This window comes from Dipteris shenzhenensis, chromosome 12 (genome assembly GCF_047967505.1).
Source record: "Dipteris shenzhenensis isolate YYH24624 ecotype China chromosome 12, Dip_SZ_1.0, whole genome shotgun sequence".
NCBI classification, from domain to species: domain Eukaryota; kingdom Viridiplantae; phylum Streptophyta; class Polypodiopsida; order Gleicheniales; family Dipteridaceae; genus Dipteris; species Dipteris shenzhenensis.
The window spans coordinates 10,484,577-10,772,934 of NC_141607.1; the positions used below are offsets into that span (position 1 = coordinate 10,484,577).

A 288,358-nucleotide genomic window follows, 5' to 3' on the forward strand; every position below is an offset into this window, starting at 1 on the left:
TAGTATTCAAAAAGTTTAATCATTGTCCTTTTAGGCGTTGTCTACATGATATACTATATTACATTGACTTGTTATTGTGTTTAGTGGTACCATTTGTGTTTGGATTTTATATTACTTGCAATATTTTATAAAGTGGCATCATCGTCATTTATTGGGGAGAGTGTATATTTCTAGGCTTTTTGTTTTTTTGTACTTGAGATAAAGTTTTCATTATTTTCTTTATTGTTTAGGGTTTATGTCATTGTATTAAAGTTTTTATCTAAGTAGATTACTCATTTGGACATAAGTTGACCCCGAGTAAGCTTGTTTCTATTGTTCTCCCTCGTAATTTGTTGTCCTCGTTCTTGTTCCTTTTTTGGTTGGGTAAGATCGATTGTCATGTTATTATCTATAGTAAATAATGTTTGACATTCAACATATTCCTATTTGAATGATGAGCTCAAAGTGGGACACTTGTCGTCATACAAGATTTGGTATAGGACTGTGTTGAAGTTGCCTCCGAATTTTACGTAGATTCTTTGACTCATTGATGACCATAGATGGATTAGCCTTTGTAGAAATGATGAGCTCTACAAAATGGCAGAATGATCTCCCTAGAGGCCATTTTGTGTCACTACCAAAACACTCATGCATGCAACGTATTTGTCACAACTTTGCATTCCATGGAAGCCATGTAAGAAATCCAAAGGAAAAATGTTTACGGACAATCTCTTGCAACTTTTTGAGTATTTTGTAGGGAAGTTATAAATTGTTGGACTATTGCAGCTCAAAGTTTCCCATATGTCAAATGTGTTTGTAACAATAACTATATAGTATCAAACAAGCAGTCGCTTGGTATATATTCATACTTTCTCACTCAATGTAAGTGGTGTTGTAGTAAAAATATGATTAATTATTTTAGGTTGGTCCATTGTAAAATGGTATGGGGCTATGAGTTTATTGTATTATTTGGTCAATTCGAATGTTGTAATGTTTCAAAATGTCATTCAAATTGCATTGTAATATTTCTTATTGTAACATTTCAATATAGAAAAATGAGTGTGTTATAAATAATAGCTTTTTCAATACAAGTGTAGAGATCAAGTCATAGTTTGCATCATCTTTCCTTTATCAGCATATATTTTAATCATATCAAATTTTCACTATGTTTTCTTTCATTGGTGCACATGTATCCATTCAAAATGTTGCTAGAAGTTAACAATCAACATGTACTTGACTAATTGTCTATTAGAATTTTATTTTATTGTTCTCAAAGAAGTCATTAATTGAAGTATCTATTCCAAGAAGTAAAGTTATCCAAGGATCTTTGATGTTGACTTGAATATGATCTTCAGTATCCATCTTGATTGTTGCAATCATAAATTAATTTTTTCAACTTGCACATGCTTCTGGCAATGCATGCAGTTACAAGTATTTTTGCCAATTTTCCGTATTCTAGTTTGAGTCTTGTAAAAGAGAGCAAGCGGTATAAAAAAGGATGAGAAATTTGGTCAAACATTAATGTATCAAAGACCTGCACAAAGGATACGATGAAGGAAACATAATTGCTTGTTTTAGTAATGAATTGACTAAAAAGAGAATAGAATTGCATGATGATGTGAGTGAAACATTGCACTAAATGGTTACTAATGTCTTGGCCATTGAGTAACTTGCAAACTACAGCTGTATTCTAGTTGTGTGCCTGCTTGTAGTGACATTTTTTATTATATATATAACCAGATGTCCATTGTTATGCATCCTCAACATCTTATTTTTAATCTCTTCATGTCATTGTTGTAGAACATATAGAAGATGTAAAAAGCTTAGTATCATACCTTATTTTGGCTCAATAAAAATTCAAATCTCTCTAGGTTGGATATTTTTAGAGCTTTGTAATATTAGATCTTATTTAGAGAACCATGTGTACTTTGTCTTGGCATTTACACATTGTTGAATATCTATTAAGAAAGCACATATTGTTTGTTATAACAGGTTCTATGACTAAATTAAGAAAACATATATTGTTTATTATAGTAGGTTATATGACTAATTGTAAAGTATTTCTTTATTATAGTCCTTGAAAGAAGAAAATCACCAACTTGGAAATTTTCTCTAGTAGATTTTTTGACAAAAATTAGAATTGTAAAAAGCTCAACCATGCAAAAACTATACATAAAAAAGACAAACGGCAAGCTCGTTGACGTCAAATTTTTAACATAGATTGGTTCTATAAAATGCTTATCCATGCCAAAATTATACATATAAAAGACAAATATCAAGCTCATCGGTGTCCTAATTATCTACTAAGCATATTATTTAATCAATACTATGGCTAAATATTTGTACGAATTGCTATATGAACTCAAGAACCAAGTCTATGGATTAAAATACCATGGTACTATGAAGATCTTCCTTAACATTAAGGTCCGATGGTTTGAGCAGTACAATAGACATCTCAAGATGATGCTGATGAGAACTTGAAGATTTCATACTTACATTTAATCCTTCAACTGTTGAACTTAATATGTAAGGCTCTTGGAAAAGTTAACACAGTTGGGTTTCCTATATAGGCCCAACTTGTTCTACCATGCTTTAATCCTATCAAGGTTTGGAGATGAACCTAAACCAAAACATTGGTTATTGCACAACAAAAAATGCTATATCTCTAGAGAACAAGTTTAGGTAAACTTTCATAATGGATTTGCAACAAGTATAGAAGGGACATAGTGGTGTATCATGGTTAGGAGGTCCACTATCATGTTCATCATTCTATGGATATTGCTATACATTGGATGGTGGCACATTTTACTGGGGCTATCTAGTTTACAACCATGAATCATAGGCAATAAAACCAGCTGCACCTTATAAGGTATCCTCATGGCTTTGAGAGATGCCAATTGGATCATTAAGATACTATATTATATGGAGATACAACAAGTCAGTCTGGTAAACATACACATCACTAGCTCTAAATTGATAGAGGTTACATGGAGATTTGTCAAAGATAACATTAAACAAGAATGATATTAATTTTTGGCTCCCTTGGCCAATTTCTTCATGGCAAGAAAAGTATAATTAGAAAAGGCTGCTGACAACCAATATCCTTTGTAAAGATAGTGATGACAAATAAGGCATTGAACTATGTAATTTTTTAATTTATGTAACTTGCAGAGATAAGCATGCTTTTCTTATGCACAAACAAAGATACATGTAGTATGGTTTTATATTAATATATACTATTTTGTTATTTAAACGTATTGAGTTTAATTTGTAACCTTGGTTTGTGATTAAATTTTAAGGTCGATAAGTTTCAAAACTTATCCAAATAAAACTTCATGCACCTATGACAACCTCTCTTTTCCTTCTCTTTTTTAAAAAAAAAAAAGTTGTTTTGTATTGTCTTAAAAGACAAGATATAACCATGTCAATTTCCATCTACACCTTATTCAACTAAAAAACAAAAGAATAAAAAACAAATGGAGATCATACATCAATTTTAGACCGAGGGTTTGTTGGTCTAACTTTAAAATCCTTGATCAAAGCCTTGCCATCTCTATAGATAGCCCATTTGCCTTCTTTTTTGGTTGGCTTCACCTTTGCTAGTTCTGAGCTTTTGTTCCTTAGATGGTTTTTTGTGAGTTCCTCTGCAATACACACCTGTAGACCTTTCAACTTGTTGGATTGTCTAAGAACTTGTGTTCTTTGAGCTCTGGACTTGAATGTAAGAATTCTTTGAGCTCCTTCTTAAGCTATCTCAAAGTAGAGATCACCCAAAGCAATGCCTGGTAAAGCTTTGCTGAGTTTTTCCCAGGTGTCTTTCCAAGAATCCTCTGCTACATTCCAATAGTCTCGTAATCCTATAATCTTGGAGTTGCTTTGAGTTCAGTAACATTTCAGCTTGCTCCTTTACTCCCTTTTGCAGTTGCGTATTGTCCAAGGAGCTCTTTACTTTTCCTTTGATTGCTTCCTTGAGCTTCTATTGGCTCTCTCCTTGAGATTCTTATGCATCTCTTCAATTTGACAAGATACCGATTCATCATCTAAAACTGAAATGGGACTTGGCTTGTTCAGCTTAAACTCATTCACTTTCACTCTCTCCTCTAGATCCTTAAATTTATGCTTCAATTCACTATTCTCCTTCTTGAGCAAGACAATGTACCCTTGGAGAAGAAGTATGACCTCATTTTACCTGGTGTTATGCAAACGTGATGCTAATTTTGTGGCATATGAAGGTTGCTTCTCTACTTTCTGTCATTCATTATTTTAAAAAATGATAGTCCACTAGGGATCCCCCCTTCTTGCGACAATCATAGTAGACAAATGGTGCATATTTTTCCTTGATCTGTAAGAGAAAATTATAGCTTATCTTCCGAATAACAAAATTTCTTTTAACTTCAAAATGATCTAATTAAAACCTCAAAAAGTTATGGTCGATTCTTTGTCTGTGAAAAAACCAATCTAGAGTAGCCACTAGCTGAGGTAGAATGATGGCCAAAGAGGGAGCTCCTAGGGTTCATTCTCAGTGATATCAACTTGTTTATGCATGCCATTCTAAATTCTTGAAAGTATAGTCATGATTTATGTTAAAATTTGAACCATTTTCTTCAAACTAGAGGCTCCTCAAGATTAGTATTGCATGCATGCTTCATGTTTGATGCGAGCCTCTTTTTTCAAGGCTATAGACTATGTGGTAGATGCTTATATCTCCATGTTTGCAACTGTGATGTGTGTTGTAGTGTTACTCTAGACCACCAAAAACATTGAAGGCTACTTGTCCAGCTCACTGGTTGCCTTCACCTTCATATTTATAAGTATACTAAAAAATGATGCACTCTAGGGAGAGGCGATCATTGATACTAGATATGAATGGCATGCTAGCGCATATTCTCAATGGCAAGGAGCACTTATTTTCCCCCCAAATGACATACATCTTAAAAGCAAGAAAGGGGTATCAAGGAAGCTGATCCTGGATCCTATCCTTCTTCAAGTCGGTGATTTGGTGTGGGCTATCGAGGTTGAGGTTTGGGCCGTTTGGCTTGGTGTCACTTTGTCGATGGTGTTGTAGGCCTTTTCCCCATCTTAGTGAGCTATCTTCAACCTAGCATTTCACACATGAATTAGGTCCCAGTTTGACACTACCAATAGTGCCATGTGCCAACAATGCATGTTTCTTTTGTGAGTGGCTAATGCATTTTACTCTTTTTGTGTTGAGGGTGCCATTTGTGCAAACCAAAGCAAGTATCTCTTGGGGCTTTTATTTGTGCAATTTATTCATGGTGCTCAAAATGTTGGGTGTGCTATGCATGACTAGTGAGGTGGGAGTTCCTGTTATATGCTTAATTTACTAGGGAGTTTATAGGGACTCAGTCACATCACCTTTGAGCCCTAGATTTAACTTACCCACCACTAGCAAGATTCCTAAGAAATTGCACTAATTGGGAAGTTTTTGCAGGAATCGGTTTGAAGCTACCTATATGTGCAAAGATGTACATATGCCAATAAGTGCTCGTGATACAATCTAATGCTAGGTATGGAAGATTTGGGGCTCCCAAATATTCATTATTGTTGGGGATGGCTTGTGTGTTGATGTAGTAGCACTTTAGTCTGCTCCCCTTGATTGGTGTGATGAATTGGACTTCGTGCAATGTTTCTAGTAGCACAGCTCCAATTGAATTCATATTCTTGACTCTATATGGCCCTCGACCTAGATATTTGAGTTTTCCCTTGTGGACTTTGGGATTGTATAGCATGACTAGGTCACCTTCCTTGATCTCCTTATCCTTAAGTTTTTTATCAAACCGTGCCTTCCTTCTTCATTTTTCTACCGTGTCATGGCATGGTAGGCAATTAACCTTGTCCTATATGCTTTTCCGATTGATATAGTCTTTCCTTGAGGGACTCATGGTCTCCCATGTGTTCTTGCACCACTATGCATATGCTTGGTATTACAAAATTCTAGTGGGACCACTACTTCAAGGCCATACACCTTTTGAAAAGGTGTAAATCTTGTATTAAACTTTAGTGTGGTTCAATATGCCCATAAGGCTGCATTAATATTTTGTGCCGAGTCATATCTCTTAGGCTCCACTATTTTGGTGAGGACAATGCACAGTACTTTGTTGGTGGACTTGGCTTATCCATTGCCTTAGGGATAGTAGGGTCTGCTTTTTTGGTTGATAACAATAAAGCCGTACAAAAGTTATTGGATTACCTCATTGACAAAATATGTGCCTCGATCTGACACAATTTCAATGGGGCATCCAAATCTTATGATCACATTTTCATACAAGCTTTAGCTTTAGCCCACTTTGTGAAGTAGTTTATGGCCACAATGATGTAATGTGCTTGTGAATTCCCTTTGTGTCTAGATGTATGGATCCCACAAAATAGATCCCCCTTTTTCAAATGGTTGGTGTACAATTACTATTGTCAGGGGGTTGAAATCCTTGTGCTGGGGTTTGATTGATCTTCGGCATACATTACATCTTTTACATAATTGTAAGCATCTACTCAAAGGGTTGGCCACCAATATCCTGCTAATAGGGTGTTTCTTGTTGTTGCTTCTCTTGCAAAGTGTCGTCTTGCTATGCCTTCATGAAATTCTCTTATGATTGGCATGATTTCATGTGGCATAACACATTTTCTAAGAATATGATAATTGCCCATCTTGTATAGCTAGCCTACAATTAGTTAATAGGGGGTAGATTTTAGAATTAATTTTCTTGCCTCCATTGGTCTTAGTTCAAGGGGTGATCCTCCTGTCATTAAATACCCAATGATACCTGCACACCATTGGTCTTAGTTCAAGGAGTGATCCTCCTGTCATTAAATACCCAATGATATATGCACACCATTTGGGTATAACATCGATTTGAAACAAAGCAACATCTAGCAAGTCATCTTTTATTCCTTCTAGCTCTTCTCCTAAGCCATCTAGTGATTTGACTGGTAGTACATGGCCGATTCACAAGATACAATAAGGCTTGATGATCCCTGTAAAATACAAAGTAAGTGGCCAATAAATAATGTCAAAATTTCTTCACACTATAGACCATTGCTAGGGTTTCTCTTTTAGTGGTAGTGTAATTGGCCTCCGGGTCATTTAATTGTCTACTTGTGCAAAGTACATTGGGTATTCTTTGTTTTACTTGCCAACTTGACATAGCACACTCCCTACTTCATATATGGAACCATCTGTATGCACATGGAATTTAATGTCCCAATTTGGAGCATTAGTATGGAAGTTGTGTTCAATCTCCACTTGAGGATTTTGAATCCTTTTTCACATTCTTCTATCCAGATGAAATCCACCAGTAGAGCTTATAAAGGTGTCTTGAAATCATGGCATACCTAAGTATGAACCTTCTAAAGTATCAAGCATGGCCCATGAATACTTGGCCACCCTTACCATTTTGTGTGGGAGGGGGGGGAAATCTTCATTATGATCTTGATTTTATCCATGTTAGTAGCAATCCCACGTCAAGAGACTATATGTCCCAATACTACTCCATGTGTGACCAAGAATTGACATTTGAGAAGGTTTAAGGAGATTCCATGCTCCCCACATTTAGTACATCTTCAAGGCATTTCAAGTGATCCTTTTTTGCCTGAGTGTATGCACAAGTCATCGAGGAAGACTTGTAGGAACTTGTTGAGAAATTCCATGAAGGCGGTGTACATGACCCTTTGAAAAGTGGATGGGGTATTGCAAAAACCAAATGGCATGAATCCTGTATGCAAAAATGACCCAATTTGTGGCAAAGGTTGTCTTTGCCTGATCTTGTTTTGCTATTTGTACTTGGGTGTATTCACTGAACCCATCTAAGAAGCTATATACTTCTGACCCTACTACTCATTTCGAAACTATCTTTGTCAATGGTGGGGGGCAGTGATCCCTGATTGTTGCTGCGTTAATGTTTTTGAGATTCACACATATTCTTAGCTTCTTGTTTTTTTATGGGACAATCACAATTGGTGGCACCCAATTGGAGTGATCGATCTCCTCAGTGAAATCGGTATCCAATAAATTTTCTAATTCTTCATAGACATGGGTGCCATACTTTGGATTTGTCTTGTATAGGGTCCACATACCACAAGTCTGCATGGCCAATCAATGTAGAGTGAAGCCTATAGGAGTATTCAATGGTGTTAACATCAAGATTGGTGGAATGACAAAATTGTCCAATTTTGTCATTTTGAATATGATAAAAAATGAACAAATGTATCCTCTACTTTGGTAGACCATGGTTGTGGTAAAAAAATGCCATTCAAGATTGGTCAATTGATGAAGTTTGGTTGCCCTTTAGATCCTCATCTCTAGAAATAGGGTGGTTGTGGGAAAGGCAAGGTATCTACCAATATAACTAGAAGAAGAGAAATTTGAAGAGCAAGTGTGAGTCAAAGAGGGGTGTTGGGCTCTTGGGGACTGGCCCATTGAATTTAGCCAAGATGGACAGAGGAGACACAAGATGTGGAGGGTTATGAGAGCTTGATTACTTGCTGGATTAGGTTTCCGAGGCGAAGATGAAGCTATCATCTTGGATTGGACAAGAGCCCTAGGAACCTTAGCAGTCTCAACATGGTGGAGTTATGCTAGCAAGAGGATTCTGAAGCACATCTTGGTACTTCAAGTATGATACCAAAAGTAAACTAGGAAGCATGTGAACTTGGTCTAGCTAAACTAGTTTATGAAAGGATGCCTTTTGGTCTTTTCAATAATCCCCACATATATCAGAGAATGTTGACTACTCATACCAGACAAGGCAGTGGTGAGGTTAAGAGTATGACTCAGGGACATATCTATGATGTGATAATGGAGACACATGGCATGGATAGATCATACCAAGCCAAGGGCCATGTAGAAAAAATAGAGGCAAAGGATAGTGATGATACTACCAAGGACAATGATGGTACTACAACATACATTGATGGTACTATAGAGGACATTGTTGATACTACAGAGGATGCCAATGGTATTGCAAAGGACATTGATGGTGCTACAGAGGACATTGGTGGTAGTGTAGAGGACATTGATTGTACTTCAGAAGATGGTGAGGCAGACTGGGTTGATACTAAGGAGGATAACCACCAAATGCCTAATGTCTTTGGGAGACAAGTGGTGCACAGCCGGTATGGAGATGAGGACATGAATGTCTTACTTTTCTTGACCTTTATTTATCATAGGCAGATCACCCCCCCACACCAATAACCACTTATGAGGTGGAAGGCTTATAGCACTGAGGTGGAAGGCTTATAACACTATTGGGGAATGCTAAAAAAAGTGCAAAATCACAAAAAGAAAATGATAAGTGCTACCTCTACATCTCAACGACTACAAGAGACTGTGCCAATACCTTTTCCACAGTCTTGGTTGCAAGAAGTGGAGGGGGAATTTGCCCTCGAGGATACTCCTACAGATGAAGGAATGGGAAGAAGTGGAGGGGGACTTTGCCCTCGAGGATACTCCTACACATGAAGGTATGGGAATAGGGGAGACAAGTAACCCCACATCCCCAAGCATGCCCCAAGTTTATCAGGCATGGAACTGGCAGTACCTCAACATTGGGACTGAGGACCAACCTTAGCATTTGAAGATAGCTAGTTGGGTTTGGGAACATGATTATCTTCTAGCAGCAATAACTAATCCTTTCCAAGAATATGTGTATGTCTTTGTCTAGTCATACAAGGATCTGAAAGGGGGTGCTGGAATGAGTTCATGGAGCACTGCATCGACTTATACCCTGATGCAGACCCAATGATTAGAGGACCATACCACATGGATCCCAACTATGGTAAGGTTGTCCAAGTTGATATATAAAAAATGGAGCAAGTAGGGTTGATCAATTGAGTAGAATACTATCCCTGAGGCATATGAGGTGTTGAATGCCGATGTAGAGATTGATGTGTAGTCCTAGATCCAACCATGAATCTGCATCAAGTATGGACTGTATACAATAGCCATAAGTGCATGCTAAAACACTAAGTCTCCCTAGTTTGAGCTATGGCTAAACTTGATGATGTCTACTGGATTGGGGTAGGATTGCATTGATGCATAAATATCCTCACACTGAGGAATGATCTGCTAATCAGAGGTGGTGATCACTGGATCCAAGGGTGGTGCAATGTGGCATGATTGATTCAATGCTAAAATGTCCTAAAGACTGATGTACCGATTTGAACTACTCATAGAAACTGTGTCCAAGGATGTGATGAGACCTGTATCAGAGGTGATAGCATTAGGGATCAATGCTAGAATGGAATCACATACCCACCTCAACAACTAGCATTCAATACGCTCAAGGAATGCCTAGTTAAGGCTCCAATTCTAAGATATCCGAACTGGGGCATTATTTTTTGATGTTCATGTGGACACAGTGGATGGGCCATCGGTGCTATACCAACTCAGCCTAGCATCACAAGATTGATTTGCCCATGTACTATGCCAACCAACAATTAAATGGAGTAGAGTGCAACTATAGTACCAAAGAAAGGTAGGGTCTAGGAATGGTTTATGCCATGACCAAGTACCACTGCTACCTCTTGGGAAACAAGCTTATAGTCATCACTAGTTATAAGGCTCTTAAATAGTTATTGAATAAACCCACTCTTGGGGATCCATTGAGTAGATGGATTATTCTTTTTCAAGAATTCGAATTTGACATTGTGGTGAGGGCCAAAATAATGCATCAAATTGCAAACCACTTGTCTAGGCTAAGTTTGAGGGAAGCAACCACTAGTATTAAGGACAAATTGCCCAATTATGTAGGCCTTTATGGAGTGACATCACTCCAAGATGGATGATTTTTTGCTGTAGATTGCTTCCACCATCGTATGCCAACATAGCACATGTTTTGTCCACATGTGGATTCCCTCTAGGTCCTAAACCCAATAGAGAAGTGGAAGAGGATCGTTCAGGCCACCCCCTTGAAGTTGATTTTGTAGGTCAATCATACAAACTAGGAAAGGACCATGTCTTGAGATGGTGCATGCTTTCATATGAAACATAGTCTATTTTGAGGAGGCACACACTGGCATCGGAGGAGATCAAATGGCTCTCAACACTACTGCTCAAAAGATAATGCACATTGGGTTCTAGTGGCCCAAGTTTTCTAGGATTGGTACACTCATGTGTGCGGATGTGAGTCATGTCAATGAGTAGGCCCCAAGCCTACAAGTCATGAGTATCTTCCCCTTAAACTGTTCAGTCCCATGCTCCCCTTCTATTGCTGGGGTTTAGGGCCCATCTCTCATGTGACAAGATGGGGGAACGTGTATGCTCTAGTAGCAACCAACTATTGTGCCAAATAGGTCAAGGCCACAAGGCACCTATGATCACATCAGATTCCATGACAATGATGACAATGACCTTTTATGTGTCAATAGAGGCTGTGCCCCACGATTCACTAGTTGAACCATCGATGACATAACCTATGGTCACATTAGATTCCACATGCTCCTCAAGTGTCCTTATTGTGGTGGTGACACCAGCCATCCAAGAGGTGATATCAAGCATTCATGGGATGACTTCCACACTAGCTTCCTCTTCTTTAGGTTTGATAGAGATGATGCTCTACATATGGTGGCTTCCTCTGTGGGACTACTCTACATGTGGTCACATCAAATTCAATAGGTGTTCTCCTGAAGGCCACATTGGATGCTCTATCTTTGACATTAGGTTTCAAGGGCTCCTTAGAGGTGAGGCATACATGGACTGCTTGAAGGCAGTCACATTAGGCATACATGGGTTGCCTTTCGGTATTGCTTCTTCTAAGCCCAATACTAATATAGATGCCATTATCATCACCACATCTATCTAGGATCATGCCGATGTCACATGCTTCCCACATGGATTGAATTTGAACCTTACTTTGGGTATGGACTCTAGCTTCACTCCAGCTATCCTTGGTAATTCTCATGAGGATGCTCATATTTCTCTCCAGCAGCCCTTACTAGCCACTACTTTGCATTGTATGAAGCCACCTCTGAGGAGACATGGGAGTATGCTAGGTGTAGACCTTCAGAAGACAACCACCAGGAAGCAAGGTATTTCAAGGCAAAAAATTGCCTCTACCATCTGATTGTTCAACACTCAATGAAAATGACATGCTATCATAATACATAGCCTCCTCCTCAAGACAATCCTTCTCCAATGTGGCCCTCATAGAACAATAGAATGAAGACTATAGGAGACTACTAACAACCCTTAAAAGGAAAAGGTCTCCTCTTTACTTGGAAGAGGAAGATGTGGACCAAGTATTCACTATACCCTTGTAGAAAACCCTATAAAAGAATGGGTGTGCATCCAAGGCTCCCACTTGTTACCTAGACTTGGATACCCTTGAGAGATCTCAACAATAATGTAAGTGGAATGGAAGAAGGTGAGAGAGAGGGAGAGCCATAAGAGAGAGCCACACAAGTTTTGGTGGGTGCATAACACCCTAATCTTCTATGTCATTCATATATATATGTGTTTGAGTATTGCACATAATCGGGGGTTAAGGCAAAGTGGCCTTTAACCCCCACAACCTTCCACTTAAAGGCCAATGTGCCTTTAAGGAAGAATAGCTAGTGACATACTATCCAATGCCCATCAATACATGACAATACTCAAACTGCTGACTAGGTAGACTCTTTGTCAGCATATCTGCAAGGTTATCATCATCGATATGAACCTTGACAAGCTCTATGCACTTGGACTCATTAAGTAGCTCCCTCGTAAAATCGTAGCTAACCTCAATGTGTTTGATATTTGCATGAAAGACCGGATTTCGTGCTAGCTATGAATAGCACTCATGGAATCACTATGCAATGTTGGTACACCTGTATGAATCCCCAAATCTCCCATTAGCTAATCAAGCCATATAGCCTCCTTGCAACCCTTTGTGGTTGCAACATACTCAGCCTCTGTGGTAGACAAAGTAATACACTTCTGTGCGCGAGACATCCACGACCCCGCACCACCTACAAAGGTGAACACATAACCTGAAAAGGATCTCTTGCTATCCACATGCCCTACATAGTTTGAATCTGTGTACCCAAGTACACGTATCTCTCCTCTACCAAAACCGATACACATCTCCTTGGTACCCTTCATGTACCTCATAATGCACTTAAATGCCTCCCAATGCCTCTTTCTTGGATTATATACCAACTAACAACTCCAAATGCAATGTTCGGCGGTCTAGTAGCTATCATAGCATACATAAGACTCCCAACCGCTAATGCATAAGGAAACTTGTTCATCATGGCCCTCTCCTCATCTGATTTGGGATTATCTGCTTGACTTAGTTTGACATATGGAGGCAATGGAGTACTAACTGCCTTCCCCCCCTCCATATTGAAATGTTGCAACATTTTTGTAACAGACTCCTTCCTACTCCACTAATGCATGATGCACATACCTAGAATATGACCCGTAGGTCCCAAATCCTTCATGTCAAAGGCCTCATGTAACTTGGCTTCAATGCATCGAGCTCATAAGTGTTCTTGCTAGCCTAAATTCAAATTAAGGTATGATGGTCCATTCAAGGTGATTGATACATATGAGCAAGGGACATTTCTCTTGGCAAACCTACATGGCAACTCCTTTGAGAAACCAGTTAATCGTTTTAGACTTAAGCCTTACATTGGCCCTGATCCCACACAGGCAAAGATCAACACAATCTCACTGTAGAACCCTTCTGAGGTACACAGTTATATAGTCTTTGTTTCAACCTATCCACTCACTAATGGGATATCATGGAGCATTTCAAAGTAGCCTTCAAAGATAAATTCAAAAACGTTTAGTGATAGTGTGGGGGTTAAAGGTCACTGTGCCTTAACCCCGGTTATGTACAATACTCAAACACATATATAAATGAATGAAAAAGAAGATTAGGGTAGTTCTGCACCCACCAAAACTTGTGTGGCTCTCAGTCTCTTTCTCTCCATACCCTTCTCCTTCTCGTGAGCAAAGGAAGAGCAGCCCAGTGATAGCAACAACATCCACTTTGGAGAAACAGAGTGAGTGAGTTCTTTGTTTTGAGTCTGGAAATCTGACAATATTTCAGACAGTAAAAGTGAGCAGAATGCCATTTTCGATAGCAAGTATTTGCAAATCCATAAGGATTTAGGCTCGGTGCCCAACAGAGGAGTCGGAGAACTTTGGAAGGGCTACATTTTCTCTGTTGACAGCTCGGTCATCCGAGTTTACAATACAGAGTTATTTACTATCCAAAATAGGGATAGTTCGTGATCAGTGTGCAGACAGCCATTTTGCTGACTGTATATTGGCAAATGCATACATGTTGATACACTTTGGCAAGTTGATGCATTTTGGCAAAATGATGCAGTAAATGTCACTTGGTATATGCCATTGGTGATGCATTTTAGATGCATAAGTACAATTTGATGTTCACTTGAATGCCAATATAATGATGCCATATACATGCAGTAAATGCATTTTGGGGACTCTTGAAAGGCATTTTTTATTCTCTGGTATGCAATTTCTAGAAAGTGGTTTATGCATTGGATGCCACAGTATATGCAAGTATTTTGCTCAGAAATTGGATGTTCAATATCTGGTTATGCTTTGAAGCCCACAAGAAAATGATTGATATTCTTGACTGACAGGTCATTGAATAGTTGCTGCTGATTTTTTTTAATGACAGAACAGTCATTTTCAGGAGTGAATATCTCTTTCCCCTTCTTTTATGGGTTGATTTAGTCTGCTTCCCATAGAGACAATGCTCACAAAATTCAAAATCAGAGAAACTCAAATGCGGTACATAACCCAAACGGCATAAGAGTTTCATTCCATTCTGGCTCATGTGCCCCAACCTGCAATGCCACAAAGAAGTGCTTGGCTGCTCGGTTATTGCAACAACATGATCAAATACCCCTGATACATGTAAGGGATACAAAGCTTGATTTGGTGCATTCAGACGTATGTGGTCCCATGCCTACACGGTCATTAGGTGGGGCTGAATACTATGTGACATTCATTGATGATGCAACTAGGAAAGTGTGGGCTTATGCTATAGCTCGGAAGAGTGATGTGTTCCAGGTATTTCAGAAATGGCTGGCCTTGGTTGAGAATTAGTCAGGTAGAATGCTTAAATGCCTACGGACTGACAATGGTGGAGAGTATCTCTCTCATGACTTTCAGCATTTCTGTGATACACGTGGGATTAAGAGGGAGCTCACATCCCCTCGTACTCCAGAGCAAAATCCAGTTGCAGAAAAGATGAACCGTACCATTCAAGAAAGGTTGCAATGCATGCTTTCCAATGCAAGTCTTTCTGGTGGTTTTTGGGATGAGGCAATGAAGACTGCAGTGCATGTGATGAATAGATCACCTAGCAAGAGTTTGGATGGTGGTATTCCTGAAGAGGCATGGAGTGGCAAGAAGCCCTCTTACTCTCATTTGCGTATATTTGGGTGTGAGGCATATGCACATGTGCCAAAAGAGCTTCGAAAGAAGCTAGATCCTAAGTCTAGGAAATGCATCTTTCTGGGTTATGGTGAAAGTGGAGAGATGGGCTATCGTCTCTGGGATCTAGAAGCAAAGAAGATCATACGTAGCCATGATGTGGTCTTCAATGAGAAGAAGATGCATAAGGCACCCATGAGGGATGTGGAAATGAGGAGAATCACTTTCTAGGATGTGAATCCACCTGCCTATGTTGATAGACTGCAAGCTGTCCATGCACCAAATATGCAAGAAAAATGTGCAAGAAATGGTACCACCAAGTACTCCCACAGGTATACAATCAAGGGTAGATGATAAATCATCTATTGGTGGAAATGATGAGCCAAATGTGGTTGATATGCAGGTGGGACAGCAAGCTGAAATGCCATTGAGAAGATCATCTAGAGTGTCTAGACCACCTGATAGGTTTGTTCCAGGGGTAGACTATGTGATGCTTACTGATTGCGGGGAGCCTTCTTGCTACAGAGAGGCTATGATGCATGAGGATCAACGCAAGTGGGAGTATGCTATGCAATCAGAGATGAGTTCACTTATGAAGAATAAGACTTGGGACTTGGTTTCTTTGCCACATGGAAAGAAAGCATTGCCATGTAAATGGGTCTACAAAATGAAGGTCACAGGTGATGATGTGCCTAGGTACAAGGCCCATTTGGTTGCTAAAGGGTTCAAGCAAGAGAAGGGTGTGGACTTTGATGAGATATTCTCTCCGGTTGTGAAGATGACCACACTTAGATGCATGCTTGCACTAGTGGCATTAGAGGATATGGAGCTTATGCAGATGGATGTCAAGACAGCTTTCTTGCATGGGGATTTGCATGAGGAAATTTACATGGTGCAGCCGGAAGGCTTTGAAGAAAAGGGCAAAGAGCATTTAGTTTACAAGCTGAAGAAGAGTCTCTATGGTCTTAAGCAAGCGCCTAGAGAATGGTATCAGAAGTTTGATGCTTTCATTCGGTCCTAGGGTTTTAGAAGGAGTGAAATTGATCACTGCCTCTATACTAAAAGGGCTAAGGATAATAGCTTGATAATCTTGGCACTATATGTGGATGATATGCTATTGGCTAGCAAGAATACTTATGAGCTAGATGCATTAAAGGCCAAGTTGCATGAGGCCTTTGATATGAAGGATTTGGGACTTGCAGGTCATATTCTTGGTATGCGCATCACGCGTGATCGGAGTAGGAAACTCCTTTGGCTTTCACAAAAAGAGTATGTTACAAAAGTATTGCAGCGTTTCAATATGGAGGGGGGGAAGGCAGTGAGTACTCCATTGCCTCCATATGTGAAACTGAGTCATACAGATAGTCCCAAATCAGATGAGGAAAGGGCCATGATGGCCAAGGTTCCTTATGCATCAACGGTTGGGAGTCTTATGTATGCTATGATAGCTACTAGACCAGACATTGCATTTGCAGTGGGAGTTGTTAGCCGGTATATGGCTAATCCAGGAAAGAGGCATTGGGAGGCAGTTAAGTGCATCATGAGGTACATGAAAGGTACCAAGGAGATGTGCATCTGCTTTGGTAAAGGAGACATGTGTGTACTTGGGTACACAGATTCAGACTATGCAGGGCATGTGGATAGTAGGAGATCCACTTCTGGTTATGTGTTCACCTTTGCAGGTGGTGCAATGTCGTGGATGTCTAGCGCACAGAAGTGCGTTGCTTTGTCTACCACAGAGGCTGAGTATGTTGCAGCCACAGAGGGTTGCAAGGAGGCTATATGGCTTGATCGGCTAGTGGGAGATTTGGGGATTCATACAAGTCTACCGACATTGCATAGTGATTCCATGAGTGCTATTCAGCTAGCACGAAATCCGGTCTTTCATGCAAAGACCAAACACATTGAGGTCAGGTACCATTTCATCAGGGAGGTACTTGAGGACAAGCGTATAGAGCTTGTCAAGGTTCATACAGATGATAACCCTGCAGATATGCTGATGAAGAGTCTACCTAGTCAGCGGTTTGAGTATTGTCATGTATTGATGGGCATTGGATAGTATGCTCACTAGTTGTTCTCTCTTAAAGGCACATTGTCCTTTAAGTGGGAGGTTGTGGGGGTTAAAGGTCACTGTGCCTTAACCCCAGTTATGTACAGTACTCAAACACATATATAAATGAATGAAAAAGAAGATTAGGTGGTTCTGCACCCACCAAAACTTGTGTGGCTCTCTGTCTCTCTCTCTCCTTCTTCCGTTCTTGCTTCCGTTCTCAGATAGCTCTGGAGAACATCATAGCAAGCAATCACATGAACAATGGCTACAATTACATTCTGCCCTGAGTCCACCAATAGTGTAGCAACAATGTGGCCGCACTTCCAATACGGTTCAGGTATACTCCAATTACCCTACAATAAACAAAGGTGATTTTGTAGGTGAGAAGAGGCAACAACAAGATGACCACACAACGAGCTTCGCTCCAATAATGGTTCGACATGTTTTCGACCGAAGTCTGACAAAATTGACTGAGAACTCTGCCACGGTTCCGGATCAAGCTAAGAAAATCCGACTATGATTTGTCGCACAAGCGCCGCACGTGTCTTTTTCGACTTTTTGGATTTTGACCGAGGTTTGATGCCTTGTTGGCATATTCAATCCTGCATCCGATCCGCCCACTTCAGTTTGACTTTCGTCTGACTCTAGTGTCCGCCCACTGTCCGACCATTCAGTGCGACTCCGCTTCTCCACATAAATCGCAAACAAGTCTGCCACCTGTCCAACCTCACTCCGGCCCTCAGTTCACGGCCCTCAGTTCACTGACTCACGGAAGACACTAGACTAGTCATACCAACCCATCAATGCCCATATGTACACAGAATCAACGATACAAAATTTGACAAGGCTACTCTCACAAACGATGCCCTTACCATGAGGAAAGGCATCATCGTGCCGACGCACCGACTCCATGATGAAGACTCATATAAGCAAGGAGGGATGGGAGGTGGATTATACACACACCCAATTGCCACTTCAAATAGCCAGTCCGGCACATGCGAGACTACTAGTGAATCTCCACACAAGCCCAGTGAACGATGGCTTCTCCACACCAACTTCCCTTCAAATGGCTCCAAAGCATAGTTTGAGGCTCACAACTCCATTGCCTTCCAAACCACAAGAGGCGTCCCTAGAGCTTCTTCACAGAGCCACTTTTCTAGACGATGAGATGGGTTGCAGCAAGAAGTCCCTGACTTTAGCAAGAAAGAGCCCTCGAACAAGCCCAAACAGGGAGAAGGTGATTGTCATCACAAAGAGTGAGGAGACAGAGTCCGATGACGAACCCCCGTAGCCACTGCTTAAGAAACAGATTGTGACGGCTAGTTTCGCCAACTTCAAAGTCTCTTTGGACCTCAGCAAAAACTAGAAATGGTTGAAGAAAATTGGATTGCTTCAGTACGCAAGTCTTCCATGGCATCCTGGAAGGCTCCACAAGATCCTCTAACACAGTATGAAGCTTTCTAGAAATCAAGAGGTATGTTGAGCAACAATCTCATGGTGACACCTGAGATTATCTTGAAGGTTTTTCAATTGCCTTTGATTAGGGAGGAAGTTGCATATAAGAAGGATGTAGATAGTGAGATGCACAAGGAATTCGGACCACCTGAAACATAGAAAAATTATTTCTTTGTGAGTAATGTGCAAGATACAAGCCACTGCCGCCAACTGGTGTGGTATCTAGAAAGAATGCAGCTTTTGGTCAAGCCAAACACAATGGGCCAGGATTTATATGCAATACTCCGTGCAGCGCGAGAAGGGCACACGCATAAGTTGGGCTCACCTATTGCACACACATCTCATGGGGGAGATAGCAAAGAAAGATTTGACTACATCTAATGCACATTCAAAGATTGCACCCTTCATTACAACATTGTTCAAATTTGCAACACAAAACAAGGAAGCGGTGCCAAACGTCATTATACAATACAAAGAGGATCGAAAAAAGCACATGCATCATAGAACTGAGCTCTAGGAGACTAAAGCATCCGACAAATTGAAGGATGTAATAGTACAAGATTTGCAAGCAGCTCAGTATTCTCAAGATGAAGCATTACAAGTGGTATATGGTAAGTCATTAGTAGATAAACTTTGGGACACACCACTGGACAAGGAGGAGATGCCCCCTCAGCAAGCAGAATAGAAATCCACCAAAAAAATCAAGCTCAACCAATGAGCTAAAGCAATGATGCCTAAGGAAACATGGCTGAAGCTCGAGGACGACGTGGCCCGGTTGTTCCTCAACTCACCCCCCAAGACACCATTTGAAAACCTGTCTCCAATCTGCAAACTCGACTTGCAAGAAACTCCTGTGAAGGACACATAGGCATTTGCAAAGCAAACACAGAGTTGTCAAGCATGTAAGCTGGCAATGCCCTGCTCGTACTCCAATAGTTTTTTGAACACAAAAAGAACAAACAAGCAAAGCTGCAACAACAAGTACAACAGTTGCAGTAAGAAAAAGAGGCAGCACATGAATTCATGCTCAAACAGTCTGACATGTAGCAACAACTTGCTAGTGCACATGCCAAAATTGCAAAACTTGAGGAAGAATATGCAAAGTCTAGGGAGCAGCAGAGCAAACATATTGCAAAGCTGACAGCATAGGTCAAGGTACAATAGAATTGCATGCCGACTGTGACAAGATGGCTCCAAGAAATGAAGGACGAATTCTTTGTCAAGCTCGATCGTATGGGAGTGAATCAAAATGACCTTCAAATCGAGAATATTTTGTTAAAGCAACAACTTCATGCACTACAACATGTAGAACAACAACTCAGGGAAATGGTCGATGAGGTAGACGGCATCTTCCTTAGCAAATATGAATTTTTTGAGTTGAAGAATCAGCTGGTCTGGACGTCCCAGGAGATGTGGAATACATTGAAGGGCATAATCTTTACTATAGCAAAGTGCTCATATGATGCTTTCGCATTAGCTGCATATGCCTACAAGGCCATGGCCTATGAGCTTGAGACTCTCAAGGCAAAATCAAAGGATGCCCAAAAGAAGAAAATGCTATTGGAGGACCCTCTCACAATCTTTGAAACAAGGAAAGCAAGGAATTCTGCAAATTTCAATGAGCTTGAAAAATTCGTAACACAGATTACTAAGCATATAGCAGAACATTTGGAGGAAGATGCTAGCACTAAAGTCAGAACTAATCCATGTGCACCAACCCCAGCAGAACCAATGAAGAGCTAGAAGCAGTTGAAGCACCAGAAGAGACTCAAGAAAAGAAAGAGGAACCAAGACTGCAAATCCAGTTGTCACCTGGGGAACAATGATTGACTTCAATGCGGGCAAGAGTGCATAGGAGTGGGTATGAGAGGATGAATTAACAATGGTGAACCAATTGGGGTACAATCAATAGATGTAGATGGATATAATCTATTTGGTTTGGGTCTTGCTATTGCGAGGAAGACTAATTGAGATTTCATGGTTGATTGGATAAGTGGAGGTATCCCGTGATTGTTGTGTGGATTGAGAATCCATCACATTAGCTTGTAGGGAATTGAGATGCTAGAACTCCTCAAATGCTTGAGATGGTACATAAGAGTCCATTAGTTATATGTTCTTGAGAATAGCGAACCATAAGGAGAACCAAAGGATGGTGCAAACTGTAAATGGCATCCCAAGTTTCTTGAATAGCAACTTCAATTACACTGTACCCAAAGATTTATGGACTCCGATGTGGAGCAACATAATAGTTCTACAAGAGTAGCAAGATCAAGAGGTTGCAAATAAGGGGATTATTGTGACGAATCGTAAAAGGAATTGATAGTTGTAAAGGAGGAGTTACAAGAGGGGAATTATTACCAGATTCTGGGGTTGTTTCAATCAAGCAAGAATTTGTAGGAGTTATAATTGCAATGTTCCTAAAGAGTTCTACCCATTCATACATAAGGGTGACACAATTATCCCATTCAAAATCTTGGGTATCAGTGCACTGGGAATTTATGGATGGTGTGCATGCATAGAACTTTGACTAAAGGCAAGATAGACCAGCTATTACAACATGTTTGAATCTAAATATTACTCTAGCAACCTATAGAGATGGCATACCAATTATGGACACCTTAGTGCTCTCGTGGTCCAAGTATTGCTTTATGGAGTGAAAGTTTGGGGGGGAACATATCTCAAGCCTTTTGGATTGACACTAAGAAAGTGTAAAAACATTTCTTGACATGGCACTTGGGGGTCAAGGAGTCTACCCCCCCTTACTCAATATGCTTCTAAAAATTGAAATACGACCCATTGATATGGAGGCCATCATAAGGATTTACTAAAATTTAATGAAGGTTCACATAGTTGTCTACCATAGTATGCTTGGAATGCAAGTTCCAATATATAAAAGACAAATAAAGGCACGATTCTCTCTTCTAGTTGGGCACAAGACATCTCAAATTAGTTTAAGAGATGGAAGGCGAAGAAACCACTAGATTTTTGACTCACGGGGGTCACTCATAAATATGTAAGCTAACATGTGGGTTCAACAAAACGAGTTTTTAAAACCCTCTTTTTACACTTTTTCACATACAAATGGCTATTATATAAAGGGGGGTATTTATAGATCAGATATAAAAACAGTGTGTTTTAATCATAAGAGCATGTATATTTCTTTATGGAAAGAATCTCCCACTCTTTCGGGCTCAGTGTTTAGTTCACTTCAAGTATTCTTATGCTTGGACTCCTAGTGACCATGCTTCCTTACACTATCAACATGTGCAAGCACGTCCTCACCTTGCAACCTATACTCTTGCACTCCCTCCTCCAACTCCTCATTCCCTCCCCCTCCTCCCTTGTCCTCCTCACTTCCTCCTCCTTTGTCCTCTTCATCCTTTCTACTCCTCCGCTCACCTTTCTCCTCACCCTTGTTCACTTCTCCTCCACCCTTAATTCCTTCAATCCATGAAGGAGACTAGCCCTCCATTGCTCAATCATGTAACTCTTTCTTAATCCGTGAAGGAGACTAGCCCTCCACTGCTCAATCATGTAACTCTTTCTCAATACTTAACTTTCCTAAGCTCTAGAACTCTCTTTTAACCTTAGACCTCGTTAGATTTCTCAATCTTATCCTCCTCCTAAAATTGCCAACCTTTTTTAAACCCTTGAAACCCTATGGAGTTGAGAACCTCCATCAATCCTAATGAACAATACTTCTTCCCCATCTAAGCTATACAATAATAGTTTTTCATGCTTTAGCCCACACCTCTGCAAAAGAGGTTTCTTCCTTGCTCCTAGTGGAGCTCTATATAGTAGCACAAACATGCCTTCTTTGAATGCTCTTTTCTTGATATGGTGGTCATGTCATGACTTTATCCTCCTTTGGATTATGCTTAGGGACCTAGATTCTCACACTCATAATTTATCAATCTTGGATAATTGTCCAATATTTTTTATAGGGCTTCTTCTCAGCCATTCATATGCAAAAGGATGACCCTCAAACTAGGTACAAGGAATTTGATTGTCACCATTGATTCTAGAACAAATGCTAGCAAGATAGAATAGAGTGTGCTTTGTTATAACCTTGAATGCCATTAAATGGTCCCAAAGTGATGTGTGAAGCTTTTGATCCCAATCATTTTCAAGCTCACTCACAACTTTGTGTGAAGAATTGTTTTGAGAACCTTATTTGTAGCTTTAGCTTTGCCATTTGACATTGGGTAGTAGGTCATCAAATTCTTATACTACATCAATAATCCCTTCATCACGATTTCAATCATTGAATTGAGGAAATTGAATTTCTTGGTTTGACATGATTTCAAGGTACCATCCAAATCTGTGGATGATATTCTCAGACAAAAGCCTTATTATGCTTTTGGCCATGCTGGCCCACAAGGCTTTTTCTTTGTCCCAGTTGCTAATGTAATGGACTGCCAACACTATGTATAATATGGCCCCTAGATGTGTTGGGATTTTGAATGGACCGATAAAAGCTAAACCCCATTTTTGGAATGCATGGGGAGAGGTTCCCATGGGGAGAGGTTCCCATGGATTTGGTAGGATTCAGTGGCATCTAACCTTGGAAATTTGGCCTCCCTACTAGTTGGAATGCATCACATGTTTTGTTGTGCTTTGTGACATCTGCATATATGGTACTCCACCATAATCCTACATTAAAAATTTGTCTTAATTGTGAAATCCATGGAGCAATAACCTCCTAGCACCTTGATGGAAATTGTTGCTCTATCATGTGAAAAGATGCATATTTCTTCATTGGGAAATCTGTGGAAAAGTAATCTCCAAGTACCTTGATGGAATTTGTTGCTCTATCATGTGGAAAGATGCATTGTCAAAGGATCATAGCCCACCCTTTCTATACAATGTCTAGCAAGATCAATATGTATGTCCAAGATTTGAGAGAAATCCTTTGCCATTTGTCTATGGATGCATCTTCAAGGAATGTGGATACGTACTTCATAATTTCTTCATGCTTATCCTTGTATATAAACATAAGAAAAAGCATTGCATCATTCGGGAGACCCTAATCTATGCCTTCTTTGGATTTCTTGTCTTCGATGTGACACAAGTAGTCAATGCCACCGTGTAGTTACGAATAATCTTGAAATTAAATTCCTAAAACAATAGCCTGCATTTAATCAGCCTTGGCTTCATGATAGCTTTGTTGATTAGATCAAGCAATGCCTAGTTGTCCACAAAGAAGATGAATGGGTTTCCTAGGAGACAATGTCAAAAATTTTGAACACTATACACCATACCCAAGGTCTGCCTTTCGGTGAACAAGTAATTCATCTTTGCCAATGAGAACATTTGCCTTACATAGAAGATGGGGGAACCATGCTCTTGTCCCTAATTGAGAGCTAGAATGGACCAAGACGGCATCCTTGATGTATCCAGATGCATATGAAAGATCTTACAGTACTTTGAATTTTTAAATATTATTTATCACCATTTCTTGTAAGATTTGGAATGATGGATCTTGATTGATATTCCATTTAGACTATGTATCCCCTTTGGAGATAATGTAAGGGTTTAATCATGCCAGTGAATCTTTTGATGAAATGCTTATTGAAGCTAAAAAATAAACAAATGGCTAAACTTGCTTGACATTGCTTGGTTCTTTCATTTTTTGAATGGCATTAATATTTTATTTTTCAATTATGACTCCTTTATCATAAATCGTGTGCCCAAGGAAGGCTCCTAAGAACACACAAACACGCACTTGTGTGGGTGAAGGGAGATTCAAGTCTCTCAAGATTTTTGGAGCACTTTCTATAGACATTCTAAGTGTGTTTCCTTTGTGTTGTAGATTGAAATACTATCCAAGAATATTGCTAATAATTTTTCAATGTATTCTTGCAAGGTTTCCACCATGAAGCATTAGAACATGGCTCTTGCATTCTTTAGCATAGATGGCATCACTCTTCTTGAGTGTCCCTATTCGATGATGGTTGCCTTGTCTTGATCTTCATTGGCTAGAGTGGGTTTTGGTTATATCCACTGTATCCATCCATGAATAAATATGTCTCTTTCCCTGTCACTTTGTTTAAAACGTTGTCCCCATGAATGGCTATGGGAATGGGTTGTTGATTGTTTATTTGTTAAGCCCCATGTAATCCACATACACCCTTAACTCACCATTATTCTTTAGTGCAACTATGATTAGAAAAAAGTAATTGCTTCGATCCACGTCATAAATGAACCCTAGCCTTAGCATTGACTGATCCATTTTGGTCCTCACAAACCTGCCATAGTTGGGGTTCATTTGGTACCTTTGCTGTTGAATTGGCTTTGCATCCAAAATCATAGGGATTCAATGTTGAATCAAACTCAAAGTTACTCTTGACAGGCCTATGTATTCCCATGCAAATCTTGAAATGTATTGGCTTCAAGTTCTCAACTTAAGCCATTGTTGGACTTGTTTTGAAATGATCTTGACACTAGACTACCCATCAATGAGGCCTCCTTTCACTTTGTGATTCCAAAATTTTGATCCAAAATCATGGATACTTCTTCATCCAACATCACCACTTTGGTCACTTCAACCCTTATAATCAATGGATGTAATATAGGTTTTTTGTTAATTGGGGGAGTATGGATGAAATTCGTGTAGTGTGGAGTGATTTCTAGCAAGTGCCTGATGGAAATCATCAAGTTCAATCGTCAAATTTCTTCCAAGCCATATTGACTTGATTTTGCTCTATTGAAGTGCCTTCGTTCCATCTTCGCTCCCCAATTTATTTAGCTGGGCTCATTGCATGACTATAGTAGCTCCTCTGTGATTTTGTTTGTTGCTTGAGAGCTTCATAGCTCTCTTACCTATGGGTTTCATGGTTGATCTCCTTTGCCATCTTCTTTTCTTAATTCTAGTGAATCCTTGCCACTTGGCTTCTTTTGCTTTGTTTAGTCCTTTGTCTCTTGTGACCTTGTGCACACCTATGCTTCCACTTTTCCCAACACCACTCCTATAGTTGGTGTGAAGTCATCTTGTTCACATGCTCTTTGCAGCATGTCTAGCTGCTTCTTCCACAATTGACATTCTCTCTTGTTGTGACCATCATTCCGATAAAAGTAACATGTTGTATCGTTGTTCTTTGGTTCATCTCTTTGATAAGAATGTTTGCCCTCATATTATAGTTGGTGGACCTTTGTGATCCTCTTCATGTCCGTTAAACAATACTTATTTTCAATAGTGTGGCCTGAATACATATATTGCAATACTTTCCTAACTGACACGAATTGCTCTATGGACATCCACCTTGCACTTGTGGCATACTTCTCCTTTTCCTGGAATACCTCATATTCTCATCTCTTTTTAGAAGTGTTTTTAGCTCCTCCTTCTTGACCTTGGTGTGATTTTTGACAAATAGATTGTATTTTTCTTCTTCTTTGTTATCCTTGTCATGGACTTCATTGATGACTTTCTTCTTGATGGCAATTTCCTTGTGATAAAATTATTTGTATGTTATCATATTAGTTTGATCTCCATGTTACATAGCTCCATGCCATTTGTGAGGTTTCTCCACAACCATGAATGCATGCTATTTCAAGTTGAGCATTGGTCAATCGATTAGTTAGCACCCTTGTTTGGGTACAAAGTACCGATTCACTAAGTTTTTAGTTAAATTTTGAGCTTTAGCATCACACCTTCATTTTGCTGAACTCATATTGAACATTTTTAGAAAGGCTTCTCTCAATTTGATCCATGTGGTGAATTGATAATCTAGATATTGATCAAAGCACTCAATGGCCTTATCTATGAACGTGGTGAGGAAGTACATCAAGTACTTTTTCTCCACACTGCATCGACCTTCATAGAACACTTTGCAAACGGAAGCAAGTATTCTCACCCTCTCCTCCCATGTAATTTTTGGAATTTAATCTTATCTTTAGTGCTTCCATTGCTGCATTTATTCTGGACTCATTGATGGGCCTTTGAACAAATCATTCTTACAGATTGTGTTGCTAAACTTGGACTCCTCCTTTGCCTTTGTGCGTTTAGTGGGGATGTGATTCCTAGTTCTTGTGAAATTTCTCAATTCCTCTTAAGAGGCAGAGTCTCAAGTCTTTTGTTCTTCTTCTTCCCTTTTAATCTTTGGTTTTTGGTGTAGTCTAGTCTCAATCTGCTTCGGCGCGAGTCTCCTCTTAATCCATCCACCAGAGTCCACTAACTTGCGAATCCAATCCTACTATCCGTTCTTCTTTCCTCTACCAATATCTTTTTTGTCAATGAGCTCTTACATCTTTTGGTCCCAATATTTATTACAAATTGGTTTGCATAGCTTCTTCCTATCATTTCATTGGTGTAGGCCATTCAATTCTCCAATAGAAGCACCACAACCACTAACTACAAATGATGGCCAACATGTTGATTCATTTTCTTGGTTGTGCATTTGTGATTTTCTTTTGTTTTGGGGCTTTGCAATTTAGAAAGCCATTTAGTGGATGAGGGTGTAGGTGTGAGCATAGTATCCGAAGACTTGTATGATAGAAGGGCATTGCCTTCAGTGAGGCCACAACTATTCATATCTTCATTATTGAAAAAATTCATTAGGTATTGTGGGATGTTTGTGCTAGTGAGAAGCAAGAACTACATATATAGAAAAACATTCATATTTGCATTATAAATCATTCTTGAAAAAATCCATTGGGGATCATGAATGATGTGCCAATGAAAGTGTAAGATTTACAATCAAATTTAACACCTTGGATACATTGCAAACCACAATCATGGACTTCACATGTGGTAGTGTGCCAATTGCTATGCTAGCCTTGTTAAGGTGTTAGATGTGGAAGAAACATGTGTAGAGGCATAACTTTGCTTGAGGAAATTAAGCCTGCTAGATTATTGAGGAGATCTAATAGTATTACCATGATTAGCAAAGTCTTCATGGAACATTGGAACATTTTGTTAATTTATGATTCCATGTTCTAGAAAGAGAAAGAGTATGCCTAGTGAGAGAATTACTTGTTGAAATTTTGGTTTGAAATATTGGTATCAAGCATATTAGATTTTCAATTATGAAACATTTTTCATCTCCTTATATGAGAGTTATTGAAGAAGCCCTATACTCCTCCCCCTATGCATGATGTTTTCATGGTATTTAGTTTTTTTTTGCCTGCATATGTTCAATACTCCATTTCTATAAAGTCATAGATTAAACTATGCAATTGTAAGCACATAAAAAATACAAATATTGATATACTTTTTGTATACAACTTTTTTGGTTTTATACTCCATTTCTATACAACCATTAAACTCTCCAATTGTAAGCACATAAAAAGTACAACTTTCATTGTAACACATTAGAATGGCTAGGCTTCCAAACTACGAGATTACTATCTCTATGTTAGAGATTACTATATTCTAGTGGCTATGCCTCCCATCTACATGGAGTTAGTAGTCTCATTAGTTTTCCACTTAGCTTTGAGTAAAAAATCATATGCGAGCTAATCTTGATGCATGATTTTATTTCAATAAAGTACCCTTTCACTTTTTCTTAGAAGATATATCTACTAGTTAAGATCCAAGTTACATGCATGGATATTAGGACACTTTTAGTATCACCCATCAATTAATAGTTCTATAAGAGAGACTCACCCACACCATCCTTAAATATCAAGGGTATGGCATTATCATTTTTAAAAGCTAGGAGATCCATTTTGCTCATGGATAAGAGATGGGACTTTGTTGATTATGGCGAGATTAGTGGCGATCTCTCTCCTTCTCTCTTTAGAAATCAAGGTAGGAGACCCATTTCGCTCATGGAAAAGAGGTGGATTCAAGTTGTGTTGTTCCTCAGTGTAGGAGGCTCCGTGACCCCATAATAGTCATTGGATGAAAACATAGGCGAATCCGTTGGGTGAATCTTTTGCATGAAAGGGCAGGTGAATTCTATAGGTGAAATGCCTACAAGCGGTGAATGACTACAAGCACACATAGTGGGAGCTCATAGAGACTCATGAGGCAAGGGAGGGGGAGCCAAAGGAGGGGGGACACGATAGGGGATGGAGTAGCCATCCATACAAGACTTGGGAAAAGAGGATAAGCCTAGGTGGAAGAAGGAGCCAATGGGGGAGAGGCACGTGGCAAACAGATGGTTCTCCCAGTTGTACAGAAGAAAGGAAAGGAAACGAAGCGAAGAAGAAGGGGAGGTTAGTGTGAGCTCTAGAGAGCGAAGGAGCTATGGCGTCGTCTGCATCTCTGCTTCACTCCTCTCTCTCCTCACGCTTCCTCTCCCCTCTCCCCAAGCCCTGCGTCCTCCCTCCTCCTCCTTCATCTTGCTCTCCTTCTTCCTCCAATCCCCGCCTTATCTCTGCTTCTTCCTCCCTCCCCCCTTCTTTCTTCACCAGACGCTCCGTTTCCTCCCTCTCTGGCATCGCTGGCCTCCTCTCCCTTCTCTCTTCCGCCCCCCCTGCCCTCGCTGACATCGAAGACGAGTACAAGAACGAGACCCAGAAAGTTATCGTGCAGGTCCGCTCCACCCTTGGCCTCGACAAGACAGATCCTTCCCGCGGGGATGCCGTCAAAGCCCTCCGTCAGACCTCCAACGAGTGGGTGGCCAAATATCGGCGTGAGAAGCGGTTCGCGGGGAAACCGTCCTTCAGTAACATCTACTCGGTTCTGAATGCTGTTTCTGGCCATTTTATCAGCTACGGTGATGGGTCTCCTCTCCCCACCAAGAGGAGGACCCAGATTCTGGAGGAGGTAGATCTGGCTGAAAGAGCGCTTAGCAGAGGCAGGTGAGTCTTTGAGGAGCGGCTGTCGCCCCTCGCAGCGAATTTGTTCATAGGAGCTCAATGGATCGTCGTCGAAGACGGAAACCGATTGTCTCACAGACATTGCAACGGCTTCGACCACTCTAATTTTTGTGCAATCCACCAGACCCAATGCATTGGTGTGATTTTCTCCTCCAATGCTTTTTGAACCTTGGACGTCTCTATGTTAGGTCACGTACATTACAGTACTCAATTTTCCCAGCTTATAATCCTTGCTATGCTTTTCTCCACTGCTGTCAGTTTTAAGTAAAGCAGTTGCCTTTCATTGAAGTTTTGCATTAGAAACATCGTCATATCTAATTAGAAGAGGGCAATTTAGAAAGTTCATCGTGTTAATTATGTCTTCAAAATGATCTACAAAGTAAGCTATTAAAGGTTTTCCACATTTAATACTATTATTTGGATTATTGTGTTACTCTCAATTGGTCAATTGTTGATCGCCCCACTACAAATACAAATTATTGGTTGGTTTATGGTTTCTTATAAGTAGCGGGGGGGGTTTGTAGATTCTAAGGTTAATATCACAATCATGGGACAAAGGCATTGGCTATTATAATCAAAACTACCATACTAATGCCACCCCCCCTCACATCCGACTAGTTGAGATGTTAATAGAAGCATTGACGGTGCTGCAAGAGATGTTTGAGGTGTGAATAATAAAGCTTGGACCCTCAATCTTGAGATATAGCTCTACAACATGAAGAGAGGATGGGGGAGATCTAGTAAAGTAATATAGTACTACACTCAAGGTAAAGGTGGTCTGGAGACTAGGACCAAGTAAGTGTAGTTGGTCAAAAAACAAAGTTGACCCAGAGCGCTAGGTTGGAATTAGGAATGCTTCCCTGAAACTACAAGGGTTTCCCATGACACATGACAAAGGTCAATGTTGGTTTTGTTGCTCCTATAGAAAGAGGCATGAGAGAAGAAGATAGTGAGAGGGGGAGAGTAGTGGAAGAGAGCAAGAGAGTGAGAGTGAGAGAGAGTGACACACTAGTGCGGGTGTGAAGAGAGAGTGAGCCACACCACAAACTCACTTATGTTTTATTAGGATTAGGTTTACCCAGTCATAGGTGTCCTATCTTTTAAAGAAGGGTTGGCAATGTGCCTTTACCCCAACAACCTCCCACCTAAAGGCCAATGTGCCTAAAGGGGAGAAAAGAATAAAAATTACAGCAATATACAGTTACTGTATACAAGACCATAAAATAAGAATGGTCTCATCCTAATCCCATGATGTGGCGGCAATGTGCAAACCGCTCTGTAGGCAAGCTCTTAGTGAGCAAATCTGCAAGATTATCATCAGTATGCACTTTCACAAGCTCAAGTCGCTTGTCTTCCAGTACCTCCCTGATGAAATGATATTTCACTTCTATGTGCTTGGTCTTCTGATGAAAGACCGGATTCTTTGCCAACATGATAGCACTCTGACTATCACAATGCAAAACTGGCATATCTCCTATAATGCCCAAATCTCCCACCAGCCGAGTAAGCCATATTGCTTCCTTGCAAGCCTCAGTGGCTGCAACATATTCAGCTTCTGTGGTGGACAGTGCAACGCATTTCTGCAACCGAGACACCCATGATATAGCACCTCCTGCAAATGTGAAAATATAGCCGGTAGTAGACTTCCGGTTATCCGCATTCCCTGCATAGTCTGAATCTGTAAAACCATGCACCAATGCATCCTGCCTACCATAGCATATGCACAAGTCTTTGGTACCCTTGAGATACCTCAAGACACCTTTCACTGCTTCCCAATGTCGCTTGCCTGGATTTGCCATATACCTGCTGATGACTCCCACCGCAAAAGCAATATCCGGACGAGTGGCAACCATGGCATACATCAAAGATCCAACTGCAGATGCATACGGAACCTTGGCCATTTCAGCCTAATCATCATCTGATCTGGGGCTGTCCTTACTGCTGAGTTTTAAATGTGGAGGCAACGGTGTGACACTTGTACCTGACAATGTGCAATGCATAGACTGTCCCTGTGTACTCAGTAACAACACAAATCACAAAGTACAGACACCAAGAAGAAAATCTTTTGAGCACTGTCAACGATGGGCAGTTAGGGACCGAGTAAACTCGATGCGCCCTGACCAAGCGTGGCTCAACTGAGATTTTCAAAGTGTGTACAAAGAATGTGACCTGCAACAAATGTCACCAAATGCACTGCGGAAATAAAGCAAATGTGTGCTCCCTGGCTACACACCCTGGCTACACACTGCCTCAAGGCATATACTGCAAACACATCCAGGCAAAAGCCCTTTGAAATGGTCACCCAAAACTGAGAATTGCACTCAGTAAATGCATAGAAGCTTCTGCAAAACAAGCATCTGACCTTCCTGAATGACAAGTAACTGCACAAACACCACCACTGTGGCACAAGTCACCTCAAGCGTGAGTGACACGAGAGTACCTGATGTACCTCAACAAATGCACAGTATACTACTAGAATGCTTCAGAAATGTATCAGAAATACTTCATGTACTGCGCGCACATGCACAAAACAGAGTGCTTCAGCACTATTCCTCTTCCAATCAGAAAATCTGCTGTACTTTTTAGTACCTGCAAAGTACCTGCTGTACTTCTGTCCCTGCAGAGTACGTGTATACTACTGGTGCCTGTAGCAGGCACGCTTCCCCCAAAAAAAAAGAGTCGAGTCTTTGCAGCAAAAAAAAAAAAATCCTGATGTACTTTTCTGTATCTGCAGGTGAGGCGTCCGTACAGTTGTACGGTAGTCCGTACGACTGTACGGACAGTCCGTACGGTTGCCTCGAAGCAGCTGCGCAGCGCCGCCCTTGGAGTAGCGCGACGCCCGAAAAGCCAGCTGCTGTACAGCTATAGCAGCTGCTGTGCAGCTGCCTGATGCAACTCCGCCCTGAAGCTGTGAAATGCGCCGCCTGTGCCGCCGCCTTGAAGCTACCTGCGAAATGCGCCGCCCTAGCTGCGAAATGCGCCGCCTGTGCCGCCGCCCTGAAGCTGCCCACGAAATGCGCCGCCCTAGCTGCCTGCGAAAAGGAAAACGCCGCCGCTGTACCGTCGACCTGTCTAGATCTGTCCGTACGGTCGTACGGACGACGTACGGTCGTACGGATCTGTTCGTACGTCCGTACGGAACGGATGAGGTAGGCAGATGAGGCTAGGGAGAGGAGGTGTGGCTAGGGAGAGGCTCTGATACCAGTTGAGAGGGGGAGAGTAGTGGAAGAGAGCAAGAGAGTGAGAGTGAGAGAGAGTGACACACTAGTGCGGGTGTGAAGAGAGAGTGAGCCACACCACAAACTCACTTATGTTTTATTAGGATTAGGTTTACCCTATGACTGTCCTATCTTTTAAAGAAGGGTTGGCAATGTGCCTTTACCCCAACAGATAGTAGATCTAGAGACAAGGCTGTCATTGCTAAAACATGTGGCAAGGGAAGGCCTAGCAAGAGCAAGCCAGACGAGGATTTGGCAAGACCATTGGTGAGAAGCACACATTCAACTATGGCAAGTTGGGACACTTTTTAGGGATTGTTGGAGCAAGAAAATCAGGTTCGCGATGGAATGGCGTAAAAAAGGCCATACTAGATCAAATAAGAGCAAAGGCTTTCAACTTCATCATAGAGACCTATTTGTGGCCCAATGGAAGGATAGGCGTTTCGCACTAACTTCATGAAAGAAGGATCAATACACAAAAATGGTACTTCCAAGCACATGACGAAGACCCAAGAGTGGCTTCAAAACTCTTGAGCTTGGTTCTAGAACAAGCATCCCCATGGGTGGAAATTGGAGATGTTCGATTAAGGGTATAGAGTCCGTGCCTTTCAAGAGTGAAGACCATCTCTTAAGGGAGTAGAAGTACTTCAAGGACTATTATACATTTCAAATTGGTGTAAGGACCTACTATCAATTTATTGCTTGCACAGAGCGACTTTGCCAGTGGTCTTTGATGAAGTAGAGTATCCCCCAGATGACATTAGTACCAAAAGCAAACCTAGATCTAAAGATAGATATCATAGTGTCAAATATAGATCTAGACCCTAGGAATAGAGAGATTCTAGCAAAGGAAAAGAGGAGACCTCTGTTGTGTGTCTAGTCAGTGAGACGAATCTAGGAATGTTGATTTCCTAGAGAATAATTTCTATGGGTTGTGGATTTCTAGGAGACTGCAAAGTGTGCCAACCATGAACTATGGTCTAATGGCTTAATTCAAACTGATGGAGGGGCCACAATCCTTTGAAGAGCAAAGGATAACTTGGATTGGCAATGCACAATGGAGATGGAGATGGAGTCCATTGAGAGGAATGAAACCCGAGACCTATTGCAAGGCTAGCTTAGCATAAGGTCATAGGGACCAAATGGATCAAAAGCTCCAATGCCAATCCAATGAATACTCAACGGATATAAGGACTAGTGGGCAAGTTCTTTGCCCAATGGAAGGGCTACAGTAAAACCTTCACTACCATAGCAAGGATCGAGACAACCCACATCATCATCACACTTGCTACCTAATTATATTGGTCCATATGATGTAGCCACCTTAGATCCTTTGTGACAAGGACTTGAGGCTTTGGAGAGTGCTTTATGGGTTGAAATAGTAGACACCATGTGCATGGTTGGTCAAATCGGCTTGACCCAAAGTGCCTCCCATTATTATATCGGCTTATTATTTTGGGAGATGGACTCCAAACCACCACACATTGCTAAGTATCATTGACTCCAGCACATAATCCAATTCAACAACTTAGTGTGTGCTGGAGTCAATGAGACTTAGCAACGTGTGGTGGTTTCGAGTCTATCTCCCAAAATCACTGAGCTACGGTGTTGAGCAACATGAGCAAGCTTGATTAATAACACTTGTGATCCTATTGAAGACTCTAAGGAGCCATGAGCCATCCCCACCACCATCTTTAGACTTCTTGCTTGCAATTTAAGAATCGCTATAAGCTCTAATTCGGTCAAAATTGTGTGAAACACGTCTTCGATTTGTGTAATCAAGGAGTCATTTAGGTGTACTAATGTTTGGATCTCTCATTTGTTTGTTTTCATTTTTACACCATACTTGAGATCTTAATCATGGCATCAGTCAAGCATTAAACCAAAGAGAAGTCCTTTAAAGTGCAGGGCCCTAAGTATTTCCATTATGCATCTAAGGGTGGGTCAAGTCTCAAAAATCTAATAGACCCTCTTCAAAGTATGGCAATCAGTTAAAAATGCAACTATTCACATTTGCAATTGCAAATCAAGGTAATAGCATCGATGATTCAATTTAATTAATTTTTCTTTTTCACTTGGTTTCCATGGCAAAGTAACAAACGATTTACAATGGCATTGTCATCTACCGAAGCTAAGTAGCGTGCAACCACAAACACTTCTAGTGAAACCATATGGTTCTAAGAGGTTTTGTTGGTTGATATATTTAAGGAGATTAGACTCCCATACATTCTGATAACTTTGGTAGTACACAACTTGCAAGGGACCCCATTTCTCTTGCAAACTCTATTAGTTATGGATCTTGTTTAATATTCCACTCATGAACCAAGTTTTAGCCATGATTTATTCTCTCGAGAGGTGGATCTTGTTTTTTAACACACTCATGAACAAGTTGCTGCCATATTTACAAAATGCCTCACCCGTAACACTTAAACAATGATGTTGGAGTCACTCAAAAACCTGTTACAACTCAATACTAAATGACAAGTTGCTCTAGTTTTTTACAGTTAAAAATTTTCTTCAAATTTTACCCATGCTCACAACTTTTGCATATTCGCTCTACTAGCAGTGCATCAGGTAAATCATCCTAAATTCCCAAAGGTGCCTCACCATTCATCAATCAGCTTAGTAATCTACAACAACATGTTGATTACCGGGTGTATGAAAAATGTCATAATCGTATTCTTGGAGGAGTAATATCCATCTAGCCAGCCTTCCAGACAACTGTGGTCTAAATTTTTTGAGAGCATAAACCATTCCCAATGCCTCCCTATAAGTAATACTATAATTCTTCTCTGCTTTTGCCAATCTTCCTACTGGCATAATATATGGGCTGAAACACGCTTTAACAAATTTTTGCATTAACACTGCATTGGTGGCCACATCCAAAACATCGACAAAAATACGAAATGTTAACTTCTAGTTAGGTGGTTTAAGAATTGGTGCCACAACTAATATCTTCTTCAATAAAACAAAATCCTTCTGTTGCTACTCCTCCCATCTATAAGCTTCTCCCTTCCTCATAAGTTTTGTTAATGGTGCACAAACATCGGAAAGATAACCGAAAAATCTGCTATGTCATTTTATCTACCCAACAAAGCATGACGACTGCTTAAGAGTTCTTGGTGTAGGAGCATTCTGAATAACTTCCACCTTCCATCATGCCTTCTTCAAAGATTACATGTACTCCATCCTTTGTTGGACCCCTTAAAGGAATGGCCTCAACAAGAGACAAAGCCAAATGAAGGGTGACAACAAATCAATGCAATTCACTGAAACAAGTGTTTTGGAAAAGAACAAAGTGATCCATTTACTCAATTCAACGTCGTATCGATGGAAACCAAATAAGACCATGGGATGCCTTGTTAGAAGGGATTTTGGTGCTAGACGTGTTCTTAGACTCGTAGAGAGGTACGAACATATCCCATGCTTCTTTCGATGTCTTGAGGATGGTGTTGAGTTGTCCTAGCATGACATCTTGCACATTCTGCTTGATTAGGTGATATGCATACTTATCTTTCTTATCCCATTTTGCCTATGCTCGGGCAATGGCAGGATCTGCTATAGGTACGGAAACTGTTTATGTAGCTGGAGATCTCGCTATAGATCTCGCTGCTAGTGTTGCGACAACAGGTGGAGTAGAGCTACTGTTGGCTGGATCATCCAATGGTCTAGGTGTAGATTCATCAAGATACTCCCATTTGTCCTAAAGTACAAGAATGGACTCCATTCAGTGTTTCCATGTGCCGTAAATGGAGTTGTCTAGCTTAGTAGATGTCTCTAGATTGAGGTTGCTAGTCGTAGACATGGTGCAAGAAATGTACTCAAAGTGTCGTGAAAATCAGTGTCTGAATCAACTGCAAAACACTGACTGTAGCAAGTGAAATTTGAAGTGTCGGTGAAGGTATAACTATAATATATATAATCTGATCTGAACTACAAGGCCTGTGGCAAATGATGTTGGGAATAGCCAAGAGGCTTTACAAGGATGAAATGATGTGCACAGTGCCGTGAAATTGCCAAATAGGCTTTACAATGATGGCATGTGTGTGTGAAATCAAATCATGTGCTATCTGCCCACTGAACAATCGGCAATGCCTATTAACACTCTCAAGTCTACTCGCTGAACTGATGAAAAGTCAAGTTTTAGGTAATGTAATGATGTAAAACCGTATGTGAGCATAGGGACTTACTCTGAGTAGGAACTAGTCAGGAATTTGGGGCATGGCTTAGATTGGCACTTGGGGAGATTCAAAGTGTCCCCTCTATGGCGATCTAGTCTACTTTGATCTAGATCTATACCAACTGTCGATCGATGAAAGAATAGCAAATAATTTCTTTTCTTTGGTTCTTTTTATGTGCTAGGTCAGATGCGTCGATGTAGAGGCTGATGTGCATGTAGGAAGTGGATTTGTTGGCGAAGATCAAAACTTGTGCCAAAATGTGTGCATGATGTGATGAGCACGTAGAGCACAAAAAATCGATTGACTTTCCTTTTTGGAGCGCCCTCAAATTATTCGTGGATCAAGAGATACGACTTGATCTAGGTGGAGGGGCAAAAGGAGTACAAATGTGCTCAATGATGATGTGGCACTGTGAGTCACATGTAGTGATGATGTGGCACTATGCTTAGCAAGAGGTGTGCCAGTGGAGCAATGATGAGGTGGCAATCAGATGCACAAGAAGTGCCTTTGAAGAGGTAATTGTGCTTGGCTGGCACTGTGTGTGCCTCGTGGCTATTGACTAGTCAAAGGTGACATGGCACTTTGACTTTGACTATTGAGGTGTCACAGGTGACATGGCAGTGAGGATAAGGGTGCCACATGTCATAATTTTAACCACACTTCTCTGTGGTGACCCAACCGTGGGTTAACATGACCCAGGGTTCACTCAACCAGCCTTATCCACTTGCTGACCAGGGTTACTCTACCTCAGGCTAGCTTGATCCAAGGTGGGTGATAGGATTCACTACCACGTGTCCAACTATGGACATACCAAACCCAAGGTTAACTATTAACCTAACCTGGGTCAAATTCTATCTACCACGAGGTAGAGAGATGGTAGAGAAGAACTGAGGAAGGCCTATGAAGCCTTGACTGGAGGTGCGCAGATATGGCGACGAGAGCTGAGATCGCTGGCCGTTGAAGGAAGCAGTGTTGCACTGTCTTTGGAGAGTCGGGTGCAGGGTCGTGTGCGCTATGAGCTCTGTTGGAGCTTGGAGGCGTTACTTGATGGGCTGGTCAACCACGATGGGCGTTGGAAGTTGCCTTGCAGAAGGTCGTTGGCTATGGCATTGGTTCATTGGAGTTTTTTCCGTTGCTGGAGGTCTATTGAGCCGATTGATGTATCCCGGTTGTGAAGGAGCCATCGCTGTTGAAAAAGTCACCCGCTTGCATGTCGATGAGATGGCTTTGTCTTATAGAACCCATGTGGGCACCATTTGCTCCAAGCTTTACACTGAAGTGATGTTCTTGCAACTTTTTGATCCGCGTGCTATAGAGGAAGTGGTGAGATTGCATTGCGATCTGACGTTCACGGGGGAGCCGAGGGAGGTGAGCAGGTGGTCGAAGGCATCGTTAGCTACGAAGTAGGATGCCATGCGAGTCGTTTGCAGAGGCTGCTCTGTGAGTTGCATTTTCTAGCCTTAGAGGCTGCTTGTTGTTGGAGGCGACATGAGCCGGGAGTAGCTGTGCTAGAGTCTACTATGAGGCTGGTGTAGAGAGGTCACAGGGGTCGCGTTGTTGAAGACTATGGAGCGTGAGCATGGGCTGTGAGGCATTGCAAAGCTCTGAAGTCGAGAGCTACGAGCTAGAGGTAGGTAGTCGAGGAGGCTCACCAAAACTGTAACAACAACAGAGAAAGAAAACCTTGAACCTTACTTTCTCAAGACACACATAAAATGAACAATCTGAAAGAATAGTCTATGAGAAACTCCATGCTTTTCTCTTTTCTCTCAAAAAGCTTCAGGCTCTCTTTCTCAAATAATAGGATAACCATTCACTCTCTTTCTCTCGAAATGAACGCTCTCTCTCTCTCATGGAATGAATCTCTCTCAATGAAGAATTCTCGAAATGGAGTTGAATGGACATAAATTTTCTTTCAAAGAATGGATGAAGATCTCTCACCAGAAGTGGACTCTCATGGAGAACACTCAAGAGAACTCTCAATCTCATAATCTCTCTCACACTCTCAAGAATTACAATGCCTCAGCGGAAGGCAAGGGAGCTCTGATACCATGACAAAATATGAAGAGGGGATAGGAGAAGAGTGGAAATGAGGAGAGAGGGCAGAGCTAGAGAGCACACCACAAATGACTAAATGTACACTAGATTTAGTTAAAAATGTAGAATATATACAAACCCATTTAGGGTTAGGGTTAGGGTTAGGGTATCTAACCCTTTCCTTTATAGCACTCTATTGGGTTAGTGCTATGCACATATGATCACATGATGGTGCTATGCACATATGATCACATGATGTTGAGCGTGAACTCTCAACAAGGTTACATGGTTAGATTATACATATTGCATGCATTGCTTTGTATGGGTAAGGTTTGTAAACTATGCACCTTGAAAACTTAATTATAGAGTGTAGCATATCCTTGATACATATGATAAATAGATATATGCTAAAAGGAGAGTAGCGGACCTTGTGTATACACACACTATCTTATAAGCATAATTCTATAAACATAACATTTGTCAACAAGGGGATAGAATGTTGCCACGCAAGTATATATAGTCATCATGAGGGCATCACAAGCTTATACTTACTTGAAATTTCCAAGAAGTATAGCTTTCATGCCATGCTCAAAGGAAGAAATGGACGAAAGCTAGTAGACCACAAAAACATGGACTATAGCATTGAAAATGACATAGCATGCTTATTAATCAACCATATCCAAGAATCATATTACAAAATGAAAAATGGTATTGTACTCAAAATAATATGTAAGGACATAAGTGACATTACAAAGTTTGTAAACAAAGTGCCACTCTTCACCTAAACAAAGTGCCACTCTTACACCTAAACAAATACTAGCAAGCACATAGTGAGTGAAACTCATTCTACACTCAAAGGATAAGATGAGAGACGTAAGTTATATTTTAAATAGACACTTATATCAAATAAAATCCCTAAAAGCATAGAATAAGTGATAACATTAGATGTAAGCTACATTGAAAAAGATTCCTTACATCTAAACACAAATCCTAGTAGCATATAATAATTAACAAACAAAATATCAAAAGGGTAAGATGCTGGAACATAAGGTAAATTAAAAAGGAAAATAACCAATCATGTGATGCACACACTTTTCATGTGACATGTCTATTCACACTATCCAAGAAACTTGGTATGAAATAACATTGACCCTTGCTCAAAAGAAGCTTGATATCAACTAATGTTTAGCCTTCCTCAAAGTAAGAATGTTTAGATGCATGCAAAAAATAAAAGAAGCATGCAAGACAAAACATTTCCATGTCTAAGAGATTAGCTAAGGTAGGCAAGGCATATAAGGCAAGTAGGAGGGAAGTTATGAGGTACTATAGTACTCAAAAGCATAGCTCAAAGGTAGTGAGTATGCAAAAGGGAAATTAGGAGCAAAGGAGTGGGGACCAGTTTTTGATAGATGGCACCAATGTTTTATACAAAATATTATTTGTACGAAATGATAATTCATGTGAATGAATATGAAATATTATGACCGTATTCAAGGTTCACATATAAACTCATGAGATTCATGATTTTCAAGGAACGTTTATCTTTTTCTTAACTTACTAGAATAAATGCAACCTAGGCCTTGTACACCCATAAGCAATTGAATATTGAACAATTTTGAGCATTGTACTCATAATGCCATGGAAGAATGTATCATATTACAAATTTTGTAAATGCAATTACACTCTTACATCTAAACAAATGAGTAAAAAGCACATAAAGAGTGAAACTCATTCCAGACTCATATGATAAGGTGCTAAATGTAAGTTACCTTTTTAAAAAAAACTTAAATCCAAATACAAACCCTAGAAACATAGAAGGAGCGATAAAATGCTAGATGTAAGCTACATTAAAAAAGGCAGCTTAAAGATAAACACAAACCTAGAATCATAGAATGAGTAATATTTTAGACTACTCAAAAGGGTAAAATGCTCAAATATAAGGTAAATTAACAGGAAAAACAACGAATCATGCATGCACAAATTTTGTATGTGACATGTTTATTCACAGCATCTAAGAATCTTTCCAATGAACTAATATTGATCATCGCTCGAACGAATCTTGGTATGAACTAATGTTGATACTTCATCAAAAGAAAGAATGTTTAGATGGAAAGAGACATCCAAAAAAACACGTGCATTCAACAGTTACCTAAAGTGTGCAAGGCATATGAGGCAAGTAGGAGGAAAGTTACAAGGCATTGCAACTAGGAAGAAGGGTAGCTCACATGCATTGAGCTCGAAATTATGCTCAACAATTCAATAGAAATGTTAAATAGGAATGTTTTCATGATGCTAGTATTAGATAGGTGAGGAGATTGCTCTGGAATCTCCTACGGAGTGGGGTGATTGTTTAGTGGACACTAGAGCTAGAGTATTTTGGGACATTATCACCCTTCCCATAGCACAAGGAGGTCTAAGGATCCTACATCCTAAGCTTCGAAGAAAAGCACTCCTAATCAAGCTTCTAGTGAGAGACTTCACTTTAGGGGATCATCCTTGAAAGCAATTTCTACTACATGGTATTCTATAGTGTACTTCTAGGGCAGCTAGTTAGTGATCAAAAAGGGTCGGATGGATCTTCTTGATGGATCATCCTACTTAAACTACTTCTCTACTAGTGAGAAGGCTCCTTCAAGTCTAGGACAATTTCCATTTAACACTCATTCATGCAGTTTCTTCCATGAAATAGGAGATAGACAAACAATCACCTTTTCATAACACCTTGGTACAATATCATGGTGTTATCGTTGGTAGTGAGCTCAAAGCTAGGTTGCCAAGATGGCATGTGCAGGGCTTGATTAGCATTGGAGACTAGTTCAAGGAAGGTTAGGAGATCATGGAAGAGACTATTATGAATACTTATGGACCTCTCCCATAGGTCGCTACCACTAGAATCAAATTATGAGAGCCATCTCTTCTCCCAGTGTTTTACCATCAGCCATAAAAAAGACAGATTCATTGAGTTCCTACAGTAAGAGCTCAAATTTAAGCTGGAGCTTATCTAAATTTAATAACACTTTTTTCCTTGCTTTCAAACTCTATCGGCCTTCGAAACCTTGCCATCAATGTCGTCTCAGTAGTACTAAGCATTCCTTAAAGTGTTTAAGGATTAATTCCATATTTTCTTTTTCAAATGAAGCATAGGAGGAGTCATCCATCTAGAGAAGAACATCTTCTTGAGATCTCTTTTTCCTTACCAACTTGAAACTGTCTCTTGTAGGTCTGTCCACCTTTCTAGCCCACTAGTCCCTGAAATAGATCCTAGCATCCCTTAATCTAATCTATCCTTGGCATTTAATCTCCTTATTTTTTGTAAGAAATTGGTGTTGCACCTGAGTATCTTGCAGTCTTGCTCTTTCTTCCAATTCCTCCAATTCCTCTCTCAACTTATCCATCCTTTTGGCTCTTATTTTTTCTATGTTCTTTCTTGCATTATGAAGGATTCTTTGGGCATTTAAAATGGCCTCCTACCATCTTTGGGAGTAAGAATTAGCAAAAGAAAAAACCACATTCCACATCCTAATAATCTCTTAATATATAGAATGAAGCTTGAGTAAACAAGGATGAGCTTTAAACCAAGAATTACCCCTTTTTCTACAACCAAAATCCACTAGAGTGAAAACAAGTTTGTGACTTTAGTCTCTAATGAATGATCCAAAATGGCTTGAGACAACTAGATTCTATCTAATCTGGTCTCTCTCCTCAATTCACCAACTTGCCTATTACATCAAGTATAAGTTCCTATTTGTCCTATGTCCACCAATTGCAAATTTTCTTTGAGGTCTTCTCATATCTAAAGTTTTGAGGCTTTCAAGATAGAACCTTTCTTCAACCATCTATCTACGAGCATTTAACCATATTTAAATCCCCTAGTAGTACAAATTTACTACCTAAAGTATTAAGGGACTCCCAAGTCCTCCTTCTTGCCTCTGCACACATGGGGGCATAAAGTAAGGCTAGAAAGAAACATTTCTTTGATTCCTATCCTGTTGAAAATTAGGGATCCCTTCTTTGTAATGAGAAAGCACCCCTAGAGTAGTTCCACCTTTGCCTTCCTCATGAGAGGTAAAAAACCACACCCGCCTTCTATCTATTATTTCAAGTTTTTTCCTAGAGTGTCCTCAGTTAACTTTAATTCTTGTCGTGTGAGAAAGGTTGGCAAAAGAGAATTATCTTTAAGCTAGTTGGCAAGTTCTTGACTTTAGATTGGACAGTATGACCACACACATTCAATGTTGTGAGGGAAGAAATGGGACCACTTACTATTTTTACTTTTCCCCTTTTTTGTGGTGGCAGGGCTTTTGGGGGGGATACCCTGGCTTTGAGCCCTAGCTTTTTACCTAAAAAATTCATCGTTTATTCTTCACTAGAGCTTGAGGTTTACCCTAGAGGGAGAAATCCTTCTCCATTACTGGATTGTTGGAAGAAAGTTCTTCTACCAACCTGAAAGTCACTCATAGTGGCATCTTATTGGTTTATCTCATTCTCAAATTCTTTTGACCACACACGCTTTACCTCATCCTCTTCCATTTCATTCTTTATCCACTTTTCTATTTACTGGTCTATTAAGGCATCATAGGCATTGTTTGTTACCAAGGCAATGGGATTATTCTCCTTTATTATTTGAAGCTTAATTTCCCTATTTACCTCTGAGTCTTTAGAAGTTTCCCCATGTTTCTTTTGATTCTAATTTTCCTTTGCTACCCATTTAATCCTTTTGATCCACCCTCATCTCTTGCTCCTGCAACATGCTCCACCTCCTCCTCCACCCTCCTCTCTTGCTCCACCTCCTACTCCACCACATTGGCAACTATGCCTCAAGTCTCGGCGGTTATCCCCTTCTTATACTTACTTTCTTACAAAGCCATAGCCTTTCTTTCCCATGACTATAGAATTTTGGGCATCTATCATGGTGGGGTAGTGTGTGTTACAAAGTCGAGGTTTGCATCGTTTTCAAAATCCCTCAGAGAGGAGGTTTCTATGCCCTTGTCAATGAGGCATTGGACATCTTAAGCCAAAAGTTTTTGTGACATCAATATGTAGGCCTTAGAGCCAATTAGAAGGATAGTTGAGTAGTTACTGGAGCTCTTTTTTGCAGCGAAGGATTTTCCTTTCAAGCTAAAATTGTCGCTTAATAGCCGAACGCGTCTATGAAGCTTTAATTTTCAGGCACTGTGGTGGCTTGTTTGTGAGCAGTAAAATTATCTCTGATCTGCATCTGTTGAGCTGTCTCACGCTCTAGTGGAGGGGGAATGCGTGGTCTCCTCAATCTTTGAACCCGCTGGGCTATGTTCAGAGTGACCCCTCATCTCAGGTGATCTCCCTTAAGGAAAGTTATGATAGGTTGGATCTCAATAGAGTGTGCTCTAGTCGATTCTCTTCTTCTCATGGGTGGTCTTTGCGTCCCTATCTCGATGATTCAAACTGCCCGCATATGAGCTAGCTCCTCCTCCTCCACCTTGCTGTGCCCTGGAGTTTACTCAAATGCATAAAAATATATGACGTGCCATTGTGATCGGTTAGCCTCTACATCATGTGGTGTGGTTGTCTCATGCTACTCTCTAATCTATTATAGTAGAGTCTCCTTGTGTCGGTGCACCTCAAGCAGATAGAGCCTTGTCATGGAAGTGGATTAGTCATGAGAGTGGCTCTCCTCTTGGTAGAAGCAGTGGTATCATCCCCTGATCTCATAGTAAGCTGGGCAGGCACATAGAAAATGCTCCTCTGTCTCAACCATTCATAGCATATAGATCTGCTGGTCTCTGGGTATATATACTATGCTGCTCTCCCATCTCAATCCTCAGCTGATGGGATGAAACCTGCATCTGTCCAGTGGCGATCCTCAATGCATGTGAGACTCCTCTACCCTTGAGATATTGGGGGGTGATGATGAATCCCTCCTCTGATACTCTCAAGAAATGGTTGCGATAGAGCTGGGTCTTGGTGGGGAGCTCTTGATCCCACCCCCTACCCCCCTAAGTCCGAGATGTATGGAGTTGGAGGAGATCTACCCGTATGATACGGTTAATCTCATCTCATGGGATCGATTTAGGAGGTGCATCCATGTTGCACTGAAAGGGGGGAGCCTGTCCATCGGAATACCATGCCTGGCAAAGCATGTGGACATACGTGCATACCATGTGTCTGCCCTGCTCTCTGCTAGTCATCTAGATAACTCTAGGGCCAGCCTCGGTAGTCTCCATCGAGGTAAATCCCAAACTTTATGGATGAATGCCATTGTTTGAAAGATGGCATCAACCTATAGAGGTTTCATGGCTAACTCTGCGTGTACTATCTCATGTGGCACTCAAGGCTTACTCCGAATCATCCTGGACTCCATAGTCACTTGTAGCCTCTCAAATCTTCTCCATTTTGTCCTTGGGAGATCACTCCCCCAGAAGGATGTTGCTTACATAGAAGTCGTCTGCACTAGCATATTGAAAAGCTAGCCCTTCATCGGTGGATCCTGAAAGTGTGCTTGGAAGCACTGTCTCTCTAGCCAAGCCAAAGCACTCCACCCAGTGTGAGTCCTTCTTGGGCCGCATGAGTCATTATGAAAATGGGTCCTTTGAATTCTGTTCCCAAATATGTGTAGGACTGCACTATCTCCACTGGCTCGCCATAGTAAGTGAAGCTGACCCAATGGAGCATTGCATGTGAGGTGTTGAAGACCATAACCTTGGTCTTCCAAAGTTGAATGTCAAGTCTCTCTCTCTACAAAACACCTCTAGGGCCTCCAGATGTCTCTATAGCCCCTCCGTTGAACATGATATAAGGATTTTGCCATCAACATATAGCAATATCTGTATCGTGAGGTCGGCCATTAATGATTCCTTTCCCCCTAGGCGGTCTACGAAGGATGTGATCTCATCGATGTAAAGTTCCAAGAGAGACAGTGAGAGGGGGCAACTTGCTTCACCCTGATCGTGCTCTCGACCCAATCTGATAGACCACCTGGGGCATGAGCTATGCCTCTAATTGACTCATATAGGCTCATCACACCCCAAGTCAGTGTCTCAAAATCTACATCTCGTGTTGTCTACTGATCATGCGGGATTGTGGGATAGTGTCGAAGGCCTTTCAAAAGTCTACAAAGCATGTGTAGACTTTTTGGGGACCTCGCCTCCTCAATGATAGCCCTTAGAGTGAAGATGTGATCTAGAGTAGCAAAAAGCACTATTTCCTTTTTGCTTTGAGGCGTCGTTGCATGCCATTTAGTACTGGTTCTAGAGCTCACAAAAATTGGTTTGTAATGTATTTTTACTTGAGAAATCTGAGTTGGGATCCAAGGTTGCCATTAATTTTAAATGAAATTTTATTTTTTCTCAATTTAATGCCAAAATAACAAGGATATGTTGAAGATATTGAGCAATCTTTGAGTCTCACATGGTGGTGCCCACTAAAGAAGTTCTACTCTAATCATCAAATAGAAGAAGCCTATCGTGTTATTTGTGATGTAATGTTAGATCTAAATTCCATATAGTGATGTTAAGATGCCATAAACTTATAAGGAGATTGCTTTGCGTGCCTTTTTGACTAAGTTGGGATATTAAATACATGTGCAAAGTGTAAATTGTGTGGTATAAAATAAAGAAATTCCACAATAGGCGCACATAAATTTCCACATTATCTACATATAAAATTCTATAGTAGGCCTTATAAATGAGTGAAATATGACTTTTATTGTACATGCTCTATAGGCACATGGTGACATTGATGAGACAATTTCATAGGATATGGATAATGGTCATGTTTGCAAGGTGAAAAACATGTTAAAAACAAATTTCAAGGTTGGTCCATGGCGTCAAAGGGAGCATAAGGAGCATGATGTGTTCCCTTGGGTAGAGCTAGACGACAAATATGCCTACCAAAATCACTAATCTATTAAGAGATTGTAGATAAAAAAACCCATCACAATGTGTTTTTTATACAAAAATGCAATTTTTTAAGTTGTAAGGCAATGCCAAAAAGCTACTTTGTCATCTTTAGCAATGAGCATCTCCATGCTCCATTTTGTAGTGCACTCTGATAAAGGGTGGAAGTATAGGAAGGGTGGAGCATGGCAGAAGTGCATGGTCATCTTGTTAGGAGAGATGTTTTATCTCATGATGGGTGGAGTGTAACGAAGCTAGAACAATAGCAAAGTACAAGCAAAGTCGTGCACTAATATTATTGTTGGAAAAGAAATGTCAATCATTAGAAGATAAAAAATTTTAAATCTAATAACATAAATTTTGCTCATGTGGGTTTTAGTTTTAACATTTGAATAACGTGTAACTTTATGGGTTTAAAAACTAAAATGCATATACGTAGTCCCTAATTAAAAGCTAACCAAGTTTAACCCCATTTTTGGTGCTTATAATAAAGATTGTTTTTGTACGCTATAAGAACCAAACAGCTAAGGATAACCATGCAAGTCAATGCATGTACTTCATACTTTTAATGGAGCATCACCTCGTTTTGTGCTCATTCTTTCTTTGCATTTACGCACTACTAGCCCCCTCTCTCTACTCCACTCTTGATATTAACCATGTGATATCGAAATATATTGCCAATAGAATCATCTTTGTATCGGTAGTATCTAAACACAGTATTGGTTATCAAGAAACATAAGAAACTTCATGTCTGCTTACATGATTACATGACCATAGACGTAACTTAAACATTATGTGATTTCCTAATCTCTAGTTAATCCCAAGAAGAGATTGTGTACACGTAAAATTCACATGATAGTTTCAAAATATAATCAAATCAATGCTTTTTGCTAAACTGTGCCAAAATCAATCAATCTCTCTCTCTCTCTCTCTCTCTCACACACACACACACACACACACACACACACACACACAAACAAATAACATGCACGCATGCACACCATGCACACATGCACATGTAGACATAGATAGATGTGCACACTGCATGTTCACATGCACATGCATGCACACATATGTTTATATGCATTCATGGAGATAAGTGTAAGTGCGCACACGCGCATGCATGTGTGTGTGAATTCCAAGCCCATACCAAGTGTATCTTAAATTCCATAATAGGTGTACATACGCCTTATAAATGAGTCAAATTGTATATGAAGAGAGAAGCTCCTTGGGGTACATGGTGACGTTCTACTGACTTTTGATGATGTTGAAGGTCATAGAGACTTTCATAGAGTATGGATGAGTGATTTGCACTATCAAAGCCAAATTTCAAGGCTGGGCCATGGAGTCAAAGGGACCATAAGCAACAGGAGGTGTGCCCTTGGATAGAGCTAGATAACATATATGACCTACCAAACCTATAAATCTAATAAGGGATATAATTCTATGAAGAAATCAAAATGCGTTTTTTGTAGAGAGATGTAAAAAAAGTTTTGGCTATATGGCAATGCCAAAAAGTTGCTTTCTCGTCTTTAGCAATGAGCATCTCCATACTCCATTCTCTACCATCATGATGTGTTTTTTGTAAAGAAATGTAAAATAGTTTTGGGTGTACGTCAATGCCAAAAAGTTGCCTTCTCATCTTTAGGAATGACCATCTCCATACCTTGTCCATACTCACTAGGGGGCTCTATTGGGTTAGGGCGATGGGTGGAGCATGGGGAAGTTGGTGGTGAACTTGTTAGGAGAGAGCTTTCATCTCATGAAAGTATGGGTGGAGTGTAAGAAGGTGAGAGGGATAGCAAAGTACAAGCGAGGTTCTGCAAAGAAAAGGTTGTCATGTTGTTGTCAGGAAAGGAATTCTGGAGTGCTAGAAAAGAGAGCCATTTTTTCTGACTCGATAAAATAAAGTTTACTCATGTGGGTTTGGACGTTGAAAACATGTAATGCGTGGGAACCAAAATGTAAGTCATTAATATAATAAAGGTGGTTTTTGAGAGATGAAGACCCAACCAAGGAAGATAACCACGATGTAGTTCGTACTCTCGTAAAAGAGCGCCACCTCGGTTTGCGCTCATTCTCTTTTTTGCATCTGCGGGCTGCCGTCGAGCTCACTGCTCAGCTTTGCTACCATGGCTATGGCGTCTTCCTCCATTTGCTCTTCACCTTCCATGCACCTCAGCTTTGCTACCATGGCTATGGTTTCCTCCTCCTCCTCCTCTTCACCTTCCATGCACCTCAGCTTTGCTTCCATGGCTATAGCTTCCTCCTCCTCTTCGCCTTCCATGCACCGCAGCTTTGCTCCCATGGCTATAGCTTCCTCTTTACCTTCCATGCACCTCCTCCCTTCCCCCCTCTCTTCTCCCCGACTCACATTCCTTCCTCGTCTCCTCTCCCCTCCCATCTCCACTTCTCTTCCTGCCTCTAAGACTCTCTCCCCCATCACCTCCCCCTCCTCCCCCCCTTCTCTCCTCCCCCAGCCCACCGTCCTCGTTGCCGAGAAGCTCGGCCCCTCCGGCCTCCTGCTCCTCCAGAAATTCGCCCACGTCGACTGCTCCTACGACCTCTCGCCCGAGCAGCTGTGCGCTAAGATCTCTGGCTGTGATGCTTTGATCGTCAGAAGCGGAACGAAAGTCACTCGAGACGTGTTCGAGGCTTCCTATGGAAGGCTCAAGGTTGTTGGACGGGCAGGCGTGGGAATCGATAATGTGGACTTGCAGGCAGCGACGGAGTACGGTTGCCTGGTCGTGAACGCACCCACGGCCAACACCGTGGCTGCAGCAGAGCATGGGATCGCCCTTCTTGCCGCTATGGCCCGAAACATTCCTGATGCAAACGACTCGTTGAAAGCTGGTATTCTATTGATTTCTTATGCGTCTTACAGTTGGACTATTTTTTTGAAATGCATTCGATGCTCGTGTTATGCATTTGAACACTTTAACACCTCTTTTTTCTGGGTTTGAAATCTGGACCTTGGTGCTGTTAATGAGTCCACTGATCTGAGTTAGCACGTCATTGGCCTTTTAAAATAATTCCTAAAAGAAAGCAAACGTATAGAAGTTACATTACAGCTACGCAACTAATAAGAGAGCGTACGAATTGCTACGCAAAGGCAACTACCACTGAGTTTAGCAACGTACTAAGTTACAATATTTTTTTGGGTTGTTGGATTGATCATTGAAAGGGACAGAGAGACGGTCAACCAAAAGCAATACTAAAGTGTATTTTTGGAGAAGGGGCCCACCCAATGCGCCCATCCACTCTGTGGGTGAGTGAAAGGACACAGAGTAGATGGGCGAAAATGAATTTTAAGAACCAATGCACGCGGTTGACCCTTTTTCAAGCCACAGGCAAATTTATGTGACTCGTGATCGAGACGTGTTCCAGACTTCCAGTGGCCATAGATTTTGAAACATCTGATCACACTAAAGCTGGACTTCTTAATCAACCAATCAGACATTGCCGACGCAACTCGAAACTTCTCCGACTCCTTTAACGTGTTTTCTGCGTTTAATAAGCGGTACTGCATGTTTCGAGGAAAGCAATTTCTCACGTGAACACAAGCCGAAAATGAGCTCTTAGCCTCTTAAAAGCAGCAGGGATAGCCTTGACCTCTGATATTTAGAGCTCTCTGCGTTGGCTGGTCTCCCAAAGATCAAGCGCTCTGCCGTGGCCCGTCTCCGAAAGGTCCTTGTTCACTGACATGAATGATGAACTTTCGTTTGCCAGTATGAGTAATTTTTCCTTGCATTCTCTCGAAAAGGAAAACCAGTACTCTCCTTGCCTTTACACCTACCTCGCTCTTTCAGTTTGCGATCTTGACCAGTACAGCTCAAACGACGTCCAAGAGCTCAAAAAATAGACTTAAGCAGGAGAATGGAGGATGCTTTCAGCGCTAGCAGCTTATTAGCAACACAATATTTTGGATATAAGGAAGCTCAAGGACTTGTTACAACTGCCAAAGTTTGACTTTAAGAAATACATATAGCATGAAAAAAACGTGGGGCGATAGAGAGAGGACCTTCCTTCTCACGGATAAAAGATTGACAACTAATGTTTGAAAATAAAGGGCCATTAGAATTTAGAACAAGTAAAAGCTGAAGAAAGCTAAAAACTTCTAGAAGAACATGTTCTATGTAGCGATGGGAGAAAGCAAGGTGCTCAACAATTACTGTCCTTGGGATTTCGATCCGTCCAAGGTCCCCAGGCCTCGGGGATGATGTTGTCCTCAAGCATTCCGTGTGATTACTAATACGTGCGGAAATTACAATATCTCCATGGGCACAAAGCTCAACTCTTGCAAGAAAGACGTGATTCGAGAGGCCCACCTTGGCATACAGATTTTCAGATTTTATTTTAAATGCACCAGATGCTCTCGGGAGATTGCGTTCAAACCGACCTACAAAACACTGACTATGTCGTCCACCGTGGTGTGACGGGAAATTTAGAGCCTTGGCAACCTGTAGACAAGCCAAGAGATGGTGCAAAAAGAAAAGAGAAGCTGAGGAGTTGGGGATGTGATGAAAGTCCTTGACAACAAGACATGAATTGAATCCAATTGCGGCTCTTGATGAAATGACGTCAATGCGAGCAAGGCATGCTACTGAGGAGTGAGGACACGTTGGCGTCGTGCATCGAAGCTAGCGCACGATCTGTGGAATAACTCAGGAAACTATGCTCGATGATGATGAACGATATTGTTGAGAAGATAAAACCATGGGCAGATGAGTTTTCGGCGATCAGAATGTATCTGTGCTTACGCCTTCAGTGTATATGCCCATGAGCCTAATCCCAAGGCGACACAACAGATCACGCGAAGGAAGGTCCAAGGGCAGCTTTTGCCATAAGGCCCGAAAACATTGCGTTCAGATCAGAAGGACATACAATTTACCATTGAAGAAGTAATGGCCACTCGCCCTAGTTGCATCAACCTCCAAAGACTCGTGGAGCTGATGGTGGAGTGATCAAAATTCCATGATTGATTATTTACGTTAAATCATCTCGTCTTCACTTATTATTCATTGATGATGACTGAATTTATATGAATGCATTTATGCTTCAAATAGACTAGTAATTGAGCCACTATGTTTTTTTCTCCCTCTTAAGGGTCTATGGAGAGATGGAGAGCTTTTTTCCTAATCAAGTTCATTGTTTAGAAGTTAGTTCATTTGGTCAAGTTCACCAAGTTAATTGAGTGTTTAGTGTTAGGATTAGTGGTAGTTTCGGCCATTGTAATGAGTTTTAGATTTAGGCTTTTGTCTTTTTGTAAGGGTCCTAAATGATTTTGTCACTTTGTGTGGATTAAGTTTCTGGCCTTACATGAGAGGTAGTGAATTATATTGTCATTTAGCTTATATGACACCACCTTTATGAAAAGCATGTGAAATGAGGGTCTCTTCGAGTCCCACTCATATTTAGTGGCCTATCCCCTCTTTTATCTTATTTATCTCCTCTCTTTTCACTCATTTACCTTTCCCCATATTTTGCATTTTTCTCTTTCCCTTTCTTACACCTTTCGTTTCCCTTTCATAAGTTATTGGACAATTTTATTGTAATATTTGTCCGAGCTACTTTGCATTTTCTCTAAGGTCCAGTGCACACACTCTTTGAAATGCACACTTGGTTCGTCATTATGAACATTAAATGAATGTTAGGTAGCCTTTGTATGAGCTTAGAAAGCCTGTGTGAGTGTTTCTTGAGTATCCTTGACAGGTTTTTAGGCTTCTCGGAGTTGTCAGAGGAGAGTGCAGAGGAAGCACATTGGTTGAGGTCTAAACCGCGCATTGGTGCTGAACATCGCAACTTCAAAATTGAAGGTGCCAATTCGAACATTAGAGGCGCTTCACCATTTCTTGCAGTTGCACATTTACTATCGTGTGTGCATTGGCCCTAAATGGGGACTCAATGATTATGCCACCTTGTTGAATGCAAGGTTGTAATGGTGACTTCAACATAGATACCTCTCAAAAAACAACACAATCAACAAATCTACAAACCATGATGGACTACTTTTGCTTCAAATTAGAATAAAAAAACCAACAACCTACTCATTCGCATACTGGACAGACCATTGCATATATTTATGCATAATCCACATAATCCACACTAACACTTACACCTATAATAACATTCCAAAAGGAAGGGCCTTAGTGGGGTTCCCACCTTGTTTTTTATTGTTGAAGGTTGCTTTAAAACTAAAGTTGTTCACCTCTCCAATATAAAGTTCAATAGCAAAACTCGACATCTTTTGCTAATGTCACAAGTTCGCATCGAGCATTCCACTCCATGGAGGAGATGCCTCATCAAAATCTACTTTCCCTATATATTGGGGAGACTTAGGCTTCATAACTCAATTGGGTAGATTTGAAGCATTAGTATTGCGAATTGGTGTAGGTGTGTCTTTTTTCTATCTTCCCATTAGAAAGGTGATAATCTTTGGATAGTCTATGCTTATAGTGTTGTTGTAAACGCCATGACTTTATTTACACAACTTTCTCTATAATATGGTTTCATAGTGAAAGGTATGGCCATGACCTTGAAGCTCATTGGAGACTATATATATGAAGATCATTGGTCATGACATTGGCTTGGCTTCCTCTACGCACACATGGCAAAGAAAAAGCATGCAACATTGAATCCTAAACATTATAGAATATACCATAACCCTATTAGATTTGTAGGATAAAGCAGACCCTAGGACTATCTACTTTTCACATTTACCTTTAATACATTAAAGAAATTATGCATATTTGCAGCCCACTATTGATCAAGGTGCACTTGGAAGACAACCAAATTTTTAATTGAAATACTTTTTAGTAGTTTGTAATTGGGTGTGTAAATGTGGACAACTAAAAATGTAATTGGGAAGAAGTAGAAGGAGAGTTGAGGTGCGAGTAGAAAATGATTATAAGACATCCATAAATTTAATAGCCATGAGTATATCTATAAAGAGTCGATGTGCCACCTAAACTGAAAAGTTACACGATGGTCCATGCTTGTTATGATTCAGAAATCTTACTGAGTAGATGTGAGGACGTAATTTGTACATCGGAGAAATAGAGAGGTTATCTTCCTAAAACAGAATAGATAGTGTGCCAAAATGAGATAGCTTGTCCCTAGCCTAAGTACATAAAACGAAAAAGTACAAGATCCTATGAATTGCCAATAAGCTCTAAGATGTAGTCATCTATTGAAAACAGACCACTGTCTAATCAACTCCTAAAACTCGGCATAGAACTCCTTCCTGCAAAACTGGGAGCGGCCAGGTAAAGTAGCTCACAGGCTGTGGGTGTCTGAAGGAGGTGTTAGAGCTCCTCAAATGTCATAGTGCCCCTCTTCATCTAGGTGTGGGTTGCTAGCTATTTTTTTGGGTCTGCTTCAAGTGGAAGTTATTGAAGAAATCCCTCATGTAGTTGCTTCTATTGAATAAAAATCATTCTCTTCCTTCTTGTCTACAGCTTGTACAGACTCTTTTTTGCTGGTTTTTCCTCCTTTGTGGCTGCTTTCCGTCCTTATCCTCCTTTGTGCTCTGAATCATGCCAGATACTGCATGGCATAACTTTGCCCCTGCCTTTGCCCCTTTTAAAAACATTTCATGTTCATAATCTCCATGCTTATCTAGTGTATCATACCAGGTATTGCATGCATTCCTTTGCCTGTCTTTGACTTTTTTAACTGCAATGTTATGGTTGTTTTCTCCAAACTCTCAGTGAGCTGGTTGATAACCTCTGTGCAACTTGTCATCCAGCCTTGTGCCTATGGTGCCATCTCTAGTTGTATCTAGGCTTCAAAATTGTAATATGATCCATTTTATGCGGGCACCGGTTTCATTTTTGTTGGTGTGACTTTCAGATATTCCATCTAGATATTATTATGTTGCCCTATGGTCTGACTCAAGGGTCTCATCATCAATTTTGAAATTCTTAATTGTGTTTCCTGCATGCGAGTTAACTCTGAAGCAATGCCTGTGAGAACACCCACACCATTAAACATGCTGGTGCTATCGCAAATCTGCAAATTGAGTGCCATTACTTTTCTGTATCATAATGTTTGTCCATTTCCTCCATCCATGGTGGTTCTTTGCCTTCATTTGTCATGGCTGCTAGCTTGGATCCTGTCAATTAAATTTTGTGCTTAGAGAATTTGTTAAAGTCCCCGTGGTGTCTCTTCCAAAATGTATGAATTAGCACTAGAGAGTTTCTCTTCCAGATGGATGATTGGAGGGGATCCAAGTACTGTTATCACCATAGAACTTTTCCTTTGCTCTTTATTTATAGCCAAATACACGTTTGAGCCTTTTTCACCACTATTAATGATGCTTCCCAATTCTCTCTAATATAGAATGGCAACCCCCTATCTCTGGTGTATTCTATCTTGTTCCAGATTGTGGCATATTTCAATCCGATGGTCTCAAGTTCCTCTGCCTTGCTCTATTGTTGTTCATTCTCCTTGCCCTTTCCCTATACTATGGCTCTATTTTCTCAACTTAAGTAACATTTCCTCTCTTTTTTGCACATTTTGACCTTGGGGGACTCGAGCCCCTGATGCCTTGTTTTCTTTATGTTCTTTCTCCTTGCCCTTTCCTATGTTATGGCTTTGCCCTCTTGAGTGTGTGTGCGTACACATGTACGTGTGAGTGCATGTGTGCATGCGTATACCCCTGCTGATAGGCTGACTTCTCGACTGTGGGTTGATGTGCTCAAGAAGGGTATTCCTGTATGTGACAATGATGAGGACGATAGAGCTATTGATCCAGGAGGCCAGGTGGATGTCGATGTCATGGCTAATGCCTGACACCTTGTACCTTTATTGTGTTTCTCGGTTCGGCTGTATATATCTCTTATGTCTGCTTCAATTACTTGCATTACATACAATGTCCAAGGTCTTTGCAATGTCAACAAGTGGAAACTTTTTTGGCACTATGTACATAGAATGCACCCCGATGTTATTTCCTTACAAGAACACAATCAACACTTCTTGGCTGGCCAGCAAGGCCACTTTGCTGGTTATGACCTCTTTTATGCTGGTACAATGCACTTTCGGGGGTATGCATGCTGGTGAAACACGATATGCAGCCCACGGTTGCTTACAATGACCCCCAGGGTTGATGGATGGTAATCAGATGCATCTGTCATGCTGATCTTTATGAAATAGCATTAGTTTATGCCTCTCAAACTTCTGCGATAAGAGCTCAAATGTGGGCCTCCCTCAAGCAATATCCATGGCTGTCTAATGCCTTTTTGTGTGGGGACTTTACTAACTCGCCTGCCATGCAAGACAACACCACTCACCGATCTCACATGATCCCCACTGAGCTTCGACATTGGGAGGATATGCTTTCTTCCTTGCATGCAGAAGATTTATGGCTCTCAACAAGGGATGGAGATATGGGTTATACATACCGTCATAATGCTTTCACTCATTACTGGGCTCGACTTGACAGATGGTATTTGTTGCATGCTCAGCAGTATGCTAGTTTTACATGTGCATTATGGGTTGATCATTCCCTCTTGCCGTCTGATCACTTTCCAATATGCTTGACATTATCTATAGCACGGTTGACAGATGATATGCCTTTTTTTGGTCGTCGTCTACTCCATATTAACAGTGCTTATTTGCTTCATCAACAATTTCAGAATATAGTGAGAGTGGCTGTCCACCCCCTCCTCTTACATGCTCAGGAGGATATGGATTTTGCTTGGATCAGTCTTGCACATCGCCTGCAGGCTGTTATTCAAGATTATGGACGGAGTCACATGGAGAATCTCCGGCTTAAGCTGAAATGGGCTCAATCTCACAAGCAACAAATGGAAGTAATCATCTCTTATAGGCAGCTCACTTCCTCTGAACAGGATTCTTGGGCTTACGCGGTGCATATCATCCATCAAAATGATCTTCGCAAATTAAAGAAGTGGCAAATCCGAACTCGCATGAAACCCCTTTTGGATAAGGGTTGCTCCTCCAAGGCTTTCTTTAAAAGTTTGCATGCGGATCGGCGAAAGAAGGATATTTGCAGGATCAGCCAGGATGATGGCACCTGGACCACCTCCAAATCAGAATTGGAATCGCAATGCTCTAGTCATTTTCAGCATCTCTTTTCTCCTCAGCCTGATTATTCGATGCAAGTGAATGCAGCTAGGTCTCAATTTCTTATGCATGTTCAGCCTATATTGCCTTGGGAACAAGCTCATGCATTGGAGCAGCCATTTATGCTTAATGAATTGGATGATGCTTTGAGTCATTTACTTAAAGGCAGCTCCCCTGGTTGGGATGGATTGACTGTTGAATTTTTCCTTGCATTTTGGGATGATCTCAAGGACACTCTTCTTCTTATGATCAATCATGCTTCGGCAGAACAATCTCTTCCTTCTCCTTGGAAGCATGGCCTTGTCAAATTGATCCCAAAAAAAAGGTTGTGTGAGACAATGGCTAATTGGCGGCCCATATCTCTTATGCCAATCATTTACAAACTCATTGCCAAGATGATTGTCCTTAGGGTTCGGTTTATCTTGCAGGTAGGACTTCATCCTAGGCAGTATGGGTTTGTTCCCAGAAGGCAGATTACCTGACAATATCTCCAATGTTTTGCTTGCAATTGAGTATGCCAAATATTCTAAACAAGATGTTCATTCTGCAAGTGGACATTGCGAAAGCATTTGATATTGTCCATTGGGATTTTATTTCTCAGACTATGCATAGATTGGGATTTGGCCCTCGGCTGGTTCATGTTATTTACTGGTTGTATTCTCAAGCCACTACGCAGTGTTTGCTTGGCAGTGGGTTGTCAAGGACATGGACTATGACCCGCTCAGTGAGACAGGGATGCCCTCTTAGTGCGCTACTATATGCCATTGCTACTCATCCGTTATTGTTGCATATGGACCATCTTGCAGATACTGGGCAGCTTCATGGCTTGCAAATTCCAGGTGCACAGTCGTTTCTTGCACAGGCATATGCTGATGATTCATATTTTATGCCCAGGAATTCTCAATGTGACCTCTCTAATTTGATGCATACTTTGGATGATTTTGGCATAGCTGCTGGCCTGCATATCAACTTTCAGAAATCGAGTCTTCTAGCTTTGAAAGAAGCTGATTGGCATGCACTTCTGTGGCCAGGCCACATTATTTCTTCCCATACCATTGTGAGGCATTTAGGGTATCCCATTGGCTGGAATATTACCCCTCAACAACAGCTTAAATGGGTGCTTCAAAAGATTAACAAGAAGCTGGAATATTGGCACTTGTCAACTTGGCCTTTACATGTTCGACTTCGGATAGTGCAGTCTATCATTATGGCATATGTGCAATTTTATTTGCCTCTTCTTCACTGGTCTTTTAAGCACTTGGCTTCCTATATGTCCCAGGCTATGGAGATATTTTGGAAAAGTAAATCTCACAAGAAAGCTTTGCGACTACTTCCCATGCAGCCTGTTTGTTCTCCTAAGACTCATGGGGGACTGAATATTCTCAATCTTCGGTTTCATATGTTGGCAAGAAAGAGCACTATGATTGCTGATTTTTTTCAGCAAAAACAGCCATGGGCAATAATGTTAGCAGCTATGTGTGGAAACATGAAGTCTCATGCATATGGGCATTGGACTACAGATCACTGGGAAGCAGTAATGACTACATTTCAGGGGAAAGTTCCTGGCTGTCCTGTTTCTACTGCTTTTATTCATGATTGGAAGAGAATTCTCTCTTATGCTAAATGGTCAGGTGCTTCCTCCCATCATGGTAATTCTCTTCGTTTGGAAAGTATCCATTGGAGCAAGGTGTTTGATTCGCCACTTGCTTTACAGGCACCTATTAAAGCATATAATCTTATGAAATTGGGCATAAGATTTGTCGGAGATGTGGTGGATCAACATGGTTATGTGCTTTCATTTCCACAAGCTTGCAGGACATTCCCCTTGGGTCTGCATCATAGGCCCATTTGAAGGCTACTTACATCTATGTTGCATCCTTTTGTTCTTGTTCCTCCGTTGTTTGTACAGGACAGATTACTGGACTGGAATCTGACTTTCTTGTCTCCTGCTACCAGTTCACTTTCAATGCATAATTTGACATCTTCGATGGTCTACACATTTCTTCTTCCAGCGCCATCGATTGATAAGCATGCCAACACTCTTTGGAATTTGGATAGGCCTTTATCTTGGTGGCAATCAAAACTCAAGAAAATTTGAAAAGCTAAATTGCCATTGAAACAGAGGCTTTTCTTTTGGAGATGTATAGTGGGAGCTTTTCCCATTGGGGTGAAATTGGAAGCACGTTGTATTGCTTCCTCTTCTTGCCCCCGTTGCTCTCATCATCGTGAGATAGTTCCCCATCTGTTATGGTCTTGCCCGCACTCTCGGATATTGATCACTCATGTCTCTCATTTGTTGCGGCTTCGGTTTCCCTCTATCAGATTCGGGAAACTCTTCTGGATGTTTGGATGCTTCTCAGATGGGACAACAGCTCCCTCAGGCATATGCTTTCTTCAGAATGTCCCTCAAGCAATCTTTATATGATAGTTATGCTGTGAGGGATTTGGATGCTACTAGCCTTGAAGTGTTTTCTCACTGCTTTTGAGTGCTTCCATTAGGCTCTCTTTTGGAGTCTAATGTCATGTACATTGATTTTATGTTAATTTTAGTGCGTGCGTGTGTCCGTGTGTGATGTACATTTTTTCTTAAGGAGATACTGCCTTTTCCAAAGAAAAAAAAGTGTGTGTGTGTGTGTGTGTGTGTGTGTGACACAGAGAGAGAGAGAGAGAGAGAGAGAGAGAGAGAGAGAGAGAGTCCTGCCTTTTCCAAAGAAAAAAATGTGTGTGTGTGTGTGTGTGTGTGTGACACTGTCACGATCTGTGACGTATTCCTTTCTCTATTTCTAGGCTTATGGATGGTTTGATGAATGGACACTTGTGGAAGGGTATGCCCTTTCGACGGGACACTTGCCCTTTCGACGGGACACTTCCTAATGAGGCATAACCCTTCACAAGAGACATTCTAATGAAGAGACATTCCTATTGTAATGTACCCTCTCATCAAGGGTCACACCCTTCACAAGGGGTACACACCTCTTCATGCACATACCCTTTGGAGTACATACCTTTTCATGTGTTACTCTTCACTCTCTATATAAGAGAGGCCCAATTGTATGGATGACATAACATCCACCCTACAGACATTCAAGCAATATAATTATTCCTTGTTCTCTGCTATCTCAGTCTCCTTTCTGTTCCTTAGCACATTTCTAAATATAGTAAATCTAGGATTTCTTACAGTGGTATCAGAGCAAAATTCGCTCCTGCCTGTAGGAAATGCCCCCCACCTTCTAGCGCTGATCTGATACATTTTTGCTGCTAGAAGGACATCCGTGCACATTGTGCATGGAAGAGATGGAGAGGATGAGCGTAAAATTTTTAAACGCCTACCCGGCCTAAAGTCATCCTGGCCTCTCCATCTCCCTCACATCACAAGTTGATGTGAATGGACACGACCAAAATCGTGTCTTTTCAGGTGCTTGGGCTGTCCCAAAACCAAGGGACGCACCTTTTCCACCATGGGACACACCTTTTGGTGACGAGTCTCGACTCCTCACTCATGGGACATACCCCATCGTGGACAAAAGGACATACCTATTCATGCAGGGTCACACCCCTTTTAACAATAGGGACATATCCCCTCATGAACAGGTGCACCTATTCCAAGGGTCACACCCCTTCGAATAGGCACACCTCCTAGGCCCCAAGTACCTACAAAAGGGTACCTAGAGGGGTAAAAAAGGGGAAAAAAATAAACTCATCCCCTACCCCTGGGTTTACCCTAGCTACCTAGGGTTAACTAAACCCCCCATTTAATTTTTGGGGCAACTAACCCATTAGGCAGCCCAATGAAGAGTCGCAGCCTCTTCCCCAAAAAACTGCTACGTACGGAATTTTCTGGCAGCCTGCGCAGCACCTGCGTCAGCCCATATGGATTTCCGTACCATCTGCGTCAGCCGTACGGCCAACCACCAGCCTGCGCCAGCCTCGCCGTACCTTCTGTGCAATCCTGCCGTACCATCTGCGCCAGCCTGCGTCAGCTGTACGGATTTTCCGTACCATCTGCGCCGTACAGCCTGCGCAACCTGCCGTACCATCTGCGCAACCTGGCCGTACAGCCCTGCACAAGCCTCGCCATTCTTCCTGCGCAGTCTGCGCTGTACCATCCGCCAGCCTGCACGAACAATTTGCGCAGCCCTGCACCAGCAGCCTTGCACCAGCCCTGCGCTGTACCATCAGCAGCCTGCACCGTACAGCCTGCGCACGCCCTGCAGCCTTGCCCCTGCCGTACAAACCTGCGAAATTTCCTGCAACCTGCCACAGCCTGCGCCATTCTGTACGACCAGCCTGCACACAACTCCTTGGCCTCGCCAGGTTCCTTCGCTCCTGCCTTTTCCTGCGCAGTCCAGCCCGCAGCCCTTGTTTCGCCATTTATTGGGTCCTGCCAAATCAGCACCAGTTGCAGCTCTTCGCGCGATGAAGACAGCCTGTTGACAGCCCGGACCAGACAAGTATCGAGCGCTCCTCGCAAACCATTGCACCATGGATCTCCGGACACCGACTTGCAGCCTTCTTCTACGCAATAACTTGGCAGATTAAAGTATTGCCAGGTGGAGTCCTTCCAATCTGCTTTTTAAGGATTCTCTTTAACAAATTACAGCAAATGAAAGAATCCACATTAAAGCATGGAAACCCCTGGTAATTCACCCGAAAGAATCCACATTAAAGCATGGAAACCCCTGGTAATTCACCCGGCATTTCAAGGACACCTCAGGCATCAGCTACCACACAATATCGTGTTTAAATTGCACAGCCAGCCCATTTCGGAGCCTTTGCATCTTGGGTCTTCTGTGTCACGTGCCCTCCTAGTGACTTGGACCACATCCTCTACCTTCTGCGTGAGGCACCTCAATTACATTATTTCCTCAGCACAGTACAGGTTGTGTTCCACGAGACACGAAGATATCCGGAACACGATATTCCTCAGGAGTTTGCTGTTCATTTTTGGAGAGAATTTTACCCTTCACCTTCGGCATCTCCAGGGTACTCTCCACCTCCTTCAGCTCCCAGATATCCTCCTCTACAGGTTGTACCTTCTCCAAGTCAGTATTTACACTCTGAAGGCACTCCTTCTCCTGGATATCCTCCACTTCCGACAGCAGCTCCTTACCCTTTTTCAGATCCGTGGACTCTGCTACCTACCCCTGTCCTATCACGAGCAGTAACACCACTTTCAGCATCTCCAGTGTTACCTCAGACAGGACCTCCCTTACCAGATTTCCACGGGTGGTTCCATCCTGCCTCGCCTGCCCCCTCCAACATGAGCAACCTCAGGGAGCAGCCCGAATCCTCTTCCAGGAATGGTACAAACTAGAGCGCAAGTTCGCGCTTTTCTCACAGGGATCTCCGACATGTCGCACCGCTCGCGTGAAGCCTCTCCAGAGATTAAAGAATCAAGTCCCAAAAAGACCCCTGAAGGCAACGTCCAAGGCGAATCACTATTGCAACTTCAAATATCTCAGCTTCAGGACAGCATCTCCGACTTGGTTCAAAAAGTTCAACAACTTCAAGATTCTCGAAGTCCCGCACATACAGAGGATGACGTGACGCAACCTATTGCGATCTGAGCTCCAAGCACTGAGAGATTGCAACCCCCTTTCAGCTCGACATTGGATTGTAAGCACCACCTCCGAGCACGTTCAAAACTCCGACAGTTGGAGCAAACGGGTTCCCTATCTTCCTATATCTCTCAGTTCACCACATTGGTGCTGGAGATTGATGGTTTAACTGAGGATGATCGCCTTCATGCTTTCATCTCAAGCCTAAATCCCTCGTTACGCATTGATGTTCTTAAAGCAAACATCACCACCACAGATGGCGCTATTGCTTACGTAGAGCGCATTACAGATTTCCTAAATACAGGGAAGCAGAGTGCTAATCGCACACAGAACTCTACTATGGCCAAAGGTGCTCGCCCTCAAGATAACACCAGGTTTCGAAAAAACTTCGGTAATCAAGGTCAGCGACAGTCTCAAGATCCCTAGAAACCTCAGAAATCATTTGCTGGATTCCAACAGAAGCACTCCCCCAAGGATCGTGTTTCTTCTTCTTCATAAAGTCATTACCGACATCCCCAACATAAAGGTGCGGCCACTGACAAGAAGAACAACTCCAGCACAAAAGGACTTTGTACCATCTGTACAGGCGACCATAGATGGTTCGATTGTCCCAAGCGACCAAAGCAAAATTCCAATATGGAACCTAGCACGTCCCAAAAAGAAGATGCTACCTCAGCACAAGACAAGAAAGGCAAAGCTGTTCGAATGGCGAATACCATCCACCTGAGCCTTGCCAACAACCCCGAACCTTCCCTGGCCACTCAAGTACTTTGTGTTCAAGGATCGATTCGTGGAACAACGGTCACCATCCTCATCGACAGTGGCTGTTCTCATAATTTCCTAGCCAGTTCTGTGGTCGATAAACTTCGGTTGACCACTAGTCCTAGTCTCATGGACTATCAGATTGAACTCGCAAATGGAACAACTTTCTTGTGCAATACCAGGGTTAAAAACTTGTCTTTTCACATCCAACATTATACGGACAAGTTGAACTTCGACATTATGCCTCGAAATCCAAAGACAGGTCACCGAGCTACTCGACAAAGGTCACATTCGGCCCAGTCGCAGCCCTTTCGAATCTCCTGTACTACTTGTGGAAAAAAAGAATAAGTCAATGAGCCTCTGCATCGACTACCGAGCCCTCAACAAGCTCACTATCAAAAACAAGTATCCATTGCCTCGCATGATGACCTCTTCGATCAACTTCTACACGCAACACAATTTTCAAAGATTGATCTTCGTTCAGGTTATCATCAAATTCGCATACGAGAAGGCGATGAGTACAAGACAGCTTTTCGAACAAAGTATGGACACTATGTATGTTTGGTCATGCCTTTTGGGTTAAACAATGCCCCGGCCACATTCATGACATTAATGAACGACATCTTCAGGCCTTTCCTCGATAAGTTCGTCATCGTTTATCTCGATGACATCCTCGTTTTCAGCAGATCCGTACATGAGCACAAACATCTTCACCAAGTTTTTGAAGTTCTCCGCGCAAATTCTCTCTACATCAACATTGAGAAGAGTGAGTTCTTCAAGACCCAACTCGAATATTTGGGACATGTTATTTCAGCTCAAGGCATCTCTGTGGATCCCAAGAAGCTCGAGGTATTCCGAAACTGGCCTACTCCTAAGAATGTTCATGATGTCCGCTCTTTTCTCGGATTGGCAAACTTCTACCATACAAAGGTCTATCAGTTTTCCGAAATCGCAGCGCCTATGTCCGAATTATTGAAAAGCACAGCAATTTTTCAGTGGCTTCCCGAAATAGAGTATAGTTTCCAACAACTCAAGCAAGCACTCACTACCACACCAGTTATGGCTATTGCTGACCCAAACCTTCCATTTGAGGTCATGACCGACGCTTCCGACATCGCTACTGGAGCAGTCTTGATGCAAGAAGGCAGAGTTATTGCTTTTGACAGCCATAAACATTCTGATATCCAAACCCGATATCCGGTCTATGATAAGGAGTTTCTTGCTGTTGTACATGCTTATCGCTCTTGGAAACATTATCTCATGGGTGCCGACTCTGTGGTCAAGACAGACCATCACTCTCTCAAGTATATATTTACTCAGCCAGTCATGAACGCTCGACAAGCACGCTGGGTTGAGTTTCTGGCCAACTTTCACATGACCATTGAGTACATTCCAGGACTACGCAATGTAGTTGCAGATGCTCTCAGCAGGTTACCTCTCGCATCAGCCATGGTAATCTCTACATTATTTGTGGATGTTCCGAATTCATTCAAAGGAAAGTATTTCAATGATAAAGACTTCGGCACAGCAATACAGGTTCTTTCAAAAGATCAACCTTCGATTTCCGAACAAAAGATTTTCTCATCCTATTCTTATACGGACGACCTTCTGTACTATCAAGATCGCGTCTGTGTACCACATGACAAGGATGTTCGACGTCTTTTGTTAAAAGAGCATCATGTAGTTCCTTATGCTGCCCATCCACGCATCAATAAGACTTATCGGTTACTCAGTGCAACATACTACTGGCCTCAGATGAAAAGCGATGTCATCAAAATGGTTACATCTTGCTTATCATGTCAACAAATGAAAGCAAGTCGACGACTTCCAACAGGACTTCTTCAGCCTCTTCCAGTTCCAACTGAAAGGTGGGAAAGTATTTCCATGGATTTCATTACAACACTACCACGATCTTCCCGAGGTAACACTCAGATTATGGTAATTGTTGACCGCTTGTCCAAAATGACACACTTTGTTGCTTGCAAAAGCAGTGCACAGGCTCCGGACATAGCCAAACTCTTCATACAACACATCTTCCGACACCATGGATTACCCAAGAATATCATATCCGACAGAGATCCTAAGTTTACCAGTCACTTTTGGATTTCACTGTTCGAATCTTTGGGTACAACTCTACTGTTCAGTTCAGCCTTCCACCCAGAATCAGATGGCCAGACTGAAAGAGTCAACCAAGTTCTGGAAGAAATGCTTCGACATTATGTTCAGTCACGCCTCGCAGCCTGGGAAGAGTATCTACCACTCCTTGAGTTTGCTTATAATAACTCTTTCCATAGTGCCATAAGCATGACTCCATTCCAAGCAGCTTATGGACACACTCCGATTGTACCAACAAATTTTGTACTTCAACATCGAGTGGCCCTAGCTGATCAACTGGTTCAAGAAATGCAAGACATTCTACTGCAAGTCAGGGATCATATGCGAAAAGCGCAAGAGCGGTATCAACAGTCTGCCAACAAACATAGACGTCACCTGGAATTTAACACTGGTGACATGGTGCTATTATTTGTAGCCCCACATCGCTATAAGACGGTTAAGTCTGTGTTTCCTAAGTTGCGACCAAGATACTATGGACCTTTCCGGATCGTCAAGAAAAATTCACCTTTAAGTTACAAATTGGAATTACCACCATCATGGGGTAAAATTCATCCAACATTTCATATTTCTTGGCTAAAGACGTACATTCCAGGCGATGAAGCAGTTCCTCCTGCAGGTGATTATGTCCCAGAAATCGAAGACGATTATGTTCTCCTTATTCCTAAGCGTATTCTAGACCATCGACAGCGAGAGACTCGACATCGACTTATCACGGAATTCCTTGTTCTTTGGCGAGATCTGGACGCCTCCGACGCTACTTGGCAGTCTGATGAAGACTTACAGCAGTACCCTGATCTTTTACAGCAGTATTTTCAGAATCTACCATGATATTTTCTACATCAGTTCATTATCTCCACCAGGGTCTTCTTTTGAGTGGGAGGGGATGTCACGATCTGTGACGTATTCCTTTCTCTATTTCTAGGCTTATGGATGGTTTGATGAATGGACACTTGTGGAAGGGTATGCCCTTTCGACGGGACACTTCCTAATGAGGCATAACCCTTCACAAGAGACATTCTAATGAAGAGACATTCCTATTGTAATGTACCCTCTCATCAAGGGTCACACCCTTCACAAGGGGTACACACCTCTTCATGCACATACCCTTTGGAGTACACACCTTTTCATGTGTGACTCTTCACTCTCTATATAAGAGAGGCCCAATTGTATGGATGACATAACATCCACCCTACAGACATTCAAGCAATATAATTATTCCTTGTTCTCTGCTATCTCAGTCTCCTTTCTGTTCCTTAGCACATTTCTAAATATAGTAAATCTAGGATTTCTTACAGACACACAGAGAGAGAGAGAGAGAGAGAGAGTCCCCCCCCCCCCCCCCCCCAACCGCCTTCCTCTCTTTCCCCTTGTAGCAAAATGTTGTCTACAATGAATCTAAAATTACAATTCTGTAGCTAGAGGCACAAGTTGAACTCCCTATGTCTCTTTTGGCATCTGGTGCAAATGTTTCTTTTAGATGAGCTTCTTGCCTTCCTCAAAGATGGTAGCTTTTATTTTAAATGCTGTGAAAGTACATTGCCAGAAAAAGGTTGGCTGTGAGTTTTAGTTGATTGATTATATCTTGTTCCATTCCAGGAAAGTGGCAGCGTAGCCAATATACAGGTGTTTCTCTAATTGGTAAAACTTTGGCTGTAATGGGATTTGGCAAGGTTGGATCTGAAGTAGCTCGCAGGGCTAAGGGTTTGGGTATGACTGTCATTTCACATGACCCTTATGCCCCAGCAGATAAGGCCCATGCCACTGCGGTGGACTTTGTCTCATTCGACGAGGCACTTGCGAGAGCAGATTTTATATCCTTACATATGCCATTGACTTCAACAACAGTGAAAATATTCAATGATGATAGTTTTGCTAGAGTCAAGCGGGGAGTTCGGATTATTAATGTAGCACGTGGTGGTGTCATTGATGAGGACGCTCTTATTCGAGCACTTGATAGCGGAGTAGTTGCTCAGGTGATGCAGACTTCCTCTTAGAAAAGCTGAGAGTTGGCAAATTACTGTTTCTGTACTATTTTCTACTCAGATAAAATAAGCTGTACTTGCTTGAAATGTTGTTAGCAAGGATACAAAAGTGGTGAAAATATTTATTTCCATAACGGTCGTTGAAATGAGTTTTTGAGGCTGCGTTACCAGCTCTTTACTGCTGTTCTTCTTCATTACTGGTTCCAACAACATCAGCAAATGCCACAGAAACAAAACATTCCATGACATAGTCTGCATTTGATCAGCTTTGCTCTAAAGAAATCCATCTTCGAGTTTCAACCTTGAAAGTTTTATCCCATACTACCTTAATGTTGAAGATTGGGAATATGTTTATGCATGTGATCTGCACCAAGTTTTGGGTGCAAATTTATGCAGTGCATGCTATGCATTGCAGAAGCTACTGCTATAAACTTCTTGATTCAATCTTTGGCAAGTGAGCTGTGAGCATCCAAACCTTTATTCATGGATCCTCTGTCTAGAATTTTCTAAACAGATTGACCTTTGTAGACCTTCAAAAGCATGGAAATCATGATGAAAGTTCCTGATTCACCTGATGTTGGAAAGATAGAATTTACTGCTTCATAAAGTCAGCAAACATTTATGTAAGCACATCAACTGGGGATACAAAAACTCAACCCAAAACAGAGAAAATGGGAAAAAACATAAAAAGAAATAAATGGAAGTGCCAACAACAAAAAATCTGTCCACCTCATAGCTGAGAATATACGAGGTGTGAGGCCACCCCGTTAAATACCGTATAAAATAAAAGAACATAGCATTATCCAACACTTTGAGGAACCCCTTTGCTCTTCCTTTGGTTTTCTGGCAATCACATGAACATGTCCTCTGGCTTCATAGCGTGTGTATTCCAAAACTTTGGCAAAAGCTCCCTATCCTCTGGTTAATGCCCTTCTATGAAACTTCTACAAGCTACTGGATCCTCCAAACAGTAATACTACATATGATCTCTAGTAACAAGCCCTCAATAGAGAGAGCATTAAGCAATAGGGTCAGGACTGGGTAGGGATTGGTGTTGGAAGTACAGACTTCCCAATATCCTTATAGCCACCGCAATCCTCCAGGTGAAGATCTGCTTTGATACAACTGACGACTCCGTTTTTTGAGCCTGCTACCAAGATGATCTTCACAAAACTACAAGCTAGGAACTGAACCACTGAGTGCATAATCTGTAACTCATTACCCATGAGCAATTGGATCACCCCCGAGCGTAGGAGGTGAAGAGAAGACACACGGCCTGACTCTAGATCAGTACACCTCCGTTTCCCATTCCATAGAAGCCCCATCTGCTAGTGATGCATCGACCTAGCTTGCTGGGTACAGCCATGCCTCTAGCAGGAACCATTATCTAGGTACTGATCAGTCTGTCCCAACACTGAGCCCCTATGTGTCTGCAGTCGACAGCCATATTTAGCATCTAGGCTCCATTGCATTTTAGACCTCCTTACACTCTGTTTAGCATTATCCTTCCTAGCTCACCGACTCCACCCATTAGGGTCTCTCTTGACCCGTAAGTGAGTCACTAGCTAACCTATGTTAGCTACGGATGTAACATGAGTAAAGAACTCATCCTAGTCTTAGAGCATTATATATCTAGATGAATCCACAAAGATGCCCAGACTAATCCTTTTAAAAACACAATGCATAGTGCAGTTTCAATCTCATGATAGTCATTCATAAGGTTGAAACCAGAAACTCCATCACGCATAGCTGGGACTTATGGCATCCCCACTGGCGTCATCAGCACCCAACAGTGGGTGTAGACCATAGTATAAACAGATGCTCTCACATATACAAATCCACACACCCACACATACTTGAGCATCCATTTATACAAAGGTCTTTATATTGAGTTTCTGTCGGCACTTTGGAGGTGAAGGGCAGACTCAGCCATGACAAAGGCTAGCACTAAAGAAGAAGGCTGATATAAAAAAAGTCCACATTCTCTTCATTTAAGCTATGACTGCTTGTGAAGACTATACAATTTCATTGTAGTCTCTCCCAAATGACCATCTGACATCTAGCTGATAGGGCAATGCATTGTCTAGCATCTGACATCTTAGAGCATTGTTTAGCTCATGCAGGCGCTCCCCTAAGCTTGGTCAACTTTGTCTTGGGCTTTTTGGCAGCCTTTGTGTTGGTGCTCGTCTCTTTATAAAAATAGTCTGCTGACTCGCTGGGTGCATACTTTTGGTGGATGGCAAGCTTTGTGTCTACTTGGTGGATGGAAGGCATTGTTGCTACTGGTCAGGGTGGGAAATTGATCCTTCTACCACCCTATTCTGTGGTGTCCTTTTCTACTCCTGGACAGTTTGAGGCTGGTTGTGGTTTCTACACGTGGTTGAGCCCAGCCAGTCTGTTTATTCTTACTCTTGGACAGTTTTGAAGGGGATTTTCCAGGTTGATCCAGTTGTGGTTTCGCTACTGTGGCTAATTTCTTAAGTTCATAGTGGTTTCGACAACTTTCTCTTGGGCTCTGTGGCAGCCTTATGTTGGTACTAAGTTTCTCTAGATCTGGCCTTCTTGGTGTCCTTGCCAACCTGTCCATAGTTTCTCATGAAACCCTTCTGTCTAATAGAAGCAAATCTATTTCAAGTTGAAAACATGCTGAGTACAATGCCTGAGCTAGAGAAAGAAAGTACTTTATCTCTTCTGTCTACCTGCCAGTGATGCATCTTTGGCTGCTCAACCTCAACAAGTGTGGCTGCTTGGCCGGTGCTAAGTTCTCTGTGGAGTATCCTAAATCCGAACCTGAAGGTGTCTTGGAAGAACTGAATAGTGTTTCTAGGGGACTTTGTTAACACTCTTCTTTATGTTGTAAGAAGCCCATTGGAGTAACAAGCATAGTTACCAGGGAACCCTGTTCCCCCATCCGGAATGCGTGGAACCCCATTCCAGAGGGAACCTTGGGACCCCCAGGAACCTGTCTGTAATGTTCCAGCCAGGGTGTTACAATGAACCCCGTTCGGGGGTACCCAGAACCCGTTCCGGACCTAAACCCGGCGTTTCGGATTTAGGATTTCCTCCTCAACCCTATTTCGCGAGCGGCGGCAACCTGTTTTCCGCCATTTCGACCTGTAGCCCTCCACCTGCTCCCTCCCTCCTTCAACAGCCCGACTCCTCCATCCAGCAACTCTCCAACTACTCCCTCCTTCCCTCCTTCCATCCAACTACTCCCTCCATCCAACTCTTCCATTCATGCGTAGCCCAAGGCCCAGCAGCAGATCCAAGGCCTCTAGGTGCCACTTGGTGGTATGGAACACCAGGCTGGTCAGGGTCTGGTTGGGAGTGCGTCCCAGTAGCTCAACTCGTGGCTCGTAGGAGACATCTCCTGATTCAAATCGTCTCCTGTAGGTGTTATGGTTGGGTGGTGAGCAGCCTGCTCAGATTCCTCATGTTTGGCATGTTCTTGTGTTTGCTTGCAAGTCAGAGGTTTCCGGAGTGTTGGGGTTGTGTCAGCTTTCGATACTTTGAAAAATTGTATCAAGAGTCCGCCTTCTCTAGCATTGCCCGATCCTACCCGGCCTTATGTGTTAGAGGCTGATGCGAGTGAATATGCTATCAGGGCAGCATTATTCCAAGAGTGCCTACTTGTAGCTTTTGAAGCTCAATGAGACTCAATATCATTGGCCTACCATGGAAAAGGAACTTTATGCAGTCGTATATGCTCCCAAAGTTTGGAGTATGGTTCCGAATTTGTCATGTTGATTGATCATCACTCGATCCAATATGTGTGAAGGGGATGATTTGAGGGGCAGGAAGGCTCGATGGGCTGAGTTGATGCAGGATTTTGATTTTAAGATTCAGTATAGGAAAGGTTCTTTGAATAGTGTTGTTGATGCCCTCAGTCGGATTAAGATGGTGAATGCTTTGTCATTTACCGAGATATCCTCTAACCTATTTCAATCCTTGAGAGGGCTTTGCGCGACTGATAGTCATTTCAGTCATTATTGGCAAAAGGTCCAGGATGGGAGCTCTATGATTGACCAAGACTTAGGGATTGTGCCACCTACGATTCAGGCAGCGTGAGGTCAGTGGATGATAAAGAATAGCTTGCTGTTCCGAGATTAAAAAAATTGTGTACCAAATGTGTCAGATCTTCGATCTAGGATTCTTTGGGAGTGTCATGATGCACCTAGTGCAGGACATCCTGGAGTACACAAGACTCTGTCTCTTGTGAAACAATTTTTACTGACCTAAGATGAGAGAATTTGTTAATAGGTTGCTGTACTTGTCAAGTGACCAAGGCGCAACACCTTAGAAGTGCGGGGTTGCTACAACCCTTGGAAATTCTTGGTATAAGTGGGAAAGTATTTCCATGGATTTTAATACGAGATTTCCACGAACGTGCAAGGGTCATGACTCCATATGGGTTATCGTGGACCGGTTGACAAAGATGGCTAGACATATACCTACTAGATCCACGGTCGCAGTGACTCAGTTGGCTCAACAGTTCGTTGACCAATTGTTTCGTCTGTATGGATTACCGGTTGACATAGTCTGTGATAGGGACTCTTAAGTTTACGAGTGAATTCTAGACGCTTGTCTTTGACAAGTTGGATACCACTCTTAGTTTGAGTTCCTCTGAACATGCCCAGTCTGATGGTCAAACGGAATTTGTAAATCGTTTCAGTCCTTTTATGCTTATGTACAGGTTTCAACTTGAATCTCCAGTAATGGTCAGATTCAAGGGAATCAAGAATGATGCTTGAAAACATTCTTGCAAGACATGCAAGAGAAGTTGCAGTTTGCCAAGGAGTCTATTAGAAGTGCTCAAGACAGGGATAGATTTTATGCTACTAGACATCGTTCGCCTATAGAGTTCTCTATTGGAACGATGGTATACTTGTGTATTCCCAAGGAATCCAAGAGTCTCAATACTATTGGACAGGTTAGGAAGTTATCCCCCAGATACTGTGGTCCATTCAAGGTTATCCAAAGAATTGGCCAAGTTGCATATGAGCTGGATTGGCCTCCTAATGTAAGGATACATCCATTCTTTCATGTTAGTAGACTGAAAGAAGTACTGGGTGCTGAGGATCAAGTAGTTACTCCTCGGGAACTTATAGAGGTTGAAGATTTAACCTTTATACCACACGAGCCTGAGAGTATTCTTGGATTTCGTGAACCTCAAGTTAGATATAGGAAGATCACGAAATACAAGATTAATTGGAAGGATCGTGTCAAGGAGGACTCTATATGGGAGACATTGACTAACCTTCAGATAGAGTTTCCAGACTTTCTTTTGAACTCCAGAGTGAGTTCTTAGAGGAAGGGGAGTATGTCATGTGCATGGATTGTATTTGACGTGTGCTTAGGCGCACGGGACTAGCTTTGATAGTCTGGGGAGGCTAGTGGCTAGGCAAGCGATTCTCAGGTTGGGTTGCAAGGGCAACGAACGAGTTAGGGTTCTAGCTATTTTTAGCGGCACTGGGCCACAAAGCCTATATAAGGGGCCCAGGGGGTCTAGTTTTCATTCACGCAAGTCAGAGCAGGTCTAGCTCTTCCTTGCTGGTCCAGATCTTGGGTCGTGTTGTGGACGTGCACCTGCTTTCTAGCGTAGCCCGAATTCCCAACGCAATCTTGAGGCCCTATAGGCGCCTTCTGGTGGTATGGGATGCCAAGAGGTTGTGGACTGGTTGGATGTAGACGTGCTAGCAGCCCAGCCTATGGCTCGAGGGGATGCTCGGATTCTACGAGTCCTAGACCCATAAGCATCACGGTTGGGTGGTGAGCATGCTTGCGCCTCTCTTTGTGGTTCTATGATCGGTGGTTTGTGCTAGTGTGCATCAGGTTCGGATTTCTAGGGGCGATCGGGTCATGTCATATAGCCCGCTATCTATTTATGCTTATGTATGAATAATAGCCTAGATCACTAATTGCCTTGGGCCTTGAGAATATAAAGGTACAATAGCTAAAGATTTATTGGCATACATGCAAGAAATGTCAGCACAAGCTAAAGATTCTATAAAAAGTGCTCAATGTACGCGAATCGGAAACGTACCCCTAGACTTGTTGTGAGGAAGGCATGTGGGAGAACCTTAGGATTCCAAAAGATTCTAAGACTTTGGGAAACATCCAAAGATTTCCCACAAGTATTGTGGTGCTTTTTGCATCATTTAAAAAATCAATGATGCATCACATCATGTAAGTTAGAAATCTCTTCGAATATCAGAGTTTATCCAAATTTTCACGTCAGTAGACTCAAGGAGAACCTTGGCCATAGAGACAGCTCGGTATCTCCTATATTCCACATGAATCTAAAAAGGTTCTAGACAAAAGGAAAAAACAACTCAAGAATAGAAATATTAATGAGTATTATATTAAGTGGAAAGATAGAGAAATATTAATGAGTATTATATTAAGTGGAAAGATAGGCCTGATGGAGATTCAACTTGGGAGAGGATTACTAACTTAAAGAAAAGCACTTGGCCTTGTTTCCAAGGACATAAATATTTGTATCGAAGAATGTTACATCCCTAGTTAACCCAAGTAAGCAAGTGACTCACCTATGGGTTGGGAGGGTAAGAGTGGTAATCCCATTTAGAACCGGTTTTAGCCTAGACTGAGGTCTCTTGAAACTATATTCACTCTCCTACAGCACTACCAATACCCCTAGGAATGCATATATGTGCAATAAGGGGTCAAGGGTCCCCCAATGATTAGATGAGACATCATAAGGGTAACAAATTGTACATCCTTTTATGCATAAAATGAGCCACAAGAGCAAGCCACTCTCTCTTGCTCTTCGCACGCTCTGCACTTGCCTCGAGTCTCTCTCTCTCTCTCTCTCTCTCTCTCTCTCTCTCTCTCTCTATATATATATATATATATATATATATATATACATACATACATATAGCTATTTATCTTTTGCCTTTCTGCTGTGGAGCTCTAAACTTTCCACATGTGCAAGCCTCTCCAATTACCACCGTTGTACATTTGGTCTATCTGACCCTAAAGGTCTTCGCAGCCTCTCTCTCTCTCTCTCTCTCTCTCTCTCTCGTCTCACACTGCCTTTCTCTACCCTTTCTTCAGCAAACCATGTTCTCTTTATGTTTGTTCTCATTGTATTTATTAAAACATGCAGTTAGATTCAAGGCTGAAATTTTTGTATAACCTTTTGGAATAGATTTCGCTTTGTGCATTTTTTGGACTAAAGAGGGGATGTAGACATAGCCTCCCTTTGGTATATTATACATGTACGTACAAAAGAATGGTTTAAACTTTATTAGTTGTGTTCCTGTACGGATACAGGCAGCTCTGGATGTTTTCACAAAGGAACCTCCTGAAGAGAATAACAAGTTGGTACACCATAAGAATGTCATTGTCACACCTCACCTCGGAGCAAGTACAGCTGAGGCGCAGGTCATATTTCGTGCTTGCCGTTAAGAGTCTTTTCTTGCATGGAAACATTTCTGGACTGCAATATGATGTGTATGTGAATGTCTAAGCCTAACTGTTTGAATTGTCTGATTTCAATAGGACGGTGTAGCTGTTGAAATTGCTGAGGCAGTGGCTGGAGCACTGCAAGGAGAGCTTGCTGCTACTGCTGTAAATGCTCCGATGGTTCCTCAGGAGGTAACTGCATGATTTTGGTGCTCTAATGTAAGTTCTCTTACATTCATTTATTGTACCAAAAAATCTGTAATGGTGTGAAACCAGGTTCTGACAGAGCTGGCTCCATATGTTACTCTAGCTGAGCGTTTGGCCCGACTTGCCATTCAGTTAGTGGCTGGAGGAAGTGGAGTAAAGAATGTGAGGGTGTCCTACTCTTCTGCACGTGCTGATGATCATCTGGACACACGTTTGCTTCGGGCTATGATCACGAAAGGTCTGATTGAACCAATTTCAAGTGCCTATATCAACTTGGTGAATGCCGATTACATAGCAAAGCAACGAGGCCTCAAAATCAGCGAGAAGCGAAAGCTCTCCGATGGGTCTCCAGAGTTTCCTCTCGAAACCATAGAGGTGAAGATAGCTGGTGTAGAGTCAAAATTTGCAAGCGCTAAATGTGACACGGGGGACATCAAATTGGAAGGCAATGTCAAGGATGGAACCCCATACCTGTCAAGAGTAGGCGACTATGATGTAGATGTCAGTCTTGAAGGGAGTGTGATCTTGTGTAGGCAGGAGGATCAACCAGGGATAATTGGAAAAGTAGGGAGCATTCTTGGGGAGGAAGATGTGAACATCAGTTATATGAGCGTTGGAAGGAGAGCACCTCAGAGGCAGGCAGTGATGGCAATTGGGGTTGATGATGAGCCTGGCAAAACGGCAATGCATAGAATTGGCAACATTCCTGCTGTACAAGAGCTAGTGTACCTTAAACTCTAAGTCTCCATCTCCTAACGTCTCAAATAATTAGAATAAGGGCCTTTTCCCACTAGCACTTAGGTTATGTTAGTGAGCTTAACATAACTAGTTCTATTAAGTCAAAGTTAACCTTAAAATGGAAATTGCATTCCCATTGGTAACCCATTATGTTATGCTAGTGGTCTTAAATAAAACTTTCGAGGTACTTTTAATACAAAATGGTTTATTTGTTGGCCATACACTTGTTAAGTTAAAGAAAGGAAAATTCATATAGTATACATCTAGGATTTTCCAATGTGCACATTAGAAATTCTTGTTCACTGAACTCATATGTCTAATCATAATTGAAAATATAAACATAAGATGTATCATGGTTTGAACCGCTTAGGATGAAATCCATCTGCAACAAGAAGATGATTGTGATATCTACACTGAATATGGGACACCTCTGTTAATGGATGGTCCATTAGTCTTCGAAGTAAAAGATTGTGCCATCTTTGGCAATGACAAGATTTCTCAATTTGTGTCAAAAGTGCTTGTTCATTGAACTCATAAACACACCCAATCATAATAGAAAATATAAAAGAGATAACATAGCTTACACATGATGTATCATGCTTTGAACCTCTCAAGAAGAAGTCCATGTATTTGTAACAAGGAAACTATAATGTCTACACTCAATATGTGATACCCTTACTAACGAATGATCCCTTTGTCTTCCAAGTAAAAGGTTGTGCTGTCTTTGGCAATGACAACACTCTCATGTATTGCTTACTTGACAATTCCAATAATCTATTCCATGGCTATTAATGTTGTTCTTATAGCCACTATTGATAATATAGCACCATCGGTGATTAAATAAGATTCTACCTTCTTCAAATGGGCATGCCATACCTTCTTCTAATGGGCATTTGAAAACGATACTGTAAAAGAAAGGAGTTGATCTATCTAGATGCCATGACTAGAACATTATTAATTTAAAGTAATGCCGTTTGGTTCCACCAATGCTCCAACCAATGACACTTATGAATACTAGCTTGAGGCCATATTTATGAAAAGTTGTTGTAGCATTCTTAGATGATATCCTTGTCTAAAGTAAAATGATAAAAAAGCATATGGAGCATTCAAGAAAGGTGTTCTCATTGCTTAGAGACAAACCTCTTCTTGCTAAAGAATTTAAATGTGAATTCTTTGAAAAATAAGTATATGTGGGACATATTATATTCCAACAAGGATTTGTATGGAACATACAAAATTAAGGTCCATATGGGTATGGCCATATCCTACAAACCTAGAGGAATTACAAATATACTTAGGTATGGTAGAGATCTAAGCAAGGAGGGAAACCGTGCCATGAAGAGAGTTGTCTCTTAGCAATGAGAACACCTTTCTCGAATGCTCCATATGCTTTTTTCTCATTTTACTATAGATGAGGATATCATCTAAGAATACTACGACAACTTTTCATAAATATAGCCTCAAGTTTGGTAGAGATCTAAGCAAGGAGGGAAACTATGCCATGAAGAGAGTTGTCTCTAAGCAATGAGAACACCTTTCTTGAATGTTCCATATTCTTTTTTCTCATTTTACTATAGATGAGGATATCATCTAAGAATACTACAATAACTTTTCATAAATATAGCCTCAAGTTGGTATCCATAAGTGTCATTGGTTGAAACATTGGTAGAGATCTAAGCAGGGAGGGAAACTGTGGCATATTGCATGATTGAACATTTGTGCTAGGATTAGGGCCAAGACCTCTTACATTGTGCAAAGTAATCTACCATAGAGTACTCCCCAAAGTTACCAACGTTGTATCCTTATGCCTTTGATTTATTAATGCTAAACCAATGGAGAAGTATGCCGAATCACCTGGAACCACACAACCAAATGAAAGTTAGAAGAGAGTTAGAACAATTCATTTAAGCTGTGGTAGACAGGCTGAACAATTCATTTAAGCTGTGGTACACAGGCTTCAATGCTAAGTGGATTTGAAATTAGCCAAAGCTTAAAAGAAGAAGAGCTACATGGGCTAATATAATGCAAGAGTATGATATCCAATTACATATTAAAACGGGAAATTTAAAATGGGATCAAATTCCCTAAGCCGAATGCCAATGGCTAATCAATTGAGTTTTACTCAATTCCAAATTGATTTCCTAGGGGCCTTAAAAGAAAAATGTGAGTTTGATCCTCACTTTGATTAAATTATGAGGCAGGATCCAAGAATTAAGGAGCTTTCATTGGGGAGTCGCATGGAAATGGACATTACACCACAGGTTGGTGAAAAAGAACTTAAATAGAAAATATATAGTATTGACTATGGACACTGCTCTACAATAGTTGGGTCATTGCCAAGACAATACTTAGCTCCTTCAGCTAGCCCTCCTATATTTCCCAACCTCAGCTAGACCTACACCATTAAGGCAAAAAGTTACTAGAGTAATCTCATTGCAAGCTTGCTCCATTGTAGGCATACAATAGCTATTATAGTTGCAATATCTATTATAGTTGCTAGTTGGATATGAGCACTCAATAGCTATTACAACATGTTGTGTCCAAAGAGCCTAGCACCCTTTCCAAGTTTTTGCATTTAAAAAAAAATGTCACAAAATGTGGCCACTGCACATGCCCTATTAGAAAGAACACAAGCTCCTCCCCCCCCAGTGTAGCCTTCTTCTTTCCCTCACCCCTCTCATGCACCCTTCTCCTCTCTATCTTGCACCCTCTTCGTCCCCTCTACTGAGACCCGGTTTTGTGCCTTCTTGGATATGCTTTTCACCTTACCTATAGCCCATTTTCTACTCAAAGTCCTGTTTTGAGCAAAAAATCTTTCATGCCTACCCTTGAGCCCCTTTCTAGGCCTCCTTGGTTCGCGTCTATTTGGTGGATTTCATTGAATTAGTTTGCCTCTGCTTGTAAGAGTTCTAGGCCGCTTTAACTGACCCCAGACTCCTAGAATCTATTGTAATTCTAGGAAGCAGCAACTCTGCTTATTGGGATGCCCACCAAAGCCTAGACAATTTTGTTCTTGGACTAGACAATGTGTACCAGAGCACCTTCAGCTTGAAAGAGTCTGGAGTAGCATCATTATTGCTCATATGCTCTTTCATTCACCTAGAACTTGGCTCTCTTTGTTGAGCCACACCCAAGGCTACTTGTTTGTTTCTTCAAGTCCTTTTTTGGAAGTTTTGAATGACTATGTCAAATCAAACTTGATTTCATCCACCAAATCATGGATTAATCAATGATTTTACTAATCAACTCATATCCATATAAGATAACATACACTAGACCCTTTCTATATTTCATAGATACAAGTTTGGATTAGTAATATTTTGATGAGACCATTTTGTTGAAAGCATTCATCAATCCATGAATACCATGGTACTATTTGAGACCATAAAGTCCCATCTTGAGTTTACATGCTAGATGCTCTTTCCTTAGTAAAACTATTGTGCAATGTGGACTTTTGCCGCTAGTACATGTAGAATTGTTGACTTAACATCCATCCATAATAAGCACCCAATCCAACTATAATTCTTATAGTTGTTAGTTTAGCAGTACAAGTAAATGTCTCATTATAGTCAACATCTTTTGTTCAAAGACTCTTGCAACCAATCTATCTTTGTACTTGCAATTACTCCCATCTGATATCGACACTACTTTGTAGATCCAATTCCAAGTGACGGTTTCCACCATTACTTGTGGCAATTCCACCACATCCCATGTAAGATTATTCACAATTTGGTTATACTGCCCCTAGATAACATCTTTCCATTCTTTTTTCCTTAAAGCCTCATTGAATTTTGTAGGGTCATGCAAATCTAAAACTTGTGCCTCAATGCAAGGCTTTCTTGTAGTCTTTAAGGCATTTTCTTTTGTTTTGTCATCTTCTAACTTCAAACCTATTACTTCAAACCTATTACACAAGATTTAAGCATGACATCTATTAGTAACATCATTCAAGGCCTATAGAAGCCATCTAGGTTTCTTTAGGAGAGTTGAGTTTCTAATATTTCCTCCTTGTCCTTCTTCAAACCTTGAGGATCAAATTCATGAATTTCATCCTCAACCAACCATGGTTTCTTGATGATCATTCTCTATGTACCACGTATTGAATCACATGATTCATAAAACTTTACGAGAATCTTAGCTTGTCAATATTTTCTTTTTTTCTTCATTGTACTATAAATATGACGTAGCATATTCATCATAGCCAATAAAGTTACATCTTTCTAATTTATTTTTTTCATAAGGAACACGATTGTATGTGGTGCAACCAAAAACTCTCTTGTGAAACTATAGGTTCTCTACTAGTTAACATATTTGACCATACAAATCCTCTCCAAATCCTTTGTCAGACATCTATTCCATATTTACATCACCATGTTGCATGCCTTTGCCCAAATCAAGCTTTTGAAGCATAAGCTATGCCATTTCAACTTTAAAGTTCCTACATATCACCAAATCCATTCTATTGAGGATTATAGAGGGCAAACCTCTATCTTACCTTTGTGTTAATGTCATTCCTTGAATGATGCACAAATAGTAAGTGTTTAATGTGTAGTACAAGGCACAAACACATAAGAGCCTCATAAGGGATCTAGAAGCAACCTTGAGCCTTGAAGTCTCACTAGAGCTCAAAAACTAGGGAGAGTAGTCAAATAGGGAGACTAACAATGATACCCAAAGACAAAAATTCATGCCAAACACACAAAAAGGACCACACTTTGTAAAAATAAACACTATTAAGCCGCCTTACATAGAGAAGCATTACACATATGTAGACGAGAAACTACTCATATTGCATTACACATGATTCAAGCATATAATTTCTCCAAGGCAAAAGGAAAATGGAAAGTCCAACATAGCTCTTATATGGCAGTACCAACAAACAAACATACAAACAAAAAGAGCCACTTAAAAGAAACAAGAAATTGGCAAACAACCACAACCACACAGCCCATGCCTCATAACAAACACCCATAACTTTAAAGCTCCATGGAACCTCTCAAGAACAAACCACAAGAGATAGACCTAGGCTAGTTGAACATAATACACCAAAACAATGCAACAAATCCCTAGCAACAATAAATACTTAGCTTGAGTAGCTCCAAAAATTGAGACATGACCAAGTGCAAATTATGAGAGAGAGAGAGAGAGAGAAGGGGGGGGGAGGAATGACTTTTCCATAAATAACCATGTGCTCAAAGTAAAGGGTTGGGGAGTGAGAATAGTATACCTAATAAATATATAGTGCCACATCTACTTGAGAAGTATCATAAAAATATATTAGGGACAAAGGTGAAGGGATGAATATGGGGAATCTACCCTTTTGATGCAAAGAATTGATCCCATTATCAATATTCTCCCTAGTGCATACTTTTTATAGGCTTCCCATGTTCTTTTCTCCATCAATAGCCCAAGTAGGAGTGCCATAATTTTTTGACTACTCAAAAAGACATATAAGGGGCCAATCTATATTCAATATTTAAGGAAATTTTTTATCTTATAACTGGGTGTCACAAATGTACTATATATGCTATTTGATCCTTGAAGAAGTATAATTGTGCCACTATTATTGAATTCATAATGAGAATTAAGTTTCATCAAATGAATAAAACCATTTTAACTCTACTGTCTCCTTTGCCTCTAAATCTCACATTCATTTTATGGGTAGAAATCACTCCCAGATTCAAGAACAAAGGAGTCAACATAGAAGAGAACATATCACCACTTTTTCCCAAATTTGGGCATAAATGGTAAGCAATATTAGTCTTAGGCTGGGGTGAGAGAGAGAGAGAGAGAGAGAGAGAGAGAGAGAGAGAGAGAGAGAGAGGCTGTCAAGGAGGGTAAAGTGGGGGATAGGAGAGTGGTTGACTATTGGAACAAATCAAAGAGGGAGGTAAAGACGGGTGTGTTGAGAGGCTCCTAACTAGGCACAAGGATGTCTTAGATCTCTTGCTATGGGTAAATGTGAAGCCCATCCCCTCCACCTTAATAGGTCTTATAACTTGCTACTCTAGACATACTACAATGCCTAGGCAATTCTTTGTATGCTAGATAACACTAGGCTAAGGACCTATTAACAAGGCTAATGACAAAGAAGATTCTTTTGCATGTGCTTATTTGATACTATATGATTGGCATCAAGAGGTGGACTATGTGGTTTCCCCCCCTCTATTTATGTGTTCAAAGAATTTGTACAAACCAACTACCATTCTACCTTCTTTTGAGGAGCCAAAAAGCTTGACGAGTATGGTGGTAGGATTGTTTTTTATAAGGTTGGTTAGGTAGTGACATATTGACTAGATTTTCTTATCATTGGATCCAATATTTTAGTTTTGGGGAATCCATCAGAGGTTTTGGTGGTGTGGAAAGCATAGGTTTTAAATTTATATTTAACCCTCTCTATTCTAGTGGGATAAAGGAGGCAATGTTAGAGCTTAAGTTGTGGGGGTTAGAGATGATGGGGAGTCATGTGGATCTATGACATGTAATCATTCACAAAGCACACACAATTCCCACTTTCAAATATTTAGGTTGCTAAAGACTCCTAGATTAGCCATTCATCCATTGTTGGCTCAAGGCTACATATTTGGACTGAATTCTTATTGTTCCAAGAAAGTGGCATTTAATAAAGTTATTTGCACTAAGGTAGAATACAACAACTCCATTTGTTCATTGGCACCTTGCACTATAGCTACAATAGGCGTAGACTTTTTGGTGCTCAAGGTATTAGAGAAGTAGCTCCTCTTTTCACCTTTTGGGTTTGTTCATCAATGGTACATTGTAGGTACAATTGGTGCTTTTATTTGGCCCTGATATATACATGATTTTAGCTATCTATCTAGTTGTCTACATGTAAACAAACTTGTGCATGAGATACTAGTCTATATTTGTGATCATACCCAATATTATATTTTACCACATTTGCATTTTGGTAAGGAATCAAGTCCCTTTCTTTGGCTTAGCATGGCTATATATTTAGGTTTGGTGCATGTCTACTTTAGACTCCAACATTTTTAACCCATCCCACTAATTGTACCTCGTCCGCATACAAGATCTAGAATCTCAATGCAATAAATTGTTAGGAGTCTTTTGTCTACTAACAACAACTAGCTCTTATTTCCTACTCATAATCTAATATTTACATGCTATAGGTGGTATGTCATATTTTTACATTTTCGAACATTAACTAGCTACTAATTGTATTTATGTATTTCTTTCAAAATACCCTTCATGCAAACAATATGTGGCTATTATTCTTTTCAAGGAGCTATCTATCTAATTGTCTACATGTAAACAAACTTGTGCATGAGATACTAGTCTATATTTGTGATCATAGCCAATATATATTTAACCACATTTGTGTTTTGGTAAGGAATCAAGTCCCTTTCTTTGGCTTAGCATGGATGTAGATTTAGGTTTGGTGCATGTCTACTTTAGACTCCAACATTTTTAACCCATCCCACTAATTGTGCCTTGTCTGCATATAAGATCTAGAATCTCAATGCAATAAATTGTTACGAGTCCTTTGTCTACTAGCAACAACTAGCTCTTATTTCCTACTCATAATCTAATATTTACATGCTATAGGTGGTATGTCATATTTTTACGTTTTCAAACATTAACTAGCTACTAATTGTATTTATGTATTTCTTTCAAAATACCCTTCATGCAAACAATATGTGGCTTATTATTCTTTTCAAGGAGCATTTCATCGTACTTTGTTTTCGTAAAATCTACTGCAAATAAATTGACATTTGGTGACTCAATGGTTACACCTTTATCACTTGTTGATGTTGGTAATCATGACAAACAGTCAGCTCCAAGTTTTTTTTCAGGTTTATGTATAATTTTAAAATTAAACTCTTGAAGTTATAACATCCACCTTATCAATCTACCCTATATTACTGTTTTGTTATTAAGGTATATCAAGGCTTGATGATCAACATAAAAGGCAAACTAATTCCTGACTTAATAGTGTCTAAATTTTTGTACGTTATAAACCATACCAAGCCGCTTAGTTATGCTATACTTGCACTTTAGTTGAGCCATCATCATGCTTGCATAATAAACTGGATAATCTAACTTTCCATTTGGTTGTGCTAGTATAGTCCCAATGACATAATCAGAAGGATCCACATGAATATGGAAAATAATATCCCATCTTGCTTGTCTAAGAATGGGTGTTTCAAAAGCATGCTTCTTCAATGTATGAAAGGCATCAAACAACTCAACAATGGAGCTGCTATCTTGGCAAAATCCTGAATAAATCGTTGTTAAAATTGATAAAACCAGCAAAAGGCCTCAACTGAGTCAAGATCTCAAACCCATGCATTCTTTCTATTATTTAAATCTTACTTGGCTTAGTTATGATGCTATCCTTAGAGATCACATGGTCAAGCATGACACCAACTTAGATACAAAATACACTTTTGGCAAGATTCAATGAAATACATACCTATCTACATCTATCCAATACCTTTCCAAGATAAACCAAGTGAACCAATGAAATATCTATCTATCTACATCTATCCAGCACCTTTTCACGATAAACCAAGTGAACAAAGACAATTGACGTTAGTAGTATTTTCTCTACAATTTAAAAGAAAGGAATGGTATGGAGAGGTATACAGCTAGTGTTCCTCCATACCCTTGGAGTCATGGCTTGAGTAATATGAAGTTGAAATTTCATAGACTATACACGAAAGCCATCCAAATAAATAGTAATAAACTTGGTCAGGTAGTCTTTGAAGGCTTCTACCATAAAACTTTGGAAGGTAAATGGTGCATTTTTGAGCCCGAATGGCATAAATTTTGTGGCATAAACAACCCATTCAATAACAAAAGCAATTTTAGTCTGATTCTCATAGCCATCTATGAATGAGTGCATCTAATGTCCTACAACTTGGTCGAGTATAACATTGGTGAATGGAATAGGAAAAGGATCTAGTACATCTAGGCATTCAACTTCCTACAATCCACACAAACTCTAAGTTTTCCATTCTTCTTAGATACTGCTATAGTAGAATCACTTCTATCAATTGCATAAATTTTTTAGCATGAATGAGCTTATCTAGCTTAGTCTTCATGTGTTTGGCATAGTTGGGATTCATTATGTACCTTTGTTGTCTGATAGGTTTTGCATCTAGAAGTAATGGCATTCCATGTTAATATATCTTTGGGGCAACCCCTTTCAAATTAGTATAACTCCAAGCCAAAACATCTCTAAATGCATGAACAAATCATTAATTGCTTAAAGCTAGTCACGAATTATATGGGTACTAATGTCAACTATTGTGGCTCCTCCCCAAATTCACTTCTTGTGTGGGTTTTGGAGTTAGATCTTTAGAACCATGCTAAGTGATTGTTAGCTTTCGCTCAATTGATTCTCTTTCACCTATCATACCTTCAGTCAAATTGCTTCGATAAAGATCCTACTGAATAGCTATCTTGTCATCCTTGATCTTTTGTTTGGGTTCAACAGCCAGTTGGAATAAGTCAAGCTCTCCAATTGGAAGGATTTGAGGTTCCAATAGCCTAGTTTTGGCATCCTATGGAAATAATCTTGGATTTCTAAATCCTTGGTCTGTAACTTGGGCACAAGGCTTGGATTAGTAGGGATCTGTGATTTGTTATCCCTATCTGTATTGTCATTAACTCGGAACCCCAATCATGCAATACTTTTGCACTTTATAACCAGGGTCTCCCAAGAAAAAGTGCTTAAGCATTTCCTTCCATAGGGATTACCAACAGACTTTCTATGTAGTAAATTGCAACAGACTTACTGGGTAAGCATTTCCTACCATAGGGATTTCCAACAGATTTACTATGTAGTAAATTCCACCAATGTGGGAGTACAACATAAAAAAGCATACCTATTGGTTCAACTGGTCATTGATCCACCATTTTAACTTGGAATGGTAAACGCTTCAAATTCTTAACCCTTTTCCTTTTGAACATAGATCTGAGATGATGTTTACTCAAAAGCCACCAACACATTCTACTTCTTGATCTTTACATTGATGGCCAGCACTTCTTCATCTACTATTTGAGTATCAATGACTGGAATAGTGACAAATGAGTCTATTTTCTTAATGGTCTTTTCTTCATTTTGAAGTTGATGTAGGTATGGTGAAATTTTTAGTATTTCAGTTATTGTCAAGTTGATCTTCATATCTTGGAAGATGTTCCATGCTTTCCGATTTTTGGACTTAGGTCTCCTTCAGAACTTGATTCATCCTAAGCTTACTAGTAGAAGCCTTGGCTAAGTTATCATTTGGTGGAACCATACTTAGGTCTGGTGGTAGATCCATAGTTTGGGTTTTTCCCTTCAGTTCCCAAGATATTCAAGAGGCAAGTTTTTTATGTGCTTTCCAAATGATATCTCCTATAGGAGGTGTTGGATTATTCCCACTAGTCCGTGGACCTTGAGACCAAGTTACTGTGTTGGCTTCTATTGAGTTTGGGAGTTCTGCTAATATGACTTGACATCGAAGATTCACTTCCCGTGTTTCCATATTATTTTTGAGTAATTTCATATGCTCTTGCCATGATGGACACTCAGCCTTGGTATGATTACCCACTACAAAAATAGCACCAAATCTATGGACTTGAGTCTTGTCCTTACCATTTTTACCTTTACACTATTCAAATTTTGGTGGTCATGCTTCCTTATCCTTAGATTGAGGTTTTATCTTATTTACATATGGTGTCTTCTTTTTTGCATACCAACAATTGGACTCATCATGACCATAGTCGATGCAAGTTCCATAGTACTTTGTTTTATAATCATCTTATGTACTTCTTATGTATGTCCCTTCCTAGAGCACTTATTGCACCACTTTTCATCCTGACTCGATTTTTCTATGAAACCCATTTCTTTCAAAGATTTCTTTAATGTTGACTTTGGCTTGTTGGGCTTCATAGAGGTGTCCTCTTCATCACTCACCTCTATCTTCTTGGTCTTCTTCTTAGTAGGTCTACTCTTTTCCAATGAAATGGCAACAAATCTTCTTCTTGGTAGGTCTACTCTTTTCCAATGAAATGGCTCAATTCAACAAATCTACATATGTCTTCATTGAGTTAACTATTTCTAGAGACCTAAGGTCAATTCGGGTACAACCCATAATTAACCACGTGTCAAAATCTTGGCTAAGATTATGTCTAGTCTCTTGTTCTATTTTTGACATGTGTGCCAATATTCTTTGCTAATCTTGGCCCAAGGCATGTCTTGCCTCTAAACCGAAGTCATATCTTTAGCTTGGAGAACCACACTCATGGCTCAATTTGAGTGTAGGCTCATTTAGATTCTTCAAAATGGAGACTCTCAGTAGATGAAAGTTTTTATCTTCTTGCCAAAAATTGAAGATCGCTTCTTTATCAAAGGGATTAGGCTATCTTGGATGCAAGTTTGGAACCAATTCACTTCTAGTGTTAGTGTGGTAATCAAAAACTACCTCTCTCCTCATGTGGCCACATCGTTGTCTACCCACAACTTGTAAGTGTAGTTGGCTCTCTAACTCCTCGAGGATTCCTCCTCATGGTCCTAATGCTCATCCCTTATTGGCTCAAGCTTCATGGTAGCTTCTTAGTCTTCCATATTCTACCAAGTTCTTATGCCTCAACATAGACGTTCTTCTCTTCTTGCATGAATCTTAGCAAGACGCATGTTTTAAAATGCAATGTGCATGAATGTTAGCAAGACATCAATGTATATGATGAAAGGTAAGACACACGCGCCTGTGCATGTGTGTGTAGAGATATCAAACCTTTACTCTTACTACAATGTATCCCTCTACTTCTATAGAGGTGCCTCCTTCTTTTTCCCACTTTAAGGGCCTTATGTTAGGGATGGGAAATAGGTTCGAAGTACCTATTTTGGTTGTGCTATGTAAGTCTTCCTTGTGAAATCCATAAGAAATAGGTGTTCTTCTTCTTCCCTTCATAAAGTTTACCACCATGAGAGGCTTCAAATGTCAAGGTGCTCTCCACTTAGACTCTTTTTTGCCTCTTTTATACTAGTATATTATGTAATTGTCTATCTTAAGATGATGTACACCTTTCTAAGAAATTCTTTATAAAAAAAAGAAATTCTTATTAGCACTATGTTCTTGTGGAGGATTGAAACTGCTTTTGTGAATCTATGCGTGTAATTTTTATAAAAATTAACTAAGTTGTGTGTTTCTTATTGCCATTTACGGAGATCATTTCCAAAGTCCAATGCTCTTGAAAAAATCCTTTGGTTTCTCTTAAAGTGCTCGCTTTACCACTATATTAAGAGGTAGTGCCCACGCGCACCTGTGCACGCTTGTGTAAGAGTTGTAATGGGTTTTCGATTTCGTGGAGACTTGAAGGCTAGTGGCTGAATTGTAGCCACACGGGAGGCAAACAAAGTTTTGTTTTGGGGGGTGGGTGGGAATAAGTAAATGAATATATACATTTATGAATGATTGTTAGGGGAAAACAAGGTGAATGCTATTTAATCATACATAAGGCCTGCCCAAGATTAAAAAAAGCAAACTAAAAGGAAACAAAAAGGAAATGGTGTGGAGGAAGACTACATGAGATAAAGGAAGGGAGAGAGAGAGCCGGGCGGCGGGAGAAAAGGTGGAGGTGGTGTTTGAGGAGATAAAGAAGGGGAGAGAGAGAGAGAGAGAGAGTCAACCACTTTAAAGTCTGCATTCAAGTCCAACAAAGAAGAGTCAACATATTGTCCAATAAGAAAAAATCAATTCAAAAATTTCTTTAAAAGCCTAATTTATGCTTTATCAAATTTGAAGAGTTGTTAAGGCTACCAAGGGCAGGCCAAAAAGTGCCAATAAATGTGTGTGTGTGTATATATAAATACACATGCATTTATCAATGTTATGAGTAGTGGCTGAATTGTAGCCACGAGAGAGGTGGCTAAGCGTTGTTTTTTTTTAATTTGGGGGGAATAAGTAGAGATCGATCGATTCGTGGAAGGTCTCTCTGAGTCCATATTGACATACACACACAGCAGCCATGGCGCTTGGAACCAGCACCATCACCACCTTGCCATTACCCTCCCTCCTCTCTCCCCAACCTTCCCTGGCTTCTCCTCCCTCCCTACCTCTGCGTTTTTGCATTCCCACCTCCCCCCCTCAAAGAGCCGCACACAAACTTTTCGCCCATCTCCTCGTGGAGGCCAGACTAGGAGGTGGCGGCGGAGCTGGCGTCCTGGAACGACCTGGTCTTGATCAATCTCAGTCCTCGGATGAACCCCGCGTGGAAGAAGGTACTACATACCAACGCCGCGTCGCTTCCAAATCGCTATAGAGTAGGGGGCAAAAACGTTGACCACGGCAGCAGCTTCATGAAGGCAAATGCAATAGTGGTCATGCAACTTGAACTCTCCATATGTACTCGCAGTCTGGTCGAACCTGCACGAGCTCTCACCCTTGACAGACCATCTATGAATCCACAACACGCCGGGACTACTTACTTATAACACAAAAGGTGGTTCTTAATCCTCTGCGCATTCGTATATGGTGCAGAGGCATTCCAATCAAACATGGTGTAATGATTATCGGGTGGATATGTATAAACGGATAAGGAAATCCAGTCTTATCCGAGGCCATATGACCATGTAACCAAGAAGCAAAACAGGAGAAGGATCCCCTTGAAAAGTAGTAGATCTAGCCAACTGATCCCAAGGTCATGCAGTCCTAATGGCTATTCGCAAAAGAGCTCAAATCAACCCAATGCGTGAATTTAAATCAGGACTCGAGTTGGCTTAGCCGAGCATTATACCAAGTTACAGGAGAAGAGGAGGGTGACCTTCCCTTAAACAAGTAAAGGGTGACCTTATGGCCTTTGGCCATCTTCTTGCTGCTTCCAGGCAGTCTCTATCACGACATGTCCACTCTCTCTTCCACCTAGATGGATTGCATTGCAAAATTTGCCTCCTGGTCCCTTTTGATTCAGGTATCATGAGGTATCATGAAGATTCTGTGAAATCTCTGCGCCTATCCATATTTTTGGTTCTACCTGTCTTGAAGTTCTACGGTCAATCAAGTCCACCTTGGAGTTTTCTTGTCATGGTCGGGTTGCGTATGGAAATGCCTCAATTGAGAAGGTCGTTGAAGGAAGCTGCCAAGCTTGCCAAGGTTTTTGAGCCAACGTATGCTGGTAACAGCAAGCTTTGGGTAGCACTTATGGGAATGCATTTGAGTCTGAAACAAGGCATGACGAAAAGGCTGCAGCAGTCCCCGCCCCTAAACTTGGCATCCATGTCTCTGAGAGGTATCCAATATGCCAGGTTGGCCAGCAGTTCATTGATCATGTGTTTGAGCACATGGGTTGCTTCGAAAGGTAAGTCTTGGTTGGATTCAAATTGGGCTGGGTTTGGAAATCATGTCAAACACCGCATAAAGGCTGCCCTTTTCATTGTCAATGGAGGTCAGCCATGCAATGAAATTCATGCCAAAAGCTATGTCCCAATTGCCTTCTCCATGGGTAAAGGCTGCAATAAACTAGCAGGTAGCTTGTTCCCCACTTTAATGTTCTGGCACGGTACTGTGAGAGACGAGCAGACAACCAGGATGCAAGAGAGATGGAGAGCAAAAACGTAGAGTGTGCAATAGATAAGATAAGAAACATACAAGAGTGGAGGTGGTTTTGTCTAAGTGAACTAACCCACTGATTGTGGTTAGGGGGAAAAACCTCTAGTGAGGGAAAAGTGCCCCTAACTCGCTTATGGATTACATTGGTCACTGTCTGGAATATGGTAATAATTCTAAACAATGTGAGAGACGAGCAGACAAGCAGGATGCAAGAGAGCTGGAGACAAAAAATGTAGAGTGTGCAATAGATAAGATAAGAAACATACAAGAGTGGAGGTGGTTTTGTCTAAGTGACAAAACTACACTAACCCACTAACTGTGGTTAGAGGGAAAAACCTCTAGTGAGGGAAAAGTGCCCCTAACTCACGTATGGATTACATTGGTCACTGCCTAGAATATGACAATAATTCTAACACCCCCGTGCAGTGCCAATGTGATGATGTACAAGGAAGTGATCAATCACCAAAAGGAGAGAAGCTCAGGGCACTACGAAATGCCTCAAACTTCTCATGTGGAAGTGCTTTGGTGAAGATGTCTGCAACAGTGTCATGTGTTGACACATAGATCATAGTGATCTCCTTTGCCTGCAACTTCTCTTTGACATAATGATAATGAACATCAATGTGCTTCGTGCGAGCATGCAACAGAGGATTCTTTGCCTCTGCTATAGCACTGTGACTATCAGTGAGAATTGGAGAAGGACCCTCCAATGAGAGACGAAGATCAACAAACAAACGACGCAGCCAAACACATTCAACTATCGCTGTGAAAGTTGCCTGTACTCAGCTTCACATGAGGAAGTAGCCACAATAGATTGTTTCTTGCTTAGCCAGAAATGCAAGCTTTGCCCAAAAAGAAACAATTACCACTTGTGGACTGCCTAATGTCATAGTCTCCAGCCCAATCTGAGTCACTGTAAGCATGCATCTGCAAGTCACTCCCTCTGGGAAACATCAAGCCATAAGACTATGTGCCTTGCAAGTAATGAAAGATGCGTTTTACAGTTTGCCAATGTGTTGTCTTTGGGCTATGCATATACCTGCTCACCTAAGATACTACATACTGAATATCGGGCCGTGTATTACATAAATAAATGAGGCATCCAACAGCCTGGCTGTAAAGTGTGACATTCACTGATTCACCTGTATCATACATAGTAAACTTCAGCCCCGGCTCCATGGGAGTGGCTGTAGGCTTACAATCTTGCATGTTGAATCTATCCAAGAGCCTTTGCACATACTTGGATTGAGACATAACGATGCCGCGCTTGTCTTGTATGAATTGGATCCCCAAATAGAAATTTAACATGCCCAAATCTGTCATGTCAAATTCAGCTTTCAATTCAGCCTTGAAATCTGCAATTATTTCCTCATTTGACCATGTGAGCAGCATGCCATCTACATAAAGAATGATGACTAAAATATCCTCCCCATCCTTCTTGATGTAGAGGGTGCTCTCAGTTGGACTATTATATAGCCCCTTGCTGGCCAGGAAGGCATCAATCTTGGCATACCATGCACGTGGGGCTTGTTTCAGCCCATATAAAGCTTTATTCAGCTTGCAAACTTGATGTGCATTACCCTAAAGCTCAAAGCCAGGAGGTTGTTTGACATAAATCTCATCCTGCAAGTCCCCATTAAGGAAAGCTGTTTCTATGTCCAACTGATGAACATTCCAAACAAAAGTCGCAACCATTGCAATAACTAATCTGATAGTTGTCATCTGGGATGTAGGAGAAAAAGTCTCCTCAAAATCTATGTCCGTTTGCTGAGCATATCCTTTGGCAACCAGCCGTGCCTTGTACCGATCAATGGACCCATCTGGCTTCTTTTTCACTTTGAAAACCCATTTGCTACTGATGGCATGTTTTCTTGGTGGCAAATCCACATCCCAAGTTTGATTTTTCTCAATGGACTGCAATTCATTGCATGACATTCATCCAGTGCACATTATTCTTGGCTTCTTCAAAAGTATCAGGTTCTTCCTCATCAAGAAGAGTACCTATATAAGTTGATTCAACAAAAAGAGTCTCCCCTTCGTGCCTTGCTGCACTACGAGTCATGCCAGGCAAAGGTGCCTCAAGTCTACTCTCCCTGAGAGTTTGTAGCAGCCAGTTTGGAACTGTTTTTATTGCATGTATCTCTTGAATCTCTTGCCTGACAACATCATCCACTGCTTGTGGAAGAACAAAATCAGCAGGTGGCTGAATCGGTGCATGTGGAACAAGAGGAGGCTGCTGTAAATGCCGATTTTGAGCATGAGTATCAGCTGGGGAACCAAAGGCAATGGGAAGGAACTGCTCAAAAAATCATATGAAGAAGCTAGAATAGTGAATTCAGCATGTGTATGGGCTGAATTCTCTGAAAAGATTACATCTCTACTCACAAAAATCTTGCATGTGGCAGGATTGTAGAGACGATAGCCTTTGCTTTCTGCACTATGCCCAATAAAGATACACTTTAGTGCCTTATCTGACAACTTATGTCGAAACTCCACATACACGTGGGCATATGGAATACATCCAAAGACACGAAAATGCTCCACTGAAGGCTTTCTCCCATGCGAAGCTTGTAGGGAGTGATTGTCTTCAAAGCCTTTGTGGGAGCCCGATTTAAAACATAATTGGCACACATGAGTCCTTCGAGCGAGAATTTGTGAGGCAACTTCTTGCTAGTGAGCATGCATCTATCCATCTCCATGAGAGATTTATTTTGCCGCTCAGCTTTGCTATTTCGCTGAGGGGTAAGCCTCATTGTAAGCTGATGTGTGATGTCTTTCTCCTTCAAAAATGCCTCAAACTCATGAGACATATACTCCCCCCCTCTGTCAGTGCGAAGTGTCTGCACCTTGAGTCCTGTCTCATTTTCAACCTTGGCCACAAAGTGTTTGAAATGCATAAACACATTTGATTTTTTCTTCAAGCCATAGACCCAAGTGTAATTTGTGTAGTCATCTATAAATGTGACATAATACAGATAACCACCCAAAGTAGGCGTCCTCATGGGACCACAGACATCACTATTTATGAGCTGTAATTTCCGAGCAGCTCGTTTTGCACTATCCTTTTTGAAGGGAAATCTATGCATCTTACCGAGGATGCATCCTTCACAGTTATGAGGAGGAGGTGACTCCAAAGGAGGCAATGCATTAACCATAGCATGCTTCTGAAGTGTCCTCAAGTTGCCATAGCTCATGTGTCCATATCTGGCATGCCATAACTCCCCATTCTGCATGGTAGCAGTGGGAGTGGTTACTAAAAGTCCAAGGTCGATCTTTTCTCATAAACATCAAGCTGAAAAAGACCCCGATACAAAGTGCCAGACAACATCAAAGCATAATCATTTCCTTTGTCTTGGACTGCACACTTGTCATCTTCAAAGATGACCTGAAACTCTCCTCAATTGAGCGAGGACACTGAAAGTAAATTCCTTTTGATACTAGGCACAAAAAGAACATCATAATTTCTAAAATCTGTGCCATCCGTGGCGGGAAGTACAACCTCATCCACTCCACAAACTGAATAAGAAGAATTATTAGCACGAGTCACCCTCTTTTCAGCAGGTAGTGCATGCAGAGAGGCAAAAAGACACTTCCTGAAAGTGATGTGCTTGGATGCACCACTATCAAAATACCACGTGTTTAGTCTCATTGACATTGAAAGTGCATGCATCCTTCGAAGGGTCATAGCTGCAAGTCAGGAAAGCATACAAGTCATCCTCAAGAGTGGCTGTAGTATCTAGACAAGCCACAGGAAAATCTGAAAAGCAAGACAAAAAGGCATAATCCTCTTCCACAAAGTTAGCTGTAGCATCAACTCCTTCATGTGCATGAGGGGCTGATGCATCTGAGACAGCGATACCCAAATCCTTTTTCTTTTCCTTTGCTATTCTCTTCTTGCATTCACCAATGTAGTGACCCAACTTCTCGCAGTAGTGACAAATACCCTTCTTTGGCTTCTCTGCATCACCTTTAGCCTTGTGAGAGGGCTGTCTGGAATTAGCTTTATGCTGATGTGTAGGCTGATTTGCATGTTGTTTTTGCTGCCCTTTCCCTTTGGGCCTGAATTTTGAAAGCATGGCATGCTCGCTAGCCCGTGTGGTCATGTTCTTCCTGGTTTGCTCCTCCTGCAACAAGAGCCCTACCAACTCGTGAAAAGAGAGAGGATTGCCACCCCCCCTCAACGACAAATTCAGCGAGGTATGAAAACTGAGATATGACTCAGGAAGAGAATTCAGAGTGGTGGTAATCATCTCTAAATTAGGAATGATCTCATCTATATTTAGCAATTGTTCCCTCAAATCTTGAAGCCTGGTGAGGTGATCATTCATTGAGTCACCCTCATCCATATGTGTGTGAGATAGCTCTCTCTTCAGGAAAGAGACACTGACATCATTTTTGGTCGCAAACATACTCTCCAAAATATCCCAAGCTGCCTTTGAGGTCTCGCATGATCGAATGTGCGGAATAATAAACCTTTTGACAGAAAGGGAGAAACCTAAAAGAGCTTGTGCATCACGTGAATCCCACCTTTTCTGTTTCTCTGTGGGAGGCACCAAAGCATCTGCTGCTGAACCTAACACTTGTCGTGCACCTTGTGCTTGACCTCTACCCCTTCCTCCACCTTGTTGAGGAGGAGTGACAGGTGCAACCACAGTCTCTGGCCGTGTCTCATCTCTGTTGACATAATCCCATAGTTGTTTGCCAACTAAGATATTGCTAACCATAAAACTCCATGAGGAGTAGTTGGTACCATCAAACTTATCCTCCTGTGTGAGGACACCAAAAACCTCATTGGGGTTGTTTTGAGCCATATCTGCCAAATAAAACAAAAAATGCAGCAAATCCGACAAGTGAAATCCCTTCCTGGGATCAAAGATGCACAACCAAAGTCTGCAAAAAAATCTGCCCAAAATGACAGCTTGCTGTCAGAGCCTATCAAAGGCTTAAAATGCACCATAATGCTGTGCAAATGCCCAAAATCTGCAAAAATTGGCAAATGTCTGCAATGTGACTCAATCTGAGTCCAAAATTGCTTGTACAACTTCCAAATTGCATCCAAAATGCAAAAGCCCCAAATTTTTGCGAGAAATTGCAACTGAAAGAGGGCAAATTGACTAAAAGCCCCAAATGTTGCCAAAAATTGCACTTTGCCTGCAAAAGCCCGAAATTTGTCTGCAAAAAGAAACACCTTCGAAGGAAAGCACCTGCAAAATGATCCTGCAAGGAGACCCTGCAAAGAAAACCTGTATGGAAGATCTGTAGATGCACAAGCAGATCACGTACGGTGGAGCTGTGAACGGATGCCTGTACGGACCTACAGTGGTACGACACCTGCAAAAGGTACGGACAGCTTGCAAATGTACGGATGGGTTTGTGTATAGGATGGGATTCGTATAGTGTATGGGGCTGTACGGCGTTGATGCTTTGTACGAAAATGTGCCGTACGTCATATGACTAGAGTACGGAAATCCGTACGGGTGTTGCAAGTGTACGGGCATCACAAGTGTACGACATGAGTGGACTGTACGGGCGTCGTAAGTGTACGGAATTCCGTACAGTCGTGCAGACTGTACAGATGAATGGTAAAGCTGAGGTGGGGCTGTATGGATGAATGGCGAGCTTGACGAAGAGGCTGTACGGACGAATGGCTAGGCTTGGAGTGTGAGCTGAAGATGGGCTCTAGGTTCGAGACAGGGGTAGGCTCTGATTCCAAATGTGAGAGACGAGCAGACAGGTAGGATGCAAGAGAGCTGGAGAGCAAAAACGTAGAGTGTGCAATAGATAAGATAAGAAACATATAAGAGTGGAGGTGGTTTTGTATAAGTGACAAAACCACACTAACCCACTAACTGTGGTTAATAGGAAAAACTTCTAGTGAGGGAAAAGTGTCCCTAACTCACTTATGGATTACATTGGTCACTGCCTAGAATATGGCAATAATTCTAATAGAAAGTCTTTAGAACAGTTGCAAATAATGCTCCTGCGAACTCCCTCCCTCCTCCGCTCCCATCTACCCCCCCTCGCGCTGCGCGGCCCTCTTCTACCTCCTCCCTCACTGCCGCTTCAGCGCGGCCATCCACCCCCCTCTCCTCCCCCTCCGCCCGTCAATCCACTCCTCCCCCCCTCGCCACACTCCGCTCACCCCCGCTTCCCCGCTCCACTCCCCCCCCCTCTCCGCTCTTCCTTTCCTCTCCGCTCCTCCCCTCTCCGCTTTCAGCCCCCCCCACCCGCCTCCCCCCCCTCGTGTGGCGCTACCAACCCCCCCGCCCCCTCTTGCCCCTCCCCGCTAAGGCGCTACGCTGCCCCCCCCCCCCCCCCCTTCCCTCCCCTCCTCACCTCTCCTCCCCACCCCCCCTCGTGCGGCGCTGCCACACCTCCCCTTCCCCCTCCTCTCACCCCCCTGCGCTGCGCTGCCCCTCCCCCCCTCTCTTTCTCCTCCTCCTTCCTCCGCCACCCCCTTCGTCACCACCTCTCTCCCCCCCCGCTTCCTCATACCTCTCCATCCCTCCTTCTTCCCTCCCCCGCCTTAATCCCCCATCTCCGCCTCTTCCGTTTCCTTCCTTCCCCGGCCTTGGAGCGTTCGCAGTTAGTCAATGCGATATGGCGGCCACGTGCCCGGAACCGGTGGCCCAGATGGACCCCCCCCTCCATCAGCCTATCGCGTAACATTGACAGAGCACCAGGTCTCCTTGGTGAAGCAGGCCGCCACGGACTTCTCCTAGACATCCGTTTATGGGAGAGTCATTGGCTACTCCCCTTCACGAGCAGACATCAGGGACTGGTTGCAGTCCATCCTCTACCTCGAGGACAGTCACATCGAGGAGGTTGCACTCATGGGACGTGGCATCTTCTGGCTCAAGCTCTCCTCAGCACAGGCTGCGAGCGATATGGTCAGGCGATCCCCTACTTCTGTGGGTGGGAAGATCATCCTCATGGTCCCATGGTACAGGGGTTTCAGTGTAGCGGACTTCGATGCCCGCTTTTGCATTCCTCGCCATCCAGTTACCCTTATCTTCCCAGGTCTCGCAACCGAGCTTCGCCCGATCATCAAGGACCTGGGGGCGCACTTTGGCTGGCCTATGCAGGACACCTACGTTGATGCGACGGTAGCCCAAGGGGTGCCACGTGTCAAAGTGGCAGTCCTCGATCCATAGAGCATCCCCTCGGAGTTCGAGATCGAGACAGACACAGGTGTGGTGACGCAGCGCATTCTGGTCACTGGTCGCCCAAATCAGTGTCTGAGATGTCATGGCTTCGGGCACCAGGCGCGCTCATGTCCTCGCTTCACGGGTATAGAACCTCAGAAGGCCCCCGTTCAGGCAACTCAGGATCCCCCCCACCAGTCAGCGACATCCCCTCCCAAAGGGGAAGGCTGGACGGAGGTCAAAAGAAAACGGAAGGGAAACAAAGCAGGACCCAAAAAACTTGCCCATCTATAGCAAGAGCCCCCCCTGGTGGTCCCTACTCATCAGCAGCCCGGTAAGGGGAAGGAGAAGGGAAAGGAGAAGATCAGCCAGCCTCCCCCTCATCCTTCACCCCGTCCTTCTCCCCCTCCCCCCTCCTCCTCGATTCTCCGACCCCCACCCCCTCCAGGATCCCCCCCCGCACCAGTGGTTTCCACTCCACTTTCTTTCTCGAGCATGATCCAGAGGGAACCCCCCCCTCCGCCTGAGCCACCTGCAGCCACGAAGCCAGTAGAGACCTCACCCGTGCCTATTCCTCCTGGCCCGGCGGAGGGGAGAGGCCCTTCCCCGCAGGTGGCCAGCACCCCTCTCTCTGGCTCAGACTCCTCATCTTCGTCCCCACGCCCAAGGGTTGCTCTTGGAGCTCTTCCATTGGAGTTTTATCGAGCAGGTCCTTGGGATTATTTGGATGCGGCGGGTGTTGGCTCCTTCCCTACATGCCTAGACATCAGCATCTTCTTCCTCCGCAAGGGGGCGGAGGGTAAGGTGTCCGTCCTTGCCCCACACGATGGTCCTAGCTATTCCTTCACTATCTCCAGTGAAGGGAATGAGCAATGGACGAATGAAAATGTTTGGGAGACGATACGAGATCAGTCCCAGGAGCAGGTGCAGGACTGGATCGGTAGCAGAGCAGCGGAGCTTCTTCAGTAGCAGTGGCAGGAGGGTGATGTTCGTCTGCGATGGCGCCATAGCGCCAAACGTTTCCGACTCCTAGTCATTATTCGGCCACCTCTGGAGTGGGCCTACGCGGAAGGGCTCCGCCCGTGGAGGACCTCAGAGGTAGCGGGCTTCTACAGTATTTCCCTGGCAGAGGTGTCGAGCTGGTTAGAGAGAGCCTACCAGCACGGGCTTAAGGACCTCTCCCCTCTGCTGAATGTTTTAAAGGATGGGTCCGATGATCCGGCCTCTCCTTCGAAACCCTCACAGAAGCGCCTTCGTCTCCACACTGGACATCCTCCGACCACTTCGACATCGACCGCAAGCAGACAGCTGTTTGTGGCCCACCTTCCCTCCTCATGAGTATACGCATTATCTCTTGGAACGTCAATGGCGAGCAGGGGAGGAGCGGGGGTGTCTGTACCTCCATCGACGCTTCTCTAGTTCAGCATGTGTGTGGTTTCGGCACTCTGATCCCAGGACGTGCGCTTTGGGTGGGCTTGCATATTGAGGGATCCCGTATCGGCATCCTCAATATCTATGCCCTGACCGATCTTAGATGGAGAGCCGTTTTTTGGAGGTCCTTGACAGACTTGTTGCCAGAGATGGACTCTTGGATTGTAGGAGGGGACTTCAACAACCTTGAGACCCTAGAGGATCAACAGGGACGGGGCCCAGAGCTCCTCGGTATAGCTCAGGCAGAGCAGGCAGATTGGGACTCCTTCCTCTTCGCAGTGGGAGGTCGGGACAATTGGAGGGAGCCTTTCTTTCGCAGATGGTCAGGGAGTCTAGACTTCTCTTGGGGATACAGGAGGAAGGGAGGCAGACTTTTGGAGCGGCTGGACCGTTTCTATGTCAGCGATTGGGCACTTGGCAGAGGAGGAGAGTCAGGAGTGGTTCCATGCCAGATCCCAGACTCCATCTACTCCAGAGCAGCGGTTCACAGCAGGATAGTGGACCTGTGGGAGCAGGATTGGGACCCCACCAGGGATATGGCAGCATAGGTAGCTCAGGTGCTTGCTGAGTCTAGCCTCATCTGTCAGCAGGAGGCGATTCAGGTCAGGCAGCAGTGTTGGGCGAGGGAGAGGGGTCTCAGACGTGATCTCGCTTCGATTCAGCGGATGCAGCAGTCTTCTCCAGGCTCTGAGGAGCTCAGACAGCAGGAGGTTCGGGCCCGAGCCATGCTAGAGGAGATCACCCAGCGTCGCTCAGAGTTGCTTCCAAGTCCTTCTGGGCTAGGAAAGGCGACAGGATGTGCAGAGAGTTCTTCAAGACTCATCGAAAAAGGTCAGCAGGGGAACAGCTCCGTTCTCTTAGGGCGCAGGATGGTAGTGTCAAGACAGATCTAGACGAGGTCCGGGACTTGGCGACAGATTTCTACAGATCATTGTTCCAGCAGGAGCCCCCAGACCCTCGTGGCCGCCTATGCAGGGAGGAGGTGTGGAGATCTACACCGCGGCTCGTGCAGCCTAGCATGAGTGACACCCTTCTCGCCCCTTTCACCGTGGCGGAGATGCAGGATGCGGTGAGCGCTATTGATGGGCAGAAATGCCCAGGTGAGGATGGCCTCTCTAGAGCTTTCTTCACCACCTTTTGGGAGCAGATCCACTGGCCCTTGCTCGCAGCCTTCCAACATATCTTCTCCAGTGGGCAGATGCCAGAGAGCCTTGCGAGAGGCCTGTTTGCCTCATCCCCAAAGGGGGGGACTGTCAGGAGATCAGACAGTGGCGCCCTATCACCCTCCTCCCGACCGCCTACAAAATCCTTGCCAAGATGATCAGTAGCCGCATCCGCCCCTTGCTACACGACTTGATTCATGACTCCCAGACTGGTTTTGTCCAAGATCGCAGCATTTTGGACAACATCTTCACTTTCTCTGAGGCGACGGAATGGGCCCAGCACAGTGGCCAGCACCTTGCCATACTCCTTCTCGACTTTGAGAAGGCGTACGACAGGGTAGACTGGTCCTTCTTGGAAGTTACACTTCTCGGTTCGGTTTCCCAGACGTGGATCAGAGGTATTGCTAGCCTTTACAGGTCGGCCTCCAGTTGGGTTATCATCAGCGGCAGGATGGGGGAGAGATTCACACTCGAGCGCTCAGTGCGTCAGGGCTGTCCGTTAGCGCCCTACCTCTTCCTATTTTTTACAGAGGCCATGACCCACTTCCTTCGAGCCCGTACCACTAGTCTTCACGGGATGCGTCTCCCTATTCGAGATGATGCAGAACTTCTGGACTCCGAGTATGCAGACGACACAGCCCTATATGTGCAGGATGATGTCGAGTCACTGGAGCGAGTGAGACTGTCCCTAGAGATTTTTTGCCTTGCGACTGGGGCGAAAATCAACTGGCATAAGTCAGTTGGTTTTCTTACGGATCTGGGAGCCAGCTCACAGTGGGGTATTTTCCTAGGGTCTCGCTGGATCCCTAGAGGACAGACGACACGTTACGTGGGATTCCAGGTAGGCCTGGACATCACGCCGGCTCAGCAGTTCTTGCTGGTCCTAGCCTCCATACGACGGAAGCTTGCTTTCTGGAGCACGGCTCGGCTTTCCTTGGCAGGCAGGGCCCTTGAGGTCAACCAGGTCCTTGCCACTGCTTGGTATGTGGCCTCTTGTTGGAGATCATGTGTAGCCCAGCTGAGGAGACTGGTGCGGAACTTCCTATGGTCTGGTTCAGGCGGTTCCGGCACCACCAGAGCCAGGGTCGCCTGGTAGACGGTCATTCTCCCCCAGACAGAGGGCGGCCTCGGCATCATACATCTAGAACTTCAGAGTCAGGCACTTCTTGGCAAGTTAGTCATCCGCGGTCTGACCCTAGGAGGGCAGACGTGGAAGCTCTTGCTACAGCATGGTCTCAGCGCGTGTACCCCCCAGAGAGGGGGTGTTTGGCAGCCTTCTATTCGATGGATCTTCACTTCTGTCCCTTTGACTCAACCCCGTTCCCCCTTCCTCCGTAGCCTCGTCTCGGTCTGGAGGAAGTTGCGACACAGCCTCTCCCAGGTTCCCCCTAGCTGCCGAGAGGAGATAGACAGACAGCCTCTGATCTGGAGCAGCCACGTGACAGATGTTACAGGTCGCCAGCTTGGAGAGAGATCCCATATCCCTTGGGCGCTCTGGGCGCGTGGGCCCATGCGCTCGCTCCGGGTTTGGAGGGACGTCTACAACCAACTGAGCCCAGGCGAGCTGGCAGCAGTAGTAGGTACGGCACATGGGATCCAGGCTCGGACTCCTCGGTACACTTCTTCTCCATCACCGATGATAGCCGCCTACAGAGCAGAGAGGCCATGATCGACCCCTAGCTTCCCTGGCAGCGCCTTCGCATTGTAGGGTTGCAAGGGAAGACGTGGCATATAGACCCCGTGATTATGCAGGACCAGGATTGGAGACTCTGGATTTGGGAGGGCCGTTCCTTGACAGAGGTGGAGTGGGACCCAGGGGAGTGGCGCTGGCCACCATCGGAGACCTCAGAGAACCCCACCCCCTTCTTCTCTTACAGTGCGCGCACGGGTAGGCGTGCTCTTGGGGCTCTCCAGCGCGGGCTACCCACACAGGCACATAGTTGGTATGCCCAGGGGATATCTTTGGTCTTTCTTCGCACTTTCTGGAAGACTCTTTGGGCTAGCTGGCGGCCGAGGAAGATCTCCTACTTCATTTGGATGGTGGCACACAAGGGGCTACCAGTTGGCAGCTGGCTGAGGCAGATGGGGCAGGAGGGGCATTGCCAGATGTGTTTTGAGGAGGAGTCCCTGAAGCACTGCCTTTGGAGCTGCTCGCATGCGCAGACGGTTTGGAAGGGAGTCATGGGGATCTTAGCGAGGGCTGCACCCGAGCTAGGACCGATCACTTGGGGAGCCGTTTGCTGGTGCAGCACTGAGATGGGACATCACTTGGCTTATGAGTTCTCTAGACAGGATCTCGTCTTTTTCATCACGCAGGCCACCTGGGCATACATGGACAGCTTCCCTTGGCATCTGACAGAGACAGATGCAAGAGCGATGCCTCGGCACCCAGTTTGGGAGATCATAGGGAGCATTGCAGGCTGGCATATCTGGACTTCCAGATGCGCGCAGACTGTAGGAGCTCAGACTTCTTCTGCTACCCAGACCCTAGCAGACATTTGGAGCACGATCGTTCACACGCTCAAGGGTCAGTGGGATCAGATTCAAGGGGAGTCTTGGGCAGGGAAGGAAAAGAGACGACGCTTCCTTTGCGACTGGGACCACCGGGAGTTGTTCTTCCAGCACTCTACTCAGAGTCTTCAGTGGCATTACGCCCCTCCACCGTGGTTGTGTGTCCACTCTCCGATGATTATGCCCTGAGAGGCTTGTATTTAGCATTTTGACTCCTTGGGCTGAATCCGTTTTGTGATTGCAGCCCGCTGGCCTTTAGGCCTTCTTGTACTCTCGCTTTCAAGTAATATAACTAGCACTACTTTTTGCGAAAAAAAAAAAGAACGGTTGCAAATAGTCCTCACGTGTGCTAGTCTATGACAATGCATAAAATCGGCCAAGTAATGCTCTAGGGTGAGCTTGGAAACAAAAGTGGTGACCATCCAGCCCTTAAATCGTTCCTGTGTGGTGGGTCTATGCGGGGATCTCTTATGTATCGCTGCCAAGTGTGGGCATAGTCCTATAAATGCATGCCAGCAAAGAGGGTTTGCTCCTCAACATTTTTGGGAAGGAAGTGGAAATAATCTTCTAGCTTCGTAGATCCACCCTTCAAGCTGGTTTGGGGTGCGAGTATCCCCTTAAAGTTTTGCACTGTGAGCTTATCCTTGACATCTCTCAGGATATACTCTGTGGGGTGCAGAGAATGCATCTTGGATCAATCTGCTGGGATATTTGTTGATCAAGTTGATGTCCATCTATGAAAGAGTGCCTTGAAGCATTGAGGGCAGTCCTCCAAAAGATGATATGGGATGAGAAGGCACTGCCATGACAGACACTTGCTCATGCTGAGTAGCCTCCTCCTGTGCATCATTGCTTGATAAAGACACGTTTGGTGCCAGAGTACTTTGTGAATTGCCAAAAAAGTGCCGATGTGTGGCTAGATACTTGCAAGACAAGTCTGAACTGGCAGATATGGATGCCCCATAAGTACAATCGTGGTGCAGTGGAGGAGATGCAGATCTCAATGAAATAAGTATAGAAATCTCCTGTTTAGAAAAAATGCAGCTGGTACTGTGTACCATGAAGCATCAAACCAAATGGAGAGGCTCTAGATAAGAGTTGATGAAGAGGCTTTGAAAAAAGGCCAGAACAACTCAGAAATAGCCTACAATGTGGCCCAAGAAGATTCAATAAGAGGTTGAGAAAGCTCTTAAATATGATCTTAGAGAGTTCTTGTCTTCTTTAAAAAAGTAAAATAAAAATACGACTCCTAGTTCACTTGGGACTCCTAGGTCACACTAGCTCAGCTAGACCAAAAGGCAACGGAATTAGCCGAGTCCGATGCTGCTAGGAGGGATGGGAAATTGGCAGTATATCGTAAGGGCGTGGCCCTCATCAAGGAAGGGATTTAAAGAAAAACCAAAGACCTTCCGTCTTAAATTGATGTATGGCCGTCGACAGAAACTCAGTACGAAGACTTTATATAAATGGATGCTCAAGTATGTGTGGGTCTTTGGATTTGTATGTGTGAGGGCATATTTTTATACTATGGTCTACACCTGCTGTTGGGCGCTGATGACGTCGGTAGCTAGTCCTTGCTATGCATGATGGAGTTTATGGTTTTCAACCTTATGAGTGACTATCATGAGATTGAAACTACACTATGTTGTGTTTTTAGAGGATGAGTTTGGGAATGTTCCTGGATTTATCTAGGTATAAGTGTCCACCCTTCTGTACCCAATTGTTAGTATGGTGAGAGAGTGATGTAAGTTTCATGCCTGTTACATTGGTATCAAAGGGTCAATCTTTTCTTGCTTGACTTGGTGAGGGAGGGCACTGTTTCTGCAGCCACTCAAAATTTTGACCTCGTGAGCAAGGTTCACGGACCCAAAAGCCCTCTCAATAAAAAGCATTGGGATACCTCTAGCCTCGGGGGTTCCAAGTCCAGTAGTACTCCATAGAGCAGCTAGCAGTATAGTAATTATGGTGGCTTACTCATTGTAAAGGAGAAATAGAGGCACAACAATGAGCATCTCTTTTAAGATTGCCATGAGCTAGGCCATTATAAGAAGCATTGTCCTCATTTGCAGCCCCAGCTAGGGCAGCCATCACATTCTTCCTTCCATCATGACCTGCTGCAGCCCTAAGTGCAGCTTCCCAGTCTCTCAAGTTTAAAAAACTCAGTAGAAGGGAGGCCGTCTAAGGTTCCGGTCAAAGATGTTCCGTCAAGGTACCGGTCAAAGATGTTCTCATGTGTTATGGACAGGTATCAGGATGCGAACTCACTACTCTTATTTATGGTGTCAGCTCAGAGAATTTTGATGATTATGTGGTTGCTAAGCTCAGTCTTCCCACAGGCAGTAAGCTAAGGTGCTCGGCATGCTCAGCAGCCAGTCAACACTAGAATATTAGCACAGGTTGTCTGAGCTCCACCTTGGTGGATGTTCAGAGAGAGTGTACCTTCATTTTTACTTAATTGGGCCCAGCAAACATAATCTTAGGTGCACCATGGCTTGCTGACAATAGCTCAATAGTCAGTTGGCAAAACTGTACCATAACAGTCTAGGATGGAGGCGAAATGTCCTGATTGCTTCAGATGGTGGTGCCTGAAGTTGCCTACAGGAAGCGATTAGCCAGTCCATTGATGACCTGACATCAGCCTCTGTCTTAATAGAAGTGGCCGATTTGATGGATGCCATGTCAACCAGAGATGGGATATGGTGGTTTGGGGATGACAGATTGAAGACCTTTTGGTTAGGTGTCAGCCATTCAGGCCATTTTGTTCAACCCTCAGGTTGAACATGTATGTGAGCAGGATCTGCAGACATGTCCAGTGTTCCGATTCTAGCAGAAGGAGATGTCACAGGCATCCACCAGACTGCGGCTATCTACTTGACCATAGGGCAGCTTTAGGGGCTTCCAAACCCTCAGCCAGGGCTTTAGCCACGAGAGATATGGCAGTAGATCAGCAGCAATACTAGTCCATGTGGCATCCACACACGATGCCACATCATCCACAACAGTTTGCAGTAGAAACAGGGCACAACAGCCCTACACAAAGGCCACACAGGCAGCAAAGACTGGCAGCAGATTTACCGAAGCCTTTTATATGCTCAACAACTATTTATAAACTCAGTGGTCAGGTTGGGCCTGCAAATAGACTGATTCAGTCTGTGGAAATGGCAGTTAGGAGCCTTCAGTCCTGCAAAAGGAGGCCAAAGGCTCATTCTTCCAGCATCACCTAGTGCATCAATTAGTCAGTAGCCTCAGTAGCCATCATCCCTCTCCCAGCATTCCCTTCTGCCACCATGGCCTCTCCATATCCAGTGCATCAACCATCAACCTCAGATTCAGCCGTGAGCAGCAAACCCTAGCCTTACAAAGAGTTCCAGCCTCTTCAATAAGGAACCGGTTGTTTTATTCAGGCCCCTGCAGTAGGGGAAGCCTTCATTGTATTCAGTGGATCATTTGGTGATTCCTAAGGTTAAACAGTATAAAGGTAGTAGTTAGCATAAACTCTCAGTACTATAGCCATGTGCATGATGTGACGAGTCTTATGCATGCCAATAGTCTCTCTCTCTCTCTCTCTCTCTCTCTCTCTCTCTCTCTCTCTTCCAAGATCGTATCCACCGTTTCGCACTGTTGTAAAGGTCACCTCCCCATCTGTAAGCCTCCATATGAGGAGAGCATGGGGGAGGTGGACCTGGGCAGCACTATGGCTGTCATGGGGGCAGAGATCAGAGAAAGAAGAAGAACCTGGAGGAGCCATGGTGGCTGCAACAAATGAAGCTCATGGACAGAAAGTTGGCTATGGAGGTTCAGCCTGGATCTGGCCTGTCAGAGGCATGTTTGGAGCAGCACGAAAGGGCGAAGATATCCTAGGAGGTAGACGCTTGTACGGCAAGGCATGTGGTAGTGGGTGTGGTCGTGTATGTGGCGCAACATGGAGGGGGTAACCAGCAGCCTGGTCAGCCAGGTATAGGGCTGGTTCCAGCAGCCTACCATGCCTAGAAGAGGGCAGGACAGGAGGGGCTGGACCCTGCAGTAAAATAGAGGGCTTTATGCCCTGGAACAAAGGCTGCAAAGGGCCTGGAAAGACCCTTATATAGGGCCCTGGTTGGGCTGGTAGGGGCAGCCAACCAGGTCAGTCATTTACAGACTGAGTCATAAGGGGCTGACCAGTCGGTGTTTCAGAGGGCCCTTGGGGCTTATAAAAGGAGGGGCCCTGGGCCTCATTTTGCATCCAACAACTCAGAGAAAAGGCAGCAGACAGGAGCAGCCAGAAGACACTTCCTTGGGCCTCATCTTGGAGGTGGAGAGTAGAAGGTGTGCTGCAGATTGAGCTTAGAAGGTGTGCTGCAGACTGAGCTCTTAAGGGCTGAACCTTGGCTGTCATCTTGGACAGCAAGGTGCAAGGGTTTAAGGACGGAGAGTCTACATACGCTTGAGGTGCAGCACGCAGGCTCGAGTCTAGAGATATCCGGCAGATAGTAGAAGTACCTTGTGGTAAGATCAAAGAACCATGCTCTGGTGGGACTTTGGATCTCTCTCTCTTTTGTATTGTGTCCATAGCTTTGGATGGGAATATATATATTCTTTTGGTAGCTTCTATATCTAGCTGGTTTATTGTCTATTGATGAGTCTGCACACTATTCGATGCACATAAGTTAAAGAAGTGTGTGAGCTCCTGGGCTATTCTATTAGTCTTCCGCTGTGCGTACCCTTTATTGGTTGATTTCTAACACGCACCCAGTAATCAGTATGACCATAGCTAGTGGAAGAAGAATGTAAGCTTCATGGCCATTACACCTACCCATACAATTCAAGCCAAACTGCTAATGCTCAAAGTATTTGAATGACGGTGAAATTTTTACGTGTGTTTTGCAATGTGTTAGTGCTTCTAACAAGTGTCAGCCTTTATGGTGTTAAGGTTATTTGTGAAAGATGTTGGGGTAAAGGGCAGTGTGCCCACCCACTTGTACAGTGCCCATGTATACTCATATATATATGATAGAGGAATAAGCTGGAGTAGCTTTTGCTCCACCACTTTTCGTGTCTCCTTATCCCTTTGTGTGTGCTCTCCTCTCCCACAACTGGTATTAGAGCCACATTGCATCCTGCTGAGTTTCGGAGGCATCTCGGTTTAGGCACATTGCCATTCTTGGAGCTCCTCACGTCTTGTTTTGAGCATATTTCTTTGCCATTTTGCGGAGCTTGTTCGGAAGCCGTCCAGGAGCTTGTTGAGCAGCTGGTGGTGGCATTTCGGATTGCCTATGAGCCCTTGAGCTCGTTTATAAGAAGGGTTGTGGAGTCGATCGCCTAGTGTTGGAAGGAGACTGTCGATGGAGATCATCGATGATGTCGTGTGTTGCCAGCTTATGGAGCCGTGGAGCAGCCATAGATCCCCTTGCAAGTGAATCTTGCTCGTCATTGGAGGTGAGGCAATTGGGCTGACTGCTATGACGTTGTAGGAGACCAGTTGTTGGCTTGGTTAGAGAAGGTCCGTTGAAAGAGCCTTCACGTTGGAGAAGGCAGGCGGAGGCGTGAAGATCGTTGAAGATAAAGCCATTTGGAGAAGCCTTCATGGACGGAGTCAGGGGCATAGTCAGCCCTTCTACGACAACCCACGGGCCATTTCCAGCAGCTCGCTTCGTTTGGAGAACCTTGTGTGCAGTTGGGTACAGCACTGTTTGTTTGAGGCACCTGGAGCCACTGAGTCTAAGCTGCTGTTTGGAGGCTTGACATTGAAGATTGTCTTGAGACGCCTTGTGTTGCTAAAGAGGCTTGTTCTTGAAGCCTTTGAAGCAGTGAAGCCATGAGTTGCTGAGTCGAGGAACCAGGCTATTCATTGAGGATGGCCTTTCTGAGCTTGTTTTAGAAGCACTAGAAGGAGCCTAACACCTCCCCCTCTCACCTCTTAGAATACTAAAGAATTTACAGTAATCGTTGGGGCTGTTGTACTTGTTACGTTCGGCGAAGAGGAAGGGCATCTCGGGCATTGTTTTGAGCAATTTTTTGCTGATTTTCGGAGTGCGAAAGCGTTGCATTTCGAGCCCCCGTTTGATGCATTTTTTGGATGCAATTTGATGTCGTTTTGGGCCGGTTTTGGATGCTGTATGCATTGATCATGGAGTGTAGTGGATTGCAGGGCTAATGCATTTGTTTTCAGATGCTTTTGGCACTGGTTATACTACGGAATTGAGTGGTTTTGGCCAGCAAGTGGTCTTCATCGACACTCTTCTTTTCGAGCACCCTGCATTCATACCATACAATCATCTCCTAGGCCTCTTTCATTCCCTCGTCATAGAGCTCGGCTCTCTCTGTCTAGTCAGTGGGTTGCATATCTTTCTTGCAGGTACATCACTTTGGCAGTGGCAGTGACACATGCTTTGACAGTGGTACATGCCTGGTTGAGATGCATTGATAGTTCGTTGGATGCATGGTTATTTGCCTATGTTGAATACATACGGTGGTACGGTGATGTATTGAGATCCTGTCAGATTAGCATTGTTTGGAGCTGTTTCAGGGCTCGTTTGTCAGCATTTTGGGGCTGATTTGTTACCGTATTCAGGGCTGATTTTATGGCATTGTGTTTGCCATTGGTTAGGACATTACAATTGCTGCTGTTGCTGTTTTTTATGACAAAACAGTCATTTTCAGGACTGAATATCTCTTTCCTGGTGCGGAATTGCACTTTGTGCCGAACTGGAAAGTTGTAGTTCACAGAACAACATACAACTTTGCTTTTGGAAGCAAGTTGATCCGGTATAGGCTGCAGGAGTTACAGCCTCTGCAAAACCACAAAAAGTTGCAGTCTACTGTCTATTTGTGACCAATGTGCAGGAAGCTGTTTTTCAGGTGAGAATATCTAAGAATCCACAAGGATTTGGCTCTTGAGGTCAACTGACAAGTTGTAGATCTTTCTACCAGCTACAACTTTGTTGTTTACAGCTTTGGCATCCGGTCTTTCGGTGAAAAGATATCACTGTTCAAAAACAAGGACAGCATGTTATCCTGCCCAAAGTGGATGTGATATCTCTTGCACAACAGTAAATTACAAAAAGTGATTGGGATCTCACTTCAGTCAAGGGCATTATTGGCATTTTGGCAAGTCACTTTGGCACATTTGGCAAGTGGTGAATGCATGATTTTGTTGCCAAAGGATTGCGCACTTGAGGTGATGCATTGGTGATGCAGTAAATGCCATTTCGATGCATTATGGATTTGCATTGGTGGATGCCGCACTGATGTTTATGGATAGTTGAGCTGGGCTCCTATTGCCATTGGTTGAGCAAGCATTGCTCATTTGGTTCAGTGCATTTCTTACTTGGATTGCCAGGCATTGGCAGGTTACTGGGTTGCATATATTCTTGTTTATGACTCTTTATGCGCTCCAAAGACCCTACACTCTTCTAGAGGAAGAATTTGAAGTGCTCAACTAGAATTGGGTCGCACACCCTGTGGAGAATTGATTGGTCTGGACAACACTATATTTTTCGGTCATTTGGGTTGCCTATTGCACTATACTGCTCTTTGGTTGTGAGCTATTGTGCCACAGATATGACATCTACAGCTCGTAGTGCCCTCTTTGATATTGAGAGGTTGGATGGATCAAACTTTCAGTATTGGAAAGAGCAGATTTATGATGTGTTAGTGCAGAAGAGGCAGCATAAGCCCATTCAATGCAAAGGTGTCAAGCCTAATAGCATTAAACAGAGTGATTGGGATGACATGGATGAGCAAGCATGCTCTATCATCCAGTCATCACTCTCGAAGTCAGTCTACTTGCAGGTACATGATGGTGTACAGGGTGTAGACTACCATGCATATGAGTTCTATACTCGTATATGCCGGATGTATGACCATGATAGTGTTATGTTACAGCATGATGGGTTGAAATGCCCTGATGGGCTGAAATATAGCCTTGATATGCACTTCAAAGGTCGGTCAATTGGAAACAGATCATGTTCAAGGGGAAATTCCAAGAGCAAGTCTAGCTCTGGGACTTGTGTTAGATGTTTCTATTGTGGAAAGTATGGCCACATGAAAAAGTATTGCTCTATCATTTAGTCATCACTCTCGAAGTCAGTCTACTTGTAGGTACATGATGGTGTACAGGGTGTAGACTACCATGCATATGAGTTCATGCATATGAGTTCTATACTCGTATATGCCGGATGTATGACCATGATAGTGTTATGTTATAGCATGATGGGTTGAAATGCCCTGATGGGTTGAAATACAGCCTTGATATGCACTTCAAAGGTCGATCAATTGGAAACAGATCATGTTCAAGGGGGAATTCCAAGAGCAAGTCTAGCTCTGGGACTTGTGTTAGATGTTTCTATTGTGGAAAGTATGGCCACATGAAAAAGTATTGCTGGAAATGGCTAAGAAAATGCAAGAAGAAGAGCAAGGTTAAGAATGATAGGAAGAAGGAGAAGAAGCATGTTGAGCTTCAAGGCATGGATGCCAGGGTTTCCACTAACAGTAGCAGTGATGAAGGCATTCGTTTGTCTATGTCTGACACCTTCTTCTTGGCCACTGATGTACCCATTCTTGGTGATTAGATGTTAGATCCATGTGCTTCATGTCATATGACCCCTCATAGGTCATGGTTCAATGCATATCAGGAATGCATTGTGGAGAGTGATTTGATGGGCATTGATCATTCTATGGATGTCTATGGTCATGGGGATATCCACCTTGTTATGCCTAGTGGCTCTATTCTTGTTCTACAGAGGGTTAGACATATACTTGGACTTGCTACGAGCAAGATCAGTATTGGACAGTTGGTTGAGGCAGGTTATCATGTCCCTTTGGGTGATCATGCATGGAAGATTGCTAGAGGCAATCTGGTTATGGCTAGGGAATCACGGGTTGGATTCTCTTATGCATTGCATGTATCAGGTGTCCAGGATAAGATGCTTATGATTAGTAAGCAGCCATCAGTTAGTTAATGGTATGCCAGACTTGGACATATTTCTATTGCAGGTATGGAAGCCCTTACAACATTGAGATACATTCTTGTTATGGATGTCTCTCAAATTTTATGTCATGATTGTGATGATGATCAGCTGTCAGGATCCTCTTTTGTGAGGAAGACAATCAGCGAGAGGTATGTTGAGCCATTGCAGTTGGTTCATAGTGCAGTTTGTGGGCCTATGCCTACCGTTTCACTGGGTGGCACCTCTTACTTTGTGACATTTATTGATGCTGCTACAAAGTACATATGGGTATATCCGATTCGGCAGAAGCATGATGTATATGATACATTTCAGCGCTTCTTGGGTAACGCTGAAAATCAGTCAGGAAAGAAGCTATTGAGCTTGATGACTGATGGTGATGCAGAGTTTACCTCTTCTAGATTTCAGCATCTATGTGATACACTTGGTATCAGGAGGGTGTTGACCACTTCTCATCTTTCTGTTCACGATGCCTTAGCAAAAGGCATAAATCGGATTCTATTGGACAGGATTGGTAGCATGCTACGGTATGCAGGTCTTACCGAATGCTATTGGGCTGAGGCATGTAAGACAGCTGCATACTTGCTTAACAGGTCACCTAGGAGATCTCTGAATGGTAGAGTGCCATTTGACTTCTTGACAGGCAGGGCACCATGTTATGAGCATTTACGTGTGTTTGGCTGCGAGGCTTATGCTCATGGTTCCCGATCGAGGAGGTGTATCTTCCTTGGATACAGTGAGTCTAGTAGGGACTACAGGTTATGGGATTCTTCAACTAGAGAGTTGATACGCAGCCATAATGTCTATTTCAGAGAGGATGCTATGTTTAGACAGCCCAGGACTGTGGATAGCAGGGGAGTGGTGTTCCAGGAGGGTGTAAGTGCACTGATACCTCCGAATTCTTTGCAGGGGCAGCCCATATCCCTTGGAGTGGGAGGTTTTTCCCACAGTGAGCAGGTTATAAAGTTGGGACAGCCACGATTACTTCCTGATTTTGGTCTGAGACGGTCAGATGTCTCAAGTATTCCACAGGTTTATACTCCTATGGAGTTTGTTGATGCATCTTCTATGGACAGTTACAGTTTACTCCTAGGATGCAGAGTGCCTCTTGCAGATGAGGATGAGGCTATGCATGGTGAGGAGGATACCTTGGCTAATGATGCCCGGTATGATCCATTAGTTGGTTATGCCAGGACAGATGTGGTTTCTGCAGTTTTTGACTCGGGTCATATTGCGCATGGGCAGGAATCATTGATATGTTTGCTTCGTAAGTGCCTCCATGGCCAGAAGCAATCCCCTCGAGCTTGGCTTCATAGGTTTGATACCGTTATGAGAGCTCAGGATGTGATGCGCAGTGAGACAGGTTATGGTCTCAGTATTCAGGAGGTTGCTATCCTTCTGAGGCTACTTGCCATATGGTTCCTTATGGACAGGGATGCTTTGCAGTGGGAGCTGCATGGTCTTGATGATGTTTGTCAGATACTTGGTTGTTTCAGTATGGAGAGGGGGAAGTTACTGAGTACTCCATTGCCTGTATTGGCTCCATACTTGAAACACAGCAGGTTTGACAATCACAGATCAGTTGAGCAGCAAGTTATGGTTGATATGGCAGCCATAGTACTTCATGCATCCATGACTGTGTTGAGACTTGGTTCTCACATGTTTGCCATTGGGGCTACACTTCCGGTTCTTGCTTCCGTTGCAGTGGGAGTTGGTAGCATGATTATGGTAGATTTTGGTAGTAGGGAAGCGGTTGTGGACATCAGGTCCTTATGCCTCCAGGAGCAGCATGCAGGTGATGCAGGTTGGGTAGACCAGCAGAGGTCTATTGTAGGGCATGTGCTTATGGTCACAGGTGGTACAGAGACATTTTCTTTGCACAGTGACAGTTCGGGTGCTATGGACTTAGCACAGGAGCACGTGGTGGTGAGAGTTTACTCTCAGTGAGATCTGGCATGAGATCTTGGTTGACAGGCATCTACAGCTTGTCATTTTCTATCCTGCAAACCTGATGTCTGCCAGCAGCTTATCCTCTATGCACTTTGCACATTGTAAAGTGCCGATGGGCATAGGATGACGGTCTGGTCATCTTGTTTTTCAGCCTATGGCTGATTGTATTATATGTGTACTATACTCCCTTAAAGGCACATTGCCTTTAAGTGGGAGGTTGTTGGGGTAAAGGGCAGTGTGCCCACCCACTTGTACAGTGCCCATGTATACTCATATATATATGATAGAGGAATAAGCTGGAGTAGCTTTTGCTCCACCACTTTTGGTGTCTCCTTATCCCTTTGTGTGTGCTCTCCTCTCCCACAAAAGATTGATGGTTAATGTGCCTTGGATATCATGGTTCCTAGATCTAATCTAGAAGGATGGTCTCTAGTCTGCCTCATAAAGTTGGTGTTCCCCCAATCATTGCCAAGGCTTACCCCTAAGACGCAAGAAAGAATGATGGTAATATATACACAGTGAGTAGGGCTGTTTAACATTCTAAAAGTGCAGGTTGGATCTCAGGATCTGGTGGATGGTGATGTGGCTCCACTTATAGTATTTGTACGATGCCCAGGTGATCACCACATACAATAGCATGTCCTCACTCCACGACACGAGTAGATATGGTGTCATGTGCCATCATTGGGAGTTTTGTTTGCCTCGAAAATAGTGATGAGTTATGCAATTGTCAAGACCATGTGCCGAAGAGTGCCAACATTGTGACAAGAGTGTGCCTAGAGCTTTGAGATACTAGAATAACCTAGGGCATGCATTGTCCTTGCACCAATATGGAGACTCTGCATAGGTGATGTTTAGCAAGAACAAAATATGACATTTCATGATTAAAAAAGGTGGAGATACATCTGTTGTAACAAGCACGCCTAATCATGAAAGAATGGTGCTTTATGGTATGCAACAATCTGACCTGATTTTAGACTTGACATCTTGCTATCTGAACAAATACCTTGAAGTTGTGCAAAGCAGAAACAGCAGAATTGTTCTCTCCTCTGCCTTGGACATTTACCGTTCTCATTGTCACTAAACTTGGCTTCTTTATGCAGTCAAGGGTATGGTGTCGTATGCAAAGGTCTCACCTGGTTGGCATCTTGCTCTCTGAACGAATACTTTGTAGTTGTGCAAAGCAGAAACAGCAGAATTGTTTCTGTCCTCTGCCTAAGACATTTAGAGGCTCTCATTTGTCATATAGTCGCCTTTTACTTTTGAGGCTAAAGTTACTAAGTCGGAATATACAGGTAGGAAACAGATGACTTTTCTAAGGAGAATGGCTATGATGATATCTCTTGCAGGGCCCAATAATGTAACAACTGTTTTACTGGTCCATAACTTACAATTTCATCTATATGTTGGTCACTTGTATGTACAACAGAATGCTGCATTCTTCTTTAAGATGGTAGGTTTTCCTTCTGTCTATGAAGATCTTAATAATTGCATTAATCACAAAACAGTAGTTGACTTGGGAATCGATCATATAGTCTGATATGACGTCTTGGTTCGTTTGGATTCAAGGGTTGAAAATTTTACTGTTTGAAGTGTCACCACTCATTATGGACGTTCCTTCTTATAATGTTAAACCTTTTTCTCTGCAATTTCGTTTATGCACGTGTTTTTGGAATGTGGTTTAGAAGGCTGCATGTACTTTGGAAGGCTGCATGTGTGACTGGGGAATCGATCATATAGTCTGATATGACGTCTTGGTTCGTTTGGATTCAAGGGTTGAAAATTTTACTGTTTGAAGTGTCACCACTCATTATGGACGTTCCTTCTTATAATGTTAAACCTTTTTCTCTGCAATTTCGTTTATGCACGTGTTTTTGGAACGTGGTTTAGAAGGCTGCATGTACTTTGGAAGGCTGCATGTGTGACTGACCATTATCTTAAATTGGATTTTTAAAAGGTGGAGAGATGGGAAAATTGGCACAAAGACGCAAATTTGGTGGGGGGGATCGGTATCGGGTCTTATTGCTAGACCATGAGAGACATACTGAATCGCAAGGTTTGGCTTCCATTGGTCGTCTTTGGGATTAGAAAAATCTTGTAAGATTTACTTTTAAGAAAAGAAAATCAGGCAGAATCCTTTTCTTTATGCTTCTCAACATTTTAGCTCCATTACAATAGATGGTGCAATCACCAAGACATAGAAAATGAGATGATATATACAGTGTTTTCTTTCCAGGAAAATTTAATGTCTCTAATAGCTTTAGAGCTAATTTGCCAGTCTATTTTTTGCCCTTGGTAAGTTTTATGGTCATTTTAAAGGTGAAAATGTAACTCTCTTCAATGTTCATTGTCTGATGAGATCATACAGATGGATTAATTAGCTTTGCTCATTTGTATTAGGTTCAGTTTGGCTTACCCTTCCAGATAATAAGCAATAGGAGGTCAGCATATTGGTCTTTATTTGTCTGAATATATGCTAAACTGGGAAGTATACGTACATCTTTTGTCAATGTCTTGGTACAGCTGAATGAATACAGACATTACAATATGCTAATGAAAGATTTACGGTGAATTGATCATTGAAGGTTTGTGATTTTGACTCTTGCAAAAAGTCTATAATTTCAAGGCTTTTGCCATTTTTTCATTGCAAGGTGGGGTTTTGTTCAGTATTCACTTTCACCAATGCAAGGCAGCTGTCTTGAATCTTTTTCTCTTCAAGGGATCTTTGTGAACCTATGGTCAAGATGGTCTCTTAACTTGATTTAAATTTACATGTGTCCAATGATCAATATTTGTGTTCTGCTTTGGAAACTCATCAATTGTTGCAATCTAGAGACAATGATAGCACTTGGGAAAGTGTTGATTCTCTTCGATGCCAATTCCCAAAACTAATGTCTCATTCCTTTGAACAAGGGGGAAAAAAGGGGGGGAGGGGGGAGGGGGGGATTTGTCCACACATCACATGGACATAACATGGCTAGTGTTATGGAAATCATGTGTCTTGTTCTGGTGGTTGATGATGTGTACAAAGCGATTTCTTTGTGCTCTGTCATTTGAAATATGGAGTGTAAACACTCATAGCCTTGTGGGAAACTTTTTTGTTGATAGAGGAGGTTGACATCATGGTTGTAGTAGGTGACAATGCAGAGGCCATCCTCCATTGAAATGTGGTGAATTCCTGGGAGCTGCATAGTAGTTCTTCCTTTGGTTCGTGCTTCTTGGAGGCATAGCACTGTTGCAGCAGCAAGCATGCTAAGATGTCATTTGCATGATGGGAAGGTAACGACCTTGTGTTGAGAGTTTCTAATGTTCTCGGCTTTGGGTTTTCGGATGCAAAGTTGGTCTGGTGAAACACCCACCTGCGATCTAGCCTCAATCATGAAATCTCTTGATGCACCATCGGGTCCACCTTCACATGTCTGTGTTTTAGCTTAGATAGAAGGAAGAGGTTGGAAGGGTCATGCACATGTGAAAGAGTAGTGTAAACAGGGCCATGAGTCCTGATATTAGATGGATCAAAAGCAACAGAGTCCATCGTGAGCCCTTGTTAGCGGCGCACGATCTTGGCAGCCGCATGTTGAATGGGAACTACTTTCGTGAAATGGTGTCCATGTGGTTTTTTCCAACTTAGAACTTCCGTTTGACCTGTAGAATGGGGGTCCAATGCTTTGGTGTGTTTGCTTTGTAGAGGAACTTTTTGTCGGAGCGTGTTTGCGTGCTGTATTGGGATGGTTGAAGTTGATCCAAGTACATAATGGATTCTGTCACTGTCTTAGAAGACTCCATCCGCAGTGGGCTATCACATTAACTAATACCAGCCTACAAGACGATACTAGGGGCTAACATATCAAACTCTAGGACATCGTATACATCACCACCTCTTGACATTTGCGGCGGGTACTACCCACTGCATTTACAACTGTTTGCATCTACTAGTCAGAGAGGTAGGTGCCATTCCATCATATGGGATCCTACTAATGTTTGTAAGCATCTATGTTACGGGAGGATCGGGTGATCATGTAGGAACATAACCAGGGCACTTTCTACTTCAATTAGTGGTATGTTTTTTCCGCTAGGCAGTTTTGTGGTTGTACTATGTATCTTGTGGATGTGGCATTTCCAGTTACTTCACTTAATCCACTTTGAGTTTCCAGCTCCCCGATCTGTGTCCTTGCACTCCAAGTCCAAGAATTGGTCCCCTCCAGCTTCAGCCTAGTCTTGGAGATTTGAGATTCAGACTTGTATCTTGCTTCTAGCTGGTTGCCACCGTTTTTTCGAGGGAGACTGCTGCTTCTGGCCGCCTCTGCCCATCTGGTTGACATTCCTCAAGACTTTGCGATCTGGAGGAGATAATAGTCGATGTTTTAGAGCAGGTCATTGCTTCTATTGTGGTAGAGCTTGACGCTCAGAATCTACCGTCAAGAGACGGCCGCTTCCGATGTGATGTTTCAGTCCCAAATAAGATGTTATCACCAAGTGCCCCCATCCTTCCAGACCATCAACAAAGAAAAATGGGAACTTCATGCCAAAAATGTTTGCCAAGCTAGAAATGTTTCCCATGGCATGCTAAAATGGGCATGTTGCCCCTGCCTCTCTTTTGCTTTTGGTCATGCCACCCGGTATCCTGTATTGCAATTATGCTTTGGCATAGACCCTGCATTAGATTCCCCCCCCCCACAAGAAAGGAACCTTCTATTAATGCTTTAAAACTTTTATACAAAACAGCAGCCTCGAAGGTGCTGAGTATGGAAAACGTTGGGGATAAAGGCTGAAATAAGAAAAAACCCAGCCTGTTCCAGAGAAACCCAGCTCACTGCCTAGGAAATCTCTGGGACAGGGGCTAACAGCCAGGTGGGGGGACTATACAACCAGCGAATCCCTCGTGGAGTGAATATGTAGAAAACTCCTGCGAGCCAAGCCTTGCAGAAACGTGCGCGCCTCCACGACAGTCGCCCTAGAGCCCGGGGTCTCCCACTCCCAGGTGGAGCGCAGGGTGTAGATGATATTCTGCTAGATGGCGACCAAGGTAGCTGAGGGTGGAACCAGATGCTCACCCATCACCAGACTACAGCGAGCAACCCAAATGTTCCACGCTATGATACTGGCTACTACCTCCCACACGCTATCCTCTGGAGGGGAATGGGGATCCAGGATATCAGGAGGGACCGCCTCCCTGCATTAGATTTGATTGGGTGCAATCGAAAAAACTCTCAAATCAATGATCGTGTCATGATTTCATTAGTTTTGTGATCATGCATTTTGGAATCCCTTTATTATTATTGCTTCCACATCTTTTAATGTGAGCTATGCACTTTGAAAGAATCTCGCCAATTTGTCTTCGGAGCATTAGGAGTGTAATTTTGAGTTTGGTAGTGTTCTATTAAAGTTTAATGAACCACTCTTCCTTAAGAATGCAAATGTGTGCAATGAATGCAAAAAATCCCAGATCCGGCCCTCCAATAGGGAAGAGCGTCGAGAGATTACACATGCATGCAAGGTGGTAGAGAATGATGCTTGCAATAACTATGAAGGGGGATACCCCTTCATTAATGTCCCTTGAGATCCTTCAAGGTCCACCTTCCCACCTACCCTTTGTGTACTCTATAAGGCACCCTTCCCTTTCCAAAACCCCTAGGACCTAGACACGTCGGTGCATCTCTTATTTAATAATCATTGGCCAATATTACATAGTTTGGCAATGCCTTCAGTACCGCTTGATCCCATCAAGATCTGAGGCTCTATCAAAACCCCCAATCTGATCTAAGCCTCAACATGGGCCATCCCAGTAAACATATGTCAATTATACATTCCTCACACATCTGAAAATGGCATCATCAATGCCTCAAGCATAGATGTCATCAGTTATAGCATTCCCTCTTGCTTGAATTACAGCTGCCTTCAACGGCATAGCTTTTTTATATAACTTCAATATATTGGGATACTCATCAAATAAAGGCTCTTCCATCTATTGTGCATCTGACGTGGATGATTCTTAAACTTCAGCAAGTAATGCGTTTTTGTGGGTACCCTTCTCTTGATCATAGATAATCTGTTCTGGTATCTATAACTCAATTGCATCTTCAAGTTCTGGTTCTTCTTCAATCAAAGGCTGTATTGGAGGCTGTCCCTTATAAGCCTTTAAATTGCTGACATGAAAAGTAGTCTTCATCAGCAAAGCCGTAAGTGCCTTGATCCTTCTCAGGAAAAATGGCATCATTTACTTGGAAAGGGCCGTAACACTTCACTGCCAGTTTCTCATTTTTGATAGACCAGGAACTGATTTGATTCTCTGTCTATAAATCTTTAGAAGAATCCAATCTCCAGCCTGAAACTGTACATCTCTTCGCTTCTTGTTAGCTGCTCTCTCATATTGACTTTGAGTTTTCATCATGTGTTCGTTAACCTGCTCAAGTACCTGTGACATATTCTCAGCAAATTGATCAGCAGCGAGAACCCTTTCTCCTATGTGTGTGATGGGGCCAGGAAGTCGGCTATTTGAGAAAAATACAGCTCAAAGTGCCTCATGCATTTCAAAATCTTATGCGGATCTCTAGTTCCATCATATTGGGAAATTCTCTCTTCTCTTTGGTTTCAAACTTAGGCTTTTTAGAGGTTGGTGCATCCTCATACAAAGGCAGATTGTTCAATAAGAGTATTAAATGGCTCACTTACCTCTCAAACTGATCACTCTCATGAGGTGGAGATGGTACTCTTGGTCATGGTTCAAGAGGTAAGAGAGGCACACTAGAAGGAGGTTCAGTAAAGAATCGGAACACAGTTGTTGAGGGTGTGTCACTTGTAAAACTTTCCTCACTATAAAGGGGTTGGCCTTCATTATTGTTCCTTCCCCTAGATGCCATTACAAATGGATAAATTCAAATGAGAGAGTTCCTTCACTTAAAGCACAACCAAATTCTCAGTCTAAGGTGCTCTCCTTCACTTGCAGATGCTGCAATCCAAAATACAGCCTCCTGCAAGAGAGTGTGGCTAATTCAAAGCTTTCTATGAGAATGGGGTTCTGTTCCCATTCCGTTCTCTGAGGTCTGGCTACTAGTGCATGTAAGTAATAACAATTTTCATTTTGGGGGGAGTCTGAGAAACTGTCGAGGACTTCGCTACAGCAGCTGCCGTTGCTGTTGTAAATGTGCACTCAGAAACTGTCGGGGTATCTGTTATAGCAGCCTCTAAGATCAGGTCCACCTATTGTTGTGTTGAGATGTCATTTTGTTATGGACACCCCTAGTTTCTTGTGTTCAGGCCTTGGGGAATCCACCTGAAACCTAATGCCTCTCCTCTTGAATGAGAGTCATTGGGAAGGGGGACAAATGATGCCTGATCTGCATGTCTAATTGTGAAGCCACGATACAAAGAATTGACAAAATTAGGACACGAGCCCAAAGCACACGAGGTGTTCGTAGAGCGGAAGACCTGTGCACACTGCAGTCTGTGTCGAGGTGAGCTGGCGAAGGAAAATTTATTGCCTATAGACGGGGGCATCCTATATGTGATCACCCTCAATGCTTAGAACTAGTCTCAAACATTTCATCATAGAGGGCAAGGCTAAGAGTGCACCTATGCTTGCTCTCTATGTTGGGTCCTTCATGGGTAGCTAATCAGAAGAAGTAGATCTTCCATGGCCAGTGGCTGTACCAAAGACAGAATTGGGATTTGAAGAGGTTAATAGGGATCTGCTATTGAATCTAGCGTCTCGTGCATGAGGTTTCAATGGGGAGGAAGCCAGCTAGAGCCGTCTACCAATGCAAGTGGTGCAAGACTAGCTTCATGTGTGGGGATTGCTTAGCTTGTATCACTTGTCGGGGTTCCACAACACTATCTATCAACGTGCTTCTTTCAAGTGCGAGAGGTTGCAAAGTCTATTCTCTACTGCGATGCGTTGTGCTGCAATCAGGCTTTGTTCTCCATCTCCGGATCAATGATATGTCCAGTTCCCCCCTTGGAGGGATTTGTCTGCCAAGCCGTGCAGTTCCATCTGACCCAGGTCACCAGAAGGTGTGGACCAATCTCTTGAGCTTCTCTATCCAGTCTTGATGAAGCACTAGCAAAGCTTCTATATTTTAGGGGATGGCTAGCACGATGTGGTTCACCACCAACGCTCTCCCTACAATTGAGTTTTGTGTAGCTGCACGTAAGAGCTTCTTGTGCATACTCTTCAAAACTAGAGAGCCACTTTCTTCTTGACTGAGATGTCAATCCCCATATGGCATCCCAAGTACTGTGCTATCTCACCTTATGACAGCTGATCTGATTGCCTAAGGCAAGGGAGTAAAACCAAAAAACCATCCGCTCCATGACATATGCCAGTAAAATCATTGAATGTCAGGCAGAGTGTTATCTTAAAAATTCTCAAGATAGCTCTGAGATGTATACCTAGCAAAGCTTCTATATACTAGGGGATGGCTAGCACGATGTGGTTCACCACCAACGCTCTCCCTACAATTAAGTTTTGTGTAGCTGCACGTAAGAGCTTCTTGTGCATACTCTTCAAAACTAGAGAGCCACTTTCTGCTTGACTGAGATGTCAATCCCCATATGGCATCCCAAGTACTGTGCTATCTCACCTTATGACAGCTGATCTGATTGCCTAAGGCAAGGGAGTAAAAACAAAAAACCATCTGCTCCATGATGAGTGTAATGATTCTTAGTCTAACAAGTGTGTCACTTTTGTTTGAGCAAGTGGCATGGGATATTTGCATAAAATGTATGCCATAGGGATCTTGGGTATGAGCCTACCTGATATAATGCCACCCTAGGTATACATCTCAGAGCTATCTTGAGAATTTTTAAGATAACACTCTGCCTGACATTCAATGATTTTACTGGTATATATGCTAGAAATCAACCAAAGAAGGTATCGGGCAGCGGAAGACTGATAGATAGCTCAGGGATTCACACAGAAGTGTTTAATTGCGGAATCGAAAACTTCTTTACTTTGTGTACTCAACATACCTATGTGCAAGCCAGTAAATAGACAATGCTCCACAAGAGATATAGAACCAACAAAAGTATATTTCCATCCGAAAGGACACACTACAAAGGGAGTCCAGAGTCCCACCAAATCGTGGTCCTTTGTCCTTACCCCAAAAGTTGTTGTCCCAATACCTCCATGGCACTTCTAGATCTCTAAGTCTGCGTGCTTCTCGTCGAGCTTCTGTAGAAACTAGTCACCATGCCTTGATCCCTGCACCTTGCTGTCGTGAGTGTCAGCCTAGGTGTGCAGCCCCTTCCAAGCTATATCTACAGCTCCTCATCCCCTCTTGTCGTCCTGGATGTAGGCCCAAAGAATGCTGGTCTGCTGCTCCAGTCTGCTGGTGATCTGTTGCTCAAGTGGATGCTGAATGAGCCCCAAGGACTCCTCTTTTATAGGGGCTGGGGACCCCCAAACTGGCCGACCCAACAGCCCACCACTGGCCAACTTTGCTAGGCTCTCTTTCTGAGGCCTTTGCAGGCCCTGCCTGGCCACGTGGCAGGCTGCCACTGGCCCAGGCAGTCCTGCCCATAAACTGACCTGATCCAGGCCTTCTTTCAGGCCCATAGCCTTCTCCAAAGCATGGTTTGGGCCTTTAGTTTTAACCTCTGTCTAAGGACCTCGCATCTGCCATGCTCTTTGTGCATGACCTATGAGCATAAGATCTACAAGCTTTGGGAAAATAAGTTTCTATGAAAATTCATTCTTGAGTTTGTGATAATGGCATCATTTGTTTACCAAGGAATTTCATGTAATTTCTACAGAACCATTGCTTAAAAGAGGAGCCTGAAGACCTGTGTGTGAAAGGTTGATTAGCTCTTCATATTCATTTTCTTTCAAACGATTCGCTCTTCTTGAAAACAGTATATTAATCAGTTGACTTCCAGCCATGGTGGCACTTTCTCAAGGAGCTTCAATGGCTTTTTCTTACATGTTGAGTCAGGTGTGCTTGCACTTGTTTTGGGCCCATGTTCTTCGGCCCCTTTTCCCCTAATCTGCACTCTGTCATTTCTGTTCTTGTAGGTTGTATGATCCTTGAAACCATCTCACATACCTTCAAAGGCAACCCCTGACATCACGATTCAGTCCTTATGCCAAGTGAGTAGCATCCATAGTATTGTTGTAACCCTTTCTTTTGTGATTGTTTGTTGATTGTGATAGTTTGAGTTTATTGCCCCTTCATATTTTCGTATCGCTAGCCAATAAATAAGACTTACTTATAAACGTACCATTACTAGAACAGAGCAGAGTCAAATATTGCACAGGACATTGTAATACAATCATCATGACAGTACAAGCCAATGGGTGCTCAGGCATCAAATGTTGGCCAAATTAAAATTGGCCATCTTCCTGATGGCAGTTCCTGAACGAGCACATTATTAAAGAAAGGCTAATAAGGAAAAACTAAAAATGTACTTAGCTCATAAATGGTTTTCCTTTTCTCTCCCTGCTAAATTCAGTTCTTTCTAGCAGTTCTTTGAAATTGGAGTCATCAAAGTTAAGTGTCAGTGCTTTGTGACTTCTTTAAATGTTCAGGCGCTGTTCTCAATCCCACATGCAAACATTATCATCCTGTGGTCATCCTGTGGCGATTACAAATTCTCGTTTCTCCCTATAGATTTGCAGCATGTGGTTTCTGAACCTGTTCTTTCTTTGGATGTCGAATAGAGTTTTCTTGTCAAGGTTTCCAATAATATGCTTCATGAAGTAATGGCCACTGGAGCTTTGCATAAGCTTTCATCATGTAGTTCTGAAAAGGTAACTACTCAATCTTGTGGATGCTAGCAGTCTCCTGTGCCTGCAAAAACTATTATATTCTTACAGACCACAAATAAGGTAGGTTGTGTTTACTGGTGTTTTGTTTGAGGAATGCCTAATTAAGGAATGACCAATGGAGCATTGCATAAGCTTTCATCATGCAGTACTCTGAAAAGGTAGCTACTCAATCTTGTGGATGCTAGCAGTCTCCTGTGCCTGCAAAAACTATTTTATTCTTAAAGACCACAAATATGGTAGGTTGTGCTTACTTGTGTCTTGTTTGAGGGTTTTATGAGGATTTTAACTTGTTGCAGAATCTTTTGCAGTTGCTTCTGTTCTCCCAAAAGTAGTACCATCAGTGAGTGTTGATGAAGCTAGGAAATGTTTTCGTGAATCTCGTGAAAAAGGGGTTGGAGTTGTAACTGTGGCTGTAAAGGTAAGGTTCTACTTCTTATGTAGCGTGATATGATTCTTTGTTTATAGTATCACTTATATTTTGTGATCCCCCCCCCCGTTTCGTTTCTGGAAAAAAGGAGCATTTTGTTGAGTCATAATTTTTCTTACTCAATCATTCTAATTGTAATAGGAGCATGCAGAATTCTATGCACAGATGATGGCTCGATGTGGTCTGAGGTCAGGAATTGAACCTGACACTGATACAATATAAGTAGAGAGCTTTTGATCGTAGCTTTTCTTGAGTTGTGCAAGGCATTCATGCAAGGAAGTGCATTTTACAAAAATGGTATTGTTCTGTTAAAGGAACTGGGGTAGACTCATGATTATAAATTGTATATTGATGTTTAATACCCATGCAATTATTTTTATAAAAAAGGCTGGAAAGTCTTCTAAAAAGTATACATGAGCGGGGAATCTTACAATTGTAAAAAATAATTTGGGTCACATCCATTTTCAAACATCACTGAATGAGGTATCCATATACTTCCAAGCCTTGATCAGCAGTATGGACCTTCTTAGATGCTTTTAGATGTTTGTTATTGTTTACAAGAAAGGATTGAATTGATTAGGGTGCATTTCAAATCCCAAAATTGTTAATGCCACCTTTTATTGCTACGTATTGAATTTTGAAAGGCCTCTCCTTTCTGTCTTAATCCATCTGCTCGATAATGTGAAATTGTTAAGTGGGAAAAGTTGTATTCGTAGTGCCTTCTGTACAAATTATTCCCATATATACTACCTTGAGAGCCTACTTCTATGGAAACTGTAAAGGCTTTGTAGTACAGATTTGCTGGTTATTTTCTCGCAGATAGTTGCCCTTCTCCAGAGCTGCTACCCTTCTTAGATCGAGAGACCTCTTTCTAATTTGAACTTATTAATTGCGCCTCGTTCTATCTGTTTGTTGTCATTTCTTGCCTACTATTCACCCCTACTTTCATTATTAAAGATTCCTATCTGCTTTGGTTGACTTTGACTTGTTGTCAGTTGTGAATGCTAGAACTGGCTATATAACCTTGTTAGAGGTCATCTCCTGTATCATAGAGAGAGGGCCTTGGTTGTGGGTCTGCCCACCCATGTGAGGCTGAGTGAGGGCCATGCTTGTGGGTTTGCCCTTCGCACCCTCCCCCTTGCCCGTTTCCAGGCTTGGATCTACGGCGGACTATCACGGGGTGTCACGGGGGGGTACCCCGTGCCCCTGTTTAGGGCTGCCACCAGGCCGTCTATATGGTGCCTCAGTTAGGGGATCGGATGGGCCCCCAACCCCATGCAGTCCACTAACCAGCAGGTGGGCCTGGCCCTCCCTGGGTCTCGGTCCACCTGGTCGGCCAGCCTAGGGCAGGGGGGACCCCTATATATAGGGTTCCTCTCCCCCCCATTCCCTCATCTTAGCAGTGCCCAGTCCCCTCGTTTGGTAGAGGTTTTCTCCAGTAGTTGAGGAGTTTCCCCTAAGATCCTTGTGCAAGTCTCTCCTGGCTCTCTTGTTTTCAGTTCTTCCTCTGTGAGTGTTTGCTGCTTTCTCTCCATTGTTGCTCAGCACCGCAATGCAATTCTCACATGGTATCAGAGCCAAAGGTTGGCTAAGAAGACCTGAGCTGTGGAGAGGACCTAGAACCAGCAAGCTACAAAGACTTTTGGGAGCTGTTCATAGTGGAAGTTCAGAAGGGTACGGGCTGTCTTTCGGAGTACCAAGAAGGACTTTACTTTGACGGGTGTCTTCAGATTGAAGGAGAGGATTGTGTGAAGGCCAGTCACTTGGAGGTCGAAGGAAGCATCCTCTCATCCTTGTGTTCTATCCTCCCTCCTCTCTTTCTTCCCTCATTCCCCTTGTTCGACCCTCCTCCCCGATCTTCCCGTTCTTTCCATTTCTCTCCCCATGACTTCTCTGCAGGAACTGGCAGAAAACAAAGTGAAGATCCCCATGTTACCCACGTTCCCTGTCGATTGTCAACTGGACGCGAACAATTATTGCGTGTGGCGTGTTATGATGGAGTCAGTATTACAGTCTTACGACTTGGCGGACTTCATTTTGGTAGGTGTCACAAGGCCAGAGCCCCTCGATGCAAGTTTAGGCATTCTGGATCATCAGGAGGCCAAGAATCTGGCTCAGATCTATTACTATGTCAATGCAAGGGTACGTTTGTTCATCTTCTTGAACTAACTCTTCCTGTTATTAATCATGTAAAGCACATAACAGCCGCCAAGAGTATCGTGGAGCATCTGGCCTCCCTTTATAACTGGACTCCCCTATGAAGAGGGTCTCTCTTGAGGTTCAAATGAGGATATTGGATCCTGCTAAGTCTTCCTCTATGCGGGATCATATCAATAAGCATTGCCCCTCTACGTGATATCTGCTCATCTACACTACAGTTTGCATCGATCAGCTTTGGCTCGTGTCTACAGCTCGTGTACCCCACGATATACTCATGTTTACCACATAAGCTCTTGCCTGGTGTTTGCATCTACCATGAGATCTATTGAAGTACAATGTCATAATCAATCACACCATCAAAATCCATGCCATGCCTAGTAAAACCATTTGTAAAAAATCTACGGTCACCCATAAACCCTCCCCCTTTCAGACCTCAATTGTTGGGAAAGTGCTCCAGTCACACTTTTCCAGTCAGAGAAGCCGCTGGAAAAGTGGCTCGTGGCTTACCAGCCACTCATTGTGTTCCCATGATTTCCCTCTCGAGAAACTGCTCTCAGAGCACTTTCCCTCCAGCCATTGACCTCTTTTCCCTCCTCATTGTTGATGTCTAACCTGCGCTTCCTAACCCTCCTTCAAGGTAGGACTCCTCTTCTTCCTCAACCCTTCTGAACCTATAGCCGTGATCCTCTTCTTTGGCTCCTCCATAATATTAGGAGATCTCACAAGTCACACTTTCTTATACTCACAATAGATTACTCAACACATAAGAAGTAAGATGGGGCGAATGATACAAGTTGGCTTTATCAAAGTGAACTCATGGTTCCCTTCACTAAGCTATATTAGAGGTGTGCCGATCTTGGTGGAAATAGTGAAGGAAACTTGGTAGCTATCATCCTCATTGTAATGCATTTCCCTCACAAGGCCACAACATTGGAAGTTTCTCTCAGAACTAGTGTTCAAAACGAAACCACTATATTATGAGGAGTCTTTGAGATGGCAACTTAGGGTTGCCACTAGTGGTCACCACCAGAGGCAAAGAGCTTGTACTTCCCTAGAAGAGATTTTGGCTTGGTCCTCGCTTTCTTTGGGCTTGGTGGGGGTGCCCTTTAAGGAAGACACCTAGAAAAAAAGGGCCATAGGGGGGCCGCGGGGGGGGGGGGGGGGGGGGGTTCTAAATTATCAAAAGGGTTCTTCTACCCCTTCTTACTGACAAGTTGCAACTTGATTGGTCTGCAAAATAGAAGTTAGAAAAATCAGATATATATATGTAAAACCATTGCCATGTCAATTCCCCAATTCATTGTGGTTTGGAGATTTGAGTGGATCTAGATGTTCCTCTTTGCATTCATTTGGGATGGAAGATGCTCACATGTGATCATTTCCTTTGTGCATATAGTGTGTCACAAGTATAGTGCAAAATCCTTAAGGGTGATCAACAAAGGGAAGAAGTTGTGAGACTGAACGAGGTACTATTGTCTGTACATGTATGTGTGGTTTCTTTAAAAGATTTTGAGAATTGTTTAGTAATTTCGATACATTTTGCCAGTGTCACAAGGAGCAACAAGCTCAAGAATCCTTAATCATACATAGAAATGTTTGAAAAATCCAAATAAATATTTTGGGATCTTTACAAATGGCATAGATCAAAAGAAGACCAATGTACCACACTTTGTTGGAGTTCTAAGGAAACATTTGTGTAGATGAATCTTGTTGGATGCCTTGTATCATAGAAAAACTTAAGCAATCTAAGGTATTTTTCAATTATCCCAACGTGCACAATGATCCAAATTTTTTAGTCACAGTAATTCATCACATTATAACATCATGGGAAGGATCCTCTTCCAAAAACATTTTACATCTAACTCAATAATATAGCAAGGGGAAAATACAAATCAAACCTTTCATGTATCATTAGAAAAAATCAGAGCTCAATTTGGGGCCTTTTAGCCTAGAAGGAAAATAGCCCTCCGCCAATCAAAGGAGGGCCAATGTAACCTTGGAAAAAATCACCAAAATAAAAGAAAAGTTTGCATTCAATGAGGATACTTGAGTTACTTTATTATACTTGATATATGGTGCAAATTTTGGTATTTTTGACATCACCGATGCATTTGGAGTGGGCCAAAATCCTCGGAATGACTTTTGAAACGTTGAAAATAGACCCTCGGGGCCTCGAAAAAGACCAAAAAGGCCCGAAAAACCAACTGTATAAATAAAAGTGATTTGATAGGTTGAAGGCCCAAAAAACCAGCTGTACAAATGAAAGCGATTTGACAGGTTGGACCTTGGACAACCTGTCCAAGGCGCAGCTTGTCAAATCGCTTTCATTTATACAATTGGTTTTTTGGGCCCCCGGGGGTTCGTTTTCTGCATTTCAAAAGTCATTCCAGAAGTTTTGGCCCACTTCAAACTCATCGGTGATGTAAAAAATACCAATTTTTGCAATGCATGTCGGTGGGGTTATGTCATATTTTAATGTTTTAGAGGAAAGAAAAATGAAGAAATCGTGAATTTCTCTTAGGCCCCAAATCGAGCTCCCTTTTTTTCTAATGACATGTGTAAGCTTATGGAGACTATGGAAATGTTGATAAATTCAAAGTGTGATTTCTCTTACTTGGACACATGATCAATAGACCAAATGCTTAGTGGATTGCCAAAGAATTTTTGAAGAAATGATGCATTCATACTAGTGGAGATGAAAGAAACTTGCCAAAGGAAAGAGACTTATTGATTTTCAAGAAGTTTATTTTGGATGAAAAAAATAAGGAATGTTGCATCAATCTCATAATAGGTGCCTCTTCTTTGAGTTGGGTTCTGATAGGTGACTAATAGTTTTATTCCTTTGTTCTCATCTATGAAATTTGTGCTTCAATGCAAGAACCTTTACTAATGGTGGAGAATGAGACAAACCAGTTACACACAAGATCAAGGTACAAATGTTGACTATGAAAGATGCATACTAAAGAAGAAAAGTTCAATTGAGAAGGAAAATACATATTCTAGAAGCGGAGACATTGTAATTTGGGGGAGTACTTACTTTGGAGGCCAAACTCTCATCCTTGATTCTTCAACAGTAAGAATACAACCTTCTAAAAACCTTTTTATAGGCAACAACCTACTTGAGGTAGAAGCTTTGATTAGTGTACTAGCATGGGATATTTACCTTGGCGTAAGAGAATCTCACCAAATATGAGTAGAACTTACTCAAATGTGGGCAAGTTCCATACAGAATCTGAAGGTTGGCTCTATGATTGCAATTCTTCCCCATGAGGACCCTCTTGGACATCCGTTTCGGCTTGTAGAATTGGTAGAAATACACAAGTTGGAGCAAGGATAAGTGAGTTCCGTTGTTCTTCAATACTATATAGGCTAGCCCATTAAAAGGAAAATATGTTGATAAACTAGTTCTTTGTCCAAAAAGGAAAAGGATGAAAGGGTACCAAAAACATGCCATGCTTGGGTGTCCTTAACCTTGAAGAAGTAGACATACTCCTCTATGATTTCCAACCATCAAGTAGTGAATACCTAAAAAAGAAGACAATAGATATATTCTTTGAGAAAGTTTCATCATATGCTACACATCTTGTTGGCTTCTCCATAAAGAGAAAGTTCTTATTGATAATTCCGAGGAGAATTGATTATCCAAATCTTCATCCAATGTTCATGATAGTCTTGAATCATGATGAATATGTAGGTGTTGATTAAAAAGAGGATGCATTTGCAAAAAGTAAGGGGATTAGTGTGGTATTCTTGGCTATGCAAAAATACCTAAAGTTCTTATATTTTTCAATAAGATTATATAAAAAATTTGATGAGTATTTCATTTTCTTTTGTGACATAGGAAACAATATGGATGTTTGTTGTGCTTTCAATTATCTAAAATTTTGCAATGCTTTAAATAAATCTTAAATTTAAGCCTCCTTTTTCATACTTTTTTTGAAATAGTTACAATAATCTTTTCAAAACTAAAACAAAAAGGCTCAAATTTTTAGAGTATTAGAAATTGAGATATGCAAACTCTATAATGAGGGGAAAAAATATTCAGTCTTGGAAGATGTTCAGGTAAAACGTCTACCTCCCTTTGAAGGATTGGACATGAAATTATTTATTATGAGCTAGCTCAAGCACATCCTTTGATGATGTCTAATTTTGCTCTAGAAGCAAGAACCAATGGGGCATAGAGAGTAATATTTGTAATAGACTATTAGTTTGAAAATTCATCAAGAAGCTTTGACTAATGCCATATCCCATACACATTATATCTACCCCAAATATAGGTCTCTCAAGATATAGTACATGTAAGGTATCACAACTTGTCAAACTTGGTTTCCTCTTTCCTTGGAGTAGTCTCTTACACTGACAATTGTTTCTCCTTGGCTTACCAAATGTAGAGTAATTGGATGCATTTGAGAACCATATGTTTGAAGAGGGTGACTCAAAACCTCTCCTCTCCCTCTTTTTCTCAGTTCAATCCCCATGGTTCTATCATATAGAGCCTTTATGATTTTCCTTTCCTTATGAAAAAGTCGTGTAAATTTTATATTTGGGACCAAGAATAGTATGATAAAGCACCTATGGAGTTTACAAAGGATATACCTTACAATCGTAAGAACATCCAACTAGCTTACGAATCCAAGGCCTAGTTTCTTTTCTGAAGCACTGGGTATAGCAATGGTCTCGAGCACAACTTCAGCAACTATATATATTTGTTCTCTTCAAACATGTGATAGTTTGTCGGCTTTCTCTATTACATTAGCAAGTGGAGACACTTTCGATGTTTTATTTGAAAACTAGACTTGACTTTCAATCCTTGGCCTCTCGTACATGATTGTTGCAATCTATTTCACAATGAAAACAATAATTGAGAAGTTGTGAATAAATTTATAAAAGAAAATTAAAGAACACTCACGTTGTTATTAGCATGGTAGGGGAAAGAAGAGATAAAGAACCATTAAACAAATCAATGACCACAAAGATAATACTAGAGATTTATGCCAACCAAATCCACATAATATCTTCTAGAATGTATGATTCAAGATTTAGCATTGCCACTCCTTTATAGATAGCCAATTGTTTGCATGCTCTTCCTAATCGTATGTTCTCACTCATTGTATCCAATGTTCTTCCCATTGGGAGGTCCTATTGCCTTGTGTTGCCATTTTATAATTCTACAATAGATCAAGACTTGTGTTGTTAGTTGGTCCCTCCAGGGAGGGAGAGGTGGGTGAGGCATTGGTTGGTCCTGTTAGGGAGGGGGAGGTGGGCGAGGTAGGGGCTTAATGTTTACATCCCCACCTGTGAGCGATGACATGGGGGATGATAACTTGTAGCAAGGAATCAGAGAGGGGCCACATTAAGTACAAAAAATAAATTCCAAAGTGGTCAAAACATTTCTACCATTCTTGTCTTCATGGCTTTATTCCAAAATTTTGATAAAATAATATGAAATGGATATAGTTAAAGTTATCAAGTTCAAATAAAAGCGGTTGATTGTGGCTTGGGGTGATTAAATAATACCCATATAGTATCATCAATACCAGAAGTATAATTCCAAAGGTGATTAGGATCCAAGGGAATCAAGAAAACTCAATGTGTGGGAAAAAATGTGTTAATCCATGAGATATTCAAAACAAAGATAAGGTAGAATGGGATATGTGCAAATTCATAGTACACATTTAGCCTTTTAATGGTAGCCCATGATACAAAGTCTAATATCCAAGCATATCCAAGCATACACAACTAACTAGGCAAATCAAATCACCTCTTATTAACATTTGTGCCAAACACAAAAAATCGTATTTGTCCAATGTTTGTTCAGGTTAACAACCCATGTCATACATTAGTCATAAAGGCCATCTTCCATGGGCGGAAATATATAATAAAGTAAAGAAGAATAGGAAGAAACACGTCTTTACTTGAAAGAGAGAGAGAGAGAGAGAGAGAGAGAGAGAGAGAGGTTTGGGCTCGCAGGGGGGGCAGGGTAGGTATATATAGAAGAAGACAACATCTATTAATAATACGTACATTTTTTCAAATGTTCCATAGGCCCTCAGGCACATGCACAGCATAATTTTAAGTTTCAGTGTTCTACAAGAATTGAAACTACTCCATCGGTGGCACGATATACTCTGAAATGTATGAGCTTCTTTAACCTTATTCATGCAGCTCTGTTTTTCATCCAAAACTGGAAGCATCAGTCAATCTCAGATACCCTTCTCTTTCTTTCCTAGGTAGAATTTACACATATGGTGAAGCAATGCATAACCAACAACCGTAAGTCTTGGGCAAGAATTAATGCCTTTATGTGAGTCCAGAATAGACCACGATTATAATAATCAGGATTAAATGACGAAATAGAATCACGTAAGTTCCCTTTGTTTGCTTGCAGACCTAGCTGCATGTCGAATTGACCACAAACTACCATCGTACATCATCATCATAGAACACCTGTAAAGACCCATGTAGAAACCAGCTTAATTTCATCATCTTAGATGTGTGTCAAATGTTTATGCTGCAATTGGAAAGTTCCAATCCCTCATATAGCTGTCATCCTTCGGGCCCTTACACACTCTCAAAGTTACATCTACAGACTCTTTCCAATCTTCCACCAGTGTCCTTCAATTGACAGTCTAATAGGATTGATTCATTAGATAGTAGCAAATAGCACAACCAGCCTCACTGAAATAGATTCCCACAGACTTGAATTCTTTCATAGATACCAATAGATACCACTGTGAAGTCAGCTTGTATGCTGTGTCTCTTAGGATCTTTGGAATGTATTGACATTACTGTCTCCTAGTGCCCGGTTAATAAAATGGGTGCGCCTTCTTACACTCTCCTCTACTGAGGCACTACCACCCTTTTCTGCCCCATATAGGTTTTTGGCAGTTGCATCAATAAAATTCCTATCAGATGTCGATTTTCTGGATTCTTCAAGAACATCAGCATCTGAAGCTTTTTTCAAACGATGCCATCGCTGTTCTTCATGAATCTCAGCGTCAGCTTGCATTTCCTTTAATCGAGCAGCTCGCTCTTGTTCTGAGAGTTGATACCTAGGCTTCTGCTTGGAATTTTGGTTCATTTCAGCACCAGATATAGTTTCCCTATGATGTGAATTCGAATCCCCATAGGACTGGTTGGTTACTTGTCCTTCTGAACTCTTACCATTCTTTCTATAATCCTCTGGAGATCTTCTATGACATTCCCTACTCTCCTTTCTTCGTTTACGGCTCTCCTCAGATGGGCTATCGTGTCGTCTTTTCCGTGGACTGATGTCATACCTACTTCGCTTTTCAATCCTTGCTACTTCATCAACGGTCTTCCTCTGTGATGTTTTCCGCACTGCAACCCTGTCTCCTGTATACCTGTGATTGAGATCTCTCCTTGCTTTCTGCATGTGCTCACTTTTGTTTTTTTGTGTGTGAGTACCTTCACTACTATGCTCAGAGTTGTCTGACTGCAACTTTAATTTTCTTTTCTCCTTCAATTGTTTCCGCTTCTCATGTTTGTTTCTTCGCCTTTCCTCCTTCTTTGAAAGCTTTTCCTCAACCTAATCCAAAAAAATCCAAAAAATTAATATACATAACAGAATCGTCAAACACGAATTCTAAACAAAGAAGCTTAACACTACAACAAGATGATTGCATAGTCCAGACATCAAGGTCTGTTGACCCTTATCAACTTTGTTCAATCTGTAATTGTTTTATGTACATCATTACAATTCACACGAGTGTACCTTGTCTCTAACATCAGACCAAGAAGAACTCCAAATCATACCAGATGCAAGCCTTTTTCAAAGCATTCCAAGATCTCCTAGCGCCTCTCTGAAGATCAGGATGGATACTAATGCATACTGATTTCCCCCCCAATTTGATGGAGATGTAAGTTCGCCACAAGGTGCAGCCCTTTGATACTGTAATAATTGTTACTACTTTTAATTGTGAGAAGTGCAGCGGAAATGAACGCGAGAGAGAGAGAGAGAGAGAGAGAGAGAGAGAGAGAGAGAGCATGCCTCACACACAAATCAAACTGAGAAGGAGAGAAAGGAGAGAACTGCAAGTGATCTCTGGAGAAAACCCTGCCACAACTGGGGGGAAACCTCGGAACAAACAGGCTGCTCGAGAGCTCAGATGGACAGCTCAACAACCACAAGACCGGAAGGCACACAAAGTGGAAGAACTGCTCCACACCTCTCCCCGACTGCTCCTGAGGTGCTACACTGGGTGGATATCCTGCTCCATCAGGCACCACGATGAACTGCCCAAAGCACAAGTGGGGGGGGCCTATATATAGCCCCCCAGCCTCCTAGTCGGCCAGCAAGGGGCAGGGCACGAGCAGCCTGGCCGACCCACAGCCCTAGGGGCCGACCCCTACAGCCCTATAAGAGGGGCTGACCAGGCCCTCTAAGGAGGGCTGTCCCCTCTGCCCTCCAGCCGACTGACAAGGGGCCTAAGGCCGAGCCCACCTGCCCTATAAACAGGGCTGGCAGCCAGCCCTCCTGCAGATCTGGGAGCCGACACCCTAGGCACCTCCATGGCCGACTACACAGCCCTAGAAAGGGGCTCAAGGACAGCCACACTAACCTACTCTCACGGGGGCGGGCACACCCACAACACAAGCCCTCACTCTCTACACTACCCTCACTCACTGAGTGGGCACACCCACGAGCAAGGCCCTCTCTCTCTAGGTGACATCAGGAGATGTTGACCTCTAACACCCCCTCTCAGCTCCTGGATGGAACAGAGACGCAAGGGAGCTGGGTGTGCCGCGGGAACAACTAGAGGAATCCATCGTATGATGCTCCACCACTGAAGACTGCCACATGTACTGTCGAAGAAGTCCCCTCTTGGCACGAAACGCCTCCGCACGATCACTGGAAACCTAGAACTGTTGCTCCCAGGCCACTGGTGCTAGGTAGATGCCTCTAGTCTGGTACTGGTACACTGGGTCATCTCGTACAACAATCCCTTTTTGTTTTTTCAAAGAAATCTGGTACAACAATCCTATTGCTGGTACTGGTACATGATCCAACAGAAGGTACAGGAAGAATTATCCAACTAATACAGTCACTGGTGCAAGGTCTACTAAGTACTTCCCTGCATGGACACCTGTATCACAGAGCTAGATAGCCCCCTCTCAAGTCCAAACTGGTACACTGTCGCCAGATCGATGAACGTCAACGCTCCAATGACAATGGGCATATAACAGCTCACAAGGATCAATCAACTGTGTCTGGGTTCCCGCACTGGCAATCATTTGGATCTCCAGCAGCATCAAACAATATACAGCAGAACACTAGGAGACCTCCGCTGGATCTGCTAGGTCATAACGTCCAAACAAAATACAAATTGGTAACATACTACCACCTGAGTCAGTGGGAACAACTCTCCTAGCTCGAGGTTTTCCTGGAAGCATGCCTCAATAAATGACTCCCTGCTCGGTGCACCTGATCGGCAGGTCCTGCTGCCACAAACAAGCAAGCAATCCTCCATATGGATCTGGAAAACCTGTTGGAAGCGCCTGTGAAGTGTAACTAAAAGGCTGGAGTATTTGTGGTTGTAGCAATAACGCTATTGATCAATCCCTCAACATTCCTTTGGGGACACTGATGCCAATAATGACCTTTCTGGCCACATCGGTTACACATACAGGATGCCTTGAGAGCTTCTCATTCCTCAGCTGTAAACTGCTTCTGCCTTTCTGATCAGCTATCAAAGCCTCAGGATGAATGTCATAGGTACGATCGACAAAGCGCTCCTCTTGGTCAAGCACCATGGAGACTAATTCCTCCCAGGACAACTCATTTACCCTACCATTGGTGATAAAGGATGAATACAAGGCCCAGGCCCCATACTGAGAGGATAATTGGGACAGAAGAGTTATGGCCATGTCCTCTGCTTCTCCGCCTAGAGGATCTCCTATTGAAGTTCCTGATGTGGTCCCATGTCCTCTGATGAAATCTGCTTCTCTGCCTGGAGGATCTCCTGTTGAAGTTCCTGATGTGGTCCCGCATCAATGAAGACTTCTTGGGATCCAACGGGCCTCCAATGAAACCCTCTTCATGGGAGAGGTTCAATTATACATGGACGCCATATGCTCCCATACACTTTTGGCCCACTGTCATGTGCTTCACGTGATTAATCACCTGAGGAGTACAGTTAAGAAATATGAATGATCTTACCCTTGCATTGACACGGTCCCAGAGCTGAGACAGGTTCTCAGCCTCCTGTTGCTCTAGGATGCCAAGGTCTTTCGCAAGAGGATCTGGTCAGGCAACACCTATCACGATGAAATCTGGCAAATCATGATTGTAACACAGACTACATCATCACCCGCCAGAGGCTGTAATTGAGCCCATCCAACTGCCGGTCAACCGGGAATGTGGGCAACACTGGGATTCTAGTCTTGTTCTTTGCCATCTCGAACAAAGTTGCCATGTCGGAGCGAAGAGGACGATGAACTGAAAGAGGAGGTCGATGGGATAGAAGGGAATTGAAGGTTGAATAAAGGAGAGGGCTGGAGAAGAGGATGAACGGGCTGACAGCCCAATGTACCTTCACATCTCGCTATCCGAAATTCTACAATGAATAAAATTTAGTTGTTGGGGCTTCTGCACCCCTATAGAATATTTCGATATAGTTGAACAGCTAATCACCACTTGGATGAAAATTCAAAGAATTTGCACGTCCGCTAAGGTGATAGAAAAATATACCTTTGTAAGACTGGAATATATCCAATTGTACGACTTTATATTTTGTTCTTCTAAAGTCAATGAAGAAATTCAGCTGTTGGGGCTTGATAAAGTTATGACACCTTATCAAGCTTCGTATGACTGTAAGCCCGATATGGGTTACTTTCATACATTCAGTTTGTAGCATAAGTTAAGCAGGCTAAAAGCCCCATTAAGGTCTATGAAGGTGGAAGAAGATGTAGGCCATCTTCTGGTGGTTCTAGTAATGCCCTATAGGCCATGGTATGTGCCTTGTAGGCATAAGTGTAGGCACTTATAGTGTTAGTGCCTTCTAGGCCACATAGGACACTTAAGTCCTATGTGACACCTAGGACACTTAGTCCTAGGTCTAGGTACAAGTACTTTGTACTTGTGTTTCTTCATTTTTTATCTAAGATTTGACGTGACTGCTCTATCGACTCGTCTTGTACTTGCACTCTCTCTCTCTTCGTTTCGTACCTTCAGTGGTATCAGAGCCGCTATTGGACCTGTTCCCCTGCCTCCGAATCTGCATCACGCACAGATTTCAAGAGTCTGCGCTCCATCCGTACAATCCGTACGATTGTATGGACTTTCGTACAGATTCCTTTCTGCACGTCGCACCTGCTCCGTACAACTGTACCTTCAGTGCCAATCGCACCTGCTCCGTACAACCGTACCTTCAGTGCCCGTCGCCCCTGCTTCGTACAACCGTACCTTCAATGTACCTGCGCCGTACAACCGTACAGCTCTGCTCCGTACTTTGTGTCATCACTTGTACCTGTACCGTACGAGGGATAGTCACTTGCATCCGTACAAGGTACTTGCAATCGTACTTTCAGTGGTACGACGTGTACTGTACTTCCTACACCGTATAACCGTACAGGTCGTACATTGGCTGCTGTACAGCCGTACATTGGCTGTTGTACAACCGTACATTGTACCACATTGAATGGACTGCCAGATACATATCAAGGGTTTGCTACAACCCTTCGATTAGTGGCCAGTAATCCAGATCACTATTCTTTTGACCAGCTAGTTACTTTGATTTTGCAGGAAGAGCAAAGTAGAGCTAACAGACAAGCCATTATTCCTGATCATGCATTTGCTTCACAGCAAACAGGAAGAGGCAAGGGTTCCAAGCCTATGGGCAAGCCAAAATCTGTGCATAGCAGCTGCAATTCCTCTACGCATAGCAGCTGCAATTCCTCCCATGCATCTAAAAATACAGCAGATAAGGGAAAGAAGAAAAGATGCAACTATTGTCGCAAGCCTGGACATGACATTTCAGAATGCAGGAAGCGCATTGCTTCGGAGAAAAAGAAAGCAGGATTGACAGTTAATGCCTCACATGCCATTGAATCCCATGAGCCAGCAGATGCTTCACATGCACATGCTCTTCAGGATGATTGGGCATGGGCTGTCCATTGCTCATTTGATCCCTCCAAAGCTGATGCAATCTTTACTGCTAATGATGCTCAGTCCTGGTACTTTGATAGTGGTGCTTCCAAGCATGTCACATCTTGCAGACAGTTGTTTCATTCTCTAGCTGATGCACCTTGAGGGGGGACTGTTACGTGTGCTAATAATGCTTCATATGCTGTAAAAGGAATTGGAGATGTGCAGCTCACATCCATTTCCAGCCATCCTGTCACTCTGACAAATGTTCTTTTTGTGCCTGGCATTGAAGTCAACTTGATTTCAATTTCAGCAATTGCTACTTCAGGTTTCAGAGTAATTTTTGATGGCTACAGATGCCTAGTATATGACCTTCGTGATGACAATGCCATAGTTCTCACTGGCACTTTGCAAAAAGGGCTTTATCACCTTGATCATCATTCAGCTGCACTTTCTATCGAAGCATTGGCTATTTCGCATTCACAGCTTGCTGAAACTCATCTTTGGCATGAGAGAATGGGCCATCTCAATTATAGAGCTCTTGCAAAGATACATTCACAGCAGATGGCAAATGATGTACCTCAGACTCACACAGTTTCCAAACATGTGTGTGAGGGTTGTCTTTTGGGTAAGATGCATCGATTTCCTTTTCAAAAGAATTGTCCAAAACTCTCACAAAGGAAATTGCAGCTAGTACACAGTGATGTCTGTGGCCCAATGAGGACAAATGCCATTGGAGGATACAAGTATTTCATGACTCTCATGGATGATTTCACAAGGTATTGCTGGGTATATCCTTTAAAGGCCAGATCTGAAGTTTTCTTATGCTTTCAGAGATGGCTGAATATGGTTGAGAATGAATCAGGATGCAAGCTTGTCACCCTTAACACAGATAAGGGGGGTGAGTATATGTCAAAGGAGTTTATATACCTAGATGAATCCAGGAACATTCCCAAACTCATCCTCTAAAAACACAACATAGTGCAGTTTCAATCTCATGATAGTCACTCACAAGGTTGAAAACCATAAACTCCACCATGCATAGCAGGGACTAGCTACTATGACATCCCCACTGACGTCATCAGCGCCCAACAGTGGGTGTAGACCATAGTATAAAAATATGCTCTCACACATACAAATCCACACACCCACACATACTTGAGCATCCATTTATACAAAGTCTTCGTACTGAGTTTCTGTCGGCACTCCGGAGGTGAAGGGCAGACTCAGCCATGATGAAGGCTAGCACTAAAGGAGAAGGCTAATCAAAAGGTAGTCCGAAATCTCTTCAATCAAGCTACAACTATCTGTGAAGTCTAAACATTTTCATTTTAGTCTCTCCCCAACGAGCATCTAAATCTAAATCTAGCTGATAGGCCAACGCACCATTTAAGATAGAAAGAATTATCACAATACCAGCAGGCTGCAACTTGGACGAAAACTTCACAAGGTGAAATTTGCATGTCCGCTAATACGGCAGAAGCATATACCTAGATGAATCCAGGAACATTCCCAAACACATCCTCTAAAAACACAACATAGTGCAGTTTCAATCTCATGATAGTCACTCACAAGGTTGAAAACCATAAACTCCATCATGCATAGCAGGGACTAGCTACTATGGCATCCCCACTGACGTCATCAGCGCCCAACAGTGGGTGTAGACCATAGTATAAAAATATGCTCTCACACATACAAATCCACACACCCACACATACTTGAGCATCCATTTATACAAAGTCTTCGTACTGAGTTTCTGTCGGCACTCCGGAGGTGAAGGGCAGACTCAGCCATGATGAAGGCTAGCACTAAAGGAGAAGGCTAATCAAAAGTTTGATCATTTCTATCCTCACGGGGCATTATTCACTCATGCACTACTCCTGACACTCCTCAGCAAAATCCTGTTTCTGAAAGAAAAAACAGGTCCACAATGGAGATGGCCAGATGTCAAAGGAGTTTGATGCATTTCTATCCTCACGGGGCATTATTCACTCATGCACTACTCCTTACACTCCTCAGCAGAATCCTGTTTCTGAAAGAAAAAACAGGTCCACAATGGAGATGGCCAGATGCATGCTTAAGGCCAAGTCTTTGCCCAATAAATTTTGGCTTGATGCAATAATGTGTGCCAACTATGTGCTGAATAGATCACCTACACAGGCATTAAAGACGGCATGGAAAGGCAAGAAGCCTTCACTTTCACACATGAAAGTTTTTGGGTCTCTTGCATATGTTCATGTACCATCTCAGCTGAGACATAAGCTTGATGACAAGGCAATCAAATGCATATTCATTGGATACAGCCAAGAGAGCAGAGGGTATCGGTTATATCAACCAAATACTGGGAAGATTATTGTCAGTAGAGATGTGATCTTTGCTGAACATTCAGCTTCTCCTCTTGTGGACTGCAAAGCAAAGCCAGATATTGACATGTTTGATGCCTTTGAATCTTGGTTACCTCTGCCATCAACAGGAGAGGATTTTGAGCAGCAACATGAGCCTCCTGCAGGCCCTTCACTAAGCAATAATCAGCCACAACCTCATGCTGATTTGCAGGTTACTCTTCCGGCACAGAATGATCCCATTACTCATGATGCAGTCATTGAAGAAAGAGCTGTCAATAGATAGCAAAGGCAAGTTCCCCAATGGCTTCTGGATACATTGAGGGACAGCAAACAAGATCAGCCTTTTGCTGCCCGGACAAGATCAGGGAATAGACAGCATGGTCACTTTCTTGAGTTTGCACTCCTTGCTACAGCTTGCAATGAAAAGCCTTTGTGCCATAAAGATGCTTTTGACAGCAAAGAGGGGATGGATGCAATGAAAGCTGAGTTACAATCTATTGCCAAAAATGACACATGGGAATTAGTAGATCTCCCACCTGGCAAGCATGCCATTGGAACGCGGTGGGTCTATAAATTAAAAAGGAAATCTGATGGCAGCATATATCGATACAAAGCATGTCTTGTTGCAAAAGGGTATGCCCAACAACAAGGCATTGACTTTGAGGAGACATTTGCTCCCACATCCAGGATTACTACCATTCGATGTGTCATTGCCATTGCAGCCCATCATCATTGGCAAGTGCACCAACTTGACATCAAGACCGCTTTTCTTCATGGGGATCTGCAGGAAGAAGTTTATGTCACACAACCTCCTGGCTTTGAGGTTGTTAATTCTGAAAATAAGGTATGCCGGCTTAGAAAAGCCCTTTATGGTTTGAAGCAGGCACCCAGGGCATGGTATGCCAAAATTCATGCACACTTACTATCCCTTGGTTTTCAGAATAGTCCCACAGAACCCACTCTTTATTTCCGTGGGAGTGGATCTGATTTTTTAGTGCTGATTTTATATGTGGATGATATGCTTATCACAGGCCCAGATACTCAGCAAATTGCAGCCTTCAAGGCTGATTTGCAGCAGATTTTTGACATGTCAGACATGGGACGACTCCATTATTATTTGGGCATTCAGTTTGCTCATGTTGAGGGGGGTATCATGATGTCTCAGTCCAAGTATATTGGACAGCTCCTTGATCGTTTTCAGTTTGAGGATTGCAAGCCAATCTCTACTCCAGTGGACCCTGGCTTCAAATTCTCAGCTCATGATGGGAGCCCACCATGTGATATCACTCTTTATCAGCAGGCTGTTGGATGCCTTATTTATTTATGTCATACCAGACCTGACTTGCAGTATGCAGTATCTCAACTTAGTAGATTCATGCACATGCCCAGTTCACACCATTGGCAGGCAGTGAAGAGAGTCTTCAGATATCTCGGAGGCACTCAGGATTTAGCCCTCTTCTACGGTGATCAGGGTTCACTTACCATGCATGCTTACACGGATAGTGACTGGGCAGGATGTTCCGACACCAGAGTGTCACATACTGGCAATTGTTTTTTGCTTGGCAATTTATGTATTTCTTGGCTCAGCAAGAAGCAACCGACAGTTGCCACGTCTAGCTGTGAGGCTGAGTACATGGCAGCTTTCACCACTACAGTAGAGTGTGTTTGGCTTCGACAGTTACTTACAGATCTTGGTATTTGCCAGACATCCTCCACTATTGTCTACAGTGACAGCCAGAGTGCTTTGGCCATTGCGCGTAACCCAGTGTTTCATGCGCGTACCAAGCATATTGAAGTTCACTACCATTATGTTCGGGAGCGGTTGTCAGCAGGAGACATAGAGTTATCCTATCTTCCCACAGAGGACAACATTGCAGATATGTTTACAAAGGCACTTCCTCATCCCAAGTTCGAAGTCTTCCGACAGGTTTTACACTTGGTTCCCTTTGTTACATGATCTGACATTCCTTGTACATTCATAGGTGGCTATATCCTTTTGGATGAACATGTGCCACCATGACCAGAAACTACCAAGTATTCTGAGACGTTTCCAGAGTACTTCAGCCCATCCCATGCAGGGGGGTTCGTAGGCCATCTTCTGGTGGTTCTAGTGATGCCCTATAGGCCATGGTATGTGCCTTGTAGGCATAAGTGTAGGCACTTATAGTGTTAGTGCCTTCTAGGCCACATAGGACACTTAGTCCTATGTGACACCTAGGACACTTAGTCCTATGTGACACCTAGGACACTTAGTCCTAGGTCTAGGTACAAGTACTTTGTTGTGTTTCTTCATTTTTTATCTAAGATTTGAAGTGACTGCTCTATCGACTCGTCTTGTACCTGCACTCTCTCTCTCTCTTCGTTTCGTACCTTCAGAAGAGCCCCCATAAAAGGCTAAGTCTTCATCGGAAGCTAAGTCCTCGCTAGAGGACGAGGTCCCAAGGGCCAAAAACAAAGACTTCTCCTAGAGAAGCAGTCCCTTTTGAAGGAGTTGGATGATGATGAAGAAGAAAATATTGCTTTACGCTAAGCATTTTTAGTTTTACATGGTCCAAGTCCACAAAATACGTCTAGAGCAAGCTAAAAGGACAGCAGAGGAGGGAAACCAACAAGGTTACGATTGTCCGACCAGCAGAGGAGGGAAACCAACAAGCTCAGAGACAAATATAGAAGCAACACTTTATATTTCCGTCCGTCCACAAAGTAGGACTAGATACAATACCAAAAGGTTCCCCTACTAGATGTCAAGCACTTCTAGATCTCTGAGCCCGCATGCTCCACCTCGAGCGTAAGTAGACTTTCCGTCCAAAGATTCAAACATCTTGCTGCCCTAGAAGACGGCCAAGGTCCAGCCCTAGATGAACTCTGTCTGAAGCGACTCCTAGTCTCCTCTGCCTCTTGGATGTAGGCCTGAGAGTGTGAGTATAGCTGCTCCTGCTGCTCCTGCTGTTCCTCTGATGGCTGAGCTGTTGGATGAATTATGAGGCCCAAGGCCCCTCCTTTTATAGGCCCAAGGCCTGGCCAAAATAGCCGACTGGTCAGCCCTATTTCGGCCGACTCAGTCTGGCTGAAAATCGACCTGGTTGGCTGCCCCTACCAGCCCAACCAGGGCCCTATATAAGGGTCTTTACTACGCCCTTTGCAGCCGTTGTTCCAGGCAGGTACCCAGCCCTCTTGACCAGCCTAACCAAGGCCTGGTTGGCTGGCTCAACCAGCCCCAACCAGCTCTACTGTTGGCCGACCTGTTTGCTGATCTGTCCCGCCATATTCCTGCGCCATCTTTAAGGAATGTTGCAGGCCATGTGCCTACCCACACGCCTCGTCAGATAGCTCACCATGTAGGCACCTATACCCCGGGATACCCGCCATCTTGTGCTGCTCCAGATCTGTCTCTTTCAGGCCAGATCTATGCCATGTATGCATCGCCATCTGCCATGGTCTTGACGCCATGTGTTGCAGCCACTTTGATGTGTCGAGGTACTTTCCTTTTTCTCTCTGATCTCTGCCCCCATGGCAGCCATCTTGCTGCCCATGTGGACATCCCTCACGACCCAGGTCCACCCCCCCCATGCTCTCCTCATATGGGGGCTTACAGATGGGGAGATGACCTTTCCAACACAACCAAGGTTAAAGAAGTAGACCTCGCATCATTGGATGAAGATCCTAAACCGGTCTACATCACTGATGATCTCATGCCAAGACACGAAGAGGCCTTGATTGCCCTCCAAGAATACGAAGATTCCTTTGCCTGGACGTACACGGATATGAAGGGTGATGATGGATGATGTTAGACCAATTAGGCAAAGACCCTTCCCTAGGAATCCCAAATATGTGACGATTGTGAGGGAAGAAATTCAAAAGCTCATCGATGAGAGATTAGAGTATGTGTCAACCTAAAGGAGGTAAATGCTGCCACACGAAAAGATCACTATCCGCTACCATCACGGAGCATGTACTAGAGAGAGTCACAAGAAAAGAAGCCTACAACTTCTTGACAGATTCTCTAGCTACAACTAGGTATCCATAGCTCCAACGGCTCAACATAAGACGGCATTTGCCACGGAATGTAGAGTTTATGTTTCAAAAGTGATGCTCTTTGGGTTCACTAATGCTCCCGCATCATTCCAAAGGCTGGTGATCAGCCTTTAAAGAGTACTTGAGGGATTTTCTAGAGGTATTCCTTGATGATCTATGATCACCTCAAATATTTAAGACTAGTTTTCGAGAGGTGTCGCCTCAACTCCCTCAAGTGCCAGTTTTGGGTCAACCACGGGGTTGTGTCCAAAAACGGAATTTCTACAACAAGATCAAGCTCGTCTTAGAGCTACCACCCCCTACAAATGCCAAGGGTGCATGAAGAGGGTTTCCCTGGAAATCCATATGCGATTGTTGGATCCCAAGAAGTCTTCAACGATGCGGGAGCACAACAACAAGTTACAAGAACTTCAACAAGAGATCCTCCAAGCGGGGAAGCAAATATTGTTCGAGGACATGGCCCTAACTCTCTTGTCCCAGTTATCCTCTCAGTATGGCGCCTTCTATTCGTCCTTGATAACAAGTGGAAGGATGAATCCGTTGACCTCGAAGGTGTGAGGGAAAGAGAGAGGGAGTGGAACGATGGAGACAGAGAGAGAGAGAGGAGACACAAGGGAGTGTGGGTGTGAAAAAGTGTTGAGCCACACCACAAACTCATAGGTTTTATTAGGATTAGGGATTCACCCTATGACTGTCTTAAGACAGTCATAGGTGTCATAACATTTTAAAGGGTGGCAATGTGCCTTTACCCCAACAACCTCCCACCTAAAGGCCAATGTGCCTAAAGGGGAGAAAAGAATAAAAATTACAGCAATATATAGTTACTGTATACAAGACCATAAAATAAGAATGGTCTCATCCTAATCCCATGATGTGGCGACAATGTGCGAACCGCTCTGTAGGCAAGCTCTTAGTGAGCAAATCTGCAGGATTATCATCAGTATGCACCTTCACAAGCTCAAGTCGCTTGTCTTCTAGTACCTCCCTGATGAAATGGTATTTCACATCTATGTGCTTGGTCTTCTGATGAAAGACCGGATTCTTTGCCAACATGATAGCACTCTGACTATCACAATGCAAAACTGGCATATCTCCTGTAATGCCCAAATCTCCCACCAGCCGAGTAAGCCATATTGCTTCCTTGCAAGCCTCAGTGGCTGCAACATATTCAGCTTCAGTGGTTGACAGTGCAATGCATTTCTGCAACCGAGACACCCATGATATAGCACCTCCTGCAAATGTGAAAATATAACCGGTAGTAGACTTCCGGTTATCTGCATTCCCTGCATAGTCTGAATCTGTAAAACCATGCACCAATGCATCCTGCCTACCATAGCATATGCACAAGTCTTTGGTACCCTTGAGATACCTCAAGACGCCTTTCACTGCTTCCCAGTGCCGCTTGCCTGGATTTGCCATATACCTGCTGATGACTCCCACCGCAAAAGCAATATCCGGACGAGTGGCAACCATGGCATACATCAAAGAACCAACTGCAGATGCATACGGAACCTTGGCCATTTCAGCCTTATCATCATCTGATCTGGGGCTGTCCTTACTGCTGAGTTTTAAATGTGGAGGCAACGGGGTACTAATAGACTTCCCCCCCTCCATTTTAAACCTCTGCAGTACTTTGTCAATGTACTCCTTTTGTGACAGAAACAAAAGTCCCTTGGACCTGTCACGAATAATCCGCATACCAAGAATATGGTTTGCATCACCCAAGTCTTTAATGTCAAAAGACTTATGCAGTTGCTTCTTCAAAGCACTAATCTCCTGCTGAGATTTGCTGGCAATCAGCATGTCATCCACATATAGAATGAGTAGCATCAAACTGCCATCCTTTGCCCGTTTGGTGTACAAGCAGTGATCGGTCTCACACCTATGATACCCTTGGGACTGCATGAAGGCATCAAACTTCTTGTACCATTCTCTTGGCGCTTGCTTGAGTTCATACAAGCTCCTCTTGAGCTTACACACAAGCTGCTCTTTTCCTTTAACAGCATATCCCTCTGGCTGACTCATGTAGATCTCATCATGGAGATCTCCGTGAAGAAAAGCAGTCTTCACATCCATCTGACATAAATCCATGTCCTCATGAGCAACAAGAGCTAACACTGCTCTCAAAGTAGTCATCTTGACTACAGGGGAAAAGATCTCATCAAAGTCAATGCCCTTCTCCTGCTTAAATCCCTTGGCAACCAATCTGGCCTTATACCTCGGTAAAGCATTTGAATCCACTTTGACTTTGTAAACCCACTTGCATGGCAAAACCTTTCTGCCTGCAGGTAGCTGCACCAAGTCCCATGTATCATTTTGAAGTAGGGAGTCCATTTCTGACTGCATGGCTTTCTCCCATTTCCTTTTCTCTGTTCTTCCCATAGCTTCCCTGAAGCTGGAAGGCTCACCACAATCTGTCAGCATGATAAAATCAGCCACATTATTGGCTCCTGGAACAAACCTGTCAGGAGGCCGTTGTACACGGGTGCTCCTCCTAACAAAATGTTCCGGATTAGGCTGTTGTCTAGCCTGTTCGTCATGCATGACGGGTGGCTGTACCACCATATTTGGCTGTTCTACAGCGCCATTTGCTGGCATATCCAATGGTGCATCATTGGCAAAATTGTCTGGCTGATTTTCAGCCTGTATACCCTCTTGGACAGGGTTATCTACAGCAGCCTGCTGCTGCATATTAATGGGCATTCTTTGCTGTCCGACATCATCATAAACAACCCTCCTGTATTCCACAGGTTGCACGGGTTCTTTGTGTACACAATCCTCTTTAAAGATGACGTCATTGCTGCGTATAATCTTCCGTTTGACAGGATCCCATAACCTGTACCCCATTTCACCTTCGTCACCATAACCCATGAAGATGCATCTGAAAGACTTTGGCTCCAGTTTGGTGCGCAGTTCTTTGCGTACATGAGCAAAGCACTCGCAGCCAAACACACGTAAGTGCTTATATGAAGGTGGCTTGCCAGACCACACCTCCTCTGGCACTTTCAACTCCAAAGCCTTGTTCGGCAACCTGTTAATTAGGTGAACTGCTGTTTGCATGGCTTCTGCCCAAAAGCCATGGGGCAATGCAGCATAAGACAACATACATCGAACTTTCTCCTGAATAGTTCGATTCATCCGCTCACTCACACCATTTTGAGATGCATTATGAGGGGCTGTGAGTTCCTGTTTAATGCCCTTAGCTTCGCAAAACTGTACAAAAGCATGTGACACATACTCACCCCCATTATCGGATCTGAGGCATTTCAGCCTGGTCCTGTCCGATTCTCAACCTGAGCGACAAACTTCTTGAAAGCATCTAAGGCATCGCTCTTATGCTTCAAGAAATAGACCCACACTTTGCGTGTGGCATCATCAATAAAAGTAATGAAATACTTTGCACCCCCTAGTGATAGCTGTGGCATTTCACACAAATCAGTGTGCACTAGATCAAGCGGTGCTCTATTCTGGGGAGTTCTCCTCTTATGAGGAGTCATAGAATGCTTTCCAAAAATGCAATGATCACAAGTAGGCAAATCTGAAAATGAAAGAGACGGCAGATAACCCAAACGTGACAGTTCTTGCATTCCTTTAACGGACATGTGTCCCAATCGGCTATGCCACAATGAAACCTTTGGCAGCTCGGTTATGGCAACAACATGATTACCTGCACTAGAAACATAAAGAGGGTACAAGGTATCACTCTTATAACCCTCAGCCACTACAACCTGGCCATCAGTAATCACCCATTTGGAATCCCCAAATGTGGTGTGGTAACCACTATCATCCAACAAGCCAGTGCTAATCAGATTTTTCTTGATTTGCGGCACATGGCGAACACCATCAAGCATAAATATGCGTCCATCAAGGAATACTACCTGTATACTGTCAATCCCTGCAATCTGACATGCATAGTTGTTCCCAAGGTGAACAACTCCATGAGTACCTGTGTAGGAAGTAAACCACTCCCTATGAGGAGTAACATGAAAAGAAGCACCTGAATCCAAGAGCCAGGTGTGCATGTCATGGCCATCAACAACCAATGTATGTGCAATTACAGCAGAAGAGCATAAAACATCATGTCTGTCACTGTCACTGTCCTCTGCTGCAACATTCACTGCATCCAAGTCATCTGCCTTGGCCTTGCCTTTGCCTTTGCTTCCACTGCCTGCATCCTTTGTCTCAGCCTTCTTGGCTTTCTGATCCCGTATAAACTTGAAGCACTTAGACTTCACATGTCCCTTCTTGCCACAGTAAAAGCATTCAATATCCTTTTTGCCACGGGACTGACTGCGGGATTTGGACTTGCCAGCAGATCTCCCCTTCTGCTGAGTCCTACCTCTTTCCTGTACTTGCAAAGCATTGGAAGACTTGCTGCCCGCATTATTCTTCCTGCTCATCTCCTCCATAAGGAGAGAGCTCTCCACATCAGCATACATAAGAGTGACATTTGAATTAGACAGGGTGGTCTTGAAAGTGTCCCAACTCTCAGGGAGGGTACACAACAAGAAAGTAGCCTTGAACTCCTCATCAAGGTTCAATCCCTGTGCAATAAGCTGTGTAAAGATGGCATTGAACTCACTTAAGTTGAGGTCATAGCTGTACCTTCCTTCATGCGAAGGTCGACAAGCTTCTTCAACCAATAAACCTTACTGGCTGAACTCTTTTGGGCATACAACTCTTCTAGCCTCTGCCATAGGCCATAAGAGGTCTTTTCAGCCTGAACATTGAACACAAGAGAATCAGTGAGAGTAAGCATAATAGCAGCCCTTGCAGACAAATCAAGCTCCTCCCACTCATCATCTGCCATCCCAGATGGTTTGACACCCTTCACCCTTATGGGCTTAGAAATCTTCTTTAGCAGAAGTGCATTCAAACACTGTTCTGCCCATAATGCATAATTGTGTGCCCCTTCCAATTTCTTTATGTTCAGTATTGAAGATTCACTTCCCCCTGATGCCATATCAGATAAGGAAAGTGCCTGACTCCCTGTAAGTCAAAAAAGACTAAATAAAATTCTGATTTCTCAGAAAACCTGCTCTATCAAGAGCCAGGAGCACTCACAATAGTGCTGTTTTTTACTGTCAAAAAATCTGCAACAAAACAGAAAATTTTCCCTCCAGTCACTGTACCTTCTGACACACTGTACCGTGCTCAAATAGGCATAAAACAGTAACTTCAGAATGCTGCAGCTGTTCCACAAGTGCTTTATCAGTGCATCATCATCTGACGAAGCACAAAACACTGCTGTCCTGGACACTTCTCCCACCTCAGATGAGGTATTGCACTGATTTTATATGCATAAACCACTTGTCATACACTGTTTTGTCCACTGAAAAAGGCTCCAAACACCTCAGCCTGTCACAAACCTGCAACAAAGTATGGGACAAATCCCAAACAATCACCCTTCTGCCAAGGGGATAAAAGGCATCTGAAGTTCTCAAACAGTAACTCAAGTGCTCACAAGCAAAATCTGGGCAAAAGCCCCTTGATTTGACACCTGTACCAAGTGAAAAACACCTCAACACTGAGGTAGCATACAAAATACAGCGCTCTCCTGGCACTTTCACCTGACAATGTAATGCATAAACGGTCCTGTGTACACAGTAACAACACAGATCCCAACGTACAAACACCGAAAAGAAAATCTTTTGAGCACTGTCAACGATGGACAGTTAGGGACCGAGTAAACTCGATGCGCCCTAGCCAAGCGTGGCTCGACTGAGATTTTCAAAGTGTCGTACACAGAATGTGACCTGCAAGAAATGTCACTGAGTACACTGCGGAAACAAGACCAATGTGGGCACCCTGGCTCCACACTGCCTCAAGGCATACACTGCATACACTTCCAGGCAAAAGCCCTTTGAAATTGTCACCCGAAAACTGAGATTTACACTCAGCAAAAGCATAAAAGCCCTCTGCAAATTAAGGCATCTGACCTTCCCGAAACAAAATAACTGTGCAACCACCACACACTGTGGCACTAGTCACCTCAAGCACGAGGGACACGAGTGTACTTGCTGTACCTCAAATACACAGTCTTAGAACTGAAAAATTCCGGGAATGCAGAGCAGAGTGCTCTCTCTTTTCCTTCTTCCCCCCCAAAAAAAAAATCTGTGCCTGCTGTACCTTCTGTACCTGCGCAGGGTACCTGCTGTACCCTGTACCTGCGAGGGCACGGATCCCCAACAAAAATTTCGCCTTGTACCTGCTTGTCGCGACGTCCGTACGGCCACGTCCGTACAGCTGGTACGGTACGGCTGCCTGTACGGCTGGCCGTACCTGTACGGCTTCTGTACGCTCCGGTACAGCTGCCTGTGCAGCCTGGTTGCGCGGCCGGTGCTGTGCGCTGCGCACGGCCGGTGCTGTGCGGTGCACGCGCTGGCTGTGCCCGCCTGGTAGCTAGCAGCAGCTAGCTGCTGCTGCAGCTGTAGCTGCCCGCGCGCGACCTGCTCCTGCGCGCTGCGTGCGCGCTGCTCGCTGCCCTGCTCACTCCTGCCGCTGCTCTGATACCACTTGTGAGGGAGGGGTAGACCGGAGTTGAGAGGGAGGGGTAGACTGGAGTTGAGAGGGAGAGGTAGAGGCTCTGATACCACTTGTGAGGGAAAGAGAGAGGGAGTGGAACGATGGAGACAGAGAGAGAGAGGAGACACAAGGGTGTGTGGGTGTGAAAAAGTGTTGAGCCACACCACAAACTCATAGGTTTTATTAGGATTAGGGATTCACCCTATGACTGTCTTAAGACAGTCATAGGTGTCATGTCATAGGTCATTATTGGCGGCAGTGTCGTCAAAGGAATAGTGAGGGGACCAGTAACCAGCTGGACACTGTTACTCCCACGACAACGTATTCTCCAGCCTTCTAGTAGCTCAAGACAGGATGCGCTGCCAACAGGATTTTACGGACCCGGATGGAGGATTGCTTGCTTGTTTTGTGGCAATGGTACCTACCAGACAGGTCACAAGTGCAGTAGGAAGGGAGTCTTTCACCAAGGCAAGCTTTCAGACAGAACCTTGAGCCACGAGGAGTTGTTCCTGTTGACTCAGGTGGCAGAGTATGTTACCGGTCGGTATTTTGTTTGGACATTCTGACCTGGCAAATCAAGAGAAGATCTCCTAGTGCTCTGCTGGAGCTATTGTCTGATGAGCTGCTAACGAGCGAATGGGTCAGGAGATTTCTAGTGCAGGAATCCAGACACAGTTGATTGATCCTTGTGAGTTGTTATATGCCCATTGTCATTGGAGCACAGAAGTTCATTGATCTGGCGCCAGTATAACAGTATGGACTTCAGAGGAGGCTATCCAGCTCTGAGATACAGGTCCCATGCACGGAAGCACACCTTGCAATATCAATTGTATTATTGTTCCAGTACCTTCTGTTGGGGTGATGTACCAATACTAGCAGTTGGTTTGTTGTATCGGATGATGGATTGTACCAGTACCGGAACAAAGGAGTGTATCTAGCACATCATGCTGAGGCAATTCTTGCCAAGAGGGAGCTTCCTCAACAGTACATGTGGCGGTCTTCAGCAATGGAGTATCACACGATGGAGTCCTTCAGTTGTTCTAGCGGCACACCCAGCTCCCTAGCATTTTTGTTCCATCCAGATGTTGAGAGAGGGTGTTGGAGGTCAACATCTCCTGATGGCACTATACAGAGAGAGGGCTAGTGCTTGTGGGTGTGCCTGCCCAGAGAGAGGGTAGGTTAGGCTACAAAGAGAAGGCATGTGTTTGTGGGTGTGCCCGCCCCCGTGAGGATATGACAAGCAGAAGGGGTGGAGGAGCATGGTTGCCCTCCCTCGAATCACACCCTCGATACCACGATCCCGCCACATATGCCTTGGACTTGTCATCTATCCACGCGGCTATACAATAGCCCCACGTGGCTCTACGACTGCTCCCGCGAGCTTGTATGACTGCTGGTACCCCAAGACACGTCACCGAACAAGCACCTTGGTTTGGGGAGGTCTTTATAGCCCCCAACCAGGTCGGTTACCCCACCCCCTGGTGGGCTATGGAGCAAACCCCAGGGTCAGCCCTAGGGGCAAGTTGGTTAGGGCAGGGGGTCAGCCATTGGCCTCCCTACTAGTGGTTAGGACAGAGGGTCAACCATGTGCCCCCCCGCTGGTCAGTTGGTTGGGGCAGGGCATGATCCTATTGTAAGAAAACAATACAACGTTTGTGCTCAATAGATAATAGGATCTCGTATGCAAGAGAGAAAAGCAGATAGTATGGAGAATAAAAAAATTTGATTACTGTAGAACTGATACAATAGATGGCGCTGCCTCCCAACCGTGTGCTCATATGAAAGAAGCATCGATGGCGTGCTGGAAACAGTAGAGGACAGAGGCTGGATGCTAAGGAATCAGGGTTGTTGTAGCCAATGATGATGATGGGCTTCACGGTATATAGCCACCACTCGTAGTCAATTAGACCCAATAGGGTAACCGACCCAGTCCGCCCAAAACAGCTGACTGGGGATCGGTCCCGAAATAGGCCACCGACCACACGATAGAACCGTGGTGCGAAATAGAGCAACCAACCTACGTTGCTCGTTCGGCCCAGAGCCATCCGGGATCATCTGAGGCTCCAAACGGGCCCCGCAACCCGAGAGTGGGTTGTCCCAGGAAATGCTCTGTCTACCCTCAATGCGGTCAGTCATGGGATGCCTTCCTGCACTTGCATGTAGCCTAGTTCGCAGTGTGCCAACTCTATCTGAAGCCATCCAGCCATCAGGCCACACATGGCCCCCATCTGGTGTCCAAACCAGGACCTACCGGATAACCGAGCTACTCAAATGCCTTCTCCTCATATGGGAGGCTTATAAGTAGAGTTAGCTGGTTTCCGCGTAGTTACACGAGAGTGAAGCATTGATATCTAACACCCCCCCTCAATGTCCACCCGCAAGTGAACTTACTTTTTCGGCCCAATGCCAAGTCGATGAAGATGCCTCTCCAGCAAGTCTCTTCCAAGAGCCTTCGTGAAGATGTCCGCAGCATTCTCTGTAGTCGGACAGTACACCAAGTCGATCTCTCCATCCATGATGAGCTCGCGTACAAAGTAATATTGAATCTCAATGTGTTCTGTGCGAGCGTGGAACACATGGTGCTTTGCAATCGCCATGCAACTCTGATTGTCACATGATAACTGCGTAGGCTTGTTCTGCACTACACCCATGTCCCCTAAGATCCTCCTCAACCACACTACCTCGCAAGAAGCAAAGCATGCTGATTTGTACTCAACCTCGATAGAAGAAAGACCAACTGTGGGTTGCTTCTTGTTGACCCATGACACAGCTCCAGATCCAAGTGAGAAACATTAACATGTCATTGATCTCCTGCTATCCACGTCTCTTGCCCAATCCGAGTCACAGAATCCGGTCAAGATGTTGCCCTTGGTATAGGTGATGCCATAATCAAGTGTGCCTTTGATGTATTTCAACACCCGCATCCCTGCTCTCCAATGGTTCTCCCGGGGCTTATTGGAAAACTTGCTTAGTACACCAGTCGCAAAGATGATATCCGGTCGCGTGTTGCACAAGTAAATCAAACCGCCCACAAGCCTTCTGTACTTCGCTTCGTTCACCAGTGACGATGAATCCTCATTTGAGAGCTTCACATCAACCTCCATAGGGGTGCCAAGTGTCTTGCACTCAGCCATGCCAAATGCCTTCAATATCTCTCCAGCATACTTCAGCTGTGAGATGAAGATCTGTTTTGGCTCTTATCAAACTTCAATCCCCAAACAGAAATGCATCAGTCCGAGGTCTGTCATTTCAAACTCTCTTCCTAGCAAATGCTTTGTCTGCGAGATCTTCTCTTCATGGTTCCTTGTTATGACAAGGTCGTCCACATAAAGGACCACGATCGTACACATGCCTCCTTCTCTGAAGATATACAAATTTGCATCACATGGGCTCCTCCTGAACCCGTTTTGTAGAAAGTAGGCATCAATCCGCTGGTACCACGCTCGTGGGGCCTGTTTCAGCCCGTAAAGTGCCTTCTTCAGTTTACAGACTTTACCTTCTGAACCAGGGATCACAAAACCTGGTGGTTGTTCCACGTATATCTCCTCCTTGAGATTTCCATTCAAAAAGGCAGATTTTATATCCATATGAAACACAGGCCAACTTCCCTGGGCTGCTAAAGCCAAAACACTGCGAATTATGGTTAGTCGAGCTATGGGAGCAAAAGTATCCTGATAATCAAAACCATGTACCTGTGCCAATCCTTTTGCCACGAGCCGAGCCTTGTACTTATCCAACGTGCCGTCGGACTTGTACTTGGTCTTGTACACCCACTTGGTGCCGATTATCTTGCGTTTTGGTGACCGATCCACAAAGTTCCAAGCGTTGTTCTTCATTATTATGAAGCCATACTCCGACTGCATAGCCTCCATCCATCTATCATCACCCTGTGCCTCTTCAAGACACTTGGGTTCTTCAGCACGGATCACCTCTGTCATCAAAGCGTAGTTGACCAAGTGTTCCTCCGCCCCCTTCTTTGCTCCTCTAATCTCTTGGACCGGCGGTGTTTGGATGGTTCCTCCTCAATGGCTGGAGGTTCTCTGCCGTCCAAAAGCTGCTTTACTCACTTTGGGAGTGGCCGTTGCCGTTGTGATTCTGCAGGCTCTTCTTTCTCTTCTTTATCTTGAATCCTCCCTAGCACCGTTGGGGGAGTTCGGTCTGCTGTTGGTGGTTGCACTGGATGGATATCCTGGTCCTGGTTGTCTGAGAAGGAAGCATCCTCCTCCAATTGATGCGGCCGTTCTGAGAAGACCACATCGCGACTTACTATTACCTTCTTGGTAACAGGATTATAGAGACGGTAACCCTTCGCCTCTTTACTGTAGCCCAAGAAAATACACTTCCGGCTCTTCCGTTCCCATTTGGTCATGTTAGCATCAGGAACATGCACAAAACAGTCACATCCAAAAACTCTGAAATGTGCAGCTGAAGGTTTCTTACCAGAAAAGGCATGCAGCAAAGTCATCCCGTTCACAGCCTTCGTGTAGCTACGATTCAAAATGTAAACTACCGTGTTACATGCTTCAGCCCAGAAAGACTTTGGCAAATCTTTCCCTTTCATCATACTCTTGCCCATTTCGCAGATGACGTGCATTTGGCGCTTTGCTACTCCATTTCGTTGTGGTGTATGTGGCGGGGATTTCTGCCTCTTGATCCCGTGACTTTTGCAATAACTTTCGAATTCACTTGATGTGAACTCACCACCTCTGTCTGATCTCAACTTCTTCACCTTCCTCCCCATTTCTTTCTCGACCATTACATGCCATTCTTTGAACTTACTAAAAGCTTGATCTTTAGTCTTCAGGAAGTATATCCATATCCTTCTACTGTAGTCGTCGATCAACGTCATGAAGTAGTAGAAACCACCCAAAGCTTCCGTCTCCATCTTTCCGCAGAGGTCCGTGTGAACGAGCTTTAAAGGAGCCTTTGCCCTGCTGGCCTCTTTAGGAAAGGGCTGCCGATGCTGCTTACCCATCATCATGCAAGCTTCACATACATCAGGCAAATCTGTAATTTCTGGTAGGTCTACAATCATTCCACTTTTATGCATCTCCTTTAAAGAACTAAGGTTTAGATGACCAAACCTCTCATGCCACAGCTTAGTGTTCTTTACATCGGCTTGAGCACTGAAAGCTGAGAGTTCGTAGATGTTGTTGCGCCGTGTACCTTTACCAATGACCTTCCCTTGAAGATCCAAAATCTGTGCGCCATTCTTATTAAAGTGAACTTTGAGGTTCCGATCCGTGATCGCAGAAATGGACAACAAGTTCAAATCTACTCAATTACTACGAACAGCTCTACTAGTACTGCCTGCGCGCTGTTGCTGGACTCTTTCTTTACTCCGTTCTTCTCATCTGCAATCTTCTTCCGGCACTCATTCTGCTTGTGCCCTGCCTTGTTGCAATATAAGCACTTGATCTTCTTCTTTCTCTTTTTATCATCAGAAGAAGATGGGTTACCAGAGTCCTTACCCTTACCTTTCTTTGATTCAGCCGAGAAAGCCGAATCTTCTCCAGTCCTCGTCTTTTGACGCATCTCCTCCTTCAGAAGCATCGCGCTGAATTTCCTCAAAGTTGAGAGACGGATTTCTGTTCTGTGTATTCAGCCCCGTAACAAGACCGTCATACTTTGGTGGAAGAATCCGTATGCACCTTTGTGCTAGATTCTCGCTGGTGATGGTGATGCCAATCGTAGTCATCTGATCGCGCAGATTCTTCACCCTGGTGATGAACTTCTCTGCCGCTTCAGACTCAAACATTGTTCGTTCGCGAGTTGAGTCTCCAGATTCTAAATCCGCGTCTGATTCGTGGTCTCGTACTGATTTTTCAAGACCGTCCATGCCTTCTCCGCTGTGGTGACATGTTGAATTAACGCCATGATGGAATCACTTACACTGCAGACAATAGAACACAGCGCATCTGCATTTCTTCTTGTCCACGCGAGAATCTCATCCGCAGTTGGTACTATCTGTTGTCCTGCATTGGCTGGATCCGGTCTCGCAACCGGCTTCACGTCCACCCAATAGCAGTATCCTAAAGCTCGTATGCGCTTAGGATGGTCTTCATCTTGAACTTCCAGAGTGTATAGTTAGAACTTAGTGCCGGCCAACTTTTTGCTTTCGCCAAACGGTGGGATTCGCAGTCTTGCGGACTGGGCCATCTCTTACAATCTGCTCGCAAACAGAAACACACTACCAAATCTTCTTGCTAGAGCCCAACCCCACTATTAGGAATCAACCAACAGAGGGTACGCACAACGGAAGACTGATAGAATAGCCTAGGAGCACACTGTGTCTGGGGAGTGGAATCACAAACTTCTTAAACTTATGTGCATCAAATAGATGTGTAGACTCATCAATAGACAATGAGACTCCGTGGTAGCCTCCTCAGTACCATCAAGGCCAAATGGCACGAGTCCACCTTCTGACCAACCAATGCTAGTTGATCCCTCACCATATTGACCTTCATCAAGTGATCATGTACAAAATCTCATTCATCCATATCCAAGTTGTAGAGCTCTCAGCTGATGCTAAAGAAGCAAGATCTGTGATGTGTTATCTGTCTCGTACAGATCCTTCCTAATGGGCCACGTCTCTTTTGACGTGTCGGTCATCGTAGTCCCTATGATCAATGCCAGGGCGTGGGCATCTCTATCTTCCCAAGCTTCGAGCTCCTCTCCATCTATTGATATGAGTATCCTCCCATTGTTGTCCATCCCATCCTTCCGCTTCGCCTCCGTTCCTGTTGTCAGTTTACGAGCCACTAAATGACTCCGGATCTTCACCTTCCAGATAGGGTAATTCATCCCATCCAGCTTCCCACACTCTCCAAAGTTAGGGATGGTGAAAGAAAGAAATCTGGGGGACGAGGAAGGGAGAGAAGGGGCTGAAGAGGCTTTTGAAATCAGCATCTCTGCTGCTAAACCACACAGCAAAATCGAACAAACTCAACCTTCTGTAGACTAGAACTCCAAACGCACCTGACTAAACCTGAGTCACCCTCCTTCTCGCAAGGGCACTGTCCGCCAGTCGTGGAAGTTGATTCCCAAGAGCTTCTGAATCAAGGTCGTCCTTCGGCAAGGTCCCTACCTTCAAGCTCCCACACTTGTGAGCCTCCTACTTGGGCTCTAATACCATGTTAGAAATCGACCAACAGAGGGTATGCCCAGCGGAAGACTGATACAATAGCCCAAAAGCTCACAATGTGTGTGGGGAGTGCAATCACAAACTTCTTAAACTTATGTGCATCAAATAGATGTGCAGACTCATCAATAGACAATGAACCAGCCAGATACATAAGAATATATATTTTCGTCCAAATCTATGGACACGATACAAAAGAGAGAGAGATCCAAAGTCCCACCAGAGCGTGGTCCTTTGATCTTACTACCACGTACTTCTACTATTTGCTGGATATCTCTAGACTTGAGCCCACGTGCTCCACCTCGAGCGTATGTAGACTCTCTGTCCAGATCTCAGCTCCTTGCTGCCCTTGTAGACCTCCTGGATGTAGGCCCAAGGAAGGGGCTCTGGCTGCTCCTGCTGCTCCCCTATGCACTGACCTGCTGGATACAAAAGGAGGCCCAGGGCCTCTCCTTTTATAGGCTCCAAGAGCCCTCTGAAATGGCCGACTTTTCCAGGCCTGAATGGCTGACTTTGTCTGCCCCAAAAAACCGACCTGGTTGGCTGCCCCTACCAGCCCAACCAGGGCCCTGTGTAAGGGCTTTCACTTGCCCTTCCAGGCATTTGTTCCAGGGCATAAAGCTCTCCATATTATGCAGGGTCCAGCCCCCCTTGGCCCTGCCATCTTCTAGGCTTGGTAGGTTGGCTCTAACCAGCCCTACCCAATACTGGCCGACCAAGCCTGCTGGCTCCCTCTTCTTGCTGCGCCATCTCCAGGGCCTGTTGAGGCCTATCAGCCTGCCCACAGCCCATGCTAGTCAGCCGCCATCAAGGTGCCTGTGAACTCTGATGCTGCTCTAAATCTGCCTCTGACAGGCCAGATCCAGGCTGATTGTCCACAGACTCCATTTATTGCAGCCACAATGGCTCCTCCAGGTACCTTCCTTTTCTTTCTCTGATCTCTGTCCCCATGGCAGCCATTGTGCTGCCCATGTGGCCTTCTCTCAGAACCTAGGTCCACCCCCCCCATGCTCTCCTCATATGGGGGCTTACAGATGGGGAGGTGACCTTTCCAACACCCACGACGCATGAGCACAGCCAAGACTATAAACTTACATAGAAGAATGTGGCAAATCTTTTCACAAAAGTATTATCTCATCCAAAGTTTAAGGCTTTACACGAAGCTTTGAACTTACACCCGTTTGGTGATTGATGTTTACCTTGTACATTGTGATATTATCACTGCAAGGGAGTTTAGAAATATTTACACTTCCTGGGTAGTGGCCAATGTAATGTAATGAGGGGCTAGGGACACTTTTTCCCTTTATTAAGGTTTTTTACCCCTAACCTCAGTTAAAGTTAGTCACCACACATCCTTTCACTTCAATTAGGGTTCATCCTAGGGTTTCGTCTCTATGACTACCCTAGCTTTGTACTTTATTTTGTTTTGCAACAATTTCATTCTAGCTTGCATTAGCTCCAATTTTCTTCCGGTCTCAAGCTTCCATTTCCAACAATTCCTATGTGTGCAACACCTCAATCTTCATGAAAGTCTCGTACAATCACATTTATTCCACGAGGAGGATCCTCCACGAGGCATGCATCTAGAAAAAAATCATCGCTTGACTCCAACTTTATGCCAAGATAGCCTGTAGGCCTTGTCACAAAGATTTTTTGGGCACACATTTGCTTTTCAATATTGCCCACACTCCCTCCTCCTTTGCTTTTGTTGATGCAGTTGCACAAGCTGGTCCTACATTCAAACCTCCCTCTTTAGAGATCTTTTGTACAAAGGACTTGATGAGAAGGCCGCATGGGTAAAGTATGGAAATGGGTGGTCAAACACATGGAGGCACTCTCTCATCAACTCTCTTGTGTCACGTTGCATGGGAACTATGTCCTTATATCTATTGGTGCTTCTAAATGCATGGGCTCCACACGGAAGAGTTTATCTATAGTCACATTTGCTAGGTTGTTTTGAATATGACCTTCAAAAGATGTGCGCATGATCACAAACAATGCAAGCAATTGCAAGGACATGGGCATAGGAGTTTCCTCACATCTTTTGGATCCCTTGTCTCCCATATATTTTGGATCTTTTGATAGAGGACAGGGAAAGGGAACCTTGGGTGCATAGTATAGTTGAGAAATCGGTTACTTTGTCACACACAAGCACAAGGCCTTAGCAATATTTCCAAAATATGCTACCCATGAGATCTTGAAGCCTGCTAAGGCTTGCTTTGTGTATCTTTTCATTATCCTAGCATGTAAAGCCTTGTCTGCAGCATATGGGGGTTAGCGAGGAATGGGTGGGGTGGGGAAACTTGTGACACCCAAGGCATGCACTTTTGAGAACATTGTGTTTGATGGGGAGTTTTGGCATGATGCTGAGTGCATTGTTGGGATCAGTCAGCTTCTCTACATTGCCCTTTGACTATCTAACAAGGAGGACAGCACCATGGATCTCATACATGAATTTATGGGCAAGCCTTTCGTGCATGCACATGGCTTGATAGAGACGGGCAAGTAATTGATTACTACTTTCAGCTAGAATTTGCAAGTTCACTATGTATTAATCGTATGCTAGGCACCAAAATCAAACCTGAGAGATCACACGGATTGTGCTACCCAACATATTGCAGAATAGATGCAGCCAGCAAGAAACAAGGTGACACATCTCCTCTCTTGTTACGCATCCTCTTCCTCACGACAAATCAGCATCACCTCGGGCCAAGATGCAATTGGGAAAGAAGAGGCAGGCTCTGATACCAATTGAAAGTATACGAGAGAGCAATTGTGGAGGATGCAAGAGAGTGCATTCCACAATGGACCACCAACAACAGAAAATACTAAGGGAACTTTGGGTTGTACAGGAAACCTACCCCTGGAAAATCAAAATCTAGTTGACTAACCTAACATTACTATACCCCAATATAGTAACTTCATAAATCAATAGCTACTACATAATTCATTGTCGAGAGTCCCAAATTCCCAAATCAATAAATTCATTTGATTCATCAAATTCTTAAGATCTGAGAAAAAACTAAGCACATAATCAGTTTCCCCAGGGTATAACTTGGTTGGATTCATGTACCGCCTTCTTGATCAAGTCCATTTTGACAGGATTGTTCTTTATCCGTGCAAGGGCTGCTTGTTCTTGCTGCCTTATGAGTAACAGAGGATCAGTATGAAGCTTACGCCAAGTATCATTCGCTGAAACAGGCTTTTCTTCAACAAAAAGTGAACCAGGTGCCGCTGCAACCTATGTCATGGTGAAAACAATATTTGAGAAGTGTGAAGACATTCTAAACAAGAAAATTTATGAATATTCATGTTGTCATAGTGAAAACAATATTTGAGAAGTGTGAAGACATTCTAAACAAGAAAATTTATGAATATTCATGTTGTTTATTGGCATGGTAAGAGAAAGAAGACACAAAGAACCATTAAAATGGATGAAGAGATAAGCAACCATTAAAATGTGCAACCACATGCCACATACAGGACCACAAACACAAAACCAGAGATTTATGCCAAGCAAATCCACAGATGATATCTTATAGAATATTCAATATATGATTCAAGATCGAGCATTGCCACATGTGTATAGATAGTCAATTGTCTGTGGGTTCTCCCTAGCAGTATCTCCTCTCTCGTTGTATCCAAGCTACTTTTAATGTTCATCCCATTGGGAGGTCCTATTGCCTTAGAGCCTTGCCATTTTACCATTTAACAATGGATACCTGTGAGCAAGGATGTGGGGGAGGATGAATTGCAATAGGGAAGGGGATGAGAGAGAGGCCACATGGGCTCTATATGATAGAGCCATGGGGACTGAACTGAGAAAAAAAAGAGAGGAGGGCTGCCACATGGGCAGCTGGCACAGCCAGTGGGGCTGCATAGCAGCAGCAGAAGGCGCTGGAAGGGCAGCACATATGGCACCCTGTACGCTTATTTATAGGCTCAGCACTGCATGTACAGGTTGGGCTGGCAGATGTACAGACTGGTGGGCCAGTCTCTGGATCTGGTCGGTCAAATCAGGGACTCTCCAGCCGTTTGAAAAGGTTCCCCATTCGGGGGCCTTGGCATTAAGTAGTGCACTCCTGTGCAGATATTGAGCACAAAGGGGAGCATCAAGGAGAGGATAGGAGCAGCAAAGAGCCAGCCCAATGACGATCATTGTAAGCACGCAGGCTGACAGAGCTGAGACATTCCAGACGGAGATAGAAGGCAGCATACAGGTATGCCAAAGGTCCACATCTATGCATCGTCCAGGCTTCTAGATAGTGACACATCAAGCACTACATATTTGACCATTTTGGAGCATTCTTTTGGGCTAATCTACGTGTTGTGCATTCTCTAGTTAATGTCTCTGTTTATTTCTTTCATACTTGTGTACACACAGAGTGATTCTCTTTCATGCTTGCGCGAATTTCAATCTTCTGCAGCAGGGAGTTGGCTGTGTGAAAGCAGCTCGCCATTTTCCGACATGGCCCACTAGTTCAGCAACCGAGGTCATCTCCAACTGGAGGGAGAGATCCTTTGCGAGAAGAAAGGATCTTCTATCCAAGCTTCATGGATCCTATTCCGAGCTTTTCGAGATGGAGGCAAATTGGATGGGAGCAATTATCCAATCTAGAAGGTGAAGATATGGAGTGACATGGTGCCAAGGAGGAGTGGAAGGTGATGACACAAGGGGAGCTGACCCTAGCCCACAGTGGATGCAACAAGAAAGACAGGTAGTAACACCAATAAATCCAAATGAGGTGGAAGAGTGGGAGGGGGAGGACAAGGATGCTGAGGTGTTGTCACCAATTACTGGAAAGAGGCAGATACAGTGATTCTGCATCTTCAATAACAGTTCCACCTAAATGCACTGTGTCCTTTCCAGTGTCCTACTCCTACCTTGTGCAACAAGGATTTGTCATTATCACTCTCCCCGTCATACATCCTTGGCCTCAAGGGCGAGCGGCCTTGACCTTTCTGAAGTCGTAATGGTGGTTATAAAGGTCATAGAGCTCCTCGGTAACATGTTGCATCGGCAGTTGAGCTACGTCCGCCTTATGACCAACCGCTTGGAGTTGACCTCTAAATCCAGTATCCTTCTCTTCCCACTCTTCTACCAGGTCTGGATAAAATATGTTTTTTATTTTTTGTGTCGCATCTTTTTGGCTTCGGGCTTTGGATCTTCTCCTTCCATTACCTTCCACAACATCCTTGCCACCAGGTGGTTCCGCTGCTGCACCTTCCAGACAAGGTGGTTATCCCCATGCAGATTTGCCGCACTTGTCCAATAATTGAAATCAGCACATGTATTGCCATCGAACTGAAGTTCCTAAACAGATGCAACTGACACAATAACAAGCTAAGGCACACCTGTCTCCTCGCAAAGGTACTTGTCCTTCAGACATACGAGTTAATTTCCATGGACTTGAACTAAGATCTCCTTCCAAAGGTTCTCAGCTTCAAGTTCCTTGCACTTTGTGATCTTCCTCAAGATTCTAATACCATGTTATAAAACAGAGACGGAGGTTGCTTGCTGTAGTCACCACTCCCGCAGCAGAAGATTGTGTAACGTAGCCTAGAAATCACACAATGCTTTATTGCGCACACAAGTGAATATAGATAGATTTAGATAGTTAACGAACCATGCACATGAGAGTAGAAACAGTAAATATGTATTGCTCCAAAGATGGAAAAAACATTGTACAAAGGTGTACTCAATGTGCACCCATCTAGCAGTCGAGGTACTACCGAGATGTGAGCCCCGGACTTGTGCTTGTGAAGTGCTGGTCCTTTAAGATTCTGCATTCCCTTGTAAGCTCGTCAATGCTGAAGGCACGTACTGCCAAAGACTGTTTCATGTCTTCAAGCTTGTCTTTGCAATCCTGGAGCTCTTCTTCTTTGTGAATTAGAGTGAGTCAAGCTTGTGCCACTACCTCCGTCTGCTAAGCATGTGCTGAGGTCGAGGAATAGTAGGTCTGTAGGATTGCCGTTGCTTGTACTGCTGTTGTCAACTGTGTTTGGCTTTGGTGGAGATTGGAGATCACATCCCTCACTGCCTTCTCTTGAGCTTGGAGAGCTTGGTTCATGCGCACTTCTTCTACCTCCTCCTCATCTATTTGCGCCCGAAGTGCCTTGACCTCTATGGCGATTGCTTGGAATTGGTCTTTGATTTCTGGTGCAGTCTGTCTGTCCAATTCTCTTGCATAGTTCGGACATTTGGATCATTTGTCTATGATTCTGTAGTACTTGTAGGGTGTTGTTCCAATTGTATTTCAGTCACTTGGGTATGACTATCTCCTACCTCCTCCAGGCATGTCCAAAACCCTGTCAGGCTGTGTAGTCTCCAAGAGCTTCAGTGGGCTGAGTCTGCAACCAATGGTGAGGTACTGTTGGTGTCATGATCCTTGACCTCCTTGCTGATTTTGTCTGCACCCAATTGTGAGGCACAAGGCTCACTGATTCCACGACTCCTTACTGCTGGAACTGCAGCCAATGTGTGAGGCACTAAGCTCCAAGGGCCTTTGTATAGGGTTAATGCCCTGCTGTACTGCCTGAACCAGCTGCTGCCTGGCCAACCAGTCTGTCTGCTGTCCCAGACTGGGCCAACCCAGTCTGGCTCTTCCTGGATCAGCCCGACCAGTCCTGGAGCCTACAAATGGCCGTGGACCTGGCCCTACTGCCTTCCGCCTTCTCTGCTGCTGCCTTCTAGGTCTGCTGCAGCAGTGCCCGACTGCTTACAGCAGTCTGCTTCTGCTCCAGACCTGCCACCTGTCTGCAGCCTCCTGCCTGCATCTAACAGTCCCAGATTGGAGCTCCAGCCATTGCTGCACAGGATCAGCAATCTGCCTGCTCCAGCCACCTGTATATGATGTACTTGCTGCTGCCCTGCAGCATTTCTTCCATGCAGACATATCTGCTGCTCACATCGCAGCCTGCATGCTGCCCATGTGGCAGCCCTGTTACAGCACTCAGATCTGTCCTCTCATAGCCCTATACCTAGATGAATCCAGGAACATTCCCAAACTCATCCTCTACAAATACAACATAGTGCAGTTTCAATCTCACGATATTCACTCATAAGATTGAAAACCATAAACTCCATCACGCATAGCAAGGACTAGCTACTATGACATCCCCACTGACGTCATCAATGCCCAACAGTGGGTGTAGACCATAGTATAAAAATATGCTCTCACACATACAAATCCACACCCCGCACATACTTGAGCATCCATTTATACAAAGTCTTCGTGTTGAGTTTTTGTCGGCACTCCGGAGGTGAAGGGCAAAAGGGCAGACTCAACCATGACGAAGGCTAGCACTAAAGGAGAAGGCTAATCAAAAAGTAGTCCAAAATCTCTTCATTCAAGCTACAACTGCTTGTGGAGTCTAAACGATTTCATTTTAGTCTCTCCCAAACGAGCATCTAAATCTAGCTGATAGGGCAACGCACCATTTAAGATAGAAAGAATTATTGCAATACCAGCAGGCCGCAACTTGGACGAATACTTCACAAGGTGAAATTTGCATGTCCGCTAATACGGTAGAAGCATATACCTAGATGAATCCAGGAACATTCCCAAACTCATCCTCTACAAACACAACATAGTGCAGTTTCAATCTCATGATAGTCACTCATAAGATTGAAAACCATAAACTCCATCACACATAGCAAGGACTAGCTACTATGACATCCCCACTGATGTCATCAACGACCAACAGTTGGTGTAGACCATAGTATAAAAATATGCTCTCACACATACAAATCCACACACCCACACATACTTGAGCATCCATTTATACAAAGTCTTCGTACTGAGTTTCGAACGGCACTCCGGAGGTGAAGGGCAAACTCAGCCATGACAAAGGCTAGCACTAAAGGAGAAGACTAATCAAAAAGTAGTCCAAAATCTCTTCATTCAAGCTACAACTGCTTGGGGAGTCTAAACGATTTCATTTTAGTCTCTCCCAAACGAGCATCTAAATCTAGCTGATAGGGCAACGCACCATTTAAGATAGAAAGAATTATCGCAATACCAACAGCCCGCAACTTGGACGAAAACTTCACAAGGTGAAATTTGCATGTCTGCTAATACGACAGAAGCATATTCTGGTTCTGGTCCGCCTCTCCCATGTCCTCCTCATTTGGGGGCTCATAGGTGGCTCCTAAGATCCTTGTAGTTTTTGTAAATGATAAGAGTTATACAACATTACATCACAGAGGAATAAAACACGATTCAATGGCAAAAGACAGTACCTTTGCAACCTCATTTTCTCCTTTGACTGTATCAATGGGCTTCCCCAACAGATATTCTTCTGTGGAGCTCTTGCCAACTGCCAATCCAGAGTTGTACAGAAATTCCAAGCGCTCCTGTTTTCTGAAAATAAAGACAATAAGAACAAATTTGAATCAGTGTCAGAATCACAAATTCTGCAAGCGAATTTGACATTTATACACACTCACATAGACACCATAATCCCAACTTGCCAACTTGAAGACCAACTTAATTAGACAGTCACCACGTTTACCTTAACCAAGCAACATCCACGAGAAGAACAACATACTAAAGGCAACTTGGAACAGAATTTCCGATTTGATTACTCCTGATTTGATTAGGGAACAACACAATACTGTTCTTTTATGACAATATGACTTATCAAACTTTAATTGAGTAAAAAAACCTTATGGCCACCTCCTAGGCATGCTATATTGAGGCCTAGTTTAAAATTCTCCATGCAGGATCTTTGATCATGTTAAGTCCAGAGACAGAAGCTGTCCCAACACGATTAAGTACTACATCCAGATGAATCCAAGGACATGCCCAAACTTACCACAGAAGCATTTTGTAAGACTAGAATATATCCAATCGTACAAATTTAGATTTTTTGTTGTTCTAAAGTCTGAAATTCCACAAAGAAAATAAAAGAGAAAACAAAAGAGAAGAAAAATGAGGTAACAAAACCTTTTGGAAAAAAAAGGGAGACATATTTAGCAAGCAAAGCAACACTTATGTCGTCATCAGTGCCCAAGCATAAGTAGCTATACTGGGTTTCTAAAGACCTGCGCAGTCTCTTGGGCAAACCTAGTGCTTACTAAAATACGTCAAATAACAAAACAGAAAGAAAACAAGAAATAAAGAAGAAAGGAAGAAGGTGACTAAGCAAAAATAAACAAACAAATCAAGAAACAAAATCGACCAAAAAACACGGCTAGAGCGAGGGCCTTAGCGAGCCCTTCGCTCCAACCCACAATGGCTTGTATGAGTTTACATTGATTCCACACTTTTGTCCCATAGGCCCGCGAGGCCTCCCGCGGACGTTAATATATATTTCTCTCTCTCTCTCTCTCTCTCATGTAGGAATGAAAGGAAGAATTTACAAAATGAATCAATTATGTAGAACATAAAACTAAAATGAGCCTCTTACACTTATGTACCGCTTCCTACAAAGATGCAAAATTACTTTTCAACTTAGAAAGCACATGCAAATTTAATCAATTTCTCTTTTGAAACTAAAAGAAAAACGGGTTGTTCAGCTCTCTGCTTTTTGTTTTCAATCATTCTAAACATGCCTAAGGCCGATACACCATAGATAAAAGACTTCATATCTAAGATTGTGCGTACTTTCTTCATTATTTTTCTAAGAATATACCTCCTGTGTATTAGTAAAGTGATCAAATTACTATTTTGAGTGATAAAAGATTCCTTAGTTGTATAAAGGCGGGAAAATCTATGAAATGGGAAAAAATGACTCCATATCTTGCTAAATCAGAAATGTTCAAGTCAATGTGAGGCATTTTTATACTGTGTAAACCACTATATTCAGGTTGTTCACGTTTATCATATATATCAACCTCTAATCATACAGTAGATTGAGAAAGTCTAAGATCTAAGAAAACACAAGACTCCCCTCTTGAAGTGCAGTTCAATTCACAAGATTCACAAGGATAGATTCCTTCTCCAAAAGCACAAGCATCTTTGTACATAAAGTCTTGAAAGTCAAGAATATCAGGTACAAATAAATCATCTATAAAACGCCTAACTTCGCTAAGCTTATGCGAAATGATATGGCAAGTATTGATAGAAATAAGACCTTGCATAAACTCAAATTCATAAGTGAAAAGATAAAAGTTTGCTAAAAAGACAACACAATTAGTGCCCATAGGGATTTGTTGGAGATATCATAGCCAAAGAGTGTGGTGATGTGATGTGTTAGAGTGTAGTAGTAGGTGATCTAGTACTAGTCTATGTGTGTGAGTCATGTGTGAGTGCCACATGTCATCATGGGACTTATCCCATATGCACTAGGTGCTAGTGTGTGTGTGTGTGTGTAGCCTATATAAAGGCTTGTACTTCACTTGTCATGATATACTTGATGAAGGAATGAAAGCCTTCATGGTTTCCACATTTGTGTACCACTTCTTCACTCCCTAGCCTCTCTCTCTCTCTCTCTCTCTCTCTCTCTCTCTCACACACACACCATGTTTCTAACATGGTATCAGAGCAGGTTCACCCTGCCATAGCTGCCACGTCATCTCCGCCCTAACCCTAACCTTCGTCTCTAGCTGCCACCTCATCTCCGCCCTAACCCTAACCTTTCAGCTGCTCCTAGTCGATTAGGGTTTCTGCACAGCCGCCTTCATTGCTGCCTTCATTGAGCCTCCTCCATAGCCACTTCCTTTCGTTTCTACCTGTCTCCAATCTCCAAAGCCTACCGCCTCTATTCCCCTCCTCTTTTAGCTTCTATTCGGGTCTTTTTGGAGCTACAAGCGGCCCTATTATCTGGTGGTCGGCACACTGTTCAAGGCACGCCTGCACGTGTGGATCTTCGAAGTCGTTTTGGAGCTTTTCAACTCCGATTCTAGGGTTTCCAGGCCGCTGCAGCAGAGCTGTCCTCCTATTTACATTGGTTGCAGAATTCAAGGCTTTTGGAGGCTTTTTCGACCTAGTTTGGAGCTGCTATTGCATTTTCGAGTCATTTTAGGGTTGCTGCTGCAGAACCACCTATCCTAGAAGCATTTTCGCGGCTGCTCCTAGCCTCCAACTCATCTAGAACAGCCGATTTTTGGACTGGTGACCTGCTGCAACATTTCGGAATACTCTAGAGAGCTGCCTAATCAGTTTTGGACCTGCTGGTGCATTTTAGTATATCTACACATCTACGACAGCATCTCGTTGTAGCTTGGAGCTGTCTTGCTGAGCTATACTTTTGCATCTGGCACCCCTACAGCTACCTTCTTGAGACTTTCAAACCTGCTACAGCACTTGGAGTGCTTTCCACGCCCCCTAGTGCACATCTCTTGGCTCATTCTTGCATTTTGGGGCATCTACTTGCTGCTCTTTGATTCAAGTTCACTCAGTTCTACATTTCCAGGCGTATTTTTGCTGCAATTCCATTAGGGTTTGCATTTTGGAACCTCCGAGGTCATCCACCAGCAGCTGGACACATTTATTCACGCCTTTCTCAACCTGCTGATCCATTTCAGAGCCCTAAACCAGCCTCTTCATTTACTGGTTATCCATTTCAGCTTGCTGCTTTTGCTATCTTAGATTGAGACTATGGAGCCTCGTCCTCGTGGTGAAGAGTCATGAGCACCACTCTCAGCTAGGGATGAGCAACATGACAAAGCAATGGCGCTTATTGGTGTGAGGTTGGCCAACCAATTACTTCATCAACTTGACGTCACTACTTCAGCTAAGGAGACCGTGGACAAGCTCGAGAATATTTATGCCATATCTATAGGACCTGAGGAGCAAGCTTTATCAACTATATTGCACGATCTATCCCTCTCTGAGGTGGTAGATTATGCTTAGCTCTATATGTGTTTGTGTTGAGTCAAATAAAGGTTCTCAGCCTTGAGTTGTCCCTCTAAATTGAATGTAGTTGGAGTCATTAAGAGATACTCTGCCCTGGGTTGTCCCCCAAAAATGAATGTATTGTCTTTTACTTTGCTTGATGGTATCGACCACCCAGTTCAAAGGAAGGGGGGATGGCAAGTGATGGTTTGCCCTTGCCGGTCGCAAGCTGACTGAGAAGTCACTATCACACGGGAGGTGTTGGATAGTTGTACTTGCTCTTTGCAGTATCGCGGGGGAGGGGGGATCGGTCTACTTTTGCATGTTGGGTCTCACACTCTTTGCTCTGAAGGGGGGGCTTGGAGATATCATATCCAAAGAGTGTGCTGATGTGATGTGTTAGTGTGTAGTAATAGGTGATCTAGTACTAGTCTATGTGTCTGAGTCATGTGTGAGTGTCACGTGTCATCATGGGACTTATCCCATATGCACTAGGTGCTAGTATGTGAGTGTGTAGCCTATATAAAGGCTTGTACTTCACTTGTCATGATATACTTGATGAATGAATGAAAGCCTTCATGGTTTCTACATTTGTGTACCACTTCTTCACTCCCTAGCCTCTCTCTCTCTCTCTCTCTCTCTCTCTCACCATGTTTCTAACAGGATTCCTATAATTTGTTGAAACAAAGAATCACCTATTGTGATGTAAAGATTATCTAAAACAAAATCTATCCAAAAGCAAACATCTTCAACACTTACGACCGTTGTGTATCTTTTCTTTTTAGAATCAATGTCATGATCTTTATTATTTAGCCACAAAAAGTCAAAATGTAGAGCTGTTTTCTCAACTTTTAGCATTTGCATCTATCTTTGTCAAATCTTAGCTTTAAAACTTCGGTCATTAGCTTTTTTATTCTAAACTTCAAATCCTCGAGCTCGATCTTTGTATAAAGCGTAGTAAAATCATAGGTGACTCTTTTTCTTGAATGCTTCGAGAGGAATTAAAAAATTTTACAATAGGAATCACTCCTATAGAGTCATTTAAAATCTAGCTTGAATGCGAGGGGACATCTGCCTCCTTTAATAAGTCCCTCCAAAGTTCATGGACACTAGGCAACATGGCTTTGAAGCAGTAACTTAGCCATTTAGAGACATCTTTCAAAGTAGTCTCACAAGCAGCTGCAATAAATCTTGGCTTTTTTGGAGTTTTGTGAAACTTCCTTCAAAATCTTCCCTTTCCATTTTGATAAGATATTTTGAACTCCTTAACTTTCTTCTATGTGCAAAGCAAACTTTGAGATTCCCTTATCAATAGCTTTTAAAAGGCAAGACTCTTTTGAAAGTACAATCGAAATTCCGTGCCTTTCATGAAAAGGTCTCTTAAGTTACTAGAAAGCGAAATTGAAATATCAGTTGTGACTACATGTCCTAAATCAGCAAACTGAAGTGATTTTTAATACTATGATAGTCACCCACAAGGTTACAAATCATCAACTTCATCATGCATTGCAGGAGGCCGGTGCACAGATGGAATTGTCAGATACACAAATGCAGTGTACTAACACAAAATCAAAAGATGTGCAATTACACAGATGATAGTGTTCTTGCGCAAAATCCAAATATGTCTTTGTGTAAGGCTCAAGAATATTTCAAACTTGCAAAACTGAGAGTTTGAGGACGTTGCCAAACCAGCGGGTTTTCAATAAATAACATCTTAAGAGGGTTTGCAACTGAACTCTGCACCTGTCAATTTCAATTTGTTCCCAAGACCTGGGAGCTTGGCTAATAGTGTTGATATTATAAACCCATAAAATGAGCTTGGTTGAATTTCCAAGCATGTGCTACTTGAGCAGATTTCCCCGTTGAAAGTCATCCGAAAGAAGTTCATTATCAGTGCTTTAAATTTTCTTCGTCCCTCTCCATGGTCCTAGGATTTGGGAACTGCCTGAAGTAGAGCAATAGGCATTCAGAATACTCCCAAAACATGTCAGGGCATGTACAATACTCCACAGACTACAAAGCATCAATGCCTGTTTCAGATTGTGCTCATGTCTGACTTGATCGCTTCCAAAAATATGAATGGATCTGAATCTGCTATTAACATGTCGATATAAAGTTTAAAACAGACATATACCAGGAAGGCAAGCATGGAGCACCAAAAAAGAAGCGATCTGCAAACCTTATGTTTCACTATGATATACAGGATTCAGCAAGACATGCAGTAACACTATAATTCCACGAGAAATAACAAAAGGATCTGATATCCACTGCTCACATACCCTGGAAGCGATCATGGAGTTTGCTTCTTAAAAGCCCAACATATGTAAATGCTGTATTGTAACATGGAAAACCAAAGACTACCAAATATAATAATTGAACTGTAAAAACATAACTGCAGTGCCATATCAGATGCTTCCCATTTCAATAGATATATGCAAGGCACCAAATAAAATGCTTTGGCCATGTATTATATATAAAGCGACTTAGTATCAGTATGATACAGGACTCTAAAGGCATAAATTTAAGAAACATGAAAGCCATTAGAGTGCTATCAAAATTGAGCTTAAATTTTTTAATGTGTCAAATCTCAGGGCCTTTAAATATGGTATACAATCTATTGTACAGATTTTTAAGACGCGGTTAAATTCGTTGTATAAGTTGAGCACTTAAGTACATGGGAAGGAATCACAGGCAGCACATGGTACATGATAAGAGGTGACTCATCAGATTCTTGACACCTAGAGGTGTCTTATCCTACTATACTTGCCACATTTGAATGTCCACGTTCTTCTACAAATAAGGGTGCTTCTTACATACTATCACATGTCATGACAAGAGAAATCACTAATCCGTGATTAGTAGACATTAAAACATTATTATATATTATACGCCAATGGTGTAACATGTATATGTATTTATGGACACCAACCGATTTGTTATGGCGGTGGATCATCTGAGTAGATATGACTAGTCAAGCTGGAGCCACTGCTTTAGACGGCATCGAATTTGGACATGTGATACTCATTTTATTAATAAAAATGTGCACACACGTGTCTAGGTCCTAGGGGCAATAGGAAGGGAAGGGTGCATTAAGGTGCATTGAATGGTAGATGCATGGGTCATAGGCTAAGGGTAGGTGTAAATGGGAAGATGGAACTTGAGTGATCTCAAGGGACATTAATGACAGGGTATCACCCTTTCATTGTGAATCTCACGTAGCATTCTTCATTCACCTTGCATTCATCTGCCATCTCACACACCTTGCATGTAAGTCAAAAATAGAAACAAGTACTCTCACGAGGGCGCTCTTCCCCATTGGAGGGGCCGCATTCAAATTCTGCATGCATTGCACACATTTGTATTCTCGAAAAGTCTGGTTTTTCACATCACATCCAAACCTGGATGCCCTTTCAAATGATAACGTTTTGATTTTATCTATTACATCCTTCTGCACATGAAGTAACAAATCCCTTATGGGAAATTTTTACATGTCATCCCTTCGCAGGGAAATACAAACAAATCTATTTGCCATAGAAAGCACTATATATCGTTATAGGAGATTTGCTGTTGTCAACGGTGACAAAATGTGAGAATGGTTTAAATTGTGATTCGAAAGCCTCAATCAATTCAGTTGATAACCTAGTATATGGTAAACATCAATCAAGCCTGTGGCAGAAAGCTAGTTCAGCAATCTGAATTCTGTCGGAAAGAGTGCCAACCACCTTCTACAGGCAATGAAATTGGATGCCCCTTGCACGCGCTCTTGCATGGTGGCTGATGGGGATATTAATCTCATAACAAAATGTGAAAGTGCGGTTCCTTGGATATATTGAAGAATTGAAAACCCCTCCTCACTATCCCACCAGCTTTTTGGGATAGTGGGAAGGCTAACATGGCTATATGTAATTGATTGAGATCCCCGCACCTAGCGTTTCCTACCGGTGACATTTGGCAGCTTCTGGCTGCATTTCCTACAAGGTAGCAGCACACTTGCGACACATGGCTGATGGCAATATTAATCCCATCAATAATTTGTGAAAGTCTGGTTCCTTGGCTATAGAACCCCTCCTCACTATCCTGCTGGTTTTTTGGGATAGTGAGGAGGCTAACACAGCTATGGGGCGGGGAGTGGGGGCAGCTTCTGTCTGCATTTCCTACAAATTGGCCTCATCCTTGGCTTCCAAACCGTGACTTGAGGCTGAGATACGCCTCTCTCTTGGATGAGTTATATGTAGCGAACAATTTGTTGAGATTAAGATTCACAGCTTCAAAAAAGCATCAATCGCCATAACCCTGAATTACGAGGAGGGTCTAGGAACTAGGCAGTGCAGGAACGTATATATCCAGATGAATACAAGAACATAACTCATCCTGTAAAAGCCACAGGAACAGTGCAGATTTAGCCTCGTGACACTCAACCACAAGATAAGAACCATAAACCCAAACACAATAGCAAAGACTAGCTAGTATGACATCCACCCAGATTGGCTCCTATACAAATATCTTATCAAATGGAAGGACTTACAGTCAAAGCATTCTGCAAGATGTACCCCAGCTTTTGACAGCATGGTGAAGAGCTACCCAGCTCCACAGGATGTAGTTCTTAGGATAATTTTTTTCAGAAGAATGGCTTTAATAGACGGGAAAAAGTTGAACCCACCTCTTTGTACATAAGTTGATGTCACCTCTACACTCTTACGTCTAGTGACTCTCCTGCCGCTTTCGATCCACCCGATTCCCTACCCTCTCTCAACTATGCTTTGCTTCTCTTCCCGCTATTCTTTCCTTGCTTTATTCTCCTCTATTACAGATATACTTGAAACAGCTCTTGAAAGATCAGGAATCAAGTTAAACACCTTAGTAACAGTCCCTTTTAACATAAATTGGGAGTGGAAAGGCTGAGTCTAACATGGCAATCATGTGGCAATTATCTGGTTTAGAGCTGCATATTCCTCTGTTTCCTTTTGACATGAAAAAAACTCTCTCCACATATGTGCGTATTCTCTAGTGATTGTTACCGTTTTGAGTGGCCCGCTGTATTTTTTATTGGCTGAGCGTAGACGACACGGTCTAAGGACATGAAGATAGGTTTTCTTCCGTAGAGCCCATGCCGGAACCGAAACTCTCAAATCATAAAAGTAGCATAGACTAAACCTACTTGCAAAGAGACAAAAGACGAAGTACATACGGAACAAGCCCGGCCTGTTCTTGGAGTGAACGAAACTCCTGAGCTTCTCGTTCATCGAGAATTTGCTTCTTCAATTCCTCCAATTTCTTCTGCTCCGCCTCGTGCTTTTGCTCCGCCTTCCAAACGGTCTCGATGTTACGCAAGCTGCCAGTGTGCCATCCCTTCTTGTTGAGAAATTTGAGTGCCATGTTGCCTAAGAGAACCGCTCTCGAGAGATCAAGGGATTTTTCGTGGTCTTTAAGATCTAAATTACCATTGTAAGGAAATGATGCTTATGATTTCGCAAGCGTTGGGGGAAATGCAAATACAAAGGGGCACGGGTAACTCGGGCTTGAACTCTTGGTCACCGATTACGTAATAGGTCTTGGAAAAATAATTCGTATTAGTAGTGTCTCGCAAGGCAAAAATTAACAAAAATTAACCTAAGGGGCTAAAACATGTGGGTGTGTATGTGCCCGTCCTGAGTTCAAGCCCCAAGGATAGCTTAGGATTCTATCTTGGTGACCTCGTATGGGGGCATTATTGGCACTTTCAATTTCAATACAACACAAAAATAAATTTTTTTTTAAAATAACCTAAGCACCAAACATTAATTATCGGAGCATTTTCGCGAATTCCAGAAAGTTCATGTTGAGCCCCAGAGCACGTGTATAGAGTGAGGGAGAAGTTGCATTGCCCATTCGTCCTCCCCTGCTGCCTTGGACTCTCAGCTTGGGAGAGGCAACACAGAGCATGCTGCCTTGGCCTCTCAGCTTGGGAGAGGCAACACAGAGCATGCTGCCTTGGCCTCTCATCTTGGGAGAGGCAACACAGAGCATGCTGCTTGTTAGCTTACCATAAGCATTTGGTTCCTGATGGCGGTGAGGCAGTGTACCAATGGGGATCAAATCTATAGTGGCTGGAGTCGAGCTCATTGATGTAGATGCAGTAGTTCCCAAGGGTAAAGTGGATCCCTTGTGTGTCGCTATGCTGTCGACTTAGAGCCCACCACGATGTGAGCATTTGTTCACATTGTCAATCGTGGTTTGCTTCATGGCTCTCGTGGTTTTGTCTTTGTCCTTTTCAGCTCCTCCTTTTGCTAGTGTTTTCTCTTATTGTTTGGCTTTATTTGAAGTGGATATAGTTTATGGAGGGGGTTATACAACCCTTCCTTCCCTCCATTAGCTAAATGAGGATGAGTTGGACTGAAGGAGGCTCCTTCCCACCAAATAGCCAGTCTCTACTGGTTCACAACCGAGATGGGGAAGTGGTCGGGATGGGAAGCAATGAGCTGAGCAAAAAAGCATACTCCATTCAAACTAGCATTGGGTCTCAAAGCATTCATACCAATGGAATTCATTGTGCTAAGTCCAAGTGTGGCTATCTAACATATGAATAGCCAAGAAGAAGCCCTCAAAAAGTAATTAGATGAAGTGTTCAAAATCAATGAAGTAAGATTAGGGAAATCATGAATGAAAAGTATGGCATGACGACCAATCAAGAAGAGAACATTCAAAGGTGGGATGCTCGTACTACTATATAGTGCTACAATTGGAGTAACGAAGCAAAAATTATATCATGTAAGGGTAGGATCATACTAAATTGAAAAATGCTTTGACAATGGGACCATCAGTCTGGAAGATTTGAAGGAAAAATAATTCCAAAGTGAGTCAACGAGATGAAAATCAAAATGTTTTGGCCAACAAGTACAGTTCATTTGGGTATAATTTTTTGAGGTAATTATGAAGGGTCATGTCAAGGAAACCAATCCCAAAGTGCCATTACATGTTAAATCAGGGTTAAAACAGTGAAATTAGGTGAGATTATGATGGAAGGAAGCACCAAAAATGGTGATGGACTCCCAATAAGGTATAGCATTAACTTAACATGATTTTGTGATGAGGGAGGGCCTCATGATGGAAAAGAGAGACATGAAAAGCATAGTAATTTGATAGTTGATGGATTGTTAGGTAGTAAACCTGAAACACCCATATATTTAAGCCCTCTAAAAATTTTGAGCTCACTTTCTCATTCAAGGCTTGAGCAAACAACACTCTCTTTCCTCCATAGTCTCTGAACCCCCATCTAAAATTACCAGCCTCCTCCAACAATCAGACCAAATGAAATCTAATCATTCATGATTCCATGATGAGGGAGGGCCTAATGATGGAAAAGAGAGACATGAAGAGCATTGTAGTTTAATAGTTGACAGATTGTTGGGTAGCAAACCCTAAACACCCATATACATAAGCCCTCTAAAAATTTTGATCCCACGTTTCTCATTCAAGGCTTGAGCAAACAACACTCTCTTTCCTCCATAGTCTCTGAACCCCCATCCAAAATCACCAGTCTCTAACAATCATACCAAATGGAATCCAATCGTCCACCAAAGAAAAAGAGAGAGAAAAGCTAGCAACCTACCTTGAAGGAAAAAAGGTACAAAATCCAAAGGGGATTGAGATCAATTTGCCAATGGCCAATCGTAGCTGTCACCTTAATGACTTCTACAAAGCTCCATGGAACAAGGTCTTCAATTAAAAAGTAGCCATCGATGCAAGGGGATCTAGCCTTGTGACATCTACCAGGATGAAGTCTGCTAGGTCATAAGACTACAATACTGACTCTAGCATAACATGCCACACGCCATAATTGTTCTCGTCCAATTGTCGATCGACAAGGAACGTGGGTAAGATAGTATCTTCACCTTGTTTTATGCCAATTCTTGTAAAGAAGCCATGGGATAGAAGTGAGAGGGACAGGGAAGCTCAGGAAGGAGGATAGAGGACGGGCAATGAAAGAAGAAATAATGGAGGGAGGAGAGAAGGTTGAAGAGGTTTCAAGAGGATGCTTCCTTCAACCTCCGAGTAACTAGCCTTCACACAAATTGCCTGTTTGATATGAAAACACCCTCCAAGGTTACGTTGGCCCTTATGGCATCTAATCTAGGAAGGTTGACCTTCCAACTTGTTCATGTTTCATGATATCTGCATGTATAGGGCTCCACCATAATCTTGCACTTAGGATCTTTCATACTATGGGTTTGATGTAGAAATGACCAGTAGCCACACCTTGATGGGATTCATCCATGATGATTGCTCTTTCATCTGGAAACATGCATCATTAGAGGACCATGTCTCACCCTTTTTGCTAGCATACACTTGACAGATTTAAGGCTTTTCTACTCTAAAGAACATGTATTGATCATATTTTTTATGATATAATATACTAAAAACTTTTTGTCAGCCCAAACAAAAAATTCCCTCACCTTTTGTGCATGCTTTAATTTTTGGGAAATGTTTCACTTGAGAGATACTGCATGATCTATTTATGCCTTTGTTTGTACATCAACACCATGAACAAGCTAGTATCAGGAAGACTATTGTTGATCCATTCACTAGATGACAAGCGACGACAAAGGCGTGAGAATTCACAATGTGACAAGCCAAGTTTGTGGATGATCTTGAAGTTGAACTCTTGAAGCAGCAACATCCAACCATATCAGTCATGGCTTCATAATCATTTTTCTGGTCTAAGATTGCATCGCCTAGTAAAAAGTGCCAAATTCTTTGGTCTAATTTCTTTTGGATTCTCATTTAGTCACATCAAGTTATGTTATCTTAGTTAGTGAGAACATTGAACTTGCATAGTAGATTGGGACCGTTTGAGTTGAGCCATGAAGGACCCAATTGTCATCCTAGATGCATCCACATGCACATGGAGAATAAAATTATTTTTGGCTTTGATATGATTTGGGCCTTTATGGTCATTTCTTGCAAGGTATAGAATGCTTTGCTTCAATATTTTCTCCATTCAAAGTTTGTATCTGCTTTTGTTAGTTGATGAAGCTATTTTCCTGGTAAGCATTTGTAGAAGCTATGGAAAACCAAGAATGAGCATTCTTGCTTGACATTGTCTAGCTCCATTATCTTTTGACTGCTGGCATCGATCTTTGATTTTTTGGTCATGATGCTTTCATTGGAAATTTTATCCTAGCATCACTCTTGAGAACACATGGAACATGCAATAGTATGGAGTGAGAGAAAGTTGTCTCCTTGCATTTTTGAAACACCTTTTGTATACATTCCAAGTGTATTTGCTTTGTGCTATACATTGAGAAATCATCCAAGTATATCACAATAAATTTGCCATTGTACTCTAGGAAGGTTTCCACCATGAAGCACTGAAATGTTGCCAATGCATTCTTCAACCCAAATGCTTCCCATTTGGTTATGAACATTATGTTTTCTTAATCTTCTTTGTCTAGCATTATTTAATTATAACCACTATATTCATCCATGAATGAATATATCTTATGCCTTACTACCTTGTCCATGATGGTATCCATGAATGTAATTGGGAATGGGTCTCTAATGGTCTACTCATTGAGCTTTTACTAGTTAATGTAGACTTGCACCTTGCCATTCTTCTTTGGCATTGGAACTAGTCAATCACTTTGGTTAACTTGACTTCCTTGATGAAATTTTCAAGAATCTCTTCATTTGATTTGGATTAAATTTAGTGGCTGAAGCAAACCCACATTAGTTTCTTTGATTGCGTGGCATTTAATGGTTCATCCACCACCATTGATTTGGATTCCTTGGTTGGTGGGTTCTTCTTGGACTTCTCTTTTCCCTTTGTTGTCTTTGAGCCTTTGTGAAGTCCATGTGGATATCTTTGTCTTCCATGAGCCTTTAAATTTGGTGAATTCCCACATCGCATCAATCATTGGGAATCGCACACTATTGAGGGTAAGTAGTTTTTTCTCAATGTTTTAGGCATATGTCTCTTCCCCTTCTAGGCATTTAGGCTTGTAATTCTTTTGGGTCATGCTTTTTCCCATCAGTAGCTACATGTTTTCCCTATCATGGGTGGTAGTGAGAGTCTCCCCTCACCAATCTTGAAGGACCTTGATACTCGATCATCCCATAGCAGCATGGGGTACCCTTCTTTGCTCTCTATTTTGATGATAATGAATGTGACCGTGACATAGGCTCTGCTAAACTTGGTGCAACATCCTTGAGTATGCTCAGTAGCATTAAAAAATTTGGTTTTCCATCTAGATTTTGAATGGTGAAGGCTTCAAGTTCTTCACCTTGACCCTCTTCTAACCTCTTCAAAGATGATGTTCACTCTGTGCCTCTATCAATGAACAGTCCCTTCACTATGTAATTCCAAAATTTGGCATTGATCATGAGCACTTCTGCATCCTACATCACCATTTTGGTCACCTCTGCAGTTGTTGCAAGGGGTGGCGACATATGTCATTATTAAATACCAGGATTTGGAAGAATTTCTTATTGTGGGAAGCAAATTCTAGTTGAAGATCATTTTCCCAAGCTGTGTTAATCTATTTCTACTCCACCAGGCCTTTGGATTTGTTCTTGCTCTTGGTTTTATTGCTATCCTTCAATCTTTCATTGGGTCCCTTTGGTTAGTTGTTCATCACTTGATGACTAAATGACTCCCTATCTTGACTAGGGGTTCTTTTGCTTGAGGTCATGGCTTATTTACTTAGCCATTTTCTTTTCTTATTTTTAGCAAAACTTAGGCTCTATTGGCTTCTTGAAGCTCATCTAGACTGCTCTTTCTGATCTTGTGACCACCTTTGTATTCACCTCTACAAGCACCATGACTGCCATCAATAGGAACTCATCTTGATCATACATGAGTTTTGGAGCATCTCAAGTTGTTTCTTCCACAAGTAACATTTGCTATTCTAGCGGATTTCCTTGTTGCAGAAGTTAGCATGCCATTTTGGTGATCTTTGATAAGTCCACTCGGTAGGATCTTCCTTGGGTATCCTTTTCCACTTGGTGGACATTGGCTATTTGTTTGTGCACATTGAATCAAGTCTTGTGGCCTCGATAACTGTTACGTTCATGAATATTTGCATCAATATTGCCCCATCGATATTATTGTCAATATATTAGGTCATAGAATATTCCAATCCTATCATTGATACTACTATCAAAAATCCAAAAAATGTTGATATAAGCATCAATATTTGCATTGATAAGGCTCTAAGAAAAATATAGCGTCAAAAAAAGCATCAAAACTATGCAAAGTTTAACCATTGACAATTTTGGACATGTGTGGAGGTTACCACAGATCCTTGCAACAATGAAATTAACTCAAATGGTTTCACAACCAAAAGTTATTTCTACCAATTTTCTCCTCCATTCTCTAAGCCTCACTAGAATCTCCTAAGTTGCCCTTGTGATACTGATGCTCATCCTCTCAATCATCCGTGGCCAAGTTTTGCACATCTTTAGCATGTCAATTGAGTTCTCCTAAATCAGTGTTTGAGAAACCCTCTGACATTTCTAGATTTCAACACATTTATTTATTGATCATCTATTTCATTCTCCACTTCCATATCTTCAAATACACATCACTTTCTAGGTGCAACTTAAATCACAAACCACCATTGGTTCTTTGCTAAATCGAGTTGAAAAACCACCCAAGATATAGTGAGAAAAAATTCACGAGGGATTCAAATATGTTCATGAAAGATTTAATGAAATCTAGGGGCAAAACATCATTATAAGAAAAATGGCTACTTGCTTGTAGTGCAAGGGTAGAACAATTACGTTAATAATGTCATCCCAAAATTTTCTCGAGTCAATGATAAAAAATTACATTCTTCCTAAGTGCAAGTGTAGAACAAATGGGTTAGTAATGTCATCCCAAATTTTTGTTGAGTCAATGATAAAAAATGCACTTGGATGCTTCTTGAATATGGCTTGAGCACCCTATAGATGACTTTGAACCATTTCACATCATATAGAAATACTAATTTTCCTCATAAATGAATTTTGAAATAATCTTTGAGGAATGTCAACTGCACAAACTATTTCCACAAGATGGATATGCATGGTACCTGAACGATTGGAGACCTACTAAAGTAATAAGATATAAGAAAAAGCCTTGATAAGTGAAAGAAGAACACAATCAATCACAAAAATTTGGTGAATTAAGAGAAAGAGAACTTTTGTACCTGAGCAATTAAGCAAGGTGGGTTAGTTATGCATTGTCCACATCAAAATGCTTTCGACTTGAAAGTGACATTGGCCCAAATGCCTTGAAATGTCTTGAGTCTGCATGCCATTCCATAATATTTGCAACTCATCTATGAAAGGGTCTAGGTACACATCCATGTTCTTTACCTTATGATTGCTTTGGCACAAGGAGTGGCAAACATAAGATGCCCCTTCTTTATAGTAGTCAACCATGGAGGAATATTGTAGATTGTGACTAGCGTGGAGAAATATTATAAATTGATACTACCATTGAAAGTTTATGGTACCATGGAGGAATATTATAGATTGTGGCTACTCTTAGCCACATGGACCATGATGGAAGCTATTGCCGAAAACACCATCCATAGCCACCTCAACATGCAAATAACAAGGATCAAGTTCAAACTTTGACCACCTCTTTTCTATGTGTCTCGAAGGCTTATCTAGAAGGACAGAGTGATAGTGTTGGGCTAAGGTGACCCAAAAGATTGGTGGATGAAGCTTTATCATGGCAAGTGGAGTCCAAGCACTCATTTACAAAGAGTTTGGATTTTGAGTGGATGGCCATTTCCTTGATAGAACGTAAGAATGAATAAGAAGACCAACTCAGAGAACAAAGAGAGCATCTTTGACAGTACTTGGCTATCATTCCAGAGAGATTGCATCAAGAAAGATATGAAGGTAGAAGATTAGCTACAACTGATGGTCAAAAAACCAATCGGCAAGAAGAGCGACATGCTTTTGATGGAGAGAGATGCCACTGAAGACCTAAGGTGAATGCGGAGCAACTAAGGCAATTTGCTTGAGTTCCTTTTTTAGTAGATAAAAATTCTACTCGGCCAATAGGTGCATGTCAACCTGTACCCCTAAGACTTGAACATAGTACCAAACGACTGATTGAGGGAGAGTCTGTAGCAACCTCACACATGAATGCGGTTATGATAGGTGTAAGGCTAGTGACTCGGTCCTACTAAGTGAAAGACCTGCTCACTCGGGTTTTGGGACAGAAAAATCTAAGTCCAACATCAAGGTGAAATTTCAAAATTTCAAAGGCACAGATGATGAGACCCCTACAATCACTTGCAGAGTTTCTTGTGTTTCTATCACATTAATAGTGCAACAATAGATGAAGAGTATATGGATTATTTTCTGTGTACCTTAGTGAAAATTCCCTAATCAATTTTCAATTGGGTCTTTCCTAGATTGTGGTATGCAATGTTTGAAGCATTCGTGCGAAGATCTTGGCAAGAGATCAATGGAGAAGATGTTCAGACAAAGCTAAGTGAGTTGAAGCAGAAAAAAGGAGAATTTGTTCAAAGACTTTGTGCTTATAATGTGAGCTCTCATTAACCAATTGAGCACAGTTCCGTATGACAAGTCTATGTGAGCTTGGTTGATCATGGGTTGTACCCAAGTGGCTTTGCACAAGCCGGAGTAGTTAATTCAACTAGGACCTATGAAGAATTGCTAGACCAAGCTATTGCTTTGGAGAAGAGTTAAGACTTAAAGAACAAAGGCAAATAAGAAAGATGTTTACGGTGATACTGAGGAGACATTAGCAAAGAAAGACAAACTCAAAACTGAGTTGAAGAAGGCCTTAAAATAATTGGGCATTTGTTGGGTACCAATGAGAAATGTTGTAACAAGTGTTCTAGAGGTGGAAATGTGGAAGAGGAATGCAAGACTAAGTATTGTAACACTTGCACCAAGTTTGAGCATGATGAATCGGATTGGTTCAATGGTAAAACTCATCAAGTATCAGCAAACCAAGTGGTGACTGATGCTCAACCATTGAGTGGTAAACCACCACATTTAGAGTAGAGGGACAAAGGTAAGAATGGTAAGGAGAAGACCGACCCATCTAAGATCAAGTGCTTTTGTTGTGTAGAGAATGAACATTTGAAGTTCCTCAAGACTAACATGGAAAGGAAAGAAGTGGATCCAAAATGGTGAGCATTATACCCAAGCTGCCAGATGTAGTTGACGCCCAAGTGGTCACTCAATCGAAAGGATCAATAGCAACCACTAAAGATATAGATGCCTCAGTAAAGACATCAATTAGAAGTTCAAAAGGAGTTAGCAGCTAAAAATGCAAGGGAATTGAAAGAAAAAGCTCGAGTAGTGAAGATGCCCAAGCAGACTTAACAGTCTGTTTTTTTACTAAGAGAGGGGAATCCTCAAGCTGTAAAGGAAAATGAAACAAAACTAAGTGCTTCACAAGAATCTAATGCAGAGCTAGCCTGAGCATCGAAAATATTTAAGAATATGCAAGTCAGTTTGACATTCATCGAGTTAATGTGAATAGCTCTGTATTGTCGTGATTTCTTTGCTTAGCAAATCAAGGAATCATCTGAGCAACCAAAAGAGGTGCAATACTTAGCCACTATACCAGTGATTAATACTCTGAAAGTTGATGAGGAAGTCCCAATGATCACCATCAAGATTAAGAAAGAAACCATACCGGGAGCAATAGTGGATGGTGGTTTGGGAGTGAATATCATTTCTAAAGAGATTGCTTAGAGATTAAAGTTCAAGTCATATAAGCCATCACCTTTCCAATTGCGCATGGCAAATCAATGACCAATTGAACCCAAAGATATGTTGCAAGATGTGAGCATTTTTGTTAGCGACATCTATTGTACAGTTAGCTTCATTGTGATTGCCATGGAACAACATGCCTATCCAATACTATTGGGATGACCTTGGCTAAAGAGTGCAAACATACTCCATGCTTGGGGTTCAGAGAGATGATCATCAAGACAAATAGTTAAGGTGTGTGTAAACCGACCAACCCTCAAAAGGTTCCAAGTTGTAATTGTCAACCAAAGAATATGGAAGTCACAGATCCATTTCCTCAAGATGTTGAATCATGATTGATGGAGTTACAGATCCTACCTGTGGGTGAGATTAGCGTTTTCCAAGCGACTGCTATAGATATAAAACACGAGTAGATTACCAAGAAAAAATAGCTCTTTTCGAGTAAATTCACTAAAGATATTGAAGGGGAATGAGAGATTGCTGAGATGCTAGTGACTATCACTAGACTTGTATTGAACAATTGGTTCCAGAGCCAATACAAGTACTGAACCTTGGAATAGAAGATCACCTTGCTATGGTAGTGGTAATTGCCAATCTTTCTTCTGAGCAACTCAAGATGATAGGAGATTTATTGGTTTGATACAAGGATGTGTTTGCATGGAGTTACATAGACTTGTGTGGAGTTTCTCTTGAGTTGTGTCAACACAAGATACCTTTGGTGCTAGATGCTAAGCTGATTCGACGACATAGGTACAAAATGAATCCTAACTATGCCAAACAGGTAAAAGATGAGTTAGATCAACTCCTACATGCTGGGTTTATCTATGCCATTGATCGTAGTGACTGACTCTTTCCTATTGTGGTTGTGTCTGAGAAAAATGGCAAACTCCGAGTCTGTGTGGTCTACAGGAAGTTAAATGCCCAGACAGCAGTCCCTGATCCGCGTTTCCTATACGGTTCACTTATGTAATCTTGGATCAAGGTGTAGGACATGAAATGTACTCATTTATGGATGGTTATAGTGGCTATAACTTAATCATAGTGGCTCTAAAGATTAGTCCAAGATTGCCTTTATCATAGAAAGGGGTGCTTATGCAACCCAAGTTATGCCTTTTGGATTGAGAAATGCCCCTTCAACCTTTCATATGTTTATGGTTGAAACTTTCTGAGACTATCTCACCAAGTTCATTGCCATTTATTTAGATGATTTATGTGTTTATTCTTCAGACAAAGATCATCTTGGATACTTGGAAAAGGTCTTTTTGAGATGCAGACAAGCGGGTATCTCATTAAACCTAGCTAAGAGTGTATTCTATGTCCGAGTTGGTCTATCACGTCATTTCTAATCGAACTCATTCGCATCTCTTGCACGCTCCTGCGAGCTTCCCCTCCCCCCCTCGCCGTTAGCCCCTACCTCCCCTTCGCTCCCCCCCCCTCGCCGCGTCCACCTCCACCCCTCCCGTCCGCCCTCGACCCCCGTCCCCTCTCCTCCCCCCCCGCCGGCACCCCGCTACCCCTTCGCCTCACCTCCGCTCCAGCCGCCCCTTGCTCCATCCCACCCCCTCGCTCCATCCCGCCCCTTCCTCCGCTCCATCCCGCCCCCTCGCTCCAACCCGCCCCTCGCCCCCGCTCCAACCCCCCCCTCGCCGCCGCTCCAGCCGCCCCCTCCGCTCCATCCCGCCTCGCCTCGCCTCGTCCCCCCCCCCCCCCCTCTTTCTCTCCAGCCCGCCTCGCCCTCGCCCCGCCTCCGCTCCACTCCGCCCCTCGCTGCTCCCTCGCCATCCCCCCGCTCCAACCCGCCCCCTCGCTGCTCCTTCACCCCCTCGCTTCACCCGCTCCGCCTCATTCCGCCCCCCCCGCCCCCCCGCTTCACCCCTCCACCCCCGCCATTCCAACTGCACCCCCCCCCCCCCCCCCGCCCTCCCCGCCCCTTCCGTACTCCCCGCATCCCGCAGCCTCCGCCCCGCCCTCCGCTTCGACCCCTCCGACCCTTCATTTCGCCTCGCCCGCCTCACCCCCAGGCTCCACCGCCGCTTCATCTCTTCTTGGGTGGCAGCCTGTTTTTCTTCATCGGAAGCTTGCAGTTAGTCTTGGCGGTATGGCGGCCCCCAGCCCGGATCCGGAGGCCCAGTCGGACCCTCCCTCTCCAGATGCCTACCGCGTTATCCTGACAGAGCAACAATCATCTCGTGTTCAGGAGGTAGCCAGTGACTTTGCTCGTACCTCTGTTTACGGTAGAGTCATTGGACACTCCCCCTCCAGGTCTACCATCAGGGACTGGCTCCAGTCCACTCTCTTGCTAGAGGATGGCCATATCGAGGAGGTGGCCCTTATGGGAAGGGGCATCTTCTGGCTCAAACTCTCCAGTGAGAAAGCTGCGAGCAATCTGCTTGCCGGTTCCCCCACATCGGTGGATGGGAAGATCATCATGATAGTCCCGTGGTACCGAGGTTTCAGCGCAGCGGATTTCGATACTCGGTTCCGTATACCTCGCCACCCAGTGACACTAGTTTTTCCAGGGCTTGCTACTGAGCTGCGGCCGATTGTCAGGGACTTGGGCTCCCATTTTGGCTGGGTTATGCACGACACCTTTGCCGACGCGGTGACCACGGCAGGAGCTCCCCGAGTCCGTGTGGCTGTGGCGGATCCTGCGACTCTCCCTGCAGTGATCGAGATCGTTACAGGTGCCGGCAGTATCACCCAGAGCATGATAGTCACCGGACAGCCAGGTCAGTGCCTGCGGTGCCATGGCTTTGGGCACTTGGCGGCTGCTTGTCCACGCTTTGCCAGCTCGTCTCGACCCTCCCCGCCCCCGCCCCCACCTCCCCCCCCTGGACAGCCACGTCAGGAGGAGCCGAGGCAGTCGGAGCCTGGGCCAGAGGTAGAGGGCGGTTGGACCGAGGTTCGAAGGAAAAGAGGAAAGTATAAGAAGATTTCGGATAAAGGCAAGGAGGCAGAGGTCACCATTCCTGCAGCAGCACTCCACAGACCTGACAGGCAGATGCCCCAGGGACCTGGGAGAGCCTCTTCTTCGACGGCAGCCCGCCCTCCACAGCCTCAGATCCTCCTCTCTCCCACCCCCCCGCCTTCTCCCCAGTTTCCCCAGTTTCCCCCCCCTTCGCCCGCCCCGCAGTTTCAGCCCCCGCCTCCTTTTCCTCAGTCCCCTCCCCCTCCCCCTCCCTCTCAGCCCCAGTTCCAGATGCATCCCCATCCCCCTCCCCCCCCTGCTCCCCTCGCCCCTCCTACAGAGTTAGCTGCATCGTCGCCTTCCCAGCCGAGTGCAGCCTCCGCTCCACCTCCTCCACCTTCTCCGCCAGTCGCCTCTGTGGAGCCCGAGTCGCCTATCCCGCAGCCTCCTCCCCCTCCTCCCCCGCTTGCAGGACACCCGGTGTCTGTACCACCAGTGGAGCAGGTTTCCCTTCCCGCTAGCCCCTCAGTGGCAGACTCAGCTGGGTCTCAGCTCCAGGAGAGAGAGCTCCCTCGAGACTTTTACAGATCTGGCCCCTGGGACTACCTGGATGTGGCCGACCTTGGGACCTTCCCGGCTTGTCTCGACATTAGTATCTTCATGCTCCGCAAAGGGGCGGATGGGAGGATTGGTGCCTTGGCTCCCAGGGATGGCCCTAGCTTCGCCTTCACGTTCCTCAGCGATGGCACCGAGACCTGGACAGACGACTCGGTGTGGGAGGCTCTTAGAGAGCAGACACACGCCCAGATTTGCTCCTGGATAGGCCCGTCCGGTGGGCAGCTCCTCGAGACTCAGTGGTCCGAGGGCGATGTGCGCTTGCGGTGGCGTTGCGCTGCCAAACGTTTCCGATTGATCGTGATCCTCAGACCCCCCCTGGCATGGCCTCTTCCCCAGGATGTCAGAGCTTGGTCCCAACAGAAACTCCGAACCTTCTACGGGATGACCGCTTCAGAGATCTCGAGCTGGCTCGAGAAAGCATTTGTTCATGGCACTAGAGGCCTCTCGCCTTTGCTGAAGGTGTTGAAGAACGGGCAGGACGACCCCGTCTCCCCTTCCAAACCTTCTCACAAGCGGCAGCGCCTCCACTCCGATCTGTCTGATTCTTCTTCGACTTCTTCTGCGAGCAGACAGCTGTTCGCAGCCCCCCATCCCTCTCCATGAGCCTACACCTCGTATCCTGGAATGTGAACGGGTTTCACTCTTCGAGTACCCGTGGTCCCAGGAAGCTCATTTTGCGTCAGGAACTTCAGCCTGCAGTGATTGGTCGATTGGATGTACTGCTGCTCCAGGAGCACAAGCTTTCTGCGGCTCATGCCCGTAGCTGCGGGAAGGTTCTCCCTGGACGCTCCTACACTTATTGGGAGCCTTCGATCGGCGCACAGGGGAGGAGCGGGGGGGTCTGTACCTCCGTGTGCGAGCAGTTAGCTCAGTCAGTTTTCGGTCACGGCACGTTGATCCCAGGCCGAGCCCTTTGGGTAGGCCTGAATTTGGAGGGATCCAAGATAGGAATCCTCAACATTTATGCTCCCACAGACCTCAGATGCAGAGCCACCTTCTGGAGGACACTTACAGGGATTCTTCCAGACATGGATTCCTGGATTGTTGGAGGAGACTTCAACAACCTGGAGACCTTGGAGGACCAGCAGGGTAGAGATCCGGAGTTCACAGGTATGGCTCAGGCAGAGCAGTCAGCTTGGGACTCTTTCATCTTCGCGACAGGAGGGAGGGACAGTTGGAGAGACCCGTCCTTCCGGCGTTGGCACGGGAGCCTGGACTTCTCTTGGGGCTTCCGCAGGGAAGGAGGCAGACTCCTGGAGCGGCTTGATAGGTTTTATGTCAGTGATTGGGCCATCAGCAGAGGTGGCCAGGCGGGCATTGTTCCAGGGACGACACTATCCGACCATGCGCCTGTGCTCCTCTCATTAGATTCGGCAGCCCAGGCTCTCCCCCCCCGATCATGCAGGATTCCCGATTCCATCTTCTCGAGGGTGGACGTCCGTAGCAGCATTTGCAGTCTTTGGGACAGAGACTGGGGGGAGGGCATGGATCTGGTAGACTCGGTAGCGCAGGCTCTGCAGGAGTCCAGCCAGATCTGCCAGCTCGCAGCCCTACAGGTTCGACAGGATTGGTGGGGCAGAGAGAGAGCTCTTCGGAGGGACCTCGCCTCCATTCAGCGACTTCAGCAGTCTTCCCCGGGCTCGGAGGAGCTTCGGATCCAGGCCCTTCGAGCCAGAGCCCTCTTGGAGGAGACCCTCCAGCGTCGCTCCGAGTTCTCCTATCACGCCTCTCTCTCCTTCTGGGCCCGGAAGGGTGACCGGATGTGCAGGGAGTTCTTCAGGACACACGGCCAGAGAGCTGCAGGTGATCAGCTACGGAGTCTCAGGACAGCGGATGGTCACTTTGTTACGGACCCGGGGGAGGTCCTGGGGTTGGCCACTGACTTCTACAGGACCCTCTTCCAGCAGGAGCCACTTGCCCCTCGTGCTAGTCGTGACCGTGAGGAGGTGTGGAGGCACATTCCATCCCTGGTCCAGCCCAGCATGCAGGCGACGTTGTTGGCGCCGTTCACCGCGGATGAGATGTTGGAGGCCTTGATGGCTATTGATGGGCAGAAATGCCCAGGTGAGGATGGGCTATCCCGAGCTTTCTTCACCTCCTTCTGGGACCAGATCCATCAGCCCCTCCTTGCAGCTCTGCAGGGGATTTTCAGCAGCGGTCAGATGCCAGAGAGCCTTTCCTCGGGACTGATTTGCCTCATCCCGAAGGGAGGAGATAGACAGGAGATCCGCCAGTGGCGTCCGATCACTCTCCTTACCACTGCCTACAAAATCCTCGCCAAGATGATCAGTGCCAGAGTTCGACCTCTACTCCCAGACCTCGTCCATGACACTCAGATAGGCTTTGTCCAGGATCGCAGTATCCTGGATAATGTCTTCACCTTTTCAGAGGCGGCGGAGTGGGCTCAGTACAGCGGTTCACACCTTGCCATTTTACTTCTCGACTTCGAGAAGGCCTACGATCGCGTGGATTGGTCCTTTTTGGAGGGGACTCTGGAGCGGCTAGGTTTCCCGGCAGGCTGGATTCAGGGTATCTCAGCTTTGTACAGGACAGCGTCTAGCAGAGTCATCATTGGAGGCAGGATGGGTGAGCGTTTCAGCTTGGAGAGATCAGTACGTCAGGGCTGTCCCCTGGCTCCTTATCTGTTTCTCTTCTTCGCCGAGGCCATGACTTACTACCTTCGGGCGAGGTCCACAGGGCTCAGGGGTGTTCGCCTTCCACTCCGGGAGGACACGGAGCTTCTGGACTCAGAGTACGCAGATGATACAGCCCTTTATGTCCAGGACGATGAGAGGATGCTAGAGAGGGTGCGGATGGCCCTGGAGGTTTTCTGCTCGGCCGCTGGTGCGAAAATCAACTGGAACAAATCAGTTGGTTTTCTCACAGACCCGGGGGCGTGTTCTCAGTGGGGGCGATTCCTGGGCTTCAGATGGATTCCACGTGGACAGACAGCTAGATATCTTGGCTTCCAGGTTGGCCTAGACATTACGCCAGCTCAGCAGTTTCTCCCGGTGCTAGATTCCATCCGACGGAAGCTGGCTTTCTGGAGCACTGCTAAGCTGTCCCTTGCAGGTCGTGCTTTAGTAGTTAACCAGGTCCTTCTAGCCACGGCTTGGTATGTGGCTTCCTGTTGGTGCTTCTCGAGATCCAGCGTGGCACAGCTCAGGAGGTTGGTTCGGAACTTTCTTTGGTCTGGGGAGGATGGGCAGAGAGATACCAGAGCCAGGGTTGCTTGGCAGACAGTCATTCTTCCGCAGGCGGAGGGGGGTCTGGGGGTCATTGATCCAGAGCTTCAGAGTCAGGCCTTGTTAGGCAAGCTTATCATCCGCGGTTTGACCCCAGGGGGGCAGACGTGGAAGATGTTACTTCAGCAGGGAGTCGGCTCTTGTGTCCCGCACCGAGGTGGAGAGTGGCTACCGTCCTTCAGGTGGATCTTCACTTCCGCCCCGCTCACTCAGCCCCGCTCCCCACTCGTTCGTAGCCTCCTCATGGTTTGGAGGCGGCTCCGTCTCAGTCTCATTCAGTCCCAGCCCAGCTGTCAGGAGGAGATCGATCGCCAGCCGCTCGTCTGGAATGGGCAGGTCAGAGACGCCGAGGGCCTTCAGTTGGGGGAGAGATCACATATCAGGTGGGACGGCTGGATGAGGGGGCCAGCCCGGTCCCTTCGAGTTTGGAGGGATACGTACAGACATCTGGAGATGGCCGATCTTGCAGACGCAGCGGGAGGTGCACGCGGAGTCCAGGCGAGACGCACGGAGATCGACGGTGCGATCCCAGCCGCTTGGTTGGCCCCACCTGAGCCTCAGGTCCTCATGCCTGGAGACACCCACTGGCTGGGACAGTTCACCCCCCGTGGCATCCCACTGGTGGTCGCAGGACGTTTGGATGACTCCTCTATCGCCTTCTTCGCGGTTTCAGGGGACGGACGACTCAGGAGAGAGGATGCGCTCATCGACCCCCTACTCCCGTGGCAGAGGGTTAGGGTCGTAGGCCTTCTGGGGAAGGTCTGGCATACCGACCCCAGTATCGAGCAGGACCTGTTGTAGCTTTGGCGTCTTTGGCTCTGGGAGGGGCGGGCCTTGTCAGAGCTTGAGTGGAACCCAGGAGAGTGGTGGTGGCCAGAGATTGTGACAGGACAGGGGCCGACTTCCTTCTTCGCTTACAGCACGACTCTGGGCAGGCGAGTTCTCGGGAGGATGCAGAGCCGCCCCCCCACACAGCGTCCTAGCTGGTACGCACAGGGTATTTCCAGGTTCTTTTTGCAGGCTTTCTGGAAGGCCTTGTGGGAGAGCTGGCGGCCGCGGAAGATCTCATACTTCCTGTGGCTTCTTACCCACAAAGGTCTTCCAGTGGGGAGCTGGTTGAGGCAGATAGGCCAGGACGGTTGCTGTCAGATTTGCCATGCGGATGAGGAGTCACCAAAACACTGCCTGTGGAGCTGTACGCACGCCCAGGAAGTGTGGAGGTGGACTTTCGGGCTTCTTACTCGTGCAGCACCAGAGCTAGGAGTGATCACTTGGGGCGCGTTCTGTTGGTGCAGCACCGCACCTGGTCTTCATCACTTGTTCGAGGCATGCCAGCAGGACCCCACTTTCCTTATTACACAGGGGACGTGGGGGCCGCTCGAGGGTATCCCACAGCACCTAGCAGAGGCTGATACAGGAGTTCGGGAGAGGCAGCCAGTCTGGGAGATTATCAGCAGCATTACAGGATGGCACATCTGGACCTCGCGCTGCGCGCAGATCCTCGGTGGCACCTCCTTATCGACTGCCCAGATCATGGCGGAGATTTGGAGTGAGATTATTCATACCCTCAGAGGCCAGTGGGACCAGATTCAGGGAGACTCCCGGGCTGGTCAGGAGAAGCGGAGACGCTTCCTCCAGGCTTGGGATACACAGAGCCTCTTCTTCGAGCAGACTACGCAGGGCCTTCGGTGGCACTACTCACCACCCCGATGGCTGTTCATTCACACTCAGCATATTCCTCCGTGAGAGTATGATTTATTATGCTACCTTTTGGGCTGCGTCCGGTTTGTGAACGCAGCCCGTCAGCTATAAGCTGACCTCTTGTATCTTGTTCTCGAAGTAATATAATTAGAACTGTTTTTTCGGCAAAAAAAAATCACGTCATTTCTCAAGATGGTATAAGAACCAGCCAGGTAAAACCAAATCCATGCAGTAGATGCTTGAGCCTTATAATCTAACTCAATTGTGTTTCTTTGTGCAGTTTAGCTTCTTTCTATGGTTCATCAAAGACTTTTCCAAAATTATAGTGCCTTTATATGAGTTGACAAATAATGATGCAAAGTTTGAGTGGAATGTTGCGTTGACTATGGTTTTTTATGAGTTGAAGAGTTGAGCAATGACTACTCCTATTCTAAGGTAACTAAGATAGGATGTCATCTTTCATGTGCATGTGGATGCTTTCAGCTATGCCTTGGGCATTATTTTGCTTAGCCAGATGGTTAATTGGACTATCTAGTATATTATGCTAGATGGATGTTGACATCTACCAAGTCCAATTATAGCACTACCGAGTGAGAAGCTTTGGGAATGGTATTTAGTGTGTAGAAACTAAGGCATTATCTACTCTAAGGTATTTAGTGTGTAGAAACTAAGGTATTTAGTGTGTAGAAACTAATCCTTTTGTATTCTATGTGGATCATCAAGCCTTACTCTATCTTATCAACAACACTATCATTCAAGGATGCCTTGTTTGTTGGATGCTTCTACTTCGAGAATTTAACTTTAAAACTATCCATAATCTAGGAAAGAGCCATGTAGGAGCTAACTATTTGTCCAGGTTACTAGCACATGAGGATACACAAGGAGTTACTAGATGTTGAACTCTTTGCAGTGGATTATTGTGAGAATGAGTATGCCCATTTATTTAATGGATTATTTTTCTAAGGGAACGTTTTCTGATATGATGCCTTGGGATAAGTGCAGGCAGCCTTGAAGGCTTGGAAGTATACATTGATCGGTGGACAACTGTATCGATAGCATCCAGATGGAGTTCTTTGCAGATGGCTTTTTCCACATGAGCGAGCTGCTGTGTTGCAGAAAGCTCACTAGGGTCCATCTAGAGGACATTTTCAAGGGGAGTTAACTACCAGAAAGGTCTTGCAAGGAGGTTTGTGCTGGGAAAGCTTATTCAAAGATGCTCAGATTCAATGCACTCTGCAATGTGACGTCTATCATTGCATTGGATGACTATTGCCTACTTAAGCTATGCCATTGCAACCCACTCGTCCATGGGAATCTTTTCAGAGATGGGGTTTGGACTTTGTTAGTCCTTTCAAGCTAGCCAGGATCACTCAAAATAAATACACCATTGTAGCCATTAACTATGCTACTAAGTGGGTGGAAATGTTGGGATATGTGTGATCAAGGGCTTGCTAGGACATGTGTGCATCCACTAGTAGTCATATGGTTGTGTGTGTGTGTGTGTGTGTGTGTGTGTAGAAGAGGCACAGTTAGTGCCATAGGCCATGACACAGGTGATGATGTAATGCAAAGGCCCCCACATGGGGTGGTGCCTATGATTGTGGAGTTTCTATAATTTAGGAGTTACCTCCACTGATGTAGGAGAGGTGCCATTGATTTAGGCCACCCTCTCTCCATTTCTATAAAAGAGGGACTTTCCTCTCACAATGAATAGAACACACATTGCTACATCTTTTGTGTTCTCACTCCTCTTGCCACAATGCATCTATTCTCCCCCACATTCCAACATTTGGTATCAGAGCAGCATGATCCTCCTTGAGCCACTAGCCACCTCCTAAGCTTGCCACATCATCATCTTCTCCACCCTCCATCTTCTTCCATATTTCATATTCTTTGTCTCCAAAACTTGCAGAGCTTAGTTCTCCCACTACACGCAACCATTGTTCAAATCCTTTGAGCTGTAGAGTCGTCTCGTATGGGCGACCCTCTAACTACAAGCAATTAGCTAGATATTGCCTGTACACAATGCTGACACAAACTTCACTCACCGAACAATCATGTAATTCTATCAATAGAGAAGAAAGATCTCTAATTACTTCCAGCCACAATTGGGAGACATCATAATCTATCTTCAGTGCAAGTCTGAGACCATTTGGTCCACTGAGCGAGGAGAATTTTGAAAAAATACAGTCAGGTTTCCATAGCTTCTCTTGGGTAAAATAGCGCCTCATTGCGCTTCTTCTTGTGGTAGCCCTAGTTTGGTATACTAGTTTTATTTTTATTGTAAAAGCCCCCTCAGTTCATGTTTTATGTGTGTGAATTGCACCCTCTAATCTATCTTGGTCTCTGTTGGCAGAATTCTTCATATTTTGGTTAAAGGGTGTTGACCAATCACCATAAGTTAGGGGCTTCTATTATTTACTGCTATAAATTTTCATTGTTTTGATTGTACTTGAGTAGTAGAACATGAGTGTCATTATACTTTGCATTTAGGATGATGACTATATGATTCTCTTTGACCATGATTGATGAGTACTTGAATTGTAAACATGAATAAGCCCGAGCAAGTAGAGAAGTTTGATGGAACTAGTTTCCATACTTGGCAAACAAAAGCTAAGTTTGTGCTTATGAAAAAGGAGATATGGAATGTTGTTAATGGAAAGGAAAAGAAGCTTGCAAAAGAAGAAGCTGATTGGTTGATCAAAGACAAGAAGGCTCTTGCTATCATTGCATTTGGATTGACTCATACATTCACCACATTGATGGCTTTGAAACTTCACATGAAGCTTGGGATCACCTTCACATAGTATTTGGTGCACAAGGGAAATGCTTCAAATATACCTTGCTTATTAAGTTCCTTTGGCTACAATTTAAAAAGGGAATGCGTTATTCCATGAAGAACAACAACTCCAAAGAGAATGAACCATATCATGTGAAGAAGGGCTGCATCAACAACAAAGAAAATCTGGCTAAAGGAAGAACTCCATCAGCAAATGAAGAATCAAATTTTGTGGTAGATGCAGATTGGTCTTTCTAGAGCCCAATATTTTGAGCTTTGATCACTTGGTCATGTAGTCAATTTTGAGGTTCTCTACCTGGATTAGTACACCAAAAATAATGTTATGGTTTTGCTTTAGTCCATATAGCCTTTGTAAATCACCTCTGGTCACCATATGATGTAGGTCATGTGATATGTGTTTGCTCCCATGGTACCTCTTGCAGACATGAGAAACTAGGTCCACACAAAGGCCTAAGATTCATCCTTATACATGCAAGGGAGATAACCATTTGGGGGGTTCATCCCATTTTTGTAAACCTTGACCCTTGGGCACCTTTGCTAGCATGAGATCCTAGCCATAGATTTATCCTTGACCACCATGAGATGGCATGAGAAACTATGAGACTAGATGTATCCTTGACATAGCATGAGGCAAACCCTTGAGGGGGGTTATGTTGGGATAGGTGTGGGCTTGCTAGGAGCATGTGTGCATCCCCAATAGTAGTCACATGGTTGTGTGTATGTGTGTAGAAGAGGCACACTTAGTGCCATAGGCCATGACACAGGTGATGATGTAATGCAAAGGTCCCCACATGGGGTGGTGCCTATGATTGTGGAGTTCCTACGATTTAGGAGTTACCTCCATTGATGTAGGAGAGGTTGCATTGATTTAGGCCACCCTCTCTCCATTTTTATAAAAGAGGGACTTCCCTCTCACAATGAATAGAACACACATTGCTACATCTTTTGTGTTCTCATTCCTCTTGCCACAATGCATCTATTCTCCCCCATGTTCCAATAGGAAGGTAAGGCACTCTGAGACAACTCGGCTCAGAGCACTACAAAATTCATTTTTGAGAATATCATAAAAAAGATATGGATTCCCTTTGCAGCATGTTATTGACCAGGGTACAGATTTCCTTAATGATGTGATGCAGCCTCTTAAGAAAGAATTCAATCATGCATATGGTCTCCACTACCTACTATCCTCATGCAATGGCGAAGCTGAGTCAACAAACAAGACACTTAAACTCATCCTCACAAAAACAATACAATCAGCTAAGGGTGAATGGTACACAAAGTTGCATTTGCTTTGTGGGCATATAGGATTGCTTACAAGGTGACTACCAATCTTATACCCTTTCGTATAGCCTTCATCTTGGAAGAAAAATTTCCCTTAGAATTTATTGTGATGAGTTTTTGGATTGCCACCGAGCATCATTTAGATAAGACAGAACCAATCAAGTGGCAATTGCATCATCTAAGCCACCTAGATGAGGTACGTTCCCAAGCAGCCTAGTCACAATTGGTGATACATCGCAGGAGAAAGGCCTGGCATGATAGGCACATTGTGCCTAAGCATTTGAAGAAGGGTATGCTCATATTACTCTACAATGCTAAGTTGGGGCCTATTTGAAAAAATTTCAAGTTGGGTTGGAATGGACCCTACCAGCTAGTTGAAGTTTTTGACAATGGGACAATTCACCTCAAAGACTTACAAGGCAATGTCTCCGAGTTGTACAATGGAAGCAAAGTGAAGCCATACCGAGTAATGAGTTCTTTGGATAGACAAAACTCAGACACGGACCACTTGTTTGATAATGCCTTGGTGAATTTCATAGAAAGCAGAATGCTAATTCATTGTTTGGTCATAAGAGAGGAGATACATCATATGGCACCACATCGCAGTATTAACATTGTAGGTACATTAATGTAGGAGCATTATGCTAAAGAAAGGGAGACTCATGCAACCATTCATCTGACGAGACATCGAGTTGCAGATCCCATTCAACTACATTTGCTTAGGGACTCTAGTTAATCATCATCAATTGCATTCCTAGTCTTCATCATCATTTACAACAACTACCTCTTCCTTATTGTCTACAATAGCTCTAAGATTTCCATCACCCTTCCTACTCTCTCTGTTTCTGTTGCACCAGTTTATTTCCTTTGCTACCCAGCCCTTCCATCAATCGTCTTCTTCCTCACTCAACACTTACGTTGTCTTTGTAGTCATGGAGAGCCTGTTCATTGCTAGAAGAGAAGAAGGACCTCTTGTGTATCATCTCCACACCATATTTATGATTTCTCTAGTGATATCCTCATGAGAATCTTGGAGGCTAATCGCTTGATGAAGTTTGCTAGCCTACCTTGGAAAGAAGTTTGGGACGAAGAGCTGGCAGAGAAGATTTTGGATTTGCATGATGAGGAAGAACATAAATTCATCATCAATGACACGCATGTCTAGATAAGTTCTGAGCTACTAAAAAAGGACTTTAAGCTAAAGCAGTGTTCTAACCTTGCAAAGTTTGCAGATGCCAAGAGGTGTGATGCTTACTTCAAGGACAAAAGCTATTCCTCCTCTCAGGGTTATTTGATTAGCAAGGCTGCCACCAATAAAACACTTGCAGATTCTTGTCCAAGTTCATTGGACTAAAGAAGAGTATCAGATACATCCCAAGGCAATATGTGGCTCGAGTTGTCTCAGCAATGGACTATCAGTTGCTAATGGACTAGTTCAGTATTTTTGAGAAGGCATTCGAGACCCAGATAAGGGCAGTGAGCCGAGGCTAGCAGTCACACTGCAAGCTCAACCCACACCTTTGTATGCTACAATGCAGTCTGGTGTTGGGATGGGTGCCTTGGCTAAATGCCTTACCTCTAGTAGGTGGAGTAGGGCCATCAAGGTCCAAAAATGATGAGCACCCAGATGATGAACCATGTAGCAAAGGGATGGAAGCCTAGGTTCAAGATCAGGAGGGGCAAGGGTTGAGCAACCAAGAAGATAAAGAGTAGGACAAAGGTGGTGGGGAGAAGGCCCAAGAGCAAGAGAACTAACCAAGGTGCCAAGAAAAAGGCATAGGACAAGGGTGCCAAGCAGGAAAAGGAGCAAGAGGAGCATGACAAGGAGAAAGATAAGGGTGCAGAAGGGGACCAAGATAAAGTGACATAGGGAAATAGCACAATGAAGGCACCTCTGAGAGCAACAACAATAGGACAACCCAGAGGGGAACAACCTCTAGAAGGGAGCCCTAAGGATATGGAGAAAGAATCTACAAAGAGGGCAGAAGGCAATGGGACACCCAAGCAATGGGAAGAGGAAGTTATGCCTAAGGAGCAGAGGGAGGCCAGAGTAGGGCAAGGTGATATCGAGACCACACAAAAAACTGAGCAGCAAGGGGTGGTACCACCTTGGCCACCATCACTCTGCCTCCACCATCCTTGACTCTGTAAAGCCTCTTTCATGTGAAACCATTCTCCTTAGACCGTTGTTAACAAAGAATAATCATCAGGATTGGGCTGCCCCACCAAGAGCCAATGGCAGATTCTTAGGAAGAATATGGTGCACGCGGCATAGGCATTGGATTTCTTGGACAACAATTGGATCCCTCCATAGGTACTCGAGCATAATCTCTTCATTTAGATGCCGTACAAGGAGGAGATGCCTAGATTCTTTGAAGAGCAAACCGCAATCCTGTGCCGGGGGCCAAGGAAGACTTGTCTATAGAGTGCTAGTCCCTCCAAGAGTAGTTGGATAGAAGGAACATAGTGAATGAGGAGGTGCTTGAAAACTAGTCCCAACTACAGCAGGCCCACATTGAGATTTAGACAGATTACAATAACTTGCAGTGCAAAGTGGATAGGTTGAAGGCATTCTCTACCAAGGCCAAGAATGAGGTGATGAACATCGTAGGGAAGAACATGCAACTTGCACCATGCCCTAAAGTGTGTGCAATGAATGCCTTGGAAGCTTAGTAGCAGCAGGGAACTCAAACCTAGATTGAGATCCTAGAAAAAGAGAATGCTTGACTAAGGCAGACTGCTACTGCAAAGAACCAGAACCTGAAGGAGGAGAATGTGTGGTTCAGATGGATCAGTATAGCCAATTCTAGCACCTAGTCTCTGCCTCCTCTAGGCTCCTGATGAGCACCCCAACAACCTACCTCAATGATAACACTAGACCATGACGGCTCGGATGGTTGGGCTAGTGTGTGGGAATTGTTAAATCTTAGCATGTAGATGGGCACCTTAGAGTAAAAGTCCATTGAGGATGGAGATGCTTCACAAACTAAGGAAAACGAGATGCGTCAATTTTACGAGCAAACACCTATGAGCAGGTTTATCTGAGTGTGTTTTTCAAGAGATTTAAAAATAATATTTCTTTAGGAAACATGGTATTTTCACTTTTATTTTATATAGACTAGTCACTCATTCATTTTTACATAACATAAATCTTCTTATTCATAGACATTTGTTTGTACCCTTGTTATTACCTTAAAAAAGTGTTGAAAAATAATTCCTTTAAGAAACATCCCTCATAATCACTCTCAATGTAATAATATTATACATAAATAATTACTTATTAGACACATTTATATCATATGGCAATATCTTTCTAGTGTTTTTATAGTATTAATAACAAGATATTTATGGACATGTTTTTAAAGAAGTTTAAATTGCTATAAACAAGTACTAACTTGGGCTTAAATATCACTTTCATGAAATACATGTAATATTTAATACTATATATGCAATATTTTCCAAAATATAACCCCATAGATGTGCTCAAATGGGGTTTTTCGATCAATTTGAGTGGCAGAATGACTATATTTGGACATTGGATGTGAAAGTTATGTCACTTTTAAAAGTGTTGTCTGAGGTAGTTTCGCCAGCGAAACTACCTTGGAAGACCTACTTCAAAGGGGTTTCACTGGCGAAACTACCTTGATGGCTTGCTTCAATGAGTTTTCTTTAGAGAAGCCCTTTCATGACGATAGGTTGAGAGACTTTTTCAATGTCACCCCCTAATTAAGTAAAAGTTGTAAGAAGGATCATAAAGGAATTTTCATGGAGAAGTCTACTCTACATGTGGGTTTCTTCAAAAGCCATCCCATTCTGTTCTCACCATTCTCAAAGATTCACATAAAGATTCGTGTATAAAATAGGCATTTCTATATACTTTGCATATTTCTAAGTGAAACTATGTTTACTTTCGATCCATTTTTGCCATATTTTTGCATAGTTGGAAGCTTTTTTTTCCTTCACTCGGATGCTCAGAAGATTTTGCTCGAAAAATGCTCGTCCCCAGGAAAAAGATGGTATCTCAACCCAGGTAGTTCTCATGCTCCATTCAATAGGTTGAGTGAAATGCAAGGAGATTGCTACTCAGACCTACTACAATTTTGGGGATGCTTGCATTTTTGAAGATGCCGAGTATAGGTTGAAATTTGGTGGACATAGCTCAGGTGGGTGTATTGACCAAGCAAACAATGCATGTTGAACTCATTTTGCCACTCGCGGTCTCCCTATCGCAATCCCAACTATGGACATTTTACGTCGAGTTTTGGATGACTCGGGAGAAAATGCCAATTTGTTACTGGGTTTATCATGGCAGATAGAGGAAATGGAGTTATTTGCTCCCCCATACTCAATTCACTAAGGTGTCCTTGAGATACAACTAGTGGTCTCGGTATATGACCAAGCAACAAAGATGTTCAACCATTTTGTTGAGGAGCATGCTCAACACATTGACACAACATTTTCAAGATGGAATGCAGGTTGAATCCACAAACTACCCAAGCCGTCCATGCCTGAGCTTCCTTCGTACTATGGTAACCTTTTGTGGGAGCTTGAAAAGCTTATCTCAGTAGTCATGTGACTGAGGCAACACTGATGTGGGATAATATGTGCGACTTATGTAAAGATGCAGGCACGAAATGCCAAGAGCGTCCAATGCTACACAACTAATTTTGCAATGGTACTAGACATCAATGAGCCCTTTGAAGATACTGAAGCCGAAGCCTGGACCATGGAGTGGCTTACCAACCCTGAGCAGCCTCCCATGGACATCAGTGAAATATATATGTGGCCACCCAAGGGACATGGTTCTCATCCTATACAACAATTGGTTTGGGCTAATACCATGCTTCATGCTCACTAAACTTCACATCCTGACTCTCATATACTTGTCTAATGATGGGATCGTAGCATTTATATCCCTTTCTCTCATATGCGTATCCCAAAAACACACATTTTATAGCCCTTAGCTCTAACTTCTTCCTTATCTCATTTGGCACATACACATAACAAACACAACCAAACACCTTCATACAACCCAAGGTTGGCTTGTACCCATAAAGCTTTTTAAAATGTGTCAACCCATGTTTGGCATCTATGGGTGTGATATACATGGCCGTATGCAATGCTTTAGCCCAAAAAATCAATCACATATACATTTCATCCATCATGGCTCTAGCCATGTCACTAGTCACCCTATTTTTCCTTTCGAGAATTTTGTTGGGGAGTATATCTACAAGTGACCCATCTCTTAATGCCTTGGCCATATAGAAGCTCATCAAATTCATAGGACATATATTCTCCACCATTATCCATATGCAAGCACTTTATATAACACCCAAGCTCCTTCTCTATCATCATCTTAAATTGGTAAAACAATTGAAAGGTATCACTTTTGGCTTTCACGAAATGGACCCATGTCATTTGGTTATAATCATCTATAAAGGCGATATAGGATCTTGCTCCGCTAGGTGTTGCATGGTCCGTAGGTCCCCAAATATTTGAATGAAGTATTTCCAAAGGGTTTTTGCTCATTATCTCCCTCTTTGGAAATGGCAATCTTGTTTGTTTTGCAAATTGACATGCAGAGCATACATGGCTGAAATCTAAATGGCCAAATATAGGCATCCCTCTCACCAATTCTTTGGTTTGCATCTCCTTCAAGCATCTATAACTAATGTGCCCAAGTCTTTTGTGCCAAAGTTCAGCCTCTTGATCTTATTTGGGGGCATTATTGGCATACATACCTTGCTCTAAATAGGGCTTTCTTGCATCAAATGTGAATAATCTTCCTCTTTATTGATCTTTGGCAACAATCTTGCCCATTTTGCCATTATGAAACTCCTTTACAAAGCATCCAAACTTATTGAAATGCACTCATTATTCTTGATCGACCATTTGACCAATGTTTTTTTGTGAGTGTGGGCACATATAAAACATCTCCCAATGTATTCTCCACACTATACTATCCCTCAAGGGTATATCACCAATGTGAGTAATCTTGTGCATGGTATCATCCCCCATAGAAGCAAACTCCTCACCGGGCATCTCATCCTTGTGAAGGAACCACTCACCAGGATGCATCATATGATTCATGGCTCCCAAATTTATGAACCAATCATCACTAAAGGAAGGCTCTTGCATGCTACTCATAACACACTCCATACTAAAGAGGTGAGTGCCATATCCATGCTCATGTGCATATTCTCTTCCACCAACATAATGATTGTATTGTGGTCCACATCCTCTATGTGTGGAATTATAATTTGCATAACAATCTCGCTCATAGTGCCCAAACTTACCACAGAAATGGCAATTTCTAGCTTGTAAAGTATGAGTGGCCCTTCCTTTACCATGGGCTGTGGCTCTCCCACTTTTTCTTGGCATATAAGCACATCCTCTTTGAGCAAACTCATTTCTATCCATAATGTTTTGATGGGCATATGGGGCTCTCCCACGGCCTCTTGGGGGTCCACTTTGCCCTCTAACAATCACCTCTACCTCCTTGGTGAGAAAACAAATTGTCTCTTCCACTACTTCCATCATGCATAATGCAACCAACTCCTCAAAATTGGGCATAGTGCCTTGCAAGAAAATAGAAGTATCCAATGATTTGTATTGAAGGACATAAACAATTCAAGGTGATAGACACTAAATCATCATCTTCTGCATTGCAATTTATAGAGGCTAAGTCTTCCATAATTTGCCTTATCTCAACCATATAGTCCATGATGCTTCTATTTCCTCTCCAAGTTTGGTGGAGCTATTGCTTGAGTTGAATTTTCCTTGCCTCTATGCTTGTACCATAATCTGGAATTTGATGGTGAGCGTATTGGCCTTGCCTTCTGAGATTGGTCCAATGGCAAAGGCTAAAGGCACACCCACCCCCCCTTTCTTTGTTTTTGTCGGGTAAGCGCTACACAATTTGTGAATGATATCCCAAGCTTCTTTAGGCATACTAGCCTTCTTGATGTGAGGGATGAGTGTATCGGAAATGCATAGAGATATCCAATGCAATCCTTTTCTTGATTTTTCCACCCATGTTTTGTACCTCAATTTCAGCTCATCTGATGGTTCATGGCTCATCCCATGGCAACTTCGGGCATTCACCCTTGCCCCTAATAAATCCCTAAACACCTTTTCCCATGATTAAATTTTCCATTCTATAAGGTCACACACTATAATTATCCTTGGTCAAAATTTCACCCACTATTTGGGATATTTGTGTGGTCTCAGCCATGCTTGATTGACAATACTTGCATTTGAATGCAACTTAGTAGACCTTAAATCAATGACTCTTTTCTGATTCTTCTAAGTACATTCACTTCAAGTGAGATAAATGGGCATGCAAATCTGATAATTCACTATCTTCTCAAGTGCTCAACCTTGCCCAATTTTTTCTTTGGCATCAAAGAGCATCAAATTCATCATACAAGCATCAATATTTTAGTTGCTATTTTCATTTTGATAATATTAGCGTTGATAATTTATTTAATTTTTGATAGAAATCTTGACTCTATGTGTAGATCTAGAGGCTTATTAATGAAAATAGTGATGGTATTATTGACATAAATATTGATGTTGTGTTGGGCAAAACTTGTCCCTGATGCCACATCACTCTCATATCTTGCATTGAAAGTTATACAGCTCCTTGCTCTCATTCCTCCAAACTTCCCACATATCTCCTACATAAATTCTATGTTAAAGACACAACTAGTGAGGGCTCGAGTGAAAGAATGCTACAGTATCTATAAAAAGTACTCTTTTAGGCAAAAAATCATGGAGTTCTGAGAAGCCATTTAGTACTAAATAGTATAGTAGTATTTCATAAAATGAGGCCCTCCTTCCACGACATTGAGGATTCTATGATCTCCAATCAAATGTTCCCCCACACAGCAAGGATTTTTTATTTCTCTATGTCCCTCTAGTAGTCTATGCGTGTGTGTGTGCATGCACACATGTGCACATGTGTGTGTGTGTAGTCTCTCTCGACGTCTCTAGCCTCTCTCGCTGTCTTGCAATCTTTGTCTCTCTCACTTGAAGGCTTCCAATCCCTCTATCAGTATCTCACATAGGTCCCTCCCTTGCTCCTTTTTACACTCCCCCTCTCTTAAGCTCTCTCTCACACACAAGTGAAGGACACTAATTATTGTTGTTTGATGTGATCGAAAAGCAGTGCCAAAAGGTCCAACAAACATGATATTCTCTTTCCAATACATCATATTTCACCAAACATGCTTGTATTAGTTCATCAATACTTGGTGTCACCATCCATTAAGCTATTGCGATTAGCTAGGGATTAGGCTTTAAGTCCCTCATTTGTGTGCAAGATAGATCATTGAAGTGTAGCCATTGAAAGGTTGTGTGCAAGATGGATAATTTGACTTCAAAATGAAGTGGAGTCTAACATCGATGTCATCCCATTAGCCCAACCATCTAACACAGTTCTACTAAGTGAAGACGAATTTTGCTCATCTCTATTAAAGTTATTCGATCGGAACAAGTGACACATGACCTTACAATTGTGCGACATTTCAAACAATTGACCAGAAAACTTGATTTGAGAGGAAAGGCATACATTTTGACCAGGATATTATATGACATCTAGACATGAAAGAGGTTGTGAATGAGACAAAATTTCCAAAGGAGTCAATATCAATGACTATTGTTAATAACTTGAAGACATCACTGGGTGTTGTCTAAGGAGTGCAAAGTGCTAATAAGTTAACTACAAAGAGAGCTACACTCCATATGATTGCCAACACATCAGTAGCAAAACAATTTAGTGATATCAAATTGGCTAAAGCCCTTGGTAGTCAACCACACAATTTAAGATGCATCGTGTTGACATAAAAGGAGAAAATTCCAAATGGGCTGATGGAAGTTGGAGGTGCAGGCAAGATTGCCTGAGTTTGAGGTGGTTAATTCTATCATCGACTTCTGGAGAGACAACACTAGTGTGTCTCCAAATAAGAAGGATGTTTACAAGTGGAGGCTTAGCCCAAATCACTATGCATGTCATCCCACCCACTACTTGGAGCTTATAGAGGTACATCACCGTTATTTTGTGGAGGTGTATCATCCTCTACTTGACAAGTAGTAGTGCTATTAGTACTATTAAGTACTATTTAAACTATGTAGTTTTATTGAATACTATTTAGGTGACTACACAACATTAAATTGTTACTATTTAAACTATGTAGTTTTATTGAATACCATTTAGGTGACTAAACAACATTAAATTATCACTATAATATATGCTAGTGCCACTACTTACTACTATTTGATACATCTTATTATTTAATATAATTTAGTACCCAATTGATATATGCTAATTACCACTCTCAGATGATAAGTATGACTGTCATATCTGAGTTTTATATAGTACTATTTAACACTATTAAGGTTCTACTGACCACTGCCATATGGTATTTAGTACTACTGTCATACTCCTAGATGCAATGTATCACTATCATATGCTACTTAGTACTATAATTTAGTACTCTCTAGGTACTATTGTCATATTGTCAGATGCTATGTACCACTGGTATATGCTACTTAGTACTATTTAGTACTCTCTAGGTACTATTCTCATACTCAGATGCTATGTACCATAGACATATGCTACTCAATACTATTTAGTACTATTTTGGTACTTTGGTCATATGCTATTTAGTATTATCATATTCTCTAAGATGCCAAGTATTACTGTCATATGCTATTTAGTACTATTTACATTCCACTGTCAATTCTCTCACCGCTTTCACGTGCTACCTAGTACTATTTAGTACTATTTAGGTACTTCTATCATATGCTATTTTGTACCATTTAGTACTATCATATTCTTTGAGATGCTAAGTATTACTAGCATATGCTATTTAGTACTATTTAGGTTCTACTATCATATTCTCTTGCCACTGTCATATGCTACTTAGTACCATGTATGTACTTCTTTCATATGATTTTGTACCATTTAGTACTATCATATTATTTGAGATGCTAAGGATTATTGTCATATGCATTCATATTCTCTCACCACTGTCATGTTACTCAGTATTATTCAGTACTGTTTAGGTACTTCTATCATATGCTATTTTGTACCATTTAGTAAATTATCATATTCTCTGAGATGCTAAGTATTACTATCATATGCTATTTAATACTATTTAGGTTCTATTGTCATATTCTCTCACCACTAGACCATATGCTACTTAGTACTATTTAGTAAGATTTAGGAACTTCTATCATACTATCAGCTGCTAAGTACCACTGTCATATGCTATGTAGTACTATTGGGCACTATTTAATTTCTACTGTCATATTCTCTCACCAGATACTCAGTACTATTTAGTACTATTTAGGTAATTCTGTCATATGCTATTTTGTATCATTTAGTACTATCATATTCTTTGAGATGCTAAGTATTACTGTTATAGGCTATTTAGTACCATTTGTTAGGCAAAAAAAGTGTTTATATTAATCTCCAAAAATATGTACTTCAGCAAAGTCCATCTCCTTGTAGATCAACTAGTCCATTTCAGAACATACACCATCTCAAAACTTCCAAAAACTTTAGGATCTCCCATAAATGCAAAGAGAATGAGGAAGGAGGCTGATCAACAGGTCCGTGAGTAGCTTGAGCAATTGACTGCCCAACTTCTTGAGATGAAGGCCTCCTGTGAAGGTAGTATGGCTATTTAACATGTTCTTCTTCCAAGTCACATCTACTTTTGTGTTCAGCCAAATCTGCACTCAATATAGTGTGTTCAAGATTGTAAGCACTTATCTGGAATTCTAGTCTCCTTTTTTGCTGTCCCACCATGTAGTAAACAAGGCATTAGTACAAATTTCCACATCATTAAATTGTTTCTGGATCCAAATGAGCCATAGCGCATGTGCCCTTATATGAAACTAGAGCTCATGTTTTGTTTTAACTAGCTCCCCACATTCAAACTGAATGAAATTCCACACCTTTCTAGCATGTTGGCAAGCAACAAACAATGGAAACATATCGTCAAGAACACTAAGTAATCTTTTGCATTCCCCCTTCCCTATTCTGAGTCCTCTTACATTGGTCCATATAGCTTTGAACTAGGCTAGGCAGCTTGCTCCAAAGCTTATAAAACCTTTCATACCATCTTTCTCTGCTATCCTGCAATGACCATCTGGCATTTAGAGGAAAAATAGAAGAGCTTCCTATCCAGTTGAACTCCCTAAGGAAAAGTAAAACAGTAACACCCTTCCAACTTCAACAAATTTCCTCCCACCTTACTTCATGGATATCTCAAATCCCATGGGTATTCCCAATAGTCTCAAGACAGTGCCCTTTTTGATCATGTGACACCTTGCTCCTTTCCACTGAGAGTATCATATTCTATTTTTACGTGGTTGATCTTTGATCCAGATAATTGCAAAAGGTGTCCAAACAATGCATTATGCATCTCACAGTGTTTCTAGGGTAAAAGTTGTGTCATAAGCAATTTGCTGACACACTAACTATTTACCAAATATAAATTCAATCCCTTTGAGTTTCCCTTCCTGTATCTGACTTTTAAGAAGCCATCCAAGAGAATAGGGGGCAAGAGGACCTCTTTAAAGGAAAAGGGGGGTTCATGTCACCATTGACACATATCTTAGTAGAGACAAATGAGAGACAATGGCGAGGTCAGAGGACCCATTTTCACCCTATGCACCTTGTTGCATCTGTGAAGGAGCAAAATATGGAATGGGTCATTAGGATTTGCATGTCCATGTGTCCGATCAGGCTCAAAATTTGCACAGGTCCTAAACCCAATGGTTTCCATGCTCTTGCAAAGTTTGAGTCCCATTCGACACTGGATGTGGGACGGTGAGGTCAGAGGGCCCATTTTCACCCTATGCATGTCGTTGCATCAGTGAAAAAGTAAAATAAGGAATGGGTCATTAGGATTTTCATGTCCATGTGTCCGATCGGGCTCAAAATTTGCACAGGTCCTAAACCCAATGGTTTCCATGCTTTTGCAAAGTTTGAGTCCGATTAATAATTTATTTGTGTTTAATAATATTAAAAGTATAGCTGGAATGGTAGAATTTCATCAAGTTGAACTCTCATTTGAAGAGTTGTTATGGGTCTTTCTTTTTGTTGTTTGGAGGACACTTGAGTGTTTTGTGCATTACTTTGCCAATGTTGTGCACTAAGATAGGCGAAGAGGAGATAGATGAAAGTGAGCATGGAGCCTATGGGTCCCTATGACATGTTACATGAGGCTACAGTGTGGATCATTAATAGTATAGAGTCCCTATGACTAATAATTTGATATTATTAGTGTGGACGATTAACAGTATAGAGTCTTGAACTTAAATATTACAAATCTTGGTCCCTCCTAAACCATAGAGTCTCCTCTTTGCTACTTCAAACTCTCATCAAAGTAGTATTGAGAATATTCTAGAACAACTTCTAGCATAGCGATCAAGCTTCAAACTTGTTCCAACTATAAACAAAAGCACAACTTCACTTTTTATCCATAAAATTCAAACTCAAGTTGATAGGTGTTTATTAATAGTTGTCTCACAAGATAAACATATCAATCTATTAGAATAGTTTGTGTATCGAAAGCCAAACATCTAGCTTGTTGTCCAAAACTTAATTTTAAAGAGCATTGTAGTCATGGTGGTCCTTGTGCCATAAGTGTTGATGGTGTAGATACAATTGAGAGCAAACATATATATATATAAATTACCTTTGTTTCAAATTCAAATATTTAACTTTGTAAAGCATGTATACACGTTGTGGTACACCTAGTTAAAACAATATTCTTCTCTACCTATGGTGCTTGATGGGTGTTAAATCCCCTTTAGCATATATACACCCTTAAACTACTTGCAATACAATGAGTGCTTTGATGGTTCGTATTTCTTCTATCCCTTCTATTGTACAATGCAAATTCACGGCATATAATGCATTCAAGGCCTAGCCCCAAATCCCACTTCATTTCTCAATCATTCGTAACAAATTTTCCATTAAGGTGTTTGAATTAAATCCGTTCCATTATTCACATTTATGCGAGATAAGATTGGAGAGAGAGAGAGAGGGAGAGAGAGAGAGAGAGAGAGAGAGAGAGAGAGAGAGAGAGAGAGAGAGAGAGAGAGAGAGAGAGAGAGAGTATCGTGATAAACAAAGATACAATAGAATCACATGCTGAAAATAACATAACCACCATAATCATCACATATCGCGCAACACGGATTTCATCTACAGTCATCAATCATCATCATCAATGTATGTATAGTATCATCAAAGTAGATAACCCATAGTACATGCATGGTCATCAAAGTATGCCATGTACATCAAAGTACACATACATGATCACCAAAGTATGTGCCACCTACATCAGCTATCATCGGAGGAATCTGACAACTCAACATAGGTGCCTCTAATTACCCTTTGACGAGGCTCTTGCACAACACGTTGAGCCACTACCTGTATCTCCATCATCCTTGCGTCCTCCACATATGCACGCTTGAACTCCCAAAGTCACTGATCTGCACGGATTCATGCCTCAAATCCAGCACGAGTAAGCTCCTCCTCACGTCTGAGCTGGTGGTCCATATCCTCCCCAATATTCTGCTACACCCAATCCTACAAGGATATCTCTAGGTGTGCCTCTTGCTCGATGCATTGTGCCTCCTCTGCTCATGCCTCATCGTCAGGCATGAAGTATGCATACGAGAACTATCGTGGTATACATGGAAAAATCATTGCAGCATCAAATCCTTCTTGCTCAAGCAAGTCCCTCTGTGCCTTTGCCCTATAATGCTCTGTCAAGATCATGTAGGCAATGGGGTCAATAGCCTGGCCACATCCAGGGTATAGGTCATCCATGCCTAGACCACGATAGGTAGGCACTTTGATATCAGCAAAACAAACTGGGCACCATGCCTGTGAAACCATATGCTGGGTCAGGCAGTGGAGATGGGCGAGGTGGCCGCATCCTAGGTAAAGTTCCTACGCTATCAAAATCCTCTTGGCAGAGGATGCATGTAGACATGGGGATCCTAGAGAGTACATCTGGGTCTATGGGACATCTAGTGGGAACATCTGCAGGAGGGTGTATCCTATGGCGACTCTCATCACGTGAGATGTGCCGCAACTGATACAAATAGTGCTCAGCTCAATGGTATGCAATGCATGCCGAGAACCTCTACTCTTGCAGCTCTGCCTCTAGCTGTCATCCTTGAGTCTCCATCTGCCAAACAAATGCACATCATGAGGTGAGAAAGGGACATGGCACATGAGTAACTCATGCGGCACCAAAATATAGTAAAAGACGATGAACGACTAACCTCGTTGGTAGACTCTACCAACCATGCCTCCAAATCAGCAATACGTGCATCACGCTCATCTGTGGGAGGTGGAATTTCTAGTGTGCACATGCACAAAGACTTCAGAGGTATATGCTTCGAGAGAACAAGGCCTATTTCTACCTCTTTATTTGTTTTGCACATTCTAACAAAACTACATGGAGGACCTCTATTCTTGATACATGTTGCAATCATCAGGTAATCCATTTGTAGAAATTAAGGCAACCTAGGATGCAAACCCTTAAATTGGACAAAGATGGATGCTTAGCCTGTCTACCGACAAGTCATTCTACTCGTGACTATAATTGCATTGATGATAAAGATGTGAGTCAACAAAAGACTTAAGCATTCAAAGACAGATACTTGTAACATTAAACCAAACCCATAGACTCACATACAATCCATTATAAAAGCTCATTCCATCACTATACCATCCAACAAACTCGTTGACTTGTTAGACATCATAACTTAAGCTCTATGCTTAACAAATTCCAATGACTAATGTACATCTCAAAATATCATGTTCAGTAGTTCCAAATTTTATAATAGATAGACATGAGAAGAGATAAAATATCTAGCAAAAAAACCCTCTACATTTATTTTTGAGCAAATGAGAGAAACCCTCTGCACACATTTTTAGATCTTTTTTGGATAGTGTTTCTCACCATTACTATTAGTATACGTCACTTCATTGGGGTACACAAGGATGTTGTCACTTCATTGGGGTACATGAGGATGCTTTGAAAAGACACAACCCACTCTCATTACCACTATATTTAATTTGGTTCTATAAAATTTCCAGCTATGAAGAAAAGTTCTTACAAGACTATGTATTTGTTATCATATACTGTGGAAGTCTACACTTACAAACCTTATCAAATCATGCATTATGAGAGAACCAAATTAAAATATCTAAACTTGGATATTATTCAGTGTCTTTATACCCTTTCAAGAATGAAAATCTTGCTTACTAGAAATAAGAGCATAGATTGCCATTGGGATTCGAATTCGTAGCACGAAGATTAAGCTTACAAGTCCCAAATGAGGACATGAAAAATGCAATATTAACATGCAGAAAATAAAATTGATGCCTAAACCTACAGAGAAGTGGTATCCATTGATCGATATGGTTGCCCATGCATTTGATAACAGCATTTTGGTGACTCAATTGATAACAGTCAATATGATAACGTGCATTTTGGTGAGTGCATGCATTGTAATAGCATAGCCTAACAAGTGGACATGCAAACGCCCCCAACGATTGGGATTTCCACCCAAAATTTGCCCCAATGCATGCCTCTCACTCCCCCCTCTGCCTGTGCCTCCGCCTCCGCCTCCACCTCCACCTCCACCTCCACCTCCACATACCTACCTCCATCTGCCTCTCCCCCCCCCCTATGCCTCCACGTCCCTCCCCACTCCCTCCACCACCCTCCCTCCTACTCCTTTGCCTCTCCCCCCCCCCCCTATGCCTCCACCTCCCTCCCCACTCCCTCCACCACCCTCCCTCCCCACTCCCTCCACCTCCCCCTTCCCTCAACCACCCTCCCTGTGCCTCCACCTCCCTCCCCACTCCCTCCGCCTCCCCCTTCCCACAGCCACCATAGCCCTTGAGACCTGGAGGCTCTGAGTCACTATCATGAAGAAAATAACAAGTTAGATCCTATCATGCTAGATATAGTACGAAGCAAGAATGACATGATGGAAGATGAACTCCCCATACAAGGCGGCATTCCCCACCTAGAGGAAGGGGGCATGTAAAGACCTGAAGGCTCTGAGGCACTGAGACAATTATTAAAAGATTTTAGGACCTCTCTTGATAGAATTCCATCAAGTTTCAAGCAGAATAGAAAACGTGAAGGCCATCTCTTTCGCAGCGCCCAAGCAAACTCGTCAATGAAATGGACCAACTCGACAAGACACAGTGCAACAAATGCCAAAGGGGAGACCAATGTAAGACATGCCGCGAGGCACCTATTTTGGAGTGCTTCAAGGAGGTGGAAGAAGCCTGTTCAAGGCTCCCCAAGCCTCGAAACAATCGGCTTGGGAGTAGCTCATGCCAAAAGCAAGGCATATCTTCAATGAATCGAGTGACACCTAGCTGAGCCTTCTACATTTTCAACTAAATCTAGAGTACAATTAGCCATTTGCAATGTGCAATCTGGTTATGCCCTCTAACTAAATCTAGTGTACCGTTAGTCATTTGTGGTGTGCTCTCTAGCTATGCCGTCTCTCCTCATCTCCACTCTTCTCCTCTCCTCCCTCCTTATTTGTTCATGGTATCAAAGCTCCCTTGCCTTCCACTGAGGCATGATCACGATCATTGTGAGAGTGAGAGAGAGATTGAGGGATCGAGAGTTCTTGAGTGTTCTCTTCCATGAGAGACTTCTGTTCATTTTTTTGAGAGAATTTTCGTTGAATTCTACTCATTCCATCATTGAGAGTTTTCTAATTGAGAGAGAGAGAGATTTCAGTTCGATCTTTACGAGAGATTTCCAGCCAATTGTATTGAGTTTCGCTTAAGAATTTCCATTGTTGAGAGAAAGAGAGATTAAATGTTCCTTCTAATGTATTGTGAGAAAAGAGTAGTTCATTCTTCTTGTCTCAGAGAGAAATAGAGGGAAAGGTTTCTTGGTGACTCAGATAAAGAGATGTATTTTGTGTCCAAAGAGTTCTATGGAGAGCTCTAGAGGACTATAGTATGCTCTATCATCTTAGAGCAACCCTTCAAGCTTCTATGATTATCAAGCTCCCTAAGCAATTTGACTCTATAGCTGAGATGGCCTCCCCAATGGCTCTTCCTCATAGGCTCCATAAAGCCAGCCCAAGCACATCTTCAGAGCACCTGCAACTCTATAAGCCAATGTTCCTACAGCTTTCGTCATCCACGACTATCTACAGTATAGCAACCTCCAACACTTTAGCAACCAAGCGAGATCCTAGCGGCTCCACAATGAAATTTGGATAGTGACTTGGCACAACTCCCTAAAACTCTAATCACATGTTAGGATCCACACACAGTAATAAAAGATGAGTCATCTTGATGTTGAATTGAGAGACCATTCCTATAGGAAGTTTCATTAATGCACCTTTTACTATATTAGATGTTGCCAAAAGTGGTCATAAGATATCTTTGTATGTGAGGCTAGGAGACTTTCACATTCTTAGTAAGTTTGTGATACCAAGCAATGGCCAAGCCATGGAAGGATGGCTTGATTTCTTCAATGCTCTAAGCATATGAACATTTATAATACATAGCCAGATTAGAAAAATGGACAAGCCATATTTGTCATCCTTTAGAGAATCAATGAATGGTTTTGGCTAGACTTGGAGTCATGTCTAGTGCTATTGAATTGGTGTGAAGAAAGATGAACAATGAGGTTTGCCCCTCATAAATTAGACTATACTAATTCTGAGAGGAACCCTCCCTATGCCTCCACCTCCCTCCATACTCCCTCCGCCTCCCCCTTCCCTCAGCCACCCTCCATATGACTCCACCTCCCTCCCCACTCCCTATGCCTCCCTCCATACACCTCCACCTCCCTCCATATGCCTCCACCTCCCTCCCCACTCCCTCTGCCTCCCCCTTCCCTCAGCCACCCTGGGTCTCATCATAGAAAAACACAAAAGGAAGCCTATTGAAACACATTATGCATGAGGGACAACTTGGAATCTTTGGGCGCCCCTCGCATCGTTGTGTTGCCGCTCCCTTTGTCGTGCTGCCCTGCATCCAGATCGCCTCCGCTTGCCATGTCTGTCCGAGATGTCTGTTTGAGATGTTCATCAGTGATTTCTATCAAAAGTTGCAATTACCACCTCGATCCTGATTTTGGACTAAACTCTGAACACGTGTTAACCTCCCCATGGTAATCACAATGGCTTATCATATTCAATTACCTGTATCGTGGTAATTGGCAAGGCATACCATATAATCAATACCTTGATAGCAGATTTGATGTGACATCCATGCATGCGAGGGATGTATGAACATACCACGATCGAGGTTTCCTTCACACACGTATGCATGTGAGGCATGAAGAACCATACCTCGATCGAGGTCTACATGCAACATCTATGCATGTGAAGGATCCATGAAACGACCATGATCGATGTTTTCTCTGCCAACTTAGCATGCCAACTTACCTCAATCAAGGTACTTTTGTGACCATGCAAGCATACCACGTAGGATTTGGCTTGCCAAATGCTGAACATATGCCACGTCAACATACCTCATTTGAGGTAATTAGAATGCCAACTCACTGCCATGGGCGCAAGATGTGTCATCCATGCATACCATGATGGAGGAATGAAATACCTCGATCGTGGTATTTGACTTGCCACCTCACTGCCACGAGTGCCCAGAGTGTTATGCCCAGATACCACGATTGAGGTTTTTGGATGTGCACGTAGGCTGCCACACACCTCGAATGAGATAGGCATGCTGGATGACACATAATCACGCTCGAGGTTTATTTTCTGAGCTGTGATTTTTGCACAATAACACGATTGAGCTTATTGATCCTCTCAAACCTCCACTCATCAACTCCCAAACCTCCACATGTTGAAGCTCAATCGCATGTAGTACCATGATCGAGGTAGTGCAATCCTTTGTATTTGCGAGTTGGGGGTGTCACACTTTGCTTGGAGTGGTAAAAAAGTGGACACCCTTAGCTTGCTACCACTCGACAAAGCCCTTGGGAATAGTGAATGGTGTGTTAACAAAAGTTGTAGGAGTCTGCTTTTCCTTACAATTCACAATCTTGGATCTTCCCAAGAAATCCTATTAAATCTTACTTGGACGTCCTTGGTTGCGGGAAGAATTAGTCCTCCATGATTGGGGAATTGATAGACTGACAATCCAAAATTGTGACACCACAGTCAGAGTAAATGTGGGGATAGGAGCAATAAAACCAATTGTGCCATTGGATGAAACCTCTTCAACGACAATCTCACGAAAATCAACTCCCTTGCAACAGCATGCCATAGTAGGTGATACGCAAAGCGATGTCAATAACTGGATACAAACATTGGCAACCATAGACAACTGCCATTCATTAGACCCCATCTTCTTGTAGATAAATGCTAAGGTGATATAGGTAGATCCTCAACTCACACATGAAGAACTAATCGATCTAGAATTGCCATTCTTTATGGCTGACCTCAAGTGGGATACTGAACCTGAAGAAGGTACCCATACCAATGATGACTCAAATTTTCCTTAGGACCTTGAAACTGAGGTTGAGAATGCTAAAATTGAAGATTAGGCCTTTGACAATGACTTAGCCATTCTGCATGCCCTAATGGTAGTCAAGCTTCCAAAAATTGAACCTCCAAAGTTGATTAACAGCAGAAGATCTCGCAAGAAAGCTGGAGGAGGAAATTGCCAAAAAGCCACGGACAAACAATTCAATGAATTCGAACAAGTCCAAACAAGGATCCTCAAATTGTATCTTGCAAAGCCAGCTCCCTCAAATTCTGAGCCACCTCCTCTTGAATGGTCCCTTGAGGGACTGGAAGGAGTATGCGCAGCAAATGAACCATTACTTGGGAACACCTTACCATTGGAAAAGTTACCCCACAGTTCCCAACGTAAGAAGTTTCAAAAGTATAAGCCACATGTGCGGATGGAGATCGATCAAGAGACTTCAGAAAAAGAAATTCATCTAGAGCCTAACAAATTGGTTAATGATACTATGCCACCCAGTACCCATAGCACATGTTAGGCTAGTTCAACACCATCAGAGACTGACCTTTGAGAAGTGCCGAAGTACTTTAAGAATTACACAAGTGGCAGTGTCCCCATAGCAATGCCAAGGCCACTAAGAGAATATGAAGTTCAAGAAACCGATAGCATTGGAGAAACTCCAATCTATGAGGGACTGGCAAAAACGTGAACAATAAACCTTGCCCTTGAAGGGGAGCAAGAAAATTTGGTTTTCATTGGGAAATAGCTTCGATAGGAAGATGAAACCAAACTCAAAGCACTCCTAATGGAATACCATGACTGCCTAGTATGGTCATACAAAGAGATGAAAGGAATTTCACTAGACATGCAGTACACATGATACCTATAAGGGAAGGTGCCCACCCTAAGGTATGTAGACCTCATCGAACAAATCCTAAGTATGGCACCTTGGTTTATGACGAGTTGGAAAAACTCTTAGATGCCGAATTCATCTATGAGATCGAGCACAGTGATTGGGTTTCACCTATCGTCATCGTGCCTAAACGCAACAAGAAGCTTAGAATATGCATAAACTTAAAGAATGTGAATGCTACCACAATTAGGGATCACTATCCCCTACCCTTAACAGAAATAATGTTGGAAAAGGTGGCAGGCTCTGAGATATATAGCTTCTTGGATGGCTTCTGTGGCTACAACCAAGTGCAAATTGCTCCTAAAGACCAATCAAAAATAGCATTTGCTACAAATTGGGGTATTTTTGCCTATAGAGTCATGCCATTTGGCCTTTGTAATGCCCCGGCCACATTCTAGCGAGTCATGTTCATAGGTTTCAAGTAATTTTTGAATAAGTTTTTATAGGTGTTCCTGGGTGATTTGTGCATCCACTCGAACAAAAAAGACCACTTCAAATGTCTTGAAACAGTATTAATCAAATGCAGGGAGTATGGCATCTTCCTAAATCCAACAAAATGCTAGTTCATGGTCACCCATGGAGTTGTCTTGGGACACATTGTTTCTCAACATGGGATTGCAACTGACATGGACAAAATTAAAATCATCATGGAATTGCCTCCTCCTATAAAAAGGTGTACAGGTCTTTATGGGACATGCTGGCTATTATAGAAGATTTATCTTGTAGTATGCCATGATAGCCAGACCACTTTACAAATTATTAGTGGAATTCTTATGGATAGAAGAATGCAACCAAAAAAATGGGGGATTAATTATGTAGGTCCCATCCATCCAATAGCAAAGGGCACACAGGCATGCTACATCATTGTGGCCACTGATTACTTTACCAAATGGGCTGAAGCTAAAGTAGTCAGAAAGGCAGATGCCAAAAGCACAGCAAGATTCTTATATGAGAATGTGATCACCCGATTCGGATGCCCCATTTTAATTGTGTCAGATAGAGGCACACATTTTGTCAATGAGGTAATCCAAGAACTCTTGTATGGCTTTATGGTAATCCATAGAAAAAGCACACCCTACTACCCCCAAGGGAATGGACAGGCCGAATCCACCAACAAAATATCATGCATTATCCTCACCAAGGTGGTAGAACCACATCATTCTGATTGGGCAGAGAAATTGAATGCAGCCTTATGGGCATATCAAACCACACTCAAGGTCAGTATAGGGAACACACCCTTTCAATTGGTGTACGGCCTTGAAGCTATGGTCCCACTAGAATTTGTAATACCAAGCCTATGCATAGCAGTACAGGAATGCATGGGAGATCATGCATCCTTGAAAGAAAGACTCTATCAATTGGAGAAGCATATAGAGACCAGATTAGTCGCTTACCATGCCATGACAATAGAAAAACGCAGAAGAAAGGCATGGTTTGACAGGAATCTTAAATCCAAGGACATCAAGGAAGGTGACTTGGTCTTGTTATACAATGCCAAAGTACACAAGGGAAAACTCAAGTATGTAGGTCAAGGGCCCTACGGAGTCTGAAAGATGTATCCAATTGGAGCTTAGCTGTGCTGCTAGAAACATTGGATGGAGTCTAATTCAACACAACAATAAATGGGAGCTCGACTGAAGCACTACTACTTCAACACACAAGCCATTTGGGAAACCCAAGTCTTCCTTAGTTAGGATTAGATTGTATCGCGAGCACTCACTTGCATATGTATGTTTTCACACATATAGGTAGCATCAATCGATTTCAACTAGGGCTCAGAATTGATGCCTGAGTTCTAGCTACCCTATGAAATCCCAGCAACAAAAAGAAGCATATAGTTAGTCCCTACTTAGCTACTAGGTCACGTGCATTCACACACTTTTGCTTAGACACATAGTTGATTGCATGAATAATTGTGCCACACACTTATCTTCTTCTGCAGGGCCCTATAAATGAGGGACAACATGTATCAATGTATGAAAAATCAAATCTTTACTTACAATATTGACATTATTTAATTACTTTCAAATACCTGGGGGGGGCTCCAGTAGCTTGGATATACTACTCCTCAGTAATCAACCCATCATCATAGAAGTGCCTCCATGTATCTCCTCTATGATGGTGGCGGTGGTAGGCTATCTCGATAGGAGTAGGGTACTTGCTCACGATATCAAACTGCAAGATGACATAATTTGTGGAGGGGTTACTACAAAGAAACAACCTTCTAATAAACTACATAAACAATATAATTTGAGATTGATACTTACAAATTGGGCCTCCCATGATTCAACACCCCTTGCTCCAAAATGCACGCTTCCATATTGCTCCATTTGGATCCTTCATGCCTCCACGTGTTGCAGTCGCTCTCACTACCTTTATTGCTTTCTTCCACTTATGCTTGTGAGCGGTATGGGGTGGGCCCCTTGGTGGTTGACCTCCATCGAGCCTAGCAATCTCCGCTAGTGCCTACCTCTTAAGTAAAGATCTTTTATTGCTAAGTATCGTAACAATCTTTGACTTGGCCCATTTATCTATGAACTGAACATTGGGGGGATTGGGATACCTAGAGTGAACAGCAGTGAGGGTCTCATCAGCCAACCTTTTTGGATGGTCTTTGTAGTGAATAAAGCAATCACTGTAGTTGTTAGCAATTACAGAGCGCATGAAGGCCATGATGTCCTTCCCTTGTGCATCCATCAAGATGCCTCCTGTTTGAGTGATGTCATAGTAGATCGTACCATCACCCTCTGGCATGTCTGCATCATCTGAATCATCCCTGTCCCCACCACTACCCCTCCTAAAGCATTGTGCCATGCATCCCCCACTGCTCTCCCTGCTACTACACCTGCTATATGTCGAGCTAATACACTGGCCACTCGTAGCTGGAGAAGCGACTCTCGACTGCACGGGACTACGCTGACCACTCATAGCTGGAGAACCGTGTCTCGATTGCACAGGAGTATGCCGATAGCTCTGTGATGCAGAAGGGCCTCCTGATGGCATGGGGGAAGGGGCTCGGTGACTGGGCTATCTCGACTCCACTAGGGTAATCTTAGCTGGTGTGGGGTTGGGGTGGTTTGGAGTCTATAGTGCCGACTCCTGGGGGGTGTTTAGAGTACCCATCATGTAGCTGTATAACTCCCCAGGACTAGGAGGGTGCCCCAAAAGGTTATATAACTCTCAAAAGATGGTCTCCCGAAGATCATGCAAGGCTGAAGAGCTTCCTGGCCACATGATGAATTGAAGAAAAGAAAAAAAGAAGATTACTAATGAACTGAAAAAAAGAAGAAAAAAGAGAGAAAAAGTGGGGATAAAAGAGAGAAAAAGAGAGGAAAAAAAGAGAGAAAAAAAGAGAGAAAAGGTGGGGGTAAAAGAGAGAAAAAGAGAGAAGGAAAGAGAGGAGAAAAGAGAGGAAAATAGAGGAGAAAAAAAGAGAGAAAAAGTGGGGATAAAAGAGAGGAGAAAAGAGAGGAAAAGAGAGGAAAAAAAGAGAGAAAAAGTGGGGATAAAAGAGAGATAAAAGAGAGAAGGAAAGAGAGGAGAAAAGAGAGGCAAATAGAGGAGAAAAAAAGAGAGGAGAAAAAAAGAGAAAAAAAGAGAGGAGATAAGAGAAGAAAATTACCACGAAAAGAGAAGGAAAGAGAGAAGGAAAAAGAGAGAAAAGGTGAGGATAAAAGAGAGAAAAAGAGAGAAAGAAAGAGAGGAGAAAGGAGAGGAAAAGAGAGTAAAAAAAGAGAGAAAAAGAAAGGAGATAAGAGAGGAAAATTACCACGAAAAGAGAAGGAAAGAGAGGATAAAAGAGAGAAGGAAAAAGAGAAAAAGAGAGAAGGAAAGAGAGGAGAAAAGAGAGGAGGGAAAGAGAGAAAAAGAGAGAAGGAAAGAGATGAGAAAAGAGACGAAAAGAGAAGGAAAGAGAGGAGATAAGAGAGAATCACTTTTCTTCATTCATGCAATCACTTATTTCCATCATTCAATATGCAATCCTTTTCTTGGAATGGAAGGAGAAGGGGAAGGGAAGGAAAACGAAGAAATCTAAGACTGTTGGAGTGTATCTATATCTATGTCTAATAGCATAGCTATCTGTTTCCAAATACAGATGTGTCTATAGATGCGCTATTAGACGTGCTCTTAGATGTGTCTATAGATGTGCTCCGATAGACAAACTTTTTTTAGAACCTGAAAAGGACATGCGCGCGACACAAAAAAACAATACTAGTACCAAAAACATTCGTTCCCTGCATATGACAAAGGACGAATCTAAAGAGAGCAACTTCTAAAGAAGATCAGCCGTCAAGAGACTTACCTTGGATAGAGGTATGGAAGGAGTATGGAAGCTTCTTGTCCTTCTTCAAAGCTGCTTCTCTTTCTTCTCTTCTTTGTTCACCCTTTGTTTCTCTTTCTTCTCTCCCTTGTTCACCCTCTTCTCTTGTGTGCTTGGGGATGATTGTGTAAGCTTGGAGATGAGTGTGGGTGCTTGGAGATAAGTGTGGATGCCCGAAGCTGTCTGTGAATAGCAAAGCAAGCCGTGCAACATTAAAAGTATGTGAAGAAAAGTAAGCGCGCTAAAAACACTCGATCTACAGCACATTTTAGACATGCCTATAGACACGCACCATAGTACAAATGCACTTTTAGATGCGCTTATAGATGCGCCACAGAGTTTTTTACATTTACAACTCATGCAAGAGCAATTTTTTTGGGTTTTTTATTTGTAGCATGTCTTCATCTTCAACAAGTAGCTCTAGTGAGGATGAATCCCTCTGTATCCACCATCGCGAAATATGGTTGGAGCAAAAAATCAAATGTATGCATGATCGATGTCGAGGAAACATGTATCGTGCATGCTGAATTACACTCAATCATGTCTCAAGGTATGAAGAATGGGATGCAACTGTAAATATGGTAAGTATTAAAGAGTTAAGGTTGATTGAGATACTTATGGGTGTTCATGTGTTTGAGTTATGATCCCGTTTGAATTTGATATAGGATGTGGTGCCACACCCGCATATGTTGTCCTATGCTCATCGTGAGGAGGTGAAGCATCGACGATATGAGGTGGGATTTTCAGGATGGACCATTACGGATGCATGGAGTGATCGTGATAGTAGCCCTCTGCCATTACCTCATGAGGCCATGGAGGAGGAGGTGTTAGATGATATGGTGTGGATTTATATGTCCATCAATCCGAAGGGAGGGATGATAGCATGGAGCAGGATGATCTTTTTACCGTAGCATCGACTCCATTGTTTGAGGGGTGCACATTCTCTATTCTACGTGCCTCCCTTGAGTTACTAAACTTGCAGACCATCTATGGATGGAGTAATGTAAGTTTGAATGCATTACTCAAGTAAGCTTTAAAGTCTATTTTGCAAACATGGTGAATTATGTTAGTGGGTCAATTACTCGAATGCTTTTCCTCATTTACGGTCTTCACGTGCAGGCTATTGTGTAAAATGCTTCCAAGGAAGAATAAATTACCGACTTCAAGAGATATGGCAAGGCAACATGTGACCTTTCTAGTTTCCATGCATGTCCTGTTTGTGGTCCTTCGCTAGTTGCCTTATGGACAGACGCATTGAATAAGGTCATCTATGAGAATCACCATCGATTTTTCCCACTTGATCATCCTAGATATGTCGCTCCTTGGAATGAAGTCCCCCCACAATCACTCACTTTGGGAGATTGGATGAGAATTTGGGATGGTTCCATGACTCCTCCACCACTTGGCATGAGCCGGTAAGGGTTTGTAACTACTGGTTTTTCTGCCTTTTCTCCTTCTTTTATGGACTAAATGCACTCAAAATTCATCAACAACTAGCTCATAATTCATATTGGCTGGAAATAAAGATTGCCCACTAACAATTTCTTTTGTGAAGATACGAGTTCCATCTTTTATCATTTACCATATTGGTCCCAATCACTTGCTTGATCCCATGCATATCTTCAAGAATGTGCGTCTACCATTTGGAAACATTTGAATGGGACACGAGATTCCACAGGCATAAGGGAGGATCTATGCACCACAGGGAGGATGCGTGAAGCTTGGCCACAAGAGAGACCAAATGGGCATGTTTTTTTACCTTGTGCACTGTGGAGGTTATCAAAGCTAGAGATGGTGGCGGTGAAGCACGCTATCACTACCATTCATACTCCCACTAGATGCATGAGGTGTTTGAAGGGGGCCTTCACAAAGAGCAAGAAAAGAGGTGTAGAGCAATTATATGGCTTGAAATCTCATGATTGGCACAAGATGCTCCAAGTAAGTATTTTGTGTGCATAATATATTTTTTCTTTCAAATTTGTGAGTGAATTAGAAGCAACTAATCAACCATTCCTCATGTGTTCAGTTCATAATACCTACTAGCATTGCTCGCAGTGCATCGAAGGATGTGAAGGATTGTATTTACAAGATGGGAAAGCTTGTGAGGTACTTTACAGAATACAAAATGTGAATATTGTATTTACAAGATGGGTGAGCTTGTGAGGTACTTTACAGGATGCAAGGTGTTCATATTGCTAATATTGCATACTTTTTCCTTTCTAGGTCTGGGAGGTAGCAAGCTAAGGGTGTCCACTTCCGAACCACTTTCGGGTGAGTGTGACACCCCCTCGAGTGAAAATACAAAGGTTTTGCTTCGGTGTGAAATACCTCGATCGAGGTATCATCTCCAATGAAATTCACATGAGGACAACCGAGCCAAGCCAATACCTTGATCGAGGTCCTAGAATTTCTTTCACCGAGCCGAGCCTATAACTTAATCGAGGTCTCGTGGCAAGCTACCTATACCTCGATCGAGGTATCGTGGCAAGCCACATATACCTCGATTGACGTATTGTGGCAAGTCCACATACTTCGATCAAGGTATCGTGGATACATGACTTCGGTCATGTCAAATACCACGATCGAGGTATGTGGCATCCGACATGGCAGATGACATACCTTGATCGAGGTACCATGGCAAGTCCAGAAATCGATCATGGCATGCTGGAGCAATGACTTGGCCGCATGTCCGATACCACGGTCGAGGTATGTGGCATCCGGTTGGTAGTTGACATACCTCGATCGAGGTATCGTGGTAGGTCCATACCTCGATCAAGGTATGCTGGATGGATGTGTATGTGGCATGTCGAATACCTCGATCGAGATATCGAGGTATGATGGAGCGATGTGTATGTGGCATGTCAAATACCTCGATCGAGGTATCGTGGCATGTCTATACCTTGATCAAGGTATGATGGATCGATGTATATGTGGCATGTGAAATATCTCGATCGAGGTAGTGAAACCGTAAATTTTTGTATATAAAGAGAGGGACCCCCTTCATTCTTCAAACCTCGATCGAGCTCCTCCTCATCGAAATCGACGGATTTGTGGGAGCTTGACGGAATTGCGGCAGCGACGGACAATGATGGAGATGGACGGAGCAGGAGATTCCAGGTAAGGTTTTTTTAATGTAGCATTTTTTTTTGGCGAAAATTTATTTAAAATTTAGTTTATAGGAATATCTAATTTAATTATAAAATATTTCAAAATTTCAAATGCATTTTAAAGTTTTTTTAAATTATTTTTTTAATTACGTAAGTTTTTATTTAAAATGTGAAAATGTATATATTTTATTTTTTAAAATCATCTATTAAAAAAAAAAGAGATTAAAGTAGTTTTTATGTTATTATTCAAATTAGTGCTATTTTTATTTAAATAAAAAAATGTTTAAATTTTATTTTTAAAAATCATCTTTAAAAATAAAATAAAATAAGAGTTTAAGGTAGTTTTTATGTTATTTAAGTTAGTGAAGTTTTTATTTAAATGTCCAAAAGTATATATATATATTTTAAAAATTATCTATTAAAAAAAATAGAGATTAAAGTAGTTTTTATGTTATTTTTTAAATTAGTGAAGTTTTGAATTAAATATAAAAATGTTTAAATTTTATTTTTAGAAATCATCTATTAAAAAAAAGAAAATAAGATTTTAAAGTAGCTTTTATATTATTTTCAAGTTAGTGAAGTTTTTATTTAAATGTTAAAATGTACATATTTTGTTTTTTAAAATCATCTATTTTGTTTATTTTAAAAAAGAGATTAAAGTAGTTTTTATATTATTTTTCAAATTAGGGAAGTGTAGCATCTTTAACACAAAGTTTAAAATTTCTTTAAAAATGAAATAAGACCAAGGATGTACATCTAAATCCCTTTTTCAATAACACCGTTAAATAACTATTGTGTGTGCATCTTCCATTGAAGAGTGGAGCAACTTAGAGCATGTAGGGAGTGCATGTGTTGCATTTGCAACATAGCACTTTTGTAGGCATAGCCACACATTTGGCCCATCTACCGTTAGGTCCATAGGATGATCCCAACGACATCCTACCTCATCAACGAGTACGTGACTAAGTGTGATCAATCAAACAAATAGGAGAGGGTAGGTCATGTGGCTAGCAATCCCTTTAGGTGGCACGTGAAACTATAGAAACAGGGAACTAGGGAAGGTTGTAGATCTATGTATGGATATAGTTACATAGACAAATACAAAGACTTATGTGATTCCATGAAACCTTGTCATGAGCTTTTGCAAAAATTCAATCAAAATTGGCTAGCTAAAAGTTTTCATTACGTAAACAGATTATTAAGTCCCATTGAATAGAATATTATTTTCATTACCCAAATAGAATATTAATTTCCATGTGTTTTTTTTGTGCATGCGCTAGCCAGCGCATAGGTTCTGGCACCACTGTTCGTATGCAGATAGCGATTTTGAGAGCTGAGATGAGGGCGCTGCATGATGCTAGGGCACCCCCTCACTTGGTTGCGAGTCTAGATTCAGTCATTGATGCTCTAGGTCGATTAGACACAGTTGAGGACATTTTGGATACCTTTCAGGCACAGGCTAAGGCAGAGATCACTGGTCATGGCTTGGATTGGAGAGCCATTCGAGAGTTGTTTGAGTGTGAGTCACCTCACAGGTAAGCCTTAGAGGATATGTTTTGGGATGGTCACACTAAGGCGATGTGACCACGATCAGGGCTGCCCTTTTATATTTTACATTGTAGGCACCCCGTCATAGCAGCACACATTTATCCAAGATATCTTGCTGCAAATGGTGGTCGATTGCCTCACAACCGTCAAATAGCTAGGTCATTTGCCATGCAGCTATATGCCGAGTTTGTGCTTGGTCATCGGGTAGACTACCTTAGTACCCGTCTAGGATCAGGAGCGGGACATGGTAGGATGGGGCGTCAGGAGCATCAGACTGCAGGTGTTCAGCGTCGACGCGACGCATCAGAGCTGCACACTATCCTTGCACCGACATTGCGAGCTGTTGGAGGATGGATTAGGGGGATGTTCATTCAGTGGCCTCATCCTTGCATGACATGGTCTCTGCCCTATCGAGATCACTTTCGATTCCACCTCCCCCACCTCCCGCATCTATGGAGCCTCCCACATCTACACCACCTCCCACATCTACACTGCCTCAGCATGAGTTGGAGACTTGAGATGCACAGATTGCAGAGTTGGAGGCATTGTTGGCCGAGTCTAGGGACAAGGTTAGTTATTCTGATTATTTTAGTTTATTTTTTTGTTGCGTGTTTTGAACTGAAGTTTTTTGGTTAATTCTCACCATGTACACGACATGTTTGCATTGCAGGCACATCTATTGCGACAGGATATGGAGTCTCGTGTACGACTGTTGGAGGTAGATTTGGAGGAGCAGAGGATTCAGACATGCATAGCCTACCATCGAGCAGAGCATTATATTTTGTAGTTGAGACATATTAGTCATGATCCATCTCGCCATAGGATCGACCCCAGTGTGGCCCTATACCCCGCTCCTCTTGTAGATGTGCCAACTAGGACACCCATAGATGCACCAGTCATAGCTAGGCTTCCTACCACCACTTGCATCCTTTGCCACGAGGATTTTGACACCGTAGGGTGGTTTGGACTAGGGAGTGGCCACATCGCACATCTCCATTGCATGACCCGCCACATGGTGGCACGATCAGTGTGCCCTGTATGCTTTGTTGACATTGATGTGGCCGCATACAGAGGACTAGGCATGGATGATCTATATCTTGGTCATCGTTAGGCCATTGATCCATTTGACCGCATGGCCTTGATAGAGCACTATAGGGAGGAGGCACAGAGAGCTTTGCTGTAGCAGGAGGGTGCTGATACGTCAGTGGTTGCAGCGTGTGTTCCGTGACGCTTCTCATATGGTGATTTCATGCCAGGTGATGAGGCACAAGCAGAGGAGGCACGTCGTATTGAGCGAGAGGCAGAGCTTCAGATATCATTGCAGCAGTGGGTGGAGCAACAGCTTGGGAGAGGCCGAGACCAACATCTTCTACATGTAGAAATGATTACTCGTGCTGGATTTGAGGCACGAGTATTCACAGATGCACGACTTTGGGAGCTGAGGCGCACATACATAGAGGAGGCAAGGGAGGCAGAGATGGTAGTGGTGGCTCATGCAGCATGCCCTCCTCTTCATCAGGATGAGGCTGGCCTATCTCATGCAAGATTTAAAATTAGGAGTATGATTTTGAATTTCAGATATCTCAATTCACACATCTAATACATAAGGTATTTTAAAAATAATGCTATGTGAAGTAATTGTAAACATTAAGCATTGAAAAGGTGTTCAAGTATAAGGCCTCTCTCTCTCTCTCTCATAATGCTTGCAATTATTACACTAAATTACCAACCTCAAAGCCAGGAGGTTGTGTCACATAAACTTCTTCGTGTAAATCCCCATGAAGAAAGGCAGTCTTGATGTCAAGCTGGTGCACTTGCCAATGGTGATGGGCTGCAATGGCAATGACACATCTAAGAGAAGTAATCCTGAAAGTGGAAGCAAAGGTCTCCTCAAAATCAATGCCTTGTTGTTGGGCATACCCTTTTGCAACAAGACGGGCTTTGAGTTATTAATCTATGCTGCCATTAGATTTCCTTTTTAATTTGTAGACCCACTGGGTAACCAATGGCATGCTTGCCAGGAGGGAGATCTACTAATTCCCATGTGTCATTTTTGGCAATGGATTGTAACTCAGCTCTCATTGCATCCATCCACTCTTTGCTGTCAAAAGCATCTTTATGGCACAAAGGCTCTTCATTGCAAGCTCAAAGGAGTGCAAACTCAAGAAAGTGACCATGCATCTATCTATTCCCTGATCTTGTCCGCGTAGCAAAAGGTTGATCTTGTTTGCTGTCCCTCAATGTATCAAGAAGCCATCTGGGAACTTGCCTTTGCTGTCTATTGACAGCTCTTTCTTCAATCACTGCATCATGAATAGTGGGGTCATTTTGTGCTGGAAGAGAAACCTACAAATCAGCATGGGGTACTTCCTGATCATTGCTTGTTGGAGATCCTGCAGGAGGCTCATGTTGCTGGTCAATGTCCCCCTCTGCATGCGTATTTAAAATTAGGAGTATGATTTTGAATTTCAGATATCTCAATTCACACATCTAATACATATGTGAAGTGATTGTAAACATTAAGCATTGAAAAGGTGTTCAAGTATAAGGTCTCTCTCTCTCTCTCTCTCTCTCTCTCTCTCTATAGCAATGCTTGCAATTATTGTACTAAACCTAAGAGCCGTGCAAAGTTTCGTCCCCATGTGCGTATTTAAAATTAGGAGTATGATTTTGAATTTTAGATATCTCAATTCACACATCTAATACATAAGGTATTTTAAAAATAATGCTGTGTGAAGTAATTGTAAACATTAAGCATTGAAAAGGTGTTCAAGTATCATGTCTCTCTCTCTCTCTCTCTCTCTCGCTATGAACTTTATCATTTTGAATATCATATTGAATTTCGTATATATCAATGCTTGCAATTATTACACAATATTGTCACTAATTCTTGTAAATATTAGATTAAGATAAAAATGTCAATGTTTAGCATGGAATGGTGCTCATTGGTAGTAACATGTGTCAACCATTAATACATAATTATGTATGATTGGTCCAAAATCATCCCCAATAGATAAGTCCACATGCATATTTGGTTAGTACGTGCGCCATTTTTCATACGTAGTCACTAGTAGGGATTATATCTTCCATGTGGCACATACGAAATCAGTTGGAGACCAAATCTTGCATGGATGTACGTTTAGGGTAGCCTGAGAGCCGTGCAAAGTTTCATCCCCAACAAATAAGTCCACGTGCATATTTGGTTAGTACGTGCGCCATTTTTCATACGTAGTCACTAGTAGGGATTGTAAAAATGTATGCATTATACCTTCCACGTGGCACATACCAAATCAGTTGGACACCAAATCTTGCATGGATGTAGGTATAGGGTAGCCTAAGAGCTGTGCAGAGTTTCATCCCCAACAGATAAGTCTACATGCGTATTTGGTTAGTACGTGTGCCATTTTTCATGTGGTCACTAGTAGGGATTGTAAAAATGTATGCATCATACCTTCCACGTGGCACATACAAAATCAGTTGGAGACCAAATCTTGCGTGGATGTATGTTTAGGGTAGCTTGAGAGCTGTGCAAAGTTTTATCCCCAACAAATAAGTCCACATGCATATTTGGTTAGTAAGTGCGCCATTTTTCATACGTAGCCACTAGTAGGGATTGTAAAAATGTATGCATTATACCTTCCACATGGCACATACCAAATCAGTTGGAGACCAAATCTTGTGTGGGTGTAGGTCTAGGGTAGCCTAAGAGCCATGCAGAGTTTCATCCCCAACAGATAAGTCTACATGCGTATTTGGTTAGTATGTGCGCCATTTTTCATGCGTAGTCACTAGTAGGGATTGTAAAAATGTACGCATTATACCTTCCACATGGCACATACGAAATCAATTGGAGACCAAATCTTGTGTGGATGTACGTCTAGGTAGCTTGAGAGCTGTGCAAAGTTTCATCCCTAATAGATAAGTCCACGTGCATATTTGGTTAGTACGTGCGCCATTTTTCATACGTAGTCACTAGTAGGGATTGTAAAAATGTACGCATTATACCTTCCACGTGGCATATACCAAATCAGTTGGAGACCAAATCTTGCGTGGATGTACATCTAGGGTAGCCTGAGAGCAGTGCAAAGTTTCATGTCCAATAGATAAGTCCACGTGCATATTTGGTTAGTACGTGCGCCATTTTTCATACGCAGTCACTAGTAGGGATTGTAAAAATGTACGCATTATACCTTCCACGTGGTACATACAAAATCAGTTGGAGACCAAATCTTGCGTGGATGTAGGTCTAGGTAGCCTAAGAGCCGTGCGAAGTTTCATCCCCAACAGATAAGTCCACGTGCGTATTTGGTTAGTACATGCACCATTTTTCATGCATAGTCACTAGTAGGGGTTGTAAAAATGTACGCACATACCAACTCAACTGGAGACCAAATCTTGCATGAATGTAGGTCTAGGGTAGCCTAAGAGCCGTGCGAAGTTTCATCCCCAATAGATAAGTCCACATGCGTATTTGGTTAGTACGTGCACGAATTTTCTTAGCCACATTTTTAAAATGTCCTAAAGCACAAAACACAATTACAACATTACTACTAATAAGCAATTTTTTGTTTTACAAAAACAACAAATCCCATTGAGAAGACAATGGACATAATGAATAAAATAGAATCTAATACAATGACGTGTATGAACGTGTATAAAACCATCATAGTGAAATACAAAATATGAGTCCATGAAAATTACAATGGTACGATCACACAATGAGCCTATACATATCGAATACAAAAATATGTAATCAACTAGTGATACCCAAAAAAAATCTATCTAATCAACTGATGATCCCAAAACTATGATATGTAATGTGCTACTCCTTAGGATTGGCTCTCATGCCAATAGTTGCAAGTATGCTCTCGTGATCCTCCACTACAAGGTGCCATCGTGGAGTGGACGTCGCCTTGCGAGTGCAAACATGACTCAAAGTAATCTTGATTGCAACAACAAGATGAGAATACATGTATGCCTCCTGATCTGCCATGTACTCCTGGAACTCAGTATAGCGACCACGCCTCTGTATCTACTGAAAATATTGGCCACCTACGATCATGCTATGAGCATTGAAGTGCATCCCATGCCCATCCACTGTATCCTCATTCAGCACATTCTTCACCATAGAGCATCACAACAAGTAATAATCCACACCCTCCTCATTGCCTTCTGAAGCAATGACTGCGAAGATATCACCAATACACAAAATATCTGTAAGCTGGTCATAATTTCTAGAGGAACTGAATCCCGCATCCTGATCATCATGTACCTCCTCCCAAGGCTGGAAGGGAGAAAGCACTTGCCGTGCCCATGGATCAGCTCATGGTATCATGGAGCACCCTCCCCAATCATCATCAATGCATGCGGAGCAAAAACATGCAAACCATCAAGAAAAGATCGCGGGGTGAGGCGCACCTATGCTCCTGATGGAATGGAAATCAAGAGTGCCAGACACTGAATGACAATCAAAAGGCCTAGACCGATCAAGACTCCCAATGTCCATGCACCAAAAATTCCGGCTCACCACCCTATCGTCATGCAACTGAAAGGAGGACATAGCACTAGTGGATAAGTGCTGGCTGCACCACCGCACCACATCATGTGGATCCTTGAAGCGATCAGCACTGTGATGCAACTGGTATCGATGCAAAGCACGCTTCACGCAAGCACCTGCACCATCGTGCTCTCCCTTACCGTGCCCTGTCTCGAAGTAACTCCATGTGATCAGAATGCCTGTCTCACGGTGCCATCTACAGAACCAATAAAACTGTCTAGCAGATTTGAACTGACCACGACAGCCGTCTGACTAGATCCAGTGCCACTGCCATGTGACACCATGATCCCTCAAGAAACTATCATGCAAAGTGAAGCAATGCTACACAAAATGGGCATCATGCGATCGATCATCACTAATGTAGAAGTGATACTCTCGCACAATGACATGTGAGTCCATGGTGCTATCAATGCCATCCACATGAGCCTATGCATGATGATAGCTAATGTGCACAAATATAGCAACCTGCAATATGGCATTGAAAAAAAATATGACTATTGAAATAAATCAATATAATGAGGCCATAAAAAAACCAATAACTCAAGCACACGTCTTCTGAGAAATAATACTCCGATTGGATCTCATGCTGTGGTGCAAAGGTATAATTCTTTGCAAAGTCCACCACTGAGACAACCACCCCTATAGGAAATGTCCTCAAACATGCACGGAACTGGCGATCCTCCCACTTCGTAGTGTGCGAGTGGCGTATGTAGCGGTACAGCTTTCTTCGAAAACTGTCAATGAATACAACACGTGGTGTCTCCTTCCCCACAAGCTGCAACCTCCTCGACTATGCACCACCATCTCTAATGTCAGGGTACTGTACTCGTACTGCTGCCAACAGACCCTCTGCATGTCACAAGTATCTAGTGCAACTTGTGGCACTCTAGCAAAGTCACCACACAAAGTACACCTGCCTTCCACACAATCAAGGGAGTGGAATAAGGCATCATGATCTCGTGTACACAATATGGAATGAATGAAGTCGCGAGGGCTAGTAGGAACCACTCCCCTATGACCATCAAGGGTACAGAATACATCATACATCAATCCAAAATCCACATGGTAGGGACAACAGCATGTGTCACACTCTTGAGAGCATCACACAAACCATGGCTTGCATCGCTCAAATGACCTCTGTCCAATCCTGAACTCTGGGTGCGCCTCTACAAACCGAGTGTACAACTCAATCTGGGTACACTCCAAAAAACATGCACCATGCTCAATGTACACACCATGTGACACCCTCTTCTGCAATGCCTTCTTGAACACCGGGGATGCTCTGCAATGCTCCTCCCAACACTGTTGTATGAAGGACCTAGTGGAATCATCCAACAATCGATCACTGCAAGGTGCATGACCACTCGAAAGAGCATCAGTCTCACTATCCTCTAGACTCTGCCTCCTAATCATGCCTACTCGCAATGTGCACAGTGCAATCTGAAGAAGATGTGAAGTGGTACGCACATGGCCTATCATATGAGGTCTACTAATGGCAGCCACAATAGCACGACGTGCTGCCAAGGCATCACTGGAGTTCCTATGCTTAATAGAAGCATAGGAACGTTGAACACTGCTAAGGACCTCGCTACATACAACCCTATCTCTACGTGCACCAAGACCAGCAAGCCTCCTACACTCTACCAAGTCAGGGTGATCAATCAGGGACGTGAGAAGAGCAGATTGCGAAGCTAGTGTGAGGTCACTAAAAAAAGACTGCACGATCTTGCTAGTACGACGACGGATAGTGGACTTCGGCGAGTCACGTCGTGAAGCAACACTGTTGCTACAAGGTGGGGCAAGGGGATCAATGGGAGATGGTAAGGTGGAGGGGGAAAGGGAGGCGCCAAGGGGAAGGGGGGGAGGGGGAGGGGGATGGGGGAGGGTGGAGGGGGAAGAGGTAGAGGTGGAGGGCAAAATGTAGGTGACTAGGGGAAGGGCGAAGGCTGGAGGTAGGGGAGCGGATGAGGATGTGGAGGGGGGGACAATGGAGGTGGGGGTGGGGGTGGGGGTGGGGGTGGAGGTGGGATGTAGAGGTGGAGGTGGATTGGTGGTGGCAGCACGAGCTCTAGCTCTAGAGGCTCTCTTGCGCTCACGATCCTTCCGCTTGCGTTCCTCGTCAATGAGATTTGGGGGGGGGTTCCTACATCTTTCATGTCTACTAGCTCTACGGCTTTGAGAACCCATTCTCAATGAAAGTAGGATGGAAGGTGTGACAAAGTAATGGGGAGGCAAGAATGGCTAAGAATGGGTGAAATGAACCAAAACGTGGTGTCTTATAGACAGCCTCAACTCATCCACTAGATTGCTCTTACTCATCCACTAGATTGCTCTTGATTATAATTGGTGGAGAAGGTGCTAAGATTGAAAATAATTGGCTACTAAATTACGTTGGATTTTGTTTTGAAACTAGTTTTTGTGGTTACTCCAAATACCTCGATCGTGGTCATAAACCTCAATCGAGGTATTCTATGCTTCGGTCATAAACCTCGATCGAGGTATTCTATGCCTCACGCACACCGTGGTCATAAACCTCGATCGAGGTATTCTATGCCTCACGCACATTGCGGTCATAAACCTCGATCGAGGTATTCTATGCCTCATGCACATCGCGGTCATAAACCTCGATCGAGGTATCCTATGCCTCATGCACATCGTGGTCATAAACCTCGATCGAGGTATTCTATGCCTCACGCACTCAAATCACATGCATGTATAGCTTACCATGCATGTTGATGATGTGGCTCGCCATTCATACGGTCTAACAACGTGGCAAAGATTGCAAGGCAAAAATAGATGACTCAGCCTTCCACATGGGTAGGATGCACACTCCAATGGCTTGCCACTAGGGTCGGTGATGCTCCTAGCCTACCTCACCAAGCCTAATACCAAGCCTACCTTGTCTTGGTATTAGGCTTGGGTGGCCCTTTTTCCCCCACAAAAGGGAGATTTTACTCTTGGAGGCCATATTGTATGTTTCCCTTACTCAAATTTAACCAAAATTTTTTCCTCTTATTCATCATGTGGAGGACTAAAAATATTGACATTTTTGAAATGTTTGGTCATGTTTGAGAATTACTAGATTTATTTTTAATATTCTTTGTTGATCCTCTGAGGAGTAAAAGTAAAAATAAAACTTCAATCTTCCTAAATCTAACCGTTGGATTTGGGATTTGATGATTGAACCACACACCCTTATGTGCTTACTAACCTTCCACTGAATTGGATTTGCGTAATTATTCAAAATACTAAAAAAATATGGTGTGCTACTAAAATGCATGTATTTTATGACTTTATTTATTAATAATTAATTAATAATTAGATAAATCATTCAAATAATTACCAATAAATCAAGTTAAGCTCTACATAATGTAAAGAGACCACCTACAAAGTTTCAATAACATTTAATCTAAAATGAGTGAGAAATTTAGAATTTAATATGACACTCTCTGTTCGTGACAAAGGTGTGACTGCCCTGGAACCATGCCGTGTGACACAAAGAATTTTTTTGTGTGTGCATCGAATTTTCGATTAGACTATACCATTGTGTGCACAATAGCATGTGTGATGTTGTGTCTGAAGACTTCAAAGACTAGATCCATAGGAAAGTAGGTGAGATTTGCATTTTTGTGTGCTAAAAAGCTTGTTTTTCCACCTCCTAAGGATTGGGGAGTGAACAAAAAGTGGACACCCTTAGCTTGCTACTTCCCATATGTGAGCTCAAAGGAAATAGATCCCACCATGCTTGAGAATGCTCGAGTTATGTCAGTGGAGGTGGTTTGTTTAGTGGAAGAGACATTTCCACGTTCTATTCTCACAAGCCAACTACATCTCATAGTGCATTTGGTGGATGAGATTGCTATATGCGGTACTGTACATGCACGATGGTTGTTCTTCCTCGAGCGCTTCATGAAGACCTTGAAGGGTTTTGTGAGACAAAATGCAAGACCTAAAGGTAGCATGGCTGAGGGTTGGTTGGTACAAGAATCACTTGTATATATTTCTAAGTTTCTTGTTGATGTGGATAGCTCTCTCCCACGACTATGAAGAGATGATGAAGACATAAGGATGACCTCTATTGTGCCTCAAGGGAAAGGACGCAGCAAAGTAATAGACATAGAGTTGCTTAATAATATCAACCTCTATTGCATGCTTAATAGTGATGTGATGAAAAGGTGGGTGACAAGATACGAGGATGCAAAGGCAAGAAGGCAAGAAGAAAGGGCCCTCTTTCGTACATACCACGGATCTCGTGTGCCATACCCTTAGTATCTAAGAGCACTTCCAAAGGATATTCATGTGGATTGGCTACTTGGCGAAATGGAGAGAGCGGAGAGAGACGAGGGGATGCATATCACAATGGAAGAATGGGAGTATGCTAGGAGATGCATGAGTAAGGTCGGTATATAGAATGTTATGCATAAGTTAGGAGCTTTTAATAATTTAGATTGCTTATTTAATTCATTTTGTCTTAGTGTAGTGTACTATGTTCAATGCTATATGGTGTGAGGGCAAGCATTTTTGAACACAACGGATTGATGATAAGAGAAACACACAAGATTGTGGCATCATTGCTAGCATTGAGGGAGCCAATGGAGCCATGGATGATTATTGTGGCATAATCCAAGATATTATTAAGCTTGATTTTCGACGCTTCTTTGTGTATGTTTTGGATGTAAAGTGGTTTAAGGACATGGTGGAAAGAGGCCCTAATGCAACAATCAAACACCATGCAAGTGGCTTTGTAACTATTGACTCCATAAAGCTTTGGCAAAGTAAGAAGGACACACTAGTACTATCGCAACAATGTGAACATGTATTATACACACATATAAAAATACTCTTTTAAATATTTGATACCTTCAATGCAAGAAAAATAACATGATTGTATTTGTGTTTGAATTAGGTTGTCTATCAACCAATGGTGGATAATAATAGATGGTGGCATGTCATACCTATTACGCCATGTTCCAAAGTGATGTATAGTACATTTACTAATATGGAGCGTATGGAGGATGATCATGGCCATGGAGGTGATGATGACCATGATACGAGAGAGGAGGATGATCATGAGATAGGAGATACAGATATTGAGGCCATTACCCATGAGGACGAGCCTACCATTGGTGATGCTGATTTCGATGAGCACATGAGTAGCACAAGTAGTAGTGGGTTGAATGTATTTGTAGATCTCAACACTATTTGGATTTTGAAGTAGATAGTTTGGCAAGGGTTGATCTCATTGAGGATGAGATTGAACCGTAGCCCATCATTGATATTGGCAAAACTATTTTACATATTGTCTCGTTCTCCTTGAGCACCTCACTTAATTTTTGTATATGTGGCATGGGTTTGCAAAAAAGCATTGATATTTTTGTTAAAATTACGTGCTTTGGTAATTATGGGCAATGTTTGGAAAGCAGTGATGTACATTTATCAGGCTGCCCCAAAATCTCACTTTCTATATTCTCTATTTTGCATCTAAATCCGCGTCCAATTCACAGTGCAGACATGCTAATAAACGTGCTAATAGATGCATTATTAGATGCGCTAATAGATGTGCTAATAGACACGTTAATAGACGTGCTATTAGACATGCCTGTAATTTCTTTGTTTGAACTGTGCCTATAGACGCGCTCGCTATTTTGCGCATCTATAGGTTCTTTGTGTTGTTGTGATAGCCCTACAATGACCACACACATTAGGGACTTTCTCCATTCTTATCACTCTAGCAATGCACAGGTTGGCCACCTTGGATCCTCCTTCTAACCCTTGAACCTCTTCTAAACTCTAGAATCTCTCTCTGAACCTTGGAACCTCCTTGTAAACCTTGAACCCCTCTCTAACCCTTAAACTCCTCCTAAACTCTTCAACCCCTAATGAAGGCAAAAGCCTTCATTACCCCAACCATGATGATGCATGTCCTGTTCACACATGCATGCGCTATGTTTACTTGCCACACTTAAGCCTATGTCTCTCACTGGAGTATGACTTGAGGTCCTAAGCTACACTTATACAACAAACAACAACAACGATATATCTGTAGGTGACAAAAAGGCTCGGAACCCTGCATACTGAGAATACCCTACTCTTCCTGCGAAAGCCATGGGAAAGAGCTAACAGGAGCTGCTTGTAGACTTTGCCATGCAGGTGATAAATTAGTGTGGTGGTAGTAGTAACAAGCACATGTATCAGGTAATAAGGCCAGCTCCATGGTGGTAGTTACACACAATAACATTTTTTAATGTATTCTTTGTATTTTGGTATGCAAGTCATCATAGCCTAAAATTCTAACATGATTTCAACGAGCATGATGCATTTAGATCCCAACTCAATTAGATTAGTGTGGGATCCTTGTATACCTGCTTACAAACAAGGTGTAAAGCAAAGTGACTAACATATTTTTTTGAAGATGCAAATGAGGCAAAAAGTGAGGAGTTAACATGGTACCTAACATCTAAAATGAGCATGTAACATTGTACACATCATTGGTTAAGATGGTAACATCCATGCAACTTGTACCTATTTAAAAATAGTCTTACAACTTGTAAATGTAAAGAAGGTCTACATTTAGCATAGCAAACTATGAAATAAATAGTATAGTCACTCGTTTTAAAGAATCATGGTTATCATCACCATAGATACATTAAGCCTAAGAAGGGAAATGGTTTTCTTTAAAAAATATTATACACAAGGTAAATAATTTGAATCTCTTTTGGGTCTGAAAGGGTCTAGTACACACACCTTTTAAAACCTTTCTCCAACCCTATACACATGTAGGATGCGATATTCTTCCTCAACCATTGAAAAGTAATAAAAGTCAAGGACACTTTACACATGAATGATTGCATTTAGTTGGAGCTTGAATTCTATATTAAACTTGCAAATTCAAATTAGCGATTAGAGTGGGAAAAGCACCATCGACAATGCCACTCCATGCCAAGTTTGTAGCGAACAACGAGATTAGAGATAGCAACACATAATTTAGTATGTGTATTGTATGTGTATTGAAGCTACATGTGATCATGAAGCATCTCTAGTACTAGAGTTGAGATCATTTTGAAAAACCTCCAAGTGGGTAAAATACTCCCTGATTATTGTTTCAGACCCAAGGTTAGTATATTTAATTGGTAGTAATTTGAAGTACAATGCCGCCTAGAGCACCTTGTTACAAGCCTTTCAATGTGCTAGTACTAGGGAGGCATCTGCAAGAGTCTATAGTAGCACAAGAGTGCACAATCAGTTACAACACTTGCACATCTACTTGCATTTTCTAAGAAGAGTATGCTCAAGTTACACTCTATTATCCAGAGTGCTAAATTTTCTCGTGTAAACTAAACATATACTCATACTTTCCCATGGGAAAAGGTACACAAGTGTCTAGTCCAATATTTACAAAAAATACCATGGCAAATAATATATATTAACTAAAGGACTCCCCTCATTGCCCCCTCATTGATCTTGAAAGCTATGAGGTTAACTAGAAGTGAGGCATATATAAGTTTGAAAGAGGAAACGTTGAGGAGTTGAGGCTTAGGCACACATGTAGCCATTTATACTACGGTACCATGCATGTAATGTATCCATGTAGGATAATCTTGAAGCCAAATTACTTGCTAGTTAGTACTATTTAGTACACTATCTCAAATAATTGTGATTTCCATCCTATGTAAGAGGACTAGGTCATTTTAAATGGTGTTTATGCATTGGCATGTCCCATGTGCCCGTTTCAATAGCCAGGCCTAAAGCCCTAAGATCATCAATGCTAGTTTAACAAAAAGCGTATGATTGACATAAGGCATATTCCCACTCATTAAGGATTTAAAGAAGCATGTGATTGGCCAAAGGCCTCTCACTTATACTAGTTAGTTAAGAACTATTGGTTAAGGATTTCAATAGAAGCATGTATTCCAATTGAAATTCAAGGAGTTCTAATCATGTCAGTCCCTTAATGGCATGGAGATGGCATGTTAAAGGAAGCTTGAGAGTTCAACTTGCAAGAAATAGGTACTTAAAATAATCGTTTTGGGAAATCAAACAAGGTAATGTATGGAAAGGGTTAACTTAAATGGATAGCAGGAATGTTACATAACTAAGACTTTTGTTGAGCATTTTTTAGAGTGGAGACCAAATCAAAAGTAAACTTGGGTAAGTACTCCTTTGAAAGCAAAGAAGAAGCCATTGTGATTGTAAGGTCAAAGAAATTGACAGTGTAGAGCTATACTACTTTAATGTTCAGAAAAAAAAGATCCAACATTTATTGTTAGAACCATGTTATGAAGGTAACAAAATAGAAACGTAATTGTGTTGTTACCATTTCCCTTAATGTATTTAATGTACATGAGTACTTATGTTAAGTTTACTAAAGACCTTATATGACATTGTGGTAGCTTTGTGAGAAGTGGGACATTAGTGCCATGTGGTCCCCTATCTTTTTTCCTAAGTTCTTTCCACAAACCAAGCAAATGACCAATATTATGATATTTAACATGGAAAATTAGATTTGCCCATAAAAACTGTTTTCCCGAGCTTTTCCCACCATGTCATTAGGGCTTAACATAGCATAAACACTTAGTTGTAAGTTTTCAAGCCCAATTGAAAGCCTTCCGTTGAGAGTGGGTGAGTGGAACTGAACAAGTAACGAAGTTATTATGAAGGAACGTGTATAGCCATCACAAGAGTCATTATATATAAACCCTATGTATCACATGCTCAAGGACAATTTTTTATATCCCTTATTTGTGAATATCGTATGATTAATAAACACCCTTTTTCTTCAAAAATCTATAAGGTTTTTTAAAAATACTTTTTATGATACCCTTCAACAAGTGTACGATTAAAAGATACTCTTTTTCTGTACAAATCTTTACTTGTGTTAAAAGATATTGATTATGATAGCCCTCTCCAAAAAAGAAAATTCAAAAACATGGTTTCAAAATATCTTTCTTTAAACATTTAGTTTTGTTAAAAAGTGATTTAAAAATATTATCCTTCTATTGAACACAAGTGATAGTTACGCTTTGGCCATTTGAACCTAGGTCCCATAGATAGAGACTTCGTAGAAGGAGCCAAATTAATGACTCCTTTGAAGAGGTGTGCTTCTTAGATGATCATGTAACTGCAGAACAAATTCGACAGTGCTCGAAAGCAAATCATAGGGCACGACCTCTAATAAAAAATTACAACGGACAAGTTCTTATGTCCACCAAAATTTGGCATCCTTGATTAACGATTTATCCGCGACTGTATATATCAATGTTGTAGTTGGGTGGATGGACGAGAGACAATTCAGGAGATCGCCCAGACGTGCCAAATCCTCCCAATGTAGCTTTTCTCATGACAAGAGCGCCTCTTCAGTGGATTGCACTAGGAGTGGACCTTGCGATTGCCCCCTTGTGAACATCTTCTGGCCGGGAGCGAGCACTGCATCAGGATCGTACTTAGCTTTCCTGTCCACAAAAGTAGCCCATTTGTCTGCCCCGAATTGATGTTGCCAATCGATGGTCTTGGAGAAGTTGGGTATATACTGCTTCTCGCCGATCCCAAAGCTCTTACAGAATTCCAAAATCGCTTCATTTTGCTCAAGAAGCTCCGCTGTAGTTGGACCACCAGGTAGAGTGGAGGGCGAACGGAGGAGGGCGACCAAGTAGAAAATGTCCTCGTGCGGAATGGCTACAGAGGTGCGCGGATCCCATCTACAAAACCATCACCAAGGAAGAAGCTGGTCATATACGTGTTAAAAGACGATCTACAACGATGAGACTCGGACACTGCATGCATCTACATGCAAGCTTACTTGCTTCGGTTCATAGGGTAGATTATAACCGGACCTCCACCCTTGCTTCTGACAATCCGTTTGAACACTCCCGCGTCAAACTCTGCAATCTTACTCTGAGGAACAAAGAGATTGAGCCACGGGTGAGGAATTTCCCAGAGTCCCTTGGCACGAAGCTTGAGCTCTCCCGTGTGAACGCGGTCCAGAAATTCAAGGTACGACATATCCGTGGTGTATATAGACGACGGACGGGAATCAAGGGTTGCTAGCAAGGTGGCCACCTTCTGCGGGAGACATACAACAGTTGTCAAATTCTTCTTCGACCTTCAACTTACGTACCGAATCTCTCCAGCTAAAAGCGTCACATCGTCGGCAATCATGCGCCTTGCTCCTCCCGAGTCCCCCCTCTCTCTCTCTCTATCCCGCAAGCATGCTGCCTCACTTATTTTGATAACGATCCTCACCTCTTCAACCATATCTGCTTCAGGTGCATTGTAGTTCTTTGTGACCTCCAGACAATAAAGAACGTCAGTCGTCTTGGCGCCAGGTTGCACACTCCTGTTCGCAGGAACGTTCTGTGGCTTGAACACAGAGGTTCTCCAAGTATCAATCAGGTTATCAGTGTTCGGAACCACGAATCCTTCAACGTAGTCAAAGCTTTGGCCATGGGGCTGTGAGATTAGGTACTCCTGATCTCGCCTGAAGGTATCAAAATCCGAATACAGAATCCTTATCCATTTCACCTGTTGCACAGTGACAAGCCAGACGACAATGAGATAGCTGCAGAGCTTCATGGATTGAACTTCAGTAGCCGTAATCAGAGACAAAAATATATATCTTCCTGTCAGAAATGGCGTTCTATCTGCTTTTACATGAACTAGACAAGATTAACCGAAGCTCACCCGTTGTGGTGCCGATTCTAGAGCGATACGGGCGCTTGTGATTACGCCAAATTGGCCCAGCCCGCCGAGTGTCGCGTGAAATAGATCTGAGTTTTGATCGTTGGAACAAACCAAAACGTCCCCCTTTCCTGCTCACAACCACGCTGTTCGGGATCAGCCGCTAGTAGGCTTAAGAAATTTCTTAACGTGACGTCTAACTTGCAACAAATGGAAACTACTAAGAGGCGCACAAACAACACCTGTAACTACTTCGAGCTGATAAACGTTGCTGATCTGCGGGCCGTGGAGAAAGGCCTGTCCACTGATCCCGGCATTTGAAAGTGTTCCACCGACGCTAAGGTACAAGTAATCCGTCCAAGACCTTGGAGCAAGCCCCTCTCTCAACGTTGCCTGCAGAACATCGATCCAGAGTTCTCCACCACGAACGTCGGCGAATGGTTGAGTCCGAGATGTACCTCTGCATATTTCAATCCCACGAAACGACGACATTTCTATCACTACTCCATTCTTAGCTTGAGCTTGTCCATGTATAGAGTGAGCATGACCTTTGGCAGCCACCGTAAGATTCGAGGCAGACCCCGAGACGTGAATGGCCTTGAGAAGAGTGGCGATGTCCTTGACAGAGGAAGGATACAGTACAGCTCGAGGCCAAAGGGTGTCCATACCTCCGAAGTCTCGAGCGGCATCATGGACGCTGTCAAAAACCAGTCGACCATCAAATTGCAGCGATTTGAGTAACCCACACTCAGCCTGTGCCAAAGGCGAGCACAGTTGTAGGTCGACTGTAGTTCCAAGGACTACAAGGAGTCTGCTGATGAAGATGAATGCTACGAGTATGCATGTGCCTGTTGTTTCGGGTATCCAGTGGACGTCGTCGTCCATTACGTTCCTTCACCCGTGGGGTGGCTCTACCTTCTTTGCCACTTTCTGTAGGTGTCTTCGTGTGGGGAGCCTGAAATCTCGAACAGCAGAGGAGACACTTGATGTGACGAGCAACGGGCGTTGTAAACTCGAAATGCTTTTCTATAAGAACTCGAAAGCTCTCAGGTCCCGTCCCTAATCCGCGATCCCGGATTTCTTGTAAATTATGTAGTCTGCGACTGACCTTCGTTTCGTTTTCCGAGGCAGAAAATTTTATAGAGAAACCCACATGCGAAAGACCAACGCGGAGTTTCGCATGCTCCAAGTCTCCACGAGACACAAGTCTTCCTATGGAGGCCAGGGAATGTTTGTGTCACAAAATCCTGAAGCGAAAGGCTCCCTTGAGTCACCACAGACCTCTTATTTTATCTTGTAGCAGGCGAAGGCGGGGCGACGAGCAAGTTGCAGCTTGCAACTTGGAAACTTGAAGCACAACAGAGAAGAACGACGGATGACGGGAGTACTACAGCGGTCAGGACGTGACAGCAAACGTCAACCAGATTGGATTGTCTGTCTCATCACAGTGCAGTTGTAGGACTCAGCAGCCAGGGCAGGCGAAGGGGACAGAGGGGTCGCGCATTTGATATGAGTACTAAGAGGGAAGCTCCATTGGCCACAGGAGCTACATGGTGTGTTTGTCAGTGGCCATGGATACTCTCGGCTTAGCACTATCCGGCTCTTCCAATTGCAAAGTTTTGGCTTTTTTCCAAGCAAGCTCCCAGTGTCCACTCTCCAAAGAGTCTTGTCTACTCCCCGGACCCCGGTGCCGTCCTCACTTCACGTGGGGCAATGTGGCACGCTGAGCTCTCTTCATAGTTTAGGTTAGTCGGGTCTGGTGTTCTCTCCAGATGCGAGAGTCCAATCAGTGCAGGATGCCCATTCCCTCTTTCATGGAACTGCAAAGAAGCTTGTTGCCTTCAACGAAGATCAAATTAAGTTCGAATTTGGAACTTTGCATCCCGCATGGATTTACCAATTGTTTACTATTTGCTGCTGCGTCAGGCGCAACGTCAGGTAGCCTAGAGGATTCAGAAACTATAATAAGCAGCACACGGCAATCAACCGGAGCCTTTGAACGTTGACACGCTGGAGTAAGTTCATTTTGAGACGCTGGTCTGTTGTGTGTGACGTTAGAAATTACAATACCCTCGCTCTTTGATATCTTTGGTGGCATATAGGGGTAGGAACCAGACATCTGGGAAATTCCGTCGCCTCTGATTGTTTTTCTCTGCACGTGAACCACACATTTGGCCTCGAAGGTTCGTGACCGAAAGCGGCGAATAAAAAATGTGTGTTTTGCACGAATGCTTATTATTAGCTTGTGGAGGGATGGCTATTCCAGCGAGGCAGAGGTTGGAAAGGCTCAGGACCGCGATCAGGAGTGAAAGTGGTTTGAGAGATGAATCGATGAGGCGATGAAAAACTGTGTGTTCTGAGGGTAGAAGTTTCAAATAGGTTTTGCCCAGATGGATTTTGATGATTATTAGACGATTTAGATTATTGGACGCAATTAAAAAGAAAAGGCCAGTGGGCCGCTATTGATTGGACTATAAAGTCATAATGCGAAGGTGGCCATCCGCACGTCGCACCACGTGGAGTGGGGTTGGCGTCCATGTGACCGCGGGTCCCGCTTGCAGTACACTCCTACCACCAATTTTTGACCTTGGCTTGAGTGAACAATACCAGAGTGTACGGTTCAGGATCTCTGCTGGGATCCGCAAAATCTCACTTTTATAGCAACGCTGGCTACAGTTTCAATATTCTCCTTCACAAACATGGAAACTTCTCACATTCCTCCTTTAAAGTTTCTACAACCCCTCGAGAGTGTGGTGGTGTACATACGCACCATGTGCTTGAGGAGTTGCCCGCGCTCAATTTCCCTTAAGAAGGAAACTTGTTGCATGCTTCCCACAAGTGGGCTGCCCCTCATACTTTGCCGTGTGTGTTGGGGGTCGTGTGGTGTGAGTGGGGAAAAAGGAAAAAAAGTCTCACTAATCACACGAGTGTACACTCGCCAACCATCCACTAAAATTGCCGATGATCATTTTCATTGGGTGTTTTCTTTTTCATTTACCAATGCTCCCAAAAAAATCAATTGAAAAGGGTTAATGCGCTTAGAAAACCATGCTTTATGCATACTTACTAATCACATAGGATTTTCCAGATTCATGATTTTCATTAGTTTTAGTCCCTGTCATCAATCCTTGTATCATTAGGTGGTCCATTCCACTACCCACCCTAGAGCGATTTCCCTTTTCTCTACATTGAGACTAGGCAATGTACATTGAGACTCAATGCATAACACCGTGTACCAACACCACACTTCCTGAACCTCCTACCTAACACTAAGTTTGCCTCATCCAAAGGATTCTCCCTAGGAGTGAAGTTTCTCACTCTACATTGCGTAGTCTCCACTTCAATATAGCCATCAATTGTAACATCTTGACCCGCATAGTCTTCCATCAAGAAGCCATAAATGCATATTTCCAATGCATAGGGACCATCTCTAACTACCCATCCTTTTCAAGAAACAATATCAAAAAAACCAAATGACAATTCTAGAGAGGTAAGAACATGTTTGTACATAAAAGTCTCCCCACATTAATATTTTGTAGGACTTCTCTCTATTACAAGAGATATATATGCATTATGTTCACTATATGTAAATCCTCTGTAGCACATGCATTCAATGCCTAATTTAAAGTCCCTTATCAGTGAAATTTTAATGAATACAACGCACCCTTTTCCTAATCAATTTGTGAATACCCACGTTAAAGGGTACCCTTCTAGAATAAGGAAGGGAAATTGGAATCTCTAGATCATATAAGTATAGCAAGGAGATCATGAACAAAATAAAGGAGCTCATGAATTGACATTTCAAGATTTAAGTCTAAATGAATAAAGACCTCATTGTGCCTAGTGTTAGGCAAGGGTGAAGCTACTGTTGCAGCATCTGGAGGTTTGGTCTCTTGTTTCCTGTCTGTCCCCCATTAAAGAAAAAATAGTTTGCCAATACCCCCTCTGCTTGCAACTTTCACCACGGCCAAACGACAATGATTATGTCTTTGTGCTAGAGGGAAAAAATATAGATTATCTTCCAAATAATAGACTTTCATTTTACTTTGAGGTGATTTGAGCAAACCTAAAAAAGTTATGGTCGATCCTTTGACTATATAAAAAGTAGTCTCTACAGTAGTAGAAACTTCAACCTTGAGCAGAACGGCGACTAGAGAGGAGCCTCCTAGAGATCAAACTGAGTGAGGTTGATTTGTAAAAAACTCTCCTCTCCTCTTCTCTCCATCACTTTCTCCCCACTCCTAGGTGGGTTGATCTACAATGGACTTTGGAATCTTATGTCAATCATTGTGAAGTATGCTCTCAAAGCTTGCTTTAAAATGTACAAATACTTGTGATAGTGAATACTAGAGATGACTTGTGTTGGTTAACATATCCTTTTACATTAATCTCATGTTGATATAAAACTACTTTCTTCTAAATTGCCATTGAAGAAGGTTGCATGGATGTCATCTTAATGAATCTCTAGATTAGATTTTCACATGATCCATCAATTTTTAAAATTTTGGGATGAGATTTGAGAAAGTCTCGTTGTAGTATAGCCTTGCTATTTGAGGGTAACCCTTTGTCATAAGCGTTGCTTTACAAGTCTTGTGAAATATAACTAGGTGCTTGTGTTTCTTTTTGAGTACACATTTACATGCAATAGAATTCCATTGTACTAGGAATAGGTCTAGGTACCAAATGTGTTTCTAAATCAATGAGAAATATTGATCATGCGTTGTTCTTGTCCAATGATCAACCTTTGAGTAGGCCATTGCAATTGTGTAACTAGATCGCTGCTATGGAACTTCAAATCACATAGAGTGAGCCCTACATCATATACCTCCCCTTCAATAACTAAAGTGTGTAATATGTGGGATGTAACACATCTCATTCATTTCATATTATAGCACTCGTTGTGCATTTTTTACTTGGCCTTAGCAAATGATCTTCATGTCTTCATTGGCATTTGTCTTACATCATCCTCTATTGCATATGCTCTTACTTTACTTCAACCAAATCCTCTCTTTATATTAACTTCATGGATTCTAGATCATCTATTCTAGATGATTATTTTTTATTATTTTTTCTTTTTTAAGCTATTTGGCGCCCTTAATAAGTCCTAGATTTCATTTCTTTCCCTTTATACAGTGTCTTCTTATGCTTTTACATCTCTTTCACCATTTTTATTGTCTTCTTACGATTCTGAAACTCCACGATATTACCCATATATTCTCCCTTAACAACTTCAATGTAACTTGACATCCCTTTAGTAGGAAAATTAGGAATTTATGTGTATTTTTTGCAAATCTATTACATGGCCCTCTTAAGGCCCTCTTTTTGCATCTTGTAAATGGTCCTTGTTAAATATGACATCCATCTACTAATCAAACTCTTTAAAGTAGCCACATATTGAATTTTTTCTTCATAAAAATAAAGTTCTCTTTTTTGTTCATGGCATTATCAATGAAGGTGTATAAAGTATTTTGGTCCACCTACAGATGGTACAACTTCATGAACATATCTGTATCCACTACAAACCATTTTGCCATTCAAAGGATGTCTATAATGCTTACTCTAGCATGCATCCCTTGGCTTAGGTCAAAGAACTTGACGAGATCTTTAGTATGCATTTCCTTCAATGCTTTCATGTTTACATGAACTAATATCATATACCATAAGTCTGCATTGCTGGTACCAACAACCATCAAAATAACATTGTTCACAACATCCAATGTTAAAAAAAGTATAAGTGGCCTTGTGTGACATTAATGGCCATAAATATCCCATAATAGCTATCACAAATTATACAAGTCGGCTTAATATTCTTATTTCAATACCCTCGAGTATGACTTTACTCTCTCCTAACCTTTAATTTGAGCCTCTAAATCTTCACGAATTTGAGCAATATTATTGGAAGAACACCCTTTTGGTCTCTTGAACTATCCTTTGTACCACATCATGCACCGTAGTACTGCTCCACTATTTAGTCACATGGCATGTTGACAAAATTGTCGAACATTGTGTTTGAGTATAACAATTGGACTATCAATTCTCACAACACTTTGCATTTGTGACTTTGGGTTGTTCTCTTGTGTAAGATTTATGGACTTTAAACCCCTCACGTTCTTTTAAAAGTCTCCTAGTTTTTATTAACTCCCAAAGTTAAAAGTCCCCTAGATTTGATGGTATGTACATGTTCCTTTTCTACATTAGACTCCCTTTAGGTGTGACTTCACATCCTCTTGTATCATCTATTTCTCAAGCAAAGCATCGACAACATCATCCCAAGTGATACCATTGTTGATCATTAACATGAAAGCATACCATGATGTAGGAAGTGAACGAGCTTTTGTTCTTCTAGTGCTCATATTCTGATTCAAACCCATCATCATTGCAACAAAGGGCATCAAGTTGATAAGGTATATGCATCACCTCCATCTTCCACCTCTTCTCATAGTGTGGTGCTCGAGCAATGTCCACATGCATCGTCACAACTTGCTTGAGTAATACGATTTTTCTTCCAATCAAGAACCACTACGCTTGTTCTCTTTCCCTTGCCAAGCATAGATCTTTCCATTCGTTTTGGTTCCTTCTGTACGCTAGATGCCATACTCGATGGATCTCACCCTTAAGAACTACATCATTCGAGTCTTCTTCCAAGCGTAGAAGTTTGTTCCATGGAAGATGGGAACTAGCTTGATGCGGAACTCCAAATTGATGGAGGAGTTACGTGCCAAAACAATGACATGAACGCACAAAGTCTTCGGACCAACTTTCGATTTATAATCGCGAGGATATATCTGCATATAGAGTCTGCAAACCTCAGTCATCTCAGGCGATGTACTAGGATCGCAAACTACGTGAAACAATTGATCCAGTCACTATAATACGTGGATCATTAGATGCATGATCTACGTGTATAAATAATTCTACGTCTTGTGTATATTCAAACGTACGAGTTGTTTCCTTAAGACGTCGAGGACCACTCATCAAGCGTGCGATAGACGTAGGTACAATCGGGACGCAAGAGAGGATGCTAGGCACCTATGTTGACGTAAACTGGGTGCGTTCTTCGTCTTTGCTTTGGAGCAAGTAAGGATTTGAACGTACATGAAGCTCCCTTTCCTCTATATTCGTCGCGGAGTTCAATGTATCGAAACACTGTCGGTTAAAGGGTTTTGCTTCGCTCCGCCCTGTGCCCAGTTCCTATCTTCCTGACTTCAAGTTCCAGCAGATCGTTGACGCCCTTTCGTCCTAGTGTAAGGTCGTATGTACTATGTATAATGTAGCCATTGCTAACTTTTCGTTTGCCACAATTTCTTAAGGCTTGTTCTTACTGTGTGATGTCCATCTACGCCGATTGTCGATTATATGCACCGAATCAAGGAGCTGCCAGCTCGCAAATGACGAAAGCGCAACGGGAAACACGATCCTCAGTCGATCTTCTCGGCGATTTCTGATCGTGGCGGCGGGACAGTTACAACTGAGTTTGAAGTGTATGCAAAGATTCAACGCATCAGCCGATCTGAAACGCAGTCCGAATTGAAGTAATCAGTAATACCATCTGTTCTGCGTGTGAGGGCCGAGGCCATGTCGACCGCGTAAATTGTGAGGACTTATTGCGACCGCGTGACAATTCGCAAGTTCAATGCACCTATCATGCCGTTAAGTTAATTTGCACCTTCCAAATAGAAACTTTAAATTTAGGTCTTATCTAGTTCGCAAACGACACACCTACACCCTTGTTCACACGCATATCACGCTAACCCATGCAACTAATTGCCATTACATGATCGTTGTAAGACTATTCTAATGCTTCACCTTCACTTAAAAGTTTCATGGGTATTTGGAGTAAGACAGCGCCTAATAGACATAACTATCTTCTTCAAGAGTTTTCATGTTGGCTACACAATCATCTTTTCCTACTTTTCTAATGCAAAGTCTCTTGCAACAAACTCGCATAAGCATCCTTTCCATATTCTCCTCAGATAACATTACATGTCTCTTTGATTTTGGAATTGATGCCATGATTCTTTGCCTCTTCACACTCACATACTTTCTTTTTGTAAATAGTGTCTTGTATTTTCCAATTGTAAGCCCATCAGACCTCGAATCCATTTCCCTTGAATCTTCATCTCTATAATCAAATGCTATGTGGGCTTGAGAATTATTTGATACCTTATAATATGTTGGAAATGGCAATCTGGTAGACATGCTTATTGATGTCAATTTGTTGCCAATGCCTCTTGAATTTTATGGTTGAACTCTTTCTCCTTCGTAACTCAAGATTCTCCCATCTATATTCTCTGGCATATAGCAATAATATTACGAACAACATGACAAGTCTCAGATTCTCTGCCCCTTTTGCCCTGCGTTCGAGTGGTAACATCATGATCATTGTCACTAATATCATCAATTCCTGTTATTGCATCACTTATCCCATCGATCTTTGTGTGTATTTTTCTTTGTGGTCCCATCTTATTATTCTCAATACAAGACAAGTCTTTTATATCAGTAAGCATGTTTGAGTCACTTGCAACACAAGACAAGTCTTCTATATCAGTGAGCCTATTCGAGTCACTTGCAACACAGGACAAGTCTTCTATACTAGTGAGCCTGTCTGAGTCACTTGCAACACATGACAAGTCTTCTATACCAATGAGCCTGTTTGAGTCACTTGCAACACAAGACAAGTCTTCTATAACAGTGAGTATATTTGAGTCACTTGCAATACAAGAAACCTTTTCTACATCAACATCTGTTACTATAATGTCCTCAATACCTGTGAGCATGCCACTATGATACTCTTGATCACTACTATAGATTCTTATCAATTTGGATCCCATTTGTGTTATGGTCCTTTTCTTCTGATAATATTATGTTGTGTCTTCCATGACATTGAAGGAAATTGTCTTGGGCAAACTTGATTTCAAGAAAGCTAACTCCCATTTACAAGTACTATGAACTTGTAGATGAGAGATAGTATTATGGATGTCTAGATGTGAAGTACTATCCATTGCATTTTGAAGGACACCTGCACTAGTCAACTTAATTATCTCCACTATACAGAGAAAACTCTGAGCATAGCCCTTAAAGTTGCCAATTGCTAAAACTTCTCTAGAGCAAGATAACATCTCTACTTTTCCCCCCTCAAAATAAGTTTTCTTGATATCTTGAAAGTATGTCTTTGGAACAATTTCATCTTGGTCCTAGAGTGTTCCTTGCATATCAAATATGTCACATTGTAAGATATCTCCCAATGTTTCAAAGTCTCCATGTGGATATTTTAAATGTACTTTAAGATTTACAACGTTGGTGATTATCACTACACATCTTCTCTCACCACAACGTTGGAAATGACACACATTCATAGGATCAAGACTATGAATTTGTCCAAAAGCCACCACTTCATCCTTCTTATATAACACCACATCCATACCCTCTATTAGGGTGAATACCTGTTTTATGTATAAAAATAAATTAGCAACTCAAAAAAAGATAATAAATAATCATTGAGCTTATTATTTCTTAATAACTTTTATATTAAAACTAGCAGAGAAGGCATTAAACCTAACCCTACATCCTAAACCTCTAACAATTAATACCAAAACATTTTAACCACCGTAAATCCTAAACTTTAAACATTTAAAACCTAAACTTCCTAAACTCCTAAACAATAAATCCTAAACCCTAAACCCTACCATGTGAGCAACTTTCATACTTGGAAGCTACATACTAGGGACACACCTTAAGTACTTTTGTGATGCACATTGGGAAGGAGGTGCAAAGAGGTAAAATCAACTAATTCAATTACGATTGCATAGCATGTCAAATATGAAGTAGGTTACAATTGCTTTGTTGATAACAAAGACATTGTTAGAGCTATATATATAGTTCACCCTAACTTAGCCTAGACCTCAACTATATATATGCCTATGATTTATGAATAGAATCATTTTCTTGGGAGAAACTCTTGTGTCCATCTCTCTCCTCTTTCTCTTCCTCTCAACATGGTATCAGAGCCCTGGCTATGCTTTAGCATGACTGTGAGAAGACAAAAACATGATTTTTGTCAATGTGACCACAATCATTCACGAAACATTCTTTCTTATCATTTTGACTACTTGGTCACTAGGGTTTGAGTTGATAAGCAAAAGTTATCAAAGATGCATTGCAAATCAATGTTGTGAACATGATTGATGAAAACAATCCATGATGGCTTATTCAAAGCATATGCGTCACTTATTTTTACTGGTTGGATCACTCTTTTTTGATTTTAGGTAAGCAAGTTATGATTATTTATTTTTGTTGCCTAATGTCAATAAAAAGCCAAAAGACTGTTTGGGGAGGAAGATGAACATGTAAGAAAATAATACAACGTATGTGCTCAACATATTACAGGATCTCGTATGCAAGAGAGAAAACAAGATAGTATGGAGAATAAAAAATTTGATTACTGTAGAACTGATACAATAGATGGCACTGCCTCATGGTTAAAAATTTGATTACTGTAGAACTGATACAATAGATGGTACTGCCTCCCAACCGTGCGATCTTGTGAAAGAAGCTTTGATAGCATACTGGGAACAATAGAAGACGGAGGCTGGATGCTAAGGAATCAGGGTTGCCATAGCCAGTGATGAAATGGGCTTCACAGGCTTGCTCTTATATAGCCACCAGTCATAGTCGGTTAGGCTCAATTGGGTGACCGACCCAGTCTGCCCAAAACGATTGACTGGGGGTCGGTCTCAAAATAGGCCACCAACCATACGATAGAACCGGTGCAAAAGAGAGCAACTAACCTACGGTCTCCGTTCGGCCCAGAGCCATCTGGGATCATCTGAGGCTTCAAACGGGCCCCGTAACCCGAGAGTGGGCTACCCCAAGAAATGCTCTGTCTACCCTCAGTGTGGTCAGTCAAGGGATGCCTTCCCACACTTGCATGTAGCCTAGTTGGCGGTGTGCCAACTCTATCTGAAGCTGTCCAGCCATCAGGCCACACATGGTCCCCATCTGGTGTCCAAACCAGGACCTACTGGATAATCGAGCTACTCAAATGCCTTCTCCTCATATGGGGGTCTTACAAGTAGAGTTAGCTGGTTCCTGTGTAGTTACATGAGAGTGGAGCATTGATATCTAACACCCCCCCTCAATGTCCACCCGCAAGTGAACTTACTTTTTTGGCCCAATGCCAAGTCGATGAAGATGCCTCTCCAGCAAGTCTCTTCCAAGAGCCTTCGTGAAGATGTCCGCAGCATTCTCTGTAGTCAGACAGTACACCAAGTTGACCTCTCCATCCATGATGAGCTCACATACAAAGTGATATTGAATCTCTATGTGTTTTGTGCGAGCGTGGAACACCGGGTTCTTTGCAATCACCATGCAACTCTGATTATCACATGATAACTATGTAGACTTGTTCTGCACTGCACCCATGTCCCCCAAAATCCTCCTCAACCAAACTGCCTCGCAAGAAGCAAAGCATGCAGATTTGTACTTGGCCTCGGTAGAAGAAAGAGCAACCGTGGGTTACTTTTTGCCAACCCACGACACAACTCCAGATCTAAGTGAGAAACAATACCCTGCCACTAATCTCCTACTGTCCACGTCTCCTGCCAAATCCGAGTGATCAAGATGTTGCCCTTGGTATAGGTGATGCCATAATCAAGCGTGTCTTTGATGTATTTCAGCACCCGCATCCCTGCCCTCCAATGGTTCTCCTGAGGCTTATTGGAAAACCTGCTTAGTACACCAGTCACAAAGCTGATGTTTGGTCGTGTGTTGCACAAGTAAATCAAGTTGCCCACAAGCCTTCTGTACTTCGCTTCATCCACCAGTGGTGATGAATCCTCGTTTGAGAGCTTCACGTCAACCTCCATAGGGGTACCAACTATCTTGCACTCAGCCATGCCAAATGCCTTCAATATCTCTCCAGCATACTTCGGCTGTGAAATGAAGATCTATTTTGGCTCCTGCCAAACTTCAATCCCCAAACAGAAATGCATCAGTCCGAGGTCTATCATTTCAAACTCTCTTCCTAGCAAATGCTTCGTCTGCGAGATCTTCTCTTCATGGTTTTTTGTTATGACAAGGTCATCCACATAAAGGACCATGATCATACACCTACCTCCTTCTCTGAAGATATACAAATTTGCATCAGATGGGGGCTCCTCCTGAACCCATTTTGTAGAAAGTAGGCAGCAATTCGCTGGTACCATGCTCGTGGAGCCTATTTCAGCCCGTAAAGTGCCTTCTTTAGTTTGCAGACTTTAGCTTCTAAACTGGGGATCTCAAAACTTGGTGGTTGTCCCACATATACCTCCTCCTTGAGATCTCCATTCAGAAAGGCAGATTTCACATCCATCTAAAACACAGGCCAACTTCCCTGGGCAGCTAAAGCCAAAATACTAGGAATTGTGGTTAATCGAGCTATGGGAGCTAAAGTATCTTGATAATCAAAACCATGTACCTATGCAAATCCTTTTGCCATGAGCTGAGCCTTGTACTTATCCAACGTGCCGTCGGACTTGTACTTGGTCTTGTACACCCACTTGGTTCTGATTACCTTGCGTTTTGGTGGTCGATCCACAAGGTCCCAAGTGTTGTTCTTCATTATGGAGCCATACTCTGATTGCATAGCCTCCATCCACCTATCATCGCCCTATGCCTCTTCAAGACAATTGGGTTCATCAGCACGGATCACTTCTGTCATCAAAGCATAGTTGACCAAGTGTTCATGCGCCCTTCTTTGCTCCTCTAATCTCTTGGACCGGCGGTGTTCGGATGGTTCCTCCTCAATGGCTCGAGGTTGTCTTCTGTCCAAAAGCTACTTTACCCACTTCAGGAATGACCATTGCTGTTGTGGTTCTGTAGGCTCTTCTTCATCTTCTTTGTCTTAAATCCTCCCAAGCACTGTTGGGGGAGTTCAGTCTATTGTTGGTGGTGGTACTGGATGGATATCTTGGTCCTACTTGTCTGGGAAGGAAGCATCCTCCTCCAATTGATGCGGCTGTTCTGAGAAGACCACATCACGATTTACAATTACCTTCTTGGTAATAGGGTTATAGAGACGATAACCCTTCGCCTGTTCACTGTAGCCCAAGAAAATACACTTCCGGCTCTTCGATTCCCATTTGGTCCTGGTAGCATCAGGGACATGCACAAAACAGTCACATCCAAAAACTCTGAAATGTGTAGCTGAAGGTTTCTTACCAGAAAAGGCTTGCAGTAGAGTCATCCCATTCACAGCCTTCGTGTAGCTATGATTCAGGATGTAAACTGTAGTGTTACATGCTTCAGCCCAGAAAGACTTTGGCAAATCTTTCCCTTTCATCATCCTCCGACCCATTTTACAGATGATACGCATCTTGCATTTTGCTACTCCATTTTGCTATGATGTATGTGGCAGGGGTCTCTGGCTCTTGATTCCATGACTTTTGCAGTAACTTTTGAATTCAGTTGATGTGAACTCTCCACCTCTGTCTGATCTCAACTTCTTCACCTTTCTCCTCGTTTCTTTCTCGACCATTACATGCCATTCCTTGAACCTACTAAAAGCCTCGTCTTTAGTCTTCAGGAAGTATATCCATATCCTTCTACACTAGTCATCGATCAATGTCATGAAGTAGTAGGAACCACCCAAAGCTTCCATCTCCATCTTTTTGCAGAGGTCCGTGTGAACGAGCTCTAGAGGAGCCTTTGCCCTATTGCCCTCTTTAGGAAAGGGATGCCGATGCTGCTTGCCCATCATGCAAGCTTCACATACATCGGGGAGATCTGAAATTTCTGGTAGGTCTGCAATCATTCCACTTTTATGCATCTCCTTCAAAGAACTAAGGTTTAGATGACCAAACCTCTCATGCCACAGCTTAGTGTTCTTCACCTCCGGTCGAGCACTGAAAGCTGAGAGTTCATAAATGTTGTTGCACCGCGTACCTTTACCAACAATCTTTCCTTGAAGATCCAGGATCTGTGCACCATTCTTATCGAATTGAACTTTGAGGTCCCAATCCGTGATCACAGAAACAGACAACAAGCTCCTCTTGATATCTGGCACATAAAGAACATCGGACAACTGTTTTACAACTCCATCTGACTTGAGAGAATTCGTACCTTTTCCTTTTGCTAGACATTTTGCATCATTGCCGATTGCTACCAGGATGTCATTCCCTACTGGCTGTAGAGAGGTATACCAATCCTTCTGAATGGTCATGTGGCATGATGCACCATTGTCAATGATCCACGATTCATCTGCAGGTACATGAATTGCCTCCATGCAAATCTCCTCAATTGCTACGAACAGCTCTATTGGTACTGCCTGTGTACTATTGCTGGACTCTTTCTTTACTCTGTTCTTCTCATCTCCAATCTTCTTTCAGCACTCATTCTGCTTGTGCCCTGCCTTGTGGCAAAAGAAGCACTTGATCTTCTTCTTTCTCTTTTTATCATCAGAAGAAGATGGGTTACCAGAGTCCTTACCCTTACCTTTCTTTGATCCTGTCCAGAAAGCCGAATCTTCTCCAGTCCTCATCTTTTGACACATCTTCTCCTCCAGAAGCATCGCACTGATATCCTCAAAGTTAAGGGGCGGATTTCTGTTCTACATACTCAGCGCCATAACAAGACCGTCGTACTTTGGTGGGAGAATCCGTATGCACCTTCATGCTAGATTCTCGCTGGTGATGGTGATGCCAACCGCAGTCATCTGATCACGTAGATTCTTCACCCTGGTGATGAACTTCTCTGCCGCTTCAGACTTAGACAACTTCTCGTTCGTGAGTTGAGTCTCCAGATTCTGAATCCACGTCTGATTCGTGGTCTTGTACTAATTTTTCAAGACTGTCCATGCCTCCTCCGCTGTGGTGACATGTTGAATTAACGCCATGATGGAATCACTAACACTGCAGACAATAGAACACATCGCATCTGCATTTCTTCTTGTCCACATGAGAATCTCATCCACAGTTGGTACTATCTGTTGTCCTGCATTAGTGGATCCGGTCTCACAACCGACCTCACGTCCACCCTAGTACCAGTGTCCCAAAGCTCATATGCGCTTAGGATGGTCTTGATCTTGACCTTCCAGAGTGGATAGTTAGAGCTGTCCAACTTTCCACTTTCGTCGAACGACGGGATTTGCAATCTTGTGGGCTGCGCCATCTCTCACAATCTGCTCGCAAACAGAAACGCACTACCAAATCTTCTTGCTATAGTCCAGGCTTTGATACCATGTAAGAAAATAATACAACGTCTGTGCTCAACAGATAATAGGATCTCATACACAACAGAGAAAACAAGATAGTATGGAGAATCAAAATCTTGATTACTGTAGAACTGATACAATAGATGGCGTTGCCTCCCAGCCGTGCGCTCTTGTGAAAGAAGCTTTGATGGCATGCTGGAAATAGTAGAAGACAGAGACTGGATGCTATGGAATAGGGTTGCTGTAACCAGTGATGAAATGGGCTTCACAGGCTTGCTCTTATATAGCCACCAGTCATAGTCGGTTAGGCTCAATTGGGTGACCGACCCAGTCTGTCTAAAACGGTTGATTGGGGGTCAGTCCCAAAATAGGCCATCGACCATACGATAGAAACGGTGCGCAAAACAGAGCAACTAGCCTATGGTCTCCGTTCGGCCCAGAGCCATCCGGAATCATCTGAGGCTCCAAACGGGCCTCGCAACCCGAGAGTGGGCTGCCTCGGGAAATGATCCACCTACCTTAGTGCAGTCAGTCAAGGGATGCCTTCCCGCACTTGCATGTAGCCTAATTGGTGGTGTGCCAACTCTATTTGAAGCCGTCCAGCCATCAGGCCACACATGGTCCCCATCTAGTGTCCAAACCAGGACCTATCAGATAACCGAGCTACTCAAATGCCTTCTCCTCATATGGGGGGCTTACAAGTAGAGTTAGTTGGTTGCCGCATAGTTACATGAGAGTGGAGCATTGATATCTAACAGAGCACCCATAACCAGAGAGGACTTACTCTAGGATGAGGATGGAAAATTTTCATAGTCTTATAGAATCAACAATATTTGAAGCAAAAGCAAAAGCAATGAAAAATTAGACTTAATGATAAGAAGGTTTCTAATACGGCGTCGCTCTCCCGCTTTCAGCCTCCACCAGTTGATCACACCATCTTGCACTTAGTATTTGTATTCCCTTGGATTTAACACATTGGCACATCATGCTTTCATGTTTCCACATGGAGCAATAAGCGGCTCAATCACATAAAGCAAACCTCTTTAGCTACATGACTCCAAAAAATTTAAATGAAGAGGAGACCCAACGTTCATCGATCATATCAATAAAAACCAAGATAGCAGGATCGTTGTTGCAACCGTAGTCAATTTTTAGGGATGAAGATCTTATCTAATCGATGCCAAGTAGATTCTCAATCTTGTCATTAAGAGTAAGGCAACCCAATCTACATGCTTTTGCAGGATGAATAATACTGTAGTGATAATTAAATATGTTCAATAGACACTACAAGGCACATGCCATTTTTTAATGAAAATACCGACCTTTTTTACACTCTTTTTACACTAAAAAGTTTTTTTTAAATGGGTACAAAGTTTGGTATTTATGTCATTATTAGCGTCAAAAAAGAAATGTCGCTATATAGCGACTCTAGTAAACATTGCTATATAGTGACACTAGTAAAGCGTCGCTATATAGCGACCCTTAACGGAAAATTTTAAAAAACATTAGTGGGGATAAACAAGGCCACAACAAGTCCTATTTTGGCCCACTCATGTTTTTTTTTAGTAATTACAAAAGAATGTTTACAAGCACACAAGTGAGCTGAGAGACAGAAGCATATACATGTCGAAGATATACAACATTGTTTGTTACAAAATTACCCTTTTGAAAAGAGTGATAGAAAATCGCTCAAACGAGTCGACATACAAAAGCATATACATGTCGAAGTATATACAAATTACTACTGATACTATTACTACTATTGCTCATCCGAATCATCGTTGCCGTCTTCGTCATTGTCATGGTCACGCTAGCCTGATCCCTGGCCCTTGTGAGCTACGCTTGATCCCTAGCCCTTGCCGAAGCCTTGTAAGCCAAATCCCTCATCATCACCGCTCACCTCTGCTGATGGGACATTCGGGCTTGCACCCTAAGAGTGAAACCATATTGATTGGAAATTAAATTGGAACTTAAAGAATAAAATAATTTAAAAAGTGAGATTACAATTAGGTCGACGATCGCTCCCATGGCCTCCATCTCAATAAACCATAGCTTCGTTCCTATGTGGAATGCGCATCTTGCCTCTCTGTATGTGGGAAGGAAACCCATCATGGCTTACTGTGGGCCCAATTTACGAGAGTTAGATAAAGTGCATGCAATATGTAATAAAACAAATAGAACGATAAATTAAATGAGAAGTAGACTTACCACCCATGCCTCAAATGCCAACCATTCGCCTAGACCAAAGTGTGGATTACCTACGGAGTCCAGCCGTCTCCTCTCACAGCCCTCCTCTGACTCTCAAACTTTTCGAGATGGTCCCTATACTCCTTTAAAAAATTCTAGTTAGCTTTGTCTACCCAACTAGTTTAGCGTTCCCCTTTGTGATGGAAGTACGCAAGGTTGACCTATGATGCTGCAAGAGAGAACACATGTGCTCTCACATGTAATCCTCATTGAACTCCCAATTTGGGGGGTAGGGTATTGTCTTTTTAATTTATCAATGACTACCTTCTTCTTTTCATCATCTTGGTACCGCTAGTTAGTAGCTATGCCACTCTTGAAGTGGTGGCTCATCAACTGCCTCATGTGGCTAGCACTTCAGAGCCCTTTTTATTTTCTATTATCTCTCTAGTCCTAGTGATTTCATAGTACAAGTCCTCGGGTGGGAAAGGAGGACTCATGGGAGTGGCAAAGCTAGAGTGAGGAGTGTTATTGTGAGCACTTATTATGGAGCAAGGAGTAGTAGAGGGAGTGGGAGAGGGCAAGGGACCTGACTGGTACTGGGTCTCATGACCAAGTGGAGTCCTATAGGCATTTGAGTGTGTTGACTTGTTTACATCTCTCGAGTTAGCATAGTGGCTTCGACCCTTCCTACACTTCCTTCCCTTACGATGGGTATGACCAGGTGATGACCCCTCGGTCGAAGGGGCTAGGAGGGATGACTGTCAAGTAGGTCCAGCCATTGGTGTAGGAGAGGAAAGAGCTGAGGTCCTCTAGGATAGCAGAGAGAAGGATCTCGCAGCCTTTGCATCTATCATCTGTGTGACAAACTCATCGAGACTCTCGGTAAAGCCATGGGCTGCTAGAAAAGGAGTTCCCCATGGGGTAGTCGTAGTGCTGGGCCCGAGAGGAGTCTGGCCAAGCATAGTCATAGGGGTAGGCCCTCGAGGAGTTGGCTAAGTGGAATCAAAGTCCTCTTGAGAGTAGAAATCATGAAGTCTCCTCCTACGAGGGTTTTCGTACTCATCCAATGTGCGACGTGATCCCATGTCTAATTTGGGGGAATTGGACAAATGCAGTCACAAACACAAAAACAAAAACAAACAAAGAGTAGGGAAGAAGCAAAAAGATAATTAATTATTTGAGACAATTTTGAAATTCAAACTTAAGAAATTATGAAAAGACAATTAAATACTTGTGAAAATTATGAAATGACCAACGTAGAAAGGACAATTATTTACTTAAGACAATTATGAAAATCCAGTTTTGAAATGACAAATATTTATGAAAGACAAGTGGAATCCAGGAAGGTTTTCACATATAAAAAATATCGCAAAAAATACTATCGTTAAACAAGAGTTCTCATGTACAAAAAGAGAGCGCAAAATCTATCTCCAAAAGTATGCTTAAGCAAAATCTGTCTCCAAAAGAGACATTCTTAAAAAATGCCAAAATAGTGGAGGAGGTCTACTACTTTGCATTACTGTCCGAGGTACTTTACTCCTCCGAGCCGCTAGGTGGGTCACTCGGGACCTCATCCTCCACTTCTTCTAATATGCGGTCATACTGTTTAGGGACTATGTACTGGCAATCCATGAAGGCCTCCACACAACCCATTATGTCCTTTTATACAATCATATTTGGTGCTCCAACGGTCATGGCAGTCTCTCCAAAACCTACGGAGATTTCATAGGTTGTGTTGTGTGTTCCTCAGTCTCCCTTGCTCCACTACCCTTCCACCCATGCACATGCACCTGGACGTTGTACTTCACCCAATCGCTATCGTGTGCAATCTTCTCTTTTACATGACCTAGCAGAGAATCTATGTTTATAATCCTCTCAACATGGAGAACCGAGTTGGGGTTTTGGGAGGACAGCCGTGGGTGAGGGCGTGGTTGTTCCATTTAGAATCTGTTTGGAAAAAAAAAGAACTAAATACAGCTAAGGAGCAAAAAAAAAAAGAACCAAATACAGCTAAGGAGAAAAGAGAGGGGAAAATAAGAAAAGAGAGGGGAAAAGAGAGCAAATGTATATGCGTATGAAAAGATTAAAACAGATGAAAGAGAGGGAAAAAGAAGAGAAGGGCGCGATTGAAAGAGAGGAAGAGAATAAAAAAGAGAAGGGAAAAGAACTCAAGAGAGGAGAAAAGAGAGAAGAGAGGATGAAGATTGGAAGGAAAAGAGAGGAAGAGAGAAAGCATATGCTCATGCATAAGCATAAGCATACATAAATGCAAGAGAAGGAAAGAAGAGAGAAGGAAGCGATTGAAAGAGAGGAAGGGAGAAGAGAGGATGAAAGAGAGGAAGGGGAAAGAGAGGGAAAAAGAAGAGAAGAAAGAGGGAAAAAGAGAAAGAAAAAGAAGAGGGGAAAATAAGAAAAGAGAGGGGAAAAGAAGAAAAAGAGAGAAAGAGAGGGGAAAAGAGAAGGAAAAATAAGAGAAGGAAGCGATTGAAAGAGAGGAAGATAAAAGAGAGGATGAAAGAGTAGAAGGAAAAGAGGGGAAGAGAGAAAACATATGCTTATGCTTATGCATGAGCATATGAGCATATGCTCACGCATGAAAAGAGAAGAAAAAAGAGAGGGGAAAAGAGAGGAAATGCATGTGTATGAAAAAAGAGAAAAAGAGACGAAAAACAGGGGAAAAGAGAGGAAAAAGGAAGAGAAATCATGTGCTTATGCTTATGCATGAGCATATGAGCATAAGCATATGAGCATATGCTCATGCATCTACTTTAGCATATGAGCTTATGAAAAGGGAGAAAAGAGGATGAAAGAGAGGGGAAAAGAGAGCAAATGCATATGCGTATGAAAAGAGAGAAAAATAGATGAAAGAGAGGGAAAAAGAGAGAGAAAAATAAGAGAAACATGTGCTTATGCTCATGCATGAGCATATGAGTTATGCTCATGTATCTACGTTAGTATATGAGCATAAGCATTCGCAAATGCATATGCTTATGAAAAGAGAGAAAAGAGGATGAAAGAGAGGAAAAAAGAGAGGGGAAAAGAAGAGAGGAAAAAAGAGAGGGAAAAAGAGAAGGAAGAGGGGAAAAGAGAGAAAAAGAAGAGGGGAAAATAAGAAAAGAGAGAAAGCATATGCTTATACTTATGGATGAGCATATAAGAATATCCTTATGAAAAGAGAGAAAAACAGATGAAAGAGAGGGGAAAAGAGAGAGAAAAAGAAGAGAAGGACGCGATTGAAAGAGAGGAAGAGAGAAGAGAGGATGAAAGAGTAGAAGGAAAAGAGGGAAAGAGAGAAAGCATACGAGCATAAGCATACATAAATGCAAGAGAAGGAAAAGAGGAGAAGGAAGAGGGGAAAAGAGAGGGGAAAAGAAGAGAAGAAAGAGGGAAAAAGGGAAGCATATGAGCATAAGCATGAGCATATCAGCATATGCTTATGAGCTCATGTATAAGAATAAGCATATGAGCATATCCTCATGCATAAGCATAAGCATATGCTTATGAGCTCATGCATAAGCATACGCAAAAGAGAGGAAAAGAGAGGGGTGGAAGAAGAGGAAATAATAGAGGGAAGAAAAGAGGGGGGGAAAGAGGGAGGAAAAGAGGGGAAGAGGGGAAGAAGAGGAAATAAGAGAAGAGAGGAAAAGAGAGGGTTTCTACACCCATCACTCCAGCTAGTGCTTAAGGTGCTAGTTGCAGGCCAATGCAAATCACGGAAATAAAAATAGGAAAAGAGAGGAAGCACTTTCTTACCTGGAAAAGTCCTACTTGGTGTTTCGTAGACTGGTCCTACAAAAGAGAGAAAACATACCATTTTTCAGATAACTAGTTAGAGGAAGGAGGAGTTTGGAGAAGCAACTTTCGAAAGGGATTGGATTGAGGGGACAAGCATACTACAAACAAGGAGAAAGCATGAAAGGAAGGGAAAGAGGAGAAAGAGAAATACCAAAAACAGAAGAGGCGAGTCTTCTTTATTTCACCAAATCTCGTTTTTTGTCCTTAACCTCTAAAAATCAAGCATGAAAATTAGCACATAGGTTTAGCAATCCAAGAAGAAACATGCTTCAACACTCACAAACAAAATCTCACAAAACCTACATTGCTCAAAGAGACACACCTTCTTGAAAAACTTCCTTTCACATGAGTAGAGAGGGAGCAGGGTGGAGAGGGAGCACAAGTATTAGGAGAGGGGCTAGGTAGGGGTGACGAGTGTGGGGAAGAGGTTGGAGGAAAGCGAAGTCGCTAAATATAAGATTGGAGGAGAGATTTTTGCATTTCCCGCAATAGAGTTGTGAAAGACGGCATCGCATGGGGTTTCAAGTTTTTGCCCTAGGCATCGCTATATAGCAACATTGATCAGTCACTATATAGCAACATTGTATATCCTAAAAGCATTGCTATATAGTGGTGATTCATGGCACTTAATATAAGGAGAGGGAAGAAGCTCATGGGTGATTATCTTTTGGACCTTAATGGATTTCCTTGCATTTTGTGTTGTGATTTTGGAGGTGTGCAGATGGAAGGGATGAGTGGAAGCTCGTCGAATGATGTCCCAATGCTCGAGAGCACAGAGTGGCTTACGGAGAGGTTGTATTGTCATTGCACTCATTGCAAGTGAGAAGTACGACATCAACGCCGTATTGTCATGCACCACTTGCAGATGTATGGGGAGGAGCCTAAACCAGTACCCACTGTTGGTGGTCCACATGGTGATGGATCATCAGTAAGTCAATGCTATTTGAATTCGTGATTAATATTGCATGCGTACATGACACGAAACCTTGAGACAAGATCTTATATTTACACAAAATCTTGAGACAGCGAGATGAGGAGGATGGTGAGGCTGTGCGTATACCTTCACACTTTGAGCAGATGTATAGTCTCCCGGATGTGCCAGATGATGACGAGGGTCTGGTGGACATGATGGATTTTATTTTTGAGGGCACTACATCACATGTACACGTGATGTCCGAGTCTGAGGCCAATATGCAAGAGTTGCAATTAATACATTTGTATGAGGGTGCTGGGATGTCAAAACTATGGGCTTGTCTCTCAATCTTGAATCTACAAGCAAAGTATGGGTGGTCGGATACAAGTGTCTCGGCCTTAATGAGGTTAGCTCCCGCATTAATTTGTCTCATTATTTGGATATTGTTTGTTTCGAGAATCATCATAGTTTCTCATTATTCAAAGCCTATGTACGTTTGAATTGTGATAGGTTGCTCCAAAAGATGTTGCCTGCATCAAATACCATGCCCGTGTCAAGAGATGAAGCAAAAAAGATGCTGACAATGGTGGGTATGGATTATGGTACCATCGATGCTTTCCGTAATGATTGTATTCTCTTTCGTTGTGAGCATGGAGATTTGGCTAGTTATTCAGAGTGTGGGGAACAATGATATAGAGATGACTTGAAGGGTGAACAAATCCCAGTAAAGGTCTTTAGACACTTTCCCATCATTGCTAGAATATGACACATGTTCTAATGCAAATCCATAGCACAATTGATGACTTGGCATTGCTACACATCGGTCCACTAATGACACATTGAGGATTCCTGCAGATTGTGCAACTTGGAAGCACATAGACAATCAGTGGTCGGACTTTGCAAGGGAGCCATGCAACTTACATCTTGGGCTCACCATGGATGGTGTGAACCCTTTCGGGTTATGCTCGACATCTTGGTCGACATGGCCCATAGTCTTGGTGAATTACAATATCCCACCATGGCTAACAATAAAGAAGGGACACCTCATACTTGCACTACTTGTGCCAAGGAAGTACAAGGCCAAAAGTATAGACGTGTACATGGCACCTTTGATAACAGAGTTACAGTTCTTATGGAGAGGAGTGTGGGTCTTTGATATTTCCAAAGCTCCTAGACATACGTGGTTGTGTCAACCCTAAATCCTAAACTCCTAAACAATAAATCCTAAACCCTAAACTCTAAACCCTAAACTCTAAATCCTAAATGCTAAACCCTAAACCCTAAAATACAACCAAAATTTAATGAATTTTTTTGCAATAGGTTGGGGGATATATCCAACCTGTTCCACAAGTTAAGAATTTTCTTAATCTGTGCAACAAGTTGGATTGAACAACAGGTTGGGGGATAAATCCAACCTATTATACAAATCCAAAAAATTCCTTGATTTGTGTAACAGATTGGATATACCTTCCAACCTGTTGTAAGAGGTTGGGGGTGCACCCCCAACATGTTGCTTGAGCAACAGGTTGGGGGATATCCAACCTATTGCACAAATCAATAATTTTCTTAATTTGTGCAACAGATTGGATATACCTCCCAACCTATTGTAAGAGGTTGGGGGTGCACCCCCAACCTGTTGCTTAAGCAACAGGTTGGGGGATATCCATCCTATTGCACAAATCAATAATTTTCTTGATTTGTGCAACAGATTGGATATATCCCCCAACCTGTTGCTCAAGCAATAGGTTGAGGGATATATGCAACTTGTTCTACAAGTCAAGAATTTTCTTGATTTGTGCAAGAGGTTGATATACCCCCCAACCTATTACTCAATATATCCAACCTGTTCCACAAGTCAAGAATTTTCTTAATTTGTGTAACAGGTTGGATATATCCCCCAACCTGTTGCACAAATTAAGAAAATTCTTGACTTATGGAATAGGTTGGATATATCCCCCAACCTGTTGCTCAAATTGTGGAACATGTTGGATATATCCCCCCAACTTGTGGAACAGGTTGGATATATCAAGCAACAGGTTGGGGGTGCACCCCCAACCGTATATCCAATCTGTTGCACAAATCAAGAAAATTCTTGATTTGTGCAATTTTTTTGATTTGTGCAACAGGTTGGATATATCCCCCAACCTAGGGGATATATCCAACCTGTTGCACAAATCAAAAAAATTCATTAAATTTTGATTGTATTTTAGGGTTAGGGTTTAGGGTTTACGATTTAGGATTTAGGATTTAGGGTTTAGGATTGTTTCCATCAACTAACTAACCAAGCCTATGATATAATTGATGTCCAGTGTGGTTGTTGTTATCAAATGAATTAGTTTTCCTATTAAGTGTAACATCTTAAAACTATTCACTCTCTAGGTTAAAGATGATGTGACTAGTTTACATTCTATCATATCAAACTATTTGAGACCTTTTGTAATTGATAGGGATATCAAAGTTGTAGCCTAGTTCATAAGGCTTTGGTATCACAAGTGTGAGGTAATGAGTTTAAATCCTTATAGGCACATTGAGTAGGGCATCTCCCCTACTTGTTCATGTGCAGTTGGACATGCCAAGGTTACCCTCTGACATCATCACACCTGCTTTGGCATCCATCTATGATTTTCAACTTCACCACTCCATTTGCGAACAAACAATGCTAGAGGATGAGTAGTGTAGCACTAACATTCAAGGACAAATGATTTGGCTTGGGGATAGTTACATTAAAGCTTCAACTATTAGGCAAGCGTGCGACTCTAAGTAGTTATGGAGGGAATCTTCCACCATTCAAATTGACTACTAACCTTGTTTGTTTATCCCGGAGCAACAATGCAAGAAGCGGAATGTGTAAAATACATGATACAGAAAGCACATAGAATAGGAGAGACTGAGAGATGTTGATATATGCAGTGGGGGCTACGTCCATGGAGAAACATCCAGTCCTATGTTTGAGAAGATACAAGATATAAGCAGTATATCCAATGCTCTCTTGCTATGTGCACCACACCCTTATGTTACAAATTTGACCACACAATTCATGAGTAACTCATACACCAATCTTCATGTATTTTTGGCTTTGGGGGCACTGCTCCTAAACCATCGCCAAGGGGGCCCTAAGGCATGTCATTGCCCTCCCTAAAAACCCCTCAAGGATAGTACTAGGGGGCGTTGCCCAACCCTATCCCCCCCTTCATGGGGTGGGTATAAACACACCTCAATCCAAACAAGGGAAAAAAAAAAAAGGTGGAAGAAAGATCAAGATCCACATATAATAGATTTGGTACTATCTTTGAGAAAAAAAGTGCATTCTCACATCATGACAGACATAATTTCACATGCATCTTTTGGGGATAATTACCTAGAAATTGGCAGAAGATAGAATATTGTTAAGAGTGGGTGCACTACCAACGGTTAGTAGGCCAATTACCGATGGTAGTAACTAAATTACCACTAATAATTCTTGGAATCTGAGATGCTATCAAGCTATATATGGGTTATGGTCTCAGGTTTTAAGTGTAGATGGCCATTATTCTATGAAATCTGAATGTATATAATCGTAGGGCTTTGAGATATGTATCTCGATGACTGCTAAGAAGGCTTTACTTCAAATGTGGCACATGAGCTGTACATTTGACAAATTCTTAGTATCTCCATCTATTGACAATGATGGGTTACTATAGAGGCCATAAGGAGCTATACTAACCCTTTCGGTTAGTCATATGTATGGATGCTCCACTATAAGAAAAGAGGTGTTGAGGATATGCTCTTTCTACATTACCTTATGAGGTTGATTCATGGGTCATTGTTTGTTTGGATGTAGCCATTTTTGGTGAGGTTCAGGGAATTTTCTATATATATGTAACTTGCATGACCCATAACTTATGCATTGCTCAATGGAATTCGGTAAACTCTCTCTTCAAGTTGTAGTAACATTCCAAAATTAAACATGAGACTAAAACATTATGGAATAAAGATTTGGAATGAGACCATTAAAGCATTACAGGGTGGTAGCCCATAGGCCATCGGATCATGTAGTCATCTATGATGGGGGTATGGCAGACCATGTATTTCGGACCCTATTGCATAGTAGGAGAGGCATCCAATTTAACTATTGCAGCTGTCAATACCAAAGTCTTTCTTTGTATTTGATGAAGTTGGTTCTTGATTCCTTCATCCCTCATCCTAAGGTTGCAGATGTTCTCCTTCATCTCCTCCACCCTTTGCTCACTCCATGCAACAACTCCATTTGAATCCCTTAGAATCTATTGAAGCTGCTTAAATTGCTCAAAAATGTCAACATGGGCCATTTCCAAGACTTCCACTCTAGTTTAGAAGTCTGTCATGATGACAGACTACTTTTCAAAACTTTCAACAGCCACTGCAAGCTCGTGCACAACCCTATCGTAATCTTGTTGCAGGGTCTTGTAGCTTACTCCAACAGTGTTTCAAAAAAACGACCCTCACCGTGACTACTGCAACTTGCTTCACCGTGTGGCTACTCTCTACATCTTTCCTAGCCTAGAGAGCTACCTCATTGTCTTCTCCACCCTGGCTTCTCCCTGCCCCATCCTTCCTGGCATTGAAGCTCTCTCGTGGATCTTGCATCATCGGTCTGGTTTCTGCATTCTCCCTTTTCACCTCCTCCATCATCTAGTCTTTTTCAATGTTCAATGCATTCTGCACTATTTGGCTCTTTGATCTTCAAGCTCCTTTTGCATCATTGCTAGATCCTTGTCCACGATATCCCTATCACTTTTAACTTCTTCAAGCCTATCTCAAAGCTCCTTGATGTGCTTCTCTGCTTCTTCTCTTTTATACCTTTCCATGCCAACCATTTTTATAGTGGCCTCAACTTGTTCTCATGCTTGCAAGGTCCTCGCTTAGACCTCCTCTACCTTGGCTTTTGCACCCTCCCTGAGAATTTTCTCAAGTTGCATTCCCTTTGCTGCATCCGTGGCTTTCTCTTATAGAAAAGTCACCTTTTGAGACATCTTCTTATCGTATTGCTCAAAAATCCCTTTAAGGGTAGATGTCATCAGGTGCATTGCAACTCTAATGTACTGAGATGACAATTGGGATTTGCCATCCATGCAATTCTTTAGGTTGGTTATCATGCTCTTAGAGAGATCGCCCTTGAGAAAGATACATCATGTCCTTTCAGCTGATCTATTGCTACTTGAACCTACCAGAACTTCACAGTTCCTCTTGTATCAGGAAAGAAGTGCATTGTCTTCTTCAACACATCTTGGAGGTTTGTTCACAAGCTAGAAAGCTTCACTCCAGCATCTTTACTAATCTGAGCATTGGGGTATACATCTACAAGTCTCTTCCACTGCTTCTCGAAGAAGTGTGCTTGCAAATTGCCTCCAGGAATGCCTAGCACATTTTCAATCACACTTTCAATGATGGTAATCTTCTGACTTTGACAAACTATTTGTCCCTCCTTCACGTTCACCTCCTCTATCAACTTGGTGAAGTTGCTAAGAGCATCCAAAATGGGCTTTTGAAGAGCGATTGAGAAGCTTGCGGATGTGTTGATTTCAAGCTCAGGGGAGGAGAGGCTCTTACACTGTGCTGCAGAGGGGGAGGAAAGATTGTGTGAGGAGCTCCCAAACTACTGTGCTACAAAGGGGGAGAAAAGATTGTGTGAGGAGCTCCTAGACTACACAAGGTCCATTATGAGAGGGGATAGAAGTTGCAAGAAGAGTGAAAGGGAGATAGAAACGGTCAAGAGGGATAGAAGATGAAACACTGAAGGAAATGGAATAGTGGAGGCTTAAGTTTGCAGTCTGAGTGCAAGGGAGAAAATTGAGGAGGTGGCCATCATCAACAGACAAAGAGCTCATGAGGATCAAGACCCTTTGCTATCCTCAACGGCAACAATGAGACTGGGAGTTAGGAGACCCATTCATGACTATGAAGTACACATAAGTAAATAAGTTTTTGATTTCGTAGTTAAACACTTTCGTGTGTAGTTCTTGGGACACACTATTAGCCTTCACTGTGGGATACCCTCTGTAAGCCCCCATATGAGGACTCAGGAGTGGGTGGGGAGGTGGAGTTCAGCTTAGGGTTGTCACATGGGCAACACTATGGTTGTCATGTGGGCAACGAATCCAGAAGGAAAAGGATGAAGAGTGGACTGCCACACGGGCAACATTTAGGCTACCATGTGGGTAATAAGCTCTGAGAGAAAGTCATAGAGAAGGGCTTCCACATGGGTAGCAAATAGGCTGCCATGTGGGCAACACAATGAAGGAAATTTTTGGCATGTTAGAGGCTCTTTGGAGAACTGGATGATCATCGATTAGAGGCAAAATTCTTGCAAGACAAATGTGACTGCTTGCAGCAGAAGATAACCGACTAGATCTAAGACTGAGAGTAGTCCAATCAGTGAGCAAGATAGGCAAGTATTTATCAAGCTATCTACACAAGGTGTACGGAGCTATTGGATGCTAGAAAGTACCAAGAAATAGTCAGAACAAGGGCAGATTGGCACATCCATCGAGCAAAAGGCGGATCAATTTAGAGCTAGAATATGACTAGAAGAAGGCGAATACGTTGCAAGATATGACACACCAGATTTGGCCATGAAAGGGTCTCATATACATGTATATCTGGCTAAGACAGGTGTAGGCCAATGGAAGCTAGCCATGTGGCTAGGCAATGCCATGAAGGCTTGCTTATAGGCTAGGTAGAGGCAGCCAACCAACCCGAGTTGCACATCGGCGGGTAGGAACTGTGCCTCTGCTTTCAATGACTGTCTCTTCCCCTCCCTGCTTCCCGGAGCTGTGCTTCTTCAATAGAGAATTTGCTTAAGAATATTAGGGGATGTTACTGCCATAGAATGATCATTAGGGTATTGTATGGCTATAGCTCTATGTCTGTAATGATTTAACATCCTCTCTCTTCTATTTGCATGCAGCATGTTTGGTGTTGTTTTGTTCAAGCATGGGAGGAACGAAAGCTAGCTACAACATGGTGCACTCAATCTCAAATGAGTGAAGAAGTGTTAGTGCTTGGGAAGGCATGCATTCCACTTCTATGTGGATGGAGCTTCTATCCTAACATTTTTTGACAAGCACGGACAATAATTGGCAGTCATCATCTTGAACCACCACTGCTCAAGGCAAGGACCAAAAATACAACTACCACAGCCATAGGTCCAAGCAAGAACCACAACCAAACACAAGATGAAGGCAGATCTATATACTCTTCTAACTCTTCTATATAATCAAAGCCAGAATGTGATCGATATGGTCCTTTAGGCAGGCTACCTACAGCCCCAATCTACTCCTGAGGTGAGTGTATAGTGAGGCCCCAAAGGCCCCTTTATATAGGGCAAATCCCTATCCAAAAGTAGCCAATCCAACAGCCCTAGTGGGCTGACATATGCTGTCCAAAACTGACCTGGGTCCAACCCTAAAAACCAACCAGCAAAGCCCCTACCATCTAACATGCAAGTTGGCCTAGTGGGCTGCCTCTGCCTAGCCTATAAGAAAGTGTTCATGGCCATGCTTGGCCATGCCTATATATGAGGCCTTTCCTAGCCCAAATCTAGCATACCTTACCTTGCAGCCTAGTCACCTTCTTCTAGAGCATATTCTATTCGTGAATCTAGTCAACCTTTTGCTCCATGGAGACACACATCTACCCTGGCCAATCCACTCCTGTTCTAACTATTTCCCTAGCCTTTTTAGCCTCCAACAACTCTGTGCACCTTGTGAAGATAGCCCATATAATACCCACATGTCCAACCCTCTTTTCAACTACTCTCAATCCCGAATCTAGTCCTTAACCTACTACAAACGGCCACATGTGTCCTCCAATCAATTTGACTTTGATCCACGCTGGTCTAGTCACCTAGATATCCTTTTCCATGCCAATTATGTCATTCATTGTGATGGTTGCATGGTAGCCTATTGGCTGCCCATGTGGTAGCCCCTTCTCTATGGATTTTTATGAGGGCTTGCTGCCCACATGGCAACCTAGGTACTGCCAACTCCCTCTTCATGCTCTTCCTCTTGGGTTTGCTGCCCATATGGCAAAGTATTGCCTTTGTGTCCTTGCCACATCCCTTGGTCTTGTGGAAGCCCTTCTAGCGGACTATATACTACTCAATCGAAGCTTCCACACTGGATTGCTGAAATGGCTCTCCTGATGCCCTCCTTGCTGCCCTCGAGGAAACTGAAGGGTGTTGATCCTCATGAGCACTTTGTCTGCGGGTCTCATGGCCACCTTCTTTGTCCATGTATTGGTCCTTGAGGGAGGTTCCATGCAGCTCCAATTTGCCCCTCAGATGGACTCCTCGTAAGTGAGTAGTGAGGCCCCAAAATATAGTAGAGATCCCCCTCCAAAGGTGGCCAACCTAATAGCCCTAGTGAGCTAGCCTATGTTGCCTTGAAAGTCACTGGGGCATGGCCGTGATCAGCACAGTCCCTACCAGTGGACATGCGAGTTGTCCTGGTCAACTGGCTCTACCTGGCCTATAAGCAAGCCTTCATGGCCTACCTCTGAACAATACAGAACTCTCCAGGCCAATGTCAGCTAGATAGGCGAGTATATGAGGCTCTTCCTGGCCCAAATTTGGTGTGCCATATCCTAAAACTCATTTACATCTCTAAGACTGCTACAGGGTTGAGGTGGCACTTTCAGCCTCAGCCTTGGTTGTTTTCCACCTCACTTTGAGGGGGTTTTTTAATTTATCCTCATGATTTCATGATGTATTACACTTTGAGCTTGCTCTCGTGGGTTTTTTCTCTTACTTAATAGAAGTCTCTTTCTTGAAAAAAAAAACTCGTTTACATTTTTCTAGGGCATACTCTAACCCTAAATTTAATCCACCTTGTGTTGCTTTTTAGCTTGGCCAATCTGCCCTTGTTCTTATTGTTTCTTGGGCCTTTCAACATCCAACCGCTCTGTACACTTGTGTAGATAGCGCATAAATTACCTACCTATCTTGCACTCTGTCTGGTCCACTCTCAGCCACAAATCTGGTCCTTTACTTGCTGCGAAGGGTTGCATGTGTCTTGCAATCATTTTACCTCCGATCTATGTTGATCTATCCCTCCAAAGAGCCTTTGACATGCCAAGTATGTCGTTTATTGTGCTGCCTACATGGTAGCCTGTTTGCAGCCCATTTGCAGCCCCTTCTCTATGGTTCTCTCTAAAATCTTGCTGTCAACATGGCATCCTAGGTGCTACCCATGTGACAGCCCTCTTCATGCTTTTCCTTTTGACTTTTCTTCCCACATGGCAACCAAAGTGCTACCCATGTGACAACCCAAAGTCGAAGTCCTCCTCCCCCATGCACTCCTCATATGGGGGCTTATAGTTGGGTAGGTGACTTCTCCAACACCCCCTCTCATAGACACATCTCATCCCAATCCTGACTCTCAATGAAGAAGCTCCAATCCATTCCATATTGAAACCCTCTTGAACATAAATGAGCCCCAAAAACCGACCAAGAGGTCCCCTACCAGATGACCTACACAGTCCCTACCAACTGACATGCAAGTTGGCCTAGTTGGTTGCCTCTGCCTTGCCTATAAGCAAGCTGTCATGGACTTGCCTGACCACATGGGTTGTTGCCACTCTACCAATCCTACCTTAGCCACATGCATGTGTATATTAGACCTTTCCTTGCACAAATGTGGCATGCCATATACTTCCACAACATATTCTAGCCCTAAATTTGACCCAAATTTTACTCCATGGAGACACCTATAATTTGGCAAATCCACCACTTTTTTGAATGCTTCTCGGGCCTTTCCAACCTCCAATAGCTCTATACACATTGAGTAGATTGCCCATAAAATACCCACATATCTTGCCCTCTATCTGGACTACTCTCAATCTCAAAGCTAGTCCTTTACCTACTGCATATGGTCCATGTGTCTTGCAATCATTCTGGCTCTGTCTAAAAGCTTGCTGCCTACATGGCAACCTAGGTGCTACCCATCTACCAAATTCTTGCCAATGTGACAATGTGACAACCCTAGCCCGAAGTGAACATCCTCTCCATTTGTAAGACCCCAAGCCTACCTTGCCCTCGGACTACTTTTAGTCTCGGAGCTGGTCTTTTATCTATTGCAAAAATCGTATGTGTCCTGCAATCATTTTGCCTCTGATCTGTGCTGATAGAGTCCTCCAAAGAGCCTGACATGCTAGGTATTTCCTTCATTATGTTTGCCCACTTGGTAGCCTATTTGCTGCCCATGTGGTAGCCCCTTCTCTATGGCTTTCTCTAAATGGTTGCTACCCACATGGCAGCCTAGGTGTTGCCCATGTGGCAGCCCCCTCCTTCTAGGTTTGAAGTCCACATGGAAACCAAAGTGTTGCCCATGTGACAACCCTAGCCCAAAGTCCATGCACTCATCATATGGGGGCTTACAGATGAGGAGGTGACCTCCAATCCCTCTCACAGACACATCTCGTTTCGATCCCAAATCATCAATGAAGAAGCTCCATTGGCTTCCCTCTTGAAACAATCTTGAAGAATTTGGTGTGGGTCTTGATTCCTAGCCTTTCATCCAACGGCTTCCACTCTGCCATAGTCTAGTCCCATCCAAGCAAACCTCCAATGAAGAAGCTCCATTGGCTTCCCTCTTGAAACAATCTTAAAGAATTTGGTGTGGGTCTTGATTCCTAGCCTTTCATCCAACGGCTCCCACTCCGCCATAGTCCCATCCAAGCAAAACTCCCTAGTACATAGGTCCATCCATGGTAGTACCTGATGGCCCCACCAACTTCAATCACGTACCTGCATTTGACCTCAAGCAATCCAAAAAATAGCATTGCCCAACTGTCCAGCTTGAGGTCCTCCAAGCACCATGCTCTCAGAGTCCATTTCAACCCATCCTCCATCAGGCAAGGTCTACAACCAAATAACAATTCTCATACACCTATGTGAACCTGAGCCCCTCCTCCATCTGGCAAGGTCTGCAACCAAATAACAATTCTCATACACCTATCTCAACCTGAACATACTCTTTCCTGCAAGGGTACAATCCTCCAAACATCCAAGTAGATTCCCCCGAACTTTGAATCAAGGTCGTCCGTTAGAAATGGCCCCCACAAAGGGTATCCCATAGCGAAGGCTAATAATGTGTCCCAAGAATGCACACGAAAGTGTTTAACTACAGAATCCAAAACTTATTTACTTATGTGTACTTCACAATCATGAATGGGTCTCCTGGCTCCCAATCTCCTTGCTGCCCTTGAGGATAGCAAAGGGTTTTGATCCTCATGAGCACTTTGTCTATTGTTGATGGCCACCTCCTTTGTGCATGTCTTAGTCCTTGAGGCAAGTCCTTGAGGTAGGCTACTTGCAGCTCCAATCTACTGCTTAGGTGAGTGAGTAGTGAGGCGCCAATGGCCCCTTTATATAGGGGAAATCTCTATCCAAAGGTAGCCAACCCAATAGCCCTAGTGGATCGAACTCTACTGTCCAAAACTGACCCAGGTCCAGCCCTAAAAACCAACCAGCAAAGCCCCTACCATCTGACATGCAAGTTAGCCTGGTTGGCTACCTCCACCTTGCCTATAAGCAAGCCGTCATGGCCATGCCTATATCATGATAGCATTGGTCTCAAAAGCAATCTTGCTAATTTGAGAATGGACCTCCTTTGTGCTCACATGCAGAGTTGATGTGTTGCCACATGCTTTCAAGATGGCAACAAAAGTAAAGCCACTTTGTGAAAGACCTTGCTTTGCATTTGTGCATAAAAGCTAAAAGATTCCTTGCTTTTGTTATTGTTCTTCACACCCCAAGATCAATGTACTCTATCATTAGAATGAGGCAATTCATGAAAGACACACCATACATCATCATAATGCATATGCATTTCCACACCAATGGTTCCCTTAAATAAAATAGACACGAAGCCACTCTTAAAAACTTTGGAGTTGAGGGCTTTACCTTTCACCAAACATATTGTTTTTTCAAACTTCATGTCAACTCGATTCACCTCTTCTAACATTGCAAGGCTATTGCAAGCCTTCACTACACCAATGAATGTTTGGGCATTTAGTTAGACACCTTCTGGCTGCCTCCCAACATATAAATTTAAGGAAGTGAGCACACACTCTTCCTGCTTGCTACAACCCACACTCATGGCAAACTAAGAAAACACATCAAGATAAGGAAATTGGTCAAAAACCCTCCATGCATCCTCCATGTCTCCACATTTTACGTACATATCCACCAAATGATTTCCCACAAATACATCTAAGAGTAAGCCACTATCTACTACTTGGAAGTGGATAGCTCTAACATTCTAGAGGCATCCTACTACCACGGATTTGTGGTCAAGCTGCTCCCCACCTTTCACTATCGCCAAGGTATTGCAAGCCTTCAATGCACCAATAGATGTTTGATTATTTGGATGCAAGCTAGGTGACTTATCTTGCTTGGTGTATCCCAAGGTCATGCAATCCATGTAATGACATCATGATGAGGCAATTCATGGAAGACATGCCGTGCATCCTCCAAGTTCCATTATAACATATGCATATCAACCAAGGTATTTCCCACACCGCCGCTAGACAGGGCTACGTTATCTAGTCAGACCTATCGAGCCATCGTAATTTGTAGTCATTTTATTGTTTAGAACTTTAACATAGATCATGTGGGCTTCAGCAGCCTTCCTATAGAGAGGGACCTTCTCCCTTACTCTGTTACAACTGGAGAATATTGGGGGTACTCTTGCTCTATATACTCACTAAACTGTGGAGGCTTGAAGCTCTGCTATAGGACTGGAATGTAGGCTCAGCAAGCTGCTACTGATTGATGCTTGAAGAATGAGAATGCCCCCTTTTTACAACCTGGAAGGCTCCTATAACTACCATTTCACACCGCAGTAGCTGCCCTTCCCCATTGAAGGGCAAAGAACAAATCTAGGGGGGCTAAAGCAAGGGGGGAGAAACCATACTCAGGGAGGGATTGCGGAGTAAGGGGGGGGGTTATAGGGTGAAGTTTGAGATAAGGAAGCAAGGTGAAAGATGTTGAAAGTTATCAAAGGGGTGGGAATAGGTATGGGGATCCAAAGCAAAAGATGATCTGTTGTCGAGTTATGCCTACAAATTGAATCAGGTCAGCGTTCCTAGGTCACGACTCCAAATAAACTTTCTTTCTTTGCGATGTCAAACAAAAAACGGACATGTATTTGGGAGCCACACACGTCTTCCCCTCCTTCGCCTTTCAATTTCTCTTTCGTGTTTCAAAACCCTATGGCTCCAGCATACTCTATCGCTTCTTCCACCCTCCCTTACATGAAATTTCAAACGATTTTGAGAGCTCAGAGCTTGCCGACCACCTCACTTCCTGCCATTTATCCTTCCCTTTGCTTTGACGCAGCATCGCACCTTCTTCCCCTTTCATTTCAGCATACACTCCAATTTTCTTCCATCTAAAAAGGCCCGAAAACTTGGACGTTCATGATCTGCAGCAGCGGACCTTTTTCCACACTGTCATTAGATATGGCTTCGCTATTGCTGGTGATTTTGTGAAGTGAGGATGCATCCCTATCTACTCTACTCTCAGCTACCTTTTCCTTCGCTGCATTTGCTGTTGATTCCAGGCCCATAGATTGCCACCACGACACCATTTGATCTCCTCGTTTTATAGCCATCACCATCAAGCACAAACAACAATGATCTCTCTCTCTATCTCTCTATCTCTCTCTCGGGATCGAGGGGCTAAACAAAGGTAGGAGAAAGGGGTGAGGTAGGCTTGAGGGGCTGAGCAGTGGCAAGAGAGGCAACGGGGAGGAGCTCTCTCTCTCCCTCTCTCTCTTGGGCTCAAGTCGTGAGTGGAGGGATGAGAAAGGGGAGAGGCAAAGGGGAAGACAGCAAGTGTTCGGGGAGAGAGGGAGAGGCGGGCTCGAGGGGCTGAGCAGTGGGGCAGGAGAGGCAATGGGGAGGAGAACTCTCTCCCCCTCTCTCTCTTGAGCTCAAGGCGCTGAGTGAAGGGATGAGAAAGGGGAGAGGCAACGGGGAAGATAGCAAGTGTTCAGGGAGTGGTTCCATCACTTCTCCTTTGCACCCCACTCCATCTCTTCCCTGATGACCATAGAGATGGCTCTCCAACACTAGAGTGCTTCTTGGCAAAGCTTGGAGAAAGACTCTCCAGAATTCAAATTCACACTCCCTTTGATGCCTTCCCTCCACTCCCCGTCAGAGTCTCGGGAATTCAAATTCACACTCCCTTTGATGCCTTCCCTCCAATCCCCCTTAGCATCCCTCCTGTAAGCTCTCCTCCTGTCAACCATGTGACACGTGGTGCCCTCCAGTCTCAACCACGCAACACGTGGCAGTTGAAAGCTCTCCTTGAATGACACATGGCAGACTATTGCCTCCCTTCCCTCCTTAATATATATATATATATATATATAGTATAGAGTATAGACAAAGACACTATCCGTGACAGCCCGGAGCCGGCGGAAATAATATTAGTACGGAAGAAACAAAGAAAGAGGGCCAAGTGGAAAACATTTATTTGAGGCTCTTTTTATAGCTCGACGAAGACCTGCGTGAATTGCCACTGCAACGTAGAAGTGTGCGTTGTGCCAGGAAGCTTATATGCAACTATTCCTAGTTAAATGGTGCTGCCAGAAGCGATCGCGTTGTCCAGTGACAGAGTTACTTGATCCGAAGTCGACATATATTTCGATGCCACGGTTATGGATGAGAAAAGCTAAATGGAAACGTTTCGAGTTTCTCTAAGGTCTTCTTAAGGTCTCTTTGAGAAACGGAAATGTTCCCGGCATCCGTCGCCCCTTAGTTGGTCTTGTTCTTCCATAAGATACTAAAAATTAAGCCGTATGCAGTCCGCGCACGCTGTTAAGAACATCGTAAGCTTAACAAGCTCGTAGAAACTCACAACGAAAGCAGAGAAACGCTGTAGTGGTACTTCAGAGTGACTGGATCGAACCGATAGAAACGAGTGGCATAAAAATCCCAATATCGTACATAATCACATTTGCTTTATTTAAGGGGACGGCTGCGGTTCTCAGGCCCGTATAGAACAGTAGAAGAACAACAGCCAGCTTATGAGGATCATACTCCTCACATTATATCAAACGAGGCATGTTAGCCGCAGTACTTAGGCCCGGTGCCACAGTAGCCATATTGGCTGCAGCAGAGGCCGGGGTTGCAGTTCACCTTATTGCCAGGGAGTGCGTTGGGTCCGCAGCAAGGGCCTGTTTCACATTGGGTCTGGGCGAGGCAAATGGGAATGTGAGGCGATGCTGTAAGCAGCAAAAAGAGGACGATAGGCAACACAGGAGAGGACGTGAAGCATTTCATGGTGGGTGATTTGTGAAGTACCCTTCTACACACACACGCACATATATATACAGACCTGAGACGAGAACAGAAATTGCGTGTACGCACAGAATTGGCGTGTGCTGTGGGATTCCTATACATGTACGGTTTTTTGCTCACTCGTTCAAGTCTCACCAACCTCTTTACATTTTACTGGACTGCCGCGTCTCCGTGCTTGAGTCAAGCACGTGAGCAAAAAACTGCCGTGTCTCCTAGGGGTAGCCTTAGGGGCTTAGCACATGGGAAGAAATAGGATGGGAATGGGAAAAGGTGGTCCCAAGTGGTCCCATGCATATTTCTATCATATTACCATCCAACCATGTGCTAACAAAAAAAGAACTAGGGATGGGTTTAGGAGGAAGAGGACACATGGCATCATTTCATGTGTTTAATAGGTGGGGACCTTGTGGGGACAAGGACACATGTCATCCTTCCATGTTTTTGAATCCCTAAAAAAGGGGAACCCATTTTGGCTGCCATGGTTTAGGATGGGAGAAAAAGTGGCTACTCCCATTCTAAATCCATCCTAGACTACTTGGTGTAGGTTGGGAATAATGATGACAAAAAGATTCCCATCCTAAACCCATGCTAGCCCCATCCATGTGCTAAGGCCCTTAGGGACGGTTTAGTTCGAGCAAAGTAGAAATTCGCTATTGTTTGAATTTTTTTTGAAGGTTTTCTTTTATTGGTCCACGTGGACATCATTACAGCTTCCATATGTGGAATTGCAAGTTTGCATGCTGTCAATGCATGGCCTGCCCACAATGACTCTTCTCTTTTCGACAGCGCAATTTTTGATCCCTCCCTCCCGCGAATCGTCTCCCGTGTTTTGCATTTGGCTTGTCAATTAACATCTGTGTGAATTCTCGATGGCGGCTTATGTGATTGTATTTTTTCGATCCACCTGTGTTTCCATTTGCATGCAAATAGACATGCTTGTGTTTCCATCCGCTCAATTCCTTGTGCACTTTCTTCATCAAACTATTGGAACACAGATTTTGGGGACTGCTTTTGTGGTGCCCCTGCCATGATTGTTCTCCTATTAAATATGAAGAATATGGACATTCGTCTTCAATCGGTATTGGCGGCTAATTTCCGTCGTCTTCTTCTGCCTGTATTAGTGATGAGGAATTTTGATTGTGAAAATTATGGGCACCTTAGCGACCTCCGGCGCTATGCATGTAATATTCCTGAATCGAATCCTCGAAGGATATCTTATGTCTATCTCGTCTCTCTCCTTCGATGTTATCCTTCATCTATAAATTGGAGAGCCTATGTCTCAGTGTTTAACACCTTCCTCACGATCTCAGATAGCTCAAATGGCAGGTGTAGAAGGGTCGATTGATTTTATGGAGACAAGCAGTGGGGCGTTTGCTCTGAGTGAATTTGTCCATTGTTAATTCGAACGTCCTTCCTTCATTTATTCTCTTCTATGTTTCTCACAAACTTCTTACGTAATTTGCAGGAGTTGGGAAGGCTTGTCCTGACATTTTGACGTCACCTATTACTCCAGCTTCTGAAAAGCATTCTGGTGGAAGCGACGATGATTTTGGGAAAGGCAAAATGGTTATTGACGGTATAAGCATGGTTTTGTATTACAGGATTGTTCATCTTGTTTTCTAAGTTGTATCGTTATATATTGCTTTATTCTTGGGCACCACGAACATATTCTCGCATTCTTTGGTGTTTGTGTTTGCACTTTATGTGCTTATTGTCGGCCTTCATCGGTACCCAGTGCTACTAAATTTCTACTTCTATGCAAGAAAATGTTCTCTGTTTGTCTAACCATCCTGCTTCTATGCAAAATACGTCCTCTACATCGCTTTCATTATGCTTACTCAAAAAAACAAAAGTTGCAGTGTTTTTTTTGTGCTTTGGTTCTAACGTAATCGATGATTGTGAGTGTTTTTTGTGTAGGTGATAGCTTAGCAGTAAGGAGCTATTGTGCTCTTTTAAGCAACTGTAGTCTAGGACTTCACAGTTCATCTCCCTGGTTGTTGCAACTCTGTGTATTCGCCTCGCTCCTTTTCTGTGTCCTGCTGTCATTCAGCGTTTGCTTCATTGTGCCATTTGGGTGTGGCCTTGCAAGTCGCAAGGACTTGTTCCTTAACTGCACCTGCCTGCCTCTGCACTCCCATACCTGAAACCATTTAAGCATTTGGTTGCTTCCTTCTCTTTGAAACTGGGTGCGCTATTTGGCTATGGCTTTGCATGTCTTTCGCTCCTTTCTTCCCTACTGTAGCCGCCTCTACACTCCTATACTCGCAAATAGTTGAATAATTTTCTTGCCTCCTTGCTACAACTACACTCGCATAGCAGTAGACGAGCGTATTAGAGAACCCTTGAAATCGATGCTGCCACTTGCACCCACATTCTTCTAGACTTGAAGAAGACTTCTGCATAGCAGTTCCTAGAGTACATAAGGATAGCTATCATCCAACTATTATTCATGGGCAGTGTACCAACCGCATCTGCAACTAACAAGTCGGTGACATAAATGCACAACGGTCACCCTGGCATATCACGAGTGGAGCTCGATATCTCAACACCTTGTAGGGTCATGTCCTTCATCTCATGCCCCTAATTAGATGGGTCCTTGGCTACTGAATAGCTGCTAGCGATCGCCAACTTAGAAGAGGAGGTGGCATGGAAAGTGAAACAAAAGAAAATCCCGCTTTAGAACATAGGGATGCAAGCTTTAGTTTCTCCATTGTACCACATGAAGGAGGAGGCGATAGAGCTAGAATCGCAAAGAAAAATAGACTCAACATAGGTGCAGGCAATGGGAGCATTGGAGATCAATGTGAAGACAGAGCTAGAGGAGGACTAGTAGGAGAGAATCACTCAAATGATGGGTAGGCTAAGAGTGATCAAAGAGTATCCCCCCTAGCAAAAAAGAAGAGAACAACTCATCACCCAAGAACATGCAAGAAGTAGGACAAACTTTGAGATCAAGTGTTGCTGTTGAAGGAGCACACAAAGTTTGAGATGAGAGTGAGCAACCTGTGAAGGTAAGAGTATCTTGGATTTTCTTGATGACAAGCTACTCACAGACTCCATGGGATGGCTAAACACCCATGCATTGGTAGGACATCTACCTAGTGTTAGACCCCCTATGGCCTTCATTGAATCATGGATCAGAACTAACTAGGTTAGGAAGCGGATGAATGTATTAAATATCAGATTTCTAAAAAATGGAGTTTTTGAATTCTTGTTTGAAAATCCTAAAATGGCTGCTAGAGCCTTCAATATTGGCTTTGGACAATTAGATATCAGCCCCTATATATAGAATGGGGTCCAAGGAGTTTTCTCATAATGTTCCCAAATCCACTAGAATCCCTGTCTAGGTCGAGCATCCTAACTTGCCTCTGTACCTATGCAATAAATTGCCCTTCTTTCTATGGACTAGGAGAGGTGCTAGGAATAGAGTAGGAGAACTTTATTGATCCTAGAGGAAACCCTAAGATTTGTATTAAGATTGATATTGCTGAGGAGCTTCCTAAAACTTTGGTTATCGTGAATAGAAATGCCAGCACATTCAAGGAACATCCTTTGCTTTACAAGCACTTACCCAATTCTTATTTCCTATGTGGGCTATCTAGCCATGTTGTTAAAAATTGTCCTTTGAAGAGGTGTAAGCCCAAGGATGCTATTGCTCCTGCTTAAAAGCAACCTACTATAGCAAAAAATGGGTACCTAAGGCTCCATAAATGCTTGATACTTCTAGACAAGAAGTAAGCACTCCCACTACCTCTGATAATACCTCAAAAAAAAGAATGGCAATAGTGCCTATCCCATCTATCGCCAAAAACTCCTTTGAACCTCTTATGGAGAAGGAGGCTAAGGATGGAGGTAAAAGAATCCAAGGGATTGAGGGAGAAGGAGGCTGAGGATGGAGGTGAAAGAATCCAAGGGATTGAGGATGATATCGTGATTGAATCTAGATGGTCTAAGGATTTTGAAGAGGATGCTAACAAAGATGGTGCCATGGAAGGGGAGGAGATAAGTAAGGAAGACTAGAAGAGGAACACACCAAATCTAGTCTCGGAAACAAGGAGGACACTATCAAGGTAAAGCATTTATTCTGGTGCACAAATAAAAGAAGATAGTCCCAAGCTAAAGGAGCATCCCGCCCTAAACCCAAGGCTAAAAAGGGGCAAAAAAGAATACTAGATAAATCTGTTACTTTCTTAACTTTCAATGTTAGAGGATTGGTTGATCCTGGTAGAGGTGAGAAGATAGCTCACTAGCTGAGAGCTAATTCCCTCTTCCCCACTTTCTTAGCATTTCAAGAAGTCAAGGTAATTGGACCTAGTTTAGAGAGGAGCCTTAAAGTAATTGATGAAAGAAGAAATTGGTATTATACTTCACACGAGGGAAAGGACGTACTCGTATTGGTGTGCTCTCTCACTACAATGCAAAGGTGTTATAGGTGCTAAGAGATGATTAAAAAAAAGGTTATTTTTCACACTTTTTATTCCAAGGGAGTCATTTTTCATTGATTTGGGTGTACACAATTTTGTTGCCCAAGGGCCGACAGGTATTGTTCTACATTTTATGTTCAATGACCCCTCCCCCTCCCCGCTGACCCTGTATCCATTTATAGTGATGCTACTGAGGAAAAATTAGCATTGATTTGAAAATTTTCGCACAATGTATATGTATTTAAATAAAAAGACACCTTAATAACATAGCACACAAATCTCAAATTAAATCAAAATGTTTTACAAATATTGATCATAAAATCAATAAAAACAAATGTTGAGTACATTAGGTAGCCCAAGCTCTGAGTTCCACTATCCACTCATCTACCATCATCCAAACAAAACTAAGTGTTAGAACATCATAGTTTCATATGGGTAGATAGGTAATGCCTATATTCCCTAGCTTCTTATTGCATTACCAAGGAGCTAGACATCCCTCAAGATTCTAGAGTAGAAAACATAATGGTTTTAAGAAAAACTTCAAAAAATACCATGTCACAAGCCATAAGTATTGGTTGCATGTACAAAAATATAGATTATCTTTCATAAATCACATTTTGATGCATGTATACGTGGTTTTCAGATTTTGGAGGCTAGAGTTAGACGCCAAGTTAGGATGAGGGTTGGGAGGATTGGGAGGGATAGAGCGAGAGAGAGGGAGAGAGAGAGAGTTTTACCATCCAACAAAAAGACATTCGCTTCAGCCCTAATCCCACCCTCATCTAAACACATTTGTAACATGTAGTTGTCTTTGACAGGAAGTTGCCCTTCTTGAACTTGGTTTTTGATGACTCTTAGTATTTCTGTATGGTGGAACACCCAAAATAGAATTTGGTGGTCCTCTATATTAACCTGCCATTGGAAAATGCAACTCTATTAAATCATCAAGACAATATAAACATAATTAGGCATCAACACATTGTAAATATGAGAAATCATTTAAAGTCCAAGTTTGTGCTTACCTCAAACACGCCCAACCACCAAATGTGCTTCTCTAATTGTACACTAAACTATTTTGAGTTTGCTTTTGTTATTGATGGATCAAGAGCTCTATTCATAATCATGATGGTCACTCTTTAAATCTTTCTCTCCTTAATAATTTCACATTCATTCAGCTTAATAATAAATATAAGTTGTGCCTAGAAGTCTTCAAATATAATTCCATAGAATTCAACCATTCTTCTTCGTGATTGTTCAACATCAATAAAAATATTGTTCCAAGTATTATACATGGTGCTACCCTTGTTAGCTTCATATATGCCCTCATATGCAACCAATGCCCAATAAAATTATCTACTTGTTCGTTGAGTAAACCTCTTCACTTCCATACTTCCACAAGATTTGAAAGAAGCACACATTTGATCATCATATCTATTAAAGTTGATGATTGTTCTAGGCTAAGCTTGCCCAAAATAGGAATATGCATAAGCAATGCAAAGACAACAAGACAGTGTAGAAACATGAGCTAGTCAGACTGCATTACAAGCTCAAAATGTATCCTTTAAGGAAAAAGTAGATACAATAGAGAAAGATAGATGCAAAATCTTTCCCTTCCAACAACGTGACAGCCAAGAGCATGGAGAATCATGCATGGGATCTACATCCCACTTGCCAAAGGGGAATACATGGTCTGAAATCCTGGTCAGCAGTCTGATTGCCATACATCAAGATACCATTATCCAAAAGGAGTTATAATTGCCCATAGTGGTCCTTGGTAACTGCCACTCATCTCTATGACTTGTGACATTCCAACTTCCACATGACTCTACTTAGCCTATGACTTGGCCTAGGTGCTAAAATACCCCTCAATACTTGGCACTTTCGGTGCGCAAATCTTTTTTGAACAAAAAATCATAGACACAAACCCTTCTTGACCTCCATGGTGTAGGTTCTACTGATTACAATTGCACCATTTCATGGTTACATGCCAAGGCTGGGAATCCATGAAATATAATGTCATCCATGCTAGTTCATACAAAATAAATAAGTAGAACCATGCATGAATCACAATGTTCACATTCCACTGGCACGGAATGGATACATCACTCAGATCAAGCATAAAACAATATGTCGATGAAGCTCCAACATCCGCAACATATGTTGGTGTAAAGTTCTTTAAGAATCCTTCATGCTTCTCAGGAAAAACTAAATTTGATCTAACATCCCAAATTTTGAATTTTGATTTGTGTTTAGCATCCACCATAGTTAGACTGTCACAACTAGTTGGACTGATATCAGATTATTATTGGACTACAACTGAGCTATCAAAATCTTTGCAATGACATACACATTGACAAAGATAATACAATTCAAAACTAGGCTTTCCAATCGGATTTTGAAAAATGCATTAGTAATAGGAGAATACATAATTAGCATCGGGTTGTAGTTGAATTGTCAGACTATTTGTCCACCTTATGCCAATTGTTTGATCACCACATCGTAAATTAAAGATCACAACAAACACCCTCAAACTTTTAGAACTACCTTTTACTGAGATCATACTAAAAATCCATCTTTTGGACTCTTTCCAACCTTCAAAATGCATCCAGCTTCCACCATTGGACATCCTGAAACATGCTCAGACTGCTTTCTGTTGGACTGTTTGCTAAATTTTTGTTTCCTTTTTATCATGCTTGCAAGCTTTCATTTGTTGACCTTGATTATATGCCAAGTGTCTTATCATTTGTGGTATGAAGTAAAGGTG

General features: G+C 42.9%; 5 protein-coding genes and 1 pseudogene across 6 annotated transcripts; 3 read left to right on the forward strand and 3 right to left on the reverse strand.

The window, feature by feature from the left end:
* Positions 1-29,054: 29,054 nt before the first annotated feature.
* PSB27 (photosystem II family protein) lies at positions 29,055-29,936 on the forward strand. Its single transcript, XM_087382847.1, has one exon. It carries the CDS (start codon positions 29,086-29,088, stop codon positions 29,644-29,646), a length of 561 nt encoding a protein of 186 aa, XP_087238973.1. The 5' UTR covers positions 29,055-29,085; the 3' UTR covers positions 29,647-29,936.
* A 19,141-nt stretch (positions 29,937-49,077) lies between these two features.
* LOC147895800 (D-3-phosphoglycerate dehydrogenase 1, chloroplastic-like) lies at positions 49,078-76,041 on the forward strand. Its single transcript, XM_087382450.1, has 5 exons — positions 49,078-49,823; positions 67,088-67,464; positions 74,770-74,880; positions 74,998-75,093; positions 75,178-76,041. Exons 1-5 carry the CDS (start codon positions 49,103-49,105, stop codon positions 75,847-75,849), a joined length of 1,977 nt encoding a protein of 658 aa, XP_087238576.1. The 5' UTR covers positions 49,078-49,102; the 3' UTR covers positions 75,850-76,041.
* Positions 76,042-88,756: 12,715 nt separating this feature from the next.
* On the forward strand, positions 88,757-125,359 carry LOC147895801 (ATP-dependent Clp protease adapter protein CLPS2, chloroplastic-like). Of its 2 annotated transcripts, XM_087382857.1 has the most exons (4): positions 88,761-89,095; positions 115,525-115,623; positions 124,638-124,747; positions 124,898-125,356. In XM_087382857.1, the coding sequence occupies exons 1-4, from the start codon at positions 88,843-88,845 to the stop codon at positions 124,976-124,978; spliced, it is 543 nt and encodes a 180-aa protein (XP_087238983.1). In that variant the 5' UTR covers positions 88,761-88,842; the 3' UTR covers positions 124,979-125,356. The 2 variants fall into 2 exon arrangements, with proteins under 2 accessions (XP_087238984.1, XP_087238983.1); XM_087382858.1 differs by lacking the exon at positions 115,525-115,623 and having other exon boundaries at positions 88,757-89,095; positions 124,898-125,359.
* Positions 125,360-132,908: 7,549 nt separating this feature from the next.
* Positions 132,909-176,372, reverse strand: LOC147895802 (uncharacterized). The gene is made up of 4 exons (XM_087383106.1): positions 176,037-176,372; positions 167,311-167,431; positions 162,142-162,309; positions 132,909-134,465 (listed from the first exon to the last, which is right to left on the reverse strand). The coding sequence occupies exons 1-4, from the start codon at positions 176,222-176,224 to the stop codon at positions 133,677-133,679; spliced, it is 1,266 nt and encodes a 421-aa protein (XP_087239232.1). The 5' UTR covers positions 176,225-176,372; the 3' UTR covers positions 132,909-133,676.
* LOC147895803 (uncharacterized) lies at positions 168,524-169,215 on the reverse strand (annotated as a pseudogene).
* Positions 176,373-242,086: 65,714 nt separating the features above from the next.
* LOC147895804 (cytokinin dehydrogenase 9-like) lies at positions 242,087-245,718 on the reverse strand. Its single transcript, XM_087383043.1, has 5 exons — positions 244,007-245,718; positions 243,768-243,895; positions 243,330-243,608; positions 242,887-243,149; positions 242,087-242,785 (listed from the first exon to the last, which is right to left on the reverse strand). The coding sequence occupies exons 1-5, from the start codon at positions 244,647-244,649 to the stop codon at positions 242,425-242,427; spliced, it is 1,674 nt and encodes a 557-aa protein (XP_087239169.1). The 5' UTR covers positions 244,650-245,718; the 3' UTR covers positions 242,087-242,424.
* Between the last annotated feature and the right edge of the window lie 42,640 nt (positions 245,719-288,358).

What these genes read in the sequence shown, in the direction of transcription:
- PSB27 (XM_087382847.1), top strand. Translation starts at nt 29,086, where the DNA reads ATGGCGTCGTCTGCATCTCTGCTTCACTCCTCTCTCTCCTCACGCTTC.
- LOC147895800 (XM_087382450.1), top strand. Translation starts at nt 49,103, where the DNA reads ATGGCTATGGCGTCTTCCTCCATTTGCTCTTCACCTTCCATGCACCTC. An exon ending in AAACGACTCGTTGAAAGCTG is followed by an intron (nt 49,824 to 67,087) that starts GTATTCTATTGA and finishes GTTCCATTCCAG; the next exon opens with GAAAGTGGCAGCGTAGCCAA. An exon ending in CAAGTACAGCTGAGGCGCAG is followed by an intron (nt 74,881 to 74,997) that starts GTCATATTTCGT and finishes TGATTTCAATAG; the next exon opens with GACGGTGTAGCTGTTGAAAT.
- LOC147895801 (XM_087382857.1), top strand. Translation starts at nt 88,843, where the DNA reads ATGGCGCTTGGAACCAGCACCATCACCACCTTGCCATTACCCTCCCTC. An exon ending in TGAACCCCGCGTGGAAGAAG is followed by an intron (nt 89,096 to 115,524) that starts GTACTACATACC and finishes GATTTTTAAAAG; the next exon opens with GTGGAGAGATGGGAAAATTG. An exon ending in TTGTAACTGTGGCTGTAAAG is followed by an intron (nt 124,748 to 124,897) that starts GTAAGGTTCTAC and finishes TAATTGTAATAG; the next exon opens with GAGCATGCAGAATTCTATGC.
- LOC147895804 (XM_087383043.1), bottom strand. Translation starts at nt 244,649, where the DNA reads ATGGACGACGACGTCCACTGGATACCCGAAACAACAGGCACATGCATA. An exon ending in TCAGCTCGAAGTAGTTACAG is followed by an intron (nt 243,896 to 244,006) that starts GTGTTGTTTGTG and finishes GGTTGTGAGCAG; the next exon opens with GAAAGGGGGACGTTTTGGTT. An exon ending in TACCCTATGAACCGAAGCAA is followed by an intron (nt 242,786 to 242,886) that starts GTAAGCTTGCAT and finishes ATGGTTTTGTAG; the next exon opens with ATGGGATCCGCGCACCTCTG.
- LOC147895802 (XM_087383106.1), bottom strand. Translation starts at nt 176,224, where the DNA reads ATGGCACTCAAATTTCTCAACAAGAAGGGATGGCACACTGGCAGCTTG. An exon ending in GAGAAAATGAGGTTGCAAAG is followed by an intron (nt 162,310 to 167,310) that starts GTACTGTCTTTT and finishes ACCATGACATAG; the next exon opens with GTTGCAGCGGCACCTGGTTC. An exon ending in TGGACTTGATCAAGAAGGCG is followed by an intron (nt 134,466 to 162,141) that starts GTACATGAATCC and finishes TTTTTGGATTAG; the next exon opens with GTTGAGGAAAAGCTTTCAAA.